This window comes from Ooceraea biroi, chromosome 4 (genome assembly GCF_003672135.1).
Source record: "Ooceraea biroi isolate clonal line C1 chromosome 4, Obir_v5.4, whole genome shotgun sequence".
NCBI classification, from domain to species: domain Eukaryota; kingdom Metazoa; phylum Arthropoda; class Insecta; order Hymenoptera; family Formicidae; genus Ooceraea; species Ooceraea biroi.
In genome coordinates, this window is record NC_039509.1 from 5320260 (window position 1) to 5608617 (window position 288358).

A 288358-nucleotide genomic window follows, 5' to 3' on the forward strand; every position below is an offset into this window, starting at 1 on the left:
AAAATGCTGAAATTACAACAATGAACTAAACACACATTTCAGTAAACTTGGATTTACTTTTACATACATTTTTTACTGATAAGTTGATGGGTCGCCTCAAAAGATGACTTCTTCTTTCGATGTGGTAGGTATTCGCATGTTGCCGAAAAGATGAGAAAAAGTCGTCAAAAACGATGGAAAATACTTTGATTGATTTATGCTTATCGATTGCTTCATTTCGATAAAGAAAAATTGCAAAATCAGCAAGAATAACTTATGCACTGACATTAATATTTCCTCACCACACGCTCAATATTTTTTATTTAATATCTCAATAATTACTACAAAGATCATAAAACGGTACGGGAGTTTATTTTTTTTATATTTTTCTTCATCTATCAGGCAGTTGATGAATTCTCTCTTGGAAAAAAGAAAATAAATAAAGGCTCAATTTATTTCAAAAGCGCAGAATTTCACATTAATCTTTCGTACTATTGTATCGTAATATTGATAAATTATATTTGATTACGAATAAAGTTATGATCAAATCATGGATAATCTCTTGCGCATCTGCGCATATCTAAATTGTCGATGATTATCGGCCAACAATCTTCAATGTTATTTGATTCCGTCACGATGTTCGTGCCAAATCTCAGTATGACGGTGACATATTTCAGGGTATATGAAGTGACCCGTTGCAGCTCGGATCATCGAGTTCCCGTCAGAACGCATTATGGCAAGTATATACAAAATACTTGTAGTACCTGCCATCCTGTTGGCCAGTTTGTCCTTGAGTTTGGCCATCGTTGAGCAAGACATCCCTAAGAATTTTGAAGATCTCAACCATGATGTACAACAGTTCCCTCGGGAAAGAAGACAAGAGGAGATAGAAGACTTCGTCAAGGAAACAGATAATCCTGTAAAGCTGGAAGATAAATTCTTAGAATCTCAGACCATTCACGATAGAGAGATAAATGGAGAAGCGATAGGCCAAAAAGCCGAGAGAGAGGACAAAAAGCGGGAGGATGCATTCCATACGAACAACGATGCCGCGACAGATGCTGAGGTAATTGCTAAAATATGTCATTACTTTGTTAGATTAAGGATAGAAAATGGTCTATAAAAATAAGAATGAATTTAATGTGCTTTCTTTTCTCAGAATGATATCTTTTCATACAAGAATATGCACGATCTTATCCAAGCGTTTATTCTTGCGGATAAAGAGAACAAATTACAACAAGAAGTAGAGGTAATTGATCACTGATTTTACAATAGAAAGTAGATTTATACCGTGCAACGTAATATTTAACAAAAGTAGACTTAATTTGTTCTCTGTTAATTCAGAGATCTTGTTTATTAAAATCTAATTATGTAAAAAGTTTCTAATTTTTAAAATGATAGAAATTATCCTCAAATATTTCGAAATATATATAATTATTTACAATTACATCAGAAATAAGATTTGATACATTATTATTAAAATATTAATATAAAAATGAAATAAATATTTTTTCGAGCACATAAAAATTAATTGCTAAATTATTAATTTGATTATGTATGAACAGTATGTGCGAAAAATAATGGAGTTAACAATATATTAATGTAAACCTTGATTATATATATATATATATATATATATATATATATATAAGTTAATATTAATTAATTAATTAATTTTATAATAGGCAACCTTTAAAAAACAAAACAAAATTATCCAAAACATATTTGTATCGGAATCTAGACATGTCATCTGGATTACTCAGTTAATGACCTAATAATTTGATGTTCTTCTATAACCAAAATTAATTAAAAATATTGCGTTTTATTTTTAATACCGCGATTAAAATGGACGATATTTTTGCAGAATTCCACGGAATCTGAGACACATAACAACTTACCGAAGCGTCATGTAGTTGCATCCGCATCCGCAGCCGCAGCCGCATCCAGCGGTCTTCTTGGAGTAAATCCATGGGAAGTTGTACCTGTGACCGATTTGGACGCTCATTCTTGTGGAGTCGAGGCATTTGAATTTGGTCACGTGCACCTGTCGGGCGTGATAGTACACGAGTTCTTCTGCGAACTGAGGAAGCTCTGGCACTACGTTCGGATCATATTGCGAAATCTCAAGTCAGAGCTCACCCTAGGACCATTAGTCGCCGAGGACACAATCGCTACCAGCCACACCACTCTTTTTGGTCATTTCTTCCATCATAGTCCGCGATTTCTTCAAGCTATTATCAGAGCGCCCCACCATCTGCTACTTTTACCCGAAATACTCCGTGACGCCATACCGTTTCCTAGTATCACCAGTGCTATTCACCGATTCGTTCACATCTTCTTCAAACTAGTGCACTTCGTGCGTGATTTACTTTACGGGCATATTCGCCACGTTCTCCGACACGTCTTCTCGCACCATCATCTAGGTATACGCTTACTGGAGAAGCTTCACGGACTTAAGCTCGCAAAAGGATTTGACTCGATACTTCCGATAGAGGAAATTGTTACGGAACCGATAGTGTCTACAGCGACTGCAACGGCGACAGCAACCACTTACCAAGAGCCAGTAGTCTCAGACTACCATAAGTCATTGGCGGAGGTGCTGACTTCCTTCCGCGGTGCTCATGACGGCTATTACGCGTCTGGACTACCAGACCTGATCAGGACTGGCGCGAAAAGCCTTTCCTTAACCACGGTGGTTTCTAAGATCGGTCCATACCTACCCAAAATACCTTTGCGAAGTTACTTTGGATGTGAACAACCAGTTTTGGCTGAAGATACCACAGTGAGCACGTCGGCTTCCGCTAGTGCCTCAGTAAGTTCAGTCCCATTAATAAGTCCAACGATAGCTCCAATAGTATCCGCTCCTGTTGCTCCTGTTGAAACCATCAGCTCTTCGGCGTCTGCTAGTGCCGCCGCTGTCGTAGCTACTGAACCTATAATTTCCTCCACACCTTTCGTTCCATCCTACACCCCTGTGATTGAACCGATGCTAACTGTACCTCCCGTGGTCGTTTCTGATACGGTGTCTGATTGTGCGAGTAGTTCCTCCAGCGTGGCCATAGCCGCGCCAGGAGTAACAGTTCCTAATACTTTAGGAAGTGTCGCGACAGCTGCTGCTGCTTCCGCAGCTTCTGCTTCGACCTTGAACGTCGCTCCAACCCCGATCATCAGCCCACGCAGATATAGACCTAGGCCCATTTTACCCACTATCATTCCCACAGTTGAGAGCGTATCTTCTAGCAGTGCATCAGCCTCTGCGAGCGACGTCTTAGTCGAGCCAAGTCAGAATATCAGATTCGATCGTCTTAAAAATCTGTTGTCCCGTCCACGAGTTCTTCCTTCCTCGGTAGCTGCTTCAGCCGCTGCAGCAGCTTCTGCTGCGGGAGGTGTCTCGTCTTCTTCTGCAGCTAGTAGTTCGGCTGGCGGCATTTCTCCATATTTAAATGACTTCAATCTTGTATTCCCTAGGGAGAAGATCATTAATGCTCTAGGCTACGACCGCCTGTTGCCGGGCGACATCGTGACACTCACCCTAAAAAACAAATCGACCCTGTTCGGTCGCGTGTTTGACGCTACCAGTCCTATCGCTTTCAACTTCCTCAGACCGAAATTGCACGCCTCCATTATTCGGAACGGCAGACGGATCTGGAATCTCTTCCCCGGAGATTTCAGAGATCCCGAATGCGTCCGAACGTTGAACAATCCTTTACTTTTACGTCATGTTTATTAGACTTCAGATATTAAATTACATACACACATACGTACACGTATATAGACATGTCGTAACTAGTCCTAAATCATTATAAACTATTGATACATATCAAATGATTGTAACTATATTTGATTGCAAATAAACTGTGTTATAAAAAAGGTTCTCTTAAGTGTATTAATGATTTCAAAACTTTCATTCATTTTTTATTTTCACATTAATTTTTTCTATCATTTCTTCTATCATTCATTTTTTAAGTAATTTTTAATTAATTTTATTAATTTTTTATATCATTAATTAAGTATTCATTGTTTATCTTGATAATACATTTCATATTTTAAAGTCGCGGAGTTTACATAATGCGCATAAAGCCGCTAATTTTCATTGATAACGAAAGCATTGTTTGCCTTCATTCATTCGTCATCGCAACACTTGTGTGACCATTCTCAGTTAAATCGAATGGAAAAAAAACTGTAGATAATACTGTACTAATACAGTACATAACTCTATACATAATTTTTGAAATAACCTTGTTTTATGTTTGGCATACATATAATATTTACACAAATATAGTAAATTGTACCAGATATATGTAGAATCGAGTAATTTTCCTTTTTTAGCCATATTCGTTTTTATAATGAAAGAATTTTAAGTTTGATTAATAAAAAGAGATTTTTATAATGAAGATATCTATAATATGTTGTACACAGGATAATAAAATTGTAACATAATAAAAGAAAGTACCAATGCTCGTGGAACTAGATTGCATTGAGTTGAAAAGAAAAGTGTTGTACCGTTCTCTTTGCATTCTCTTTAATTAATTATAATATAATAAATTATAAATTAATTATAAATTAATTATAATAGCAATCTTCGCAATAATTATCGAGATATTAATTAAAAAAGATGTAAAATCAGCGCGAGGAAGTACAAATCTTGCGCAGCAAGGCAATAGACAAAATGTTTTAGGCAATATTATTGTAATAAATATTAGAAAAAGATGCCAACGGCACTTGTCCTTCCCCTTGGCCGAGTATATTCATGCTTGTTGCTTGATAACGGCCGCTGGCACGTGTGTGCCAGCGGCCGTTAGCCTCGCACTTTTTGAATTTTTTATTTTTCTCAATTGTGTTAGAATGTGCTAGATTTGTGCCAATTTGTGCCACAAACCGCAACCTATCTCTGCAATATCAAAAAATTTATTTATATGTTATATATTATCATGTGTCATCATATATTATACAATAAATGAAAATATTAATTACAGCGGACATTATTTACAAAGAATTTTATAGATTTAGAATTTTAGAATTTCAGAAATTTAGAATTTTCGAATTGAAAATATAAATTATTCATAACATATTAATGTTTTATTACTTATTATGATTTTATTAACATTAATAACATATTAATGTTAATAAAATCTCTTCGTTATGTTTTATAAACTTATGATTGAACAGTCAACGGTACATTTGTCATATCTTTTCTCGGCAAAGAGATGTTATATGTCTGGCATGATTTTGTCGAATATATATAATTAATCATTTCAAATTATCACGTAGCTTTATCGTGCACAGTAAAGACAGACAGTATTCAACGAAGTTAGCGCAGGTGTGCCATCTCAAATAATACGTCAGCAAATGAGAATTAGATTAAAACTCTTGGACAGAAAGAGAGAGAGAGAGCGAGCCTTGTGACAATAATAAATAAATTACGGTTAATATATAAGCGTATACCTATTTAAGTCATTGTATCTCTGAATCACGATCTTTTATCTGCTCTTCGTGGCAGACTGTCATTTGTACGGTTGCGGTAACTCTTTCGAAACCGCAATGGCACGTGTTGTTTTTCTGCTGGCCATTCTAATTACTTTGTGCTATAGGAGCCTGGTAAGTTATTATCTACAATTGTGTGAATATCATGTTGTTTAGATCTTATCATATCAACGAGAACGAGGTTGACTGAGTGCTGTAATGATTTGTCTTAATATAATAAACAAAAGCCAAATTTTTTAGAAACTTTGGATTTGCAAATTTCAAAAATATATTAAAGAAAAATAAAATGCACTTTAAACACTAATTGATACATCAAATCAATATTTATGAAAGGACTTTTATTAAAAAGTAATGAAAATAAATATTCGAGTAGTTGACAAATCTGGTAACAAATGCATCTTTACAAAATAACATAAAGCATGCAACGCATATTTTCTTCCATATCTTAAATAGTGTAATGTAATTATTTAAATAGTGTAATTATTTTCACATGATTTATGTATTACGTGTAATTTGTTATTGACATAATGTTAACAATACATGACAGATTTTTCAATATCTTTTCACTAGCATATCTAACATGCTTATAATGAATTTAAAAATATAAATCCTTGTTTTACTAATCGCTTATCAGGCTATCCCAGTACGACTGGAAAATATAGAAGATGCGCCCACGGTTGAACTGTTGTCCAACATTTTCGGCGAGAACTTAGAAGAAGGCACTTTAAATGTACAGAAAAGTTTGGAGGAAGAGGAGATTTCTGAAGATGTCAGCAGAAATTCCCAGGATGATGGATTCGAGGAAGTTACAACTAACGAGGACGAAAAGATAGAAGACATTGTGGAGATCGATGAGAATAATATTTGGAATATTATTAAAAAAATTAAAGACACATTAAGGAACTCTATAGACGATGTCAAGAGTAAACTGAATGAGATTCGCAAAAAGATAAATGAAGAGGCGCGGATAAATAACGTAGGCGTAGAAAATTATGGTATCATTGGAGATATCTTTGAAAAGGGCATTAACATTAAGAACACTATTGAGAACAAAATAAAAGAAACTGTGGAAAATCTTGAGACCGAAATTAAGAAGAACCTTAATAAGATTCTCGATGATGGAAAGGGAATTTGGCAGAAAGGCGTCGACATAAAGGAAAAGTTGAACACGAAGGTGGAAGAGATAACGGAAAATGTGTTGAAAAATATTCGAGATGAGATGCAGAAGAATAAAGAACAATTGGTGGAAGGAATAAAGAATAACGCGGAAAATATTGTCGGAGAGATCAAAGTGAGGGTAAAGGATTTTGTGGGGAAGACGCAGGACAACGTTGATGAAATTAAGAGGCAGCTGGATAAGAAAGTAGATAACACCAGAATAGTTATCGAAGATATAAAAGACCTGACGGCGGCAACTGCCTTAAAGCTGGCGCAAATTATAGAGAATGATATCAACAACATCAAAGAGGATGCGAAAGATATCGCTGGGAAGGCTGAAGGAGAAGTTAAACAACGAGTTGAGGCTCTTATAGACACTATAACGGAGATAAGTAGCCGCACTGTCAAAGACATTAAGGAATTCAGTGAAAAACTCCGAGAGAACCTTGACAACGTTAAGGAGAAAATTAAGGATGAAGTCAGCGAAATTCAGAAGGTGACACAAGAGATTTTCAAAGAAATAAAAGAACGAACGGCGGACACTGCTTCAAAGCTGATAAAAGATATAGAAAGTGACATCAACATGATCAAAGAGAGTGCGAAAGATATCACTGACAAGGTTGGAGGAGAAATTAAGAAACGAGCTGAAACCATTATAAATGACATGATTGAGATAAGTAACAACATTTTTACGAAAGCTAAGGAATTCAATGAAAAAGTCCGAAAGGACGTTGACGAAATTACGGAGAAAATTAAGGGCGAAGTCAGCAAGCATCAGAAGAAGGCACAAGAGATTATCGAAGAAATAAAGAAACAAACGATGGAAATTGCCTCAGAACTGAAAACAAATATCGAGAACAATATCAACAAGATCAGAGAGAGTGCGAAAGATATCGTTGAAAACGTTGACGGAGAAATTAAAAAGCAAGTTGAAAATATTAGGAATAAGATGATGGAGATAAGTAGCAAAATTGTCAGCGAAATTAAGGAATTCGATGAAAAAATCCGAGAGAACCTTGACAACGTTAAGGAGAAAATTAAGGGTAAGGTCAACGAAATTCAGAAGAAGACTCAAGAGATTATTGAAAAAATAAAAAAGCAAAGCACGACAATAGTGACTGATGTCTTGGAAAAAACTAAAGAAAACTTCGATAAAATGAGAGAGTACTTCACAAACGAAGTCGAGAAAATTGTTAAGAATTTGAAAGAACGGACGGTAGAAATTGGCGAGAATATAAAGAACGAGATACAGAAAAGAATTAAGAAGGTCCAGGAAATCGCTGAAGGAGTTAAAGGGAATTGGAAAGATACTATTGGTGATTTTCTAGAGATAACGAAAAATATTATTAGTCAAGTTCAAGAGACGGTAAAAAAAGTAATTGACAGGCTCGGCGAAAGAACTGAGGAGATTAAAAAGAAAATTGAAGAGGCGAATAAGAAGATTAAGGAACTTCGAGGAAAAGTTAAAGGTATGGCTGAGGATGTCATGGAAAAGACCGGAGATATGATAGAGGATGCAAAGAATAGGGCGAAAGATATTATGGGAAAAACAGGAGACATGATGGGGAAAGTGACCAATGAAATCCAAGGGAAAATAACGGAAAATATAAAGGAAGGTACGAAGATTGTAGAAAATGTTGTAGGCGGTATTCATGAGAACATGAACAAGGTGAAAGACGGAGTAAAAGACAACATCAGAAATGATGTAGACAAGATAACAAAGCGGACGCAAGATATTATCAGCGGCATATTTGAATAAGCAATGCGTTGGATTAACTTAAATACAATTAAATTGCATTGAACAAAAGTGGAAATGTTCAGAAAACGTCATATGTCTCTCTTTGATTGTCATGAAAATTCAAAATTTCGAATGAAATAAAATATTATACAGTCAAAATTAATTCGAATGAACGAAATTTATGTAATAACGTGTATCATATATGTTCCAGTGAGTTTGAAAGTCAACAATATACTCTTTTATATAGTCTCTTTATTTTATATTAAATAAAATAACATACTCATTCGGAAATCGTAACTATTATGAAATTAATATATATGAAGAAAAAAAGAAATATGCATTAATACTAATTAATGTACAATTAACTATAATCTTACGTACCTCTCATATTGTAAAAAATTACAAAAAAAATAAAGAACTTCTTTCTATGCTGAGACATCATCGTAGAATTGTTTTAATGCATCTATTCCATATTTTACTAATAAATCAAAAACAGAAAATTGGAAACTGAAACTAGTAATTTATCTAAATAACTAATTGCGATTGAAAATTTGCATAAGGGGAAGATGCAGGAGAAAAGTACGTGGGGCGATATTTCGTGGATAAATGAAAATTACCAGATGAAGATAACCAGGTCAAGGCTCTCTGTGATTAAAGATAGTTAAATAGATAACTCATCACGTTACTGAAAGGCTACACAAGCATTGCAATATTTGGAACCTACGAGTATGAATTATGAATACATTGAAAACAGTAATTTTTATTCTATGTAATTCTATGTAAAAGTAATAGAAATTTGTTGTTTGTTATTTTTGTATTTTTTAAAATAACTTTTACATTATTAGTATTTTTTATTAATTCTTGAATATGTACAACATATATGATATTTAATCATATACATATATATATACATATATATATATATATGTATTTAACTTTGGATATATCTTCTCAAAAGAAACAAATAATCTTTCTAATAGTATGAAACTAACTTGTAGCTTAACAGAACCGAATTTGTATCTTTCTTTTAGAATTAATTAGATTTTAATCGCTAATTATTTCAAAAATGGAAATTTACATGTAATACATTTTAGAAGGGAAACTAATAGAAAAATTTTTATACCTAATTTAGATTACTATCTAGTTTAGCTATTTAAAGTCTAACCAGTTTTAGGCAAAATTTACTGTTTTAATTCATCTTCATTTTTTAAAAGACACATGATGTAGTAAGTGATTATATGAGCAAAGCGACACGTAGAAATTAATTTGATGTACATATGAAATAAACAACGTTTTAAAGAATGTGCACAACTTTGCCCCTCAAAAATGTGAACTGGACGTCATCGCGGAGTCAGCAGCTTGTGTGTAAATATGTGAATATAGTACACGTACGTTCGTCTCTAAACGTATCTTCATCCAGCTGATGTAATGTCTCGTAAAGCAAAAAACGGATGTCAGTTAAGATTGATAATAATTTTGATATCGCCTTGAACCTTGATCCCTTTGCAGTATCCTCCTAAATCAATCATCCATTGATTTATTGCAAACTGTATTATGCACAACTCAAATGTTGAAAGCTATTAAATACTACTAAGTTTGCTACAAATACACTAAATACATTTAAAGAACGAAAAACATCTGATTTAATAAAATTATATTTCAGATAATTCAATGAAATCATCAAAGCTTTTATCGATATTTTTAAAGCAAATATATAATGTAAATATAATATATTATAATGTTGCGTTGAAAAGGTTGAAACAATTATCAAAGAAGAGATTTTCTCTTCCAAGGTTCGTTTCTGTCTGTAAATTCAGTAAATCTTAGTGCACGAAAGTGGTCGTCTATTGAGATAAGATGTTTCTCTTATCGCACAAGTTTGTAGAAATGAGCTCGGAAGAAGCGATACCATAGAAACGATACGCCACCTCTGGAGTGACCAAGAATTTGAACTTGTACCATTCCCACTTTTACAAACAAAAAGTTTATATATAATAATATAAGAATGTAGTTTTTCATTTATTTATATCATTTCCCGCGAAAATCGATCTGTAAAAAGTACATGTTTTAAAACTTATAAATGTGTCAAAAAAACATTTGCTTATAAGTATTGTAAACATATAAATAATAATTATTATTTATCTTGTACTCTTTCCGTGAAGACTCACCCTTTATTTAATTTATATGTTTAATAAAAACATATAAATTAAATATTAAATATTATGAATATAATTAAATAATATATAACTTTGTGTAAGCTTTGTGTATGTAGGTACGTGCGCGCGCGTGTGTATGTGAATGAAAGAGTCATTATTACAATAATATACGTAACAAAACAATTAATTTCGGCTTATGTTCTTGTATCTTGTAAATAAATAATTTTTGCAAGTAATTTAAAAACAATTCTTTTTAAAACTTATTTTTCGTTTTAATGAAATACTTTTTTTAAATGTGAGTACAATAAAAAACTACGATTAAAGGATATTATTTGAAGAAAAAAGTTTATTACTGATTACTGTTTTCTTTGTCACAAAAATATACTATTATACTAATTTAAAACACATGCGTACGCATATAAAAAATTTTAATGTAAAAATAAAATTTCAACATTTATAAACAGAATAATGTGTGAGTGTAACAAGTTTTATAATAAAATGAAGTAAATCGTATTCTACAGCGATAAATTCTTTTTATATTATTTGCATTGATCTGAATAATTAATTTCTTAGAAAAGCACAAAAAGTTACAAACGAGTATGAGTCGGAAAATTTCAACATATCAGTGTTTATACTTTCGGATATCGAAATCTGCAAGCGCGGATACAGATTTAAAACTTTCTTCTGGGAATGCAGTGAGAAAGATGTAAAAGACACAAGTCGTCGTGGTCGAAACAAGATAATAAGCACTTTGCCCCTTTGATAAGAGACGCCTATAAAAGGGAATGGGATGTCCATCCTGCGCATCAGTCGTTTCCCGGTTGACCAAGGAGAAAATACTAACGCAATGAAGTGCTTACTCGCGATCATCTTAGGCGTTGCCTTCATTGCCGTTGAGAGCAAGGTTGTGCCAGCCAGCGGAGATGATCCTCAGGAGACTCAGCCTCTCCAGATATCCGATCATATCAGGGAAGCTCAGAATCTCATCAACAACCTGGGTGCTCAGATACAGCAGCAGCTGAACTTGCCTAATCAGGAAGAACTTGTTAACACTTTCAAGGAGCAGAGCAGCAACCTTGCTACCAATGTCCAGGCATACATCAGAAACATAACTGATGAGGTAAGCGATATTTAAAATATATTTATTATATTTAAATTTAATTATATTTAAAAATCTACATATGTGTTTTTATCTGATAAATCAGATGAACCATGTCTGTTTTTTAACGCTCAAAACCACTATACAGTTATTACCTTCTCGGTGTTAGACTTTTGAAATTATTTATTCAGTAAAAATATATCATAAAATATAGAAAAATATATTCAATAAAAATATATCGACTATTTTTTAATTGTGCATTCACTTGGGACATTAAAGACTGGTTTACCTGTTCGCAGTACCGGCGCACAACCTCGCCAAGTACATAGAGATTACACACTTTTAACGTTAGAGAAATATCACCGCATCGCCTAATTCTTCACGTAGGAAATTATTTGCATTCTCAGCAAATTATCAAGAAAAACCAACGGTCTACATTTTTAATTAATGCAAAGATAATTCACACAGTTAAATATACATATACATGTGTGTGTGTGTGTGTTTGCGTGTACATGATTTGTAAATCTAATAATAATATTTTAAATCATTATTAATGTCGATATTGCATGATACGCACAACCGCACAAACACACACACACAACTATTAAAAAATTATATATTATTGAAATGCATGTAAACAAATAAAAAGAATCACATAAACAATTATTAACACGTTTCTGCTTATTTCTCTGCTGTAAAATGTAAGACTTTTTTTATTTTAAACATCTGCAAAATTATTATATTTTTTTAAGTTTTTTCTTTAAAGGAAATAATTTTATATATATATATATATATTAATATAATTTTATTATAATATATATATAACACGAATGCGTCACAAAATTATGTAAGAAAATTTACTATATTAACTTTATATTATATAAAAATTATATAAAAATGTCCAAAGTAATATATAGTTTATACTTGATAGAAATATCGCACGCAATTTATTGCAGCCAATTGGCACACAATTGACCGCACAATTGTGCGGTCTTGAAATAGTTACTTAAACTATGTCATTGTTTAAAGTCGGCAACTTAAGCATTTTAATTGATAAAAATAGTAATTTTTAAATAAGAAAGGAAATTTCTTTTTTCACACGTTTTGCTTCTGTTATTCTATCACTTTTTATGTTAATTTACAAGAAAAATTTACAACAAAAATTACACATTTGTTTCTTTTTAAATAGAATATGTCAAAGTCTCATGCCATTTTTTTATATTATCCAAATTTTTTAGATATCTTAACTATTTGAAACAATTAGGCATATGTATCATATTTTTTATTTAAAACGATATTTGTATTTTTTGCGTTTACACTTTACGTTATTGGCCTGCATTCATTTACTTTTATGTCGGACTTCTTTTTAATTTAAACTTCGTTTCCTAAAATTTGAGGTCTAGCTGTATGCATAATGGAATACTTATAGGTGAAGAACAAGACTCCCGAATTGGAAACTTTGTGGACAAATGTAAAGACAAGGCTCTCCGAGATGGTTGATAAACTAAACGTTAATCCAGAGACCACGGAACAGGTGAATCAGCTACGTTCCACGTTCCAAGAGGGAATTCAGACACTCGTGACGGAATCCGAAAACGCTGCTAAGAGTATTAGTGAAAATTCTGCCATAGTTCAAGAAGGTATTGCTAAGATGACCAAACAGGCAATTGATATCGCTGTGGAGGCTTCTCAAAACCTGAAGAATCAGTTGACTCAGCATGCCACGACGCCTCAAGCATAAAATAAAGGAATATCATATAAATTATTCACCCACTTTTGGACAGTCTTGAATAAACATACGGTTGAAAAATCGAACTTTGAGTTAACCAGTATCTGTCATATCTCATATCATGTCATAGACAGACTTAATTAATAGCAAGTAATTGTTAATAAAACCTTGGCATAATAACAACTACATGTTCATTTACCCTGTTCTCTAGTTCCATTTCTCCCTCTTTCAAAAATGAATATTTTTATTGTGCAATCTATAATTATGCACATTTATTTTATTTTATTTTATTTTATTTTTTTATACATTAATTTTATTTTATTTCACAATTTGCATTAAAGTTATTAAAATCCCTATAATAATTTTAGACTTGTTTTATACTTTATCGGTTAACTTATTATTTACAATTGTTTTTCTTTACTATAAGAATTGAATAATCATTGACAAATGGCAATTAAATTAACGAATCTTTGCGTTATTTAATTTGGCCAAATTAACATATTGAGTGCGAATCCAATACGCTCATCGTTATGCGTAGTACTCTCTTATCTTCTTGTTTATTATCGATGACCTTAATGATACTGGAAGTTATTACATTGGATGCTGAATTTAATTCACTCGTTTTAATTCACTCCATTCGTTCGCCTACGTTGGAGTAAAATTTTTAATTTAGATCTCGACAAAATATTATTTATATAATATAATTAAATTATGTATAAAATTATCATGTGCATTGTGCACAAATTTGTACTGTCTTGATAATTTTCAATAATGAAACTCGTAAATCTTTTTCTTTGGGAATATTAAAACAACACGTTTACAGTTTTGCAAACTAGCAAAGCAATAAATATCTTTTTTAGAAGTAGAATCTAAATCAATGTCGGTGTGTATATTTCAATCATTCAATTTATAGTTGTACAATATTCGTCAAACATTTTAGATCTGAAATTTCGGATTCTTTCTGGGATATTTAAAGACTAAAAATTTATTAGTTCACTCTTATTATCAATTGTGTCTAAATGTTTAGTGTTTAATATATAATGCGTACAAACTGCACATTTTACAATTATACAATACGAAAAAGATTAATTAATTTACAAATTCTTAATGTTTTACAACGTTAATTATTATTTAAATTATTTAATATTAGGATTTGATATAGAACGAGATTTGTGGTATCTTTCGGTCTCATCCACGTCGTACATTGCATTCAGTTTGCGAACAAAAGTTTTTGTCTTATCATAAATAAAATTATCCACTTCGTCCAAAACATTGATAAATTCAATTATTTTGTCGAATTCACGATTTATCAATTCAGATCTTGCATCGTCAGATGTGGCTCTTTTTACTCGGAAGTATGATTGCAATTCTTCTTTCGATAATATTACTCCAGACAATTTTCCATCATTATTCTCTGTCAAAATCTCGACAGTATTTGCAAGTAATATCTATTTAACAAAATTTTTGTTAAAAAATATATATTAATGTATTAATAATCCAGAACAATTTTTTATTAATATTTTTCGATACTTATATTAATGTATGAATATACATAATAGCAATATTAACTTTACTTACCATGTACATAACAAAACTTGAGAAAAATATATTCATTTTAATTAATCGTACACTCCTCTGTTCTGTCATTAAAAAACTCCAAAGTTTTGAAAATTATCACATCTGGAAAAAATAAAATTGATTCTCTTTGCGCTCTTATCAATCCAATAGTTCTTACTCAACAATGAAACGACTCATGAATTTCATCCTTTTATTCTTTTTCTCTTTAAGAGACAAGCATGCGCACATGGCAATGTTGCATGGACGAAATATTCTTTTCGTTCACTTTTAATGTCTTTTTTGCTGTATTAGTTTTATTACATATAAGAAAATTAATTTTATTGAATCTCAACTTTAACATAATATGTGCCTAGATATGGTTTTGTAAATAAATTTTATGTTAATTAAGATTGATAATACACGGATTTAGGTCACAATGAATTAACAAATTTTTCTTGTCGTAAGTAGGTCTCATTGATGCGTGTCAGCAAACGAAAATCAAAACTGAATTTGCTAATTGGGAAGTCAGCAAAAATTAAACTAAATGACTCAAGTAAAATAAATTAATTTTCAAGTTAAGTGGATCGTAAAAGAAACTTTTTAAATTATTACTTCTTTACTTACTAAAAAGTTTTAACAACCTTAAACAATAAATCTTTTATTTTATCTCTAAATATATCTTTAAGTATTAAGTATAAAAAAAACACTTATTAAATATTTTCATGTATAATAAAATGTTTGTACAGAAATAAAATATAAGATGCGAGTATAAAGATATAAAAAAGAGGAAATAAAGTAGCCGTAGTGGAGTTGTGGAGAAGTGAGGGGAAGGAGATTTAGAAAGATAGTTTTGAAAAGTGTGGTGCAGAAAAAATGAAGGAGCTTAAATGAAACAAGAGTAGTGGAAAGAGGCCACAAATTTTTTTTATTTTACAATGGCTACGTTCAGCAGAATTAGCAGTTTTGCAACTGCTGTGAGATTTTCTGCTGAACAACTATTATTTATGATTTTGCAATATGTTTTACTTTGCATATATTTCGCTATCTTTTCAAGTGCATTAAAAATATGCCTAATAAGCGTAACAAATTGTGCTATAAAAACCTGCAACACAGATAAACTATATCGGCATATTGAGGAATCATAATTTTAGAATAATTGTTCCGCGGTTTTTTATTCTGTCCTTTTTATCTCTAAAAATAATTCTAGCAACGATTAATTTAAATCTTCTACCATAATATTTTCTATGTTATATCTAGATCTTTATCCGCTAACAATAGCGGATATTTTATACTTTGTGTAATAATGGATTTTATATCCTAATTATTAATAAATTTGTACATTTCAAAATATTTATAAATTTCGTAATAATCTATATTGTTTGCGATTTGATATCAGCATTTCAATGAAACACAGAATCAGCAGAATCCTTTAACAATTGGCAATGCAAAAGAAGACTTCATGTAAAATTGTGAGATATAAATAAGAAGGACTGGCAAATAATTCAGATGCATATTTTAAATCGCGATACTGGCAATATCTGATGGTCGGACATATTTTTTATATATTAACTGCACGCCTACAAATTTGTTAGACTAGATGCTTGGCTAAATGACTAGCAAATAAAATGAACGCAGTCTCACGCGCTGAGATGATCGCGAAGTTGCGAACTCGTAAAGTGCTCCAGGCACGCTAATAAATCTTCCACCGATCTTTGAAAGAAAGAATGTGCGGTCGATCCCTTCTGCATGTATGTAATGGATTGAATTAGGTATAAAGTATTAAAATAAAATTTCTATTCAAAATTATATTAGAAAAGAAATAGTAGGTAGTGCAGACATGTTAAAAATTATATTTTTTTTAATCTGGAAATGTCATTATAAACTTTTGTCATTATATATTACACTTTTGAAACCATTCAATTTTCATATGAAAAAATTTTCTCTATTTTTCATTTTTACGATATACGCTCCGAAAGGAAAGAAGAATCAATGTTTTCAGAGATGTTTGAGCTCTTTTAGTCAATATAATTTACTGAAGATGCAAAACATTTTTGCGAGCGTTTGAATATTGTAAGATAAAAATATATGCACGCTGCCAACTGCATCTATCAGATTATACTTACCCATAAAATTATTAATTAACTATTATTACTTTATTAGTTATAAACGCGTCTGTCATAGTAATTGTGTCGCCAACGCAGCTTCTTTGCAGAAATAGAAAACAGATATATCTTCATATAATATATAAAATATAAAATTGATCAATTTTCAGTCCATGCTAAAATACTATAATTTACGATGTTAAGTGGTCTGTTTCACACCAACACTACTTCGTCTCTTAATGATATACAAGAAGAAAATATGTGAACAAAAAACTTGGTTTTCAACATATTAATTTTATTTTGATATTTTTCGATTTTTAAATCTCTTTTTAATATAAAATTTGTCTAGCGATGCCGCACGCTCAAGTATCTCTTTCGAGCAAAAGTTGTTTTTGCTTCCTTCCATTTATTTATATGGAAAGTTTTAGTTTAGGTTTAAGGCCGTAGTTGTTTACTCTTTTTTTTTCCCCAATCAGTATCGAGCATGGTCCAAAGAATCATCTAGACGTAGCCTTTTAAACTGAAATTAGTAATGAAAGAGAAAATGAAAACTACAAATTGAATTTTTTTGTTTCGATGTAACATTAAACAATCTATCTAAATCTGGCAAAAAGATTCATGTATACGTGAGACGAATATAAAAACGTTTCGTGTGTTGTTGACAATCTCTTTACACAATCTCTCGAATTTCATCATTATTTATCTTAATTAACAGTTTATGCCACGTCTAGATATATCCCCAGGTCTATGGCATCAAGCAGTTTCATTGTTTTAATGAGAGGTACATAATTGACAAAGAATTTCTATGTATAAATTATTTTATACATGTAAATTATTGCCTCGCAATCTCTGTTACGGCAAGATGTTATTCATAATATCACATTTAATAACTTTTTTTTTTTAATCGAGGAATCTTTGCATGAACTAAATTTGGATATTTTATAAGTGTCGACATAAAATAATTGCTAGGTAGTAAAAATATAAGAAAGTATTTGGTAATTATTTACAATATCGACGACCTCACCGATCATTCAACAAAGTTACAATATATTGGTGGGGGAAGGTTCATGAATGTTTCTAAATAAAAAGTAAAAGTCGCTCACTCTTAATTTTATTTAAAAAAAGTTTCATAAATAGATCATTAGTAATTAAAAAAAAGCAAAAACAAACAGTACATGAGCGTATGTTGTTAGAGAGCAGGTTGAGTGGGAGGTGAGGAGCTCCGCCTCCACTCGCAAAAAACTAATCTAACGCAGCTTATATCATTTATCAATCAATGGCTTCAATAAAGATAAAGACGAAAAAGACGACATATTGTAAACTTCCAAGTTTGACTAACTTTTTGTACAGACAGTCCGTCATCTACATCCTTAAAAGAGTTCTTACTTTTCAAATATAGTATCAGAAAACAATTCTATTTATGAAACTTTTTTCCTTAATAACTTTAAAACTAAGAGTGAGCGACCTTTACTTTTCATTTAGAAACATTCATAAACTTTCCTCCTCCAATGTATTTTAATATCGTTGAAATCGGTGGTATTGTCGTATTGTAAATAATTATCAAATCTCTCCTTTTCTCTCTCGCTCTCTCTCTCTCTCACTCATACTGTCTTTCCTCCTTTCTTTTATCATTTCTTCTTTCAATTGCATGCGGCGACTTTTATTATTTTATTACATAGAATATAAAGGTGAAAAATTAATAAAAAAACTATTTTTTTATTCTGAAATTTCCTATTTCGAATCATTTAAAAATCGCTTTGTTCCTAAATTACATTTTGTTTTTTTTGGTTTTTTTTACATAAATGGTTTTACGTAGAATGTATCGCGATAATGTTACATCAAAAATTAATGTTTTACGTAACACAGTTTTTCCGTTACAAGAAAGATTAGGATAATATAGAGTAAATAATGTTCAAATACAAATTATGATATATGTATATGTCAATACAATGTATGTACATACGTACATACATACATATCTATGTATACATACATGTATGTGTTACGTGTGTACACGAAATTTTTTCTAGTTTGTTGTTACATATAATTAATAAACGATTCACAGATTTTTCGAATAATATAATATTTACATTACATTACTCAACGAATCCTGACACGTTTATTTAACAATTCTATTTCTCACTTTATTTTGCACTTGTTGCAAAATAAATTGCAAAGCACTATAAAATGTAGATAAGACAATGAAGACGCAGGTTCTGTTATGCGACCAACGCAAAATCTAGTAACAGTGTCGAATTTACTAAAAAGTCGCCCAAAGTCTAACACTGTTTCGAATGCAAATTATGTACCTCTCGGATGTCCGATGTATTCGCACCGTTAATGTTAACGCGATTTTCCGAGGCGTGGATATTCTGTTCGCACGTTCAGTGTCTCAGTGAATTTTTCATGTTCGAGAATCCTGCGTATATCGCGTAATTGCGTTTCATAACAAAACTCATTATCAACAAATATTCCACTACATTTATTACCCTGCAAGCCATACTCCAACTTTTATTAATTTCCATTCGTTTCATTTGGATCAAATTTCAATGTGTCGCGCGTGTTAATCAATTCATTGTTATCTAGGAATATTGAAAATTCAACACCAATCATCGATTTTATCATCGATCTATCTCCTACAAAAGAACGATAAGAGATAATAAAACGAGTGCAAAACAAAATTGCCTAACGTAATAGACATTTCAATAGTATGTATACAAATATTAGTTTTTTTAAACTCGATACAACATTGATTCCTGATTTATCATATTGATTTGTTGATTTATCATACGACATCGTGGCTCATTTATCAGAATAAAGATCACTTTTTTGGGAGAAGCCTGATCAAGATGAGACAGGAGGATAAACGATTAATGAGTAATGAGAAATGATTTTATAATTTTAAATTTTTAATTTTGTTACAATGGATATAAGAAAACGCTAATATATATAATATTTGTAGTCTATTACTAATTAATAAATCACTATTTCTATGAAATATCAGAATTCCATAATAATAATATTTCATGAATATATTTCAAATAACACAAACAACTAAGACAAGATATTAATTTTTTTATCTTTAATCTTAAAAAAAAGTAACTTCTAATAGGAGAAGTCCTATAAATACTGGATTGATCGGAGAGTCCGTGCTGATTTTTTTAACAAGGTTTAGGCGCAGAACTTTGTATTAATTCAAAGTTTTGCATTTAAAGATTGCTAAAAAAGATCCACACTAACGTTCCGCCAACGAAAAACTTTGTATTAAGAAATACTACAAACTTTTGCACTGAAATTTTGTTAGGAGGACTTCTGGTCAACCCAATAAATCGACCATTAAATTATAATTTATATTTGTATTATTGAATATTTTTAAAATTTTAACAATAGCAAATTTTTAAATTATGAAATTATAACATGTAAAATCTCTGTAAAAATTCCTAAGAGTTTATCAGTTCCTTTGGATCAGTGTGGTAGATGCGGTAAAAAATATTTCTAATTAATATTAAAGATTTTTTCATGTTGAGTAATATCTTAAATCAAAGAACAATTTCACGAGAGATAATTTCGCCAAGAATTTGGAAAAAAATATACAAGATAATTGGTGTTCAATTTTCACTGTTCGAGAGAAGCAATGGATTGATTAGCATGCATTAAGAATCGATAGTAAGATTACGTTTCATGACAAATTACAATATCCTCCTGAAAGTAATGAATTTTGCAAACCTTACTCTAACTTGCAGAATACTAACACTCCTTTCTTCCTCTGCTTAGTTGATACTGCGGCTACTGATTGTGCGGTAAAATAACTGGTATAGTCTGTTGCGCGCCCGGGGGTGGCTGTGGCGGCAGATACTGCATGTGTTGTGGTGGTATTGGTATATGAGGTGGAATTATGGGACACATAATTGGATAACTCGGGGCGTGACCTTGAGGCGGAGGTTGCGGATACGTGGGCTGCGGAGTGCTAGATGGATTGTAAGTGCCCGGGGTGTGCGGCTGATTTGGATTGGCCGGGGATGGCGTTTGGCTAGGTGGTTGTTGAGTAATGGAGTGAGGATGTGGGTGAGTGTGCGGCCCCATGTATTGTATGCCAGGGGCCTGCGGACCCTGCGAGTCGTGATGATGGTGATATGGTGTAGTCATGTGTGGTGGTGGCGGCGGTGCCTGGACCATGCGTACCATTTGTTGGTACGTCGGTTGTCCCGGATAAGGCACCTGGAATGGAGGATGTAGAGCTGGCGCTAGTAATGGTTGTCCTGTTGCTGCGGCCACTTGCATTTGGGATGCTATGTCTGGTGCGCGATGTTGCATCATTGGCACTGCAAAAGATGATGTAATATATGTATATTACATACATAATATTACATACACACACACACACACACACACACACAAAATAGGATAACCATACATATTAAATCCATCCATTTTAAATCGGTAAGATCGAGGGAAAAAATTCGAAAATAAATTTACGAAGGGTTTCAAAGGGGACATCAGATGATTGGTTTGATTTTTGAAAATAACATAACAGTTATCCTTATTTTTTTTAATAGAAATTTTGATCTTCATGTAGACAATTATCATGTTAACTTTTAACTTAACTAGTTATTTTTAAATTTTTAAACTTTTTTTATACAAGTTAAAATAATTCATCAATATTAAGGTCGTGTGAAAATGATTGGTCGCAATGCGTCAAAAAATATATGTTAATTAACTGTTAACTTTAATAAGTTAATTTAGATTTTTAACTTAACTTTAATTGAGTTAATTTCTGGATCATTAACTTTAAACTTAACTTAATTAAAGAAAAAAATGAAGTTACCCAACCCTGATTATAACTAAAGATACATTAGAAGTGACAAAAAATACTGACCTTTCCGGAATCTTGTTACTGGTTGAGCAGGTGGTTGACTAAAAGTTGGCGTCACATACGCTGGCATAACGACAGTTGCGGGCATAGTAGCCCCGGTATATTGAGGGGTTTGAGGTGTATGTGGCCTGCTGGGTGTTGGAGTGCTAGGAGAACGCTATGGGCAGATTGTAGAAATGCAAATTTTATTAATTTTACTCGAGTTGAACTGTTTAGCAGTTTTACGTGATACATGTTATACTTACTGGTGTAAATGGCTTGGCATTTGGATTAAATTCTTTAGCGTTTGGATTTAAAGTAGATTTCTTAAAAGCAGTAGTTATCTTATCGACTGCAGGTTCTGGTGGAGATTGTTGCACTGTTGGAGTGCTAGGTGGTGGTGGTGGTTGTTGTTGTTGTTGTTGCTGCTGCTGCTGCTGCTGTTGTTGTTGTTGTTGTGGCTGCTGCTGTTGTTGCTGTTGAAGTGGACTTGTAGATCTTATTGCTAACGGTCCAGCCGGAGGCTTGGTAGTAATGACAGGTTCCTCTTGTACAGTCTGATGCTGTTGATGAGAAGTAGTGTGCTGCTGGGTCGGGGATGACTGTTGCGACTGCTGTTGCGGACTCGTGTGCTGATGAGGAGTTTGATGATGTGGCTGATTCATTGAACTAGTGGGATGTATGTCCTGTTGGTGCTGATGTTGCTGTTTTCTAGAAATTGGCAAAGTATCCGGCGGAGTTTGCGGCTCCGCGGTTAATTTAAAATCTGCAGCAAATTGCCTCAGTTCTGAATGCTGTTCATCCCTTCCACGCGCTGTCTGAACCTTCAAGTAAAATATACAAATTTAAATAAATTGCTTTGCAATTTGAAGATAAAGATTGATGAAGAAAAACATGTAGCGCCGTATAATGTACCTTCCTATGATCCGATTTGTGAATGACTATTTGACCCTCTACGGAATTCTGTTGCGACAATGATGTGTGCTGTTGATGTGAAGACTGTTGATGAGAAGACGCAACATTCGATTGAGAGAATGGTGCCGGTGGCGCTTTATCAGTTTGATAAACTTGCTGCCTGCCAGGTCGCTCACGTTTTTCTGTATTTATTTTATTTGAAGAAATTTGTTGTTGCTGTTGCGGAAAATTCACTTGAGGCATCGAAGAAGTAACTTGAGATTGTGGTTGATTTTGTTGAATTACTGCTAATAAAAAAAAGTAGATTTTATATGTACATACATACACACACACACACACACACACGCGCGCGCGCGCGCATGAAATATATAATATTATATACTTATATATCATTATATAGGGCCCAAACGTCCCGGCCAGACTTTGAGATCTTATAAGAAATTTAATTCTGAACAAAAAGTTTCCTATAAACAAATGGGTCAAAAAATGCTTCCTTAAAAAGTTAGCGCCCAAAAACCTCTAAAATCACGGTTATTTTATACATTTTTACAAATATCAAGAAAAGTATGCGTTTTTAAACAAAAAGTACCGAAACAAAAGTAGAGATTTAAATTATCTTTCAAATGAGATCAAAATGATTGTAGTACGTTCCATAGGTTTTGAGATAACCAGATTTTATTAAAATTTTTTAAATATTTTTACAAAAAGTATCGAACAAAAAAAATTTCGACAAAAAAATATTGATACACACAAAAAAGAAATTAAAAAATTTCATGAAATGTTATTATTATTAAAATATAAAATATTGTATTGCTGATAAAAGTAGATATGAATATCAAATATTAAATATACCTAAATAAAAATACACATTTTATTGGCCACACTATAAAATAATTGATTAAATTATAAATTTGGACTGTATAAGTTGCACAGTTGTTAAAAAAAATTAATGCTCAACTTCATAATTTTAATATTAATACTCGTATTACTTGTTACTTTTTAATCAAGTCTATAATTTTAGAAATATAATCTAATCTAAAAAGTTTTAATTATTTTTCAACATAATCTATATAAAAAATATGTTAAATTACTTCTTTCAAAATCTTCAATGATATTTTGTTAATTGTATATTCCAGGTTAATTGTATGTTCAAAATTAAAAATGAATCGGATTAGATTTAATTTCAGTTGTTAAGAATCAAGAATCTTGATTGATTTTGAATCAAGATCTTGAAATTCTTGTCTTGTCGTTCATCACTAGTTTGGGCCCACCCTGTATATACTTTTATTATAATTATCTATAAATATAACACACAATACTACTACATATCGAAAATTTAACTCTATCATTCAAAGATTCACTTGCGCGCGCATGTGTGTGTATACACATAGTACATATACACAATATGTTTGAAAAATAATAGGATTGACACTATATTAATTCAAACGCTGATTATATGTGTAAAAAGCACTTATTTTATTCAAAAGTATGTCTGTTCAGTATCAATACAATGTCGGACACAATCAACTAATCATCGATGATTCTTTCCTCGGAATCTTCAATTTTAGAATTCAATTGTAGTAAATAGCAAATAATCAGAACAAGCTAAATTAGATAAATATATCAGATGTCGATAATTGCAGCTTGTTTATCAGTCAAAAACTCATTACAATAATATTTTAATCATCCAGTCATGACAAGCTCGAGCAATTCCAAGAGCAAACCTCCAGAAGTCCATCTATGTTCATAATTGGTCAATTATGCTCAACTAGACATATCAAAGAAATAAAATTGAAAATAACATTGAATAAAAGGACCGATTTTTATGATTCATACGATGTATGTATTTATAATAGTATTAATTCCATTATTTTTCAGACTATACAGGGTATTAATTTTTCAATTTTCTACTCACTAAATATATAGTGTCAATAGTACTAACAATAAGTATGATGCTTAATAAAGGAGTGCTTATTGTTAAATAAAAACGAATTAACACCGTCCTTTAGTGCAGGCAGTCTGTGAATCGCACAGACTGCCTTTAGTACGAACGCAGCGGCGGAACTTCGCACACTACCAGGCACGCGATTCAGTAGCTAAAGGGTACGCCTGTATGCGTACCTTTAGATTCTCTAACTTTTTTAACGACAGTGTCGCTATTATTTATTATTATTATGTAGCGACAGCCTATGAGAGCCACGCTTTTCTCCAAGATTGTCTTTGCCATTAGCTGTCGCTAGTTAACGATACCGAAAACTGTCGATACGAGTTACAGAATCGCACTACTGGCTAAAGGTAGCTCGGCGCTGATTGGATGGACTTTATTCAATAATTACTACTTTATTAAGCATTATAGAAAAAAAAAATAGTTCAGGACATTTCGACTCAACTTTCCATAAGGAATGACACTATGTACTTAGTGGGTGGAAAATTAACACCCTGTATATAAGTATGATAAGTATGTGTACCAAATATAACGCACGCATGCACGTAGTTTTTTATTATACATTTATGTACTTTATTTATGTACTTTATTAAATATACTTGTAAATATAGCCCCAATAAATAGAGTAATATTATTTATTTAGTAATTACTTGACATTAATTATTAATATGTAATTAATAACTAAAGAGTATAAAGAGCCATTAAGACTAATAAAAACTTTTTACTGCTCACGTACAGACAATATAGTGATTTATTGTCACTCTCATTTTAAGGGTTTATATACGTTTGTAAGTCCAAAAAAAAACGATTTTCCAATTATATTCTTTTTCGAAAGTATTATCCTTTATGAGTATTCTCCGAAAATTTCATTGAAAAATTCACAAAAAAATAATGAAGTTATAGCCCGAAAAGTAAAATCGATTTTTCAATTATATTCTTTTTCGAAATTCACAAAAAATTAATAAAGTTACAGTCCGGAGAAGTTGGGTGCTCGAATATGATTTATGGTCTATGGTCATGGTCTGATAGGAACTGGCGCGCAGGTATACGTGCTGCTAAGAAAATGTCAAAAGGAGAATTATATGGTCCAGACAGACGTTCGGAAATTCAAAAAAATATTCGGGGCCGTACAAGGCAGTACGCTCCAGCGTAGGGCGCGAAATTTTTTTCGCGGGGCGCACACGTACGCAATGATACAAGGTTTAGGCCGATAGTCCACGATGCTATTGGTGGAGGGGGCACAACACCAAATGAGAATCGCTTAAAAATATATAAAAATTTTTTAATATTTAAAAAATATGAAAATATGAAAAAACGAAAAAAAAAGCGGAACCATTATCCTGCTACGTCCTCGTCGGGGTTCTGGGAAGCGCTAAAAGCAGGAATTTTTTATTTTCGCTTGCAGTTTTGCGCTAGAGCGCGAGTGAGTTCCAGAGTAGGGGCGCCTAAGACTGTCGTACAGTGGGACAAAATCCCGAAAAGCTGGCCAAAACCTCAAAAATGAAATTTTGATTCCGAGAATTTTGAATGGTGGAGGGTGTAGAGAGATGATTGGTACATAAAATTCTATAGGTGGAAAAGGCTCATATAGGCCTGCGTTTGTGTATTCAGTTCGAAGTTAACTTTCGTCTAGAGTTACGCATCGCACGAAAACAAACACAAAATAACGTGATAGAAAGAAATTGAATAACTTGGAAAGGAAATATTTAATTTAATGCAACCACAGGCGCGCGCTATTTTATTTTTCAATATTAATAATGTTTTCGAATAATATTCATCTATTATTTATTATATAATAAATTTATTATATAATATTATTATTATATAATAAATAACACAAATCCTATTCTAAAAAAGGCGTTAAAGGTGTTATTTATTTCATCATGTTTCATCAATACAAATTTGACAGAATTGACAGCTGCCGTTTTCACGTTCCTAAGAAATAATAAATTAATATAACCGCACTGACAGCCACTATGACATTTCTGACATTCGCAACACGAAGTTCAAGTCACACGAAGTTCGAGTCAAGCGAGAGAACCAATCAGCGTCGCGGAAAAGAGGCCTCAATATTCGATAAAAAAGAACTTCACGAAGTTAACACGCCTCTTTTAGAATAGGAGGAAGATACTTAGAAAGAAGTATCTCCGAAAAAAGTAGACGTTCGGTATATATACGTGAAGATATGAAGATGTCCTTTTCAAAGTTATTTTATAAAATGAGAACCATGTGGCAAAAGGCAAATAGGACAGAGGAGAACTTCGATTCTGATATAAATGAACTTGATTAATAATTCTTAGTAACGATTTTTGTCCGTATTTTTAAAACCTATTTTTAAATAAATAACCAATTTTTTTTTAATCTAACATTTTTTATCCTTGAAGAATATTTCCTGAAAATTCACAAAAATAACGAGCCCAAAGAAATTGGGCGCTCGAACATGGTCTAGGTCCATGGTCTAGGTCCATGGTCTAGTAGAGGCTGGCGCGCAGGTAAGAAAAAGGTCGGTAATCGGAATTGTTCCGGTATTGTTATAAGGAAATTTCTATGTCAAAAGGAGAATTGTATGACTCGGACAATATGACATATGACGACGACATATACTGCGCAAGGTAAAGAAGAAAGATTTATTCGATTATTTAGTCAGAGTATACGCCTGTTAGTGTCACATAAAACTTTAAACGACATGTTTGTGAATTTTTCTGGAAACAGTGTTTTAAAAATTCGGAAATATCTCGGAGACTAGTGAACTGATGTGCATAAAATTTTTTAAAGCTACTCCAAATGCAATAATCTAGTATTTGTTATAGGATTTTTTATTTAGTTTTCTTTTCTAGTTTTTTTCTATAAATAAAAAAGACGGACTTTAAAAAATCGCATTTTTTTTGCTATGAATCGCTGCATTCGAAAAATCAATATTTTTAAAATCGGCTATGATAAGCACTATACTTTTATTCATCTAGAATCTTTTATGGAAAATTTTTGTTTATTTTTGTTTTAGATGAGAGGGGCGGAGATATATCTCCGGTACGCAGCGTACAAACGCGGTTTTTACAAACACTGCTCAGGAAAATGACTGCCATGATCAGAATGTTTTATTGAAATTTCTTATTGAAATTTTTAGAAGATATTCTCTAAACACTACTTTATAAGAAGACACGTCTTTTCGTTTTTGAATAAAACATAATTTAGTTACGCAAAAAAATTCGTTGCTTTTGACTTATTTTTTGGATTTACAAACGTATGTAACCTTAAGAGAATAATTTATAGATATATTAATTTATATATAGAAGAAAAACAAATTATATATTTTAACAACATATGGCCGAAAAAATATTCAAATATTTTTGGAGTGAATAGCGTCTCATTGTTTCACACATAGCGCTTTGTTTTTAACAAAACAAAAATTATGGAAAAATAATTTTTAATAAAACATATTATGGCAAAAGAAATTAATAAAAGATCGAAGTGCAAATGAACTTGACATACCTTGTTGCGACTGCGTCGTTGGAGGCACGAACGGCGGCGGTGGATTGTTGTATGTGACGACCACTCCATTAGGTGGAATTCCCATATTCAAAGGTACCGAATGTTGCACAGAGGTGTGAGCAGATTGTATTCCAACCGATATATTCGGTTGCGGGACACTTACTGAGGACGGAGATGATTGGTTGTAGACATTTTTATTGTTTGCAGTTCCCGGCGAAGATGGAGACTCGTTGGATCTCATCAACTTGCTAGTATTACCATTTTTCTTTTTCAACGGTGGAGGGATATATTTCCCCTCGGTTGGTCTCGCCTACAAATTAGCGGTAATCAACAAGACATCCAATGAATACAAAGTTTTTTTTAATAACACTATTCTTTTTAATAATAATTTTTTTATAATTATTTTATAATAATGCGATCTGTCTTATATAGACATTCAGCAATATTTATGTAGGGTAAAACAGACTTGCACGATACATGTCCAGTGACATATCCGTAACCAAAAGAATACGCAAATTAATTAATTTATTATTATAATTAATTAATTAAATTAATTAGGTCTCGTGAAGCTTTTCTTTTTAATCCATAAAAGACTGTCTGGATTCATTAGGCTAGATGCTAGTTGCTTTGGATGGCCTTTAATTTGGATGGTGTTTTATAGGTTTCGACTGACGCTTTGATTTCTCATAATACAAATAAAATCTGAAAAATCCGAAACTCACCACAGCTGCGAATCTCTCTTCCTCGTCACCATTTTCAAGCTCTAATCGGGCTTTATGGTTTGGTTGAGATTCAATTTCACTCGCTATCTCAGCAGCTTTCTGCTCCTGTTCCTTGTAATCTTTTGTATCTTTACGTTGAAGTTGTAAAGTATAGCCGACCAAGGAAGGCTCGAATGTCGTTTGGATGCCGTAATCTTGTTCATTTTTACGGAACATTTCGTTAACATCCCAACCATTCTAAAAACCAAACAATTGTAATTTTATTTACTGCACTTTACTGCATTATTTTACTCAGGATTGGGTAACTTTGTTTTTTTTTTTGTTAAGTTTAAAATTAATAACTCAGAAATTAACTAAGTTTACGTTAAAAGTTACGTAAACAAAAATTAACTCAATTAAAATTAAGTTAAAAGCTTAAACTTTTAACTTATTAAAGTTAAAAGTTAATAACTTTTTAACTATTTAACTAGCTACTACCCAACCCTGATTTTACATTCGTTTACGTATAACAAAGTTGCAAACTTACAGCAGCACCATCCAACTCTAAATCAGCTCCGTTCATGGTGGTTGGTGCGTCCCAAGGTTCAAGTTCTTTCTCACCGATTAAGCCATTAAATTTACTAATGGCCGTATCCGTTTGAAAGGTATCTCTTATAGCATAATCTAAATCGACGTTCTTGGCAGATATAGTAACGATATCTTGTGGTCTAAAAATTAATTTCTCTATCACTTCATCCAGGACCGTGTGTCCTGCGGCGTCTAAGCGATTAGCCATTTCCAATACTACGTCAAACTGACTGGAGAATGTTCTAAATATACCCTGATATGTCGAGCCATTTTGAGTTCGAATCTATCAAATTATATTAAAAAATAAATGTCATGTTACGTGTTGTAAAGTAGTTTTAAGTTTTAACTGTGAATAATCTTTCAAGTACCTCTACTGTGTTGCCAACGTGGCTAGTAATAGCATGCATAAAATGAGCATTGTTATAGACTCCTTCTGCTACGACACATCTCTCTTGTGGCCCACGAGCACGTGGAGACCTACAAAGATGCATCAGACAAAACAAATATAATTACTATAGAAATTATTAAATTTCGCCATTAAGTCAGTCATTAAAATTACTGATATTTTAGTGGATCAAACCCTGGCAAGCGTCGATGTTAAGACATGAAACTTTCTAGCCGAAGCAACTGTGCGCTAACGGGACTTGTTAGACTTAAGACACAGTCATTATTCTAATCAGAATCAAATATAAAATATAAATAAATTAATAATCATCCCACAGTTGTATGTCTTAACATTGACACACTTGCCAGGTTTGATCCATTAAACTAAAATATAAGCACAAAAAAACATAATTGCTTTTAACCGGGTATTGCTCTGTTTGGACATCGTATCCATTTTCTGCTTGATGAGAAAATTAAAACTAGAAAGGAAAGAGAGAGGGAGAGAAAAGTGAAATCGACAATACCTGTTATTATTAGAGCGATTTTTCCTTTTGCTGTTCATTCTGACCGACGGTTCTTCGCCAGTTGCTGGTGGATTTCTGCCGCCGGTTTGTTGGAGGCTCTCTCGTTTCCTAGTGGGGACCGGAATTTTGACTATTTTTCCGGTACTCACTCAACGTCGAAAAATCTCTTTTCTCGCTCGTAGACGAGAACAATGACGACAAGTACAACTGTTACTTCGCGTACTCGTTAAAGCGATGTTCGACCGTGCGACACACGTGGTTTCACGCGAACCCGTGAACTCGATGATGCCAGCTACGGTAGGAGGAGAAGGAAGTGGGAGAGGAAGCCGTGAGGACTACGGGAACTATCAACATTCACGGCGACTTTTAGGTTATACTCGGACGAGCTTGTACACGACGCGACGTACGGCAACGGTTCGCAAGTGCGAAGCACGCGGCGGTGGAATTCCGCCGTTTGGACACAGTCTAGCTGGCTGCAGTCGACACACGTAGACAACGCTGTCCCGATCGTGACTACAGCTAGGAATGATCCGTCGCACAAAAGAGCAAACGCGGCAGCATACAAGCTGCCACTGACCGATACGATCGCGTTTCAACGACTCGGTGTATCGTGACGTAACGCGACGACAACGGACGTCTTTGAGAGCGCACAGGAAATGCGTGCGATCAGTTGTCCGCGACTCGCGGAATGCACGGCGAAGAGAGAACGATGACGGATCGGCGACGATCCACACGAGTAACGCGTACCAGGCAATTGCGCTGTTACGCGAGAAAGCACGCTTTTATTTCTCCCTCTTTCGTGGAATCAGCATGTGGTGGAATGATACGATATGTTCGCAGCTGCTTCGCAACCTTGCAACGTACGTACAAATTACCTGCTAAACTTGACCACGGTATACTAGAGCTCTAGATATGTACTTACGTACAAGAGTAGCGCAAGCCCCGCCATGTTCGACCTAGAGACCCTCAAGTAAGGGCGCAGTCCCATGGTGCGGAACGTGCGCAATGCGGAATTGGCGGAATGAATCCGTCCAATCACAGACGTTCCGCCAACCGTACTCCGCTGAAATGTATTTTTCTATGTCCCATGCAGCAGAACTTGCGGAAGCGCAATTGGCCTCCGCCAATCACATGATGTTTTCCGTAGATTCTTCTGTTGTGTCTAACGGAATAGCGTATATTATTGGCGCGCACAAATTACGCTTCCGCGTTTTCCGCTGCATGGGACATAGGAAAATAAACTTCAGCGGATCGGAATTACTACGAGTCTATGCACGTAGGCAAAATGCATGTAGGCAAAACGATGAATTCTGAAGAATTGTTGTTATTTGTGAGCTACTAAAAACATTAAAACAAAGTTGGTGTGTATTTAAAAAACAGGAGATACGTCGCAAAATTGTAAAACTGTATTTTTTATACAGAATTGCAAGAAAAAATGAAAATATACAGAATCAACGGAAGTGTTGGGTACGAAGCATATTTAGTGCCGAAAGAAGATTGCTACAAGGAGCAAGCGATAATCTTGTAAAAGAAATGTTGGTCGAAGACATAGAAAAATATATAGATTATTTTGGAATGCCATCACAATTATTTAAAACGTTATTAACATTGGTCCAACCAATCATCATTAAAAAATATGTTGTTCGAGAATCTATTTCGCCTGAAATGCGGCTCCTGATTACACTGATAATACAATCTAGAACATTATACTCGAGACTTGTGAAGCCATTTACTGACAATACTATTTACCATATATTTTTTGCAAAGACAAATTAAAAATCATTTTGCAACGCCTTTTCCCACTGGTAACTTAATGCACCAGTACCTTGAAAGTAGAGTCCTAAATAATCAGAGAAGCGCAATCGTTACCCCCTCCATGCTTCCCATGGTCGCCATGTTGGGCCCGCAGCTGTCTATTTGTATACAACGTAGCTTATGTATCTGGTCCATTTGGTTATTCTTAATAGAAATATGTTTCAAAAATGTCTCAGGGATATCTAAAATATTTTTTTTTAGAAAATAACAATATAAATATATTATAAATATATTTTTTTCTCACTTATAGTACACCGATTGCAGTTAGTTTCCCAACAGAATGTATTACGGGCTCAACATGGCGGTCAGCCAATCAGCAAGTGAGACGCCGATTGCGCTTCTCTGATTATTCAGGACTCTACTTGAAAGTATGTCGAATATGCCTCTCTGATTGCAATAGCATTGCTATTACTTTGACCTCCACGAAATGTCATATTGCTAACTCCACGACAGACGTGAGTAACGTAATTCCGCGATAAAATGAAAATGTGCGGAAAGAAATCGGCGGAACGAACGTAACAATGATCGAACCAACCACGAGCGTTCCGCCAATTCCGCATTGCGCACGTTCCGCACCATGGGACTGCGCCCTTAGCCGGACAACTTCGACTTTAAACATTTTTGTTTATACGAATTGTTTGTTAGTCGTTTGTTGTTGATTGTTAGATTAATTAAAACATTTGTTAGACAATATTTTCTATGTAAATACAAAAACAAATTTTAATGTCAAGATAGCCGGTAAATTACAATTTTTGTTTCAAAATGGGCTTAATCGATGCGGAATCGTTTGTTGTTTCCAAATATACTAATTAAAACGTTTGTTGGATCGCAGTTTCGCTTAAAAAAGCAAAATTCTATTCAAAAGAAAATGTACAAGAGACGAAATTCCATCAGTAGTTTCCCTTCTATGTTATTGAATGATTTAAGGTATAAGAAATACTGCACGCCATTTTAGTTCAGGACAAATATCGTGCACGTGATAGGACCATAGACATAATAAGAATAGACCGAGCGTGAAGCGCAAAACGTGAAGCACAGCTAGAAAAGGACGGAAAGTAGGTGGAGGATCTCTTTCTCTCTCTGTTCGCGTCTTCCCCACTCTCCGCTCTTACCCCCACTCTTCTTTCCTTAGAGAGAGAGAGCAATCCTTCGCCTGCTTTCTCTCTTTTTCTACCTGTGATTCACTGCCAAGTTGAAAACACGCTCGGTCTATTCTTACTATATCTATGCATAGGACGAATATCGTTAATATTTGTCCTGTGATATATTTATAATTATGATAAGAAAGACTTGCTCAGACCGTTTGAGCACATCATGAAGAACAGGTAATGTAATTTTATTCTATAAATTAATTTTACCTTTATTTAATTTGTAGTTGTAATCGAATAATCCGATGTTATATATCCATGGGTAGAACGTTCTTTATAGTATAAAGTTAAGCATTGTATTTATAATAATTTTGCATAATCTAACTATTGTTTGATTGAAATTTAATTTGATTTAATGTGATTCAGATCGTCTGTGTAGAGATCGATATAGTTGTGAGATGCATGGCCCAGATTGTTTATTCGCAAGCGCCAAATATTAGATCCGGTTGTAAGAACATTTTTGTGAGCGTTTTTCATCACGCGGCTAGCAATCGTGATGAATCTGTTGTCAAGCTGGCCTTTTCCATGACCGGTAAGATTATTAGTGAATTTCATTTTTGTGTCTGCCTCGAGAGAATGTCACTGTACGTTTTTTCTCCAGCTCAGTTACCACATAGAATTGTAAACGCATCATACTAATTCTATCGTTGTTATTATATAATTCGTAGATAAGCTGTATGCACAGGACTTTTCAAACGAGATTAAAGACATGGAAATTACGAGTGAGGACGCACCAGTAAAGGAAATGCAATTCATGCACGTACAGATGGAGTTCTGCAAGAAGAGTACGTTAAGAACTGCCATAGATAATAATTTGTATGAGGATGAGGAGTGTGTCTGGAGATTGTTCCGAGAAATCGTCGAAGGCCTGGCACATATTCATCAGCAGGTTATGATACACAGAGATTTGAAGCAGTGAACATCTTTCTTGATAGCAACGATCACGTCAAGATCAGAGATTTTGGTTTGGTTACCACCAATATATTATCGATATTGGTTCAGATCATTGATGCTGATAAAGAGTCGCAGTACGTTGAGAAGGGTAAGAAAAGCACAAGCAGCAGTCGCATATATTATATTAAATCATAATTATAATAAATTAATTTACATTTTATTTTAATATTTCTTGTTAATTTTTAGTTTTATTATATTTGTATTATTTATTAATAATTTAATATAGTTTAATTTTATATATATATAGTGTGATTTATATTTTTTAGGGGGAAGCTATGATGTGGAAGAACTGGGATCTCTCACTGGCCAAGTTGGTACAGATTTGTACGTAGCGCCCGAGCTTAGCGCGATGACTGCCAAAGCGATTTATAATCAAAAAGTAGATATCTATAGCTTGGGGATTATATTTTTCGAGATGACGTACAAGCCGTTAACCACCGGAATGGAGTGCGTGAAAATTCTGGTAAGCCTGCGCTCCAATTTATCTACTTATTTATCACTGTGTATGAGAGGAACTTCACATATGTTATTATTTTCTTTTTGCAGTAAAAGTCGTAAGGCATTAGTACATCCATCACTGTACTACAAGAGGAAGCTGCAACGAGAGGATTGGATGATGATGTTCTCAGTCAGCTGACAAATATTGTAGATACAGATTTACGTTAGTATTATACACGAGATATCATTATTGGGTAACAATAAGAGTATTTGGTTCTCGTACACGAGTTCACACATCTGTCATGAAAGTTTTTGATATTTTTCTATTTAGCTGCAAGCAAGAGGGTACCCTTAGTGAAGTGTTTAATTCCAAGCTACAAAGTGCTTGAGAAGATAGTGAAATAATAATAGTGAATTAATAATCACTTGGTGTTTATCGTCACTAAATGAGTTATCATTGACTGTATCGATAATCGTAGTTCAGTGGATCATGGGTAATATTATAGTTATCTAGCAAAAGTCTTTGCATTAAGTACATGTATATATACACTATATATTATATATGATAGGTAATAAACAATTGCTGTTGCTGTAGGTTTATGCGACTGTGAATTGGTAGATAGAAAAGTGATTAACATGTATTACAATATCTTATTTTATACATTTCATTTTGAAATATATTTATTTCATTTCGTCAATTACATTGTAAATCCGTTTGACCGGACCTCCCTTCTTCAGCATATAAATATACTGAAATGTCAGCGTAATAATATTCATTGACTACTCTCAGTATAATGTTTTATACAATATTTGACATACATATTTATAAAAACCGAATTTTAAAAAACACATTGTAGAGGGGTGTGTAAAAATATTTTCGCATGTTTAATTTCATGTCCATTTCACGATGGGTATAAAGTTGCAGCACGTTTAGATGATACTCTTAGATCTTCGAAAAATGAACAATAACTGAACATGGCTTCATTCAGATGCGCTTATCTTCGTAGATTACTGCAAATGATAAATGAATATAAGCTCTTACATGTATATAAATAACTAATACAAAAATGATCATTAGATAAAAAAGAAAGAAAATTAATGTATTTCTTCAGAGATCAACTAAATACCTGGATAAACGATTTATTATTGCGGAAACCTGAGTGGATGACAACGTCACTTCCAATCCTAACAACGTATGTACACGGCAAAGTGGGGGTTGATTTTGGTGGTTGAACTACACGTCCGGATAGCTTCAGCTAAATCGTAAATTTGCCAAATCCCATTGGTACGCAGGCAGTATGCGATATAATGTCTTGAGTCAAAGGCTACTATTCCGGCCAATCTATAAATGTAAAAAAACCAATTAAAAATAAAATTTTAAAACGTACATTTAGAAATGCAACGAAAAAGCATATCATTATACAAACCTGTATTTAGAACTTATGTTTCGCTGTGTTGAAGTGTGAGTGTAGTTGGCATTTCTTTAATAATGCATGGCTTTCCTGTACCTTTTATATCCATACGTATATCAAGTTCAATCATAATATGTATTCGTGGTTTTCTCAGCCACATGTATTCTCCTATTACGCATGGGTCAGGACATTTTATTTTGAAAACCGGTGATCGGAAGTGCAAAGCTGTCTCCAAATAGCTAAATCCTTTATTTACAATGGCCTTGTGATCCGGCGCTAGGACTATTGTCCCATATGTCCTACCTGCGCAGTGCGAACAAATCTCCGTATTCCCAACGCTGGGCTCCGAAAATAGTATTTTGTTGGTCAGATGTGCAATATTGTCAGTAGCATTAAGGATATTTCTGACACGTTCTATGAAAATTGCGGGATTAAGTACAAGATAAATCTGTAAAATCTATTTCGAGCTTTTTCTTGTAAATACATTTACTTCATTCTTGCATTAAATCATGCAATTAATCGAAAAAGGACTGTTTAATTACATGAGATAAAGATAGCATTGCCAATCCAAGCATATCGGTGTAAGAATTCTTACATCCATGTTTGAACTATGCGCTCAGTGCGTGAAACGGAAGGCACCCATAAATTCATCTTCAGATGCTATATGGATCATTTCATTGGCTATGGGGTATCTGAAGATCCGACTATGAATACCGGCCTAAGTTCAGGGTCGATCATGGGCCGGCTAACAAAACACACATTCATTTTTCGTACTTCGAAATAGAGACATTATCAATTGCGCCTATTGTACGGTTTTATACTCGAGCTTTCAGTTATCAGGATTTTCTCCCTCGCGAATATTATTATATTACAAATATTATTATTGTTGTAAATATAAAACTGTTGTTTGTATACTATTGTTCAAATTGGTATGTTGTAATTTCACGTGTTTTTAAATGGTTTTTAAACAATTAGAGTTTATCAATAACAGAGCTAAAATTTCGTGAGTTTAGGTATGTCAAAAGATAAGTTTTTAGCAAATATATAGTACATTTTAGTACTATATATTTTATATCTTTAATATATCTGTTGTAATATTCAGAAAATTAATTTTATGGAAATCAGTTTTTATGTGAAACCGAACAATATTGATATATAAATATCATTATTGGCATTTTCATTAATCTTTTTCATAATCTTCTAATTAGTATTCATGCGAATTAGCCGATCGGTCAGTTCATTTCAGACAGACAGTAGTGTGTAAAATGTACATACACAGCAACATTAAGGGGAATAACGCATGACTCACGCAGTGGCCAATCAATATTCTTTTTCCCGCAGTTAATCTATTCGTGTATGTATCGCATGATGAGCATTGTTGCATCTTTGTGTCTCCAAGGTATTAAATTGTGATGATTATATATTTATAAAAATAATAAAATAGAAGCAATAAAAACAATTTAAAGCGCGATTGATGATGTGTATCACAGAAAATAAAAGTAATTAGGGAATTATAGAGGGTCTCTATGTATATTATATGCACGCGAGGCGCGTGTGTCATATATACATATTCATATTTAAAAAATCTCTGTAGGACTCTTCTGTATGTACATGTATTTCAATTTGTAAAATGAATTCCAGTAAGCTCTGATAGATAGCGACACGGTCTCCGTGGCCGTGCTACAGTCACCACTCGTTCCAAGGAGTGCCCAAATTTCATGATGTCATTTTAGCCGTTTCACATGAAAAAACTAATATAAGTAAATATTCGAAAAGATGAATATCAGATTCACATAAAAATCTCATCCTCAATTTGTAGCTTAAATTATTACAACAAATTATATGTATTTATGGTGTTTTGTAGTTTTATAAAAGAGATTAGCCTGAAATATAGTATTTCATTTTTCATACGTTCTTATCTGTGCATTTATTATATGTCTTCACTCATTTGGTTTTACTACGAATATGAACTAAATTTTTTTTTAAAGAAGAAAAAGAAGTCCTTTTTGGTCCAATATTACAAATTAAAGGTTAGGTCGATATTATGTTTTCGTTCATTTATGGCATGACATTGAAATTTGTGTTACATATTCGTATTATATATTGTAATGTGGTAAAAACAAGTCCAATTAGGGGTGCTTTAATTAATATAAAATATTTAAATATGAACGAAGACGAAGTCGCATACGTAAAGCTCTGGTTCAATATAATTCTCAATTTATTCGTTTAGGTATCGATAAAACGTTTCTCTCATTTTCTTATACTATAATACTGTTTTTTTCTTACCGCATTCCGAATTTACATAAAAAGACTACAAGAAACTTGATATGAAATGTTTAACGGTACAGTAAGAAGAGAGAGAGAAAGAGAAAAAATCACAAATACTTTGTCATAAAACTTTTAGACATATTATTATATAATTATTGATTAATTTTCTTAGTTTTGAAAATATGGGTAAACATTTAGATGTTCAGGTACCATTCTAAAAAATCCGATTTATGTAAATAATTTTTCTCTGTCCTAATTTTATGCATCCATCTTATTGTTGTAATTAAAACTCGATGTGCTGAGAAGTACATTACATCCTCTCGCAACTGCTTTCGTTGGTTTAGGTAAATCGATTTGTCGAACGATGTAACTGTACTCATCATCGACAGAAATGGCCACACGTACCGTAGAGCGAATTCAAGTAAAGCAAAGAGGAAATGAATCATAAAACGTTCAACGTACTCTTCAAACTCGTCGAAATGGGACATTTCTAACGAGACTTGGAAACCTAATTCGCTAAGTCGGATAGTTCAGTCATTTCCGTGATTGGGTGCATGGGCGTTCCCGCAGCGGTCTCCGCTTTGCCAAAAAAAGAAACGTCGGGAGAAAACGATTCAGTCGTGCCTCGAGAGAGATGCGGCCCATATATGGTGCAATTATGACACAATGCACGTTCGCTCCTGCCTAGCGACGTATGCGTTGAAAATGTTTCGCTCGAAATTTTGCCGAAGGCTCGTCCGGCATCGAAAGGTGCGATGTCCGTGTTCGCGCGTTCGAAAGGCTAAATTATATTTACGGGATTCGAAGTAAACGCATCGTAAGATAAATTAACGTGCAATAATGTCAACGATCTGGCACTACATCGTTCGCGTAGGGAACAGGCGTCGAGAAGGATGAGTGGTGCGGTTCAGGCGCGCCAATCGTGACGCGGCGCGAGCGTCACCGCGGGCCAATCAGCGCGCTTTCGAACGGTCGATTCTCGCGGTTATAAATAGGAGGACGAAGGCGTTGCACGCGCAATAGTCACTCGTCGATCGGACGTGAAGCGTCGCATAGTTGTTAGCAAAAGCTCCATTACTTGCTTTCGCCAACTATCGATCACCCGTGGTTGCAGTTCTTTTTTTGTAAAAAGACGCTACTAAGTTATTATACAAAATGGTAAGTCGCTGGATCATCGCTTTTTCCATTCGTCGCGTAAATTCCGCCGACGACATCGCCCATCTCCGCTGCGGATGTCGGCCATTTTGTAACGGTTAAACGCCGGCCGGTAACGGCTTTCTAAATTTAGACCGAAGCACCTTTCGCCTAATATTGTGTCGCTTTTGTCCGATATTGTAGGAATCTTTTTTGCTATAAACAAATAATTTTCATATTTCTACGTTTCTGCGACAATATCCATATTAGACATGCGTATTAAATGTTGCGCATATATTATCTCGACTTTTCTTGGTACATTGACCTCGACGATCCATTTCAAGAAGCTAATTTGTCATTTCAATTTTATAGGCATAGATGTTTATTTTTGTTTCATAAAAAATGAGTAACTTGAACGACTTAATACTAATGTTTATGGGATTCCTTTAGCGTGAGTGCATCTCAATCCACGTTGGACAAGCTGGTGTTCAGATCGGTAATGCCTGCTGGGAGTTGTACTGTCTGGAACATGGCATCCAACCGGACGGCCAAATGCCATCCGATAAGACTATCGGAGGTGGCGATGACAGCTTCAACACCTTCTTCAGCGAGACCGGTGCTGGTAAACACGTACCTAGGGCCGTCTTTATCGATTTGGAACCCACTGTAGTTGGTATGTACTTTTACACTATTTTTTTTCTAGTATTATTTTATTGTTTATAGTGATGTTATAATATTTGAATTGAAAAAACTTGATACAAATATTTATCGTTTACAGACGAGGTCCGCACTGGAACTTACCGTCAGCTCTTCCATCCGGAACAACTGATCACTGGCAAGGAAGACGCTGCGAACAACTATGCTCGTGGTCATTACACGATTGGCAAGGAAATCGTAGATCTCGTGCTGGATCGCATTCGCAAGCTCGCGGATCAGTGCACCGGCCTGCAAGGTTTCCTCATCTTCCATTCGTTTGGTGGTGGCACTGGCTCTGGTTTTACGTCTCTCTTGATGGAACGTCTCTCCGTCGACTACGGCAAGAAATCGAAGCTCGAGTTCGCCATCTACCCGGCACCTCAGGTCTCCACTGCCGTGGTCGAACCGTACAACTCCATCCTGACGACGCACACCACCCTTGAACATTCCGACTGTGCATTTATGGTCGATAACGAGGCGATCTACGACATCTGCCGGCGCAACCTGGACATCGAGAGACCGACTTACACGAATCTGAATCGCCTGATCGGCCAGATCGTCTCCTCCATCACGGCGTCTCTGCGATTCGACGGAGCCCTGAACGTCGACCTGACGGAATTCCAAACCAACTTGGTGCCCTACCCGAGAATTCACTTCCCTCTGGTGACCTACGCGCCCGTCATCTCGGCCGAGAAGGCGTATCACGAGCAACTCTCCGTCTCGGAGATCACGAACGCCTGCTTCGAACCGGCTAATCAGATGGTCAAGTGTGACCCACGTCACGGCAAATACATGGCCTGCTGCATGCTTTATCGTGGCGACGTCGTGCCCAAGGATGTCAACGCGGCGATTGCTACCATCAAAACGAAGCGGACTATCCAATTTGTCGACTGGTGTCCCACTGGCTTCAAGGTCGGCATCAACTACCAACCACCAACCGTCGTGCCTGGCGGTGATCTTGCCAAAGTCCAGCGCGCCGTCTGCATGTTGTCCAACACCACCGCTATTGCAGAGGCCTGGGCCCGTCTTGATCACAAGTTCGATTTGATGTATGCCAAACGCGCATTCGTCCACTGGTATGTCGGTGAAGGTATGGAGGAGGGAGAGTTCTCCGAGGCACGCGAGGATCTCGCTGCGCTTGAGAAGGATTACGAGGAGGTCGGAATGGATTCCGCGGAGGGCGAGGGCGAGGAAGGCGCCGAGGAATATTAATTACCTGATTACTCGCCTGCCTATGTTACGGCTTTTCTCAATATCTCTTGTGTGTTTGAAATAAAGTAACAGGTCCCATTTGCAACGCAAACTTGTGGTTGATTAATGTGTCTGCACCTTTCTTGAATTACAGTCGAGTAAATTATTGAATAATCATTTTTGTAACTGTTGATTGAGTTTATTAAAAGTATTATTTTGCAACTATTTGAATATTTTTTATTTCAATAAAGTAATTTTCCTAAATATGAGAGGCTGTTTTATATAAACATTTTATATTTTCTATAGAACATTTTTAAATCAATTCGTCAATTTTTTACATGTTTATCATTATTTAAAAATAAATATAATAAAAATGTATTATATATATATAACATATTTTTATTATATTCATCTTTATGAGTAATACATAATCGTAATAATTATAATATTGGAAAAATAAGCTGTATATTTTGCAATATTCCACTTTACAATCTTTATCTTTTTAAAATTGCTACACATTGCAAACATGCTGTTTATAGAAACAATTCTCACAATAAATTAAAAATTGCCGGAACGCTGTCACTCGCAAGACGAATATCGAATTGATCTTGAAACAATCTTATAAAATACTTATACAAATAGACGCACATGGATGTATATGTATATAATACGCGTAATAAATTACTTTCTTTTAAATTATAATTTCAACGTGTTTTACGAATTGAGTACTGCTTACAATCGAATTATATTAATTACATTGATCTCACTAATCGCAAACAGCTCGCTATCAAACCAACGATTTATTTATTTAACTATAATAATAACTGTTTGAGTGAATCATATCCAACGAACGTAGACGAAATATCTGTGTCTGTGTAAATTTGGAAATCAAGTTCGTAGTTGAGCAGCATCGATTTAATCGTCATCAAACACCAACTCTTCGAAATCTTCATCATAGATGTATTCTTCATCCTCATACATGTATTCGTATAAATAATTCTCCAGATATTCGGCATGAAAATTGAAATCATCCTCATCGTCCGGCTCGTCGTCGGGTATCACACCGCGATACAGCATGTTGAAACATTTGGATTCCGGATTTCGGAAGTGTAAGTAAGGAGCCTCGGGATTGAGCCGAGAACCACACAGCCAGCAGAAGTATGTGCCGCAGTGCGAACAGGTCATCTTGTTACAACCATCCAATTTCTAAAATAGTTTACAAATTATACGCAACAATAAAAAGAATATGTTTCTTTACGGTGTAACTTTCAATTCTTACCTCAATTGCAGTCTTGCAGTGAGGACAATTATGGCTGTTGTCGTTGATCCAATTTTCGGACATGGTATTCTCCATTATTATCTGCAGCTGCCTTTTACCATAACGCTGCTCCATCTCGGCTTTCTTTTCGATGCTGGCTGACTGATATTCGTTTAATAATCGCTGTTTTTCGGCTACATTTACAAACGTAATTAATGTAATTAGAATATATCGATGTAAAATTAATATTAAGTGCAAGAGTAAAAATATGCTAAAATAATACATTTTAGCATGAATCTTTGAGACTAAATGATGTAAGAGAATAACATTTATATCGTTATTAAATATTATACGATGCATTTAGAGGATCACGTACCTGAACTAATCTTGCAGGGTTCTATTCCATGATAAACCATTTTGCAACGAACGCAAAAAGCATATTGACAAACGGGACATTTTGCCATGGTATCGTCAGGATCACGAGTGACTGGATACTGACAGTGTCGTCTTGGACAGTAAACTATATCCATCATGGTATCTAACGTGGTACTTAACAATAAGGAATCGTACTTTGAGAACAACTCTGAACTTACTAAATCTTTTATCTGCAATAGAAGTAATATTCACGGACGTTAATCTCAATATTATCTCGACATTGATGATGATTGGTGGAGATGTAGATACAACATTACCTGATTAGGTGTTGCCTCGAACTTGCACTGTCCTTCGGGACAACAAATATTCTGCACGCTCCCTTCTTTAATCTTTACCTCAAAGTAATTCCTAATACAATCCTTACAAAAGGTATGAGTGCAAGGCAAAAATTGCGTACAATGCTCTCCCGATTTATCGGTGAAGCAGATATTGCATGTATAAAAGTTCTTCTTGAATTCTATGTGCTTCCGTTTCTCATTGTAATCGATCAGTACCTGAATAGGGTTCCTACCAATTGCACAATCCAGAATGGCTCTCTTGTCGATGGCGTTTGGTTTCTTCGGTGCGGAACTCTCTTTACCTAGACCACTGTTACACTGTTTGTTCGACTCGTTTGTCTCTCTATTTACTTGCGAGCCTTGTAATTTTTCCAGTGTTTTCTTGTACGACGTATATACGTGATCCATGTCTAAGTAATCCTTTATCTTTAAGAACTCGAGTGCCTCGTCTTGAAGGAACTCCATCCAGGTAAACAGGATCTCCTGCTTGCTGCTCTCCCATAACGAATCAAGTTTTTTACACAGCTTGGACAACGCCACTAGGCGCAGCCAAGAGGAGCACAATGTAAACGTGGGGGCGGACACAGATGGATAATCCTCTGGCAGGGTGACGTGCAACGTTAACGGCGGTAAATAGGATATCTGCACTTTTTGCACGGAATCCGCCTCGTGTCTGAGATCCTTGTACGTCAAGTGACAGTTCGCTGGAAGACTTAGAAGTATCTTGAAGGTGCAGTTGAACCGGCCGTTCTCCTCGCGGTACGTGAACTCTTCCTCGTTGTAGATGCTTTCCAGTGCAGTGACTTCATCTTTCTGTTTCTCGTAGTCCATTGACTGAAATTGTAAACGGGTAACGTCCCTCCCGATAGCGTTGAAAAGACAGTTTTTTTTTTAATCTGCAATCGTTTCTTTCACTTACCGAAGATCGGAGGAATCGATATGGAGATGGATGCGACGCCGAGTCTTGCAATTACTTGCGTAATACACCTGTGATTTAGTTATCAAAAACGATGCATGTTGCAGGTGACGAGCCAAGGAGGTTATGAGTTCGTCGGCAAGCTCAACTTGGTTGATTCCACCGAGCCGTCATGAATTCGCGCAAGGAGTGTCGAACCGACACCGCGTGATTCAAGCGATATTTTCTGTTGTCACTAGATACGTACCGTCATTCGCGCGTGCCGTGTTTGTGATTATATAGCGCTAACGACGACGCTGCGCAGCCGCTGCATCACGCTCTAGCTCTACCGCTCGACGTGTGCACACTTGCACGGTACATCGTACTCATTTCGAGTGTCTGATGAAAGTCGATAGAAATTTATGTAAAATGACGCAATGCTCGACCAAACGTGTCAAGAAAATCGAATAACATACGTGTCTGAAAAAACTGTAGTGATAACAATTTTAAATAAAATAATAAATTTTAAGTAATAACAATTTCTAACTATAAGTACTACGTTATTCTTTAATCGTCACGTTATGACGTAAATACATTATTGCTCAGCAAAATATAAAAATATAAAACTAGTACGTTAATTAAGAAATGACATTCGCATTGCATTACGAAGAAGGAAACAAGATGCCATTAGTTCTGAGAATCCGGAGTTTTATTCACAGTTATTCAAATTTATACCTTAAAGAGTTTTATTAATTTCACCAACCGAAAACTGAATCGACAGACTTGAAGAACAATAAGCTCTGATAATTGACGTGAAAGTGTCAAATACGATTTTCTGTGTCATCTCGATTTTTAATCGAAGCAATCGACTTTTAATCGATACAGTGTTACATGGCGGCGCCCACGAGTCTAAAGATAAATATTCATGGTATGTGTTATATGTTCACCTAATGACTTGTCAATGCACCATGCAATTGTGTTATCAGCGTTTAACGAGAGATAAAAATAGGTGTCGGCCTTTTTCCATCTGCGACATTGCGGCCACTCTCACGTTGACGTGAGTGCGTGGAGTCACGTCGAGTTGAAATTGAAACCGGTGTTACGTTTACGTGTGCCTCCACGATGAAGACGGACGACGAAACGTGGAAATTGTTATTTCCAATATGTATTAACGCGGTAATGTCCGTGAGTGCGTATTGCTTAACCGTACATTTAATTCCAAGAATAAAAGACAAGTTTATCAAAGCTAACCTCCACGGCGTCGACATGAATAAGAGAAGCGGAGATAAAATGTAAGTATGTCAAATGCAAAGGAGGAAAGTATGAGATAAGTAAAGTTAATGCTTTCGCTCCATTTAAACGTCATGATACATATACATATACATGAGTCGTTATCGTACGTATTATCGTCATTATCCTGTAAATTATCATTGCACAATACCATGCGCGTACACGTCCGGTTTATTTTTGCAGACCTGAGGCGATAGGTGTTGTTACAGGATGTATATTTCTCATAACAATGTTTCTATTTATCCCCGTACCGTTTACAGATTACATATTTAGAAACGAACATTTCCCGCACAATAAGGTATGGCACTTACGTTTTTATGTAAAAGCACGTAATTGTTTCTGCCATAACAGTTGACCGACAGTTTAACTTCACTCTTTTATCTCTCTATATTTTAATTTTGTTTTTAACAACTTAATCGAGATAATTGGTAGACATTAATCAATACTTGCGAGAACAGCCCACACGTGTTATAAAGACATTAAGAATATAAAATATATTTGTACTATAATGCTGTCGTGTCCACTTTTAAGATACATGTAACGTATGAGCTTCTCCCGTTACAGTTTGTGGAATTTTTGGCTGCATTACTGTCCATATGTTGCATGCTACTTTTGGGCTTTGCCGATGATGTCTTGGACCTCCGTTGGCGACATAAATTACTTTTACCCACTATAGCATCTTTGCCACTACTGATGGTTTATTACGTTAACGTTAACTCCACGATTGTCATCGTGCCAAAACCATTGAGACCATGGCTTGGTTTCTCACTGGACTTGTGGATATTCTACTACGTATACATGGGAATGTTGGCTGTGTTTTGTACAAATGCCATAAATATATTAGCCGGGATAAATGGTTTGGAAGTTGGACAGAGCTTGATCATTGCCGCGAGCGTTCTTATCTTTAACGTCACAGAATTATTTGGCGGCCAATGGAAGGCACATCAGTTTTCAATATACTTTATGCTGCCGTACATGGCTACTTCCCTCGCATTGTTCAAGTTTAATCGGTAAGTTGTATGGAGAATACTTTGATACATCGAAAGGGCAATATCTTTGGGCAAGGAGGATCTACAATTTCTCAAAGTACTATACGTAGAATAAATACGCATTATATATACAAACTGTTTAACATGTATATTTCGTCAACGTAATATTTTAATGTATAAATCCAGTATAATATTACATAGTGTACATGGAGTATCGAGTATGACTTAATATCACAGTCGGGTGCGAGCAGTACGTCAATAATAATCGAGTTTAGCGTAGAAATTCTCTACCAGCCAGTCGTACTTCCACGTGTTATTGAGGATCGTTTCAGGCGCGAAGTAGGAATCTCTGGATTTCGAGACTCTGAGAAGGCCGGTTTTACCGTCTAACCACAGTCCGCTTCCTATTAAATCCTCGACGAACGGTACGTCGATGGTATTCTCGATATGGACCTCTTTCGACTGAATCCTGTTGCGTAGACCGATGATAATGTTCGCGGGCGCCTGGCACAGGTTACAGTACCAGCCGCCGTAGTGATTCAAATCGCCTATGACTAATCCGAAAATGTCTCTCTCGCTGGCATCTCCGTCCAATCGTTGTCGCAGCAGAACCGAATTCGATTGATAGATGTTGCGTATTAATCCGACGGTATACGCGCCAAGCGTTATCGTTGTCTTGAGCGGATGCTGCCAAAAGAAACCGTAGACCGACCATCTTAATCTGAAGCCGATGGGCTGAGGCCAGCCGTCGTACGCTTTGAGGAACATCAGTGCCCTAGAGTTCAGTATCTGCTCCGGCTCGGTCGTTACGTAGATATCGTCGTCCCTTAAATTCTGCACCACGGCCTTCACTCTGTCCCAGACGTACTTCGACACTGTTCTCGATGGTTTACGTGACTTGGTCGCCACGTTGACGTACAGGATCTTTTTCTGCTGCCGCTGCAGTAGGCCCTTGGACAGCTTGTGCCGGAAATTATCCTCCGCGTTGTTGAAGTCGCAGATGACGAAGAGGTCGACCACGTTGTAGAGTTCCTCTACTACCACCTCGGCGATCGCCGAATCGTAATCGCTCAAGAAGAAGATATGGATGATACGTCGAGCGGTTTTCCGACGTTTCAGACTGACGTTTTGCTTCGATGCCATGATCGCTCGCCACACGACTTCCGGCTGCCCGCAGTCCAAACCGTGCCACCCTTGATTGCAAATACATCTCTCGAAACGCTCGTTGCTCCTCATCTTATGTTCGTCCACTCCAAATTTCCAACATACCGTGTGATTGTATACTTCGAACAGCCTGAAAGTTTTGACATCCTTCAGTGCTACCTCTCCGTTGATTGTCAGGTAGATTGGTGGCCTTTTGCGATTGCCTTGATTTATCTGCGATACCTTTAATCAAACAAATAATTTTATTCGCGATTATTAAGTATTTTAAATAAATCGGTTAATTTCTCTTAAAATCTGCAGCACCTGTGATGCTTCAAACTTGACGAAGCTGACAGAAGCACGAGTAGTTGATGCAGTTAGCTCAGCTGGCGGAGTTGTAGCGACATAAATCATAACGATTAGGACTTGCAGGATCAGTAGAGTATACAGCAACGCAAGCTTTCCATCTAGGCGGACCTGCATGGCACTAATCCCTGTGCTGGGATAGCTTAATTTCGCATTTTATGTTTTTCCAGAAAAATCTTGCCCGCTGTCGAAGACATTTTCATCATCATTAGGCCTGCAGTCCTACATCATCTGGCAACAGAATATCAATAATGATCACTTTCTTCTTCATCAATTCAATATTGTGTATATTCGGAACATGTGAAATTTCGATTTTTTACTCTAAAATCGATTCTCCATTCGAGCACACCAAACACTTTCTACAACTCGCGCATTTCTAATACGAAACTCGTTGACCTCCTTTTTTCTTATTCTCTCGACATCTACCTCGCGCATTTCTGCTACCGCTAAATTACGATATTTGTTTTCAATCGCGAGGACCAAGTGTCATCGCCGATCCACCGCACTGCGGTGAAATCGCAAGGAACCTCGTTAACAATCGTATTCACCAAGTACGAGTCCGATCAGTTTGCGCGCATTAAACGCCCCGGCAGCTCCGCCCCGCGCGCGTGTCATCGACACCGGTTCAACAACATTACGCAATGACGCAGCCGTACACAGTCCGAGTCCGACGACGGCAGTAACGATTACAGTCTCACCAGGAGCTCGTTGTAACGTCCGCACGATGACATCATCGCGGTACGACCTGCCATTTAGTTCACGGTTTGCCGGTGCGGCAGCGAATAATTCAAATGGCTGTCGCGGCGACTGCAAAATCGGCAAGCGGCGACGCGCGGTGCCACGTACTTCTAGTCCGGACCGACGGTCACTGGCCGCCCCTCTCGGGACGGGATCGGTCGACTGATCTGGGATGTCTTTTTGTTCCCAGTCGCGGCAGCTGCACCGCGACGACGTGAAAAACCACGCCCGAGTGCAGCCAGCCGGCGGCCCCGTCCGTCCGTGCTCGTCGGCTCGAACGCGCTCGCGACTATTCGCAAGGCGCACGCGTCTTCCAGAGGCATCTCATTAGCTCGGCGTATGCATCGCCGCTGCGAGGCACGAGTAATGTCCCGTAAACGGGTTCGCCCGTGACTCAAAAACGTGATCGTTATTCCGACAAGAATCGTGCCTCGAGCCAGTTCGAGAAATAATGCTTCACGCGGTTTCCTTCCTTCGACCTCCAATTATATGTCTTCTAGTCATGGTGGCCCGTCTAGTCGTTATGGGTCATCCATTCTCCCTTGTAGTCTCGTGTAGCAATGGCGCGCCTCGAGTTCTCTTTATGATGTCTGATATCGCTTATTCCTTGTTTATCGTACCTCAGAAATAAAATAAACGGGAATAAAATTTGTATCTTAGTAGCACATTTAATGACAAGATGGATACAAAATGAAAGTTAAAAAATTCAGGTGCATTTTTAAATAATAACAATAATGATCCACTTTATAATTTATAATGTGCATGTTTTATACAATTTGTATTATTTAAATATAAATGTATAGACATAATTGTAGTTATTATGTAATTATATGTTTCAAGATAAAATTTTTTTTATGGAAAAATAATGATATATTTTGTTCAAGGTATCCGTCGCAAGTTTTTGTGGGCGATACGTTTTGTTATCTATCGGGAATGACCTTCGCCGTAGTCGGCATCTTAGGTCACTTCAGTAAAACGTGTTTGCTCTTCTTCATTCCTCAAATAGTAAATTTTTTATATAGCGTGCCGCAGCTCTTTCACTTCGTACCGTGTCCCAGGCACAGATTACCAAAGTAAGTTCCAAGAGGACAAAGACTAGCTATAAGAACTTCACTTAAAAAACTGGGAAAAAGAATTATGTTGCACATGCATTTGATTCGCAGGTATAATAAAGAAACGGACAAATTGGAGCCTAGTACGACTGTATTTCATAAATCGGATCTCAATGCGATTGGTATGGCAATGTATAAGTGCAGCATGCTTTATGCAATGGAGAAAAGATTTATCAAGTTGTAACGAAGTCACAATTTATGCTATTAGGAAGATTATTGATGTGGATATTAAAAATTTTCAAGTTGGTAAAGTGGCAAGAAGACGAAAAAGGCATTGTAATTTGCAACAATCTAACGTTGATCAATTTTATACTGATTAATGTAGGCCCATTGAGAGAACCAACGCTTACATCAATTTTAATGATAATTCAGGTAACATTTTTTAACTAATATGTGTGTATAAAATGTACGAACGTTCTTCAAAGTTTCCTATTAATTTAATATATTTCAGGTTATTTGTAGTGCAGTAGCTTTCGTTATTAGATATCCCTTGGCTTCCATATTTTATGATGTTTAAATAGGCGCACAATTGTACGTTTTCTCATGTATGAAATGTAACGTACATATTTAAAGGGTAATTATTATTAGGTAATTATTTGTACACTACTATATTACTTCCTTAGTGACTATTATAAATACAGATTTAGCAAAATATTTTATTATAATAGATCATAAATTTATTATAGTTAACATTCGATGAGATCAATGTAATTATACTTCCTTGGCTTTCTCATTAAAAATTTCTACATTACTTTTGATCATGTGCGAAATTCTCCTCAAATCTTATATAATATTATTCTATACATAATGGTATACTACAAATAATATTTTATTAATGTATTTATCGTTTACAGGATCCTAAGAAACACATACATACAGAATTATTTTTATATAAATCTTTTTCGTAAAAACAATACAGATTTTATATAACAGGGTTAAAAGCCTATTTAAAATAATAAAAATATAATATTTCGTATTTCCACTGTTGTTTTCTTTTAGAATGATTTAAAGTGCTTTGAGTACTACAGACTTATAATTTGCACTTATAAAATAAAAAGTGCGTTAATTTTAATATATTCGTAAAAATAAACATAAAATCCTATAAAAATTTGAAGTTTTTGAAAAAAGTTGCCTGCAGATTTTGGTATGGTAAATATTTTAAAATTATAATAACCAGATAATAATAATTAATAATAATTATTAACATTAATTATCACAGATAATTAATATTGAATAATGTTAATTAATAAAAAAAATATGAGTTTGTTTTGATTAACTTAATAAAACAAATTTTCAATATTTTAATATATTATCACAGATTGTAAAAATTTTGTAAAAATATTTGCAATATCGAAACCTACAAGCACAACTTTTTTGAAATATTTTGAATTTTTATAAGACTAAGAATTCGAATTTTTAGAATAAGAATAAAATGTTTATTATGTTCATTTATACGAATATATTAAAATTTAACACATGTTTGAATTTTGAAAATTGAAAGGAATGATTGCAAATTATAATTATAAAATACCAAAACAAAGTATTAGAAATAAAATGCTAATAAATTTCATGGAGACCAAGCTATTTACGCCTCCTAGGTTTCACGAATGTCTCGTGTAATGTCAAGGCTGATACATTAACGCAAAATTTAATTCTTTGGAATTGGTAACGATGTACTTCTTTATTTGTAATTTTTCGATAATTTAGGACATATCCGTTTCGGAAGGAGGCACAGTTCGGCTGATCGCCTAAATGGCGTTCTACTTCATATATCTATTCTTTATAGTGAGCTGTGCTTTTGCGGCATTCTTTAAGCTATATAAATGTACGAGTTGTTGGGATGTATGAGCCAAACGCAGAGCTTCATCAAATAATCGTATTGCGTCTTCCAAGTTCCCCCTGTAAGAAAAGACAAAATTTTAAATCTACGAAATTTAAACAAGTAATTTTACACAAGAGTATCTTTACATTACTCTGTAAATTATTACACTCGCTATTACCAATAGATAAAAAAAAAGATTATTAAACATCAAAAACATATTTCTGTTTCCCTTTTTTTATATACTGATAATTCTACTGCCAAATTATCAAAGCAAATGGAATAAGTTTTAAAATAGAAAGTATTTAAAGATAATCTAATTGATTAAGTCAGTTTTTATTTAAAAGTTACTAGAAGCACTCTATATATGTAATTGTAACTATTGTAGATTCTATTCGGAGAACTCTAATTTGTCAGTTAATTATGATTTAAAACGAGCACGATACAAGGTGCGCTCCATTGCTATAAATGCTTCAGAATATTTTCTATTCCTTTTTTTTCTTTCAAAGAAAGAGGAGGAAAGGGAATATTTTGAAACATTTGGAGCAGTAAATGGATGCAACCATAGTAGACAGTGCACTAGTTCACAAAACTCGTCTCGGGATGTCTCGGGTTCCCCACACACACGCTCGTTTTTTCGCAAGAAAACTTCTCTGGTATAACCATTCGGAATCGACGTTAAGCTACAAATTCCATGTACACATATGTAATAATCTACGTGTACAACATGTACCTTTGTACTTCGATGGTTGCTAATGTTTCATATGCAAACTCGCATTTCGCATCTAATTGTATGGCTTTCTTAATATATTCCACAGTTTTATCGGTACTAGAGGTCTTCTGCAAATGTATTAAACCTCTGTGCACATAAATGGCTACATTGTCTGGATCTTTTTTCAGTGCTCTTTCAAGATACGCTTCTGCCTTGTCGTAGTTACCTATATCCGACATTATCTGCAATGATGGTTGAAAATTTTGTTATTAAATCAGGATTGCTAAATTATTCTAGCATTAAGGGGATCGTCGTCCGTTTTAATTCCATTGCTATTGTGTTTTGGGTTTTTTTGCACAGAACAACAAAAGGAAGTGCGCGAACTGTGTACCTGAGCGTATAACATATCACATTCAGCGTGATCCGGGAACTTTTCGCACTGCCTCTCAACGTCCGTCACAAATTCTTCGATTCGATGAATGTGCTTTTCCTCAATTAAAAGGCGATATTCCGTGTAATATTTTTTCACGAATGCCGCAGTAAAATCAGGATTATAAAGAATCGCCTTGTCAAAGTCCCTCTTAGCTGCATCCATACGATTTTCAAGTAAATACACCTGCATTAAAAAACTGGCATTACTGTATACCGCAAACACGCAATAGAAGACGTGCGTTCCGATGTTAACGCATACCTGTCCTCTGTGCAGATAAATATCAGCACATTCTTCATCAATTTTAATAGCTTCGTCAAAGTCACTGAAAGCCTTCTCCGAACAGTTGAGTTGCGTGTGTAGGCTTGCTCTTTTGATTAAAGCGTTGATTTTCACATCTTTGGACGAGTCCTTGCTTTCCAATATGGAACTGAAAGCTTTGAGCGCGGAATCGTATTGACCCAACAATATGTCAAACGTAGCTTGTAACAATACTATTTCCATCTTAGACGACGGTAACGTAGAGAACTCGTTACTGTTAACGATATCAGTGCATATCGACTTTATTGATTCATAGTCTTCGTTCTGCAACGCTTTTAACGGTCTCTTGAAGAATCTGGTAATTGGATAACGATGAACATTTTATTATCGCGTGAAAAGCAAGCGTCGCAGTCGTTAGAAGTTGATTTTTTGACTAATACTTACTGCGGTGTATCTTCCGCGTCTATATGCTTTATTCTAGAAAATATTGGATCCTTAGTAAACGATGCCAAGTGACTCCTGAGGAAATGTTTGCTCGGCAATACGAACTTTCTGTTTTGCATGTCTGCCTCAGCATGTTGCTTCCCTAGAAATTATGTCTTTATTGCAATTGTTACAAATTGTTAATTTAACAATCTTCATTGTTGTGATATAAATAATAGCATATTACTTGGTGTTTTAGTACAAACTGTTTCTTTTTTTTTCGTGTATAACTCACCAAGCTGTTCCAAAATTTTATCTGCCAGTAAAAGCGATGATGGATTACTGTAGCTTTCGAAAAGGCATGCGAGGTTGACATCGATCAGGGCCTCTTCCAATTCTCCCAATTTTTCTAAAGCTCGTGCCCGGCGTATTAAAGCTTTTGTATATTCTGGATATAATTCTAATGCTATCGTACAATCTTGCTTTACAGTGGCATAATCTTTCTGTAAAATGTAATTATATAAAAATTAATTATTATAGCATTGTATATACATGTTGATTTAGATGATACAAAAAATCGTATACGTTTTATGAATTACAGGTATATTACCAATTGTTCATAGGCAGCTGCTTTATTTTGATAAAAAATTGCCATATCCTTGTTACGCGTCTTTGGACATACTTCTATTGCTTTCTCATATTGCAATATAGCCTCTTTGTAATTTCCCATTTTAAATTGTTTATTTCCTTCGTTCTTATAATACATTTCTGATTTACATGATTGATTCTATAATAGTATAAAATAATTTAAATGGATTATGGTCATATGTTGTTATCTTACATGTAATCTAAACATGCGACATGTGTACACATACGCATACTTCTTTATTATCTATATAAAATATATGACATATAATATCATAGATCTGTCCAAATATTCTTATACATACGTACAAAGTAAGTGGCCATTTGTTACTGATATTTCTGAGATTATTTAAATATACAAATTTTCCTATCAAGACTATAATAGTTTTTAAATTGAAGATGTTTGAAAGCAATTACATCATTTAAAGTTTGTATGCTCAGAAACAATACATTGCAGAATAGTGAGGACGTCCTCAAGTACCCCAAAATTTATTAATTTATATTGATTTTTCATTCACTCAGAGGACTTAATCATCTGTTCTTTCCAACATGTGGATCTGACGCTGTTTTCCTCACTTTAACGTATTCAAAACAAATCTGAAAAAATTCATGAAACCTCTATCCACATCATAATTGATGATGTCATAGTTATTTTGATGAAAATTATTCATCAGGCAGGCAGACAGATTTGCCAGTTCGATAGTTACAAGCACATATTATTTTAGCTAGAGGGTGCTATAGATTTAATCAGACAGCTAACATCATCATTTATCATGCAAGCAATGTTATTTGATGACCATCACTATGCAATACATCATTTGAAAACTATTATGATCTTAATATTTTTATATTAGAATTTTCATTTCTGGAATATCTCTGTGCGGCTAAATATAATATATAGGATAGTACAGTTACAAACGTAGACATACTACTAAGCAATTTTATTAAAATGATATTCTAAAAAGTTAAAGAAATATATAGCAAAAGTCCATTTATCAGAAGCTCATTCCACTGTCGAAGCTCTTGCTTGAACGCAAACGACTCGTGTTTATTACCAGCAATCAGTTTGTCATTATCTTCATTTACTAATACTCATTTTCAACTGATAACATTATATCAATGAAATGCAATTTAAAGATACAAAAGAAACACTGATACAACACTGTATCATCATTTTCCTTTTTAAACAAACGTCTGGATAAATAGATGTTCGCTATTCTACGTTTCCTGCAATCACGATCCTAACCTGCGAGTTATTCGCAGAAGATGCGTCGTCATCGATGGAGCGTGACTTGTTGGCGTTCGTATCCTGCCTAGTTTTATGATTGCCCCGTTTGTCCGAAATCGTGCCGCTGCCTTTTCTGTTTCTGTAATACATGTAGCTGAGACCGATGGCGACCGGTGCCCCGACCACCAGGGCGAGTTGCCATTTCGGCAGCGAGCTGCTAGTAGACATTTCTTTGTAGGTTAGTTCCCGGATTCTGTATTCGCGCGAATGCAGCAGCGGTCACGATGCAGCACTGGCAGCACGACGGTAACGAGAACGACGATGGCACAATCGCAAATCTCACCGACGAGACTACAAAAGCACGAGAGATCACGTACGACCGGTGATCACGTGGCACACGCGTTAACCAACGAGTACAACACAAGTGCTGTCTCAAGTACCGACGATTTTTATCGACAATCTTTCATCACTCTAGTAAGAGATCACTCTGATGTATCACAGTCTCTATCAGTCTCAAGAAAAAATCGCGGAATTTGAAAAACCGTCGTCCTGTACACACATATGTGTCTTTTTGACACATATGTGGTTAAAAGTAGCTTTAGCGCATAAATGGAAAGTAGTGTCATGCGCAGAAGTTGATACGCACAGTGTAGAGTGCGAATGTTGCTTTGATTGGTGCAGGGTATGAATAATTCGAATTTTTTTCAAGTTTGAAAGGAAACGAATAATTTGTATACTAAAACGGTACAAAATTGGTTAATATATACGTACAATACTCGCGTAATCCATTTGTTTTCATAATTTATAATCCATTAAGAACATTCTTCTAATATCTTCTAGTAGTAGATAGTTATAAGTTGGCTATTGGAACTAGAAAATTACTAGAAATTAATTTATAACGAATACCTCCTCTATCGCGTAAAGTAATTTCATATTTAATTTTATTAATAATTTATCTTTTGTACGCGTTGCAAAGCATATTTAAGTTAATATTTATCTAGGTATAATATAAATATAATATAAATAAATAAATATAATATAAATGTAGATATAATATAAATACAAGAAATATGTAAGTTAAGATTTATTATATATGGTTTAATATAAAATACACAAGTTGTTTGAAGTACAATCAAAAGAATTTTCTACAAGAACTGTAATATTATGCAATCTATAAATAAAGTGCGATATAATTAATTTTTTGTTTGATATCAATGTCCATATATAACTAAAAAAAAAGAATATAAGAACAAAACTAAATTCGAGAATATGTTAAAATTGGAAAAATAATTTACAATTATACTTAAAATTGTTTTTTTCACTTAATATATACAATTTTATAATAAAACTATAGAAGATATATTTTTTAAATAAACCAAATAAAAAGATTTAATGTAAAAACTTGGCGAAGAATAAAAATCAATTTACAGATCTCTCTAATATTATAACAGTATTATAACAATATATTAGAGACAATCTTATGATTATACTAAAATTCTGAAAACTACTAAAAACTACTATGTATCTACATATTTCACGTTTAAATACATAAATGAATTAATCGCTATGTGATTAAAATTATTTTTGAAATTATGTTTATAACTTTTTAAAATTCTTTTTTACTAAATCTAATTAAATAAAATTTTTTGATTATGTAATACAATATATCTTAGATCTCGACAATGTTGAAAGGGAACTGAAGGAAATCAATGGATATGATCTAAGTGGTTTAGATCTTTTAGACTTCAAATTCTTCTTCAGCGGCTGGTAATATTACGGTCGTTATTGCCAAGGGTTTTGGATTTGATTTCTTGCAAAGTAATATCTTAACTTTTCCCGAGATCTGATTCTTTAAGCTTGCGCTGATCATTAACGGTATCGGTATAGCACTCGGCAACAAAGGTAAATCTATCGTACGAGGATTTACATCGGTGTCCTCTGGTCTGCAGAGAATGTACAATTCCGTGTGAGGTGAACCATCGGAGATATTTGTCACTAGAACGCGAATCATGTAATTGGGACCCAAACCAAGAACATTTGCTTCCAAGGTAATGGGATTTGGTCCTGATACTTGGTTCTCGGTTAAACGTTCGGACGCTTGTCTGGCTATTTGTAAGCGTAAACGAAGAAAGCCCTGCTGAAATGTATTGTGAATTTTCTTCGCCTCTGCCCTCTCCCTTATCGTTTGATCGACGAATAATCGTGTTTTCTTGGGTATCGAGAACTTTGGCGTATTGTATGAAGAAGAGTTCGACATCGGATTATTTACATTAAAGTCAGCGGTCCGTTTAAGGATTTTCATGCATAAACCACCACCGACAGTGACCATAGCTATTGTTCGTTCCTCTTGTCCCATTCGTCCATACTGAACACGAGTAAAAAGATTTATATACATTTATATCAAGCGAGTTGCATATACAGGGTGTCCGAAACAAAGTGACTCAGACGGAAGGTACAGGTAGATAGGAGTAAACCGAGAAGAAAAGTCAAATACTATTTTTCAAAATTCGCAATATTAACGGAGTTATTAATTAATGAATATAAGTGAATGAGGGCGGTGCGTGCAGCGAGATAGATCAGTAGGAGGGCCGCGCGCTCTTTGATACACCGCGAGCTGGGCGGGCGGCGCGCGATGAGGGAGAATGGGTGTCTTAGATATTGTCAATATCCCCTTGTTATTGTTAATATCTAAGACACCCATTCTCCCTCACCGCGCGCCTCCCGCCCAGCTCGCGGTGTATCAAAGAGCGCGCGGCTCTCCAACCGACCTATCTCGCTGCACGCACCGCCCTCATTCACTTATATTTATTAATTAATAACTCCGTTAATATTGCGATTTTCGAAAAATAGTATTTGACTTTTCTTCTCGGTTTACTCCTATCTACCTGTCTGTACCTTCCGTCTGAGTCACTTTGTTTCGGACACCCTGTATATTTACATGTATATTGAAGGAATATTAAAGATATTATAAATGTGTATAAGGTATGTATCCGATATGCCTTCCGATATATGTGTGTATTACTTGTAAACTATTTCCAAATTCATCTATATTATTGGATTGACCGGAAAATTCATGCGAATGTTTTTAACAAAATTCAAATGCAAAACTTTGTATTAATTCTTGCTAAAAAGTATTCGCAGAGACTTTTCGGTCAACCCATAAAATAGATGAAAAAAAGACTTCCAATCAAAGAGAAAAAACCTAATCTTATGGTGCTTATATTCCAAAAGGCGGATATAGTTAAATAACATTTATTTTCGCAAAGAATGCATGTTCCAATATTTTAAAAACAATTTGTAAATACATTATTATTAATCTAATAAATTCATGTTGTTTTTTAAAAATTAAAAGTTACAAATATGTATATATATATTTTAATGTAAAGAATTACCTTAAGAGCAGATACAGGTTCCATAATCTTCACTGTATCCACATGATGCTTTCCATCATAAATACGGACTCCATAACCCGCTGTGCTTACAGCTAACAAGGATAAACCGTTTTGCGGTACTGGTAAGCTCACTAGATCCAATATTACGCCAGGAATATTGATATACCACAATTTTGTACCCTGCGAGAAATTGAAAAAAAATTAATAAAAAATATTAATAAAAAATTATAATAAAAACATCATCAAATTTCTTGTTTACTATATATAAGAAATTTTATACAAGTATACGTCGAGTGTACCCTTTTTGAAAATCCCATTAGAGTACCGTCCATAATGGCTACTGCTGCTCCTTCAGAAGAGAGAACGGATATAGCCACCGCTGGTGCGGGCAACGTTTCCCAAAGTTTCACAGGGCTTCCTCTCCTAATCGTTCCTATTCTTCCATCTCTTCCAATGACCATTATGCGACCATCACCCGTCCACAAACCGTAACTGGCAAACGCCACGGGTGGCCACTCCAGTTGATGTTTGTCCATAACTGAAAAAGCCCTGCGTGTGACAATAATTAAAAAATACACGTAAAAATACATATTGTCTTACTTATATAAATGTATTTTTTTAAGTAGTGCAAAAGAAAAACACCTGGGATCAAGAACGAGAATTTCACCGCCCTCGGTTCCTAATATAAGACAACTGCTAGCAGGATCATTCCAGGAGTCTCTCCGAATGGTCGCAATCGCTGTTAGAGCATTCGCTTTCACGAGCGGCACTCTCCTATATTGTTCCGCGAAACTCAATCGCAAGTTGCTGTCCATTGAGAGAAATTTTAACGTACGGGAAGAGAGAACTGTCGCGCCGAGTTCTTTCAGTAAGAGTTCTAGATCATCCGCGAGCGTCAACACGTTTAACTCTTCATCCAAACCACATCTATGCCAAATCTGCGTTAAATAATCAAAGTACTATTCGCGCAACGATCTGAACATCACGTGCATACATTATAAAATTAACTTCACGGCTAAGATTTCATATTCTCACACACAGTTTCTATGTATTAATGAAACATATATACTTCTCGTTCTTTTGGGTGTGCCTCAATGTGGGGCAGACAGTACTTGAAATACGGTCTCATGTTTTTGAAAATATACACACTGTCGCCAGCACCTACAGCCACTACGGATGACCGAGGTTCTCCGTTTTCTGTATAAAAGCCAACTACACCGCAAGGAGGATCTATCATGTTATGTTCGCTTATTTGATCTCCTGCTTTATACACTCGTATCTAGAAACAAATAAGTTATATAATATAAGTATTCCTATATAATTTGTTAATATAAAAATTATTGAATTACAAAGTTTTATCTCTATGATTTAGAAAATAATGTTGTACACGCGTAAAATATTTTTTTATCAAAGAAACATTATCATTTTCCTCTTTATCTGTTTTCTTTCTATTTCTATCCTATTGTTTCTTTTCTTTTTAAATACTATATGTTATTGATAAATTGCAAAAAATTAATAACAACTGATTAATACACCAGCATAATTATGATAAGAAAGGGCACCTTTGTTAAATCGCTTCCAACTGGTCCCAGATCAGCACAGATGAGTCTAGCATCTCCGTCACCGCTAATGTCCAACATGTCAAGTCCACCTGGCAAGATAAATAAACCAGCGCTTGGTTCCCAAAGCGCTTCTAGCCAACGGCTTGTACCAAGTCCTCCAAGGGATTTGTGATCCGCTCTGGAAAAGATATTTGATGGAAATAAAATTAGCATGCAGTAAATGAGGATGACATAAAATTGTTGTACTTTTATGTACAGTATTTAAGATTATTGAATAACTAAATTTGTAAAATTTAATATATTTAATAAGTCGATTAAAGTCAAAAAATTTAAAAAGTCATAAAGTTTAAAAACTTTGGAAGTGATAAATTTCAATATATTGATAAATTAATAAATTTAAAATTTTACGTTTGAGTAGAATAAGATTACGGATATTATAAAATTCTAATTTTATATGATTTATATATTTCTGAACTTAAGGTATTTATAATAATATTTACCTTAAACCGTGCATGATTATAGTATTTAATAACTTTTATTTTCACGAACTTGTGTGTATCGCTGAATTATCGAATTACATATCAATTAAGTTTTTCATTTATAGTATAATACATGTAATATTAATTTACATACAAAGCACATATCTCAAATTATTTAAAATAAAGCCTGCTTAACTTTATTATGTGTCTCGTCGGTTTGATATTTGTGAACTCAAATGACGTTTCATTTCCATGGTTGACAGTAGACGCAAACATGGAAACCATGGAAACCGTGACGTAAACATTAATCGGGGGTGCAAGGAATTGAACAAATTGAATCAGTTTTGTATGGCGCGTGCTCCGTAGCAATAATTGCCATTGGACGGGAGAGATGGCAAATTAATTCAGTGCTCTTTATTACACATTGAATCTTTATTACAAACAATAATAAACATGTCAATACTCGAAATATTCGCTATCATTTTCTAATACTTTCTAATATATTTTCTAATACTCTTTTCCATCTATCCGGCAGCTAATAAATCTTCTTTAAAAAACAAGAAAGTATTATAAATAAAGAATTTCTTCCAAGGAAGAACCGAATTAATTTGCACACCTAATCGTTCTGATTCTTTCTCCCTTTTAGGGCCACTTCGACCAAATTGAATCGTCGATTAACTCACTCTTCGTCCTTTTCTAACTACCTGCCTTAGAAAGAGACGAAGAGTGAGTTAATCGACGATTAAATTTGGTCGAAGTGGCCCTTAATCCATCATGCTAGTTCAGTAACACACGATAGGTATAATAAATAAATACGGTTTCTCCTAGATGAGTTTAATCCTTTTCAGATCTTTTGAGCAATTTGACCGTACTTAGCGATAATTACTCTATCGGTGTCTGGCGTTTTTTTTTTTTATTATTAGCCAATAGGCATGCTTCGATCCGAAGATCATACAGCGAGTGTCTATACCGATCGTGGTATGTACAGGTCACGTCTTAAGACTAGAGTGTGTCAGGTACAAACTTACATATGTCTTAGACTAATTATAATAGTTTTTTATCGGTTGCCTGCCTTATTACTCATTTTAAGTCGAATTTGCATTTGAATTACTCAAGTTCAAAATTATTGAATCCTATAACTGGAGAGTGTAAATGAGGCTTCATTTTAAACGCTGTTGACATAAACTGAACTTTGAATAAATAGTGAAATCGCATACGACATATATTGGGTCGTCCGGAAAGTTCGTGCCGATTTTGAAGGAAAATTCAAAGGCAACATTTTTTTATGTCGATAAATATTTATTGACTTATGTATGCACCGTTTTGTTTCACAACCTTTGTCCATCTTTCACGCAACTGGAAGATTCCATTCTCCCAGAACTTCTTAGGTTTCTCGGCGAAAAACTCCTCAAGGTGGTTTTTTATGTCGATCAAAGAGTTGAAGTTCTTGCCGCTAAGAGAATTTTGCAAAGACCTAAATAAGTGAAAGTCTGAAGGTGCAATGTCTGGTGAATACGGTGGGTGAGGTAGCACATCCCAGCCAAACTCCAACAATTTTTGTCGGGTAGTCAAAGAAACATGAGGTCTGGCATTGTCCTGATGGAACACGACGCCCTTCCTATTAGCTAATTCTGGACGTTTTCCTGAATCGCTGTCTTTAATTCGTCCAGTTGCGAGCAGTACTTATCTGCATTTATCGTTTGGTTGTGTGGTAGGAGCTCATAATATAGGATTCCTTTCCAATCCCACCAGACACAGAGCATGACTTTTTTTGGATGAAGGCCGGCTTTCGGAGTGGTTAATGCTGGTTCATTTCGCTTATCCCAGGATCTTTTTCGTTCTACATTGTTGTAAATGATCCATTTTTCGTCACTCGTCACTAAATGCTTCAAAAATGGTACGTTTTCGTTGCGCTTGTATAGCGAGTCGCAGATGGAAATGCGATCCATTAAATTTTTTCGGTCAAATTATGCGGAACCCATACATAATAGCGACTTACGTAACCAAGCTTCACTACATGATCGTGGACAGTGGTTTTCGATATTTTCAGTATCTCTGCTAATTCACGTGTCGTGTAGCGTGGGTTATTCTCGATCAGTGTCTTGATTTGGTCATCATCAGTAGTAGAGGGTCTGCCCGAGCGTTCTTGGTCTTTAAGGTTAAAATCACCAGCTCTAAACTTAGCGAACCACTCACGTACGGTTCTTTCAGCTAAAGCGCCTTCTCCGTAAACAGAACATATCGAATTTGTTGCTTGTGAGGCATTTTTGCCTTTCCGGTAATAGAAAAGCATCAAGTGTCTAAAATGTTCTTTGTTTTCTTCCATCTTCAAAAGAGTACAAAACTGACACGAATCAATTTATCTGAAACAACTTTTTTCCTAAAGATGCGTTGAAATGTCACCTTCAAGCATATGTATATAAATCGTATGTTTTCAATAACATTGATATATTCAGACATGTTCCAACGCCATCTATTAAAAATCGGCACGAACTTTCCGGACGACCCAATAATTAGCTCATCGCATCGCTCAGCCTTACATGGCTTTGAATCATAAAGTCTAAAATAATGAAATAAAAAACGGTACATATGAACATGAAAGTGTTACGTCCAGAGCTCCGTGAGCTCGAAGGAAGGACTCAACAGAGCGGCTCTCGTACCCTGTTGCACTGAGGCCCCAAGGTACGAGTCGGACTGACCACTGAGTTCCGGTTTAAGATCAACGACCACGGGGGTCGATCTTACCCCAAACTCAGAACGGTCTGCCCGTAGGTCCCTTTTTAGGTCAAGGAACTTAATCCCTTTTACCTGGGATAGGACCTGTATGACCTGCTGGAAAGGAGGATGAATAGAGGGCATTCAAATAGCTTAGTACACGGTTATTTTTGTTAAGTTAGAAAAACATTATATTTTTAAAGAAATTTGAATCTGTATACAGGGTAACATAGTGTGTTTGTATTGCTTTAGATTTTTATAATTGTAAAAAATGAAAAGTCGTGATATAACGGTTATTTGGTTGGTAAATTAAAACTATCTAATAAACGAAGGTAACATAATCAACAACGAAGATGCTAAAAAAAAGGAAAATGTTTTACTTAAAATCTAAATTTACTTTCCAAGTAAATTCTATTTCTAAAAACCATAAACCGAAGTGAGAACAGCTCAACCAATATAACAATAAATAAATGAAAACTGTTGAGAGCGATCTATTTCTAAGTTAAATATTAATCATTACTTAAAAAGTATCGGCGCAAAAGGGAAGTAGGGAACAGGATAGGATAAAGGTGTCCCCTGACTATGAGCGGTATCCCGACGGCTGGGTCTGTGTGCCGAAGGGCGGCCCTGAGTGAGGGGATGGGAAAGAAATCGAGGTCTATGACGAGGGCATCAGGTGGAAGAGGGTATGTGATTTGCGGAAAGATGTGAAGGAACCGTTCACCAAGAACTGCTAGTGAACGGCGGACGAAGCCTAATATTATATCCTCGTCCACTGGGGTGATGGAGATGGAGGAGGGAATCTTGGGATCTCTTCAAAATCACCAAGTTGGACTGGTGAGTAGTGACGAGAGGACGGAACTGGGGAAATAGAGGGAGAGTAACGAGGAGAGCTAGGCGGTGACGCTTGGAGGGATGCTCGTGATGAAGATTCGGATAGAGAGAAATAGCAGGAAGGTGGCGGTGTAAGAGAAGGAGGAGGGATATTATGAAAGAGAAACGCTCGAAGGAGTTGAGGGTCGGGAAAAGAAGCGTGATGAAGAGGAGGAAGAGGAAGAAGACGAAGAAACAGGAAACGGAGAAGGTGATCGGGGTAGAGGTTCCAAAATCTGAACGGAGGAGGATGGCGATCCCCGATGGGAAGGGGAAGAAATTATTTGAACGGAAGAGGAGGAGGAAGGAGGCCGAGGAGGACCTAAACCACGACTGACGAGTTAGTAGATGCCGCAGAGAGGGGCCGCGAAATGGTGTCGTTCGCGATCTTTTTGCGGGGAGGTTCCGCCGCTGGATGGCCCCCAGCCCACGACCCTTGATCAGTATTTGACGGTCCCGCAGAGGGAGACGCACTCCAGGATCTTTTGGGAGCCACTTAAAAAGGGGCAAACGGAAATAAATTAAGGAGAAACGGATAGAAAAGGATAGAAGAGGCTAGAAGTGGAAAATGAAAAATAGAGTTGTCGGTAATGAATAGACAAACAGCGTAAAAAGGAAAGAAGGGAAAAGAGAAAAAGTAGCCATGGAAGATTCGCTTACTTGTTTGCAGGATTCCTGTTGCGAACTAGATCAATGAAATGCTGGTTGATCAGGAAGTTTCTGTCTCGTGTAGGTCCTCAGGACAGTGACCAATATTTGCAACTGAACGACACTTGGTGCTAGGCACTGAACTTCCGCACAACACCAAGATGAACGTTTGAGACAAATGGTTATGAGCGTGAACAGAAATGAAAGAAGCTTCGTTCACGAAGACGGACAGAATCAAAAAGCTATCCTTCGGAGTGGTCATCGCCTTTTTATAGGACAGGAATAGTGTGGAAGAGGGGTAGCTTTTCCGGGAACTGCTTTTCGGGGAACCACCTTTCGGGGACCGTTCGTTAATTAATTGCAAATATCGACAGTCGGTCTATGAGGCGATAAACCGTTCGCAGATGGTTTTCTTAAGCCGGAAACTTCCTGATCAAAGTCTCGCACCGGTACACGTGTGGCCGGACTCGCGGCTCCTGTGAGGTATTTACCCGGGGATGATCCGGCACAGCTGTATCATTCTCTTCCAGGAAGAGTGATACACCGCGAGCCTACAGTCACGCGTGACCGAATTTCTTGCGACACGGCTTATTGTCTTTTAATACAAAAATGATCATTAGAGATCAAAGGGTTTGATATCGCGATCTAATAACGCGCCTGCCCGGACACGTGTGTCAAAACCAGCGGCTCCTGTGAGGGTATTTTCTCGGAGATGATCCGACGCAGCTGTATCATCGTTTTTTTAATCCCTCACTGGGGCCCTACTGATCACACGCGACCGGATCGACGCGTCGCGCCACATTGTCCGATAATGAGAAAAAGAAAGAAAAAGAAAAAAAAGATATCGCTATATTTCTTGGAAGCAAGGAACCGTGCAGTCTCTGGACGTAACAACGTATATTACAAACAATATATACTGACATACACTTATATAATTTTGTGCATGGAATACCACATATATTAAACCATTTATATTATATGCATTATATCAGCAAGATACCGAGACGGGCTGCTCGTTACGGCCAAGCGGGGGAAGACCCTTGCCGCCGAATGCACCCCGGTCTGGGCGGACCGGGACCAGCTTAGCAGAGATCAACAGCATAAAGCGACAGAAAGAGTCGGCAGGATTTGCAACGAGTCGAGAAGAATTTCCAAAGAAGGATGCCAAGAGGATATGATATCGATAAGCCAAGGAAGCAAGGCAGCCGGTGATCTACCGATACTGTGCGTCAGGTGCGCGGATCGGTGCGCGAATTGGTGAGGCCGTCCCAGCGCGCTCCGCGGATCGACACTATGAACCCAGCTGCGAGCGAAGACGGAGCGAGGAGGCCCAGAAGACTAACGAGAGACGAACTAATTGTAAGATTTTTATTGTTTTATCTCCACTCGGCGACTTTCGTAGATCGTGGTACCGGGTAAGACGGCACCTCGGGCCCCGGTAGCTTATTATCGGGACACCATCTGCAATCGGTAGACCATCACTTGCTTTCTTTTGTTTGAATCCTACCGAAAGCGCTCGTCGGCCCCGGATACCGTGATCATTCCGCTCAAGGTTTAGCCGGCTCTAGTCAATTGTAACGGATAATCATTGTCGTAATTTGCGCATTTAACTGATTTTTGAGTAATAGCAAGTATCGGGAAGTCAACCGTTAGACTCATTGCCGGATTGTATTAATAAAGGGGAGTACGGGGTTGAGCGACGCTGCAAGACTCCGCGAGATTTCGACGCCGCTCGGTTGTGTACGGCGATCGTTTCTCCATAAGAATTCGTATAGCGAATTTGCGGTAATCTCCAATTCTCTCCCGATTACCGTGGGATCCCGTCCGATACCATATCAGTCCGATCGAGACACGACGCGTTAAGGAATATCGATGTTCCGGAAATTACTGTTGTAATTTGTAATGTAACCGATTATCCATCGAATATATATATTTTCTTTTATTATTGTTAATTGTAATTGATCTCTGTTTCCCTCTACTGCGACTTGGCTCCTCTCCAGAGCTCTCATGATATCAGATCCCCTCCCCCCTGTCGCAGACTAGCCGAGCTACCGTGATTAACATGAGTAACTGATGGTGCGACTAATCGCTCATTAATTCCGGATTTAGAAGAGCTACCGCTTTGATATCGAGTGTTACCGCTCGCGGATCTTATCGCGTATATTCGCTCCGTAGATATTAATTGCACGCCACTCCTCACGATTGCGACGGATCGTGAGCTGGAGCGTCACAGAAAATTTTGGCGCCCAACGTGGGCCGCCGCCGTCGAGAAAGATCGATAGTCACAGAGATTAATCTGGAGAGGAACAATCGTAGAGAGTGCTATTGAATTTCACTTCGTGTTATTGTCGATTTCGTTGCCTTTTTTTCGTTGTCTGCTTCATCCATTTCGTTTCAGTGTCCCCCTTTGTAATTTTATTTGCCGATTGATGAGATTTTGTAGTATCTTGTGTTTGCTCCTTAGTTTGCGCACTTACCGAGCCGTTACCGAATTGAATGGCTCGGAGGGGGCTTGGAATTTTGGTGCCTCGCGTATCTACCACATGCGGTTGTCGACTGACGCGTACTTAGCCTGATTGACCGCGTTTCTTTTTTTGTGTACGCGACCCGCCAAAGGCCGTATTGTTATTCTCGCGCTTCGCGACTCGATTTCGTTTGCCCCCGAATTATTATTATCGAAGGAATTCAGCTATTATCGCCGTAGACGCCACGCCGCTCCGAAAAAGGACAAGGGGAAGAAGAAGCGCGCCAGGCCGGAAATACCGACGCGACCGCTAACGTTACCGCGGCGAGTACGCGCGTTTAAGGTTGACGATTTGGTGCTTAAACGGCAGCGTGTGTTGTCGTCGGCGGCACAGAATTTCGCAGCGAAACTGGCACCGAAGTTCCAGGGCCCCTTCCGGGATCTCGCCCGTTATTTACAAATTAGAAGGCTTGGGAGAGTCATTCGCGGGGAAGATTTATATACAAGAACTTAAACCCTGTCACCCTTCTATTTCCGATCATTAGAGATACCAAAAATGAAGAACCACGAGACCAGGAGGAGGTTGAGGCGACAATTTAGGCACCGCCATCGTTCTCTGTGGCAGTTCATCAACGCTACTGATGAAGGGTTTTGGCGAGACCCGCAGGAGGTCGCCCTTGGGATACGCACCGCCTTCCCTCCTAGCAGGATCGAAGTGAGAGACGCGATGACCCAAACCGACGGGCTAGTCGAAGCTGCCACTCGGACAGACGACCCTCCACCAGAGGACTCCGTCCCGCCAACTGGACCCTGTCACGATTTTGCCATGGGGGAGCGCGCCACGGCGGACCCTATAAGGGAGCAACTAGTGCCAGCGGAACCACCCCGGAACCCTACAGCATCGTCCGGATGTTGGAATTGCACGGGCGATCACCGGTACGTCAACTGCCCGCTCCCGAGAATGCATTCCTTTTGTTACGGGTGTGGGGAGCGGCAGGTGACGTTAAGAAACTGTCCGAGGTGTGGACCGTTTTACCAACGCACTTCACCCTACCGCGCACCACGAGGCCCACGGGACGGACGTCGGGGGCCACCATCCCCCGATAGAACAGAGGACCTATTCAACAGATCCCGATCGGAGACCCGACGCGATTGAGGAAACTTTAACATCTTACTACCCTATATATATTTTTTTGTTTTTGTTCTTTGTTTATTTTGTTTGCTTATTTTATTTGCTCCATTGTTATTTTGTTTCGATATCGAACTCCTGATGTGGTTCCCGTTTCTTTTCATTATTTCGTTTTATTTGCGTTTTCTTTTCTTTTCTTTTTCTTTGTTTGCTCCTTACTTTCTCTCCCTTTTGCATAGAAATGGATTTTTGTGTAAGATGCGTTTGGTAAGATGTATTTTTCCGTTTCGTTTTGGGCCAAGCATCCTCCTATGAAATAAACTAGCAGTCGTATTGAAACCTTCAGTCTTGTCTTGGTTTGACCCCTCCATCCCTGTCGGAGTAGCCGTAGACGTCCCGCTGTCGCTGACTAGCCGAGCTACCGTATTAAGTAACGTTCGTGAGTAATTGGTTGTGCGACTAATCGCACCTAGCACCCATTAATTCCGGATTTAGAAGACGAAGAGCTACCGCTTCGATGCCGAGTGTTACCGCTCGCGGGTCGGTTTATTGCGTATATTCGCCCTGTAGATATTAATTGCACGCTACCCCCCACAATTGAGGCGGATCGTGGGCTAGGGCGTCGTACTGTGTGCATAGGTATGTGTATGTGCGTTGTGTATACTTATACTTTATTTACCATCAATGATCCCATCAATGATACCATGAAATGTATAATTTATCGTATGCTGTTAATAAATAATAATTTACGAAGTATATTCTTATGTGTATGAAAGCCTGTGAGACATATAGGAGAGATTCGCTTTCAATATTATATAATTCAGAGAAAATCTTAATATTTATATATATATCGCTAAACTTTAGAATGACGTATTCGCAAACTACTTAAATATACATTGATCGCATTCGTACAATACATTGGTGACCAATAAATTCACATAGATAATTAAGTGTATGTATATTTACTAAAGCGATCATGTCAATACGCGAAGCGTCGAGATCTGGATTTATGAAGTTTATTTCAGAACATGAGAATAATTTATCTTAAATTTTCTATCCAACTTATCTACGATTTAAATACTAGTCTCCTCCGCATGTGTATATGTATATATCATTGCCGACGATTTTGCCATTCTTAACAACAATTTTACAAATTTTTTTGCATTAGATTTTTCAAGACTTTGTAAAACAGCTAGTAACGATATATGTGTATTTTTCTACGTACATTTGTATTAGAAATATATTTTGAGAAAGATGGTATAATAATACTGTCTCTAATAATAATTTTACTCGTATGTAAGTGACGATCTTCTTTACTGAATCATATGAAATCGTATGGTCGTAAATGAGAAAAATAAGTGTTTTTTTTATACATTCGAACGTTTCAACATTCATGTTATTGTTTTGCATAATAACCATAAAACGTTTAGTTTGGTGAAATTTTCGGCGAATATAATATAGTTATCAAGGTGCTGATAGAGAGTTCAATGAGAAATTTTATGAAAAATCATTCTCTTTATATCTGAGAAACAAGGTATGCAGATATAAAAAAAAGAATAAAACGAAAGATCACGGCGATTTGAAATTTACATACAGCGCAACGATTTACTTTTATATTTAATTTAATTTATATTTAATTTTATATTTAGTTTTATATTTAATTTTATATTTAGAATAATTCGTAAGCGACTAAAAGTTTGTCTCTTTTTAATTACGATAATTTTATCTATTAATATAATAATACTATTATCGTAATCACATGAAAACATTCAAAATAACATCGATAAAAACGAATATGGTTGATAAGGACTACACAGAAAGAATTGCATCCGAAGTATAATTGATACCGCTGTATAATTCGGCTTTTCTAATGACATACAGTTTGGCGGTTTTGCGCATTAATTTGTTTGTTTTAAGCTTAACGTCGATAAGTACGCAGTACTGCGTTGCAGTTTTTGTAAATGTTTTTTTTGTTTTAATATGTACACACACATCATACGTTGTTAACGTTGCTACTTGCACGTGTATTCCTCGGTACGTTCCATACACGTCTCACAGTGTACGCGACAACACCAGTGAAATTTGCATCTGCACTGCCACGTTCTTGTAAATTGGTGCGTGTTGTAGCCACGACCGCAACACATTAAGTCACATCCATCGGTTCCTAAAGAAGTAAATAATATTGTCTCAAAGAAAAACATCTAAAAACATCATCTATATAAATTATTTTATCATTTAATTCTTTGAGTACCAAAAAGCGTGATTGCATTTCTACTAAATGACGATAATTGATAAGTAAAGATAAGATTTAATACGTTACACAAACATGTACAGTTATTTTTATTTATTCCTTATAAAAATAAAAGAGCATTAATTTAATCGTAGCTAATTAAATTCTGACATGATAGAAATTGAGTGCATCAAAAGATCATTATCGAGATGTAATTACAATGCAAATAATTTGTCTAACAATAAGAGAAACGTATTATAAATTTGAAAGATTAATGCTATGATTCAGTATTCATATATGTAATGTTTATAACATATATGCAGTTGATGTAAGCAGAAAGCACGAAAACTATACATTTTAAATATCCAGAGATCATTAAACTTATAAGCATTAAATTTAGTGCTCACTTTTCGTACGCATCTTCAAATTCTTTGGATACACAAATGATTAAGGACCTGACTAAACATTAGGGGATTAGAGTATAACAGAATTATTTACTTTTAGTATGTAAAATTTTCTTGGTACACAATAATTATTACAAGTCTATAATAAGTATAACGAAAAGATAGAAATAAAAATTTTCGATTTTTCACACCTTTCGTGGTATATATTGCGAATCTACAATATTAATTTGTTTAAATACAAGCATTTAAAGATATGCACGTTACCAACCAATTTTAGTAGGTCTTATCGCACCTTACCTTTACTAGTACGGTTGCAATATCTGCCCTGCGTACCGAGGCTACCCTGCGATAAATCTGGTTCGCAATAATTGGGGGAAGGTTGCAGAAAAACCAGCTCGCTTCTCTTTGGAATCCGTTTGAGGCTCATGCCGGGACCGCCGCTGACTTTCGCCCTCTTTAAAATCAAATGCGGCCTTCTCGACTTGCTGGTCTTCTTCGATAAGGATGGTTGCCGATCGTGTCGCGATTTTGCGAAATCGCTCGGCTTGCCCTGAGTTTTCGCATCGTTGCCTAATATCGGTATCATTTCTGGCGACATGGAATGCGACATCGTGTCCACCGTCTGTGAATCACGAGTTATGTTAAAATTGTGTTACATATCCTGAGGACACAATTTTTTCCGCAATATTACAATTCTATAAATGTACTAAAAATTAAGAAATTTCAATTGTCGGACCGCTTAAATGGAAATATTAATTATAATTTCTGATCTACTCGTAGCAAATATTTATGAGATAAGTTACTTGTATTGTTGGTGGAGAAGGCGGTGTAACGGCGATAACAGGCCTAGCTCTATAGTACTTCTTCATCAGAGCATCGCCGATCTGGCGAAAACTGGGCAACGTTCGCCAACATGTTCTCACAGTGCATGATCCGGACACGCCGTGGCATTTGCATTCCGTCTGCAAGAGAGCCTTAACTATCTGGAAAAGAGAGTGCGCATGTACGAATAACGTTATTTATATACATATAAACAACGCAATGTGAGTTCAAACGCGATTTCGAGTATTCTTTTCATTATCGTTCATCACGTTGACATTTAACACCGCGCTTTGTAGAAAATACCACCGCGCGGTAATGATATTACGCGTTTACGACCATTGCGATTGCTATCGTTAAAACGCTTTAGTTGCAACGGGAAAGTCTCGTTTGATCGATCACGAAATGTGGAGATAAGGTATAAAAAAATTTCAAAAAAAAACTTTAATCTCTGGTGTCTTTAATCTGTCTGTCGTATTGTATTTCAAAGGAACAAATACGCGACGAATTTGCGCAAAGTTGAAATGAATTTACATATGCAAGTCGATATATCAAAACAGATTACGACTTGTAACACAACGATGTACAATCGCGACGCGCGCTCGGTAAGATGTTCTTCGATTTGTTTCTTACATCGTACGTACGAGTCCTATGCAAATTTCAAATCTGCACATGTAAGTGGGGTCGTTTTGAACAGGGAATGAGAACTTATAATCATCCAATGAGAATGAATGTGTCGCCGTTGCCTTGAATCATTTTCAAAGGACAGGGAGATACGCATCGAACCATTACAAGAGAATCAATGGCGTAGAACTCCAATTGTCTTTGACCTATTAATATTACAGGCAGTTTAATAACATCTCTTTTAAAGGAACACTTTAATCTCAACTTTTTCATTTCGATCGCACTTTTTGACTCCTGAACAGTAATCCCATGTTCGCATAATTCGCGCATTTATAATTCAGTATACGTAATATAAATTTGATTTTTTTTCCATGCAAAAACGAATAGATGATTCGTGTAGGATTGGTCAGCGATCAGAATCTAATTACGATAATGTTGTTCGAAAATATATTTTGCGCAGATATGCGTTTCGCGAAGCCACACGCCACTGCTACGAAAGATGCAGCAAGTAATCCGAGTAATTGACCACATGATCTTAAACGATCGTAATCACAACGGACGTACATCATACGTGTAAAATCCTAAGTTCGCTCGAATCCCTGCTCTCATTGTGCATCGGTCGCGATCTCGCGCATGGAGCAGATGCGAGCTTAGCGCACGAAAACTGGTTTACATTTTGAATTATCGAAACCGCGGTGTATCGTGGTGCCGCATGCAGGAGGAGAGGCTGAAAAATCGTCGAGGCATAAAGTATTATACGCGGTACGCCGAGACGATCAACGTTAAGAATAAATCGTTAGTCGAATAACTCGCGAGTCCGGGGCACACCTATATACACGTTACACCGATACGAACAGTTTTTATTGCCCGCTCGTAATAAAGCCCCATAGAAAAAAAACGAAAGCTCAACGAACTTTCCCCAATTAAGGCGCGGCGCCCTCGCCATCGTTCCACCTCCGGGCATAACGCCATCGTTTCTCATAAACGCTCGTTTTCGACCGTCGATCTTCCTGCGTGAGTAGGGCAATCATTTAAATGAACCGTGGATTAGAGATTGGAAAGAATAATTTTAATTAATAATTATATAAATTATATTAATATCAACAAAATCGTGTCTTTTTCCTTTACTCTCTTTCTCTCTCTTGTTTTCCTCTATCCGTCTGATTAATCGTACAGATTTTTGTAAGGCGACTGTTGTGTAATTGTTGTGTAATTGTCGTTAGAACAGCAGTTTTATGGAAAACAATTGAAACGTCTAGGACATCCGTGTGAATAATCTCGAAACGACAACATTGTCCAGTGCGAGGTGATTGGTTCCTTGTGGATTATTGAGCTATAAATCAAATTTGATAGCGTCTGACTTGCACGTGCTCACGGATGAGGTGCGCACCTCATTACCGGTATTATCACCTCGTTATCCGACCCCGGATTTCCGTCGTGAGATACTGATCGATTCTGATCTTCGCGTATATATCTTTATGGAAACCGGCGCGTTTTGTAGGACGCAAGAAACGCAAGTCGACAATTTCGTATTCGCTTCGTTGGTGTCGTCCATTTTTCGCACAATGTTAGAATAGCGTTCTTGAAACGTAACAGTCGAAATAAAACAGGCGAGAGTTCAGAAATCAAGATGTTATAAGTATAAGTAAAGAAATTGCTTTCATTACGACATAAATGTCGTATTAATTTCAAACATTATTCCACCATACATCACGTTTTTACAATTGCGTATGTTACAATATTATACGTGGTGCATGATACGTAGTGACTGACAAGTAACACTACCCAAGTGTCACACGCCGATTTTGATAAGCTTTGAATATGTTGTTGTCTAGGTCAAAATATGAGATACATATTTTTTTATATCGGCCCGTTTTGTCATTAAGGGGGTGAAACACCCTCTTGAAAAAAATCGGGTTTTATATTTCTTAACGAATACCGTCGAAACAATAAAACATATAAGAAAAAGTTTTATGGATTCTAATGTACTTTATAACAGTGCAATCAGATTTTTCGAAAATGTCATATTTTTCGAAATTCCTTTCCCCCTCCACAATTTTTGAAAATTTTAAAATTTATCTTTCAGCAAAACTTCAAGCATATTTAACGACAATTCAACCATATATGATAAGGTCATATTCTGAAAACGCATTTTTCAAAAATAAGCTAAAAGTACCTCTATATCGCTACATACGCGCCCCGTCCGTATTCTCGTATTTAATACGCTAGTTACTCCTGGCAACAGTTTTTTCGCAGAGATAACAATGAAGTCGGGGGATTACTTTTAATTAACAAAATAAGTCAGGTTCTCGCCCTCTGCCGGACCCAGAAATGATCAACGTAGAGCTGACAAGAAAATTTTACTTTTTTTATTTTTTTCAATATTTCTAAATTTGTTTGTTTTTTTCTCTATAATTGCATATATACTAACATTTCTTATAAATCTGATTGCACTGTTATAAAGTACATTAGAATCCATAAAACTTTTACTTGAAACTTTTTCTTATATGTTTTATTGTTTCGACGGTATTCGCTAAGAAATATAAAACCCGATTTTTTTCAAGAGGGTGTTTCACCCCCTTAATGGCAAAACGGACCGATATAAAAAAATATGTATCTCATATTTTGACCTAGACAACAACATATTCAAAGCTTATCAAAATCGGCGTGTGACACTTGGGTAGTGTTACCTGTGAGTAGCGGTATGCCGTCATCAAATGTCGACGAGCTTAATTTTCGCGCTAAATAATCTCTCTCGCGAGTTACGGTAATTAGTATTGCTTCACGGTAATTAAGATGCTCATTATACATAGTTGTTACTTTATGCGGACGCGTATCCTGCGGGTTTAAAAGCAATGCCCGAGTCCGAGCTCCTCTGACGGGAGAGCTGTTGGCTTTTATAAATATCACGAGGATGAAAACGCAAAAGGAACATCACCGCCGTCGATTATCTCGCTTACCTTTCTTCCAGCTTTGTTGTTGTGAAGGTTCATCAAGCTCCGGGCATCACCCTCTATCTCGCGCGCGTCCAGAAACCTACGCGCGAACCTAGCATTAAATTATAATATTAAAATTCATGCGTATTTAGTGCTCGCTGACGCTTGACGCGTCACGTCTTCGAGGCAAACTGACGTCGAAAGAGGCGGTCGGAGAATGGGAAGCAGACCGGACGAGAATCAATCAACTATCGGCTTAATCAACGTACCTCATACCATACGTGACGTCGGCGCTGCAGCCACCCCACTCCCAACCGTTCGGCGGTAATTCCTTCCTGGTCCTGCAAAGGCGCGGCACGATATTAATTGACAATAATTTGCGCGCGTGTGTCTTGCACACGCATGAAGGACTTCGACTTTATTTACAGCTACCTTACAGCAGGTTCACAACCGCAGGCCGTGATGTTACCGCGACTGCAAGCCGCAGTCACCGCGTACGTGACGCCGGCTGAGCTTATCGCGTACGTGAAGGCCGCCTCCCTACTACCTGTAAATAAAAGACAATATCGATTTTAGGTTTTCGAGCACAAAGACAAAAAGTTGAGGGATACGTATTATAAATTGTACGTCAGCAGGCGGAGAGCTCTAAGTAAACCGAAAATTTTGATTTCGGTTCAAGATATTTCTGATAGTTACGCGGAAGTATAATAGTAACGTACGAAAACATTTTCAGCAGACAATATAAAAAATATAAAATTTTTACAATTATATATAATTATTTATTTCTTTCTTTACGTGAACCTCGTTCTTACAATTCGCTTAAATTCACCATCTTCCTGCGACTGCAAGGTCATAGGTCGTTGAAGCTTGCATTCAACTCGACTACGCGTCGAGATCAAGGGCCGAATCAGAAGGGCACTGCCTCGGATCGAGCATTTTCATCGCGCGAGTTTCCACTCGCGCTAGACTCCATCGCGTTCGCCATTGCGCGCAAAGCGTGAGCGCAATTAATTACCCCCGCGCGCCGCGCTCTCGGCTCGTTTACCATGTCGAATGAATTACCGTACGTCCGTTTCCTCGCGATGCTCATTTTTCACTCCGTCATCGTCGAGCCGACACCTACGCGCACCGCTCTGTCTCGGCTCTGTCCGACCCGGTTGGCGTTTCACTCTTTCGCCGTCAAACACGTCCGGCTCTTTAATTCGCGCGTCAGCGTCGCGTCAGTGCGCGCCGCGCGCGATAATCCCTCATGCAGATTCGGTTAACGCCGAATTCATAATGCAAACCAGTCCTCGCCCGAAGCTCGTTCACTTGTGTGAAACTGGAATTTTTCTTCTCTCTCTTTCTCTCCCTCTTGAATTTTCTCTCGTCTATCTGAGCGTGAAGCATCGATCGAACGAGCGCGCGAGTAACTTAAACCCTTCCCAGTGAACAGGAAATGTGCAAGATGCCGGCAAGATGCCGGCAAGATGCCTGCAAAAGGATAGGGAGATGACGATCAAAGATTGTGCAAAATGCCCCATGCCGTGATGCAGATCGTGACGGTGTTCTTTCCTCTGATTGGTCGGCTGTCATGTGACATGCGCCATGTTAATACCGCGTTATTCAAATGTCGTATTTATCCGAAGGTGAAACGAGAACGTTATGTCAATTGCCCATTATAGCGATTCGTAATTTGTATATTTGCGCATTGTTGTCTAAAAACACGACGATGCGCAGAAGGAATCGCCGCGAAACCGAGAAAAGCACAGAGTGAACGTACTATTGACCGTCTCACGGCCGGGAACGAAAGAATCGGGCGAGGCTGAGCTGGTAATCACGGGGGATCGTCCTACACGCGCAATTCCGCGATAATATTACTCGAGCCGATATTTGTTATGCACGTAACCATAACTCACAAGCTACTGACGCGTGTTGGCGCTCGTGTTATGAAAGTAAATAAGCTCCGCGTGAGCTCGCATCCGCGACTCCTCATTCGGTGCCGCTTTTACATGCATTTTACGACGCGAGCTCATCGAGCGATCTCCGCGGCCGCAACAATGCGCATCCGCTGAATGGACGCCGAAATAGAGCTGTACTTATCTCCGCGATATAAAACGACAATAATGGACGCAGTTAAAACGCGGTTATTGTTCTCTCTCTTTTATAATATTGAATTTGAAAGGGTCAAGCCGCTGAGGGCAACGATGACACTCTTTTGAGATAGAATATCACTGATGTATTTATAAAGAGTTTCAAACTTATAGCACAATTAACAAAAAAGAAAAGAAACGGAATTCAACTAATTGTAAGACTCGCTTTCGATTTCTCGAGAATTTCTCCGTCGATTCGCCCGCGATTCTGATTTGAATTCGATTTATAAGTTCATCTCTGTCTCATATTTTGAAATCCAGCAACAGCGCTACGGTTTTTGCATTAAAACATTTTTATATTATTAACGGCGATGGGGTCTGATTCTCACGAGTTGGGGGTAGTTTTCATTTCGTTCTTAGTCCCTTACATTTTCTTATTACGATAAATCCGTAGAGATGCATTCACATTTTCGTGTGCATTTTACATAGGATTTACAGCAAGATTACAGCAAACTTCGTCAGATTTCATTATCATCGGTTTCCGTATCGCGGTAATTGCGATTTTCTCGAAGAAAATGTTTGTTTTGAGAATCCAAATTTATCTTATTCCCCTCAAGAGTTCTCTTCACTTAATCAGAAAGAAGAAAATCAACTGCGAAGCAAGTTTGAGGAAAATCCACAAAAATATCCGTTTACGGGAGTGTCGCGTTTTCCGCAAGCGGCCGCATGGGAATACGTTAAAGAGGGAAGCTGATTGTGCGCGGAGACATGAGCGCATCGGTCAAAAGGTTGATGAATTTATGCCGAGTGTTTATGTCAAAGGACGGCAGCGGGGCCATCTATTTAGCGTCGGAAGAGCCGGCAAGGAGTAAATTTATCGTTTCGTCGGCATTTACCGCGGCACGGCGACTCTCCTCTCTCACTCTCTCTCTCTCTCTTTCTCCCCCTATTTCTCGCTTTCTTTTTCTTGCCTCGCCGATGGGCGGAGAGGAAAGAGAGGTGGCCTTTCCATAAATTCATTTCAGCTGTAAAACGCGAACGCGCCAAATGAGCACCGCTTCCATATTAGGGCACGACTCATGGCAATACCGAAGAGTCGTTGTTCATACTGAACGAGCAATGCGAACGGCGAGAGTAGGCCTCAATCTATTTGCGCCGTATACCTTCTATACACGGTTCTACACGCGTGTGCGTGTGTTTGTATGTCGCGTCAGCTATGCACTTATTAACGTCTGAAAATATTGCGGAACGACGGGTAGAACAAGAATGGATTATCCTGCAGGAACGTGAAATAGTGTCCTTGTTGAAATTGACCCTCGTTCAGCGACTACGTGACCATTAGTCCAATTATATTGATTATTTTAATGTACCTGATTTCTTTTTTTATTCCAAGGTGTGTGTTATGGCTATACTACATTTTGCTATTGATGAATTCGCATTTTGTAAATTTGAAAGGTTTAAAATAGACGTTTGAGAAGTGCATGTACGAGAAACGATTGTCAGAAAAAAAGAGCAGGAACAACATGATCAATAAGTGCGATCAATCATTACGCCACAGAGCATTCTTTTAATTTATATCATCGCGTTTTAAGTGACTCGCGTAATAGCCGCAGAAAATTTATAAGCCACCGCATCACCGAACGTGGGCGATTATTTATGGTGATTGCGCAGTGCGAACTCAAATTTAATAATGAGTTTGAACTCATCGCGACCCTTCGTTTACCTGACCATCTATTTCTCGGCAGTCAGATCATTTCTCGGGCAAGAATATTATATAACGATGATTAAATAAATTTGCACGTACATCACATTTAAAAATCAGGACCGATTTTATAATAATAATTCACCATCTGCGTTCATCTTGTTTCTTGTTGTAAATTATTAATCGGAAAATCATGATTTATATCTCTCTTTCTTCAATAGGTGTATAAAATCTATGTAAAATATTTGTCGAGTATTTCTCACGAACTTTTCATCAATATAACGTATGTCGGATTTGAATCAGAATTTTATACTAAAAATAAGCGTTATTTTAATTAAAAGTAAATACTGTTGTAAACATTATTTGTAAAGATTATTGTTAAATAGTTAAAACATTGTCAGACAAGAAAAGAAAATGTAATTAGTCGAGCTAATTAATCGCGAATCTACGAGTTGCCGTTAAACGCTACTGGCACTCAAATTGGCGCGAAATGATCTTGTAACGAGCGCTAAATTTCACATTTGTCGCGAAACAGCAGTGAGGCACGACGATAACGTGGATTTCAAATGATGATGCGTCACACATTTGAATCCACTCACCGAGTCTACATCCCCCTGGTGTTGGTGGCTCGCTCATGCCCGACGCTCCCCGCTATTGCACTTGCCGCGATTTTATGCTCTGCACGTCGATCTTATTAAAGGTAACGAGCCCGATCGTATCACGCCGGGCAATAAAGTATTTTCATGTCTATCGGGCAACATTGCCGCGCCATCGAAGTGATACGCTGACCCGTTATTTGCCCTGAGCGAAAGGAACAAAGGGGATGATTTAATTCCGACTCTCGTCTGTTTCGAAACGCTTCTAAAGCGAGAGCTTTCCTAGATCCGATGCACGTATCTCATGTTATAGACCGGTCTAGTAATTCGATCTGTGTATCCAAGTTCTTTCACGTGTATCAGATAATACTCGACGTAATTTAATATTCCACGAGACCCCGAGAGAGCCGGGCGAACTTTGCGTATAGGCTTACGCGACTGCGTCCAAGTGTTTCTGATCCTCTGTGGTACCATTAATTAATTAGTTGTAACGCGACCAGAGATGCGGCTATCGGAGCTCATATCGTTTCTAAACTCTTCGCGAGCACGTGTGCGAAATGTGTACGTGCCATGTGCACGTGAACTCTCAGTAAGTGGACGATGAAGAGAGAAAGAGAGAAACGAGATTATCGCCTTTGGTGAGCGAGCGTGTTCCGGCCACCATGCGGCGATGTGTTTCCGTCTCGTACCCCGTGTCCGACAAGATCTTTATTTCGCCGTGAGAAAAATTCGCCCGCCCGTACGTGTACCGGGCGGAGTCCTCCTCTCCCTCACGCCCGTCGGCGTCGCGTCGCGGGGTTAAAGATTCGTGCGTGCTCTGTCTCCCTCGTGCGGGCGTTGTGCTCGCGGAACCTTTTTTTGGCCCGCGGCGTTTGTCACGGGAGGACAGATCGTTCGCGCGACTCGCCCACGCAGCCAGGTATATCGATGGCAAGCCCATTGGACAGCACCGAGACGAATGAAACGCTTTGAATTTCCTCTTTTTCTTATTGTCCCGCAAACACGAGCCTGTGTATAGAGCTACGCGATACATGCGCACGTATCGCACAATGTACATGTGAGCCGTTCACGGGCCAAAGTGATTAACTTTACTTTTTGAATTGTTTACAATTTTAGCGCCAAAGCACTTGATTAATGCTTAACTTTTTATATTGAAAATAAATTTCCTTAATTTCTAAGTAGGTTCAATCGATATTTTATAATCTTTCTTTTAATATTGTGAAAGTTTTTTCACTTTTATTCTATGTGCTCTATGAGAAAAGATATTCTGTCATAAAGACTAAAGTAGCCAAATTTCACGTTTTATGTATTTTTAAAAATGTTATCGTCTAACGCAATTAAAGAGAAGAAATTAATTAAAACAATTGAGCAACGATTTATCAATATAGTACAAGTATGTAATGTAACAAGTAAATCTAATGTTGAATGCGACGCAAATAATCTTAACAAAGATTTAACGTAAGGAAAACTAAATTATATTTTAATCAAACCTTTCGAATTCTAGACAATTGTCCATTCGTCTTTATTTCTGATTGTACATTGTACCAACCACAAATAAGAAGTGAGTCTTGTCGAGAGTACAAGTATCTAAATTCATTTTCTATATTACAACGCACCCGTTCCCCCTCGCAATTGTAACAGCACGTATACACGTGCATATTAATAAAACTATATCGCAACTCTCACGTGCCCCCCGTTGCTCTTCGTGTATCATATTCCGCGAAGCGTTCGCATTAATCAGGATCCCCGCGATAGTATCGCGAGCGCGGATTACGAGGGGGAAGAGATGTATTCGAGTTTGCGGACGAATCGTTTATGGGAGTCCCTCTCGCTGATTATCTCTCTGCTTACACGGTAGTTACGCGTTATCCGAGCGAAATGTTATCGCTACCGAATCGCTACGCGGGTTCTCCTTTTTTCTTTTGACTTTCTCGGTCGTTCCGTCGCCCTTTGCTTGCTCCAAACCGGGAAAGGGGCGGACGATTGCCAACGAAGCGCGTCAAATCGAGCATAGGAGAATATTTCAGTCAAACATACACGAATCATTCATCTACGCTGTGACGGTTCTTTGCCATTTGTACTCTCGTTTTTTTGAATTTTTCTGTGATTATCGACAAGTACGATTCATGAACTATCGATATGCGATCGTAAGAAATGCAACTTATCACAACAAAATTACCTTTTTAAAAAAAGGTACAAAAAAGCGCCAAGTATATGCGCGCGAAGAAAAAAAAGAACTCTAAATTAATGATATCAAAAAATTGCACCAACTGTGAAAATGGGTATTTATGCAAATCAGAAAATCTATTACTTTATTATTATCTATTATACTACATACATATATACACATGCATATACGTACATGATATCGACTATGACTGCGGAAGAAGTATTTCAATACAAATAAGTATTTGTTCAAAATGCTTGGCGCTGCTAAACCGAATCAATATGTTAATTTGCCTTATTCTTTCTTTCTCTCTTGTGGGTGCGTGCGTACATATGTGTGTCCGCGCGCGCGTGCGTGTGTGTGCGTGATATTAGAATTAAGTATAGAATAAATTCAACTACATTTGTAATATATATTTTACATATGTGTTTCAGCGAATTTTGTTATGTAATTTAGATTGTAAAAAAATTATTATAATCTTTAGATTATAAGGATTTAAATATTAATTAATATATTGATTCGGTTTAGCAGCGCCAAGCATTTGGAAAAAATACTTATTTGCATTGAAATAATTCTTTCGCATTCGTAGTCGATATCATGTACGTATATATGCATGTGTCTGTATGTAGTATAGATAATAATAAAGTAATAGATTTTCTGATTTGCATAAATACCCATTTTCAGGGTTGGCACAATTTTTTGATATCATTAATTTAGTAGAGTTCTTTTTTTTCTTCGCGCGCGTATACTTGGCGCTTTTTTGTACCTTCTTTTAAAAAGGTAATTTTGTTGTGATTTACATTACATGACATTGTATCTTTTACATATTATCTTACTTTTGCGTTTTTATTTCTTTATCTTTACATTTATGTTTTATTATATAGTTTGTTACTGTCATATTGTTCGAATATATAAAGTGAGTCAATAAAATGGACCCCCAAAAATAATTGTATAAAGTTTGGCTGTATGCCAAAAGCTTTTAAACAAAAATAAAGGATTTTAAGAAATCATTTCAGTTTATGTTTTAAGATATTACTTTAAGATTGTTTATCATGCATTACTTAACATTTTTTAACAAATTTTCTACAGTTGCAACATGTTCCAAGATATGCAGAAATATATGTAATAAAATGCATTATATCAGAAGTCAATTTGTACCTGACATAATATGTTTGATATGAATAATGCTTCAAAAAATATAATTTGTATCTTCTTTACGGCTGAAGTGTTGTAAGGCCACAAGCCGACACGTACTAAAAGAATTCTGTTTAGTTTATAATACTGTTCTCCTATAAAATCCATTTTTAGCCAAAGTTAAAATACATATACCAGAAGTGATAGCATAGACATAACTTTTCTTTCTACGTCTCGATGTTAAATGCATGACATAGACTACTGATTCGAAAATTTGCAGCAAACGTTCTACAACAGTGGTACGGCTATGGACTAAATTACGAAGCATTGAATAAATTATGAGGCATTAACAAGTAAGGTACAAATAGTTGAATAAAATAGTTTTTTTTCTGCCTTTTCTTTTCCTCTAATTTTGTAATTTAGTAATTTAAAGTAATATAAAAAGAAAGTGTAATAATACATCGAGATAATATCGACAAGTACTGAAATTACTAACATAATGATATATTGCGGGTATGGTTTTCTATTCTATAAATCAATAACTTCTTATGTACCTGTATATGTGAACATAGTGTAAAGAAGAATTTTCGTGACTTTCATTCCGACGCGAGACATGAATAGTGTTACACATTATAAGTTTAGATTACACATTTCACTCTTTGCACTCGAGAAGCGATCTCAGTCGCGACTCGGTTTGGTGCAGTAAGAATGACGAGTGAAAGGCGACAAAACTGTTTATGTTTGATTTGGATGCACTTCATAATAAAGCATTGTGTTTATTATTTTTATTATTATTTTATTTAAATAATTATTGTAAATTGTTATTATAAATTAATATTATTGTGAGTTGCTAGTACCCTGTCGCCAAAAGACTATCGAGTGCAAAGGATTAAAATGCGTACGTATAGGTAAGAAAGCGAATATGTATTTTGTGTAAAGTGCAACGGTCAACAAGTGTAAGAATGTAGAAAATGCAAGATACGAGATTATGTGTGGTTAGTTATTAGAAAGAAAACTAGATATTAAATAGTAATTAAAGTTTAAGGATACAAAATGTACCAACGAGAATAATACTATATACTAATAATACTATTATTATATATTGTAATACTAATAATGGGCAGGTGTTAATGATAAAAAAATAGAATAATATTATGAAATATTCGGTTGGAATATTTTCACAAATGCATATTATTGTATAGCAGTGAATGAAAAATTGTCTTATAAACACATATTAATAAAGCCTTATCATTTACAGTCAGATTTGTCATTTGTTTCGAATTTAATGCACAAAATAAATTGTAGTGAGATAGGATATCGTCAGAATAGCTATCTAAATATAAAAAAATGCTGATATGGTGTTAAAGCTTATAATGCAAATTTTAGAAATATAACTAAATGAATAAATTTAATATTTAATTTAATTAGCTGTTTGGCTTCAACTATGTTCAACATGGCTATCGATGCAAAAGCATCCAATGTCCTAATTAAACAGTCGATCAACACGTACGCTCCCATTGTCCCTTCTAGAATAAACCGAAGTTTTTAAATTTGTACGGTCACTATCATATATCATATCTATACAATTATATAAAAATACCTACCTTTATTCTTAATAACATTAAAGTAATGATAATATAATGATCTTATCCAAATTTATGATCAAGTATATTTGCGTTCAATATATAATATATTATTATTAGTATATAGTATTAAGTATGAATTAAATGTAAAAACTTAAGCTTCCACGAGTGGAAGGATACGGTCAGTTCTTTGGCACATTACTAACTACTAGAATGTTAGAACAAAAATTGTATACTTGCACGTATCTACGTCGAAGAATGGCTATACATTATATTAAAAAGATTTCGTTAATTGATATAATTAATACATTTCCGATATATTCATTCGTTCAAATGTATTTTATTAATATGTATACAACAGAGTACATATACTATATGGTGGATATGTTTTATATTTGTAAAACAAATTCGAATAAATCATAATTATAATTCTTCTTGCGTATTTTCTTGTTGACTTCGCGTAGAACGCAGAAACATAACATAGGATATCGACATACTCATAAGCTGTAACAAATATTTTTTGTCCCATGACAAATATCTTTACACACGAAGAATGAAAATTTAGTGCTATGCGTTCCATACCTTAGCAAAACCTTCTAACGATGCATCAAATATACCTCCAGCTGTTAAAGTACTCTTAATGCTACTTCTCTGCATAATAAATAATGTTACTTTCTGTAACCACAGTGGTGCTGTGTACCATTCCGTATTGAATCTGTTAATACGTAACGTTTAATGTAAACGTAAATTCTTATTTGTGTATTAAATCATCAATTGAAAAATTATTAGTGGGATAAAAAATTGTGTATTTTTAATTGTATATTAATTTTTGTAGATAATCATCGTGATGGTGTGGATGCAATAGATAGCTCAGAAAAAATATCTAATACTTACGTTGTTCGAAAAATATTTGTGCTGGTGTCTATGATACTTTGTCCAACATAATTACCTATATATATATAATACAAATGTAAAATTATAAAGATGCTAGTCATTATTAGTTCAAGTACGTCGTTTAAAGGTGTCAACACATGGAAGAACTAGAACGACCGTTAATGAGATTACGACTTTTCACATTTTAATATTTACATTTGAGATAATAATTAACATTTCTGCATAAATAATACTATATATAGTCTTCCAGCATTAATTGCATTTAGACGCTTACATGAAAAACGCTGAAACTCGTAGAAGCTACTCCAAATGTTAATAATATGAAATATAATGTCGCAAAACTGTTCGTCAAGATATTGGCCAAACTTTAACAAAAACCCATATTTCTTATGAGTTTATTATTCATTAACATGACTACCGCGCCGGTACCCATTGCACGATTGCATGTCTCTTACATAGCGCCGTGCCAGTCAATGGGCGCCGGCTGCGCCCTTGCGTCGCTCAAGCTGACGGTATTGTGCGGCGTAAACGAAAAGGTAAAGGCCTCGGTAGTCAACGTGTTAACATACACCTTTACACTCGAAACCTTTTGCATGAATTGTTAGGTGTACTCAAAAGAAAAAAACAAAAGCTTTCCAATTCTAAAATATCTGTAACAACAACTTAACAACGATACATACGTCCGTTTACAATAAATAAACTAATAACATATGACAAGAATAATTTTTTCCCAAAATTAGCAGTGATTGAAGAATAATATGGAGGAAGGTTGCGAGAGCAAAAGTCGAAGTTATAGTGTATCAATACCAACTCCACAGCTCTGCGATGGAGATATACTGCGTGAATTAATCTCTCATATAGTATATGCTGTCGAATATCTTTTGACATTTGTAATATTGTTTTGTCAAATATGTGCTCTATTCGATAGCTACGTAAAAAGTAAGATAATACATAATATAAAAATTATACTTATTGATGACACAACGCATATACAATTCATTTAAGCACATCTTTAAGGTAAATTAATTAACTTCGCTTATTACGCTTTAAAGGGGTTTAAGGGGGTTAAAGGAGTTAAAGAATACAGCCTGATATTTACCTGGCAACTTCAAATATGGCACAATTATGTAATACATATGCTATAAGCATTGTTGCAATAGCTGCTATTGTTATACAGCCAACATAAACGAACATGAAAGTATGTATTAAAATGGCAAAGAAATATCTTTCTTGATCGACGAAGTATTCTACTATAATCGGTAACCATAACGGCCGTGATTCATTCAGTGGTATAATTGCATCAAGTATAAATGATATAGAAGACAGTATGATTATGCCCATGCCAATAACAATACCTATGACTGAAGTATGTCCGATTCATCATATAATTCAATATATACATATACATATATATTGTATATACATATATAGATATGGGAGAGGAAGAAGTATGTGTTATAAATTTAAAATTTATCATGAAAGAGGTTTCTTTATTCTAAATGTTTAAATATTATATGATATAAACGTTCTGTCACTTCTAAGAGAAATTTTACAAAAAGGAAACTTAAATATATCGCAGAATTTGTTTACAATTATTCAAGACTAGTTGTGTGTGTGTGTGTGTGTGTGTCAGGTTAGACTATCCTTATACATTTTAAATATTAAACTAGAATTTCTGTACTATAGGAGATTTTAATTGTTATATAAAATATATAATTTTTATATATTTTATATAACAATAAAATATAATATATACAATAATATATTAAAGGAGATAATTAAACTATAATAGTGTGCTGACGTGTGATTTTCATTCTTACGCATAAAAGTGATGGTATGGAATCTTGCGTTGCATGCATACTTTTGTATTATGTCCAATTCCGCCTGATTTTTCAATATTGTCCAATCGTAGCGGACTCTATTAAAGATATACTTAATCTGCGACCACAAATAAATACAATTGTTTTTTTGTTGTTTCTTTTTTTAATGTCATATATGTGTCATAAATAAGTTTTCTTTCATCATTATAATTATGCATTAATGCACTTTCGGCAATTTAATACATTATATCGCCTTCTAGACAGTTTTGTAAAAACAAATGGAAAAATTCCAATAAACATCTTACTTTGAAAACAAAAGTTTGCGTACATTAGAAAATATGCGAACACATACGTTATCAGTAAGTAGCAACCCTGCATTGTATTTTATAATAAAAATGCAATTAATAATAACGAACATGAGTATTTTCATAACTTTTGCAATACTGCAGTTTTTCACGAGAAATACGTTGAGCTGAAAAATAGCTTTATTGAATCGTTTTAATTTAAAAAGTAGATAGTTATATATATGTAGTTTAGGAGATGCAGAGTTTTTCTTTGGTTGATTAAAGTTGTAGATACGAACATGTTGTTTAAGATAAGAAAATATTGTTAAAATTATGATCTGAAGCAGTTTTTAACAGACTATTGTCGATTCCCTTTCACATACAAATATATATATGTATGTACATTATTAAAACTTTTGATATTCCGTACAAAAACCTTTATCTAAAAATAGCTCTTTAAGAAATAACAATGATTAAAATATATCGGACATTAACTTAGTCGCATGATTTTAACAATATGTCAACTAGATTGAACCCATATTCTCGAAATTATGTGCATAATTATTGAAAAATGTATTAATTTATCTGAAATATGTTTCTATTATGTTATGTACATTTTTCTGTATTAGAAATGGTTATTAACACTCACTGAAGATATTTGGAAATTTTCGTATATATAATAAAATGCAGTAAATGAGAAATTGATTCGTACCTGACATAATAAGAACGATATAAATATTGCTTCAAAAAATATAATTTGTATCTTCTTTAAGGATGAAGTGCCATAAGGCCACAAGCCGACACATACTAAAAGAATTCTGTTTAGATTATAATACTGTTCCCCTATAAAATCCATTTTTAGTCAACGTTAAAATACCAGAATTGATAGCATTGGTGTACCTTTTCTTTCTACATATCGATATTAAATGCATGATATACATACTACTGATTCTAAACTTTGCAGCAAAGATACTTGTACAACAGTGGTACTGCTATAGACTAAATTACGAAGCATTGAATAAATTATGAGGCATTAACAAGTAAGGTACAAATAGCTGAATAAAATAGTTTTTTTTCTGCCTTTTCTTTTCCTCTAATTTTGTAATTTAGTAATTTAAAGTAATATTAATATAAAAGTACATTGTAATAATGCATCGAGGTAATATCGTCAATTACCGAAATTGCTAACATAATGCGCGTATGGTTTTCTATTCTACAAATCGATAACTTCTTATGTACCTGGATATGTGAACGTTAGTGTAAAGACGAATTTTCGCGACTTTCATTCCGACGCGAGACATGAATAGGGTTACACATTAGAAGTTTTGATTACACATTTAAACCTTTGCACTCGAGAAGCGATCTCAGTCGCGATTCGAGTTGGTGCAGTAACTAGAATAACGAGTGAAAGGCGACAAAATTGTTTATGTTTGATTTGGGTGCACTTCATAGTAAAGCACTTCATTGTGTCTATTATTTTAATTATTATTTTATTTAAATTATTATTATAAATTGTTATTATTGTTAGTTGCTAGTACCCTATAGCGAAAAGACTATCGAGTGTAAAATGTGTACGTACAGGTAAGAAAGCGAATATGTGTTTTGTGTAACGTGCAACGGTCAACAAGTGTAAGAATGTTGAAAACGCAAGATGCGGTAGCGCTCGACGTATATGCACTGAACTTGGTAACGCTCGATGTTTATGCAGTGATTCTCATTGTTCGGAACCTTATTTTTGATTTTTATGTACTTGGCGTCGCGACGCTACCGCGTCGCTTGATTAGCGAAACCTAAGATAAGTCGAAATTTGCGCGCTAACTTATGCAGCGATTATGCGAATTGAATATTAATCAATGATGTGTGGTCGTTAATTCGTTATCATATAAATAAAATTAAAAAACAATCCAATAGCTCTTTAGTAACAAGCGCAGTTTGTATAAAATTAGTAACAAAAAGCTAATTGACAAAAATTAATTGACTAAAAACTTAATTGATAGGAGGATTATGAAAGTTCGTTTATGAAAGAATTAGATAGTGTCTGAGGATTACCTTCAGTCGACTCAGATTCTCGATTTAATACATGTAAATTATCTAATCATAGTCGATGTTTCTATTACGAAATTGACGACCATGTTAATCAGAAGAGCTTTAATAAAGGGCAGAGGCCAGTTAAATCTCAATGAATGCTGCATCGTTTAACGCTGATTGCTTGTTTTTATGATACGGATTTGAGAACAAGATAGAAGAAAGGGATAAAGAACTAAAAGAGGCAGGAAGGAAGGAGAGCTAAAATTATTTATGAGACATAAGCGCGCAATACGATATAACGTGCTGCAGGAATATTTTAGAGCTCGTACTTTCTCTCGTTCACGATGATGCAAAATTAATGTGCATGGGAACCTCCTCCTTGTATCACGACCAGTGAAATCGAGACGCAAAAACTGTTTCACAGCTCTTCTCTTCTGTAGAGAGGAGTACTGGACTGTTTTTATGTGGCCGTTCCTTTGCAACTCGAGACCGCTCATCAGCGTCGATTCAATGAATAATCATCGTTCAATTATCGTAAACCGCCACTGAGCAACAACTGTTGCATTAAAAAAGAGTGAACGAGCGTTTTTTATAGAAAAAAAATATGCTGGAATCGTGGTGTGATTTTAATAGCGAGTTATTTATTTCGCCTTAAATTTGTTGCAATTAATTAAACGATAAGAGTTCGATGAGCAATTAACGAAGCCTGTAATTATGTGTATTAAATGTGTGCTACGAATATGTTTCACTCAAATGACACTGTCGTTTCAAAGAATCAAATAAAGAGAAACATGCAAGAACGTGTTGTTTTTTAGTACATTTCGCATGTGTCCTTTTGTGACTCATTTGCAAGGATATAGACGGAGGAATGATGCGTACACGATGAAATAAAATTAGCTACGATTATATAAAAGTTGCAGATTGGTGGAGCTTGTCGAGCAAAAAAGATATTCGCCGACATCGGCGCGCGGCAGATGTAAATAATTTTTTACGATCTTAATGAGGACCACCATCGTGGTTATAATAAATTTATAATCAGCGGAAGATGAGTTTATTCGAATGTAACGAATTACGAAAGTAGTCCCGATTTAATGCTCGCACAGCTGTGTCCTTTTATGCGAAACCGGCAATTCCGGTGTCATCTGATAAGGGCAAAGATCTGATAAGAGCATGTGCACGATTCCTACTCCACGAGCAAGTTAAACTCGATCAGATAACGCGGCACAATTAACCAATTACTATAATTAAGATGCACACCTCTACTTAGCATTTGCTCGATCCGAGCCTGATCGTTAAATTTGCATTCGAATCCATTTTGAGTTTTCATGGTCGTTTTTTAGTGAGAAATCTCGTGTCTTAATGATAGCTTGATTTTTCTTAATTGACCAACCTGGACCATGACAAACAACTATGGATTTGGATTGGGTTAACTAGCATCCTCTCTGATGAGTTCTTTCGTGCGTTTACAAATCTAGATTTCTGGATTTAAATGTTCATATATCATTTAGACGAAAAATTATTAAATCGCTTCAGAAATTTATAATTATTTGTCTTTTAAATAATTGAATTATTAAATGAATTATTATCTGGAGATGAAAAATTCTGCTCTCTGTCTCTTTGTATCTAAGATCTGTCATTGTTTGTGTAAAATTTCGAATCTTTCCTCAACCTTTTTCTAATCGTGTGATAAATCATATTATTCATAATTATAATTATTTAAGTTTTTATTATAATTATTATTTATAATTTATTTAAAACATAGTATTTATTATAATTATTTAGGTGCAAACGTTAAATTAAAATTAATTAATTAATTCTATCCCGTTCACAGAATTTTCCTTTAGGTAACTACCTTTAGCCAAATGTTACCAAAGGCGATGCTAAATAATGCCAACCAAGAGGTCGAAACGAAAAGAGGTGTAATGTATGTACTTAATGCGTCATTGTATGACACTCGTGTTCGCGCGCGGTCGCAGTTACGGAGGGAGGTCGCATTCATTATCGGTGAGTCTACAAATCTATGGCTGTGTCTCGTTTATTACGTTAGGTTGATGATTTACAGCTAGCCGTGCGCTCTTGCGAGATGACGATGCATGCAGCCGTGTGATGCTCTCGTAGTATCGCGTGCAAGTGGACGCGTTACATATGTTTCGCAGACAAATAAACTTGGCGCGAGAGGGTTAATGGATCTGATGAAAAGTTATATCGCACCAAGGCTTGATATATTGTTAAATATTATACTAAACAATCACATGCTATACCGTATATAAGTGATCTTACAAACAATATTATCTGAAAATTATTCTAGATGAATCGCCATATAATTTCATCTTTATCTAAAATATATTTAAAACGAAATCATTTTAATCTTATCTTATCTTAGATGAACTCATATATTTTTCTCTTATCTTTATCTAGTTAATTTTGAAATGATCTAAGCACAACACTGATTATAAATATGCATACTATAAAAATTGTTCATTTTATTCAAAGTATGTCTGTTCGCTTCGCTAGGCTCCAGAGTTAAATTGCAGAGAGGTGCGTTATCTCGACGTCACTCGTGCATACGATCACTCGCGATGTCACGCAAGAACGTCGCGGACGAGCGAGGCGTCATCGCGTTTGTTATTACAAACCACGTGAAACTCCTGCAGAGCATAAGTACCTGTTATCAAAGGATAACAGAAGAAAAAGTATCCCGCAGCTACCTACGCTCTCTCCCCTCGAGCGTTTTCTCGGAAGGCACTTATCGTACACTGGCTCTCGAGATGGCCGGTTACATCTTAATAAGAAGGGCAGATTGACCAATGGCGCGAATTCATCGCTTTTCTCTTTTCCTTCCTTTCTCTCTCTCTCTTTTTCACTTCGCTATTGATGGGTCCGGTCGTCTCGTTGGCGATTTTTGTAGGGGCAGTTAGCTGTGTAGCAGCGACCCGCGGGGGAAAAATACCCCGGTGATATATTAATTTATTAACTAGTTTATTTATACAGAGGCTTAAAGAGGCCTTATATCCACAGACCGGGAGAGCCCCCCGGGGACACGAGCGGACGCCCCTGCGCATCGGCGGCCCATAATTCAATCCATACCGGGATCCGCCGCCGCGCTGGTTGCCGTTGGCGCTTTTCTACGCTAAAGTACCTACGCTCTGAATCAAAAGACGCAGTAGCATCTCCACAAGTACATCTACAGTGAAACGCAGCGCTGCGACTGAGATGCTACTGCGTATCATTCACGCGAAAAACGATCTTTAGGGTAGATTAGGGTAAAAAAATGTTGAAATAACTGTTTTATATCTTTCGAATGAGAATATTTCATTGTGAAATACCAAAAACGTTTTCATATCTTTTAGAATCTATTGATACTACAATGTGTGTAATAGAGTAATTGATGCACTTGATGTCAAGATATGTAATATGTGCATGTATATACAGGGTGGCCCATTTAAATTTATACAGTCGATTTTTTAAAAAACTAAAAGAGATACGAAAAAATGTTTCAGACAGACATGTCACGATTTCGAGGGGGACATAAGATGATACCATTGGTTTGACCTTGAATAGTCGTTTGAAGGTCACGCGAAGATCACCTTCAATTTCTTAAATTGAAACCCCAACTTTTTATTGCAGATTCTTATTCTCCATCGAAAAGTAAGTAACTTTTGTCTGAAACATTTTTCCGAAAAATGTCATCTTATGTCCTTAAAATGATCTTCAAGATGAATTTTGAGGACATTTTAAGGACATAAGATGACATTTTTCGGAAAAATGTTTCAGACAAAAGTTACTTACTTTTCGATGGAGAATAAGAATCTGCAATAAAAAGTTGGGGTTTCAATTTAAGAAATTGAAGGTGATCTTCGCGTGACCTTCAAACGACTATTCAAGGTCAAACCAATGGTATCATCTTATGTCTCCCTCGAAATCGTGACATGTCTGTCTGAAACATTTTTTCGTATCTCTTTTAGTTTTTTAAAAAATCGACTGTATAAATTAAAATGGGCCACCCTGTATATTTCTGACAATTTTAGTTAGACGTTGTTATTATGATTCTCTTCTTCGCTTGACAATTCATGATAAAATTTGCAGAATGCAAAGCATAGAGCAGTAATCATAGTCCATTCTTCATAATGAGATAGTCTTAAATATATCTTTTAGATATTAATACAGCTTTGATTGGCTACTAAATATCTTAAGATTATATTTAATATATATTTAAAACAAAACCTTAAAATAAGAACAGAGTATGAATAGATATACTATATGTACAATAGGCTCAGCATTAACTATACAGGGTGTCTCAAAACCTCCGTCCAATATTTTAATAGCGTATTCTAGAGGTAAAATAGAGTGGAAAATTCTAATACGAAAATTTCGAAGCTACAATAGTTTTTGAGTTAGAAGCGGTCAAAGTTTCCCAATAATATTGCGTAAAACTTGCGCGCTTAGGCCCGTGACTACACGCATACCGATCTGTTATTGATTTTCAAGTCAGGTGATATGGATTTTTACTGCACAGCTGATTTTGTCATTTATTATGTATAGCGAAAACATTTAATTTTTTTAAATAAAAATTTAAATAAGTAATTATCACATTTGATAAAACATAATTGTATATAATATATTTGGTCTATTGGCCAATCACAGATTATCAGTTATTACACAATTATCAGTCATTTTTTGATGTTATTATATGTTGTGATAGTGGAAGTTTTGAGAAAAATATTCGTATCAGCTCGGATAACATGTGTGTGAGCACTGCTTATATGTTTGCTATTAGACAATTAATTCTTAATACAAAGGTTTGATGACAATAAGCAGCATTTAAAATATAATGAAAAAGAAAAAGCGAATATTTTTATTAACAATATAACACAAGAGGGGATGACGACAGAAAACTTCATATCTCTTGTTATTACTATTATAACTTGGCGTAATAACGTTGCGCATCCAACTACAAATTATATATCCGTACCAAAAAATGTATCCCAAGCAACAATACACAAAGCAAACTACATATTTAAAAAAATAATTCCATTCTTAGAAAATGAACTCATAAAAAAATATTCAAATAAAAAGGATTTATTTGAAATAAAACTATATACATATACATCAGTAAGTTTCTATTATTATTGTTGTTGTCGAAGGTTGTTATCATCATTATTATTATTATTATTATAAAGATACCTATAATATTGCAATTCTGAAACTATTTAATGAATTGCAGGTGATAAAATTCTGCCTAATATCCCATACAGCACAAAATATTCGGAGAATATTCTAACAACATGATTTTCATATATTCTGAGAATATTCGAAAAGAATATTCGTAAACAGTTCCACGAATGTTCTAAATGTTATTGGTATGTTATTTGGTAAATACTCAGAATATTCTAATGATATTTCAATGAATATTCTTATAATATTTTATTTCGTTTATTATGTATCTAAATATTCCTATAACGTCCTACGTTTTCTGTGTGAACTTTTCTGTGTAAAAATAACATTAATCGACTTATCAGGTCATACTTTTTATTCATTCCGTATCGTGATGCATTTCATAGTACATGGTTTTGATGGGAATAGGTTTGTCGATCGAAATAACCCCATTTGTCCTAGAAAACATGTAGCAAAAGTTCGCAGGACGTCGTAGAAATATCCGGAAGACTCTGGACGTCTTTGATATTGGTCAATATATTCTACGACTACGGGTGCGTTCCACTTGACGCTCCCAACGATCGCGAGCGTCATTCTATCTTTATTCAATATTCAGTGAGCAATAAACATACGCAAAATGTTCATAGAATATGCTACAGAATATTTATAGAACATTCAGAGAATGTGAGTTTTTGTCTACTTCAAATGTTCCATGGAAGGTTCACAGAAACTCTGAAGCATTATATGAGAATATTCTAAACATTCTCCGATATTATTCTATGAATGATCATAGAACGATTTTGTGCTGTATGGGAATGAACACTATAGAACCGCATGAATATATGTGTATATCTGCTAAGTTACACTTACATATGCGAAACGAACGAGTTACATCTGTTGAATATTTGTTGAAATTTGATTATTTCCCTTTACGAATGTGCGAGATAAGGTATAAATAAATGTGTTCAGTATTTCAATAAACAAAAGAAAATGTATATATATACAGGGTGTCCCGAGTTTTAACCGACAAACTGCGGGAGCATATTCTACTAGTGGAAATAAGAAAAAATTCTTATATCGAGTTTGCTTAGAAATGCTTTATTACAAAGTTATAAACCAATATTGAAAAGAAATATCAGATAAGTAACAACGGAACATAGTGTAGAATTTGAAAGGTCGAAGATGTTTACGTTACGTGTATTCACATGTATTCATGTTCACTATGTTGAAACGATTCAGTATGATTGTTACTTTCACAACAGTAGCTGTTAGATTTCAATCGTCGTGTCAACTAGCAATTACTATCAGAATGCCAAAAGTGTTTTCAAATGAGGAATACATCGATATTCATTTCGTGTACGGATTCTGTGACGGAAATGCACGAGCTGCCGTACGAGAGTATCAACGTAGATTTCCTAACAGGAGAGTACCAGATAGATTTAAAGCAACGAATTACTAATTCAGTTACTGAGATGCAACAAAATTTTCAGGAATGTCGTACCGTAACAAATTCTGTACTACGTCGATGTCTAGCTTGTATCGATGTGCAAGGACAACATTTTGAAATGCGTCACTAAATCATTGCGAAGATAATTTTTATTTTTGTGAAAAAATCCGTTGTTACTTATCTGATATTTCTTTTCAATATTGGTTTATAACTTTGTAATAAAGCATTTCTAAGCAAACTCGATATAAGAATTTTTTCTTATTTCCACTAGTAGAATATGCTCCCGCAGTTTGTCGGTTAAAACCCGGGACACCCTGTATAATTACGAAAAATATGTAACAATACATTCAAACAGTTTCAAATAATTATATATCAATCACATACAAATAAGCAAGAAAATATACGTGTGAACCTCAAAGTCACAAGAAAAGAAAATACAAAAATAGCCAATGCTTTGTTCAAGCAAAGAATCTCATAAATCAAATTAAAGAAAAATTTCTACTCATCCGATTGATTCCGTGACTTCCAGATATCAGTCGCCTTTTTCGTTTTTCAGATCTGTGCACAAATCCGCCTTAATTCTATATCAGTAAACTATCCGCCAGTGGATCCACTTATTTGTTCGCTCGCTACAACGGTCGCGTGAGAAAAGGGTCGAATACATCGCTACGCGTCTCGTCGTGCCGATATTTGTCTATCGATATTTGATGCCCGAATCTTCCCGAGACAATTGGGCAGAATTAGCGCGAAGTTTAAACTAGTTTTCTCAACAATATTGATAGTTTAGTTGTGCTTCATTTAAAATGAGTCAAATAATGTATACGAGTGAATGCGAGAGACAACGCTAATCAATGTAAGCTCAATTAGTCCGGATATAGCGATCTCTCAGGATCATTCGAGAAACGTCGAACCACATTATTACTCATGCGCAAACATGTGGATCATGATCGTTTCCGCCCAAAGTTGGGCACTCGCATTTCAGTAGTCGATCGATAAAGACGTGTTTCGTGATCTTCATTAAAGTTCATTGTTCTTTCTTATACTCGAGTTATTTCTTCAAGATGTTACGAGTAAGAAATTTACTGAGAAATTTTATTCGCATTTCACACATAAAAGGAAGTAAAAAAGAAGATCTCAGCAATCATAGAAAATGAGTTGATTAAAAATATTTTAATCACAGGAGAAAAGGCAATAGTGATAAAAAATTTAATAATATTTCACATTCTTGGACGTAATAGAACAAATAGGGGCTAAACAATATTGCAAATGTGTCGGCTCTTCATCTTCGCGGTCCTTATATCCTCAGCCGGGGGAAGTTTTAATTACGAGTAACGATTCCGCGAATTCGCCCTATCGTTGTTTTGTGGTGTTATCTCGCGTATCGGGGATGTTTGTGATTACGCCTCGCTCCGCATAGTGGTCGACTGGCTGCCGGTTGTTAGGCGCCGAGTCGCCACACACTCAATAGAGTGACTTCATTCACTTTAAGATAAAAAGTGAAGAGTTTCACTCTTAGGGCGGATTCACACCTTGGCAGAATAGCAGAAAGCAGAAAAACAGAAGCCAATCAGAACTCGCGCGGATAGTCGACAGTTGGCGGAAAGATAGAAGCAGAAAAGCAGAATGTACTGTCGACTACCAGCGCGAGTTCTGATTGGCTTCTGCTTTTCTGCTTTCTGCTATTCTGCCAAGGTGTGAATTCACCCTTATTTTTAAAGTGAAGACATAAGCGCTTCAAACTTCGCTGTGTTTATCATTTTTATATTTTATATTTCATGTCTACAACGTATGTTACAAAAAATATATACTGACACACACTTATATAATTTTGTGCATGGAATACCACAATACTTTCTCTTCGAATAATATTATCGCTACTGCATGTGAATTCCGAAGCATCTGCGATTCGAGAGCAAACGATCCTATCGAACAAATTAACGGTAAGGATGAAATTGACAGAGACAAATCGATCTGCGTTTCCGCACGATATAATGCAATAGAACCTCTTCGTCTGTGAAGGTCGATTAACTGATGTGCAAGTTGCAGCGGCGGACGCGAGTGGTAATGCCAAACGTGTGTAGGGGTTGTTGATTATTTATACTCGGCGAGCAATAGAATAGGAGTAATTTATTTCCCCATTTGTTCAACTGATATTTCCAAAAAGATAGTGTTCGAGAGAAAAGATCATTTTATTTCTTAGTCTTATCATCTCGGCATGAAGGATCAGCCTTTCATCGGCTGCACCGTTCTCATCCCTGCGTACTTTACAGTCGTGCGCGCGCCGAGCTCAGCGTCTGCGTTATTTCGCACGACCATCCGTGCGATATAGCTCAATATGCATGTATATCGATGCGAAACAAGGGAATGAATGCATCGCTGTGTACCAAGGGAGGAGAAATGGCAGGCAGGCGAGCGGGCACGCAGGCAGGCAGACCAGGCAAACCAAGCGGGCAGGCAAGGCAGACAAGCGGGCAGGTAAAGGCAGGTAGACGCAGGTAGGGAGATGTGTCCATGTGAGAGCGCCGAGTGTGGGCCAGTCCAGTTATTTGAGACGGATAAGAGGTCGAGAAGACGAAAAAAGAGAAAGCACACGACGCGGACGCGAGGAGTGCGAGGAGCGGATATAGGCATACGGAAGGACGAGGCAGGAGGAGAGGAGCTGGGGAGGAGAATGAGAGGGAGGGAAGAAGGCAAGATGCACAAAAAGCAGGCTTTTTATCAGGTCCAACAGAAAATTGATAAGACCGCTACATTAACGCGGCATCCTCGCTGCTATCCGCGGCAGGAACGGCTAGGAGGATACACTCGGTGTCCTCGATGCGAATGTCGAATCTTCGGCGCTCTCTTTGTTTCATCGGCCTTTACCCTCGCACTTTTGCTTTTGCTGGTTCATTGAATGCGATCCCAATTATTTCATCACGCTCGGGAAACAAAATTAGCTCGCCGGCGGATCTCTCATGTAGACGTGCGATGGAGTTGCTCCGGCTGATGAGGACGATATCACGAGGAGATAAATCTATCGCGAAGCTGCGACGACTTTGAGGAAGTCTCGAGAGATCCGCCCGAGTGGCCGACCGATTATCAGAGTACGCGAGAATTAGCGTGTCTTCCCACGGTGTTTTGCAACCACGTCGTTGGATCGTTAACATTGCGGTCGAATCTTCGACGCACATCCACATGTACAGGTTCCTTGTCCGTGTAATGGGTCTCTTAATTACGTCTTTTCACGCGGACGATTAGAAGGCGATCGCCGCCCACGCGTTCGGAAAGCCTTGTGCGTTTCGTCTCCCGACTAATTTATGAAAATGTATTCATCGTGAATCGGGCGAGTGGGCAGCACGTCTTGAATCGGTCTTGAACGGCGTGCCAGCTTCCGTAACGCGCGGCTTTTCGAGTGATGGCGGTCGACGTATCCAATTACTTTTAATTACAATCGTATCGATCACTGTGCCTATCACTCTGCGATTCTTGATAGACGTGACACGTGAGTCGGACTCAACGGAGAATGTTGCAATTGTTGGTCCGAGGTGCAACATCTTCTTCACGATGCAAGTACGTCCGAGTCATCTCTGCATGTACAGCTATTTTGTACACGGTTCTACTTGCTGGAGATTTGTTCCTCGTTAATCGTGGTCGTCTCGAATCACCAGAGGTTTAGACGCAGTTTGACAGATGTGGCCTGGCTTCCTACATCAAACTCACGCATCCGATCGTTCCTCCGATGTCGGCCGGCTTTAACGAAGCGTTTTAATCGCGTTTCGTTTAATTCGAGGCTACTTCTGTACACTCCTACGTATGCCCGCGGATTATACGGAGCACATAATGCGAACGTTTTAAGAGCGGGGAAATATCTTAAAGCGTATATCGCCGCACTTAGCTTCGGCATGTCGAGCGGCCCCGTTAATTTCACTAATTAAGTTAGCGACCGACCGCCCTGCCTGGCCTCCTATCTCTCTCTCTCTCACTCCTTCGTCTCTTATAAGCGTTATTTATACTTTTTGCACATTAATTTCTCGTCTTCTTATTTCTCGACCGACTTCCTCGACTTGCCGCCGCTATTTTCGCTCTCCGCCTCGCGTCCGTCGGCGAGCATAAATGTTTCCGCTCCCTTATTTGAAAAACGCTCCGCACTCGTCTTCTTCGATTTTCAATGTTGCGATATTATCGAGATAGAGATTCGCAACGAAGAATTGCAGCTCTAATAATAAATACTTGAATCGTGTTCTGCGCTGCGCGTTGCGGGACTGTCCGAAGCGTAAACTTGAACGAAAATATTAGTAACAGATTCCAATTGAAATCTATATATACAGGATGGCCCATTTAAATTTATACAGTCGATTTTTTAAAAAACTAAAAGAGATACGAAAAAATGTTTCAGACAGACATGTCACGATTTCGAGGGGGACATAAGATGATACCATTGGTTTGACCTTGAATAGTCGTTTGAAGGTCACGCGAAGATCACCTTCAATTTCTTAAATTGAAACCCCAACTTTTTATTGCAGATTCTTATTCTCCATCGAAAAGTAAGTAACTTTTGTCTGAAACATTTTTCCGAAAAATGTCATCTTATGTCCTTAAAATGATCTTCAAGATGAATTTTGAGGACATTTTAAGGACATAAGATGACATTTTTCGGAAAAATGTTTCAGACAAAAGTTACTTACTTTTCGATGGAGAATAAGAATCTGCAATAAAAAGTTGGGGTTTCAATTTAAGAAATTGAAGGTGATCTTCGCGTGACCTTCAAACGACTATTCAAGGTCAAACCAATGGTATCATCTTATGTCCCCCTCGAAATCGTGACATGTCTGTCTGAAACATTTTTTCGTATCTCTTTTAGTTTTTTAAAAAATCGACTGTATAAATTAAAATGGGCCACCCTATATATATATATATATATATATATATATATATATATGTCTGAAACATTTTTTCGTATCTCTTTTAGTTTTTTAAAAAATCGACTGTATAAATTAAAATGGGCCACCCTATATATATATATATATAGGGTGGCCCATTTTAATTTATACAGTCGATTTTTTAAAAAACTAAAAGAGATACGAAAAAATGTTTCAGACATATATATATATATATATATATATATATATATATCGCCAGTAACTTATGTAAATAGTAAAACCTCTTTATTATTAACTCAACCGGCATATACCAAATAATCATAACCTCGTGTTAACACTATTAACTTGTGTTTTACTATTAGTAAGTAACGATTGTCATCAGTATGACAATCAGTATGACTCATAATTAATATTGGACGCCAATGCGTACTTTTGTGGCTTACGCACAGCTATGCGTGCAATTATAGTATTCTTTTTCAATCCCTTATACATGGGATATTAATATTAAAATAATAATCACGTGTGCATTTTATTCAGCACGGAATTCCAGGAGCTATAAATCGTGTGTCTTTTGATGATGACGAATGCACCTTGTATAATGATAATAAGACGATAACGAAGTACAGGGACATTTCGTTGTGCGCTTCGATTCTTCCAACTATGGTTTAATCCGCTCGGATAATCATGAAAAATCACCGACCTGCGCCACCGCGAGGCGCATGTATCTATACTGCTTCAATGCTTATAGGATGTTTCACATTAAGAGTCTCTGTAGAGAACGAAACATAGTATAGAAAACGTTATTTTAGTACAGAAAAATGGCAATCAGATTTTCTTACATAATGATTTTTCTCAATTATATTATTTCCCTATTTATATTCTTTTCTCAATTATGTCTTTTCTCTGTTATTAAGACGTTAAAGATCTGCAAGCTTTAATCTTGAAATACAACAGCCTGTATCTGGTCAAGCAGTCGGGGACGATTAACATCCTCGACGTTTATCCCTCTTGCTACCCCATGATTCACGTTAGTAGTTTTTAATGTCGAGATGACAAATATGTCGCATTTGGCAATATTTATACGAACGGATCACACATCAAACAAAGGATTATCTTGCCCCTCGAGAAATATTGCTGTGGCCGTTTGTCACCGAGTTAACTTGCCATTAAAACGTACGATATTAAGTTACTTTTTCGGCCACTGAAAATTAAGAGAAGCAAGTAAAGGTGCCATACATTAAACGTGTCTTTTAATAATTAAATATTATATCTCGTGCGAAATATATCTATTTATTTTTTCAACGCTTTAAATGTAGGCAAAATGTGAAAATTACATTACGTAAATTACATTTTTACTTTTTTCTTCATTTTCGTATTTTTATATACGAAAGTAAAACATTTTGTGTATTTGAATGTCACTTGAAATATATTTTTTATATTAGGTTTAGTTCGGAATTTTTAGATAATCGAACAATTCAAATAGTTCGGATCTTTTGGATCTGATAATGTAGTTTAAACAATTCAAATTGACTTCAGATTTCAAAATGCTTGAAAATTATTATAGTTCAAATACAGGATGATTCTGAATCTCAAGGATAAGTTATTCGCATGTTGTATGCCTGAAGTGGAGGCTGGAGCCAGGACGAAACGGCAACATGAGAAACCGGACTCTACTTTGTACGTGAATGCATGCGCAAATACGTGTGCGAGTGCGTACGTGTGGTAGCCGAACTACCACTTGCTGTTTTACTGATTTCCATAGTGATAAAAGCGGGCTACTGCGATCTCGCATCTTGTCCGCGAAATTCTAATTGTTATAAGGGTATGTCTGAGCATTAATTTAAAGTGTCTCCTCGAATCAACGTTGAAATGACTTAGATGGAGCGCTTAATCCGAGAATTTCTTAAATTATAGGGAAAGAGAAGGAGGGAGAGAATAAACAAGTTTCATTAAAACTTGGGTGTGTCAATTTATGTGAAGAAAACTTGTTTCCTTGTTTTACCGTTATATCACCGCTAATCCTTCAACGAACACGCCACCTTCATTAACTTAGCACCCCCATCATAAAAAAATTAATTCGAACACATCGCATAATTAGATGCTAATTAAATGCTAATTAGTTGCTCCAGTCCCGAATTTATTGCTTTTATGCACTCGCGTACTATGATATAAATTAACATCAAAGTTGAATATTAATTGACATTAAAATTATATGAATTTTTATAGATCTTAAATTGCCTTTTCTACATTTTTCATTGCGCACCCTCAGAAAGGATTTCTGATAACAAGACGAAAAATATTCTTGACTAATTTAATCGTATTACAAGTATAAAAAATATGAAAATAAAACAATTTTTAATTTAAATCAGTAATTTCTATTCTTATCTCTCGAATTAAATAAGATTGTCTCACTGTCTTGAGACAAGAGTAACATGTACAAATTTATGCTTATATATTCTTGTATGTAGAATAATTTGATATTAGCGCCACTTTATAGTAGGCTTTGTCGATGTCGACGCATCATTTTCTCACAGTCGCTCGTCGACTCGGCGCTTCTGTGTCCTTTATTCCGATAAAACGGCCAATATTTATGTGTTGCAATCGAAAATCGGGAAAGTGTTTCTGTCATTTACAATGAATAAGTGCAATACTCTACAGGAAATATTAAAAGATATGGAAATGTAAGTAAGTATATACAATATACTTACTTGAGAAATAAGATTCGAGATAAGACATTTCCATATCTTTTACTATTTCTTGTAGAGTATTGCACTTATTCATTGTAAATAACAGAAACACTTTCCCGATTTTCGATTGCAACACATAAATATTGGCCGTTTTGTGCAGATTCTACAACTTCTCTTACAAGAATAGAATAAGATGTCTTTTAGATCTCACAATATTCTTAAATCAAGAATATTTTGAACTTGCTACAAATTTGATTTTAAATCCTTCTGAGAAAATGAATGAGATAGCACCAAGATTATTTGAATCTAGATTTTCGAATTTTCTATTCAAGATTAAAATATGCTTCTTTTCAATAATAAATATGATTGTCGATATAGCGATCTTATTTTATGATAGATTAAAGAGTAATAGCATTAAGTCCAGAAATCTTTTCTGTGGGTGCGGTGCTTTTTCTACTGTTTCCTCTTTATAAACGGATCACGGATGCTAGCTGTCCGTCCTTATACAGCACTAAAGTATACTTCACCCTATACGGTAATGTACCTTTTGTGGTGATGTCGCTTGAAAAAGGTAAAAAACACAAGTACAAATATAAGCACGAGCATATAACATTCGCGGCATAATAAATACCGTGCACGGTGACAGGACAATCCTTACCTACTACCACCACGTGGCCGAAGACCTGATCGTTGGACACGTGGGAACAGTTCCAGCGGTGATGCCTGAACTGGTGCCGGCACTCGCGTAGACCCAGCGCGGCGCCCTCGCCCACTGCTGGCATCGCGTGCGGCGCTTTCCTGCACTGCTCGCGCTGACTTTTCGCCAATCCAGGGATGCGGCCGCAGACAGCCGCGCCAACCACCACCGCACCGACCACCCTGAAACACAAATCGATCATTTAAAACCAAATAAAAGAGAGCACTTTGCTACATCTTTATAGAAACCGTTCCATTTTAATGTATCCTTATTTTTTTATTGGCATTGTTCATGCGAAATTAAGAGAATAAAGCTACGCGAGAGTGCCAGAAAAGATGTCTTTCGTGTACGGAGACAATGAAAATATTAAGGATTGAAAAATAGGTGATAACAATATGATGGTAGTATTACGGACAAATTGAAACATTTGCGCTTCTGTATTTATACACTATGTAGACTGTATAAATTTACAAGAATGTGTTGTTTGAATATTATTTACGTTATGTTAAAGATTTCATATAATTACACGAAAAAGATCTGGTCTGATAGAATGGCTCATATTAAAGACTTCACGGTCATCCATCTTCGCCGTGTTCGTTTCGACATTTTGACGAGCGAGCCGCGCGGAACGATTAACAGGTGTTAAAAACGATCCGATGACAAGTTTGAAACTTGATATCCTTAGCCACCTACTGGCCCATTACGTAATTTATGTCTCATAACGTAAGCGTCTTTTAACGCTTGGGTATTCTTGCAAGCTGTTCGTATATTAATGCTTCAATCTGAAAGAAAGATTATATACAGAAAAAAGGAGTACTCTAGATGCACTTAAAGAAGGTTCGTAAAATTGTACAGTGCATCCATCATCCCGAGAAAGATATAAATATACCTCTCATCGAACCCACTTATAATTCTGTTATTTCTTCCTGATCAGCAATGAAATATTACGGCGCTCCGAATATCGGAGGTAAGTTATCAAGCTCTGGGGCCGAATCAGGAAAGAGGGGCAGCTGGCCACAGGGCGGGAGAAGGATTCATAGAGGGGAGGATATGAGGTAGGCAGGTTGAATTTCTGAGAAACATGAAATTGCGACGATTACGCTGCGTCCCCGAGGCGAGAGTTATTTGCATTGGAATGCATTACGCCGCTCTCGCGGTGGCCACCGAATCTCCCCATAACCACGTGGTGGGACAATCTACAGGGTGTCCCGACGACGAAAGAACGTGGGAAGAAGAAAAAGGGAGCGAAAACGAGCCGATCTGAAATCGCTCGGAGGGGTCCCACTCGTTCTCCCTCGTCTCGTCGTTTTCGCGAAGCATAAACGAAGAAGACTTTGACACGAGGGCGAATCCCCGTCGTCGCCCTCTCGAAGGCGTTTCGCGCGCACATTCGTAACTCCTGGTTGATGGAAGATGCAATCGCGATTGACGTGGAACGTCGTTTTTCACGTAATTGTGCCCGACGATACAGAACGATGAAAATGGATTCCTTGCAGTCCCACTTCCGCATTTAACTTCATCGAATGCGTTTAATGTTGTGTCGGATTTGCAGAAAAATCTGACGATACGATTGCGAGAAGGTGAGTAGCATTAAATGTTAGCGGTTACCTTCCCTCGGCTAATTACGCGCTCGTTACGTCACTCGTTAGCCTTAATTAGACACGAGTTGCACCACTGCCAACGCCTCGAAGGCGTAATACGAACGAGCAGACGATTGCCATTACTCATTCGTCTTCATTGGTCATTACGTAATTAAGGTGCACTTTATCACCATTACATTCGCATCGCCCGGTAGATCTCTTTGTGGCATTCTCGCCTTTTCACAAAAGGCAAATGAGAAATGACAAATACTGATTAATTTAATTTTTCCACGCATTCTAATACCTAGGTTTACGATATTAACGTGATAATCGAGTTACATCAAACTGAAAAACATTCTCTAAAATCGAGTTGTGTCTTGTTTTTATGCATACCGGTCAAGTATGAAGGAACAACGGATTCGCCTTCATTCGCTCGGCAGCGATCCACACGTAGTCATTAACGCGTAATGTATAACATTACGTCTGTCTCATACGGGGCTTAATGGTGCGCTATTTGCAACACAAGGCACCGTAACACCGCTCGCCACCGACCGTTAAAGTCGCTGTCAGGACAGTTTCTGTTGTGCGCACCGCGCATCTTAATTCTTATAAATTGTCGTGAGACATGTCTTAACAATTCGACGGACTTTTTGCGCTAAAGATGACTACGTTTAAACATAGTTTTTTTTTATAAGAAAACCTTGTGTCAAAAGTGTAATTATCAAGTCATGACAACGCCTTCCTCGCTCGGCGAAGGCGTTTGATATTCTGCGTGTGTCGCGATTTCGACTTAATATTATCTCTCTCGTACCTCTATCGTGATCAAAGATCTGGAGTACGACTTATTATCGTGCTTAACTACCGTGATACGTGTTCTTGATCACTTGACATTACCCGATTTTGCTCTAATGATGACTTTGACTAGACTAGAAAGCTACATAAATTTCAGAAAATTAATTTCGGAAACGTAGAGAGATCGAGGAAAATATTATTTTCGCGTCTGCAATATTCTGAGTAAGTAATGGATAAGTTACTCTTATCAATACCTTCGACAGCGTGCGTATACGAGACTGCACAATTCTGTATCTTTGGTTATAAAAAATTATATCAATCTATGCTAATAAAAAGAATGAGTTAAGTATCATTTACATAAGATACCCTTTCAAGAGTAATTTTCGAGTATAAAATAATCGGATATTTTCGCACTTATATATTTGCCTATAGATAATATTATAATATAGATACGTAAATATATTGTATAATTAGTCAATATAATTTGCGCAAGAGCTAGTTTGTACACTAATGCTTCGATTTGGTTCGTTAGAAATTTCCTTGATTGTTCATTTCTTGATATGACAATTTATTTTTGCAACATTTAATCTTTACGTTTCGACTCGTGGTTTTCTTACAGAAAATTTTTTGACAGGATAAATCCATGCAGCTTTATTTGCGACCGTAACGTATGTAAACACTTAAGATACAATTAAGATAAATGGATTAAAAGTAAAAACTTGGAGAAATCAGAATAACTGAAGAACAAAGTTATTATGTTAATGTTGTAACAATCGTAACGTAGTCATAACGATTATTTTGGACTCGACTTTTATTCCTAGAGATCGGACATGCATCAGTCTGACGTAAATCCCTCGAATGATCCGTGGCACTAGAAGCATTTGTTAATGTTGCATTGCATGGTAGATTACGGAGACTGACGTAGAAAGATGCATAGCAGATACGAGCCTATCGGTAGTGCTCGCCTTGGCGCTTCGCTTTGCTTCGATAATATCTCGATAATGATCATGGTGTGTGACACCGCGGGGGTTCCGCAGTTGAGAATCTCGATTATGTAATACGACAACGTGTCGTTCCACTTGCTTGAATAACTGTAAATCTCCGTAACGTCTTGCGTGACAATATCGAATTTACCATTTACGAAGTGCTGAAGTGAACTACGCGTGTAAAAGAAATGACACAGATTAGGATACCGCTATTTTCATAAAAAATTACTTGAACTTTAAATAATAAGACAGATGACAAAAAGTTTCAACATCAACAGGAATTAAATTAATACTAATTAATTAAAGTAAGTAAATGAGAGAAAAATGTCTTTTATTATTAAATATAAAAATTGTCTTTTATTATATTTTATATATAAATAAAAAGAACCGTTTTACTATATATCGTAGTATCATACGTATGAGGTATCTGGTGCAAATAATTTTGGAGTAATGTGTAAATTACCATGTAATTGAAAATTAGAGTGTCATAATCTTTTTACTTATACTGTAGCAACATACTGTAAAGTATCGACAAATTCTATCTGCGTGATCAATATATTGCATGATCTACTTAAGAAAACATAAATTGAGGTAGTGACAGGCTAAATAATTACAGAGGTTGATACGTGCGTGTCCATGTCTCAAGACTTCGATATATCTGAATAAAGTCCAGTTTAATTGACGCAATTATACTAAAAGTTTTTTTAACAAAGCTTTCATATAAGTTATAGTTTTAAACTTATGAAATTGAACGTAGTAATTCATCTCGTGAACAGAGTGAAGCGATACTGCAATACTTATGTGCCGATAATAAACTTGACAGTCATCATAAAATTATTAAGAAGTTGATTACGTGAGACTCATCTCACCGTTATCAATTTTAATAGTCACCGTAAAGAAATAAAAAGAATCATAATTATTCGTTTTGCTGTTACTGTCTATGATAATCATCATCATTATTTTAGATGTTGTTTATTTAGCGAAAACAACGTAACCTTTCCAAAGTGTAAAGTTAAAATCGCCATCATTATACGTGCCTGGCACTTACATGTTTCTTCGTATTATTCTGCATTTCTGATTTCGCATGTCTTTATCTCCGCCATCGTGCGCTCGATGGGAAGAAAGAAAGACGCTTAATAAATTGCACGTTACCAGGTTCGAGGCGACGTGTTTCTCCAAGTCGTTTCGTCATCGAGCGCGCCAACAACGAAACCTGTGCATCATCCCCTTATCTAGCCTGCAGATTCACGACTCGCGATTGCAGGTTCGAGATACGTACTAGAATCTTTTGCATCGCGAGTGACGCACGTGCAATCTCGCGTGCAGGGATATGGAAGCAATAAATAGAGACACGATATATATGTGTCACGCATACCTAACAAAATCAATTATCTCAGAAAGTTTACCCTCTCCCCCGCCCCCGGCCCCGCCCACACACGTACTTTTTAAGCTGTCGTGATAATAACTGGAAAAAATTGAAGTTTTGAATGCCACGCGAAATATGTTAGATGTCCGAAAGTGAACGTTTCACCGCATGACGGTGCTATGTGATATAGCTAGTGATAGCCACCACTTTGACGGAATTCGTTCGACTTTGTGCTCGGAACGAGCGCGGTCGTCATTGTTGCTTTGTCCGTCCGTCTGTCTGTCAGAGTTTCGAGACCTCGAAATACTTGCTGCCGTAGATCCGAGGGGTCCACAATGTGGTCGCTTATCCGCCGTCAAATCTTCGAGACACTTGCTCATGCGGAGACATCTCGGCCGACGGGATGCGAGTGTTCACCGCGTAACACATCTAGGACTTTTTACCGGACAGATTTCACGCACACGCACGCACACGCGCATATACATACACACGGGACTCGACGGTCCATGGCGAATGGGTTTCCAGCACTCGATACGCCGTGACTAATCGAAAATGCCGTAGGGGTGCATACAGAGGCGGATCTGGTGCTCTCCCGATAAAATCTACATTAAGAAACTTGATCAAAATAGACAATGTAATTGCTCGGTCATTCTAAATATCTATTTATGCGATATCGGTGTTTTCAGGATCTTCTCTCCTCCGTTACATGCCACTTAATTTTTCCTGCCATATAATTGTCTCGGGATCTGACCGATAGTTCGAGATCATGGTTTCGAGTCGACCCATTTATAAATACGTCCCTGTGTGTGCCCATGGTGTATTCGTTGGGATAGGTCCGACTCGTCTCTCGTTGCGCAACAATGGTGTGCCCACTGCGGCGATATTCAAGCAGCTTTCGCTCTGGTTACGATGACTATTTCGTCGGGATTCGACACGCCCATTTTCGTTCTTACTCCGGAATTAAATATGCTTCACGAGCGTGACTCACGGCGTTACTGAGCCGACCTGTGACCGCAACCAAGTGATTCCCCAAAGAATCGAGTCACCAGTGAATCATCGATCCACCGCGTCTCGATAGACCGGTGAATCGCTCGCGTGAATCCACGTTTCTTTCGTTATCTTTTCATTTAAAGGAGGTGAGATAGCTCTGAAAATTAATGCGGCTCTTAAGCAGCTTCCCGTAATCGCCTCCTCGCGAAATCGTTCCATGTAAAACGGAGGCTGGACTTTTTCCGATCGCACCGTGTACCTCGCGCAATCGAATTTATCTCGGCATCCTCTTATTGCTCGCCTTGACTTCCTTATCCTTGAGCCAGACAGCCGCTTATCTTAATGCGCCAATTTAGCTGCTATATTTCATCGTATCGATTGCACCGCTTAACAAGCGGTGCAACGGCTCGCCCGTTCGTCGAGCTTTCCGGTTTCCTCGTGCGAGATCCCCTCGCGATGATTTACGGCGTTCGCGCGCGGAAAACTCGCGAGGAAAAAATGAAAAACTAGCTCAACGCCCAGCGCGGCTGTGACTGTTAGCCTGAGAGTCCGAGCTTTTTCGATGAAATTATATCGCGATACGACTTGATCTCAAGCACGATTTAACGCGCGTGTTCGTTTCGCATCGTACATGCGCGATACGCATAGATAAGGATTAAGGACTTACTAAGTGGTCCCCGTGAGCACGCCGCAGGATGCGCAGGCTCCTGCGTTCCGCTGAGCCGCGAGCGTTATTTAGTGATCAGCCCGCGCGAGTATACACGCTTACGCATGCTTACACACGTGCGTAGCCTATTCTGTCGCTCGCGTCTAATTCCCGTATTTACGGCGTGCTTATTGAATCTTTCGGACCTTCTGCGTCGCTTCGTACGCAGATATATCTCGTTTGCGATACCAATCTACGCGAATAATATAGTTGGTAACTGATACCGAAGCAGGTCCAGCTGTTGTTAAAATTTAGTTAGAAAGTTTTATAACATCTCGCGCGATCATCTCAACATCGAGATTATTGCCAGGTTTGATCCACTAATCACTAAAATATGAGTAATTTTAATGATTTACTATTAATAAATTAATAATTATAATTAATAATTTCTATAGTAATTATTAAAATTACTGTTAAGCGCGCAGAATTCTCGACGGAAGGGACGCGCGTTTTTCACGTCGCGCAGCAACCTGTTTCGTTTTATAAGGGACTGCCGTGGTACCCGATTGCATCTACATCGCGTCGCTGCGATTGATATGTACTTTTGACGCGCGCGCGCGCGCGTTATCTGGAATTCCGGCGTCATGCCGAGGTCGGATCTCGAGACGCGCGTACGCGATGTCGGTGCGTAGGTTGTCCGACGCACATGAAGGATCACAGACACTTCACCTTCCATTAGCATTGAATACGAATGAAATTAACCCCCTGATAACGAATTCTTCCGCGTGCGCGAGAGTGCGGGGGAACGATAATCGAATAGCACGCGACAATGCGTTGCAGCAAAAACATCGCGACCTCTATGTTAATTGATATAAACTGTAGCAAGTTGAACTAATCGGATTTGAATGTAGGGCCGGCTTTGCGACATTTTCCGATTTCTTTTTATTATCTCGCTTTTTTTTATCGTCATGCGTCTCGCGTAAATGCACCCTACGCGCTCCGTCTTGTTAAAGATTCTCTCGTGAGCTTTTTATATTTTTTTTTTTACACATGTATATGCGTGCATGTGCACACCATACAACTTTGCAGCTACCTTCATCTTTTCGTTATACCTTACACGTAACACGATTCTCAACATACTAATTATATCAGCACGGTGGTCCCGAACAACATCTCCGCGATTCTCCACTAATTGCACGCTTGGTGTAGCATTATTAACTGATGTCTTCTTTTATTGATTACTCTCATTTTTGTTTTCAGGTGTGCTCGACACGTGAAATTCGATTTGCACGCATTATATCTCAGGGATTACTAGAAATCATCATTGCGGCTACGAGTAATCACATAAGAGCGTTGTAAATTGTTTATCAGACACATTTATATACATATAAAATCCCTATTCTGTCTGTCGTTGAATTAATCGGGTACTTCCCGACATGCTAGAAACACCAAATTTCGCATGGTGATAGGGGTTCACCCCCAGGTAATGGGACAATTCTTGAAATCTTTAATTTCAACAATGATAACGCCTGGCGTAGACAGGCTTTCCTCTTGTAATATACAGGGTGTCCCGGGTTTTAACCGACAAACTGCGGGAGCATATTCTACTAGTGGAAATAAGAAAAAATTCTTATATCGAGTTTGCTTAGAAATGCTTTATTACAAAGTTATAAACCAATATTGAAAAGAAATATCAGATAAGTAACAACGGATTTTTTCACAAAAATAAAAATTATCTACGCAATGATTTAGTGACGCATTTCAAAATGTCGTCCTTGCACATCGATACAAGCTAGACATCGACGTAGTACAGAATTTGTTACGGTACGACATTCCTGAAAATTTTGTTGCATCTCAGTAACTGAATTAGTAATTCGTTGCTTTAAATCTATCTGGTACTCTCCTGTTAGGAAATCTACGTCGATACTCTCGTACGGCAGCTCGTGCATTTCCGTCACAGAATCCGTACACGAAATGAATATCGGTGTATTCCTCGTTTGAAAACACTTTTGGCATTCTGATAGTAATTGCTAGTTGACACGACGATTGAAATCTAACAGCTACTGTTGTGAAAGTAACAATCATACTGAATCGTTTCAACATAGTGAACATGAATACATGTGAATACACGTAACATAAACATCTTCGACCTTGCAAATTCTACACTATGTTCCGTTGTTACTTATCTGATATTTCTTTTCAATATTGGTTTATAACTTTGTAATAAAGCATTTCTAAGCAAACTCGATATAAGAATTTTTTCTTATTTCCACTAGTAGAATATGCTCCCGCAGTTTGTCGGTTAAAACCCGGGACACCCTATATAATTCTGGTATTGAATGTAAGTATTTCTCACTTAAAGCACGTGGAGAATCCGGGAATCAAGATATAGTGCGTACATTATCCAAGTTTATCTAAGTTATAGAGGAACCTTCCGCTAATGGTCTCATTTCTCAGCCTAAAGTAACGTCGCCGGGAAAAACATGCCCATTGTGCGACACGCGAGAAATGAAAGAAACCTGTCGAATTGTGAGAGCTCACGCTCTCGGACGCTCAGCGAGTTCCCCGTGTTATGAAGCCGGAGTTATTGCCGGACACGATCCGTCGAGGTTTAACTGATCTTAGAAAGGGAGAGGAGACCGACGTTTTTACTTAGCCCAAGTTAATTAAAAGGATCTGTCGGCGGACTCGAAGGGCGTGAGATAAGATCGGCGTTGACGCCACGGTAAGGAACGTTGTCGGCGACCTTTCTCGGTATGGGTGAGAAATTTTGCGGCGTTTCACATAAATTCTATCCCGTCTCGCCTGTCTCGCGGATCGATACGAGAGATATCGACGGTACATTTACAGCCGGCCGTCGCGTCGTCCTCGACGATAACGGGGCAGAGTTAGCCTTTAAGTTGGGTCTTTAAACTTGCAGGCATACGCCTTGATAAACTTGTGCGTTAACTGAATTGAAAATGTCCTCACGTGAGAACTTATCAGATTTATGTATGAGATTAGAGGCTAAATGTTAATTCCGTTTTATTTTTCTTTGGAGTTTGCGGTGTCTCGTATTCAGCTATCCGGATTAGAAAAACGAGAACGAGAAGGAGAGCAAGCAGGAAACGAAAGAAGGAGGCGAGAGAGTCAGTTGACTCGAAAAAGGGAGCGGGTCCCATAATTTTGCGATATTATCTGGGCGCGAACATATTTGCCGGACCCGCCGTGGATTCCCGTGCCATGGTCTCTGCGGATTCCCACGCACGCGGCGCAGAGCTCGTCCAATTTCGAAATTTCGGAGTTGGCCAGGTTAAATGTTAACACGGAAATTATGCTAATCACCGAGGTGCCCTCGCCATCGGGACATTCGTCATCCGCCGCGGTTTTCTGGCCGCTTTTTGCGGTACGCAACGTTTATACGACCGCGTCACGAGTACGGAGGTGGTCCAGAAAGAGAGACGTATTTGAAAGTCTAATTCTTTTTTATGATTTTCATGCCCGAAAGATCGAGATCCTCCTCTCGTAGAGCCATCCACTTTGTTTCGTGTTTTTACTTTCACTGCCGCACGCGTGCAGAATTCTTCTTCTACTCTGCTTTGTTATTCTCCGCGCGCATGTAATATGAAAGAGTAATCTTTATAACTTGGACCCTATTGTATAATTTATCATATGTGAAATCAAGACTGATCAATATAAAATTTTCTTCGGCCATATGTTTATCATTGTCTTCACAGCGTTGCCATATTAGCCAAAATAAAATTGGTAAGCTTTTTACGAGTGCACATGTAGGAACGACTAACCATGAATATGCAAATGAATGTCGTTAAATAATTTACCTTTGTCGGGAAATCTATGCGCGCGGAAAGAAAGAGAGAGAGAGAGACAGCGAGAAAAGGTTAACTCCCACATATTGTACGACGCTGCGGATGATAGCAGGCGGAGCCATCGCAAGCGATCGTCGGAAATTCATAAGTTAGCATCAGGCCGACGAAAAGGGTTAATCGATAAAAATACGAGACGAGCTTTGTCGCGCGAAGTAGCTGAAGTATAATTTTGCGTGGATTAGCTTAGCGTGGGACTGTGAATTCGCGCTTGGGAATCGCGCGTTTCGATGATCTTTGATCGCCAACGGGTGCCACGATAATGCGCAAACCACGCCCTCGAAACCCAAAGACGAATCTGACATTTGACCCACATAACAAAAATGCGGAGACGCGTTCTCACGCGATTTCTCTCGCCAACGCATCAAACTGGAGTCGCAAGCGATAAGTGACTCGCTGCACCCCTTTTTCGAGCGGGTACGCGAATGAGTGGCGCACGGGGTGAACCGAATTCCGTTTCCTCGCTGCTGACCTAGCTGTAGACTCCGCTGTCTCTGTCGTCGTAGAAAACCAGTTTGGAACTTTGTAATTCGTACGTTCGCGGGTGATGTACCGCTTCTGCGAAACGGTACATCGTGCCTGGTTATTTCGCCGTGAGATCACCCTGTGGATCCGCGCGATCGATGGGTGGGAGATTACAGCGCGGTGCGTGCACATCCCCCGATCCAGCCGTTTGCCTTCAAGTTATTTCACGCGACGGTTTATTTCGAGGACGAAGCTGGAGCGGTCATCTCCCATCTTGGTCGAAATCTTGCAAAATAACGGATCGATTATCTTGAGATCGGATTTGTAGAAAAACGCGCTGCATAATGACTCGTTATATCGATCCCTCGCGAGTTACAAGGAAGTTCGGTCGCAGGACTCGGCTTGATTACAGACTGGAACCAGACGGCGAGGACGTTTGTGCTAACTTGCGGTAAATGTTATTCAAGCGGCACTCGCGTGCGTGAGTACGTAGGAAGAGAAAAAGAGAGAAAGAGAGAGGGAGAGGGAAAGGGAGAAAGAGAGAGAAAAGTCCTCTTGGTCTGGTATCGAGCGAGGTGTACGGCAAGTGTGTCCCTCTCCGCGGTGGGCGTTTCTTCGGATGATCAGAGTGGGAGAGGGTGGGTGGAGAACGATATAGGAAGAGAGGGACGGAGAGGAGAGGGAGAAAGAAGAGAAGCGATTCAATTTATGTCCCGACAATGCGGCTTTGTTTCGCCAAATTATCATACATGAACCTATATACATAATCCCGTGTACCGACGCATTATCATATCATAGCTGCGCATTAAAGTACCGGTTCTTCTCTTCCTCCTCTTCCTTCTCTCTTGCCCTGCCTTATCCTCGTTGTATCCAAAGAGGCGCCTGCATTTATGCGATCGGTAAAAGAAATTGCTGGTCGTCGCGTCATCGATTGAATGCATCGACGATGAGGACTTTGCCGAGGTACGATATCCTCGATGCGCGATGCGCGTTCACACTTCCGGTATGTTCAGTGCATGAAGATGCAAAGAGTTTCAAATTATATAACAATATAATATAATCAATTCGTTATATATCAAGGTAATTAAGAGAAAGGCGCAATTTTCAAAAAATTACATCGTCTAATAAATATTAGATAAATATTAGATGATTTTTCTGATAATTAAGAGAGAGGCCCAGCTCTCTTTCAGAAAATTACATCGTGTAATAAGTATTAGATAAATGTTCTGCATTTCTCCCGAATAGCTGAATATATTTATGCAAAATTGTGATTTCCTTTTCTGACTTTGATGTTACTTTGTTGTACGGCATCTATTGTTCTATTGTCAGCGAGGGAATATTAAAATCGTTTCGTATACGCGACACGCGCGGAGCGATGTGCCGAATGAATTGTGCAAGTCACTTCGTGGCTCGAGGCATAAATCGTCAGAACGAAACGACGCGAAATTCGAGAGATGCGGGAAGACGCGGGGGTATCAGCAAGCACCTCAACGACAGAGAAGATTTCTCAATCAATCCGGAGCGCGTCTCGCGCCGCGGCTCTCGAGAGACTCGAGAATCCAGCACATTGACGGGATAATTATGCTCGCGTAAGCTTTTCACGATGGTGGTGGGTTCGTCTGTCAGGCTCGCAGAAGACAGAGCAACTGAGCAGAAAAGAGAAATTCAGAGAGAGGAAGAGAGAGAGAAGGCGGCAGAAAGAGGAAGAGAACCCAAGAAAGAAAGAAAGAAAGAGACGAAGGAAGAAGACGCAGAGGACGCAGAGGACTTGGTAGCGTTCGTTCTTGCGCTACTGCTGGATCCGCCTCTGGCCACCCACGACGATGATCATCGTCGACGATGATCGGTTTAACCTCCGCGCGAACGTTCGCGAATATTTCCAGCCGCATAATGGAGATAGCACGTAGTAGTACGTCAAGGGGATGTCCGGCGCGAATTCATTCGCTTGGCCGCAACGAGCTAGGCGTGCTACTTCGCGAGCCTATCTGGCATTCATTGTAGATCGAGATATCGAGATGTTAAAATAAACTGATTTTTACTGGCATTGATGTAAAATTTATACATATTGTAAATCGATGGTACTCATATTTGTTTAATATCAATGATTTTCGCACGAATCTCCGGTAATCTTATTTTTCACAAAGATCTGTCTGTGACGGGGAAAAATATTAAGGAAAGCCAACACTTTGATGTATTTTTCTTTGCTACACTGCAAAACATGTCCACTTTAAATTCCGCGAAACTATAACGGAAAAAAAGTCATTGTTTTCCGCTTTAACTTGTAAGTGTGAAATTAAAGCGGAATCATTGCAAGTTGTCATAGTTACGTTATTTTCGTCCGCTTTGAATATGTATGACCGAAATCGTAACCGATGATCACATCCTTTATAATATCCGTTATAATGCTAGATTATTACCAGTCCTATTTATATAAAGGATTTTATATTAAAATCCTTTAATTATAACGGATATTATAAAGGATGTGATCATCGGTTACGATTTCGGTCATACATATTTAAAGCGGACGAAAATAACGTAACTATGACAACTCGCAATATGGCAGCAGTATATATACAGGGTGTCCCGGGTTTTAACCGACAAACTGCGGGAGCATATTCTACTAGTGGAAATAAGAAAAAATTCTTATATCGAGTTTGCTTAGAAATGCTTTATTACAAAGTTATAAACCAATATTGAAAAGAAATATGAGATCAGTAACAACGGATTTTTTCACAAAAATAAAAATTATCTACGCAATGATTTAGTGACGCATTTCAAAATGTTGTCCTTGCACATCGATACAAGCTAGACATCGACGTAGTACAGAATTTGTTACGGTACGACATTCCTGAAAATTTTGTTGCATCTCAGTAACTGAATTAGTAATTCGTTGCTTTAAATCTATCTGGTACTCTCCTGTTAGGAAATCTACGTCGATACTCTCGTACGGCAGCTCGTGCATTTCCGTCACAGAATCCGTACACGAAATGAATATCGGTGTATTCCTCATTTGAAAACACTTTTGGCATTCTGATAGTAATTGCTAGTTGACACGACGATTGAAATCTAACAGCTACTGTTGTGAAAGTAACAATCATACTGAATCGTTTCAACATAGTGAACATGAATACATGTGAATACACGTAACATAAACATCTTCGACCTTGCAAATTCTACACTATGTTCCGTTGTTACTTATCTGATATTTCTTTTCAATATTGGTTTATAACTTTGTAATAAAGCATTTCTAAGCAAACTCGATATAAGAATTTTTTCTTATTTCCACTAGTAGAATATGCTCCCGCAGTTTGTCTGTTAAAACCCGGGACACCCTGTATATATGATTCCGCTTTAATTTCACACTTACGAGTTAAAGCGGAAAAAATGACTTTTTTCCGTTATAGTTAAAGTGGACATGTTTTGCAGTGTAGGATGAGCAGCTTGAAATCTCACTTGCCGATTATCTCGCTTAGGGATTCATCTCGGCGGGTTCCGCGAAATTGTAATCGACGGCGAATGTGAGCAGAGGGTCGATTGTTTATTGAGATTGGCTCGATGACGAATGCGTCGTGTCGCATAATATGTGGGACAGCGAATAAACCACGGTGGCGAGTGGTCCTGCCGTACGGAAGCATGTACTCGCGACGTACGTGCACACGTATACCCGGTACCGATGGACTTCGTGTAGCTTACGGCACGTCGACGTGCCCGAGCAAGCGCGATAAAGCCGCAGGCTCGAGTTTAACGAAGCGCTTAATTCAAGGCACGACCTTTATTACCACTGGATCGGAGGATCGGTCGGTTGTTCCTTGCTTCCTTGCGAAATTGCGACCGCATGAAGCAGCAGCAGTAGCAGCGCAGGAAGCACGAATCGAACGTGTCCTTTATTATTTGCGGAAATAAGACAACGCACGGCAAACAAGTAGGCGCGAGCGGCTGAGAAAGTGAAAGCGCCGCCCGTAGAAAATGAGCCCTAATAAAATGTTTCCGCGCGTGCACGCGCGAGGAAGGGATATCGCACACATATTTATGGCTAATAATAGCGCTCGAGTCACGATAATGACGAGCCCTCGCTTAAAAATCTCCGATTTCACGCGCACGAACCATCTATACTCGAGTCACTTAAAAGTAGCGTACTTTTCTTTTTTTAATCGACTGCAGCATTGCGCAACCGGCAGATTCCAGGCTGAGACTGATTCGAAAGCGGATCACGTTAATCCGCGAGTCTCGAGGAGAATGTGGAGGACCTTCCGCACAGATGCCGGGGCATGCCGGTCGTATCGCAGAAATGACTCATGCGAATAATTCTCGGTGTCCTGATAGCAATCAGCTCATTAAAGTTCCGCGGCGGACCGAAATACGGCTTACCGAGACGTAACCGGGGAAGCGATACGTACGAAACGCGAATGGGACGAGCGGAGTGGACGAACTCCGGAGGATAGAGCGCGATAGAGCGTGATGGCGAGAGATAAGTGGATGGCATGTGTGTGTATGCGCGTGTCTGTGGCAACGGAGCACCGGAGGTCACGGGGCTGACATTTCGGAACGTGCGATCGGAAGAGATACACGCGAGAGGGACGTAAGCTCTCTCGACGCGCGGCAGATTTAGATAGCAATATAGAACTCGTCACCACGCCGCGATTCGTCGAGTTCTTTTTCTTTCTCTCTGCTGGGCAAATTGTTGCAATCGTTTTCAAAGCAGCATTGCGCGAGCAGATATAATATTAACCCAGATTCGCTCCATTTTCCATGATAATCTTCATCATGGTGGTATTCGGTGGAAGGAGTCATTTTCCGCAGATGATAATCAGAATGTCGTAATAAAGTTGCAATCAAGTAATTAACAATCTCACGCGATATCATGTGAATACAATGGAACGTTTCGGAATATCACGTCAAGTACAAGTTACGCGACAGATGACAATATTCGCAGATTCGTTAAGCGGTAAATCTGACCGATCATTAGTGAGCACGTTGCAAAGTGAGGAAAAGTAACCGGCGAGATACTCGAAACGGCTTTTACATATACGTTCCTCCATATGTTTTCAATTTGTACATATTGCGCAAATCTTGCATCAAATAAAATGTACAGTATAAAACACAATACAATTTAACGACAAGCAATTCTTGCAGCAAAAACTTGCTCAAGAAATTGCGTCAAATCTATCGCAATATATTGCAGAGTCTAAAACGGGCTTTACAGATACGTTATCGCAAGCACGCGGAAATCGAATGCCGCATAGCAGAAGATGGAATATCGATGTTCCGCGGCATTTGATACACGGTGAAATGGAGGCTCAATCGACAACCCCTATCGCATAGGATGTCGATTGCACGGTTGGCAGAAACGTCAACAGGCCTAATGTTCCGATGACGGAGTAAGAACGAGATTCCCGGCTAAATGCCGTGGATATAAAAGCGACTTAAAAGCATCTGCGAATGAATTGCGAAATTGAAAGGGCGAATCAACGGAGGAAATAGAAAGAGATGCACTATTTGATAAGACCGGATATATAATTTTTCGTTACTCGACTTTCCTCATAAAATATACAGGGTGTCCCGGGTTTTAACAGACAAACTGCGGGAGCATATTCTACTAGTGGAAATAAGAAAAAATTCTTATATCGAGTTTGCTTAGAAATGCTTTATTACAAAGTTATAAACCAATATTGAAAAGAAATATCAGATAAGTAACAACGGAACATAGTGTAGAATTTGCAAGGTCGAAGATGTTTATGTTACGTGTATTCACATGTATTCATGTTCACTATGTTGAAACGATTCAGTATGATTGTTACTTTCACAACAGTAGCTGTTAGATTTCAATCGTCGTGTCAACTAGCAATTACTATCAGAATGCCAAAAGTGTTTTCAAATGAGGAATACACCGATATTCATTTCGTGTACGGATTCTGTGACGGAAATGCACGAGCTGCCGTACGAGAGTATCAACGTAGATTTCCTAACAGGAGAGTACCAGATAGATTTAAAGCAACGAATTACTAATTCAGTTACTGAGATGCAACAAAATTTTCAGGAATGTCGTACCGTAACAAATTCTGTACTACGTCGATGTCTAGCTTGTATCGATGTGCAAGGACAACATTTTGAAATGCGTCACTAAATCATTGCGTAGATAATTTTTATTTTTATGAAAAAATCCGTTGTTACTTATCTGATATTTCTTTTCAATATTGGTTTATAACTTTGTAATAAAGCATTTCTAAGCAAACTCGATATAAGAATTTTTTCTTATTTTCACTAGTAGAATATGCTCCCGCAGTTTGTCTGTTAAAACCCGGGACACCCTGTATTTTCATCGATGGTTTGTTGCTTTACGATAAAAGAATATTATTAAAAAATGCGTAGTCTGATATGGATTAGAGAAAATACGAGAGATGGTTGTTCTTTTCTTGCTGAAGTGTTGCTAAAATGTAATTGGGGTAAACTGTTCTCCATCTTCATTGGCTCATTAATTACTTAGATTGGAATGAACACGCATTCACATATTATCATTATTTTACGACCGGAGAAATCGAAAACCACTACTTTGTAAAAGTTTATCGAGATCATTAACGCAGGTATCTTCGGGATCTGATCTCTCAGCAGGTAGGGGTAAGCAGGTAATATCGGAGATATCTCTTTAAGGACCCTGACACCCGAAGAGGTGGCGAAAATCTCAACTCTGGCGCCTGAAGATTTATCAGACGTTCTTTCCTCTCGTTCTTCTTACGTGAAATCGTCGCGCCACCGAGTCGGAGAGTTCATGAAAAAACAAACGAGTATTTTGAAGAAAGTGCGAAAAATGTCATTCCTCGCCCGTAACCAGTTGGTCGATTTTTCTTTGCTGGTCGATTCAGTTGTAACTTGCAAAATTAATTGGGTCGTAATCGAAGCCAGTCGAACGCAAGACGCATTCAGTTCGCTGTACGACACATTTTACGTTAATTTTATGGAATGCGCGGCGTAAGAAGCCAGATAGTACGTCGCCTCGGTACGCCGGGCACGTATATACTCGACCGGAGGTGTTATTACCGTAAGCATCGCGCAAACAAACGAAAATGGCCGTAAAACTGCTGCGGCGGCTGCGCCGGTTCAAATCAGTAATGACCGGCTGTCGATGTAATTACGACGGATTAAAGTTAATTAGATTTGGCGCACTTAACGGTCATACCTGGCCAGAGAGATAGTTCGCCTCGCCGGTCGCGCTCGCTCGCTTGCCTGCTCGACAGTGTGTCTGTCGTAATAAACGGTGATAATTATATTGAAAGCGTGGATTATAGTGATTATCCAGAGACGCGAGCATTCTATCTCTTTCTCTCTCTCTCTCTCTATCTGGTAGATACGACGTGAGCCGGGATAAGTGCGTTGCGTCCCACAGTTGAGTTACTTTCAGGCAGTTTGAATATATTAAACTTTTGTCACCTCGAGAGGAGGATCTGCTACCGTCCGCTTAAACTACGCGCGAATACGCGCGCGAGGGGCGACGGAAAGTAAGTATACGGTCGGTATACTTCTTTTGTCGAAAAGTCCGAGAGATCTCGGAGGTAGGAGATCAAAGTCCTCCGTGTCCATTGGTCCTACGTGTGATCTCGCTCGAACGCGTCATTAGCATAATTTTCTATGAATTTGTAATCGAATGCCGATACTTTCCGCATTACGAAAATAGATATCCGATCGACTTTTTTGCTCTCGACGGTCTGTCGCGCGTGTAATTGCGCCCTGCGTCGTTATTATTTGTTAATCGAAATATGAAATAATGGTCCCCGTATCTTGTCAGCCATTTTATTTCTCTGTCAGCCGCGTGCGCGCGCGAGACGCACGTAGGGTGTAATTATAACATTCTCCTGATTACCGATTACCAGTCGCTTATTTTTGGTGGAACGTTACACGCTACTCGGTCCGGACGCTAGATAGGAGATACTTAAGCGTCCGCCAGTTTAAATGTAAATAGCTTCGTCTACCTGGCAAATTGCTCGTGGCTGATCATATACCATCCGGAATGAAGAAACACGCCCTCCACATTTCCCCTCGTCAGCCTCGTCTCTGGCGTGTGAGTGCGAAGAAAAAACGCGCTTCTTTTTTCGTCAGAGGGTGAACCCGTCCGAGTTGTTCTCCGAGTTGTCCGCCAGGACCGTACCCTTAGTGGTGAGATCGTCCGTGGCAGTGATTTTAGTCCGAGGAAGCTCATTTCCCCCTGTCGCGTTACTTGGTGTTAAGACGTTTCATTTTTCGATTGTATGACACCTTTAATTACGATTGCACGTGATTAATAAGAGCTCATTGTTGCCCTTAAATTCCCGGGTAATTGTTCACGAATCGTCCCCTCGATATCATCGAATATCATTCTTGTCTCGGCTCGACTGGTTGACGATCATTCATGCAACAAAGATATATTCGTCGCGGGTGCACGCCGTGAGTTATCATTCGTTATGTCTGCATGCGAGAGATGTGGCTAATAAAGACATAGATCATGACCGTGCTGGCGCAGAAATGCCGCTATGCGGTTTCCCACAATGGATTTTCAGATAGACCGTAAATGCTTGCAAATTCTTGGTTGCATTTGTATAAATCCTTTGTAGTTGAGAATTTCTATAATTTCTATAAAAAATAATTTGACATTAAATATATTATTCTCTATGATTAAATCCCATGATACTCTGCCTGTGTACTTATCTCGTGATCGTTAGGAATAGTCGATCTCTATCGTCGGCATTTTTCCGGCATCTGCCTGGGCGGAACGATTAATGACCGGCTCGTAATCGGCAGCCGCGCTCTCGCCCACGCCCGTGAATTTTTTTCCTCGGCTCCGCCGAGAGAGAGAGAGGGACAGGCGAACGAGCAGATTTTACGAGGTTTCTACTCCGTTCTGAGTCGGAGTTAATATCAACGGCAGCTACTACTCGCGTTGAAGGCGACGATTTATTAGGGGCGCTTCGGCCTTTCTGCGGGCGCGATCAATTCGAGCCGTGAGCGCGATCGCGCGCGGCACATACCGCGGCATTTTTCATGTCGGCTATCGACTGCTCGACTCTCTCCGCTCAGGCACTTAGAGATATTTTAATGTCACTTTGTATGCCCCTGCCTACCTTCCCTTGGAGGACGAACCCTTTATGTAACCGCGACTCCTCGCTTCGCCCTTTGTCTCTTTCCCTCTTTCTCTCTCTCTCTCTCTCTTTCTCCCTTTTTCTTTCCTTCTCTCGTTATGCCTCTTTCGGCCGACGTCTCCTGACTACTGGTTATTTTAATTGGATCTTCGACGAAATTTTTTCCTCCCGCCCGGTCTCTACTTCTCTCGAATGTTTCCTTTTCTTCCCTTTCGCGATTCCTCGAATATACCTACTTCGATCCAGTCGTATTGGTTTTTGTATATGGTGTGTCTCTTTAAAAACCCGGCGAAAGAATCGATCGGCACGGCGCGTAGAATTTGATACATGTCGTAAAACACCTTCTCAAGGATCGCCATGCCTCACATCCTTCCGAGCAGGTATAAGCACGTTTTTTATCGTGCTTTGGTCTGCCTACTTGGGAGATGGTGTATAGTGTGTCTTCCTCCGATTTGAAATAACCGTTATATTTGATAAAGAAATAAGGGATGAACAAGATTTTACTCATCATACGTACACTTAATTTAATAAATAAAATGTATTGTATCTTGTCAAGACGGGAGCACTCATTTTTAAGTATTTTGTGACAAATTAGCTACACTTTTGCATTGTGAAAGTGCGCGACGAAGGTTCTACCGTTGGCGCGCTGAGCGCGAAAGTTTGTGGGCAGTTTTACGGCGCGAGGAACGACCGCGATAAGTTTCCACCGACACGGCATTCACGGATGATGAGGCGCGAATTGATGCAAGAATCGTGTCGCATCCGAGATGGACCGACGCAGTGTCACTACTTGTATCGTATTTACTCGTACACACGTGCATACGCATACATAAACGTTCGTTTTTCGTGGTTCACTGGAAACTTATCCCTACGCCCTCAGAAAGGATTTCTGATAACAAGACGAAAAATATTCTTGACTAATTTAATCGTATTACAAGTATAACAAATATGAAAATAAAACAATTTTTAATTTAAATCAGTAATTTCTATTCTTATCTCTCGAATTAAATAAGATTGTCTCACTGTCTTGAGACAAGAGTAACATGTACAAATTTATGCTTATATATTCTTGTATGTAGAATAATTTGATATTAGCGCCACTTTATAGTAGGCTTTGTCGATGTCGACGTATCATTTTCTCACAGTCGCTCGTCGACTCGGCGCCGTCCTTTATTCGGATAAAACAGCCAATATTTATGTGTTGCAATCGAAAATCGGGAAAGTGTTTCTGTTATTTACAATGAATAAGTGCAATACTCTACAAGAAATATTAAAAGATATGGAAAGGTAAGTAAGTATATACAATATACTACTTGAGAAATAAGATTCGAGATAAGACATTTCCATATCTTTTACTATTTCTCGTAGAGTATTGCACTTATTCATTGTAAATAACAGAAACACTTTCCCGATTTTCGATTGCAACACATAAATATTGGCCGTTTTGTGCAGATTCTACAACTTCTCTTACAAGAATAGAATAAGATGTCTTTTAGATCCCACAATATTCTTAAATCAAGAATATTTTGAACTTGCTACAAATTTGTATCTAAATCCTTCTGAGAAAATTAATGAGATAGCACCAAGATTATTTGAATCTGGATTTTCGAATTTTCTATTCAAGATTAAAATATGTTTCTTTTCAATAATAAATATGATTGTCGCTATAGCGATCTTATTTTATGATAGATTAAAGAGTAATAGCATTAAGTCCAGAAATCTTTTCTGTGGGTGTAATAACTGTTATTTAAGGAAAAATTGATAAAAATTAAATTCACCGACTGAAAGAACCGTAAAAGGTTGATCACCGCTCGTTCATTGATGTGACAACATCGAAAGAAATTGCATAAATTAAATTGTGACTGCAAGCTTGAACGTAGTCCAGTTTAATAGAGTCTGCTCCTTTCTCCCTGATGCCTGCAACCTGAAAACTTGAATGTAACTCTATACATTGCAAGAGAATCTTTTCCACGAGCGTTTGACACTGTTTAACGAATCCTTGGGCGCTGGCGAAGCTCTTTGTAGTACCGTCGACGGTCGATGCTGAGTCAGCGCAAATATATGTTGCACATCGCTTCTTGTAACCATTATCCCGGTCTCGTCGTCCGCTCAGTCCGCTCAGTCCGCGCGGGTCTTTATTCCACGCCCGGAATAGCTTTGGATGAGAGGGATGTTCCTTCCGTAAATCCTCTCGTTCTCTCGCACAATCGGGATGCACCTGCGTGCACCGGCCGTAATAAGCGCCAGTGTGTCCACATCGGCACGGGATAAAGACAGAACTCTACTACCGAACCGAACTCACCGAATGGTATTACCACTGTCCTCACCACGGGAGGCCTCGGGCTCGGGCTTACTTTAACACCGTCGGTTCTCTTAATTTAATGCCGTCTCCTTTTTCTCTATCTCTCCGTCCTTCTCTCTGCAGCCGCTACGACAGACCGGTAACTGCAACTGCGGTTCGATGAATCGACCATCGACCGAATGCACATATCTCGTCGAGGTGTACGCGCCACGTAGCGAGCCGTCACGAAATATATTGCACTAAACAGATGCTAAATTATTTCGTCTCAAGGGTTTCGCCGGGGATCATCGAGCGCGCCGCACGAGATGGACCCCCCCGTGTAATTGAATCAGCCCGAGACTGAATCTGTCGGGACACGCGATCTCCCTCTCGTTACGGGCGTATAATTACATGTCGATGGCGCGCGGTTTCACCGCGGATTCATTATCATTAAATTGCGCGCGTCGATTAATCGTGACGTCGACCGATACGTTAAACAAATAGCTCTAATGGAGCAGGCAGGGAGGAGGAGCGGAGGGGGGGGGGGAGGGAGAGAAGAGAGCGGGCATGCCATGTTAAAGTATTCGACGGAGCGTAACGAAAAGATACACGTGAACGTCACGCATGGCGATCGTGAACGACGTGTAACCATTATCATAAACATATTAAATCCGATCTACAGTGCGCTGAAACGTTCCTCCGGTTCGGCCTGGCCGCCGACGGGACCGTTCAATTTCCACGCCATCGCGCCGGAAGACAAACGATCGGCGGTTCTCGCGCCGCGCGCCGCTCGCGCCTTGGATCGTTGGATCGCCCGTTGCACCGACAGATAGAATCCGACATGTGTTCCGGTCGCCGAGATCTCCGCGCCAGAAAGTGACGCGTACGCCTACCGGTGCTTACAACGCACGGGTCTTTTCACAGCTATTTGTAAACGTCAAGGGCTCTCTCTCTCTTTCTTTTTCTTTTGCTCTCTTTTTCGAGTTCAATTCAGCTTTTCAAATTCCGAGTCACAGCGTTACGTTGCATGATGGCGAGATCGAAAGTTTCATGCGATTCCGAACATCGATACAATGTAACTCCAAGTTCGTGTTAATCGGATATTTACATCGCGCTCAAAAACAAGTAAAAACTTAAAAAGTTTTCTTTTTTTTAATTGATATTGATCAGTTTGAAATGTGGAGTGGCACTTGGACGTTAAACTGGTATTCGTAAGTACGCGTCGACTTGATTCCTTGTCCTGTGGCTTGTCGTGTGGCTGGTAGGTACGGGATAACGGGGGGATTCTGCTTGGAGCTACTCGATACATCTCCCCATGATCGATGAGGATCCTTCCTCACCTGCATATTACGTTTCTCGCGTACAATCACGTGAAAATTGTAATTTAGATTGATACGCGGTATTTCGTTAAGAATCACGTGTTTAGGTCGGGCGCACTTTTATTAATAGGATTTCGAGTTACGTTAGATCATGATAGATGATAATTGTCGATCCAGATTGCAGATGATTATTATCTTCCTAATCTTCTCGCACAACATCAATTTTATGTCATAATACATACATATAGGGCGTATTATGATGAATTCTCAACGACGCCGCGGTGCAGACAGGATGATGATTTTTAATCGTCTCTTTAAGGATTCCAATAGTAATTATTTATCGCAAAAAGAATCGAAATCTTCGTGATTTGTTGAACTCGCGTAACGAATATAAATAAGCGCATCGGGTTCGTTATATAAGAACACGTGCAATATGTTATTTTCTGTTTATTATAAATTCAGATATAACTCGTTGAACGACCATTACTTTTTTAATTAATTATGAAACTGTCATGTTACATTTTCTGAAGATAGACGCGATATCAGCGCGAGGACATGTGCAACGATGTCATCGTTCACCACTCTGTCCCACATCATTAATTTCTGATAATCAGTAACGCGTTCAAGATGACGGATTTCGCGTCACGTAGAACGCGTTAAAATATCGCATTCATCAAGGATATTTCAGCCGAATGTTCGTGTCTTATTTTCAGCTTCGGCTACGGCTACTAAATTCTTCATCAAAAATTTTTAAACGATTATCAGGAATTTTTAATGCCACCGCAAATTCCTACAACGTGTCGTGTACATCGTAATTACGAGTGCGCAATTAAACTGAATTCCTTCGTATTTTTCTCGGTCTTGCTATGATCTTATTGCCGCCAAATGTGCGGGAGATAGGCTTTACCAATTACTGATTATTGCTTATTGTCGTCAAATGATTCCGTTTTCACCGCGTGACGATCGTTCGATCGGCTTCAATTCGCAGCATCCGTGCTCCATTCATCCCCTTAGCGCACTCGTTATGCAGCTCGATAGCAAAGCGCCTCGTAAAACGCAACGAGCACTCTCTGCGGCTGTTTCACACGAGTATAACATTAAATTCGGTCAGTTGGCAATCACGCGTTACATGCCGCATTACATAAACGTTTCATTTCGTTCGGCATCCGTGATTAGTTTTGAATGACGGCCGCACTTGCGCGTATTAAATCATTAGGCCGTTTATGTAACTGTATATTAAGTTACGGCGGAAATTTTAATCGCCTCCGTTGAACGCCGTCTCGATTGATCTCGATTGATTGAGCTGCAGGGATTAGATGCAAGGATATGCTTTGAGCCTACAGCCTGTAGTCTCTATTCGATATTACCTTTCAGATGTATTTAGAAAGAAAAACATAAACAGATATTAATTGGGTAAAATGTCTTTACTTAAATATTAGATCTCGATCATATTGATGCATATCATGCGTTCCCAAATACATGCATATTACGATCTTGTTATGATAAAACGTAATGATAAAACATAAGGTTTATTTCGAAGGTTCTCAGACGATTTGCCGTATTAATCATTACCATAAATCGTCGATTTAATATTGATAGCAATCTTGTAAAATGTCGCATTAATATTATTATTCGTGTATTTCGGATTTAACAAAGGTGAACGAGAAAACAGTCAATAGATGTAATCGACACAGACAGAATTGTCATAACAATAATTTAAAAAAAATGTAACATCAGCGACAGACATGTCATTATTTTTCTGTCATATTTCAGGTAAATTATGAAAACTGCTAACAATTTGTTTCAATTGTCTTTTAATATTCCTAAAGACACATCTATTAATGAAGAAAAACGTGCTACATTGAATCCCTTTGGTCTTTTGAGGTTTATAATATTTATAGCAACTCGTCGATGAGCACCAACCGTCAATTACAAATCATTACTTGTTTTCGATCGTTAACTTCCATTTGGTTTTAGAATTTTTCACGTCTTTATCTGGCAAGCGAATGCAACATTGTCACGAGTGCATCATAAATTAATTACGGCTGTACAGCCGTCGAATTTGACTGGCGAGGCGAGCATTCGGCTTTGACAAGGCGTGACGGACTTTCGGCACGTGTCGGCGTCACGCGCGTTGCGATCCCGCGAGAATCTCCCTTCCGATTTGCGGCTCGTTACTTGGGTAGCGATCGACGCCGTACTTTGCAAACGAATTCTAGCCCCGGGCAAGTGTCGATTAAACTTTTCACTCACGGGACAGTATAATCCGAGAAGGTTTGCAGTTTGCAACGTGTCGTCTCTTTGAGATTGTCGACAGATAAGGAGGGATGCATTGTCAGTTAATCGATCGCTCTTAACGATAATTTCGCGCAACTTGCGTCACTTTTAATGCCATTTTCCTATTCTGATTTCTACACTTATGATTGATCTTCATGCTTATTATCACGAGTATGTTTCTCACCTAGTTCGTCGTGGCTCCTGGATCTGCCCAAGAATCAGAAGGGCTATCGCGATCGTCGCGATATCACCGCGACGCATCTCTTACATCACAATCACCTTGTTATTATTGAATGTACAAAAAGCGGATGTGCACACGGCCAAGTTTTACGCTTCCGCGATCAGCGAGCGGCGGATCGAACGAGCGACGCTCACCGGAAATTCGTCATTCGGAATCGAGACCGACCCCGTTTCCGGATTGTCGGAATTGTCGGATTGCGTGCGATTTGTCGCGTGTGGTTTCCGTTATTGTTCGACAAACACGATCTCTCTTTCTCTTTCTCTCAGGTTCGTCGGAATGTACTTAACGATATGAAACTTTGTCCCCGCTGTTTGCTCAGCATCGTCCTCGAGCGACACTCGTGGGAAGTTCCTCGTCGTGATTTCGATCACTATATCACTTTGAGTTCTCGTTAACACCTCGTGGCGGCACAAGCCGCACTTGCGCGCACCGGACAGGTGCGAAAGAGCCGAACTGCAGAGCCAACATTTGGACTTCCTAAAGTGTTTGCGCGCTTAACGCACTCTCGCCCCGCGCACCGCGCGCACCGAGCCTGTTTACGGTCCCCAAATATTCCCTCGTGAGAGATTCTTCTCTTCGAGTGCTTGACTAAGCCGTAGGTACGGTTGGTCGCTCGCGCACCTTCTCGATCGCGCGTCTCGATCGCGAATCGCGTGCCATGGGTGGTAGTACCTCCATCGGTGATAATTGAGACTAGACTCGCGGAGAGAGGGTTGCGAACCACGAATGCACGATTAGCGGATGGTCGCAACTGCGAGCACGAACACTGCCTCGAGTACGCGCGAGTGCCCCTTCCAGGTGAATCGCCGTGGTATCGGTTGGAAAGTAACTTTAAAGAAGATTTACCCGATTCCGCTTAATGAGGCGCGATCGAGTCAGACGAGACGCACGCGCGATGCGATCCGACCGATTCGATCTTAGAAAGTCGGCAATCCTAATCCGGTAGACGCGCTTATCTGCGGGAGACGGCGAATTGGTTATGCTAATGGGCAAACGCCGGTCGCGAGCCTCGTTAGCAAATAGACGCTAATTAAAAAGATAACCAAGTACCATCGTTATCGTAGCGCGGCGTACTTTATAGTCGAGCCTGCGATCGGCGGATCGCAACGCCGCTCACGCGACGCGTTATCGTCAAGGAACGTCGATCTACGATCTCACGCGAGAATGTCAGCCGATTGTCACCGCGGCTGCAGCCTTCGTCGTCGTCGTTGCCTCGTTAACGGTTTCGATGTCGATGAAATTTATCGGTTGGCTCATCATCGTCACTCCCGCGCGAAACGCTTAACGATCCTCACGGCGAAGATCGCGACAGCGAAATCGCGCAAACCGCAAAAACTGGTGATCGATCGTCCGGCGATCGCGAGAAAGAGAGAGAGATATACGTTTGCTTCACATCGCTCCGTGGTTACTCTTCTTCTTTATCGTCGGCAAGCCCGTACAGCGACGAAGAATTCCGGCGCTCAAAGAGCACCCTCCCGAAGAGAGAAGCTCCGCTACCGGTTCTTATTGTCTTGTTGTCTTATTGTTCCGTCGTGTCAGTCCTTTTGAATCCATGCCTCGTCGCCTTGGAGTACCTCGCCGTGAACAAAGCAGCGCGAAGAATATCCCTCTTGAAGCTCTTTTGCGCTACTTCCTGTCCAGCGTTCTCTTTTTCTTCAATTGACAATCCTGGCGGTGCACACGAAAGCGCGTTAGTACCGGCAATTGCTCGTCGGTATTCGCCTTACTAGCGCTCAGATCGATCAGCGTCACCCTCTGTGATCACTCTGCGAGCGATGATGCGATCCAGACTCCAATTGTCCATCGTCTCTGCGCTCCACAGACCGGCAATCGCGAGATCCGTCATCTTCCCTCACTTGTCGCCGCGCCTCAAAATTGTATTTACCGACGTGTCGTTGTCCATTGTCCGTCCGCACGAAAGACGAGTCATCGCCTCTGCATGTCAAAAATCGACGGATCGATAAGCGTCCCTTTCGCGCGCGACAGGAGTGCCGTTCAACAGACTTGGCAGAAACAAAGAGGAGCTTCGTTTCTCAATTCGCACCAGCACTGCTTTTCCGTTACCGATGCACCTGATACCGATATCGATTTTCCACGTGCAACTGCGTTCACCCGTGATCGTTAATCGCGGGAGACTTATCGCGGAAGACAGTCGTGGACTCTCGTCGTGTCGCGTGCACGCAACACCAGCCGCGTGCGGGAACTGGAGCAGAGGGTAACTGTGCAAGGTGTGCGGTACAACCTGGTGCTCAAGGTAACCGCCGCCACCACCACCACCAACACCACCACCACCACCACCGGGCACCGGCACCACCACTACCATCGGTCACTACGACCGACGGCACCGCGATCAGCGGCTCCCGACACCGCGTTACCAGTCCCGGGTCGTGTGGAATCAGCCGCGAGACCGGAGGGTTACCTCGACTGGCGGCAGGGGAGTTCGACGAGAAGCGCGTAGCATGCACATGGGAATTTGAACGAGCGGGCAGAAAGTAAAGCGCGTGTTCGATCGAGAGGAGGGCCCGCGATGGACTGGCCTCGGCCACAACCCGAGTCCTCCTACCTTTGGGATCGGGTCCCACAGCCTCTACGATGTTACCTCTACGATCCTACCTCTTCGCTTCTCTTTCCTCTCGCTCTCTTGTTCTCTCTCTCTCTCTTTTTCTCTTACTTGATTTCTCTCTCTCGATCTCTCTTTCTCACTCCCGCTTCCCGCCCGCTTGTTTCTCGTTTCTTCTTCTTCTCTCTCTCTCTCTCTCTCTCTTACTCTCCCCTCTGGGCACTTTCTTTGTCAATCCTCTGCTCTTTTCCCTCGTTCTTACTCCCTTCTTGTCCTCTGCTTTCCTTCTCCGTTTCATTTCCACCCGGTTTCCCCGTTTCCTTTTCTGCGCGCATTGCTGTTTCGCGCGCGTTACATCCTCGCGATCGCTCTTCCCGCTACTCACCGGTCACCTCGCGTTGCTTTAGTTTGAAAGTTACCTGCTCGTTCGCCCGCTCCCGATGCTCCTTCGAACGCCAGATCGCCGTATGTCTATATCCACGAAACCGCTGCCGCAGATCCGAGCCGTTGCACGCTTTCGATCGTACGGTCAGATAGCGCCGGTGATGATGCGGGCGAATCGCGAGCACTTGTCACTATCTTGGTCCACGATGTTCGCCGTAATGGACACCAGCCCTTTTAGCTCCGCGCGATGAGAGGAGTATGAATTTTAAACGCGACCGCGTACTTATCACGCAAAATGTCGATCGTGTATCAACAGAGAAATTTGTTATCGACCACGTAACGGGAACGTGTAATAATCGAGTCGTAAAACACTGATATAAATCACGAACAAAAATGGGCAACATTATTATTTCTCCATGAAACAGATGCATTTTGCTCCGCGTGAAGTTTAAAGCGGTACAGGGAGTCTGGAGGTGTGAATTTGATTCGTTTAAGATCGAAGATCGGTACGCGAAAGTCCGATTAAATCGTTCGATTAATTGAATCCGTTCGGCACGAACATAAATAATTGACTGCTCGTACACCCACGCCCGACGTAAAGCGAGATATTGTATCGTTATATCGCACTTCTTCGCAGAACGCTATATATTGTACTTGAAATTATTAACTTCAACGTGGGCTATTCTCGCAAATTATAGCGCGAAAGCTTTACGAGCTGAATGCTCAAAGACTTTAGATAGACGGAACGATCTGATCGCTTCGATTTCAGATTTCAATATCCAAGACTCGGAACAGCATGATTGTAATACAGGATTTATCGTTCGCGCAAATGGGACGCGAAATTGTACAATTCTTGCTGTTATTAACACATTCCATGCCGAACCGTTTTTGCGCAACTTTCCATTCAGGCCATTTGATATTTTGAATAAAGGCAGATATGTATCATGTGTATATTTCCGTTTAATTATAAGATATTTTTAAAAAATTTGTTTCGTTCTACACTTACACTTTAAATATTACATCCTTGCTTTGATGCTAATATATTTGTCAGTCTTACAATTATTATAAAATATATGTTTTGGGCGCATTAAATAAATTTGTGAGCGTGTACCGGTAGTACATGTGGCCTGAATAGAAAGTTTAACGTGTACCACCGGTGGCACACGTGCTACGGAAAGTGTTAAGTATCTCACACTATTTAGTAAATAAATAAATAAACAAATAATAAATTTAGTAAATTTAGTATTTACATCTCGAATGAAAATTATTGTTCATAGAAAAATGAGAACAGAACAAAGTACGTTGCTATAATGTTACGCGCGAGACCATAACGAGCGATACACATCCGCTTGCGAAAGTTTGATCCTATCGCGTGCATCTATTTTGTTTCGTGGGTAGATCAATCGAGATCGAGATCGGTTCGAGGTGGACTTGATGTATGAAGGGTGTGCGCTACGCGATTGCTGCTCGCACATCGACGCGCTGAAGAAAGTGCTCCGATGTACCGCGTGGACAATCCTTGCGATGTGACCTTGTCGCCTCTGTATCGAAGAAGGAAATTTTAAAGGTGCAATCGTCGCGTCGAACGAACAGAGCGAATCGATCATTAAAGTTCATTAACGTCGAGAATTCGCGTCGAGTATATGACCGGTGTTTAGTGAAAAGAGAGCCGAAAGTAAGATAATTGTTTATAATAAACAAGGGAGGAGACCAGTCATTCTTTATCTTCCACTTTTTTTCTTCCTTTTTCCTTTAGGTCTGACAATCAGGAAAGTTCTCGGTGCCGCCTGGGCTGTTCGTGACATTGGAAATTAGTATGTTGCACTCTCAGCAATTTTCTGGTCTTTTATAGTCTCGTGGCATGCGAAATACGAACGTGGTCAATATAATATACACGTATATAATATACATACGTATATACGCGTGTTGGGCAAAGTATATACACGCGGGCGATGAGAATTTTATTCAGAGGATGGATCTCAAGTCCCGCTTGTATAGACTCGCAGTTCCCTTTGCTTTTCGAGGAAACAAGCGTGCCGCATAACAACCAGGGGGGCCCTTGAGCGAATTCCATTAATTATATATCATTATGTCGTAATTGTACGCCATATGTTTTCGGTTTTAAGAGGGTCTCGACGAGTCGCTCGTTCGTACATGCTCCGTACGATCCGACGCTATCAAGACGCCAGAGAGAAAAAAGATAAGGTGACTGCCACGACCCCCGGCAACGTCGTACGAAATACGCGAGTGTTTGGAAAGAGGATGCGATCCTGACGGTGATCTGGGACGAGATCATTTTTTGGCCGAAGCATCGCTTATTTCACGTACGTGTTGCCTTCGTTCGTGTCTTATCAATCGCAGATCTCGTCATTTCTCTTTTTTGAAAATTCTAAAATTACGTGTGATTATCTGGTAAAAATTGGACGTGTACAATGCGACGCCGTTATAGCGATGCGGTTCGTAACAATACTGTATCATTTGTATAGCTGTGTCGTGCGAGCCGGACAAACGGCCGGAAATATGGTCTGGCTGACGCAGAGTGACGCATTCGACGGTGAACCAGGTGAAAAAAAACGCAGTTGTGGATTAAATTCTTTTTATATGAATACCTATGAATCGCTCCGTAAAATTACCTACGATTCTTTAGAACGTGCTATGCGTATTATTGTTCAATTAAGCGATCGGCGATACGATCGGCGTCGTGCCGGAAGCCGCATTCCGTCACAATCGCGGATATAATTAAACGCGAGTAAAGAATGCTGACAATGAGGGCTTCCCGTGAATTCCTGTCTTACGCTTGCCTCGTTCATTCGCTCGCTCGTTGGTCCTCTTCGTGCGTCTTTCGACGCGCGAGTATGTGCAGGCAGCAGATGGACACCGTAAAAATGTTTACAGCCCACCGTGAATTTCGAGAGCGCAGTTTTCACGCTGTAGCGTTTTAATGGAACATCATTAGCTTTACGATATAGCGAGTAATTTATATCGCCATTTAATTAACGACGCTTTATACGGACAATGCGAATGTAATAATGCTGTCACCCGTGTCGCAACATGTCACGAGCCTCACGATGCTGCGCGTTCTTCTCGCGTCGAGCGGATTCCACAAACGCATGAGATATTGCACTTGGCCTTAAATTCCCAGTAAGCCGTTGGGATATATCATTCCTTTAATCATTCAATCGTTGCCGACGAGTATCAATCTCTTTGCTTTTGATGCCGCGTTCTCTAAACCATTCTTCCATTCTCATTACCACTATAATAAAATTCCACCTACGAACTAACTGCGGCAAAGTTCAAGAGTTTTTTTTCGTCCCATCCATAGATAAATTACCTGAAGATCTCTAAACCGTACAAGGTTGAAGACCCTACGCCCGTGTTAGGTCATTTATGACTCCATTATTCGTCGGACGAATCGGTGGTCGAAATGAAGGTACGAACATCCGAAATTATTAAGACGAATAGCCTGTGGTCCCTTCTAACTCGTTAGATTTCTTGAAAAGCCTTGAAAAAAAGAAATGGAAAACCGTTGAAGTACAAATCGAGGAACAAAAATTACAAAGCGTACAGTTCCAGGTAAAAAATCATCTGTAAGTTAAATTACTTCTTTCTTGTAGACATTTTTTCATAATTTTTTTATAAATTTAAAAAAAGCAATCAGCAATAATTAAAGTCTTGTAAAAGAGAAAATCTTTTCTTATAAAATTTCGATTCGCTTAAATGTTCGCGTAAGATAACGTCCCAAATAGAGTAAACACGTTTCTTTCACGCTGTCGTTGCTAAGAGAGAGAGAGAGAGAGAGAGAGAGAGAGCTCGAAAGGGCCTACCCCAATCTTTTATATCTCGGTGGGTACAATGCCGTCGACAGGCCAAAACTGGCTAGCCTGTGTAGAAGACATTGTAACTCGGCAAACATCTGCTCGAAATACAAACCGCTAATAGAAACGCACAAAGAGATATCACGGAGGGAAGAAAAGGTGACAAAAAATATAGGGGAAGCAGAGAAATCCGAACGAAGATGATGCGAACAGACCTGTCTAGGATGTAACGAAAGAAGGGGAACAACGGAGTGTAATTGAGAAATTCATCTTGAAAAGGACTTATGACTAATAGAAGCAAAATTTAATTTTGCATAATACAAAAAGACAAAAAATAGAGAAAAAGAAAGAAGGCACTATGTTAATCATAACAGTTGAATATTGATTGCTAATGTAAAACAAGATATTTTAAATCACGTTTGAAAGTTCAATCCGGAAAGCGTTATCCATAAAAGCTCGCTCTACGCTCTGTCTCTTGTCGGAAATCGCGTTCTCATAAATCAAACGCTGACAAAAGCGTGGATTTTATGCATTTCCCACCCGGAAATGTGTGATTGCTGCGCATACGGGTCCAATTCCAGGTGCAAACATCGCTTTTAATATTGGCGATCTCGCGGAGCACGGAGAGGAGAAAGAAAGGGTGGAAAAGACTTTTCTTTCTCGCGCTCTTAGTCATTGGTTGCTAACGCAGGCACAGGAGCAACTCCTTTCTAGCGTGGGTCGACTGAGAGCGTTTAATAGGAAGCAACGAGCAACAGGTACAAGCGAGCTCGCTTAGGTTACGCCCATTTCGACTCGCGCTTCTCATCGTACGGTCGCTATTTTCTCTTTATTGGCGTGGCTTTCCTCCCTTCTACGATCTTTCTCGCCGACCGGAAAGTGCCGTCATGATCCCGCGTTCAGAACCGGCGTAATATTGCGATAATCTCAGCTCGATCGGGTGAGACCAAAGCTGGAAAGCCGGAACGGTATATGATTACATGTTCAGCGCTCGTGGAGTCTAATTTTGTAACGTTGAATAATCGTTAAATCGTCTTTAATACGTCTTCAATGATAACGTAAATCGATCCTGAGGATTGATGGAATCATTGTCAATAGAATAACATGAATATCTTCATGATAGGGAAGGGCCGAAACGAGCATTTTCTTTAAATCAAATTATTCGGAACACAAGATACTTGGATCACATTTTCCGCGTCATTTTCTTCACGTCTTTCAGCGTCCGATCGATACGAGGGATCATCGGCTGTTACGGGTTCTCGCGGTAGGTGCCCTCGTGAGACGAAACTAATTTTCCACCAGCAACGACCGCCACGTTGATTGTTTCGTTTTACCGACGACTCTCGGGTGGCAGAGAAAGAGAAGACGAACTGACGAACTGCGAGGGGAAAGAGAAAGAAGAAACTTTAAGGAGCGAACGAAACGGAGGCCCATGATGGGCTCTGGGGATCTCTTTAAAGTGCCGCGGTCTTCCGATAATTAGAGGGCAGCCATTGTTACACCGAGGCTCTCGGACAGAAGGAAGACAGAGTCAACGGGGGGCTGCGGAGACGATCGAGAGACGAGGAGAGAAGGTCGGGCGGAGAGGTGGCCGCAGACGGCGAAACGAGATGCGAGAGTCTCACCGGAGAGCGGTGAAAAAAGCCCCGGCCTACCCGGCTACGGAAATACATGATTTTAAGAGCCGCCACGCGATGGAGACGGTAAACGACGTGAGTGAAATCGAAAGAGGAGCAACACGAGCGCGGAGACGCGAGGAGATCGTGAGAACGGGCGAGAATGACGGCGTCGAAAGCAAGCAAGCGCGCCTCAGGCTGGACCAGGACGACCGGGATACCGCGCGAGGCGCACATTTCTCGAGATAAGTGATTTAACGCTTTTGCGAGATGCCAGGGACGCTCGAGCGCTCGCGATAATGACGTAATTTGGCGCAGACTCCGGCCATCTGATAATTACGAGCGCGATACACGTGCGCTCGACGCTTGCCACGTACATATACGCACAATGTGACGATGAGGCTGTTCAGTCTACGACTATTATCCACTCGATTCGCATGCCGAGTGCGCGAAACGTGAATTCGCGCGTGTACGTTTCGAAAATCAAGTTTAACGAGACTTACCTTAAGAGCAAGTATCGAATCTCCCTCATTATGCTGTGTCGCGATTAAGGAACCGTCGCGTCTTCCATCACGAGCAACAAAATCGTTTCGGTCCGCTTGAGGATAGGAACGTGTTCGGATATGTAATGACACCATCCGACGGATCACATTGACAGGCAATTAAGCGTGTCCGCCGTTTTCATAAATCATCGCTGTCGCTCCTTAACGGCGTGATACAAATTGGGGCACTTGGTCCCGTCTGATAGCGACGACGACGCTTTCTCCTCGAAGAGTATCACCGGATACGCGTTGGGCCCTCTACGTCACGTCACGTCACATCACCAAGACGGGGATCTCGGGAAGAGCAAACATTCTCCAGAGATGAATTCCGGCGTCGTAATTCAGTGAATCGGTGCGTGATACCTCTGACAAATCGCGTCACTCGCCTTCCTTCTGAAAAAAGCAGCGGCGAAAGGAGACGGATTTTCCGAAAGTCATTGCCGGATGACTGGCATTCGCATTCGATTTCGCAATCGAGCCGCTCGAGTTGCCGTCTTTCCAACGTGCCCCGGCACTTTTGTGCTCGGTAGACGGTGAAAACACTGCGCGTATATCCGGAACACGTCGCGAAACGCGTTGTCACGTTGGCTATTGTTCCCGTGCACACCGCGTCAAACGTACGCGCGACGTGCGTCGCGTCGAGGAGAGCCGCATCGGCATCGGCATCGGCCGCCAGATCGGCCAATTGCTGGGCAATTATGATCCCTGCGGTTGATTATCTCCGCGGTGAGGATGTCCCCCGGGTAAAAGAAGGCCGCATCTGCGAGGTTGGGAGGTGCGACTCAGCATGGTGAAGGCGACGCGACGGATGAGATTCCGCCGCGTTAAGCGCGGCGGCGAGGGCGACGCTTCTCGCGGACGGGACCTCGGAGTCTCCTCGGCTGCATGATAATTGGCCCAGGTCCCAGCCACTGTTTCTCTGATAACAGGTTCTCCGGTTTCGGTGCACCGTATCGCGCGCATGCGTCTCCAGCCCCCTCCTGCTCCCCCCGTGGACGTCTCTTCTCTTCTTTGAGAGGTCGTAAAGATAATACCCACATGCTAGCCCCGGCAGCATCAGCGCGGAAAATTTATCCAGATTCCATTTCAATGGAGATCGCTCGGTGCGATTAATTAACTCGATGGACGGCCGCGGGATCGCAGCGGCCATCATGGGGGCTGGTTGCCGAGTCCCGCTCACGGACGTCGGATCCTATTGTCGTTGTTTATGTTGCTACCCGCCGTACCCGTCGTACCCGTCACTCCCGAGGAATCAACGCGAGGCTCCTCCATTCACGTGGGGTAATTAGAGCGGACTCTTCATCGACTCGGACAATGCGCGCGTGTACATCCGAATCGCAAAAGGGGCGTTCATTTACACGGGTAAACGCAATTCAAAGCGAACCATGCAATTAGCGGCTGCAACGTCGTCGAACATTTCAAATGTCTCTCGGACGTTTTTTAGACATTATGTGAATTCACGTAATATTTCGTTACGTAATAATAAATGTATTTATACACTGAGAAAAAAATGTAATTGATCCAACGAAATGTCTTGTCACGGGGTGCCAACAAAGTATATACTTATTTCAACAAGTTATATATTGAATCAAATATACAGGGTGTCCCGGGTTTTAACCGACAAACTGCGGGAGCATATTCTACTAGTGGAAATAAGAAAAAATTCTTATATCGAGTTTGCTTAGAAATGCTTTATTACAAAGTTATAAACCAATATTGAAAAGAAATATCAGATAAGTAACAACGGATTTTTTCACAAAAATAAAAATTATCTACGCAATGATTTAGTGACGCATTTCAAAATGTTGTCCTTGCGCATCGATACACGCTAGACATCGACGTAGTACAGAATTTGTTACGGTACGACATTCCTGAAAATTTTGTTGCATCTCAGTAACTGAATTAGTAATTCGTTGCTTTAAATCTATCTGGTACTCTCCTGTTAGGAAATCTACGTTGATACTCTCGTACGGCAGCTCGTGCATTTCCGTCACAGAATCCGTACACGAAATGAATATCGGTGTATTCCTCATTTGAAAACACTTTTGGCATTCTGATAGTAATTGCTAGTTGACACGACGATTGAAATCTAACAGCTACTGTTGTGAAAGTAACAATCATACTGAATCGTTTCAACATAGTGAACATGAATACATGTGAATACACGTAACATAAACATCCTCGACCTTCCAAATTCTACACTATGTTCCGTTGTTACTTATCTGATATTTCTTTTCAATATTGGTTTATAACTTTGTAATAAAGCATTTCTAAGCAAACTCGATATAAGAATTTTTTCTTATTTCCACTAGTAGAATAAGCTCCCGCAGTTTGTCGGTTAAAACCCGGGACACCCTGTATAATTGTTGGATTATAATTCTCATGTGTGTAATCCAATTATAACTAGGGAAACGCCAGGCGTTATCATTGTTGAAATTAAAGATTTCAAGAATTTTCCCATTACCTGGGGGTGAACCCCTACCGCCATGCGAAATTTGGTGTTTCTAGCATGTCGGGAAGTACCCGATCAATTCAACGACAGACAGAATAGGGATTTTATATGTATAGATAAATGTATTAAAAAAGGGGGGAGAAAGATGCACCTGCAAAGGATATTTAATGTACCGTATAATATTATCCCACGAGATTTAGAGTCTCACGAGTCGAGAGAGAAAACGTTCAGGAGCCGATGAAGGCGTCTTTGGCAGTCACTTGATGTGCCCAAGGTACGATTGTGCCTCGCTCTCTTTAAGTTGATTGCGCGCGAGCGGGTGAATTTGACCAACGGTTTCCCCCGTTCCAAATATCCTTTGCTTTTTATGATCCATAAAGGGACGAACCTCGCTTTTAGTGGCTATTACACGAATCCCCGACTTGGCGTAACATTTACGGCTTACGCACCGTGTGCGGTGGTCGTTAAAACTCATCGCGGGGCCCATGTGCTCTCGGTGCACGAGTTCTGCCTACGTTTACGATTAGACGCGTAGGCATGTTTCGTCAGCTTCCTCCGAGTTCCTTCTTCAATCCTTCCGAAATCTAATCATCGTCGTCATTGTCGCTTAAAGAAGAGAGTTTTCTACAATTTAACGGCAAGCAATTCTCGCAGCAAAAAATTGCTCAAGAAATTGCGCCAATTCTAGCGCAATATTGTGTAGTCTAAAACGGGCTTGAGGCAAAAAAGACTCTTAATTTACCGACTTTCAAATTGGAAAAGCGAGGCGTTATCCCGGTGAATTGTGTATAAGCCTTAATGCCGATTTAACTCTCGTACAAATACGTAACGAACACGATGTGTACACATAAGGTATACCGGGGCACAAGGAAGATATATCGCCGCGTCGGTTCCTTAAGGGAAGTTTTGCGTAGGTGCGCGCGTGCGCGCGCACCCATTCAGACCCTACACTTTTTGCAGAGGATCCACGACTTATTAGGCATCGATATCCAGGCTCGATTCGCGGCCTCTTGACACCAGAATCTGGCTCGCTCATGTCCGCACTGATTGCGCGGACGATCTATTCTTTATCGTGCCGATTGTAGACACCGTTACCTTAAACGAAGACACGGAAGAGCTACGAGGGCACTAAAGCTGAAGGAGTGTCAAGGAGAAGCTATAGTTTTACGTAATATTTCTTCAAGTCGAAAGTCACGATAAACGATTCGTATAAGGATAGCGGGTATAATTGGAAGCAAACAGGAAACATCAGCTGGAGCCGGACTATTTCTCTTCTTCTCTATTCGAGTATCTTTCGCCGGAATTTATTGCGTCAACGGGTTGATTATCAAAGAGGCGGTCAGAATTTACGCACCTGAACGATCTCACGTACTGCTCGGGCGCTTTTTACGCTTCCTCCGTCAGCGTCTATGAATATTAATAAGACTCTGGAGATCGACGAAATCCTCAACCTCGCGCTGGATATTTCTTCTTTTTTTTCCAAATCGCGGTATTACGGTGGATTCAGTTAATTGCTTCGATCGATCCTTATCGCGCGTGGGCGTCTCGCTTGATGCAGATACAGGTCTGGGTCTCGATCCCGCCGAGACTCGTACCGAAAAAATGAAATAATAAGATTTTCTATGTTATAAGCATAGCGTGTAATAAAGATGTTTTTTATTCTATCCGGATATTCTTAATCCGTTCATGCTTCTGTACATCGGCTTCTAGAAAGCCAGCATTCTTGTCGGGAAGATAGCGAGAAATCGTTCCTCGTAGCAGGAATTTCATCCCGTTTCCTTGATCCTCGTCTCGTGCGCGTATGCGAGCTATCGAGGTGTAACGAGGGCGCGTCTTGCACAGAAATAATTACTCCCGCAATTAAGTGCGTATGTAATTAACTGATAAATTTTGCGTTAACCGCTCCCCATTACGCGCGCTCAAGATTGATCGTTCGCGAGATGGGTCGATATATTTAAATCAAAAGCAATTTATCGTAGTTTGTACGCGAGACGCGTATTATAATGCGCATCTCTTTCATAAGCGAAACGTGCAAGCTCGAGAGCTGTCTTGTCTTCGAACAGTCGAGTTTTTTCCAAGTACATTGAATATAAAGGCCTTGACGCAAAGAAAAACGTAAGCAGGTTGACCAATCACAATTAAGATCTAAGTTAAGTTTTAAGTTTTAAAATGGTGACCTGAAATCTCGATCGTGATGGTCGATTCATTTACTGCTTACATTTTTCCTTGTATCTAGGTCTTAACTCACATGTTATCTTAGAAATTTATTATTATAACTTATTTTGTTATATATATAACGTGTACCATACATATATACGCGATCAAGTCGTACATACGCGCGATGTAATAATCGTGCTTTTTCATTATTTTCATTTTCATAATAACAATATAATACAAATTTTTTCATTATTTTCATTTTCATAATAACAATATAATACAAATATATATATATATATATATTTGTATTATATTGTTATTATGTATAGTATTAAATATATATATATATATATTTGTATTATATTGTTATTATGAAAATGAAAATAATGAAAAAGCACGATTATTACATCGCGCGTATGTACGACTTGATCGCGTATATACGATATAAAAGTAGCTTTCGTAGCACGCTACAACTATGCATAATGTTATTATTCGTTGAAACTGCACCATAGATCAGCGATTGATCATGCTCGATTAGATCGCGCATTATACGTCCGGAAACGTATTATTATATTTCGTAAATCCCTTAACGTTGTCGTTACCGATAAATAGAACGTACATACCTTCCTCTCTCCCTGAGATAATTATCTATAATATTATTTATTTTTCAATTTATTATCTGATTCTGTTGCGTTGCGTCGCGTCACTGGAAATCGCACCGTTCAGAGAATTTCAATTGGAAAGGAAAACTCTCGTGCGTTTCGAAACTTCCGGTATAATTAACGCACAAGCCAGAGTGCGCAGGCGGATTTCTCACCCACCACGATCTCTTCCTTGCTAGCTTGTGCGCGGATGACATTAATAAACATCCATTACGGAACGACGTCACCGTTTCTCATCTCGTGAAATCGTACGTGGCGAGAAGTGATGGCGGACATGGGAAATTATCATCTTAAATCGGGAATCGCGAGGGCGGGCAGAAGGACCTAATTCAACGAGAAGTGCACGTGTATCGAGTAATAAAATTATTTATTTAAGCACACATATCTGGTGAATGGTCCACAATTGAAAATTTTATACCTCTTACGCCAACACTGCGCTTGGACTTTCTTTATTTTCAGCAATTTTACGAGACACAAATTTATTTATCGCTTGTACATTTATTGATTTGTTGGAGAACATTGTTCACAAGTAATTACTATCATGTCGTGCGCACTAATAACATCTTAAGGAGAGGTAATTATTTAAAGGAAATAAATGCAATTTCGAAATGCAATTGAATGATTGGCACGATAGCGTCTATGTACTTACATTAGCAACCGCTAATAGATCGTGAACTCTCGCGGCAGCTTTTATTGTATCGTAAATCACTCGGCCGTGAATGTAGATAAAATATCTCTCTATGGTACACGATATCGTATTTCGCCTAATGGTACAGATCGCGCGTTGTAATTGCGGAGTCGTTTTTCAGCAAGCGGGTCATGTTTCCAGTCGATCGGGCTAGAATAGTAATTATTTGTACGCACCAATAACCCGATCATTGTATCTTATCGAGGACATTATACAAGCGACTATCGCGGGCAATAATTTCATAATTATTAAACGGATTGTCGATCACCGGACGTGATCTCGCATTTTGGAGGGCAGTAAGTTCTTTCAATTGCGTCGCAACGGCGCGATTCGGATCGATTTCCCGTCTTCGTCCTCGTGCAATGTCAATCCCATCTCTTGCAGCACGGGATTATCCAGTACGCCCTCCTTTTTACAATTTCTGATAATCTCTTGATTCTCGAGGTTTCCCTCGCACAGGTTCCTCAGAGCAAGAATGGTCCATTGTGGTATAACTGCATAGAAATTGTTAGCATGAGTTTTATATTATTATATATCGCGAAAGGCGGACGATAAGAAGAAATGAAGCTTACGCGGATTCCTCGCATCTATGTTACAGCAATCCAAAAGTAACGGAATTCCATCTATTTCGCGAAACTGAAATCATGTATTGTATCGTTATTATATTTTTATTTAAAATCTTTTTTCGTTATATTTTTACTTAAAATCTTTTTTAGCTGGCTCGGGGGATGACATAAAAATAATAAAAATAGTGGAAGATCTGTTTGTGTCTGTTAAACAATGTAAATGTTAAACAATATGGTAAATCTACCGATTAGCGAACCCACCTCCTATCACCTTGTCCTTGACATATATTATAGAGGTCACCCTTCTGAGTGACCTTCAAAAGGTTTTAACCGTCGGTCGTTGTTTACTAAAAAGTTATTAACAAAAGAAGTTTAATGATTTTGCACGAATTTTCAGCTGTCTACGCGAACCAAGAACATAATATTGACATATATTACAAAGGTCACCTTCCCGAATAACCCGCACTAGGTTTTAGTCGTCGATCGTTGTTTATGAATAAGTTATTAACAAAAGAAATTTTGCAAATATAGTAGTTATTTTGAATATTGAAAGATATAAAAGACGAATATGTATATGAACGAAGGAAGGAAAGTCATTTAAAGCAGTGAATCGTTAATATATAGAATAGTTTCTTTTAATATAAGTACAAAGTATTCTTCACTTTAACCAAAAGCATAAACAGTTAAATACAAAGTATTCTCTGCTTTAACCTAACCTAAACTAACCTAACCTAACCTGGTTAGGTTATATTTTCCGAAACTGGAGCCTCGGACGGCTCGTTTTCAGCCCGCTTCGCGGGGGGGCAGGGGCTTCGCTCCCCCCGCCGGAATCCGTGCCGTGTACCAGGTGATCAAAATATGTACGGTAAAATCTGTTACACTGGTTCTGGCGGGGGGCGGGGGGCGGAGCCCCTGCCCCCCGCCCTCCCGCGAAGCAGGCTGAAACCGAGCGTATGTGTCCGGGGCTCCAGTTTCGGAAAATATAACCTTTTGCTTGTTGTGGACGGCTGAAAATTCGTGCAAAATCATTAAACTTCTTTTGTTAATAACTTTTTAGTAAACAACGACCGACGGCTAAAACCTTTTGAAGGTCACTCAGGAGGGTGACCTCTATAATATATGTCAAGGACAAGGTGATAGGAGGTGGGTTCGCTAATCGGTAGATTTACCAACAATATAAATTGTCCCAAGTCCAAACCATGATACATATACAGGGTGTTTCCTAAGTAAGTAGACAAACTTAAGGAGGATATTCCTTGGCTTATTTTAAGAAGAAAAAGTCATATAAACATATGTCCTAAACTGCTTTGTTTTCCAAAAAAAGTACATCACTGTTTTCGTTCACTTTTCGGATAACGTGCTTTTGCAGTACGAGTCAACAGCAGTGGGGATGGAGTGGGGATGGTCTCGCGGCGCCGCAAGTGAACACTCGTTTCAGACTGCGCCGCGCGGCCGCTGCGAGACCATCCCCACTCCATCCCCACCGCTGTTGACTCGTACTGCAAAAGCACGCTATCCGGCATCACTGCTATCACGTTATCTTTGACGCAAACTTTATAGTTCCTATTAAGTTTAGTAATTTTATTAATTATGGTAAATTACACAAACGCCGAAATGACAGATATGCATTTCGTATACGGTCTTGCTAATGGAAAATGAAAAGTGAACGAAAACAGTGATGTACTTTTTTTTGGAAAACAAAGCAGTTTAGGACATATGTTTATATGACCTTTTCTTCTTAAAATAAGCCAAGGAATATCCTCCTTAAGTTTGTCTACTTACTTAGGAAACACCCTGTATAGCAACTGCTGATCAGAAAATTATCTACATTTTACTATCGCGTGATTATGCGATATACGTGTCGTTCTCTTGATACTGGAAGGCTAAATAGTATTCCGCCTGCAGATTCGGTTCTGATTCATCATAACTGATTTGTCTGTCAATATATGTACGACGCAAACTTTGTTGTCTGGCGGATTTGCTAAATTTGCAATTTATGCATATCAGATTTCGATCATCTCGCTACATCTCTCAGTCAGGACGGGACGCTTTATTTCGCTTTGTCTGACGCAGCAGGCCACGTACTGCTGCATCTCTTTTGGCTCGTGTATTCTGCGTATCAAACCGCATGTGAGATATAATCGGTGAAAGAGAATTATCGATTTTTTCCGCGTTGGATAGTGCACAGGAGCAATAAATTTATGTTTTACAATCGTCGAAATTTCTTACGCCTAAAATAATCTTTCATTATTCAAAAGTGCCCGCGTATTCACTAGTAAACTAGTAAACTCTATATGATGACTAACGAAATTTAATTATACTGCTAATTACACACACATGTGAGAGAATTATGCATAGAAATTATATTTAAAAAATCACACATTTTCTATCACATTTTAAAAAATCACATATTATCTTTAAGCGATAAATATTTTTTATAGATTATTATATACATTGCATAAATACGGCGACATTCTAATTCTTCTCGTGTCCGCATCAGATCACGAGGCGTACCTGGACACTACGTCTGAATCAAGCGTTCAAAATCAATAAGATCATAATATTCTTTATCGACGCCTGGTAAGTCTAATTGTACGTAAACTCTTGCTCTTACTTCTTTAAAATAAATTCAATATTTAACAAAAAAAGGGAAATTAAGAAAAACAAGATATAAATGTACTTACCAGATCTTGACACGTTCTGTCTTTGTACACCATATTTGCAATAACTTGTATCAGTCCTGCTTTGAAACCAAATGCAGGATGATCTTGTGGATCATACTGTGCTGTCAGCGTTTCAAATGTCTCGGCATCATTTGTCGAACTTACGTTTACTGTTCTGCCTTGATCATTTGGCGCCACTTCGCTCAAATTTGTTATTGGCGTGAAGAAATTATTCGAGTCCTTTCCCATCATGTGTAAGGACATTAAGAGATCTTCAAAAAAATAAACCCTGGCTGTAAAGTATTATTTTTACAACTGGCGAAAGTGTACTTAATATACCTACATTTACAATTGATAAGCAAACGCTTGGCGTTCGTCAGGATCTTGTATTTCAAGGACGTAAGAAGTCCCAAAATGTCAAGAGTAAGGATAACTTCTCTAGGCTCAACACTATTTACATATGTATCTACAGTTTTCAAGATGAGATCACTCCTCTCGCAAAATGTCAGCGCTAAGAATTCAGCTTGATCTTGCGTAAATGTTACATCATCATTCGTCTCCCAGGACTCCCAAAGTTCATTATAAATAACTTCGAGTAAATCTAACTTTCCGTCCACACCTATGCTACTGTATACATCTTCAAACACATTTGGCCGACGTAACAGGCACAGCAGTGCATCCTTTGCGGATGTAAAGCCTTCCTTGGTAGGTTTTAGTAATTTTTGGTATAAAATTTTCTGATCATGCATGAAATAATCATAGTGCAACTTTTTGAGCGCATTGTGAACATATATGCAGGCTGCGTTGGCGAGCGGCCTGTGCCTGGAACTTGTAGTATTTCTAAAAATAATAAAAACAATTTATCACGAGCACATAAAGTATGCATCGAATATTTACAGGTAATTAAAAGAAACTTACAGGATAGTTTGCTTTAAATCATCAGAATCTAGGTATCTTGGTACGTCATCATCCATAGATACTGCATTTGGTAAAGCATATGTAAAGAAATTACATAGAAATTGGATGCTGAGCCTAAGCATGTCCAATTTATTGTCAATCAAGCAATCTGTGAACTTATCGCAGGCTATAATGTTATCCACAGTCCATCTTATGACTCCGTCATACGGAAAATAAGAATTATGTGGATAGTCGCAACTCCTTTCGTGCTCATTTAAATCATTTTCTGCTAATTCATCGTACAAGTTCTTGCTGTATTTATCAGACTCTGCATTTTCCAACGTATGCGATTTCTGCTTATAGCTGTCAAGGCAAGAGTTTCCTAAACACTTGAGGCATAAAATTTTCACTACGTCAGGAGTAGTTTCGTGTATGAGAATCCGACATATTTGTGCTAAACTACTTGCATCAGGAAACTCCCTGAAAAATAATTTTTTTTTTATTTGCCAACTGATACATAATTAACAAATGTTTAATACATACTCTGATTTTGTATTGATAAAATATTTTGGTTTGACGTCTTCCAATAATTGGTTCCAATCTTCCTCGTTTATGACTTTTCTTAAGTTTTGCAGATTGATACATGCCGTCATTTTCAAAAACAATCCAAACCATACCACTAATGTATATGCTGTTATTTATTTTCTAACCTCACTTTCAAACCATTTTAAACTCTCACTGACACTAACAGTCCTGACTCCTGAGAGGAGAGCCTCTGATTGGTCACGTGACCTCTCGCCTCTGATTGGTCGAAGGTATTTAGGCTCCTAATATTAATATTAGAAGTGCGCCCAAAGGTACCCTTTAACATTACGCTACTGGCATCAACTGGCATGAAGTATCCCGTCATTCTGCTTTACGTTCCGCGACTCTTCGTGACTGGCGTTTGTGACAAGTCGGTATCTTTTACGTGTACATCTGTTTTGACTGAAAGAAAAGCACTTACAAGGTAAACCTATAATTCAAGTCCGAGAAAATTAATAGCACATTAAATATCGTATCTGTTGTGATACTTAACATTTGCTTGCACAACGCGCATCTTCGTTCTGTTGTGTCATTCTTGGTTAACCGACTCGTCCAGTTTGTTACCCTGTTAGTTCACGTTCTTATTTGCTTCTATCGATATTCAAATGTTCCATTGTACATTGCAACATAATTGCAGATGTTTTCATAACTTGCAAGTTTATTAAATTTGAATATGTCATGTGTGTCGTAGCACATAACCTCACACTTTTTCGATATTGAGCGTTCGTACAATATACTAGGTTTGATCTCCTCGATTAACTCTTCAATTAAAACAAATTAACATTATTATCTTGAAAATATAAAATTAATTCGATAATCGAATTAATGTACTGTAGAGGTTATGCATATACTTTAGAATTATAATATAATTAATGAATATTATAAATCTGTTATGTTACTTTCAGATGTTTTTGACACGTTCAGAATACGATCGTGGAGTAAACACCTTCTCACCGGAAGGAAGATTATTTCAAGTCGAGTATGCTATAGAAGCCATTAAGCTTGGCTCTACTGCCATTGGCATTGCGACGACGGAAGGAGTTGTTTTAGCAGTAGAGAAACGCATCACTTCGTCTTTAATGGAACCAACTACCGTAGAAAAGATCGTAGAAATTGATAAGCATATAGGATGCGCGGCATCCGGTCTAATGGCTGATTCGCGAACGATGATCGATAGAGCTCGAGTCGAGTGTCAGAACCATTGGTTTGTCTACAACGAGAAAATGACGGTAGAATCGACTGCGCAAGCAGTCTCCAATCTGGCTATACAATTTGGCGATAGCGACGATGATGGCACCGCAATGTCCAGGCCATTCGGTGTGGCCATGTTGTTCGCTGGAATTGATGAGAAAGGTCCTCAGTTGTATCACATGGATCCGTCTGGTACTTTCGTTCAGTTTGACGCAAAAGCTATAGGATCTGGCAGCGAAGGGGCTCAACAGAATCTTCAAGAAGTGTATCATAAGGTAAATTTTGTTATTGAATTAAACTCACATATGGACGTTGTCAAGATATATCAATATCAATATCAATTAATGCCATTATTACAGTCGATGACACTCAAAGAAGCACTGAAAGCCTCACTAACAATACTGAAGCAAGTAATGGAGGAAAAATTAAACGATACTAATATTGAAGTTATGACGATGACACCTGGGCAACTATTTCACATGTTCGCTAAGGCGGAGCTACAGGAGGTGATTAAAGATATCGCTTAAAAGTTTAAGTCATACACGTACGAGTTGTAAGAAAGAGTTTCATTATATTGAGTCGCGTTGGGGAGTACGACCGAATTTCTTGCAAGGAGAATTATTGTAAATTATATTTCCACTTTATATGAGATAATTAATTTACTCTGGTACATTTAACATTTGAATTTACCACCCTTAGAAAGAGAATATTAAAAGGAGAAATGATTATTGAATGGATCTTTCTCGTGATCTTTCTCTTATGTGTATTGAATTTATAGTCCTACATACATATATACATTTATTCCTACTATCCTTTCCTCAATATAAAAAATAATATAATTATATAAAAGATAATTATATATAATAAATTATAAGATCAAATATTAAATATTTGAAACTTTTTAATTTAACAAAATATTGAAGGATAGATACATAGTTTTAATATAAAAATTAAAATAGTTCAAAATTAAAATTATATAGTTTACAAAAAATATAGTTTTAAATTAAAAGTAATTTTAAACTATATTTTTAATGCAAAAGTTATTATTTAATTTCCGCTTTTCAAATATATTGATATATTTTTCGCACTTACTCAATGTAGCTAATAGGGCTCAACTCCGTATCGGAAGAGGACTTTGTAAGACCAACAGCCGGTAATTCCTTCCCAATATCCCAGCCCTCTACTTCCCTCAAAGGGTGAACCATTAAAAAGCTGCTCCTTATCTTTCAAAACCCAGTATGTATTTTTGCAGATTTATTTAATTTATTGTCTTGATATTAATATAGATAAAAAAGCATTAAAAAATGAATTTTGATTTAAGGAAACCTATATGCATATACATATGTGTATTAATAAGTTCGATTTTTAATCCTATCATTCCTTAATAGATCATAAATAAATTAAATTTAAATATATTTAAATATATTTTGCAATAAACGTTAGATGAATTATTTTGCAAATTAACGTAAACAGGATTGAACTGTATTGAAGGACATAGAGTTCTTTTGCCACGCGAGTGACGGTAATGGTACGTTACAGCGAGCATTTCCAGACCGATTCGTTGTTAAATTCGTAGCGGTCGGAAATGGGTGTGCGACGGATGGCTCGTTTTCGATTAAAAGCCATCCGTTGGCTGAATACGCGTATCCGAAATCAATAATTAATTTTGTCGGCTAGCCGAGAACGGGGCGAAATGGCTCGATAGCTTGGCGGAAATGGTCGGATGCCGCGTTGCTGCGATGCCCCGATAAAACGTCCCTTTTTATCCCGTTCTCTCGGCTGCCAGATTATTGGATATTATTCCATTTCAAGCGTTCAATCCCGCTACGATTCGCTCGCTTGAATTCTCACGGGGGTTTCCCTGTCGCCTATTGATTGCACATGACTTCCAAAAAAATTATATATACATATATATATATATATAATAAATTTTTTATAAGATAATTTATATACATATATGCATATTTATATGTGTATAGGCATATACGTGTACGTCTGTATGCATGAAAGTACGTATTCACAAATAAGGTGAAAATTTGTGATTATACATTTTCCTTGTCTGTCATGTCTGGTATAAACTCCACATATTGTACAGTTCGAGACAATCTAAAGAAAAGAGTCTCTTTGATACTTGCACGTTTTATTATATTGCGTTAAGGAATTTTGCCGCTTGTAAGATGTGTATCTCTTGAGCAGACTTAACAGCGGAGAAAGTTCAATAACAGTAATTCGTAGAAATTTATTACGATACACGATACTTGAAAGTGACATTAATCCAAGATATGTCGATATCTTGTGGATGATGCTCCGCAAGAATAAAAGCATAATTTCAAAAATACATTTAGAAAACATTATTTCTTACAAATTAAAGTTCGTAAATCCATTTATAAAATAAAATTGATTGATTCTTTTTGCTTTTCTATTTTTCCTGCAAAGTAGCGAAATTTAACGTTTTATTTGGATCGCGTATTTCGTAAATGGAATTGTTTCGGTGGAAAAAGAACTCCAGAACAGTACGAAACGGTACGGTCGTGGATTATTGAGGGTAGATCGCTCGGATTCAGCGATACAGGCTCGAGGAAGACTAAGAGACTAAGGGAAACGGAGTGAGAAAGAGAGGCTGATGCAAGCGCGGCCGAGGACTGGTAATTAACTGCGATGAGGGAGGCGGAGGGATAGTCCCGTTTGAGTCCCTGAGAATCCCTGGGGACCTGACCCGTCGTATCAGACGCCAAACACTCACTCCCACACACCGAAACCGAAGCCACCGTCGTCCTCGAAGCGCGCTGCCACGTTCAAGTTTCGCTACGATAATTGCCTTCGCTTCACAGTCGCGCCACCGACACCCGCCGCAGTCCGCCACGACGGATAAGAGGCACTCTCGCTCTACCTTCCTCTCGCGAATAAACGTGGAACGGGGTTGGAACGTCAGAGTGGCGGTAGATAATGGTGCAGAAATTTCTAGTTTACGCGATTGGTCCCTTTTCCTTTCTCCCCTCCCCCCTTTTTGTCACGGGAAAGCCGTAAAGCATCCTCCTTTCAAAGAAGATGTCTCAATAGGAAGGAATGTCTCAAAATATACAGAGAAATACTGTTTTTAGAAAATTAGCATTTTCAGTAAATATTTACTTAAGTTACTTAATCCATGTCCAACGCAGGATAGCAAGAAAATAGGATTTGGTGTATTTTAATTATTATTTTTCATTGCTATTCCTTTTTTCTGCAAATGTAAAGTGCTGTTTTTAGAAACAGTACTTGAAGAATTAGCAGATTGAAGTATTTTATTTTTAGAATTATAGCAACAACTGTGGGATCATCCACTTTCATCGCGTCGGATTACGAAACAATGATTATGCAAATAGGAGCGCTGCGCGTCCTTTCGTTGCACGAGTGAAATATGTAGTGCAAGGCAGCGACAGCGATGTATCATGTTCACCGCGGTAGTGAGGGACTTTCTTCCTTATTATTACCAAAGCACTAGCGATAGAAAACCGGAAATGCATCTCGACGTAGGAAAGAGCTGATACGTATACGTACACGCGGGGCTATAATTCACGCATCGCAGAATCGTCGTCATTTTTTTCACTTTCACGGAGAGCCCACGGTCGTTCGCCCAACGAACGCGTGTGCTCTAGACTCTCCTTGCGTTGCGTCGCAGCGCTGCACGCACATGCACATCGCATCTGCAACTGTAACTTGCTCGTGCTAGTGTGTGAGTTCGTACGCGCACATTTACGGTTTTGCGATAATTTCATCAACTACCAAGTAGTTCTGTCATCAGGCCATTACGTTTCACAAAGTAATGCACGCTACCTACGCCTGCGCTAAGTACGTCCGATATTAGAAAACGTACTTAAAACGACGAGGGAGGTTCCAAGTGTTACATCATTATCGATTTCTCCCGTGTTCGATAATACCGCGGTGGTTTTTCCTGCCACGTGTAAACGAACACGGAACCGCGATTTTATGAGCGGCCAAAGAAGTGGCGAAACGCTCGGTGCTCGAATTTTCGATAGAACGTACAGACACAACGATCACTTTTATCTCCATTCATATTAAATGGCGCGTCGCGAATTTCAATTACGTCGAGGCGGCAACTGATAATATCGATGGGAAACCTCAGAGCTAAAGCCGGCTGTTCGTCCCGTGTAACGAAATAGGAAATACGTTCGTTAATGTGGCCGACCCAATTTCGTCAGAAATATTTGTTACCCTTCACCTGTAGGCGAATATCCGCTTTATCCACGAATATCATATTTTAAATGAAGTCGCGCGAATTTTATATTTTAATCGAAATGTTCGTTCGTAAGATCAACGTCGAGAGTACTCCAAACAAGTTTAGAAATTATGGAGCAACGCTTTTCGCCTCCCGACAAAAAGGCAGTGAAATCGATTTTCAATCGGGAAAAGACCCGGCTCGAAATTGACGATAGAATCTACCGGTGAAAGGAGTAGCGATATAGCTCTGGGACGCTTCGCGGATACGCGTCGGTGTACGAGATGTATGTTGAAATACATACGCAGCAGGCAGGGGCCACGACGGAGAAAGTAATGCTTTTCTGAACGTGACGCGTGTATCTGGCGCTCTTAATTGCCGAGTGAGGATTAAGGCTCGCTCGAGAATCGAAAGTGCTCGCGGAAGTCCGTGTGGCTTCTGTCTCGCGAGCAGGGGTACTCGCGCAGGTACAACTCCCTTCCTTTTTTACAGGTGATTTTTCTGTTCCCGCGCGCGTGATATGTCGGGCGACCGGAAAGAGCAACGCCGCGGAGACTTAACGATCTCTCGAGCTGACATCAATAATATCGCGCTTTTACCGTGCTCGCCAGACCGGAAGGCGAACGCGGAAAATGTCGCTGCAATTTACGAACGAGTCTTGCATTGTTCTTTTTGGACTCCGCGCTCTCGGTGAAACCTTTTTTCCTTTAACTCGCTAACGTTTGACTAGCGAAAAACGCGGCTAACGTTTCCTCGACGGGAGCGGGCAAGAGTCTCGAAGAGTGAAACTCTCGCGTACGCCTGGCAAATTTTCTCGAGAAAGTCAATCTTGACGTTGATTTATGCTTGTTATAACGCACTGCGTGGTAATGTACAAGCGTATTTGTTTATGCTTATTTGTACTATGCTTATTTTGCGCGATATAATCAGGAAATGGTCTTGGAATTATGGATTTACTTGTTGGGACAAGGAACCATTCAAATAAGATGTAATAGACATGAGTATTTATTTAAATCTTTAATATAAAAAGGTACTCTTTTCACAGTAAATTTTTCACTTAGCTTATCTAGGTACAACGTTCTCTAGTATGGTAAACATACCTCACAGCAATTCTATGCATAGACATAACGGATTGCCGCAAACATTCGCTGAAACTTACACGTATTCGTGTATTTCTTTGGAATATAGAAATAGCATGCAGAAGATCTTTAGGCTTGTAATATGTATTAATTTAACAAATGTGTATGCGCGACTTGTTATCGCAACCAATAGAATAATTGCTCCTAATTGATCCTAATTTCTATCTTATAACATTCAGCGTAAGAGCATTTAGCGACTGATATAATCGCTAGAGATTTTCACCTGTATATATTTTCGCTAATATAATACAAGAATACGTCAGTACAGTAAACTCGTCAATCGCAACAGCTAATCGTCACCCGTATATATTCCTCGTAATAATACATCGGTCTCGGGGCTGGGATCTTTAAGTGGCTAAAATTGCGTACTATTCCCGAGATCGCTTTTGCGAAAATTGCTAAAGTGGTCCAGCGAGAAAGTAAATCCCGATTTGGAGAAAAGCGCGCGTTTACATCGAGAGCGAGAGCGATGAAGAGGCGTCTCTCAACGGGCCGTTTCAGCATCGTCGCGAGACTCAGCCGTGAAACGAGTGCGAGTCGCCACCACCGCCAAAACCACCGTGGAAGTCGTGACCTCCACCGCCACCGTAACCGCCCAGGTCACCGCCACCGTAACCGCCGTGATCACCACCACCGTAACCGCCCTGATCACCGCCATCGTAACCGCCGTACTCCTCGTGCTTCGGTACGTGTACCGGTACGGCTACCGGAACTTTAACCGGCACCGGTATTTCCTTCTCGACCGGAACTGGCACCTCCTTCTCGACGATGTACGGTTTGTCGACCGGCACCTTGATCGGTACCGGGACTGGCTTCGGCACCGGCACCGGCACTGGCTTATGCACGTGGTACGGTTGTGGTACTGGCACCTTAATTGGCACCGGATACGGTTTCTCTACTGGCACCGGGTACGGCTTGTCTACCGGCACCTTCACTTCGTACGGTACGGGCTTTTCGACCGGCACCGGATACGGTTTCTCCACGGTGACCGGATACGGCTTCGGCACGGGGACCGGATACGGCTTGTCCACTGGTACCTTTACCTCGTAGGGCACCGGCTTCTCCACGGGATAGGGCTGCGGTACCGGCACCTTTACCTTCACCGGGAAGGGCACATGCTTCTCGACCGTGTAGGGCTGCGGTACCGGCACCTTCACTGGTACCGGTATGTGCTTCTCCACGGTGTACGGCTGCGGCACGTATACCTTGACTTCGTACGGCTTGTCCACGGGCACCTTCACCTCGTACGGCACCTTCTTCTCGACGGTGTACGGCTGCGGCACGTGCACCGGCACTTTGACGAACACCTTCACCGGGTAGGGTACGTGCTTCTCGACGGTGTAGGGTTGCGGTACCCCGACCTTCACCTCGTACGGTACATGCTTCTCCACCAGATAGGGCACGTGCTTCGTTACTTCGTATGGTACTGGCACTTTCTTCACGACTGTCACCGTTTTCACGTGTTCATGATGATCGCCGTAGCCGCCGCCACCACCGTCGCCTCCGCCGCCACCTAAATCACCGAAACTGTGGTGGAGACCGCGTTTTTCCGTCCTCTTCCCCGTCGCTTCCGCCGCGATGTCCTGTGAGCTCTTGTCCGCTTCGTTCGTATCCCTCGCGCATAGAACTTGAGTGGCCACTGCCACCAAAACGATGGCGACCTAAAGTCACGTTAGAAATATCTATTTTATTTAATTTTATGTATCATATATCTGCCATCATATATAATTTTGTATCAATAATGAATACCTAATCATTGATATAGAGGATAATTATATGTAAAATATAAAAATTAAGATAAATATGTATAAAGTTTCCTGTCATGTTTCAAATTGAAAATTTACAATATTTATTAACTCAAATATCTGTAAATATAAATTTCACGTATGATTATTTCTCTCTCACTATATCGTGAACGAAAAGGATCAACATAATTTTGTAGGAAGTAGGAAGAAAGTTTTATGGAAATGATACGTCCGTCAGTTCCAAATTTTAAAAACACTATCAGTCCGATATGTAATTCCATTCGTGTCGATCGATGAATCAACTTACCCTAATATTCATTCTTGAGTTCGCGTATGTTTTAACGTGGCGTATAACCACTAACTGAACCGCTTCGTTTTCTAGGCTGAGCCTTATATACCCCGCGCTATAATAGCTTGGCACTTTCCCTGCACCTCATCGCTTATATTATCCGTACGTAGTCTCGCTTTACGTATACTACTGGCAAAAAAGCCATTTGGTCGAGTTCAGGAAACAGACACGCATGCAAATTTGCCTTCATGCCTGCCTAAAGTTTGGCCTGCCCCAATTTTAAAATACTAAATATGTTAGTGAGCGATTCATGCTCATTGCATGGAATTAACTTTCTTTCTTGATACGAGCGTGTACTTAAATCTTGCATAAGCATTATATTAATACTTATATAAAATATTTTCTTGCATATAATTTCTTCTATATAATTTTGACAAAAATTGAGATTTAAAAAGATTTCTATCTTTTCTAAAGTAGTATTCGGCGAGATACGTATATAGTATAATGTATTCGAGGAACTGATTTAAAACTTATTTTACATAATTTTATATACCTACATATATACTCTGGTATTGAATATCAGGTTACTTCTCGCCTCTGATAAAATGGACTGATATTCACGAAACGCGGCTTCAATCCGGAAACTAGAACTGATAGTGACCAGCGCGAAAAAGAATATATAGATATCAACAATTTGATGCTTCCGCGCTGGTCACTACTATCAGTTCTAGTTTCCGGATTTAAACCACGTTTTTGGTCATTTTGATTCCTACGTTTCGTGAATATTTCAGTCCATTTCATCAGCGGCGAGAAGTCAATAATAAATTAGATATTCAATAGGTATGTAACAGATTTTAATGTACACCTTATGATTTTAATGTACTAACGTTATAATATAAAATACTATTCATGACTATAGACTTGTTGATGCAATAATTGCTTTCTAATATAAACTCTCTCTCTCTCTCTCGCTCTCTCTCTCTCTCTTTCACTATATAAATGATGCGAATAAATGATAAGATATATGAAAATTCTATTTTATTATAATATGGGTGGGTAACTACTCCGCCAAAGTAAATGGAGGAAGTTAACGTTTTGGTGTTATGGTCGGCGAATGTGCAACACCGTGATTTCCGTCTCTCTTCGTTAGAAAAATGAGAAGCTGCCATGTGCGACGCGTCGCTAAAGGCCAAACCAGTGTTGTATCCCTGTATCTGCAGTGTGCTTTTTCACGGTTGATCACCGGTGAGAGCTCATAATGCCGAACGGGAGGCTTACAGCTCCGCGGGAATAACTTCCGAGAATATTTTCACGCCGCGTTGTTCAGTACGTATCAGCAAAATCGATTAATCTGTACGTTAATTACGGTGTTTGCGTTATTTTATCGCGTCCCATTAGACTTATACATCCCCATATCGTTTGTACGCCAAGTGGCGTCATTTGTTACTTTAATTCGTCCATAAGATTCCATTAAGCTAAGATGTTTCATTTCTCCCTGAGTCTTTGCCCGGTAATAATAATTATATTGAAAATACAGCATCTTACTGTAGATATTTCGAGACGTGGCGTTGTCGTCATTATCGTTATCGTTCGGTACCATTTATGCCAACCGCGATCTGAGCTCTCGCGTTAACCGTATCGACGGCGCACGAGGGTGTCCATTACGCGCGTGTAATTACTGTAGAAATCCAAGTAAAGCCGTGCGAATGCCGCGCGCGATTGCTGCAAGCGCGAGTTTCGCATGCGGAATACCTAATGCCGTATGTTAATACGGTCCGCTCGCATGCGCGCCGCACATTTTGATCGTGGATCAAGATAGACCGCAATTTTTAACGATTAATCGCCGCTCAAGCATCCCCGAGGGTCGTACCGGCTCGCGGCAAACGCTCGTTATGACGCACGGACCTTGCCGCCTCGTTATTCGTATCCCTTCCGATAAATATTACGGTAAAGATGATAAATGTGTCTCGCGTCCAAATGAGACCGCTATTCGGCCATTCCTGATTAAGGGGGGAGCCTGCTTTAGAACGTTGAAAATAAGGTATAATTTTACGAATTTTTTTGGAGAAACTATACAGCGGATCATTATAAAACTTTGATGCATTTATTAGTACATGTTTAAAGATAAAAAAAATTATTTTTTGATTTGAATATATCGCCTGTAGAGGTCGTCCTGGAGGCATCTTAGTGCAGCCAGCATTGTAAATTGGTGAGCATTCTCCTGCCTCCAAATTTCATCCAAACTGAAAAATTGAAATATTTTCTTGTTATTTATGAATTCCCATCGTCGATGAACCTTTAATATTCATAAAAACATTAAATTAAACAATTATTTTTGCATGAAAAAGTTCAAACACTTTGCCTAAAAATCGTACTTTTGTGTTCTAAGCTCCACCATTTTGGCACTTTTCAACTTTTTTCTTCTCTCTTTGGTTCATCGACGATGGGAATTCATAAATAACGAGAACATATTTCAATTTTTCAGTTTAGACGAAATTTGGAGGCAGGAGAATGCTCACCAATTTGCAACGCCGGCGACGCGGCTGCACTAAGATTTCTCCAGGACGACCTCTACAAGCGATATATTCAAATCAAAAAATAATTTTTTTTATCTTTAAACATGTACTAATAAATGCATCAAAGTTTTATAATGATCCGCTGTATAGTTTCTCCAAAAACAATTCGTAAAATATACCTTATTTTCAGCGTTCTAAAGCAGGCTCCCCCCTTAATCGATTGATTCACAACGTCGTTAATTAACTCTACGTCAACGCCGAAGTTGAGGGACGACTGGACGAGCGACTCGCGAGACATTACACGAATCTGTTGCGTGTTGTGTCTTCATTATCGATCGTACGATCTGTTGAGTAGGAAAAAAAATCGGCTTGTTATTCATGTATGCTTCTGAAGATACTTCTAAAGAGAGTGTACTCTAAGCATAAAAAAAAAACAGAATAAAAGCATCGGGTAACGCGTGTTGGATGACGCTTACGACTCGTTTCACCAGCAATTACCCCACGTAGCCGCCGTTTAGCATCTTTTACGTCAGAAACGCGCACGATATCGCTCGGTCCTTGTCGGAACGCTCAAGCTCGATGATGAGAGGCAAGATGAGTTGATTCCGATCCGCACGTGAAGCTGTTACCTCAGCGAATAATTCATTATGAGATTTCGGTGAAGAATTAATCAGATTTGGACTGTGATTTATATCGTTGATTCAACTTCAAGTTTTACGCTGGAGGATTGTGGTAGTTCTACAACTATCGCGTAACGCACAGTTCTCATTAGAAGACGTTCACCTCTCTTTCTCGATCGTTAGCCGTAACGATTCTTCGATAGTATTATAGATAGATACGGTAGAATGTGTTTCGATGAATCTCTCAAAACGTTCGATAATAAGCTAACTTTCTCTGTCTTTCCCTTCCTCCCTCTCTTTCTCTCTCCTCTCTTTTCCAGGCACCGCAGTCGGAGCATACTTCATCGCTACTGGCGCGCAAATTACTCGGTAGCGATGACCGCCGCCGGGCGTTTCGTGGCTTTTAATTGACGACGGACGAAATGAAGTATCATGCCGTGCATTATAATTGGAAACTTTTATGTTGCGTGCGCAGCCGGGCCTACCGAGGCGTGAATCCGAGCGAGGAACGTGCGTTTTCTACGAGCGCTTCGCGTTCTCCCCTTTTTCCTTTTTTTTTTCTTATTTCTTTTCACGGATTCGAACGTCCGGGCGTACGCCCTTCGCAAAAATGCATGCGATCACGTAAGATCGCATCCTCGCCAACGATGCACTTGAACAGCGAGTCTTCGCTCTCACGCGAGCAGCATATCCTTCCTGTCAGTAATCTTTTTTATTAACTATGTGTTATTAAAATACGCGCGCGCAACAAAACGAACTTCCTATACACATGATGCGTAACGCGTTTTCCGATGCCCTTTTCGTTCGACGGACGTTCCTCTTTTCCGCGTATCATTAATGCATATGCTAACTCGCGCTTGTCGCCCCATCCGTTAACCGTAACGGGGCGTTTGATAGAAAAGTGAAAGGAATTACTGCGCAACTTTCCCCAAAATTTCACGACGAATATGTGCGAGTGGCCCCGGCAATTGTACGTTTAACGTCTCACCGGCACGAATCCCACAAATTTCGGAGGAAATGACGCGTGACTGATTCGCGCGACGCTTCGATGGCCGCGAAAGTTATTAATCGTCTTTTTCGGCGTTGTTACGTGCGACGCCCTGGAATTTCTGCTCGGAAGCTGCTCAACGGGAAGAATAATTACCGCCGACCAGCGTCGTAAAGCAGACTGCCGCCGATTTAATTGACGGGATACGACCAGGCGATTTAAAAAAAAAGAGTATAGTATATCCGGTGAGAATCGCCCTGATAAAAGCGCACTGCTTTCCCTCTCTTTCTCTCTTTCTCTGTTTCTCTCTCCCTTCGCAGGGCATAACTACTATCCTCGTCGCAGGGGTAACGCGACTGTAATCGCGCGATCATCAAGAACCGTAGTACCGGCGAGCGAGCGAAGTGCAGACCGGTCCGTTACGATAACCGTCATTTTTACACGCGCCGCGCGCAATGTAAACGTTTCATTTCGACGGCGTTAATGATACAGTGACCGGTGGTTACGTTGCGAGTGTAATCGCTGGCCGTTCACTTCGTCGTTATCGAACGCGGTGCGGAAGTGGAGGATGATCGCGCTCGCTCGCGACGCCGATTAAATGGCTCACGGGTGATCGCGGACGACAATTGGGGAAAAATGAACCGCGCGAGGTGACGACCCCGATCATCAACGGGTCGTCGGCAGGTCGCGGCGAAAAGCGTGCCGCACCTGCAACGGGGTCGCCGGCAAGCCGGTCGAAAGGTGAGTGCACCTGCGCGGTTCCCAGAAGACTTTTCGGTCATCTAACGCGTTACTGATGATGGTCGACGCGAGGCCGATGCGATGCCAAGGGATCCTCGGCGAACGCCTCCTCGCAGGGACGGCCGCGGGCGATTATGTAACTTTAATTGCGTTCTAACTACCGTGCAATTGGACGACGGCCGACGGTATAACCCGCAGTTTCGGCTGTATCCCCATTAAGACGTTGCCTCGGCTAATGCGACGACCGAGTGACTTTTGCGAGCCGCGAATCCTCTCTTCTTTCTCCGTGGGGCGCAATTTACGACGCCGGGGCCGGCCGGAAAGGCCAATTCGCGGTAATCCCACGGTATCTGGTAAACCCGGGTTGACGCACGAGCGTGGCGACTGTTTCACGCCCGTGTATCACCGCATGGTATGATTCCCTTTTTTGGAATTTCTTTAAAATGTCGGTGATAATTAGCCTTTGTTTCGGCGAATTCATGTAATTATGCGCGGAAACCCAATCACGCTCGGAAGTCGGAGTGTCTGATCGAGAAAAGCCGACCGTTAGATTGGCTATCGCGAATATTCCCCGAATGGGCAGCGCGCATTACGTTCCTTCGACAGGATAGTCACGGAGATTTCACTCCGGTGCACATGTGCGCGACGCGCGAGCGCATTCGCCTCGCCGATCTTTTTTTTTTTCTTTCTTCTCTCCCGCGTCGAAGAGTAGATGAAAGTGCACGTGCAATTCGAATCGCGCAAATCGCAACGAGCCCGCAACGACGAAAGCAGTCGTCAGTCTCGGACTACGTGTTGCGCCAATCGCTAACAAATTGAGATGACGACGGAAAATTGTCGTCCTGCGGGTGATTAATAGTTTGCGCTTACGACACGACACTTCAGGCAATTTTTCATATATTTTTCACGGAAAAATCTTCGTTTCCTTTATTCCACGGTTTCACGCGCGATTTCCGCCGAGAAATGAATTTCGCAGTTGTTATCACAATAGAACATAAATATTCAATATGATTACAGGGAGCAATATGCATGCATAATGCACGATAAATTAATCAATTGCACGATCCGTGCACGTGGATACACACAACTCATAGACGAGTGTTTCGTTCCTCAACGACAGATTCTGTAATTGATTTCGACGATAAATCTCGACGATTGTCCATACTTTCCCCGACGAAGATCGGAGATGGCGAGTGCGGTCGGCCACACGGTGCGGGCGGGCCGTTCGAGTACATTCGGGGGCCCGTTATTTGTTGAAGGCACGATTATCGGCGGCACATGTAATTTGAGCCGTATTACGGGCGCGTCGACAACATGTCGCGATTATGTTCGTACCTCCGACGAACGGCCCGGTCATATTGGCACGACTTCGGGGCCGTTATGTACATCCGCTCGCTCTCTCGAAGCAGCCGGCGCCGCCGCTATCCGCGATCGTGCCATCCGATCCGATAACCAATTACCAAGAACATGGCGTCCAACGATGTCGCGTATCTCACCGTCAGCGGTAGGCAGAATCCCGCGCGTATATGTATGCAGGTTCGTCCTAGAAACGAGACATCGAGGCCCGCGTACGTTATTCAGCCTGCGTGAATGGCTGCCTTATTTTCCGCACGGCGCGTAGTGACAAATTTATAATAAATCTATCGCGCTGGGTAATTGCTGGGCTAAACATCGTTTCGATCGCCGCCGATTTACGCGAGCTTCCGGGAAACCCGTAGTCGCACGATGGATTCTCGCGAGCGTCGAGAGATCGTCGAGCGATAGGATTGTACTTCACGGTAATCTGCGATTACGTACGTTTTCCCGAAGAAACTTTCTTCAGGAAATTAAAGATATAAGTGCACAACGCGCATAAATAGAAAAGTTCGTTCATTTCTGACATATTGCTTATTTCTTTCTCCACACTGAAAAAAAATCTGGTTGCATTAATTAGAAATCTGGTAGGTTCAACTAGTCTGTCTGTTGGAAAATGGATGAATCAGAATTTCTTTAGGAATTACTTTATTATAGTACAGTCACTACAGTCTATCAAACTAGTTATAAAATATCCAGTCCTATTATGGTAATTAGAAATTCTGTTTGGTTTCACCAAAATGCATTCTATCATATACATCTTGTTGGTACAATCAAATCATTTTTCTCATTGTCGGTCTATTTACGATATGCATTATTATGTATTATTGTATTATAAAAGTAATCAAGAAAATGATTTCTTTTGCCAGTCAATTACACGTGAAATGAGTATTTTGTAATATTGCTATAACACATTCATCTTCAAAATATTTGAATTTTCATATTCGTAATGAATGTAATAAGCAATATGTAAGTCGTCACAGAGAATGTGAAATTTAACGCTGAGCATGTCCATTTCGTTGTACAATCATCAACCGTGTCACTACGTTGCGACATGTCGTTGTGTAATTAGTTCTTTTCTCTGTGCAAGATTATTATTTTTCCGTAACGTCTGCCCGGTATATCATTTCAAGCGTTATGCGTTTGTACATTCTGCCCCAAGCGAAGTTTTCCGGAACTGTTGGGCAATGTAACAAAGCTACAAAAGGCAATCATAATGTCTTTGCGCAACATTTATTTCGTAAGTGTTATTAATAAGTAGTACAGAAGAAAAGGGAGTTTTGAACAAATACTTAAAGCATTTCCCATCAATTCGCAGCAATCTGACTTTGCTCTCTTGCATCAATGCAAAAAAAGAGATTCAGCGTCGTAGAAACAAAAGATAATTTAATTATAGTTATATATTCTTTGTTATTCTTAGACAGAATGCAGCTGCAAGCGAATACAGCAATCACGTACCAAGCACAGAATAATTAAGTGGTGCATCTAATAATGTATATGTTTTATAATAGCCGAAAATAACATCACCTGTACTGATCTCGTTCGATTCATTGACGTGGCTGTGGAGAGTCTTGCGAATTAATTATGTTTGGCCAAATAGAACTTTTATGAGGTATTCTGAAAGCATCAGGAGATACCGATCGAAAATTGCCATAATCCGCTCTAACCCTTGCTGGATAGAACGTGGCTAAACTATAATTTTCGACTTAATGCACTATCCCATATTGCTTCTAATCGAATAAAAGCAAAACTTTCTTGTGGATACATGCGAACAAGATCAAGGAAACCGTGAATTAGATATCCACCGGGTACGGCAAGTGATGCGTGCGTTTTATTAAATAATAATGAAATAAAAATACATGTGTGTGTGTGTGCTTTGCAAGTTTCTAGCATACATAAATTTTCATCTCTAATGGATCTAAGATATCTATTATTATTATAAGTATTACATTTGTTTTACTTGTAGTATCAGCGTCTCCAGGCTCTCACATTTTTTCACTTTATTTCTAAAAACAGCGGGAAGTTATAAACCTTAATCTGCAAACTCCGCTGGATTTCTTATGATCGATTGAGTTATAATAAAGCATAGACTTTTATGTGTTACCTGCGCGATTTACGACCATTAATTAATGCAGCCAGTTACTCTTTACGAGCAGTTTCCTGTCCGGAACTCCGTTAGCATGTAAGCTACGTCTTCGAATGACACATTAGGCGCTCGCGTATCTCTCGGTTGTACAATCTCGTTACCCGAACCCAGGAGATTTCCGTGTTCGTCGATTTTCACGTGACCATTGATTCGCATTATCCACATCTTCCGTGATTTAACGTTAACGAACTTATCCCGGGTGGACTTGACGTCGCGGCACTCCCGTTTCCCCATCCTCACCTCCGCGCAGCCCGTTAAAATCCTAAGGGAGTAATTTTGTAATTAACTCGTAAGCCCCTTCGCCGTGCCGCTAACAGTAGCGAGCGACGCTATCCAGAGTAATCCGGCCTGAGTTACCGTCATTAAGGGGGAACCCACGAAGATGAGAAACGTCTTTAATCTTAATTCACGGCAGCTCTCTGACGTCCGGCAATGATTCGCAGAATAATGAAAACTGCTCGTTTACCGCGGAACCATTATCGCGTGTTACACGCGTCCGATACCACACACGGACGCACATGTTCCGAAGACGATGCGCATATCACCGATATCGTCACTGATTACCGGCATTAATTATTACCTGTTCTCCAATCGAGATGTCGTGCTTGATAAAAATGTAACTTCTGTCGCGGAATTAATCGACGCCGATAAAACCTGCGATAAAGAGAGAATCGCTTTGCTCCGCGGACGGCAAATGTCTCTTATGATACATCCGTCATTCTCGACAAATCGACAAGGTGCCAATGTGCTAACTGATCACGGGCACGTTGGAGAGACCACGGATTCATATGCGACTAAAACTTTTTTATTAACCGGTCCGCCTCGTGTCCCAGGTGGGACGAGATAAATTTCAGGTGTGCGGCGGGTTAAAAAAGGGCAGCAGGACGACGAGATGGATAGGGGAGGAGCGCGTAGGATAGCGGTGCGTACTCGATCAGGTGCAGTCACTCGTCGGCCAACTCTTGCACGTATAGTCGCTGGTTTCGCTCATTTTTCTTTTATCGGTGTCGTTTTTTTCTCTTTCCTCAAACTTTTAGCTCGCTTCTTCTCACAGGTCTGGCACGTGCTATAAACGCACGAGCGCGCGCGGGCCAGCCGATACGTCGGTAGCATGGGTATAAAATATATCGGAGGCAATTAAGCGCCGACTTGATTTAAGGCTAATTTCAATCTGCATGGGAATCGCGTCTCGATAGACCTTGTAATTTCGCCGATAGCGCATCGTACTGCCGTGCACTTTCCTAATTAAAGGATAATTAATCATTAATAGATAATTGTGGATGCTGGAAAATTAAGTTTCCCGTCGTTCGTTTGATCTTTAACGTTGTCGAGGTGGCGTACCGCGGATATCCCGTAACGAACGGTTAAACTATCGTAGACGTTGAGCCATGGTAATATGCAACGATTAAATTCCTGGGCGCGTTTTTGCTCGAATTCTCGAAGTAATGCCAGACTGCGAAAATCAGGGGTTACCTTTTTACCTTCGTTTATGTGAGACGGGTCTTAAAGAAGGAGAGTTCCTCCCTAATCTCGACAGCACTGACGTAGTCAAGCGAACGATCAAGACGCCTTTGAAATTTTTGCCGGTCGTCGACATCGTTCTCTCGCGTATTTTAGATTAATCGAGCTAATAGATCGATATTTTACAAAACTCAAGACATTAGACTTTTTACATTGTTGAGTATTAGCGACATTGTATTCGTTTTAGGTCATTACATAATATTGATTGTCAATTACTTGCATATATAGTTTCAATTTATAATATATAACGTAAGCAAAGTGTTATTAAGCTTAAAAGATACTGATTATCTTTCATCACACGGACGTAGACTTCATCATATCGTGAATCTTTAAAAGTGTCATTATGCTTATATTTTATGGAAATTTCTACGCTATATAATGACGTAATAAGATATTATGACACTCTCTCGTATAGTCTTTTCGATTAACTGTCCGATCTTTTTAACTCGCGGTTAAGTGACGGTGATAGGATAATACCAGATATAAAAAATTTAAATTTATGTCATTAATGTGACGAAAACTGTCACCAATATAATTCGCCATGCGTGAATATGTATAAAAACAATGCATTTGGTGTGTAAAAATAATTTTAATATACTTTTGGTGATTATAAAATGAGTGTGTTTGTATTCGCATTTATACAGTAATTTATATAGTACTAAAACAAATTAAGAAAAAATCTCTATTATTAGGTCATATAATTATGAACAAGCAGCGTACGTTTTATTTTAATCACAATCTGTATATAGTATATAAGACAACAATTTTCCAATCCTACTTATTTCTTCACGCGAAACTTCACCAATCACGAGGGCAACTCTATCGACCCAGAACCACGAAGGACTCATTTATCTCGCAATTTAGAGTCCTTTAAATCGCGCAGTGGCCGGGAAACGTTTAATCTGGCAAATTACTCACGTCGCTTCGCCGCGCACGGGGCCCGAATCAATCGCGTCTGCCTTGTAATCGAGTCTGCGCGCATTAATGCATTCCGTAACCCAGTTAAGCCCACTTGTGGATATAAGAGACCGATATACATTCGCATTAGCATCGGACGTGTGTCGCGTGGCCGCCACACGACGATGACTGCGACGACAAAGATGATAGCGACGATGTGTCAGATAATATGAGAAAGTAGAGTAAGAAGAACAAAAAAGAGAGGAGACAGAGGGAGAGAAAGAGAGAGAGAGAAAGAGAGCGTGATGAAAGGAGAAGTCGATTAGAAAGACGATAGAGAAGAGCGAGATACGGACGGATGGGACGGTAAACGCCCAGAGAGCACAGGCCGAAGGGGAGATGTTCAATTTCTCTGTCGCATCTGCCTAAATATACGATAGCCTATGATCAGCTCTCGGGTCGGTGTGTATTATATAGTGGACCCTGATGTCTAATGTCGTCCGTTTGCGATACTCCCGACCGTGCATTAACGGTGAGTCCATTTATCGGAGCCGATCATCATCGGGAAACCGGCCCGGCTACCTGTCGTCTCGGTATCAGCGGTCGTTATCGCTCGAAGATGGCGAAGGTGTTGATCTCCTTCACCGACGTGCGCTTTCGCGCGGGGCTGTGATGGACGTCGACCTCTTTGCAATTGTTCTGATTCTTGTTCGGCCGTCAATTAAAGTCCGATGCAGGGTATCAATTAATCGACACCGATATCAGGTGCAGCGCTGACAAGCCGCTGAGCGGAGTGTCGTGACCGGCGGCTATCGTATTCAGTTGTTCACGCACGCATATGATAGCATATGTAACGTAGATCTGAACTTTTATTTTATCGCTCTCTTCCGCTTTTGAGTGCTTTATTAATATTTCTTATATCAAGCATTACATAAAACCAATACAAGATGGTGTTACACAGAGTTCTTACTGCGATGACACGTGTTTATTTTTTATGCTGTTAAATGAATTGAATTAAAACTTAATACCGAATTCTTTTTCAGCTAAATTTACTTTCACCCAATAGATATCTACTTAATATCTGCTTAACTATATTTATATAATTTTCTTATTTTACAACAATTTTACAGCAGTTTTATACATGCGCGTTAGAGCGTACTGTAATTTTCGTAACGTGCCTCATCGTGTAGAACACATGCGTGCTTCACGGTTTTTAAGTTCGGTACCTAAGCGTCTTAATTATTCGCTTGAGGATTCCTTTACGATATTATTTACATCATTAATAGCGTTTATAAAATTTCAGAGGCAGCATGATTATTTATTTTATTAAACGTACGACTGAAATATCTGTAGCCCTTATAATTAACAAGCAGCATGACTACAAACAATCCACCAAGGCTAGAAAGTTCAATATGCGTTTACATGGCACGATAATCTGCCTTCATAGAAATGATAATTGATACTCTCACATTCGTGTAAAATGATTTCTTTTCTTCGACATAAGTGCTGTATGATCGTAGAGCGGAAAATCGTCAGATAATCACATAAACACTACTCCGTTATCAACATGTTACAAACATGAATATTTTGCTTTTGCTGCAGGGATGATTTGCGCGAAAAGTCCTGTGGAAGCGGTCTCTTTTTTTTTATTGTTACACGAAGCTTTGATCTTTCTTCTAGAGTCTCTCATGATTGCGGGACAATTGCGCTATTACCAGAGCCATGCATGTTACATCGGTCCAGGCTGCCGGACACATTTTTAGGCTAATAGGCGTTCGTGATTTCGTGTGCTTAGATTCTCAAAGGCAGGTGAACACAGACGTTGGCAACTGTCCCCTTGCAGGCAAAGATCGAAGCGCACCTTCCTCTCTTTCCGATTTTTTTTCCTCTCTCGGGCTCCTCTCGCTCTGTCTCTTTTCGCTCCTCTCTTTCAGTCTGTGCGACGAACGCACGCAAAAAAGCAACGAAGCGAGAAAGGGGGAGATAGAGACGCGTTGTCCTGCCGGTAATAGGTGCATCGGAGGCTTCTACCGGCCAATCTAAGTGCAAGTAGGCGGTGCCCTGAAATTTCGCATTGACTTTCTAAGAGGCCCCTCTCGTACCCGGTGGCTTTCGTAAATCGTGTTCACGTAGACGGAGAAAGAGAAAGAGAGAGAGATGCTGAGAGCTGATTGAAGTCCCGATGGTGGCGGACGCACACGTGCCTCCGGTCGTAATTGCGATTTGTCGTGTATAAATTTTGAGACAACGTTTACGATTGGCGTCTGGTGATTAGACGCGTTTCATCGTCCCCGAAATCTTTGTCGCGATATGCTTACCCCATATAGCCCGTTACATGCACACGCAACCGATGCCGGGCCAGGAAAATGTGCAAATTAGCTCCTGGTGCGAGTCGGGCCCGAGAAGCGAAAAAGAAGTCGACGATTGGCAACATGAGACGATGTCAACTCCGATACTCCGACAATACGTGTATTCGTCTATCGTAGACCGAATCATCTGACCTGATGATGCAAATCCAAATGTCGCAATAATAATTAATTTTAAAATCAGTATTTCTTGAACCGCGCGCTCGAGCTTGTGCTTTTTCCTGTAAAACGTTTGAGCGAAGAGGAAGATCCATGGTCCGTATACGTATCACGTAAGAAGTCGTTGCATCAATTGCGACCGTCTTCGAGATCGCTCGTGAAAGGCACAAATTGTCGCCACCGATCATTTTGTCCCCGTCACGTCGATCGATCCTCGACGGCAGCTTTTTGTGCCACATCCTCCCAGTCATGGGGAATGCGGATTTATCTCCGCGATATCGGTGAGTTAGCGATGCTGTACGAACGAAAGTTTGATGTACTCACATTCTCATTTCGCGCAATGCGCGAATTACCGACTTCCTTCATCTCTTTGTGAGCATGTTTTAAACTTTTTAAATCATGTTTTTAGTTTTAAACCATTAAATTGAGTGTGTGAGCGGAAAAATGTGTTTCTTGATACTTTGATTGCTGGAATGACTGCTGACCGAAACAATGCATTTGATAATATAAATATAATATTAATGAATCTGATTATCCGAGACTACTCATCGAGAAACAGACGGTTCTTCAACGAGAGCTCGAGAAACGTATGATCAGTGCTTCTTGCATTCTTTCTGGAACAGCATATGTAGATACGGGTTTTCCGCGATTAGGGCTCGCTTAAGGTTCGTGCCACGGCCTCAAAGCAGAACAGGAACGCGTGTCGATTTTACGAGTCATTATCTATGACGTGCCCGGACTATGGTTACGTCGAAAAATTCAAAAATCGTTCAGTCTGTGCTCGCGCTATCTTTGCGGCTTCACCGTCGACAAGCACGAGATCAACCAATCGACCGACCGACTAACTGACCAACCGACCTGCTTATTAAAACCAACGAGATCTCGACTACGAATCCCGCGTCGTCACGCAGAACGTTGCGACACGTGTCTGCGTTCAGATCCTTCTAACGCTTAAGTGGCGTATCTTTTTTCGGTTTAAGTAATCGAAGGAGATGTAAAGGAATCACATAAAACGGAAAGGAGAATCAAAAAGGAAAAAAATGATTCTACACTCAGAATAAATGTCCTATCGAGAATAATGTATTAAACTGAAAATTAGTTATATTCCGCCAGAGTACTTAAATAATGAAAATTCCTTTAACCGACCAAGCTGGCAAATTTTATTAATTACTAAATACACAACGTACCATGCTTTCCTTATCAAGTGTCAAGTAAATATCAGATGTCAGTAAGTCACTTTCTAAAATTACCACAGACAAATAAGAGAAAAGGAATTTTAAATAAAAGTTATTATGTAAATCTTCAATATACTTACTGGTAGAAAATAACTTTTTATATCGAAGAACATTAAAAAGTCGGTCGATTATTATTAAAGGAATTTTCATTATTAATGTATATAAATTTATCTTATTGCATATGTATTATATTTACACATATACACATTATATTAATGACACAGAACGCACGAGCGCTGTGCGTGGAACACGTTTTCACACAGTAAACTCAAAAATCCGCTGCTTTCTTCCGACTCGAGCGAGTCGTTAAGCGGCCCGTACGGCCGTAATAGAAGATCATTAGAGCGTCGCTATTAATATTATTACTATTATTATTATAAGCGCCTCGTGATGCACCGTGCGGCATGCGAGGTAGCAAAGGGTTAGACACTGCATCGTTGTTGCATCACTGGCATCCTGTTACCGCGTGCGCGCATAATTCGCGGGTTATTTCGTTTCCGAACGCCGCGGTAAACGCCGTAAATTTTGTGCCCCGGGAGCCCCGAAATCCATCAATCGGGCTGCCGCTGATTCGGCCGATTCCGTCCAGAAAAGCGTGCAACGAAGATTCGTGCGAAGACTCGCCGGATGCGGAGCGACGCGAAGAGATTTGGCTTAGAGCGTTGCAATTTTGCGGCGCGATGCACTGGCCCCGGTGTCATTTGCAGTCGCACCTCCGGGGCCCGGGACAATTTACCGCGGGTCCGGACTAAATGGTTCGCGCACGAAGCGCCATTACACTCCCGAAAAATGCACTCCGCTCGCTGACCACACTCGCGAAGGGTGGTCCTAATGACGCGGTCGCACACGTGCCCAGTCGCTGCGGATTGTCCCGATGATCCTCGAACAAATGTCCCTCGAGAATCGCAGTAGTGTTCGATAACGACTGCGCTTTTATTTTAAGACTTTTCCGATTCCGACTCGCTTCTTCACGGCAAGCTGGAAGTTGCATTGGTGGATAAAAAGAGAATTTAAATAAAAAGGAATTTAATAAATAAGAAAAAGTGAAGCTGCTTGAAAACGAAAAATTGTATTAGTTCTATTTATCGTAGGATGGTCTGTTGAATGAATTCTGAGAATCCTGAAACGTATCGTGATCACAAGAATTTTCTGCTCGGTTCGTGCCTTCATGGTTCATGTAAACTGGTTCTCGCAGGTGTAAGGGGTCAGAGTGAAGCGCAGATTTTGCGAAACAAATTGAGAAAATCATATAGAATTCGCGGACGAGCCTTCAGGACGTAACCCCCGTACACTTACACTTACACGGTCAGTTTGCACTCGCTTACAATCGCGCTCGTGCTCGCCTCACCAAAATAACTCTATCGATACCGATCGCGCCTGCGGGCACAGTAAAACAAATGAAAAGATTCCGAACTCGCTTCGATCCTCTCACCTCGTTCTTCTTCACCTTTATGCCGGCATACCTTTCGGTAAGACTCCGTTGCTGCGCGCTCGAAGGTGCCTCTAGGTTCGTATGCAATTTTGTTGCAGGACTCATGTAACGCTTTGCAAATTATCCCTATGAAATTGGCACGCATAGAACATCTCTCGCGAGAAATCTAGGAAGCATACACATTTTCGAGGCGAGAGAAAAGACTGCAGAGGGGGAACAATGGGGCAGTAAGACAGAGAAAAGGGGAAGCACAGAGATGAACGAGGAATTTGTACGCACTTGTACTTTGTGTTTTTGTGCTTCTCGTGCGGTGCCACCGGTAAAATGTCGCGTATTCCTTTTCGTTGAATTTAGTCGCGTCTCTTCCTTTCAGTGTCAAATGAGTGTGAAATAATTTCGCGTGTAAATCGCATGCGGTCGGGACACAATTTCCCCCCATTCTGATAACTCTAATAACTCAAATTACACCGTTGCCAATAACGTTGACATATTTGCCCGCAAAAGGCACGAAAGAGAACTACGTGACCGGATTCTTCCACGAGCTGGCCGCAAAAATGCCGTCTCACAGGTGGTGAATTTACATTCGTAGAAAGTTGGCGCGCGCGCTTGCGAAGAACGCTTGCGTCGAGATGGAATGGCGTGGAACGAGAAAGAGTGACGGAATCATTAAAACGGAGTATCAATACGCCCATACTGATAACTCGTTATTATGTAATTCAACCGTGCGGGACTGCTTGATGAGAAAGACCACCTCCGAAGTTTACGACGAGAAACACATTCGGTCGAGTTCGGCGATTAAACGTGCTCGTTGGAAGACATCATAATAAATACAGGTGAGGAAATGCGTACGGGTGAGAAACCCGAAATTTACGTCCCGCACACGACGTATTTGGGGATACCTACCAGTGTGCTTCCGTAATTGTAGTCGTCAACAGGGTCTCCAATCTCGCGCTCGCGCAATCGCTGTACCGATAAAACATCACCGGCGAATTATGAAAATTTCCGGCAGCTATTGCGCAAAACGCGTCGAGCTCGCTTTTTATCGCAACGCGTGTTGAAATGATGAAAATTACATGAAATCAATTCCGACTCCCAAAATGTCGTCAATTTTGGAAATTACACGGTGGAAGGATTTATGACTTTAGGATAATCTTTGTTGGTACAAGCATAGAATTTTTTAGAAAGGTGAAATTATCTAGTAATTTGTTTGATAATGACATTAGCACCACGATCTTTTGACGTCTCAAACATTTGTGCTGGACCAAAAAGTGTTTTGGCTGTCGTAATGCGAAACACAAGATATCGTTTATTTGATTCTATTCTACTCATGCAGAACGCAATATCGATTCTGCGATGCAGTAGTACGCGTAAACACTCTAAATATGTTTCCCCGCAGATCGATCTGACACGCGCCAGGGTCACGTTCCCTTCGCGCGTGTGCGCCACCCGTCAAGCACCCTTCACATCCTTTGATAGTTTCAGCGTCGATGATTTGACTCGAATCGAGGGACATTATCGCGTCCACAAGCAACCATCCGGACTTGAAGTTTCTGCATCATGCATCGAATTAATTAAATCTCCATCTAGAAAAAGAAAACTTAAGTTTATAATTTTAATTAATAAAAGACCCTGATAAAAAATTTTCAAAATTTTTTCAAAAAATTCGGATGTCGGAGTAGCGACTTCAGTTCCAAAAAACTCGCTCAATGACCATTGATTAAACCACACGGTAATGTAATTTAAGGGTGGATTCGCGCAAAGGTGCCGTCGATTGTCGTCGAGACGCATCCCGTGTCGCAGCGCGATGCATCCGCATCGAATAAGCCGCAGTACTGCGTTTCCGCGCAACTGTATCTGGCTGTTAAGGGTAAGCCCCTGAGGTGTATCGTATATCACGTGGCACGTGGATCCCCGGCTTAGCGGGGGCTTACCGGAGGATTACCGGCGCATTCTGCTACTACCAGATAACACTGTGTAAGTTGTCACGAGCGTTCACACCCATTTTCAAGCGCGGCCAGCCCCCTTCGCCGCGGCCGCGCGCGATTGAAATAATTGAACGCCCCCCGTGCTCCGCCGTCCCCTTCTCGGCGTTTAGTTCTCCACCACCCCCGAACTCTCCGCGCCGAGGGTACACGCGCCTCTTTCGGCCGAGCGATCCGAAAGATAGGCACCGGGCTCTGTAATTGGATGATTTTCTTTTCACGAGGAACGGACCTGAGAGTAACCGATAAAACCAGCGGATAAAGGCGCCGACTCGTGATTTCCTCCCCCCCCCCGCGTTCCTCCCCTCCAGTCAATGAGTGTCCCGCGAACGCGGCGTTTTATGTAACGGCAAATTAAATTACCCGTTGCTCTTAATTTTTTAATTACGTTGCGCAACCGGAGATCGGCGGCGGGTATCATGCACGGTGAGCTTCATGCGTGGATTTCCTACGAAACTTTTCTCACTTCTTATTACGGTGAAACGGTTACCACGATTACGTAGCTGATTTGCGGCGCGCGAGCAGCAGACAGAGCTGAATTCTCAAGAAAAGGCGTTATGTCAGTTGCTCATTTCCCTGATCGGCTCGAGGTCGCGTCTAGTCGAGACGCGATTGCAGCCGAAGTTATATCAACTTCCTTTATCGCGTATCTGCAGCTGCAAGAAAAGGGAAAGCCAATTAGACGAAGATTAGTTGCGAACTGCATGCGGGTCGCTGCCGCGATTGGCAGAACCGAAAACACGGGATTTCGCAACAGTTTAGGAGAATTGCCGCAGTAAAGTAGTCCGCGCCTCCATATACATATAAAAGCTTGCAACTATCTTCTCGTGTATCTGCCTATATCCCCGCGTCTTAATTGGACCATTTTTGTGGCGTCCGCGACTGTGTCGATACAGAGCCAGAGTTGCGCCTCGATAAAACGCGCCGCAAGTTTTCGCAGTCGCGTCGAACAATTAAGATAATTAACCCTATAACTCGCGTCGATAACGATCCAGAATTAAGTCGAGATTTAAGATTACGATCCGCGCGGCCCTTCCTAATGAATACGCGCGACGCTGAGAGGTCGAATTTAGGAAAGAGCGAGCCTCGAGAGCGCGTTCGCGCCGCGCTCGCCGATTAAAAGCCGATAAGCGTCGCGGTCCTCGTGGGTCGCGTCGCGCATTAAAATGCAACATTGTACATCTGGCTGTACGTCGGCCGCGCCGCGGCACGGATTGAAAATCACTTCATTTCCACCGGGTGTTCGCATTAGCCACCAATTCTCTACGGTAATTGGACCGATCCCGACGCTGATGCGACCGCGCGACTTATTTACACGGGCTCGTTACGAGATATCGGAGTGCGAAAACCGCTTACGCTCCCGCCCGCCGTGAAAAAGTGGCTCGTGATTCAGCGTGCGTTAAGAGCGACCGGTAAAACGTCTTAACTAACCGATAAAGGTGCCGGTATCTTCTTCTGGCACCATAATTGGACGATTTCCGCGAGTCGATGCGAAATTGCAGGTTGGCGAAATGCCCCGTTGTAAGCCTGAGACACGATCGCTCGCCGCCTTCGCCGCCACAATTAATTTAATTAACGCGCCCGCACGCTCTGGATAGCGGCGTGACGTACGTACTTTTCCCTTCGTTCGATTCTCGCAACTCTTGCAGCATCTTCGCGCAAGGCCGCCATGATAACGGGGAGGAATTATTTCTCTCCGCGAGCAAGCCATCTCCCGGAGATAATATTTTCATTCGAGGTAAATATAGCAGTTTTCATAAAACGCGATACGTGATTCGTGGATACATTTCGTGGATGCGAGGAACGTCGTTTTATTTTTGCGCCGGTCGGCGTGCGTGCAGGCGCGAGTAGAACGTCTTAACTATCCAATCAGACCGGCGGTATTTCTTCCCGCGTGCCATAATTGGATGATTCTCGCGACGTGTATACGGACAATCACTTTCGGCAGACAAAACTGCGGCAAAACGCGCTTTATGCACCCGCCTCGGAATTGGCCGCGCTCGTCCGTGCCTCGTTGTGCCACCGTCCGCCGATCGTTTCTTTCTTTCCGCAGAAACGTTCGCGAGCATGGCGAGAGCGAGTCCGAACAATTTTAATTCCTCAATTGCGACCGCAGCAGCGGGCAAGAGAAACGCCGGAGACTGAGGCAGGCGAGAAAGGGAGAGAGCGGAAGGGCAGCGCGCAAATAATTGGGCAAAACTGCTTCTGGCGACAAAATATTCGAAACATTGAAGAAAGGATACAATTGTATGTTATTTTGGCGAAACAAAAAGGATTATTCCTAGAAATAATATCCATGTGTATACCTCCAACTGCAGTACTTTTATTACGAGTCCTTGTAAGGAGAAAAACATGACATTGTTTTTTAAATGGATGATAATGGTACCGAAATAATTACACAAAACAACTAATTTATAGTGACATGAAATTAACACGCGTAACATGTTTAATGGCGCATAAATGCTTCATAACATATTTTATTTGCGAAAAGATGTCGAGATCGGATGAATTTTTGCAGAAATTGTGATCAGCGGATTTTCTGATCGATCAGCCATATCGATCGCATTTAATCGGTATCGATGTGAACCGGTCAACTCTTAATCCGCTATAAATTTCGATCATGCGTTGCGAGATTTATGAAGTCACCCGGTCCTCTCGGCCGATCGTTCATCCTTGTAGCCTTGAAAATTTGCCGGTGGCGGCCCAGTGACTTTATGGTCACTGTCAATCCACCCGAATTTACGAGATGACAGCGATACACGGCCGACCTAAATTTGGAGTTAATCTCGATCATCTGCTCTCTTACATTGGCAAGGCGAGGGCCGAGGCCGGATCTAAAAAATGTGGATACGTCGTGAATTGATTACTATCGAACGGATGTTCGGGAGATATCGATCGAGTCGTGTCCATTGATCGTGTTTCGATAGCTTGGACATAACTACAAGTAGCATCTTGTAAATCAACATTTTTTCGAGCATTATGGAATGACAACGGTCAGTCTATGCGTTATGAAAAACATAATATTTCGCATAAAAAATACCTTTCGTCAAAAATAATGTTTTTCGAAAGCAACACGCGAGTCTACACGTCAAGAACCCTTTCTGTCAATGTTTTATTCAACAGAATTATACGAAAGTCGTGTTCACTTTTTCGAAAAGATAGTTTATGTCGAAAGCCTGACTGCCTTACGTTGCACAGCTTAATTCATTTCGCGGAATTGCGAAATGAAAACATTCTCCCGGTAATTAGCCTCGATATTAAATCTGATCCTGTTACGAACGGAGCACGCAATGCACTTCGACGTAAATCTGTTAACCGAGATTTTCCGGGACACGCATACTTCGCCACCAGCGACAAGTCGTCCCTCTTGCCATGCTTACTGACGTTCCTCGTGAGCACCTGTACACGGGGCCAATCAAAGCCGAATTCACCGAGGGAGAGGTACCGCATATATCTCCCTTAACACGAGCCGGAAAGCGAAGAGGCGAAGAAGCAGGTAGATAGAGGAAGATGGAGAGAAGGAAGAAAGGGAGAGAGATTGAGAGAGAGAAAAAAGGTACGCGCGTGTAAGGGGGCAGCTCGGGGCTACTAACGAGAGAGTAAGGAGAAGCGACCGCGACCGCCGGCCGCTTCAGCAGGCCCAGAGGCAGCAGACACCGGCAAATTGGGCCGACATATTTTAGACCCCGATCCATTTGCAGTTTCGACGTAAAACCAGTCGTTGGAATCCGGCCGCGGACGCGAAATTCTTACGAAACGCCTAAGGAACGATTCTCTCGTCCGCCTCTCTCTCCCTCGCGTCCCTCGCGTCCGACGTCCGGAAATTGTCTCCCGACCGGTGCGTGCGATTTCGAGATTATCCTGTGTCAATGACTCGATAGGTGTATCCTCTGGAGTTACGAATAATAGCATGGAAGAAGAAGAAGAAGACAAAAGCGTACGCGAGAAGCATCGTGGATGAGAGTTGCGGGATAAATGCAAAATTCAAGGAATGCAGGATAAAGAAATACGGAGACATTATATAATACATAATAATACTTTTTAATTGTTTTTAACAATTTGTTTTAATAATACGTAATTTGCATTTTTTTTCCAGTCCCCATATTTTCATTGCCCTAATCGTGTTGGTCACGAGCTTTGATTTATCTTTATTAAATTGTAATAAAAATGTAATAAACAATCTGTCAAATTTATTATCTTCGTGCACTTTGCAAAGACTGTCTTAAAGGCAAAGGATGCGCAACGGTTTACGTAATCTCGATCGTCGCTCTTCGCTCGCCGCGAGAATCTGGTACCGCCTGCGTAAACAGCTTAACGGCATAATTGGTGTAATTATCAATCGCGGGTAGTTTTGCGGTCATCGCGGGAAAGTAACGCGCGCATAATGGCATCGTACACGCACGGCACATGCGCTCGTGGATGCGTTAGGGAACCACAGGAATCGCGCGCACGGTGCCCGATAGGGAACGACCTATGGGACTCCCGCAGCGCGCACCATAGGCCGACCCATGGAGTGTGACATTGGCGCATCTGGCACCGTCCATGAAACATTATTACTTGCACGTCACCGTGATAATGTATTAACCATAAAGCTGATCTGTGTTTACGACACCGCAGACATCGTCGATGTAACCTTTTACAAGCGCACGGGGTGTCCGAGTGTTCGCCAATCGCCACGTTCTCTGCTAAGATGGGATTTTCACTCTAGACGAAGAGTTTCCTTCGGCAGTGCCGGATCCAGAACATTTCTTCTTCCAGAGCGTTCACTAGTTTTAGTAATATAATTTATTATTATAATTTGTTATAATATTTAGTAATAATAGAGGCTGTGTTGAATGAAGGTTCACGAATATTGCAATCGTAGCAAAGATGTAAACGTGATGTAGCAATCACATGTAAAGGAGAGAGGATTAAAGCGATAGTAATACTAATAGTAATAATAATACTAGTTTTCATACGACTAATTGTGAGATATGATACAAGAGTTCAAGTCCGTATTAACTGATTTTAATTTTTTAAACAAGTTGAACTTGAGAATGCAGGTTGGAGGAACGTAGGGACGAGAGTTGCAGGAATTACGTCGCAAAGTTTCGCTCGGGGTGCTCAGAGTATCCAACGCCGATGTTGTTCGTTCGACCATGTATCACGCGTAAATTGTATTTTATTGGATAGTAAATTGATTCGCAACTCTGTCAGCGACGTCTCCACTGCGTGTCGCCCAGAGGACATTCGCCTTCGACTTGTGATATTCGAGCATTAAACTAAAACCGAACGTTTTACTCGCGCAAGTCAATGTTGCAGCAATTGCATGCATGCATGCATCTTTGTACATAGAATTTAGTGCTTTTGCCACAAAAATTTCTTTAATCACTCTCGTCAGTTGTACTTCGCACCCACAGAAAAGATTTCTGGACTTAATGCTATTACTCTTTAATCTATCATAAAATAAGATCGCTATAGCGACAATCATATTTATTATTGAAAAGAAGCATATTTTAATCTTGAATAGAAAATTCGAAAATCTAGATTCAAATAATCTTCGTGCTATCTCATTCATTTTCTCAGAAGGATTTAGATACAAATTTGTAGCAAGTTCAAAATATTCTTGATTTAAGAATATTGTGGGATCTAAAAGACATCTTATTCTATTCTTGTAAGAGAAGTTGTAGAATCTGCACAAAACGGCCAATATTTATGTGTTGCAATCGAAAATCGGGAAAGTGTTTCTGTTATTTACAATGAATAAGTGCAATACTCTACAAGAAATAGTAAAAGATATGGAAATGTCTTATCTCGAATCTTATTTCTCAAGTAAGTATATTGTATATACTTACTTACATTTCCATATCTTTTAATATTTCTTGTAGAGTATTGCACTTATTCATTGTAAATGACAGAAACACTTTCCCGATTTTCGATTGCAACACATAAATATTGGCCGTTTTATCGGAATAAAGGACGCAGAAGCGCCGAGTCGACGAGCGACTGTGAGAAAATGATGCGTCGACATCGACAAAGCCTACTATAAAGTGGCGCTAATATCAAATTATTCTACATACAAGAATATATAAGCATAAATTTGTACATGTTACTCTTCTCTCAAGACAGTAAGACAATCTTATTTAATTCGAGAGAGAAGAATAGAAATTACTGATTTAAATTAAAAATTGTTTTATTTTCATATTTTTTATACTTGTAATACGATTAAATTAGTCAAGAATATTTTTCGTCTTGTTATCAGAAATCCTTTCTGAGGGTGCGTGATGTATTATTTCGTTGTACCAAAAGCTTGCAACAGCTTGTTGGAAATATTATTTGTTTTTTAATTAATAATGATAAAGTACATGCATTAACTACAATTTTCGATCATCTTTCAGGTAAGCGTTTGATCCTGCGTTTACAAAGAGATTTATTTTTTAAACAAAGTTATATATGCGAACCAAGCTCCCGATACAACGTACATATGCGATCGGTAGATCGCATTACGAAAAACTCGAGTACACTGCATTTAAATAATTACACCAGTCGCATTACGTGCGTTTCACGCGCGTTGTAACGCCATCGTCGATATAAATGATTACAGAATACAGATACAACAAAGTACCGAGTATAATAAATTATTGTTATCGCTGTTCATAAGACACCAGCGTGTACTTGACATCCCTTAATGATAATTCATCGACGGACGAATCACCGACGATGTCGATTACACGATCCTCGATGTACCGCGAGTCACCCCAAGGGGAGTAATCGCGCTCGGTCGCTCAAACCGATCCTCGTAACGAGCATCCTCGCCGATCCGCAATCGCAATCGCAGGATTTATGCCGGCCGTGTGTCGCTAGCTCTTATGCTCCACCTGCTTCGCGCCCGTTTATCGTCCGGAGCATCGACGGCGACATTGTTTCGGACGCGCACGCGATACGCGAGATATGATCCACACAAAAGAACCGCTTGCGCGCGCGCATCTGCGAACCGCACCGAAATCGGAATCTGAACGCATCCCTTAAGCGGACCGCGTCCCGGCAAAACAGGTAGAAATCGATGTTATCCGGACGGGGCGGCGGATCCCGATCCGTCCCGACGAGACGACAAAAAGCGAGGATCCGACTATGCGGCATACCTACACCGAGACGTAACTTAAACCGGGTTGCCGGGGGGAGGAGGGTAGCTACACGAGTAATTTAGAGTCGGTCGCGTAGAAGGCACGACGGAGGAACACACGACTCGATACTCGGAAAATTACTTCGGCCGTTTATTACGCATTTCCGTGTAATGGCTCAATTATCCGGCGTTTTTGTCTCGCTGACGATCGGAGTGGAGTGACGATCGCGTCCCGATTATTCGCGCTCTTTCTACATTTTCGGAATAAATAGAATGGGACAGAGGCTCAAGTATTACAGAACGTGTGAATCCTTATCGGCGTCGTCGCTAAAGAGCTGTGTAAATTATGCTTTTGCCCGGAAGGCGAAGACTCTCCTCCTATCGGATGTCCTATAGATATTTCATCTGTTAATATATCACGTGAACGTTTTTCTCTATCGATGAAATGAATGTGATAAATAAGATGTGACAAACAAGTTAATATTCTCGGATATTTGAGATCATCGGAACACGTTGGATGATTTGGATACTACGTATTGAGCCTGCAACTGGCGCATTGCGATATTCTACTCGTAAAGCCCGTTTTAGACTATGTAACATAACTATGTAATATTAGGAGTGTGATTTAGTTTTGAGGGTTTTGCAACAGATGGCTGTAGTGCCAGTTTGTTCCAATAGCTGTTTCCGATAACTGTTGTTTCTTACAGTGTTGACATTATCCATGACATTTAGTAGCATTATAGCAATAGATGCAATAACAGTCGTGTTTATATCATCGTAAAAATCCGAAAGAGCATTTTCGACATGCGTTGCTTTTGTTTTTTAATCAAAAGAAAACTGCGGCTCACGGTTATAGAATTCTTGTGGAAACTTATGGTGATTCTGCCCCATCAATTAAGACGTGTGAATACTGGGTTTAGACGCTTTAAAAGTGGTGATACTGATGTGAAGGACAAAGAACGCTCGGGACAACCAAGAAAGCTTGAAAATGCAGATTTGCAAGCATTATTGCACGAAAATCCAACAGAATCCACTTCAGAACTTGCCAGAGCATTAAATGTTGATCGTACAACAGTTACCAAACATTTACATGAAATGGGAAAAATTCAGAAAGAAGGGAAATGGGTTCGACATCAATTATCGGAAAGTGCCATTTGAACATTCGCATTTCGTTGATCGCCAGGCAAAAAAGAAGAGTCTTTTGTCTCGGATTGTTACTGGGGATGAAAAGTGCATCTATTTTGATAATCCGAAACGCAGAAAATCATGGGTGGATCCAGGCGAACCATCAACATCCACTCCGAGACGCAATATTCACGGTTGAAAAGTAATGCTCTGTATTTGGTGGGATAGTGTACTATGAGCTGTTAAATCCGCATGAGACTGTCACGGCTGATCGTTATCGACACCAATTGTACAAGTTGAAGCAAGCATTGGACCAAAAACGACCACCAATTGCGAGTAAACGACGGAAAGTGATTCTTCTTCATGACAACGTTTGACCTGACGTTGCGTTATTAGTGAAACAAACACTATTAGAGCTTGAATGGGAAGTCTTACCGCACCCCGCGTATTCTCCCATGCGATTATTATTTGTTCCGGTCGATGCAACACGCTTTAGAGGATACACACTTTGATAATTTCGAAGAAGTGCGAAAATTCGTCGACGAATGGATCAACTGAAAAGAAGAGTCATTTTATCGTCGTGGAATCTATCTCTTGCCAGAAAGATGGGAAAAAGTTATAGAAAACGAAGGAAAATATTTTGATTAAGGTATTTATTCATTATCATATTTAAATACATGCGTTTTTGAGCAAAAAAAACCCTCAAAACTAAATCACACCCCTAATATATTGCATAGTCTAAAACGGGCTTAAATAAAAAAAGTGCATGATATTTTCTTAATTATTTTGTCTCCTTCATCATTAGCATTCGATTAGGACGTCTACTAGTTAAGAATGCAAATGTTGCTGCTTAGAAAGTCGCTTGCCGACAAATGACAAGTAGTAGCACCAGGTGCAAATGGCACGTCACCAAATTCAAGAGACAGCGGCACGTCTCTTCGATCTAGTCTTTTTTCCATTTTTATGCGGTATTCGGATGTGCGTACCTTTAGACTCACTTTGGAAGTTTTAAGAAGAGCGCGTGTGTCGGCGCAAGGCCGCCCGCGATTTCACGATCACATCATGATCGATAGATACGATATCGCCAACTACATCTGTGTGCATAATTTTAGGACCGGGACTACTTAAATAACGATGTTTCTCCCTCTCTTTGCTCTTCCATCTCTTGCGTTAACTCACCGACCTCTCGAAGAACATTCATCAATTTTCTCGGCAGTGTCTGTACATAATTTGTCTCCACATGCCAGTATAAGATATCTTTCTCGTATTCCCATTAATCTTGTCCCTCTGATTAGCTCTTTTCTTAGACTCTGTAAAAGTTACTTTAACTCTTTCGAAAAATATAAATCACTTGGAAATTGAAAATTTGTCCACTATTCTTTCTCCGTGATGAGTATCTGTACTTAAGGATTAAATGATTTTGAGAAGTGCAATTAAACTTTGGAGTCCTGTTGGAAGTTGACTGGCGGTGAGTCCGAGCAGTTTTGTATCGTTCAATTCGCGCGTTGGTATCAACGTCGCATTTCTGCGTCAGTTTTGCGCAGTAAATGTTCCTGAAAATCGATGTGCGCGGCGCGACGCGGCTCGGTTACATTCCAATTAAAGTCACTGGTTATCATACATTCAATTAGCATAACTCATATGAAAGCCATAACGAAGCGGGGCCGGCACAAAAACCTTCTTAGTCAAAGACCCGGGACATAAAGGGAGAGAGACGGGAAAGGAGGGAGAGAGAACGAGAGAATGACCGGGCGATCAACGTATAAGATGTCGGGGACGTTCACGCTCTTGCTTGCGCGCGAACGCGAACGTAAAGGCGTTAAGATACGGATAAGAAGAAGGAGGAAGAAGGTGAAGAAATAAATGAGAAGACGAGAAGAGAGTGGCACCGCGTTTACCGTCGCAGCGTGGCTTGCGATCATTACAGATGCACAACGACGACGAAGACGGTGATGACGACGACAACGACGACAACGATGAACGGTCTGATCAGTCGCGCGCCGATTCAAGATGTCAGGATTGATGTCTTCTTCCAGTTACGCGTCCTGCACGGCCTTTACATTCGTACGGACCAAGAACTCTCGCACTCGCGCATCGTTACATCTGGATTGTTGAGCGGAATGAAGAATAAGGCTAATTAACAAAAATAATCCTCATCTATTCGTATGCCATGCATAGTGTAATGTAGTAGAAAGTATTTTCACGAAGTGCAAGAATTTCATCCGTTTTAAGATGGTGCATTTGCTTTACGCTTCCCTCATACAAGATTCTTCCCGCGCGAGCCAAAAGCGCCGGAAGAATAACGGATCACGCGCGCGTGTGCGTGTGCGTGTATTCGCGTACGTACGGATGTCAATAAAGTACGGTTATAAACCTACGGTTCCTCGGCGTAATTAGCACGAAAGTCAGCTCTCCCCCAGCGCTACCTTTCCGCCGGCAACGCCTACGATAGTAAATTCGATCCCGGCGACGGGCGAGAACAACGTCCACCGGGTCAGAACTGCAACGGGAGAAGAAAAGGGAATATAAGGAAGAAGAGAGACACAGTTACGTGTACACTAAAGTGCATTGATTCGCGTGGTAGCAAATATTTATATTAATATTTATTAATATTACTATATATAATAATATATATATATATTATTATTATATATATATATATATACAGGGTGTCCCGGGTTTTAACCGACAAACTACGGGAGCATATTCTACTAGTGGAAATAAGAAAAAATTCTTATATCGAGTTTGCTTAGAAATGCTTTATTACAAAGTTATAAACCAATATTGAAAAGAAATATCAGATAAGTAACAACGGATTTTTTCACAAAAATAAAAATTATCTACGCAATGATTTAGTGACGCATTTCAAAATGTTGTCCTTGCGCATCGATACAAGCTAGACACCGACGTAGTACAGAATTTGTTACGGTACGACATTCCTGAAAATTTGGTTGCATCTCAGTAACTGAATTAGTAATTCGTTGCTTTAAATCTATCTGGTGCTCTCCTGTTAGGAAATCTACGTTGATACTCTCGTACGGCAGCTCGTGCATTTCCGTCACAGAATCCGTACACGAAATGAATATCGGTGTATTCCTCGTTTGAAAACACTTTTGGCATTCTGATAGTAATTGCTAGTTGACACGACGATTGAAATCTAACGGCTACTGTTGTGAAATAACAATCATACTGAATCGTTTCAACATAGTGAACATGAATACATGTGAATACACGTAACATAAACATCTTCGACCTTCCAAATTCTACACTATGTTCCGTTGTTACTTATCTGATATTTCTTTTCAATATTGGTTTATAACTTTGTAATAAAGCATTTCTAAGCAAACTCGATATAAGAATTTTTTCTTATTTCCACTAGTAGAATATGCTCCCGCAGTTTTTCGGTTAAAACCCGGGACACCCTGTATATACATATATATTACATGTATATAATATTATAATATACACATATATATAATATATATATTAATATTAATAAATATATATATTCGCTACCACGCGAATTAATGCACCTTAGTGTACATCCCGTGATCACCTGTCTCAATAAATATCCAGCTTACAACGGCGTCTCGGAACGGCTCCTCAACTCTCAGCGACGTTGCATCTTCTCCATTCCGGAGAAGATCGGATTAATCGATCGGAGGATCGCGCGTAGCCGCGACTCTCTCGCACGCGCCTCTCCATCCTCTCGGACCGGCTCGATTTCTTAATTAGCTTCGGACAATTCGTCTGGCCGACGGAACGTCTCTTTCTTCTTCCGCGCCAGCTGCGCTTCTTCCTCCGCCGCTCCTCGATATCTCTTCATCGTTCCCGCGGTGTGTCATCTTTTTCTCTCTTTTCTCGCCCTCTTTTATGCGCTAACTGGCTCTCCCTAGATAACGAATTAGCCACGTTCGCGCTGACGGGCATGAGCTCGCGTCTTTATCCCCGCGCTAGCCGTTTGCCTCGCGGGAAACCGCGACACTGTCCGCTTCGGGGCTCTCTTGAATATTTCGAGACAGCGAAGAGAACCTGATAATTCTTTTCTTCATTTTTTCAAGGCTCCACGAGGTTCAGGGGATTCATGCAAGAAGTTGGATCGCTGCGAGAGACGCGAGCAGAGACGAGAACGAGGAGTCACGAATCTGTCGAGAGGAACGAAGAAATCTCTCGGCATAGTGGTTCCGCGAACTCTTACGACTCGGACGAGAAGTATTGCCAGCGCCGAGCCCTATGCATGAGTAATGCAATAATCGAGCGAGTGAGTCGTCTTGTCCCGCTCGGTCTCGTCCCGTCTCGTCTCATCTCGTCTCGTCTCGGTCGCAGGGTTCGCCTATAAAACGCGAACGCGAGTCAGCCCCGTAATTACTGTGGAAGTGACTGGTTACTGGTTAACGCTCCGGTCGCCGAGGGTTTACGTCGCGGCCCACGGTTCATCGGCTCGATTGGCTGCCACCTAACAGAGCGACGAGCAAAAGTATGAGCAAATGTATGAGCGTGCGCCGGCCGGTGCAAATCGAGAGGCCATTACGCGCCGCGGCAAAAATGTAATGAGGTATTACGCCGCCACGGCGGTTCCTTTTAACGAGGTGAGGCGAGACAGCGCCGGCGAAAGGGAGACGTCGGATTATCGCCTGTCGCCGAAACCAATCCGGCGAGTTTGTACACTCGCGTACCAATGGTGCATTGTTTCCCGCCGCGCGCGGTAAATCGATACTCAAGAGACACGAACTCGATCGTTTGCCCGATCCGCCCATCATCGACCAGTCGTTAAGCTCGCTAACGTTCGGGGGGGAGAAGTCGGCGAAAATTTTCGTTCGTTTACGAGTCTCTCTTTACGAGAACACGCGGTGTATCAGACATTACCTCGCTTCTCTGAACGACAGTTTCAATCGGTTAAGATTATGCCTTCAAAACGAACCGTTAGGCAGCTGTAAACGTCACGCATACTCGCCGTCCCATTGCATCGTACTTCCGTGCCGCTTGACGAAAAACATTTCCAGCGAATTGCAACGTCCTCTTCTTTAAGCGATCAATGCGGGAATACTTTTCAAGCATTTCAGTGTTGTATCATACAATGTTTCCCCAATATTCAATTCTTCAATTACTCCATTCAATGAAGGAACAAAGCGGGACGGTGCTGCATGAGACATCAATTTGCGCCGATTATCATGGCTTCGTTTTTCTTCTTTTTTTCATTGAAGCGTATCATTACAGGGATTTAGCTTTCGTGCGAGTCGCATACACTGATTCACATGCTCGCACGATCGTAATGTAGCCGCGACATGCAAACGAACGAAGAAATTGGAGCGGATCGCGATGGACAGGCAAGTGAGTTTTAGCAATTAAGAAATTAACTGATAAACGAGTGTCTGTGTCTGCGCGAGGACACGTAACTGTACCCGTTGTGTACATACACGCGGTAATTGAGCGAGCATTCGCGCGCGCGCGCCAAGCTGAACCTCTGTAATTGATTGCCCGGTAATTACCGAGCTTCTTTCGTCCTTCGAGAGCAACAGGTGCAACAACGAGCTCCGAAAATAAGAATAACTCGCTTCTGCACGTCCTGGCGCAATTGGAAGTCGAGATTGCCAGGATTGAAATCTGAAATGCACGAGTTTCTCGTTCTGTCAAAGATTGCAAGTATCTCAATCACTTTTTGAATTTCTAGAATTTCTGGAAATTAACAGAAACTTTTTTGATAAATCTAATGCATCTTAGTAATTGTGTGTGTTTGATAGAATTTATTTTTACATTTAGGATACAATGATTTCTGTTTGTTCGAATTGCGAATAAATACGAGTTCCGATCTCATATAACTGACCACGATTTAATCATGTTGTTGTAATAATGCTTTTAATTCTCAGATCGATTCGTGATTAAGATATGCACAGGTGCTTCTTGTGTTTCGCAATAGAAAACCAGCTTGCACGGTCTCGCCTGTAAAATTCCATAGTGCAATCTGGCGCAAGAGATACGTAAGTAATGAAATTACGATGTAAAGGAGCGTTACGAGATCCAATTTGGGTATTGGTAATGGTAGGATTCGGTGTGTCCACATATTACGCGAAATTATACCCGACGTAATTCGAGCGAGCAAACAATATGGTGCATTAAAAGGCACACGCAAAGCTGTATATAATTTTCAAGATTGATGGAAAGTCGTATGTCGCCGATATGATTTGCGTATGATGGAAGTTTTCTCCAATATTTCGTGATTTACTACGTTTCCTTAATCGCGGGTCTCGTCTGCTTTCAATCAAACGCAATAAATTAAGTGCCCTTCCCGAGAAATGCACGCGCTGATCCCTAACACCTTTAATGGTATCGAGAAATCGATCCGGAGAAGTCCGTTTATAAAAAGGAGATCGGTTCGTCTTTGCGATACAGCACGGAAGAAACATTCGGAGAAAAAGGGGAAGCGAAAAGGAGCGGTAACGGCGAAGGTGACGGCCGAATACCTGAAACGATTGCAATCGCTCCCAATCTCATCAGATATCGAGAAAAAACGTGACTGATGCCAATCGGGGTATTATCTGAATTTCAATTAGATAATTACAAATCAATTAAGATAAAAAAAGACAGGCAAATTCACAGGTACGCACAAGTGTGCACTGAAGATGTTTGTCCGTGGCATTTATATGTATCTATAATTAAGTATAAAATTATTTCGGAACGGATTAGGGCAGCAGGTGAGAGGACTCTCGCCCGGTAATTAAAACAGCGAGGAGTTACGTGTGCCTAAGTTAAGCGAACGAGATAGGCAAGGAAGAACTAATCTCTCTTAAACTAAAGAGCAGTCTTTACGAGACATGTTAATCTACCTAAGATTACATTGTAATATATGTTTCCAGAGCCAGCAATCTGGCAGCATGTTGGAATTAAAGCACTACGCGGCTGAAACTTTTTCTGCATAACGATGGGCGTAACGAATCGAGCTGTACCGTCAGCGAAATGAACGCATCCCACAACCGTTCCCGAACAAGGTTCAAAATAAAATCTACTAGTGCCGCTATTCGCGCTTATTACAGACTTATTATTTTATTATTATTATTATTTTTCGCAACGGTCGCTTTAGTGTCAGTGATCACTTTTTCTTTTCGTAGAGTATTTTAAAATTAACACGCAGCGGTTTTTCAATCTTGAGTTATAGGGTGAATTAATTTTGCACAAGCGAAGAGTGAATTAAAGCGTTATTCCCGCGCGGCGAATTAAATCGATAAAATGTTAAGTTATGCGTAGTTGACACTTGAGATTAAGTTAATGCGTGTGTACTTTCGCTCGCGATCGTCGATGGCGATCGCGAGTAAGCCGAATATCAGGACGCACGTGAGTAATAAATTTGAAGGTTGTTCAAATTATAAAGATGTTGAGACTCCGGCGATCATGTAGATACGTCCGGCGCACACCACACTGCATACATCTTCCGGCGTGGGGTTGCACAAATTGAAGCACGACATGCACAGCGAAATTTTGAGGCAAGAATTTGGGCGTGTCGTCGCAAATCAGATGATCGGCGGGCGCTGTCTGATCTTTCCCTTGTTTTTCTTTATCTACGAGCGATCTCCGTCCCATTTTGCCGGAGACAGAAATCAAGTAAAATGAAATCGTCATCGCGATTTAAGTTTTCAGCATATAATATTGCTCGCGTAAAAATTTTATGTGGGCGCGATGTGGGCAATAAAGACCGGAAATTTGCTTTTGCAGCCGGCGGCTGGAGTCGGCGACGGCGAGCTCGAATTCGCCGCTGTATCGTGTAAACGAAGTTAATGCAAATTTCACAGTCTATTCAAATTTGCCAATACTTTTTTGTTAGTACGATGGATCGAGCCGACGTTGTCGAAACTGACTGGCGCACTTTTTTTCGTTGCAATTTATAATACACGGATGAAGTTTCAAATAACGACGGGGCGTGTGCGAACGTATCAAATCGTATCAAAGAAGGAGAACTACTTCGCCCTTACCTACCCACCTTCGATTAATATCTCGGTGGCGGCGGTGCGTTCGCCGCGTAGAAATTCATTAAGAGCCTCACCCGATCGGGCGAGCACGCGCGCGACCGGTGCCTTAAAAATGTGGCAGGCGCGAGAGCTAGGATGAGAGAAAAGAGAACGACGTGAAAAAAAGGCGCGCGCTTAAAAGGAAGGCGGCGAAGATAAGAAACATGGGCCGCAGAAGCGTTTAGCATCTGCCTATATAATAACGAAGCACGAGAATACGAGACGAAACGCGTCGCGATGTTTTGCCTCGCGAGACCGAGGGGTCTGATTTGTAATTTATCGCTTTATTGCTACGGGGGATGGAGGGCGCGAGAACGGCGTAATTAACACGTAAATGCAATCGCGTCCTGGTGGTTCTCATCAGGTGCTCCGTACGCACACGAGAAAGCGTTTCTTCTAGGTATCATCATTGTGAATGGCTCGTCGAGGTGAGTCATCGATACATATCGACATGTTGAGTCAACTTAGCTCGATATTTAAGCATCTAGAAGACTAATTTTGATACATAAAGTTGGAGATTGTTGGAGTAAACGTATGGACAAAGTATATGGATATGTTCTGAGTAGGTTTCTACTGCACATTTCAAAGTTTTAAAGTTTTTTAATTTCTAAGACTTCAATGTTTTCCTATAACTTGATTATTTTTTATTCGCTACCATCCGCACGCAGGTGTGAGCGAACGAAAGTTTGCGGTCCATCTATTTCTTGAAAAATAGTTGTTTTGCCCTGGAGGCTATTAAAGCGCCACTGAAGTCTTCAAAAACGCGCTAGATTACCTACGTTTAGACACGGTTGAGAAAGATCGATGGCCGCTCGTCCCTTTCGGCCTCGTTTGCTACTCTAAAAGTTTCTAGTAATAACCGGTCTCACGATAAATTGTGTCACAATGCACATATAGCTCCAATAAAAATATTTGTCTTAAGCAATATGTAAATATACATATATTTAAAATACAATAACAGGGTTCTAAGAATCTCAAGTCTTAAGTTTTATGCAAGTTATATGAAGTGCACCTTATATAGGTTTTGCAACACAAACTGTAGCGGCTTGACCTATTATGTAAATTGCTACATGGTTTCTAACAGCTCTTCGATTGATTTATTGAATTATGGTTTCTTCGTTCTAAAGATTCCAAACAATACCCGCAAAGTATTGACAAAATTTATGAAACACTAATTTACGAGACTACTCGTAACATTAAATAAAATTCATTAAATAAAATAAAATAAATTAAATAAAATTCTTGAAACATGAGCGTTGACCTAGACATACGCATAGACATTACAGACTCGTAAATCAAGAAGAAAACATGGAGATCTCTGGTATGTTCCCAAAGTTGCCCATCTCCAGAATTAGCCGAAAAATTCGAGCAACGGTTTGCTTATTGCGGGAACATCCGTAACTCAGGGCGGCCATGCAATTTTGACACTGTGCAATCCGGCAGTGAGCATCGCGGTAACGATATAATTTTGCGCGATAAACGCCGCGTGGCCACGTTTCGTTACCTCGTATTCCGACAATTTCGGGGCAGGCTTTAACGACGTGGCTGACTCCGCTTAGCTGCGAGGTGTTGCGCTAAGCACCGTCCACTCTCCCCGCGATTGTTTTTGCGTCCGTTTTCTGGCACACGGCCGGTAATTGGCGAGGGTCTGCCCCTTTTCTTTTTACGATTCAACCCTTGCCCGGATACCTCTCTTTCCCCGCGTGCTCAAGGAAGGATGTGCTTCGAGTGCGCAGCGTGAAAAAACGGAGACACGACTTTGAGTAGTAATGACAGCAGTGCAACGACAAGTGGCAAACGATCTGATTCAAAATTTGATGGACGTTAAGCCCGATTTTAGACTATGCAACATATTGCGCTAGATTTGACGCAATTTCTTGAGTAATTGTTTGCTGCAAGAATTGCTTGCCGTTAAAATTGTATTGTGTTTTATATGGTACATTTTATTTGATGCAAGATTTGCGAGTAATAAAGCGATTATCATAACTTTGCATAAACAAACAAGTAACAAAAATTTGTTCTTTTTTGAGGTTCTTTCTGCACTATTGTAGGCAACTAAAATGAACAGATGTATATACTCCTTGTATTAGTGCAGACAGTTCAACTGAAAAGAACAGATCTCGAAACGTACAAACTATGGCTCATGCCAGTAGACAAAAAAATGCTCATGATTTGTCTGGCCTTTTTACAGAAAAATCTGGATTAATTTATCAAGAATTTTTTATATTTAGATTCAAGTATGCAACTAACATTTTAAAAAAAGAATACGTTAAGATATATATATATATGCAAACTGATTTTCTCAATCACTATAGTGGCTGGTCCTATAACACTTTGCCCTGGAGCGCTTCGAAGCGATGCAAGAAAAACAGCGAGATAAATAGGACGAACTGTTTGTATAACGAAGCTGCGAACCAGCGGAGATGGAGACACTGCCCATTATTGACACCTGCTGCTGGGATAATGAAGCAATTGCTCGCAATTATCGAAATTCACGGTTCTTTGCGGTGCGCGCTCCGCTCCGCTTCGAGCGCTCCGTTTCCCTGAAACTGCACACTCGAATAACAAAGATTTTTTTCCATGCATTTGTAACATTTGTAGCACCTGGCGACGCCCGTGCACGAATCCGCCAGTGCGATGATCTTGACAAAGAAAATCGGCGATTCGACCGTGTGCCAATTTGTTAAATTTAAATATGCATTCGCCGAATGCTCTGTCTTCGTTTATCCATTTACGAATTCTGACGTAACTAATAACGTAAAAAAGATGTGCCTTCGCTTCTCAGCGAATACGAGGTCCATGTTTATTGATTACGAAATATGCGGTTTTACCGTAAATCGATTCGCCGGGAAAATTGAACGTAACCGCATTACGTTCGAAGGCGAAAGGCAGCAAGGCTCGCGAGTGTCAACTGTCGCCTATAGGGGAAGGAACGGTGAAAAGTAGTGGTACATTTATGCGCTACGTGGGAATGATCGTTACGTCGCGCGTTACTCCCTCGACGTCGATCAAGCCGACGGATTACGCATGTCCTGGCAGCTGCGCATCCTTCCTGGGCGTTCCAAAGAGGCCGCCAATCGGCGAAACCCTCTAATACCATCCATCCGGCGGGCTGACCAATGACAGGGCCGGGGTGTATCAGCGCGGGTGTCATCGGGCCACTCAGACCGCGCGATATTATCACCGTCGTTAAGAGAGCCAGGACCGGCGGTAGGCAGGGGGTGGCACGGGTAAAGCAGGGTGGTGTACGCTGGTCATCGATCCTACGACTCTCCGGGAATCGACGCTGCCTCAGGCAGCTTCGACCGGAATTCGAAGCCCTCGTATCTGACGGACGGGGTAAGTAAGTGGAAGAGGGCGGATGTAACACTTTAATCCAACCGCCAGAGTGAGAACCGTATTCGTTGATTCGAACATGATGAGCGATATCGACGAAAAATGACACAGTTAAACACTATTTGCGAATTGATCATTTACTTAATCGCGTAACGTTTTTACAGCCCATACGAAAACGCGAGTAATCTCGAATAATGATGATGCAAAAAGATTATTAATGTCTGAAAGTCAGACAGCGTTTCCCGCAAGTTTAAAAATTTTTATGCTTTTCGGTGAGCATATAAGTATAACAATTACACTAAATATATAAGTATAATAACACTCGATCTAATGTACAATTTTAGGTAAACTTTAAATCTTCCCCATTTAAATAATAAAAATTACAAAACGTTACCTAGAAGTAACAACTGGTGACAGCGGTGGAATCTATTAATAATTATCCCTGTCTACCGAATATTAAATATCCTAATAATTCTATTTTGAAATAAAAACAAACTACGACTCTGTTCATAACAACTGATAAATTATAATATAATATTATACAAATGTACAGCTACCTGCTTTGTTCCGATAGTTTTAGAAATAGTGGACGGATGTAGCTTGTGCATACTTTTTCTTCGTAGAAATCTTCACATTCTTTTCGTCACCTCTCCATAAAAATTACGATTTCACCCATGAGATTAATATTTGATCAAGGTGCCGCCGCCGTGAAATTTGCGGTATTATGGCTGCGATAAAAACACGATTTCTAAGTCCACAGGATGAAGGAAAGGGAAACAATCTATACAGCACGTTCCTAATATCGTCGACGAGAAGATCGACCTGCAGCAGCATATTTTAAGCGAGATCAATGTCGAGAAAAACAAAGAAAACATTGTTGCTTTATTTGTTACCTTCGATGTAAAGTATTATACGCAGAAAAGACTAAATAAGAAAATTACATCCCGAAATCTCTCACGTGATTCTTTTAATGGAGAGAAGCGCCATGAAAGGATCTCAATAACGTCTTTACAACTCATTACCTAATTATAACGGCGAACGGAGCCTTATATCGGGCCTTAGGGAAAAATGGCAGTGGCAGAAACCGAAATTCGTCACAGATAAGCCCGGGCGGATGCGAAGGGGATGTACCGAGGGTTGAAATCGCTCACCTGTCCTGAACACGCAGGACACACTCGAATCAACCAGGAGAGCCAGGTACGGCTCGTAACCTTCCTCCGTCAAGTATCGGCGCAGCGACCATAAATTAATTTGTCATAATGATCCGATCTTTTCGTTGTCAGGGGTTGTCCCATCGCCGCTATTACGTCGAATCTGATAAGGTAACGCGGTAACGTAATTTCGTACCCTAGTTTCCGCTCCGAGGTGTACCCCAAGGCGGGTAGTTAATAATCAGCCAAAATTCGTTGTCCTCCGTCTTCGTTCCATAACGACTTGAGCGCAGATCAAGTAAACAAAAAGTGGAGATACGATATGACAGTGACGTACGCGCTATAAAGTTTAAGAACAAGTTCGATTTAGCCATATTTAATACTTGATTTCGATGTTTATAGTTACAGGACTTTTTAGTGAACATATATTCTTCTGGAATTAAGAGGAGATGGAACGATCGAGCAGAGGCGGCCGATAAATCCGTACGACGTAACATTTGGACGAACCGCAACGGATCTGAAAGACTGGTTAGCGGGCGACGATCCGTGAAGGTGCGCAACCTGCGCCGGTGTCGAAGAGAGCAGGGTGCAAGGGTGTGAAAAGTCAAGGGGTCCAACAATTGCTCCACGGGGGGTCGTTACAGGGACCGGGTATAGCAACTTACCCTTGTGTTTATTTGTCATTCGACACTTCCCTCCGTACATTAACAACTAGTTCGCGTACATGGCACGCTAACTCACCCTGTCGGCGAGAGGTTGCCTCCGTGTTGAAGCGTACGCATGAAAGCTCCATTTATCTCCACGTAAACTGATGAATTCGCGACACCTCCTCGATGCCGATTAGCCGGTGCTCGTTTTTACGTGACCAAGAGCAGACTGAAGGGTGGAACGAGAGCAGGAGGGCGAGGACGAGCAGCGTAGAAACACGCGAAATCGGGCAAGCTAATATTCGCGCGGGGTATACCCGCAAATTACCATTTTTCGGCGAGATGACTGACGGAACCCTTCCGAATCGTGAGGACGCAGCGTCCATCTGACCTTCGCGTCCTTCGTGATCGATGGAGATTCCGGGGCAACGACGTGTCGAACCCGGCATTTCGCGGATCATCCGTGGAGACGCTTAACAGTGGTGCCGGCTCGGCACACGAGACAAGGGGCATCTTGGGTATATAATTGTCGAGGAAAAAGATACGCCTCTCTCTTGCGTAAGAACTCAGCCAAGAACTGACTAAAATTGCGCCCATGGTCGGACGCAACTTCGCGAAGCGATCTCGTACTTGGACTTTCGTGGAACTCGTCGGAGGACGGACTATCGGCTGTACAGATTCTCGCGTGTCTGGATACATCCAGCCGATTACGTCTCTCTCAAAGGGATTGCGGGTATTACACAACGCTCGCCTTGCAAGCGTCTCGCGTGTTTTGCAAATGAGAGACAAAGGCCCGTGCTCGCGCCACGTATTTATCGCTAAATGCGGCCGCCAGCCTTGTATCCTATGACAATGAAAATCTTACCCTTATATTATAAACGAGAGCTATTTCGACCTAGACAAATTTTTAACGGTGCACGGATGCACGCGATTTAACGTCATGCAACTAAACTTACGCATTGTATGTGTAACATGTGTACACGTAATACGCTTTTAACGGAATGCTTTAGTATTATTTAGTTAAAACTATTGCACATTACTAAGAACCGGCTATGTTAAACGCAAGCGAGAAATCGTGCCTGCACTCGCGTGCGCGTCACAGCGGAAAAGTTTTGAAGCGTTGAAGAACTTTTCGAGACGTAACACGCCGCATGCTGTGAAGACGTAATTGTCACGCATAACGGCTTTAGAGCTCGCGCGAGCGTATAGCAACGTCGCAAAAGGAGCGATAAGCGTGACTTTTGATTGAAAGGAAAATCAAATGGCAAAATAAAGGTACGTGCAACAGTATATTCCGGAAAATTACTTGGTTCTTAGCATTTCTAGCGCGTAATCGAAACGCTCTTCGAAAAGCTGTCGTTCGGCTCGGGGATTTCGTGCGGGACCCACAAAATACGTCGCCGCGGCAGGTCCCGGGCATGGAAACCCTTTAATTACATCTACGATACCCGGCGGAGAGGGCGTCACGGAACCAACCTCCGAGAGAGAAAGAGAGAGAGAGAGAGAGAGAGAGCGACTGCTACCCCCGTCGCACGAGCGTGCGTGCGCGCGCGCACAGGAGCAAGCGAGCGTGCGAGAGAAGCGCGGAGGGAGAAAGAGAGAATTTGTGGCAACTTGAGAAGAGGAGGAGGAGGAGGAAGAGTAGGAGCTTCCCTTCGGAGGAAAATCGACGGGAAGGAGGCAAGGCGAGTGACGGTACGAGGGAGAAGACGTTTCTGCCCGCCCACCCCCAAGCTTAGTATCTCCTTCTTCCTCTTCCGTGAAGTCAACCCCTCCAGCCTCCCTCTCTTCTGTTCTCTCTCCCTGTCTCTCGCGCCTCGTCCTCGGGTACAACCCGGGCCACGGGCCACGGGCCACGGGCCGCGCGGGCCTACCCGATGCAACATCCAGCACGCGACGACACGCTACCGTCACCTTCTCCCCCTCCCTTCTCATTCTCGTTCTCTCGCTCGGACTTTCTTTCTCTCTCTCTCTCTCTCTCTCTCTCTCTCTCTCTCTCTCCTACCCGTTCTCCGTTTCTCCTTCTCTCATCCTCGCTCTAGCGTACACGCCGCGCGACGTACACACACGACGCGTAAAGCCGGCCGAGCAGAGTAGACACGGGCACGGGCGGCGGTGGCAGAGGGTGCGGGGGACCTGACCGAAAGCAAAGCCCGTAACCCCCGTTTGCGGGCCGAACCCACTTCAGACACGCCGTGTCCTCCGCGTGGTCCACATCATCCTGTCCTGACCGCCTCCCTTTCTCTCTCTCTCTTTCTCTGTCTCTCTCTCTCTTTTTCTCTTTCTCACCTCCTCGCGTCCCTCCTCTCCTTCACTGACGCGCGCGCGCGCGAGCGCGTAATATATCTCGCCGCGCTGCTCGCGCGCCCTTGCCGCGTTGGTACCTGTGTGCTCGTACCCGCGCTCCCGCCTGCCTTCTACCTCGTCGACGCTCCTCGTCCTTCTCTTCGAGCGCGTTCGCCGAGTGGCCGACCGCGCGAGTCGTCCACTGCGAGTTTGCCCTCGCGTCGCGCGGACCCTGCCACTCCGCCGGCTACCAGGAGTAGCTACACGTGCCCTGGCTGCCGCTCGGCTGTGAAGTGAGAACACCGATCCGATCACGAGAAGGGCAGGAGGAAGTCGAGGAATCGCGAGCGACAAGATCGCGGCTTCCGACAGGGGCAGCAGAGCCAAATCTTCCCTTCGAGAACTTGGAAGTTGAATGCGTGGTTGTCAGTGAGCTCGACCAGTGGAAGTGGAGCAGCGACGGAATTGAAGCGTCATCGAGAGGGTGCTCCCTCTCCTTTTGATCTCGGCGTTTCGTTGACGATCAGTGTCAGCATTAGAGGCGTTCGGTTCACGAAAAAGACGAGATTCATCAACGGGACTCTTGTAATGGGATTGTCCTGGCAAGAAGATCAGAACATTGCGATCCGCGCGGACAGTCACGAGTGCGAGCTTCTCGATCAGACAGTTAAGGCTCGTTGGACCCTACGACTGATCGGACGTTCATGAAGGTGTCAAGCAGCACGTGCGTTCGATGATAGTTGCCACAACTCGTAGCAGAAGAACGGCCACCTCGTGACTCCATCAAGGATAGGCGACCGCGCGTTTCCGCGTGACTATTAGACCGGAATAAAAATAGGGGAGCGAAGAGCGGCGCGCGCACGGAAGGAAACACCGAGATAAAGAGCAGATCATCGGTTCGCGCAGCGGAAGGTGGTCGTTGGGAGAAACCTTCCCGTCGTCGTCTGACGCGTGCCCGTAGGTGGACTATTATACAGTCAGCCTCTCTCCCCCTCTCTTTCTCTCGCTGTGTCTCCGTCTCCTTCCGTCTTTCCGGCTTTCGTGTCACATCCACGTCTCATTGCCGTGAAAGCGAAGTCACTTCCTGCGTGAGTCGAGCGCGCGCGCGCGCGACGCGTGCACTCCTCGGGACGAAACGTCTCGCCAGGACACGAGGTGCAGCAACGTAACGTTGTGCACGATGGTGGCGAACTGACTCCAGAACGGAAGAACGGCGGACCAAGAGCACGACGAAACGCAGGACGCTTCTTCGGGTCCGTTTCCGGAAGGGTAGAGAGCGGATACCGGACTCGGAGACTCTCTCAGAAGATACGCGAGTCAACCGGAACAAAATCAACAGGTACGTGCAGATCCTTCGTCGTGGTTTCCTTTCGCGCGAGAGCACGTCGTGACGATACGTTTCCGCGTGTAATTGCGCCTGGCTGCTGCGTGCTTCTGCCGCTGGATAAATAAATTATCCGGTGGATTTCTTGCCAATTAGACGGATCTACCTCTGCGTCTTATTATGCGCTTGCTGCCTATCGCGCTACATCGTTACGCTCGGCGTAACTCAATGTCGACTTTCATAAACGTCGATACGTCGTCTTCCTTTTTTTTTTACGTTCTGAGAAAAATTCACCCCTCGCCGTAATATACGTGTTCCGAATGTCGCCGGTGCAAAACTCGAGTGATTGGATGGTACTCGTATAATGGCGATGGATCCTGACGCGCGCGGCTATTTGCAGATCCCTGAACTGCTTGTCATAACTCATTATAATCTCTGCTTAATCGCGCTTTATTTTATTTTTCTTCAGTTGCTTAAGGATATTTTATATCTTGTTCAATTAGGGTGTCTATACAGAGTAAACGAGTGTCGTATATTACGTATATTTACTCTCGCGCTTTATCTTTACATATTAATGGAAAGACGTATTCCTGCCGGCAGAAATTAGTCTTCGTCTCTCGGTGTCAACGCCGATAATAATCTGACCTAAATAAATTACATTCTCAAACGCAATTCCGCACCCGGGGCGCACGTGCACAACTCTCGTTCTCCCGGTGCGGTAATCTTGCATCGGAAATTCCCGTCGATACTTATCGATACATCCAAACGCACGAGACGGAGACGTTATCGCGGTGCACAAGCACCCGAAATAAGATTCCCGATTTTTATCGTTTCGTCGGGATCGACGATGACAGGACTCGCGGTAGATCGTGGAGATCAAAATTCAAAATCATCGTCGTGCCGTGACGCAACGTGAAAATCGCAGCGTGTGCGCTAATTACGCGATAATGACCCGGCAGCACGCGGGGGGGGGGGGGCATGCGGGGGCACGAGAGGACAACGACAATGCAGAGCCGCGCCGTGAGAGCAAGGAGAATCGAGAAGGAAATCGCGAGACTGCACCTCTCGGCGTGAGCATGAGCGAACCCCGTGACTGCGGCGGCACAGCCGAGGAAGAAAAGGGCGGACATGTATACGTATACTTATTCGGTCGCGGGATATAAGCGATAAATATTAAAGTTCCTTATAAAGCGCAAAGTTCTACCGCTCTCGCTCTCTCTCCTTCTCTTGGCCGGCACGGTGGGACCCCTGGCACGCCATCGCTTCATTTAAAATGCAAATTCGTCCGGGTGGCGTGAACCACGGCGGCCCGAATTATTCTAATTATCCGCCCCTCCTCCTCCTCCTGCCGCCTCCCTGCTCTCACCGCGCTTTCTGCTCTCGAAAGCTTATCTGCTCGACCACTTGTACGCGAAACTCGAAAAATTCTATATTCCGAAGAGTAGACGTGTCGATCGAGGCGGTTGTGATAGGTTGAGAGAAATAATTTGGCGAATGACGTAAACTGCGGGAGAACGACTATATTTGGAAGCGTGATTCGTTAATATCAATCTCGAAAGTCGTTACAGATAAAATCCACAAAACAAGCTCGAAAATGAACGCGGAGAATATTGCATTAGCTTTATAGCATATCGATCGTGTGCAATTTATTACATCGATGTCAAAGTAGAAGAGACGCGGAGTAGGAATCATCAAGTGGTGGGACAAACCCCCAACATGTTTTCACGAATAACGGTGATTCTGCCGTGTCTTTCTTGCAATTAATACGCTCTTACGTTCTTCTGGAGCTGAGAGCGGTGCGGTAATAAAACAATCCTTAATTGGTGCGCGGGATAATTCGATTCAGAACCGGTGGTAAGAGAAAAGGCATTGGCGACGAAGAGAGGTAACCGATTCGCACGGTAGCCGCCTCGGGTATACGCATAAACGTGCAAAGTGTGCTGGAAACGAGCGTAGATTATCGCGGGTAACGTGTTCACGATCCGAGCGAGATGTCGTGCGCATGTAGGCCTAATATATTCAGATTTTTATGGCTGGTGGCGTATCGGTGATACGGCGGTCGGTCCACCCCCTGGGCTCCCCGTCGACATCCGTCCCCCTCGACGTCGCCGCTGCGGCGAGGCCTTCCTCGCCACGTACCACTTAAAGCGCGGGGTAGCCTAATGAATAAACAAAAACTAGACTTCGCTTAGGGCTTACACGTAAAAGCGTGACCTTACCGGCGATTTACCGCGATGCCGCGGTTCTCAAATCGATTCTGAGCCATTGCGGAAGACGCGCATCTACGAATGAAAGTGATCCGTCAAGTTCTCCATGCTTTTTAAAATAATCTTCGAGTTACATGTTCTCCTTTCCATAAGGTCACCTTCTTGATTTTTGCAAACTTCGCAATTTATTAAAAATTTTAAACTTCGCCTATTGTAAATATTTAATGGCAAGTATCAGACTTTTACTTGGATTTGCGCTAAAGGGGACAAAAATCGCGCAAGCCTCGAGAACGTTGTCACGTTCGCACGCGTTACGTGCGCGCACGATGGCGGAGGAGAGCAGACGAGAAGAAGAAGAGGAGGAAAGAGCAGGACACGTGTTCGCAAGAGTAACATCGGCAAAACACGTGGCACGCGAGAAACGCGGCGCTCCGGCTTGCCGTGGCCGGGTTCGTTTGATTTATAATAATCGCTCAATCCTCATTACGGGAGGTTTCATCCCCGCGGGACGCACAATGAAATTGCCGGCGAGCGTCACCGTCAGGCCAAAAGTAATCCCGTCTCGTGATAAAAAGTTCATGCATTCTTCACCGCTCGTTGTCGTCGTCGTCGTCGTTCTCAAGATCCACCGATAACCATCGAAGCTCGTACACCTTTAACGAGTAAAACCTGACACCTCGAAATCGCTTCGAGGTGGAATTTAGTGACTTTCCGAGCGGCGGTACACGTGCAATTCGCTTTTCTCATCCGCTAAAAACCGGAGACCCTCGTCAGGCGTTGAAGCGAATGCAGAGAAAGACTTATCGAGAAACGAAGAAAAATGAAAAATGATTTTAGGCAGCTGAACATTAAAAGGTAACAACATCCTTGATCGAAGCGATGTAAATTGGCTCGGTTGGCTCGAAAGTAGGGTGGTACCACCGTGCGGACGCGACGATGACGATTGGGCAAGAAGAAACGAGTTTTTTCATCAAGGCTCCGTGCGGCGTACAGCCGTTTCGACTCTATGGATACCGCGTAACGTATGTAATAGTTACATCAGATTAGAGGCCGAAGAGGGCGAGCGTGTAACCAGGCCTAATGCGGGGGTAAGCATCGAGTCACGGGGGTGGAGACGGATCGTACTTATTACACGAATAACACCGGGACACACGTACCCGCTGTACGTATACGTGTACACCCGCGCAGAGGGTAGCAAGGGTAACGACGAGGTAAAGGAGTCGCGCGGTGGCCGCGCGAAGGCGGGTAAGGGGTGGTTCGGTAATCGTGCATTAATTTGCATCACAAAGTACACGCCACCCGCCACGCTACGCACGCATTCCACGTAGTTTTCCGCCCGCCCCGCTCCTGCTGCTGGCCGACGCGAGTTCTCAAATCGCGATTTCTTCGCGCCGCGACAACCGCGGGACAATCGATCGCGCAATGGAAACGCATGGGGAACGCGAGTAGAAAAACATGGAAACCTGTCGATCGGTGAGAAATGCCATGCACCAAGTCACGCGTGCAGCATGGAATAATTGATGCGACTAATGCGTAAAAACCGAACCGAACGGGGTTGCACGGAGTGCGGCGTGTGAGCGAAGTCGCGGCACGCCGATCTTGGCGATCCGTTCGGGAATGAGAGTCACGGTCGGCGGCTACCGGCAATATTTTGCCGCGCTTTGGCTTATCGGTACCGTTGCATATTTAAGGGTTGCCATGTCAAGCGTCAAGCGCGCCCTTTGAATACATTTAAATTCATTAACGGCGAAGGCTACACTCTCTCTCCTTACTGGACTCTATAATATATATATATATATATATATATACGTCACGCGGTATAAGGACACGCATGCACGGCACATACGTGCCTCGCGCGATATGCTACCCCGCAAGATCTAATAGTGCGCGGCCGATGCGCATGTATGACTTTACAGTTCTCCGTGGAGAGTCTTAAAGAGCGTATACTTCTTCTGTTTCAGATACGGCATCGTGATCGTCCGTCATCATGCCGCATACTGGTGAGTACACGAGTTCACTGTTAACAAATTGTAATAGAATTCTTTCGTATAAACACTGTGGACATGCAGCTTTTAGTTGAAATTGGGGACTTTGTAGCTAATATTCAAAAGATGTGTTGATCTTTCAGTATGAATATCACTTGATTTATTTACTCAACGTGATAACGTGTTAGAAAAATATAAATATAAAAAAGGATGACTGATTTTTAACGATAAATTATCACAACTATTTTAATTTATCTGATAATAGTTTAAAAATCAAGAAAAATAATAAAAAGTTAAAGTTTCTCGTTATTAATAGTAAATATGAAGTCGACAAATTTGGATATAGTAATTGCATCGCGTTTTTTCCTTGGTTTAATGGGAATTTTGAGAAAGCGGTTTTACACGGTGGCGCAGCCAAATGTTGTTTCCACAGTCTTGATGACGTACGCGTATGCTAATTTTTCCATTGGAGAGACATATCGTGTTGGTCGTCGTCGCAGGTAACAGCTAGTTTGCTAAGCAGCCAATCTCGCCGCGCGCGATTCGCCCGCGAGAATTACAGCTTCGCTCGGTTTCGCTTCCTGATTTATGCGAGAGGGAATGTAACACGTCGTTATGGTTTCCCCGGAACGAGGTCAGCTACCGTCGCGTCGGCTGAGATCGCAGGACGACTCTTCCGTGCAATCGGTAATAAAAATTATAATTTCTCCCTTCCTCCGTACAGCGAAGTCTTCCACCTCGTCGTTTTTAATGGTTGACTCCGAGGTTAAATCACGATTCGAAAGACGGTTTGACAGTAATTAACGTAGAATTTTATACTGCGGATCGAGCGCGGAGATCTATAAGTCTGTTATTAAACGAGTTTAATTAACGATCTCCCAACTGTCCCTCTCCGTTTCTCTCCTTTGCTATGTTGATCTAATGCCCGTGTGAAAGATCCTGACCGAGTCTGATCTTTCCCTTTTTCGATGAGATATCTTCGAGGAATTTTCAAGACTGGAGAAAGTATATTCGCTATTCCGGCTATCGCGATTTTCTACTTGCTGAAATTATTGATATCTGTCCATTTCGTCTTAACGACTTTTGCTGAAATTCGAATTTTTGCGCATAATAACAATCTTATTTGCATGGAAAAATATTACTTTCTTTAATTTATATTATTCTTTATAACTTGCAATTTACAAGTTTTAACTTATATATCATTTTGCATTAACAAATCATAGCAAGATCGCAGAAGGAACATTTTGACGTACATGATAATTTTTGTCGTATAAATTGCACAGGCAAATTGATATATCAGTACATAAGAAAGCCGCTAACAAGGGTACACGGGAAGTATACCCAGTCAAACGATACTATCGGGATCCCTAAAGCGCATTTTGCAGACTTATCGATGCATCTGAGTCGCAGATAATCATTGCAGCGATAAACGGTTAATAGCAGTCGCTATAGTTAACCATCTTAATAGACTCCTTTAGTTTAGAGCTGTCTCTCGCGTGTGTTCTTTTAAGACAGACGATGAAGATAGCGATATTGCGAGTTGAATGGTGATCGATATATTTCGATTCGCGAGACACGCTACTCTACATTGATTCGACACAGCGTCACGATCCTCGATACGAGTGCCCCTTTCTCGTCAGAGAGAAAAAAATCTGTTAGCACGGACGGATTGTGATTACTGGTAGGCAGGTGTAGAGTTTAGTTTTAGGGCCTGAATGGCTAGCATGATAGCAATCGTTGTTGGCTCGCATTAGCTGGCTAATTCTAAGCTAACCAGTATTATCTCTGGAGGGATATCCCTTCATGTATTCGTTCGCGAAAAGATATATCTCGAACAGGCCTTATACTTGCGGTTTGGCAATTTGTATTTTGATAGGGAGATAAAAAAAATATAAGAAAAGGTTAAATATCTATATTTTATAAAATAATGAGAGATAAATCCTTAATAAAATAATATTTTGCGTTCACTTACTTCATATCAGTTTTCTTTGTCTTTCTATCTTTCTTTATATAGCTGCATATTTTAAAAAATCCAGTTTTTGAATTCATAATTTGGATCTGAAAAAGATATTTATGAGCATAATTAAATGTTGACTCAAATATACGAACTTTTTCATCACTGAATCAGATAAAAGAAGATAAAGGACAAAACAATTTCATGAAAAATCTAAAGATATTATCACTGATATTCTATAAGAGAGGAAATTTGCATAGTAACAATTTGAAATGCTCTTATTGCTGGCAAAGTGGCGATGTTTAGCGTAATATATTCTATAAACGCATCTATTTAATAAACATCTTCTACATCCGATTCGTCGTTTATGAGGAACGCGCGGCTTACCGCGCCTTTAATTACAAACGCATCTTTATTAACGTCCCATGCTGTTATTACAGATAATGCTCATCTCATCCGCGTCGCGGTTATATTCGCCTAAGAATATATGGTATATTTCTGAGAGTCCTTTTTCTAATAATTTTCATTCCACTCGACTCTTCGTCCGTTTTGCACATTGCGTTTCCGGTATTTCGAATTCCGTGCATCCGCTTCTTGTTTCACACAAACGAATGGTCCGTGGCTGGTCACGATGCACAGCGTGCCGATTAATGCGCGGTTCCATTATTTCGTGGATCCACACACCGGTAGATGTGCACTTAGATAAAGACTTCATTTCGGTTGGTTTTTGCCGTAATAATAATTTGGCCCGCTGCGTCGGCCGTTTCGCGTCGCATCCGTCTTCCGTTGTCCGAAATGCGTAGCGTGTATAATCTCCGTGGTGCAATCGCGTCACAGATTGGTGAGCTCGGCAGAACGAATGAGGAACATTAAGGAACGAGTAATGAATTAATTACATGAGACATGTGTAATTATGGAAGACAACGTAGTTCTGCGCAAAGTAGCTACTGTGTTGTTGTCAAAGTGTCACAATTGTCGCAAGCGTCGAGTATCGTCAAGAGTCATCACAAAGGAAAATCCCTTTGGTACATTAGACGTACAAGAGACACGACGACCGATTGCTCGAGGGGAGGATCGTTAATGAATAAAGTGCATGCGAGCACGCGAGGTGCGCATCCCCTGGAAGTAACTCGCTGTCGAAAATGAGTCGCGGTCTTACCGGCTGTGCGCCCCTGTCACCAAACGGCAGACCCTTAAATTATCCAATAAAGACAATCCGTCACGCCTTCGAGTGACGGTCATTATCAGTAATTCCCACTTCGTATGCGAGCCTGCTGCGTGCTCGTGCGTCTGCGTGCCCGCGAGAAAATCATGAAATTATGAAAGTAGCGCGTTTCGTAATTTCGACCGGGACATAATGACTCCTTCACAGATCGCTCCGCGATTGCTCGAATAAGCGGCGCCGATGGCCGCTTTAATTGGACGATGATGTCGCGATTCGCATGTTGAGTCGCAAGACCACACGTACATATACATCAAATAAAGAATTATTATATCTCAGATATAAAATCGTGGAGACGTAAAAATCGACGTTACGAGGGTAATTTCGGCCCGGCAGTCCGTTTCCCATAGCGGATGCTGTAGGCGGGAAAATAAGAACCGCGGGAGTGAATCGCGCGATCGTTCGTCAATTAACTCGTAAAACGCCAAATAAAGCTCGGATTCGAGGAATTCGCGCGTAATGGCGGTGAAAAAGATTGACGAAAACCTTTTCTTTGGCCCGAATCACGGCCGGCCGAGGTCGTTATATCCCGAGCTGGTCCGGAGCTGTCGGCGTCAGTGATCGAGGTAATGACATAATTAGTCGGCGCGGATAATAATTAGCGATCGTCCATGCATCCGGATCTGTCCACGTGAAGACGCGTGGCTCGATTTATACAAGATGCTCGTGGCATTTACGTTCTTTACGGCCTTTTTCGCTCTTTTACATTCTCTCGGTAGCGGAGAGATCCGTCGTTAGTATAATACCGCTTCTGTAAGGCCATTCGCGGTCCCACTTGCGTCGAAAATTATTTTAATTGTGTCGAAGAATAAAACAACGATTATCCCCATTACGCGCGCCACGTTGTTATTTGCTAAACACTGACAGTTACAATTATTTTCACGTGGTGCATCGAATCATGACGCGGAATGCGATCGGACGAGAGATATTTTCGCATCTCTATATCTTCCTCGCTTGCCTTGATTGCGTTACACGAATCATGATCACTCCTAATTTTTGTATCGTGACGATCACATTATGAGACTCTAACGATGGTATATTCGAAGGGTTGAAAATATCTCATGAATTTTTCATGCGGGTATTCTCCGGCGTAACGGTACATTAATTAAGATACCCACACGTTCCTTTTTTCGGACGAAAAGTTCAGGCTGCCAGAAAAGTCCTCGCTGCAGACTTACGATTAGAATACTAATCGGCGAGACACCAGTCGAATACTAATCGAGCAAAATTACCATGAAATTCCTAGCCGCGTGTAATAATTATGCTATTAACTAATCGTCGACTACCGAGACGATTCGGAAATTAAGGACTTCTCTCTCGCAACGAGCAAGCCGGCCGAGGATTTATGACGCGGCTTTAATTCGACAGTGAGCTCGTTCCGCGGCCTTCCCAGGCTTCCTCCACCTCGACAGCGGTTTCGTGTGATTTCGTCGCCGTGCGCAGACGAGACAAACAGAAACTGCCGTATAACTCAGATTTTATTCGGCGTGTTAATGCGCGCCGGGCCGCGAGCCCCGCTTAAGCGCTCATTTTCGACGGGGGAGCATAAAATCGGTGATCAATTGGCGTTTTTATTCGCCCGAGAGGAGCCGGGCATTACCTACGGTTTTACGGCCAGCACTGCGAGAATAATATCGGTTTTATACAATTTTTGACAGGTTGCACCGCGGCCGTTTATACGACGTGTCGCGGACGCCATACGCGACGTAATCGCGCGCGCAATACATAAATAACTTGCCGCCTTTCGTGATTTAAGCCCGCACATTGTGCACGCGCGCTGGTAGATACAAATTACGCGATTAAACGTATTTTATGGATGCGAGTGTGAAAAAATGCCATTCTAAGAACGGCAGTTCTCTCCTCCGGTGGGGGGGGGGGAGGGGGTAACGTCTTAACGTTTACTTGCAATTAAGTTTTACGCTTCGCCGGACGGACGGATCTAAACTCCATCCCGATTCTCCGTCAACAATATGTTAATTTTTATCGCTTCCGCAGCCTCGTACGACTTTACGTACGACGCGTTGAAGTGGTCGAACTTTATTAAGTAGAAAGTCATCTCACGGTAAAATCAAATCTATCTAATTATACATTCTCGTAAAGTTCTGTCTTCTTTCTCTTCTTTTTCGGGGAGAAACTTGTGCGGCCACAAAACGGCGACTTTATGTAAACAGGAAGCCATTTGCACGACTTCTTTGCACGAAACATACGAAATAAATGCATTTCAAGGAAGGCGTGTCCATGAGTGTCAAGAGACAACGGTCCTTGCACATGCTAACGAACATTAATATCTTTATCGTGCAATCTTCTTTGCGTAAAACAGCGCTTACTTCGTTTTACGTTAATTACGAGAGAGCTTCGGCGGATAAGAACGGTTTCACCGCGATCGCCGTATGATTTCCTCTTCCTAAACATTACAGGAAAATAATGACACGTCGTTGTCAAACGGGAAGAGAAGGGAGGGTGGGTCCTTTTCGTTATATTGGTCGTAGCGATGTCATTAGAGTGCCAGGCCAGGAAGGCCACACGCCAAAAATGCACCTGCCGACCTTCCCGGACGATTGCGGGCGCACTATTAGCAGATTTCGGACTACCCTCCCCTAAATCGATAAACACCTTTCGCAGTTCCATCGCCGCGAGATCTGAAATGTTCGGTCGCTTAGACCGTCCCTTATCGCGGCATCATTATTTCGCTTTATTAACGTAATAACGCGACCGACTCTGTTCCAGGACAAGCCGGGGTGAATCAATTAGGCGGCGTCTTTGTGAACGGCAGGCCGTTGCCGGACTGCGTGCGCCAGAGAATCGTGCAGCTCGCCATGGTCGGCGTCAGGCCGTGCGACATTTCGCGTCAGCTACTCGTGTCCCACGGCTGCGTCTCCAAGATACTCACAAGATTCTACGAGACAGGAAGCATTCGGCCCGGCAGCATTGGTGGAAGTAAGACGAAGGTAAAACCTCGTCGCTGCTCGCAACTTACGGTGCGAAATTTGCACAATTTACAAAAATAGTTATTGCTTATTTTGTTATGTATCAATATGACACGCAATCTTTCATTCTATATATTATAGTTTATACATTATAATTTTATGATTATTGCAGTTTACAGTAAGATATATAAGATATACAGGGTGATTCGTACAAAGTGACCGATTTAATTATTAGTGAAATTTGAAGACATATGAAAAAAGAGTTTATACCGATATGTTCAGTACAAAAGGGGACACCATATAACGGATACGATTATTTTATGAGTGGAGGTGTTGAGGACATTTCAAAGTCAACTTCTTTTTTTTAATGAGATGCTGTATTTTTTATTTTATAGGATAGTAGCCCTTTTTAATATAAATTCAATGATACATTACCTAAAAACATTCAAGGTCAAAAATACATGATAAAATAAAATTCAAATGTATGATCTGTATATCCGTCTGTCGTTCGCCCCCCTTATATGGTGTCCCCCTTTGTACTGAACATATCGGTATAAACTTTTTTCATGTCTTCAAATTTCACTAATAATTAAATCGGTCACTTTATACGAATCACCCTGTATACCTGCACATGTACTTAATGTTTGTTTAGTCGATGGAGAAAGATTAGCCGGTTTCGATTCCAAAAACGTTTTATTTCTTGTTTTATTTTTGAGTTAGTACACAAAAGTCTAAAATACGGACATGATCGAACTTTGTCTAATTTCCGAATCTTCCCGAACGCTTAGAAATGACATTATATAAATCTAACAAGAAAGTCGAATGAAATTCAAATGAAATTCACTTGTGAGTAAAATTCAGATATTCGGGGTGAAGCGCGTGGTTCATAAAAGGGACTTGATGCCGGTAACTTTGCAAAAACACGCGAAAACGAGCAATCCCGCGTCCGTGCACGTTGCAGGACGATGGCACTGATGAGAGCCCTGCGTGGAGTCGCGCGTTCAAGCATTCCTGATGTGATTTTAAGTAAGGGCTGCGTTTTGACCGTGCGTGCAATTATCCAAACACCTTGCAGCGCGGCGTTGCATTTACATAATTTCATGGCTTTGCACGGCTTTCTTGCTAGTACCACCGCCGGGTTAATCGTGCACCCCATCTTCTCCTTGTTGCGAATCAATCAATCCCTTGTCGATCGACATAAAAAAAAGCAATCGTCGTCATCTTCATGTAAGCTTTTTATCGCGATCTCGTTCACCCTTCAAGGTCGAAATCTTGCTTCAATAAACGTTTATCGATGAACTTAAGGATAGAATTGCCTTCCTGTTTCTCTCGCATTCATCATGCGATTTACCAGTGAATCGTAGTTTCCATCGCGACGAGACAGTCCCTGTCCCATATCTGTCTTCTCGGAGAACACCATTTTGTCCCTGGGATACACATTGCGCGGGGCTGTGCCGACTGATGTGGCGAAGGAGCACGTACGTATCGCGCATAGACACGATGCCGCTAATGACAATATAATTGTACGGTACGTACACACTGAGAATTTCTTGCGATGCGCTGCGGGTCCTGGGCACATTGCTGTTGCTCCGTGCGCGTTTCGGCTTAATGAATTTATTTTCATAACGTTGCGCGTTGGCGTGCATCGACCTGAGTTGAGAGTTCGAGTTGGATGCACCGGTAACAGGTAGGGAAAGAGAGATGTGGTCCGCGGCTATACAGAAACCCTAAGGAGGGCATTTAAATTCCGGCTGTGCGGCACGGGAGGCCGATTACGCGCGCATGTAAACGATAGTCATCATCCGCCATTACCGGCGTTCGGTTTTATTTTGCGTATGTCAAAATAGTTCCACGACGAAATAATGGTCCCTCGCGCCTAACACGGCTCGCTCTTGAAGTCTTTTTTAAGTCGCGTCTACGAACATCGGCCCCGACGGCGTTGTGTCCTCCTTTCGCTTCTTTCTTCTTTGCGACAAAGCGACGGGGACTTTTGGCCATTTGAACGAGAAATTGGGAAGAGAGGCTCTCGCGAGAGGAGCGAGTCCGCACGAAGGATCAGATCTGCTCTTCTTGCACGCGCGACGTAATCGCCCGCCCACCGTCATCCTCACAAAAGGATCCTCCCCTCGAGAGGTGATGGTTAGATAACGCGCGCCGACTCGGCGGCTCGTCACATGTCCGTCCGTAAGTGGCTTTTACAGCGATTTAAAATTATGTCGATAATTAAATAATGGCTGCTAGGTAAACCCTTTGATTGCCTGGCAGTATTAACTCGCCGAGTCCTCGAGAACCGGCATTTAACCGCCACCGCGTACTCCCCTTTTCTACCTCATGTCGATTTCCATTAGAGGAGAGTGTTCCGATTTTCCTGCTGAGTAACGAAAGATGAACGCCGCCCTGTCAAGATAACGTTGTTCTCCACTTTGAGTCTGTCATTACGACTTTCCGCCCTCCCGTGGCACGTCCCACGGTGTACTCCGCCCTTGTACGAGCGATCCTTATTCGCGCGCGAATTCAGCCCGCGCGGTGTCAATTTTAAGCGCTTTCGAGCGATTACGCGTGTTTGCAGCGGTATCTAATTAAATTCACTTTCAAAGCAGACGCAATTCTCGCGATACACCGGGATTCTCCCTCTCTCCTTCTCTTTCGGTCCTTCTCCTGCGATCTCGCGCGCCGTGGCGGTGCATCGTGCGATCTCGCGAAATTAATCGACCAACTATCGGCGAATCTACACGTGTACTCGGGCACGGTACGTAACATTTTCGAGGCATGTCCGTGCGACGTACTTTCTCCGTTATCTCTCGTTCTCTCTCTCTTTCTTGCGTACAGCTCGGAGGTACATACGCGCGCGTCAATGCGATACGCGTCGGATAATGGGCCGGCGGCACGACAGAGAAAATTGTCTCATGAAAAATGCACGGAGCGCGTCGAAGTCGCGGTAATAAAGTGGAACGTCGAGAACAAAATCGCGCGATCTGCCTCGCGCGCGCGCGCATTTCCAGGCTTCCCCGTACTTTTAATCGCGCCATGAATACTCTCTTGCGACGGAACATGTTCATCGGCAATTCGACCGTCACGTTTACTCCAGATTCGATCGCGAGTCCTCGCGAGTTTCTCGAAATTGTTGAGGACATTTCCCACTGTGAAACGATTACTGTCACGGCTTCGATTCAGATGGGAGGAGGGAAGGAAGGGGAGGCTACTCGTTTCCTTGGCGTACGATTCCACGCTCGGCGATCGCACGTTTTTGCCTCGTTTATCGGGCAATTACGATCTACGCTCGACGGGAATACGCGGGCACTCGATCGGTCCCACTCGGACATTTATTCCCGCGATGCATGATTTAACAGCACTGGAAACGCCGCGACAAATAGAAACAGATCGCGCCCTCGCCCCCTCCCGCGACAGTTTTCGGCCGGTGATCACGTTTAGGAAGAAAAAACTCGCCATATTTGAAAAGCGTAGACATGCCGGGCTAACCGATTTTTTTCAATCAGCTACTGCTCTTCTGTTCTTCTTTACCTTATTTTACCTTTAACCGAAAAAAGAAACGTTTTACGCCCGCGTAACCGTTTCATTTCCAACGACCGACGCATTCGGCTGGCATGGGAAAAATGGCGCGAAAGGTGTCGACGGTCATCGTTATCCGTATCATCGACGGGCACTCGGGGGACACTCGGGGGACACTCGGGGCACATGTAGCAAGCCGCGCAACTCGCGCGCGATAATTACCGAGTTGATCAACCTGTTCGTAGGCCGGTATACACGGGTTATCTAACGTTTAGTGCCAGATGTCCATCCTGCCTGTGGCCAATTTCCTCCGACCGGTCGCAACGTACATACACACACGCACATACACACACAGGCGCGTAAGTGCGCACGCGTGTGCCCCGGCGACGCGAGGGTCCGCATTAGGACGCGCCGTATATTGTCGGACCCGGAGTAATTGTGGTAACGACGACGGCGACGGAAGTGTCAGATTAGAATCTGAGATGCTCCCGGGAGCACGCGATGCTTGTCCTAACCCCCTGAAACTATTAGGCGGCCCTCTCCGGCTATTCGCTACCCCCGAGGCCACAGCCCCTTAAACGTTCCTGCCAGTGGTGCTTTCACCTGCGAGAACATTGCTGCGGATAGGACGATGGCTCCTATGGATACTACTACTACAGCAGCAATCTTTGCGATCTCTTTGAAGTCCGTTTTAGACTATGCAATATATTGCGCTAGATTTGACGCAATTGCTTGAGCACTTTTTTGCTGCAAGAGTTGCTTGGCGTTAAGTTGCGTCAAATCTTTTTAGGGATGCAATATATTGCACAGTCTAAAAAACCTGAAATCACAACGACGAGGGCAGCTTTTATCGCAAATGTTTCTTACGGATCTCGAAATTTGTTGCACGCAGCGAAAAATTTTATTTTCACTGACTTGTAGTTGTAATCAACATTTTTGAAGAATCGATCTCGGATCAGACAAGCAATTGCGCGAGGATTGATGACGATCCTATGTTCATGTTCTGTAACTGCTTTAACGCTAATGCGCGCACACCAATCAACGCCCGCTCTCTGTCCTTGTGCCGATCGTATCGATCATTGTGTCCGAGGGAGCACTGGCGTATTTATCCTGTTCCTCTGCCGAACGATTCGCCAAGCGATCGTATCTCGCGGCCCACGCGACCAGGCACAGATTACCGATGCGCAAACCGCTGGGGCTCGATTTACTCGCGAAATGGGATCGGCGTGGTCGATCGCCGGTCCCGGTGATACCGTTCCGCGATACGTACGCACGTATTCGAGCGAGAAAAGAAAAAGACAAAGAAAGAAAGAGAGAAAGAGAAACCCGGACCCCCGCACGGGCTCGGGCCCCTGAAGATGATCACCTTTTTCCCTGACAGGATCTCGGTGCATCTCGCTCGCACTTGCGTCGCGCTCGCCGTTACCATCAAAGAGATCGGCGATCTCGAAATCTGTACAGCCGGAATAACATTTCCATCGCGTTAGCATAAAATTATCCGCGTGCCATTACCGCTCATTAGCAAGTCAAATCGAGCCAGATTGAGCACCACTGGTTGGCGGCGGGCCTCGTGGCAGGCAACGGCACCAACGGCGGATGGTACCGTCGACCAACCCGTTTCCTCGGGTCGAACCGGGGCTAAACCGAAATAAAGTGGGGTACCTATATACCTTTGCTTACCACCATCGAACAGGGGTTCGCCCTGCTATCTGATTGACGGCCCCGTCGTGCTCTTCACCTGTGAACGACATATGTGCACGTGCGGCCCTCTTCGACGACAGTGTGACCGCGCTCGTGTTAATTTGTCGATGAGATAAAACGCATGCGTTAGCCTGTAGCAAAAAAAAGAAAGACCATTCGTGAAACGATTAACAACGACGTCCTGGCGCCGATAAGTATCCTCCCTTACATCCGTGTTGAGGAAAGCTGTCGCGCGGAGCAATAAATAAAGTAGATAAAGAAGATAAAAGAGTAAAAATATAAGCAAGGGTGAACGAAAATCTGTAAAACAATTCCGTATGAAAAATGTAAAATTAATGATGAGCAAGTTACGGTTTTTATCGTTCGATTTGCTAACTAAGAGATAAGATGTTTTGGAGACTCCATCTGTTTTCTTCAGTTTGACGTTTCCGTATGCGTGTTGCAGCAAGTAGCTACGCCCACGGTGGTGAAGAAGATTTTACGGATGAAGCAGGAGCAACCGACGATGTTCGCCTGGGAGATCCGCGAACAGCTTGCGCGACAGGGTGCCTGTGATCCCCAGAGCTTACCCTCTGTATCATCAGTCAATCGCATCCTCAGAGGTGGCGGGCTTCACACCGATATTCCCGCTATCGAGAGCGGCACATCCGGCGGATACGCGTCGCAAATTCCATCGAACGCTGGCACCAGAGGTAAGAAATGTGAAGCCGTACCGGATAAATCGAAGCGATTCTTTGCCGACAATTCGTTCATCGATCCGTTCATCGGCTTTGAAAAGGAGAAGGGTGATAGTTCGGGATCGCGATCGAGAAAACGAGAAACAAACGGACGCATATTTTCGCGAATCATTATGGGTTGAAGCTGCGCCGCGGTGCGCTATTACGGACTAATGATGCCTTAAACATCTGTCCCTGGCGGAATCCCTTGCGGAATTACTCCGCAACGACGAATTTCCTTTTTATTTTCTTTTCTTTTGCGGTTATTTGCAGAAGAAAGACGATGAAAAAAAAGAAATGTCCGAAAATGCTGTCGGTCAGCGGCTGAAGGAAGAGAATAGGGAGAACGATTGTGACTGAAAGACGAGAGGAGGGAGATGAAGGGAGCAGATTTTGAGACACCCCGTTGCCGTGATTGACTCGTCAGCAAAACCACGCAGGCCGGGGCAATAGACACGCAACCCCGCGCGCCGTCGAAACGGAAAATTTGCCACGCAATTTGTACCGCTGTTGGATGATGGAAGCAGCGCTCAATTTACCGGCTTTGAGCAGCTAATTGTAAAACGAGCGGCCGTATTTCTCCCGTCTTTATCTCTCTCTTAAACCGATCCTCTTGCGAGCGATAGTGAATATCCAAAACATTTCTTGATCGTACTTAGTTAAAGTATTGTCTTAAATCGATATGATATCTTAATAAGTTGGAAGAATCGGATCAATATTTATCAAGGAGCAGGAGATTTCTGCTAGTAATGTATTCGAAGATTATAGGCAGATAGAAGTGTTCGAAATGAAAAGTAAAATATTTAACATTTTTGACGACTGCAGTATTGTTGTATCATTAAGCAGCATATTAAAGGGATGCCTACTTTTGACGAATATAAGATAATACACCATGGGCAGCGAGTCTACTTATATAGCGATTAAATTCAGCACGGAATGAAGGAAAAAACACGAGCTTTGACGTTCCTTGACAGCTTCTTCGAGATGAGGGTTCCTGTCGAATAGCAATTGTGCTGTTAAGAAAAGACGGCAGGATTTCTTCAGCCGCGACCAATGGTTTTTTCATAGTCTTAATTTGTCTTATTATATTTAATGACGTTGTCATTTATCATTGATGCACATGTATGCAATACAAAAACATATGTTTCCTCCACGAACATTTTAATTTTAATTTTTAATAAATGTAATTTTAATAATTTATCTATTTTCCTATTTTTTGCCTATCTCGTTTTATCACAAACTTTAGATAGATTCAGCAGTTCGGTAATCATAGACATAATAGATGTAATTATTTCCTTCTAGATGCGCTGATGAGAACGGATTATCAGCTATTCTATCCGGGAGCGTTGGGTCCACTCCACATTTCTACTAACACCGGCAATACTAACACTCCGTCTTGGAATCAGAGCTTTTATTCGTCCCTTTATCAAGCGACGACGTTGCACTTGCAACATGGAATGCATTCGTTTGCGTAAGTCTATATTAACAATTCTTATTTATTTATTTATGACAGAAAATATTCTTAAGCAGAAATATGAGTAGGATCGCAAGTAGGATTAAAACCATTGTATGATTGCATATTAAATAAATATTAATAACAATAATCATGGCATAATTAATAAAAAGTAATTATAACGAGAAATGAGAATATAATTATCATACACACATATGGTATGATTAAGACAGACTTAAAGAAGAATCTGTAAAATAATCATGCATCAATAATGATTAATAATTAATAATTATTAATAATGATTAATTTATTCCAGAAAAGTATATTTTTATAATCAAATATTATTTACAATTCAACTCGTTTGCACAGACCTTTAGATGCCGAACGTCTTTCGGAACAAAATGGCACGCAGAATCAATTGGAGCTGAAGTCGAGCTCGAGCTCGACCGCCGGCAGCGACGACTCGCTGGACAAGAGTGATCTGGACGAGAACCTGGTTGAGTCGCAGGACCATTACAAGTCCTTCCGAAGTACGCCAATCATTCTGGAACTCAGCCAGAAGATCGGCAGCGATCGGAGCGCGTTTGTCAGGCACGGCACGCCGAATTCGCACAATGCCGCACACAATTTGGACAACTCGCGAGAGAGCCCGTTGTCGATCGTCGAGACGATGTCGAAGCAAGATCCACCGACGTCGCACAGGCATGTCGAGCCAAAAAACGTAAGTCCAGGCACGACGATGACGACAAACGAAGGAGTGGCGGTGGAGAATCAGCCGCCGCAACCGCAGAAAAAGAAGAATCCCTACTCGATAGAGGAACTGTTGAAGAAGGACGAGAGCAAGTCCGCGCCCAGAAGGCCGAAATTGCCCAATATTGGCGTGGTGCAACCCTGCGGGATTATCGTCAACAAGGATATTTAAACGCTACGCGGGGGGGGGGGGGGATGAATCGGAAGAAATGAATTGGACAAGCGAAGGATGTAAAAATCGGACAAAATCCGTTCTGCGTTTATGCGAGGCGAAAACTCTGTAGAGTCACATCGAGATTCATTGGATCGCGAATCCTCGCGCTCGGTCGGACATTATACAGCGTGATTACGGTACATCATCGGGAATGTAGGTATGCACGTGTGTGTTAACAACAGGTGCAAAGAGAAAAATAACTGGCAGCGATGCAAAGTGCGTGAGTCAATGAATAATTTACGCATATGCGTTGTCTCGGATATGCCTCGAGACGTAACACTCGGAAGTAATTTCTTTGCACCTGCGACGAAGTAGCTCTTGTGGATGCAGTGAGAGTAGCGAGTGTCCTTAGATGTCTAATTTAGAAATAATCGATTATAAATATAGGAGTTTTTGATAGAAGAAGAGATTAGGGGGATGGATGGGTCGAAGCTTTTCCCACTCCACCTCCGTGAGAGAACGTGGCTGTTTTGCGAAGTAAAGTATAACGGTATGCGAGGACATACGTAATGTTACGATCACTGATATACTGCTCGATTACTGCAACGTAGTGAAGAAGTACATGTAACCCTTGTGTATAAGTAAGTTAACTCATAATTAAATTATTTTCCGTTTCTTGCGTTCCGCGTTGCTTATCCTGACCGCCGTTTCTTGTGCCGGCTCGCCCGAGTGTTGATCGCTCCGAGGATTGAAGACCCTGCTTAACTGTATCTGCGGCGTACCGCTAATTATGGCCAGCAAGAAACGCTTGGAAATCAGCGGCAGAGGTTTTCCACTACTTTCACTGATCTGCCTTGGATGGCTGGTCGAATCGCTGGCGATGAAATATCAATTAACGTCGCCGGTCCTGGCCGCGCGCAGTCACCACATAACGTAAAGCAATATAATTCAGAATTTCCAGGCCGCAAGGATACTCATTTGCGCATTCCTTCCAAAGAACCAACCGAGACGTGATTTTGTGCCGGCGTAATAATCACACCAAGACAGCGCGAGAAAACGACACGCAAAACATGCCTAATAAAAGTGAAGAATAAAAAGATTATCTGGCTTTGTTGCGTCACTAAACGGCCGGCTAAATTTTCGATAGATCTTTCGCAATGTCGTTCGAAAAAGATTGCCGCTCCGAGAGTCGTCTTGAGAAGAGAACGTCGCGCGAAACGGGCCGATTGTACAACGTCCGCGTTCGCACTTTAGAGCTCGATGAAATAGCCGCGCGCGGTGCCGTTACACGCCGTGTGGAGATCGGGCAATTAAATGAAAGCCTAATAAACAAATGGCTGTAAAGCGCGCGGATGGAATATACACGTAAGCTGCATGACGGCGACGGTGATGGTGGCGGGGCGGCGCAGTAAAGCCATAAACGGATCGGTCGAGGGTGTCATACGTGGACACGCCGTGTGTATACCTTGTAAAATACGACGTTACGTCGCTCGCGTGAAAAAAAGGGAATTAATAGCGACGTTACTGAGCGGCCAGTAGGGCCTTCTCCCTCCTCTTTCTTCCTCTTTGCATTTACAACGTTGTAAACCTTTGTATCTCATTCCTCATCGCGGACTAATTAATGCACTATAAAACGCTGGTGCTTTAATGTCGTACGATTTGCTCGTTTTTACTCTCTCGCGCCTGCCGATTGCGAAGCTCACAGGCTATTTCGGGGTGACGTCTCGATCTGCGAGAGCCGCGAGAGAAACGCGCGAGATCTCGCTTCTCACGCGGCATCTCGCACTTCCCTTTATTTGAGGATTCGTTTTATTGGAAGAAAATTCCTTCTACGAAAAACGCACTGCGTCGCAGTCTAAGACTCTGCGGATGAAGGGAAATGCGAGGTATCTGCAGGCGGTCCGTTCTATACGTATTACGCCCGCTGTCTTATAAACGGAAGCTATCGCCACGCTCAAACTCCCCTTTTATTTGCCATACACTGAGATTATTAGATCCTTAAGATGAGTGTGAAACACGCCCCGAGAGAAGGAGACCCGTTACTCGTGTAGGCGTACGTCTGAAAATATTTATTTTAGATTTAGGCGATGCGAAGTGAACGTTCTGTGCGTCGAAATACACGCGCGGGAAACACGTGGTGAAATCTACGATTCGCGTTATATTGACAGATATCGAAAATGATTTTCTAGACGAGAAGAAGAAGAGAAGACGATTTTCTTCGACGCGAGAAAGTTTCGATAATTACACAGAACGTTCACGTAAAGACCCGATAATTAGAATAATAGTCCTGTACAATAATAATTGCGTCCGAACAGTCTCTAGTGAGTCTCTAAATGATTTCAAGAAATGATCTCTCTAAAATGATTTCGAGAAATGATCTCTCTAAAATTCGAAAGAAACGGCGAATAAGTAGAAGTAAGCTGCGAGCAACAGAAAATATAATCGAAACAAATGGAGATTCGAAAAAGATTATTAAGGATTCGCTGCATCTTTGAGTTGTCGCTGCAGACTTACAGAGATTGTTGCGCAAATCACGCAAATTACGATTAAATAATACTCGTAATAAACTTGTCCTGTACGATATCATTAAATACACTAGTCAAAATGAGATATATGTGGCGTGTTTACTTTGTGCATCTTCATACTCGACATGTATTTTACACCAATGATTATAAGAAAGCGGTACCGATGCAAAAATAAGAAAACGCACATTGTAGCCGATGCAGCTATAATGCATAATATAAATTAATATAAATAATATTCTTTGAATATTTTTCAAATCCGACAGTCTATGAATAATCGTCAGTGTTTAGCAATTAGTGACATTTTCCTCCAATCGAAAAAATCTCACGCATAAATTTTACTCTTTTATATATCGAATCGACTCAATCATTAAAAACGGATTAATGTAAAAGAAATTTAATTCATAAATATCTTTTTAATATATCACATAAAGGGATATGTTAATAAAAATAATTGAGGGTCTAAATAATTATGTAACACGAGTAATATATTGCTCCAATAATAAGGCACAGATTGCAGTATCTATACAATATCTAACATATTTTTCATTCATGTTATAAAAACGCAACGCATTTATAGAGAATCTAATATACAATCCTTGAAAATATTTAACTATTTATGACCAAACTTTAATTACATATACATAACGTACATGACAATGTAAACACAAATATAGATGAGACTCTCAGAGTACGATTTAAATAAAAAATAACTCCGTTATCTTAAAAAAGAAATCTTATCGATATAAAAATATCGATATAATTAAACAATGTCAGTTGATGTTTAATTAACTATGAGTTTCATATAAAATTTTTAATTATCTGTATATACTTGCATATATTATTGTCTAAGGAAGACAGCTCCCATTCGCAACGTGTCACTGAGAAACGTTAAAGATACATATACACATAGATATACAATGTGTTTGGTTGAAATGTCAAAAAAACATGTAATTATTCTCTTTATATATAATCAGAGATATTTCACGGCACGGGCGCTCAGTCACTGAGTAAACAATTTATATTATTATCTTAAATATATGTATTAAATATATGTAGATCCGTCATTGTATTAACAGAGATTCCATTTCCTGGTAAAACTTAACAATACACACAATTCGCAATTACACTCGAAGACACGACGCAGATTTCATTTACCATGCTATTCTGCCGTTTCTCGATATATACAAACTCACTTCTCCCGACATCCCGACATGCCGTCTATGTACAAGCCTGTTCAATCTCCGTATCGCAACGGTGTCTCTTAAAGCTGGAAATTGTGTTGAGAGTGATTAAGGGTGTTGGTGGATATGGTGTGCACCGGATGCGACGGTGCCGGTGTGTACAAACTGTGATGCGAATGTGACTTCGCTCTCGAGAGTTCGCTGTAGCGGTCCTGTTCAGGAGGAGCTACCAGAAGGACCGGTCGCAGGGATAGGGATTTGCGGGAACCAGCTACGCTCTGCGCCTCATTGACATAGCCAGGATTTACTTCCCCTAAAACACACGAAATTTACGACGTTATTAATGACACTTTTCCTTTATTTTTATGATTCATATTTTTATAAATCAAAGCTATCTTCGATCTACTTTACTAAACTATGAAATACAAAACGTTATTAAAAATATCGATAAAATATTTTTCACTATGTAATGATATTAAATTATTTCGATTTTTAGTTTTATTTATAATGATATCATCTATAATAAAATTACAAAAACTCCATAACGGAATTACGTTTATTGGAACAACTAAATATTTTCTCTCCCTTTTGTGATTTTATAATATTAATATCAACGCTTATAAAATAGAAATACTATTTGATATGGATGTGATAATCAAAATTGTATTACTTTTTTATAAATACATGTTGAATTTCAACAACATTTGCAATTTGCAGATCCAATAAAATTTAATTTCTTTTCCTTTTAAAATATTAAAAATTTTGCACTCGTAATCAATTGTTAGAAGTTTGTTGAACTTATAAGAGCGCAAGGATATTGAAGTATTGAAAGCTGAGATCTTTTTGAGCGAAATGTCTGTTTAATTACCTTTGTATAAGGACCCGTTGTTAAATGGTTCCGGTTGCAACCTTACATGTCTCGAGGCCAAGATGAAGGCGAGAGCGGACAAGGTGGCTGCGTCCAGAGCCGCAATTGCAGCTAGTGGTATCGCCCATCTCACGGCACAAGCGCCAGGATTGTATCTATCAAAAGAGTGGCTTGTTAATTGTTGGTCTACACACATTCATTACATAGTCATTTACGCTGCGATTAGTAGATTTCTGACATGGCATCAAGCAATGCATACTGTCACTTATTACACTATATCAATAATTTGCATGTATTGGTATGTATTATAAGTTTATTACAACATGTACAAAACGCGTCTAATGACATCAATTATTAATTATGTGTATGAGAATTTTCCTCGAAAGAAATATTTTTCCTCTTTATAACGAAAACAAAAAAAGCAGAAAGATTTTTATGAATCGTTTTTGCGATGTCTTTGCAAATTAAACCTTTGGAGTGTAAATTGATAACAAAATTCCCTTTTTCTATTACCAGTTTTTATTAAGATTTGTATTGTGAGTAAAAGTCGATTTTAAATTTCCCAAAAAAGATAAAATTCGTAAATGTATTTTATTTCATATTTTTATCCTTTAAAGAATATCCCCTGTATATGCATTCTGGTAAAAAATACTATAAAATACTATAAAAATTAAAAACGCACCTAGATGCAGTTGCGCCACAAACGGCGCGAATTACCGGTGAATCCCAGCCGAGAGGATAAATGCATACTCCGATCGCCATGCAGATTGCTGAAAAAATTCAGAACATTATTAAACATAACATATTTTATTCTCTCAAGTTCCTATACATATTTCGTATATTATTCGACACAGTTAAAAAGAAGATAAAATATCACTTACGCTGCAATTCGCGGGTGTTAGTTCTTTTTTATTCAAAGTGTTAAGCGGGTTCTACGATGAGAATTTAAGGTGTAAAATTTCATCTTTAAACTTTAAACCGTAAGAAATTGATCAATCACAGTTGATTTCTTTTTTCGATTGTGATTGGACGATTTCTTACAGTTTAAAGCTTAAAGATGAAATTTTATGCCTTAAATTATATTTTATGGACATTACGAGTCATAAGAAGATTTTGATGTTAAATGATGAGCATGGCCATGCTCGTCGTGGCAATCTTTCTGAGATTCATTGCAGTAACAAGACTGATACTTTAACGACACGACGCGTCAGGCTTCCTTATAGTTGCATCATTTGCATCGCGTCATAGTCAAATGCAAAGGCGTGGGACAGGCGTTGGCACGTTTACGTGCGCGCGCTCGAATGTAATTGCGCAGGAGGCAACACGAGGCCGGTAGTGAAAGGGACTTGGAACAACCGTAACTCTCCTGTGACCCGCTGCATTTTCCACAGCGAGCCGAAGATATTGTTTCCCGTCGAGCTCGAGCGATTTTAATACACGAATGTTAACACCGCGCGCGCGTTGAAGTGCACGACATGCGCGGTGCTGCTTGAGATTTTATATAATTTTCTATAATTTATATAATTGAAACGTTATCCACTTTCTGAGCGGTACGTTCTCCTCTTCGTGCGCTTCACGCTATCGCATGGATCAAGCGCGATTCGGTCTGTAAACTTTCGCTGTCGTGACTCAAACCGGCAAATTCTTGCTCGCAGCGAATCGCTGACACCGCCGAAAGTCTCTTGTTGGTCAGATTTTGCAAGATACCTTCGATCAACTAATTACTCGCGTTAATTCATCAATCGATAGTTTGCGACTTTTATTTTACGCAATTTTTGTAAAATAAACGCTGTATTGTTTGTATCGCTAAGAATGTATCCTAACAAATAAATGAAGAATTTTCTTGTAGTTACTAAGTGTAACTAGTGTAGTTTGGCAACTGCTAATTAAATACGCAAATGAAACTTAGGCGCTACTATGAATCATGCGTATCTTATCACAAGTAGCAGACTGTGTCGTCATGAATGGAGTAGGTCATCGAAACACGAAACCGTCTTACATTATGCGTTAACAAAATCGATCACGGTAATTGAACAGTTAGAATCTAGCTTGCGTGGAGGTAAAGAGCAAAGTTATTCCAGTGATATCGGCTCGACTTGGTGATTGTCGTTGGCTCGCGTTAATCGTAGAGGCGTTGACGAACGGTACACGCCGACTGGCTCGGGAATATTATAACGGTCTATTCCACATTTCGCTGGACGCCGCGACTCGTCGGTGACCCGCAGGCGACGCTAGAGCCTGCGATTACAATTGCAAAAGGAGAATCGTCGGACATCGAGACGTTGCGCGATGCACGGGCACGGCGCATCTCCGGATCTCGGAGCGGATCTTGTTGTTACACGCGAGAAAGCGCTTTAGTGACATGCCTACTGAGACGATTCCCAATAACGGTGAACAACCGCGCGCGCTTAGAAATCGCAACGCGGAAATGTTAAAGTGTACCCGTGGTGTCCGAATAACGCGAATTATCTGGAGAAAGTATCGACGTGTACTTGGCGCGCGAGTTGCCTGTATCATAATTTTCATATTACAGTATATCTATATAGTTTCAAATATTGGGTTGGCCAAAAAGTAATTGCGTTTTTTTTATATAAATAAAAGGCGAATTTTTCATGGGAAACAAAAACTTTATTAAACAATATATTGTCCATTTTGTTTGATTATCTTTTGCCATTTTTCAGGCAACTTCATGATTCCGCGCTCAAAAAAGTTCTTATCTTTTTCAGCAAAAAACAATTCCAACAACGATTTCATATCCTCATCAGCAGTAAAGGTTTTACCATTCAAGGCGTTTTGCAAAGAACGAAACAAATGGTAATCTGATGGTGCCAGGTCTGGCGAATATGGTGGATGTGGTAACATCATGGTAACACATCCCATCCAAGCTGCAACAATTTTTCACGAGTGACCAAACTTGTACGTGGTCTAGCGTTATCATGGTGAAACACAACACCTTTGCGATTCACCAATTCTCGACGTTTCTGTTTGATGGCATCATTTCATTTATCCAGTTGACGACAGTATACGTCTGAATTAATGGTTTGATTCCTTGCAAGCAGCTCAAAATACGCAATACCTTTAAAGTCCCACCAGACTGACAGCATAATCTTTCTTTGGTGAATATCTGCTTTTCAAGTGTTTGAGCAGGTTCATCACGCTTGCTCCACGATCTTTTTTGTTTGACGTTGTTGTAGACGATCCATTTTTCGTCGCCTGTTATCATACGTTTCAAAAATCGATCATTTTCCTCACGTTTCAAAAGAGAATCGCAGATGTCAATACGCTTAGTGAGATGAATTTCTTTGAGCTCACGTGGTACCCAAATATCGAGCTTACTAACGTATCCAAGTCGTTTTGAATGGTTTTCAACACTCGATTTCGATACGTTAAGAGTCTCAGCAATCTCTCGTGTCGTTAAACGCCGAATGGAATCGATCAGTGCCTTTATTTTGTCATCATCAATTTCGATTGGCCTTCCTGAGCGTGGTGCATCTTTCACATTAAAATCTCCAGATGGAAATTTAGTAAACCAATTTTGACACTGCCGCAGTTTTAAAGCATCTTCGCCATATACATCACATAACTTTTTATGAGCTTGCACAGCGTTTTTCCCTTTTCGGAAGTAATAAAACAAAATATGACGAAAATGTTCTTTTTGATTTTCCATTTAGAAATCGACGGCAAACAAACAATTGTTAACGAAATCGTGTACTTTCTTTTTCTAAAACAAGCTTGAACTGTGAGTTGTTAACCTACATAATGAATTTGCGGTTTAGACTGAAGTTAGTTACATTTCAAGACATGTATGTCCATCTATTGAAAAAAAACACAATTACTTTTTGGCCAACCCAATAGAATATACGTAACTCCTCTCTTCGAGTGAGTCGAAGATCAATTTCCTTTGAAGGAAAAGTCGAAAGAGAAATACTTTATTCCGACTTTTATGAATCCCTCCTAAAAGCGATTGAAAACGGAGCAGAATACAATACATCGTTATACGTTCGCGTACAAAGGGAATTGAGAAAAAAAATTGCACACGAGACCGGCTAATAACAGTTATAACGATTCAACCGACATAAACGTTCTTCGATGACGCGTCATCGTCCATCAATGAAGGCGGTTATATCTGCGATACCGTGTTATTATTATTGCTTTGACCGTTGCACAACATGTTGGACAATCCTGCGGTTACCGCGCGCTTTCTAAGCAAGTAGAAACGCCGATAAAGTGTTATTCACAAATAAGAACTGCACAACATTCAATACAAGAAGCGAAATATTAGATTTCTAACTTTTCGATGCACTTGAAAAATGCTATACGATTTTAATTAATTTCTCTGGAAAGCAGATTTTGCAAGCGGCTTTTCCGCGGTCACGAAACCGTGACACGAGGGCGATTTCCGACAACGATCTCCCGGTATCGTTATTAAAATCGTTATCCCTGCCGCGAAGCGGAGATGAAACCGATCGATAAGATTCAGCGGAACGAAGGCGCGTTAAGCGGAGCAGCGAATTGCGTCACTTTCCGGTCCCCCGGAACGGGGCCCGGCGCGGCACGGCGCATCGATGCAATTTGCAATTGCATCTCGCTGATAAGGAATTACGGTCGGGATTGCGATAATGGGCGGCGAGAGCCGGTCTAACTGCGTTGCACTTTCTAAAATAAGCATCGTCTAGGTGTGTGCGTGTGTGGGTGTGTGCTTGCAAAAGCCTCCTCGCGCTCTTAATGCGAGAGATTCAGAATTTAGAAATCAATGATTTTTTATGAGGCGAAACCTGGGTAATTACCTGAGACTACTTGCATCCAAGCGCACATGTAGAAAACGGTGGTGCTCTGGCAGAAAAAGAACATCAGCATCGCGCATATTGCCAGCAGCGCGATTATCACCGCGATGCCGACTAGAATCGTGCTGGCACGGAAGGGAACATTGGCGATCGACGATAGATCATCCAATCGGCCGATGCATTCCTCACCTAGCTCACCTACACGATCGCAAAACGTTTCAATTCAATTTTTAATTACTTGGCGGAATGTTGACAAAATTATTTTTATTAAGTATAATATTAGTAAAAGATTTAATATGATAAACAAATAATAATAATAAAAACTATAAAAAGATTATATGATTTCAAAGATTAGTGCATGTTATTATAAATTAAAAAGATATTAAAATACACACACACACATATACATCGAAGTCGTTACATAATAGAATATTAATAGAAAGTATCAATAATTATATATGAATTGAAAAGTTGAAATGTATATTTAATAAAATATAGATAAAAGAACTATAAATATAGAGATGTAGATAAAGAAACATAGAACATGATAAAAATAAAATAATAAAAAAATTAAAACTTAGACTATTACTATTGAGCGAGTTATACATAACAAAATTAATTCTTTCCACGTAATTTTTAATTTATTTAACTAATTTCTTCATTTTTAACAACAACAAATAAGAGAATAAACAAAGAATTATGTAATACAAACATACCATTGCCGCCATAGCTGCATCTCGTCCACAAACCGAATCTCCCAGGATTCTCGTGCTCCAGGTCACCGAGCCACTCCGGTGTAACGAACGCGACGACACCGATGATCGCGTAGCATATGGTGAAGATACCCCACAGCACGCCAATCGCCTTGGAGTTGCGGATGTAATTGGTCGCGTACATGTGCGAGGATTCGACGTACTCGATCTTCGATCCCATCTTGATGCGGAGCCGCTGCCGTCGATCCCCCGTCAATGCGAACTCCAAGTCCCAACCGGCAGCGCGTCGTTCAACAGCGTTTCTTCCTCCGCGCGAGGCCGTTCGACCGTAACACCAATTCCGCGGGCTGCACGCGAAACGGAAGGGAATGCGGGAGAGGTCGCCGAGTAAAACCGCGGAAAAGATCGTTGGGATTACGGCCGCTTCGAGTTGTCACGTCTGGCGGCGAGAAGGTCGTCGGTCTCGCGGCGACGTTTTCCGTTGCGCTCGCGAGCGCTCGAGTGCAACAATGGAACACCGTGCGAGTTTCTTGTTCGAACAAAGGGAGCCGTACTTTCGCCGCGACAACAGCGATGATCCGAAGTGCCCAGTTCCGTCTTCCACGATCGGGAAAGTCGCCTCACGATGGAACCGGATCGGGCGAATTCCCCGCTCGCTTCCGGCCGGGTTTCTCCGCGTCGCCGGTCTCACGGCGCGCCTCGGAGTGGCGAAGCGATCGCGCAGCCGTATCCGCGTATCAACCCGGCGGCGGCGTCGTCCGTGACATTTACGCTCGGGCGCGTTCAACCGCGTTCACCGGCTGCTGATCGACGTCGGATCGGGGTCGACGTCGGGCGCCTTTCCTCCGCTCGAGCGATGCCCCGTGCCGCCGTGGAACGCGGGAGACTACGGAGCGAGAGACCGTTGGAGAAACGATTCTTTTCAAGCTTCCATCGTGGATTAATTATTAACTTAATTAATAACCAGTTTCATTGGCATTAAATCCGCTTATTTCGTCGCGACTCAGCCGCTAGGAATCTAAACGCAGTTCTTAAAGTTACTCGCCGTCGATGGAGAGGTAATACGTAATACGAACTCGCGATATTCACTCGAGCGTGCGAGTTATCGCCGTATCCACTCGCGGAGAAGCGCTTTGGAAATATCAGGCGCGATTAACGCGGGAGATTGATTTCGTTCCCCGTATTCGGGGGACTCGACTCACCGAGACGCACCGAGATACACCGCGATGCGGTGCGCACTGCTCCTCGCCGTGCTCGCGAAAGGTTCCGAATGGGAGCACCAGCGGTGACGTCACCGGCGCAGGGCCTTACCGGAACGCGCGAAGGAGGAGAAAGCGAGCTGCGTGCGGAGGATTGCACATGGATCGGAGCACGAGTTGGGTCACCGGCGCGATCACTGGCCGCGGTGCTGCCGCGGTGCTGCCGCGGTGCCGCTGCGTCGCGAGGCCTTTGCACGCGCAACGTCGGTGGCGTGCGACGAGCGGAAAATACGACTTCGGGAGAGAGAGACGAGGAACGCCGATGCGAGGCGGCGCACCTCAAGATGGCCGGCCGTTCTCAGGTGAGTCTCGGGTTGCCAGGTGAACGCGCGAGCAGCAGGAGAGGGAGAGAAAGAGAGAAAGAAAAAGTCGCAGAAGAGAGGGGCCCACCGTGAATGGCGGACCTCGAGTGGCCGCGGAGAGAAAGGTGACACCGAAAAGGCGGCACGCCACGCTGCGTGCTAGCTTTGTTGATCCGAGAACGGATTTCTCTGTTTTCTCGTGCGTAACGGGCCCGCTTTGTGGGACTCACGAGCCACCTGAATGCTGCAACTCGCCTCGCGGGCTCGCGCATGTACGTCACTTGGCATCTTTTAATAAGTAAAGTGTGGAATATCTTGTAAAGATACTGTAAGGGAGGACAATAAAGACAATTTTTACCATTTATTATAATGTCAGCAATTTCTCATTACCCATTTAATATAACCCAGGCAGCACATGTTAGCCTAATATGTTTCTTAGACGTATCTAAAAAACATAAAGTACCATTTAAGAAACGGTTTAAATAGAAACCGTTTTTAGACCTCAATTTTAAAAACGTATTTTTCACCTTTCCACAGAAACGAAAAATGTGTTTTATTAAATTGATTTGGAATTATATAATTAATATAGAAAAAATAGTAATTTCTACTTACTTTGCGAGTATTAATTATTTTTACATCATACGTTTCAATGTACTCGATTATGGAACAAGAGACAAAAATCAACACAAGTGTGGTGATTCCCACCTCTGATTCACCAAGCGACCGATAGATGGCCAGACGTGACGTTCTCGCAAGTAACATTTGTGTTATCACCTTATAAATAACCATCCGGAAAACCGATCCAGTACTCTTTTCTTCTTCTTTTCTTTTGAAACTTTTGAGATCACTACTACTTGAAGTGGTATTTCAAAAGAGTGAGATTCCACTACGAAATTTAGAGAGTAATTCATAAAATATAAAAATCTATTTTTTTACAAAAATGTGACTTAACTCTGTCTACTTTGAGGCACTGATATATATATAGAATTGATAAATACCCATACAGCACAGAAATCAATTAGGACATATATCCTGTGGACGTCCCTGCGACGTCCCCTGGAGCTTCTGTGCTGTATGGGTTTCGTCCTCGAAACGTACGAATAATATCCCAAACATATCCTATAGAAATCCTTAGGATATTTCATAGGATTTCTCTCGATATTCCAGAGGATCATATACGGCTATCATTTCCTCTTCCTCGGGACATCCAGAGGAGATCCGAGGATTAAAATGGGATATCCTCAGGATATCACACATGTACGTCCTGGATGTTCTTCGGATGTCCTTAGGACATCCTTGTGCTGTCTGGGCCCTCTCCTCGAGTAATCAAAAAAGTTTAGCTGCTAATTATTTATTAAAAAGTTATTAATAAAAAACTAATACAAATAACTTATAGACAATTATATCTTAATATTACAATTTTTAACTTAACAATGTAACTGCAATATACATACACGCCTGTTATATCGCAATTACATTATGAATTAAGTGGGAAAATATAACATTGATGTTATATATAATTACAACTTTGTGTGATTGAAATAATAATTATAGATACATAATATATAATAATTATATTACAATACATAATATAATAATTATAATTATATCAATTATTACAATAAATTACTTTTATATAATTAGACAGGGTGTCCGGTAAGTCATGACTCACCCTGTATAATAATTGTAATTATATAAAAATAATTTATATAATAATTTATATAATTATAATTATTATATTATGTATTGTAATATAATTATTATATATTATGTATCTATAATTAATTATTACAGCACAAAGTTGTAATTATATGCATAACATCAATGTTATACATATTTTCCCACTTAATTCATAATGTAATCGCGATATAACAGGCGTATATGTATATTGCAGTTACATTGTTAAATTAAAAATTGTAACATTAATATATAATTGTCTCAGTTATTTGTATTAGTTTTAATTTCTCTATTGGCTATGATTAATAATATATAGACATGCGTTCGGTCTTTGGGTAGTAGGCGCGCCATGCAGTCTGCAGATGGCGCGCTTACCTGCACCTATCTACACCGAAAAGGGACTTCATTTATGCACCTCAGTGTACATACATACAAACCAGCATTCCCGGAAAACGTGTTCCCTCTGGTGCCTTTTCATCAAACACTTGCAGCAAAGTACGAAAATGGCGAACCGCACGGTTAAAGACGCCAAGTCTATTCGCGGAACAAATCCGCAGTATTTGGTGGAGAAGATCATCAGGTCTCGGATATACGATTCCAAATACTGGAAGGAAGAGTGTTTCGCCTTGACGGCCGAACTGCTGGTCGACAAGGCGATGGAGTTGAGGTTAGTAAAATTAAAACATAACCTTTACGAATCTTCTCTTCTTCCGACGATACTATTTCTATTTTTACATTTAATACGTAAACATTCAGCTGTACGCGTGCAATTATTAAAGAAGAAAGCCTTATCAATGCTCGGTCTTTTTTTCATTAATCGTATCTGTTCTCTTTCTTAGATTTATCGGCGGAGTATACGGCGGTAACGTGAAGCCCACACCGTTTCTCTGCCTCATACTGAAAATGCTCCAAATACAGCCCGAAAAGGACATTATAGTTGAATTCATAAAGAACGAGGAATTCAAATACGTTCGTGCTTTGGGTGCGCTGTACATGAGATTGACCGGCTCTTCCTTAGATTGTTACAAGTACCTAGAACCGTTATTTAATGACAATAGGAAGCTCAGACTACAAAACAAACAGGGCGCGTTTGAGCTCATACATATGGATGAATTCATAGATAATCTTCTCAAGGATGAGAGAAGCTGCGACGTTATTTTACCGAGAATTCAAAAGAGACACGTTTTGGAGGAAAACAATGAGCTGGGTATGTGCTATTCAATTTATTCGAGTTGCTTCCACATTCCGTGACTACTTTCGTTCCTCCTTTCGTGAATCTATACCTGTTTGCGTTATACAGAAGCAAAGATATCGGCGTTGGAGGACGACATGGACGATGGCATCGAATCGTCCGAGGAAGAGGAGCTTCCACCGGTTAAAGAGTTGCCGCGCAAGAGGGCAGACGATCACGAACGAGACAGGGATCGTCACAGGGACCGAGATAAGAGGTATTCCCGATCGGAGAAGAAATTTGAGAAGGAGAAGCAGAGATCGAGAAGCAGAGAGAGGGATAGAGACAGAGATAGAAGGGAGCGCAAACGCAGCAAATCACCAAAGTCGCATTCCTCGTCGTACAAGGACAAGGACAGGGACAGGGATCGTCACAGACGGGACGACAGAGAAAGAGAGAGGGAACGAGAAAGGGAGAGAGATCGCGATCGAAGAAGAGAACGCGACAGAGCTAGGCACTGAAGTTTCTGCATTATTGAAAGTGACAGGAAGATTTTATCTTTTCATCAAGCTTAAATGAGCAAGAGGTAAATTAATTAGTGATCCATCATTCTTCTTTATTCCTACCATTATACAAATGTATTTAACGTCGGTATATATACACGACATGCATGGAATTCCGTATTAAAATTACAGTACCACATTGGAATAGCATTTATATAATAAGATGTCCGAGTATATGTACATTTTTCACATTATTTACGTTATATTACAATTGTTTTCTATTAAATAAAAAAATAGTGAACGATATATTGGTATTACCTATGCGTAACAATGGACGAATAATAACTACGCTCGTGCCCTTGAAAATTTATTAGATTCCTTGTTTTGGAATCCTTGTAACGTATCAAATTGCACGATGTTCCTCGGAATAACACTTGATCGATAAATACCTTTATCCTTCTTACATTTCATTCTTGGCATGTGCCCATAAAAACAAAAAGTACTTGGCAATGTTTAAAATGTAGGCGAGTTCAGGATAAATAATCTCTCTTCTTCTTTCTTTATCCACTTCAATAGTTTGCTCACTGCTTCGATAGCGTCTGGTTTCGTCACCAGCGGCTCAAATGTTACGTACAATTCGAAGCCAGAAGCCACCTGCAAAAGATTTACGTTTTGATTGAAGAGAAGTTTTTTTGCTTTACGAGAAAAATGTGTGCGCTCTCTTCTCACCCATGCCAACATCGTTTCCTTATCCAACTGTTGGAATATAAGTTTCAAGGGCCGACTGGGAGAGTGTAATCTCTGGTGCAAGCATTGATAAAGCCCTAACAAACTAAAACAACTCTTTTATATAGAAAGAATTTTAAAAGTTTTTCGTTTGAATTTTACCGTTCTATTTCCTCATCCGTCGTGTAAGGTGGTTGAAGCCCGGGACTCCAAAACTGCGCCGTACTTTTGCACTTGTACAAGACGTGTCGCATCTCTGGTAACCCGATGTCAGCGGTTTTTATCGTCGGCCTATTCATGGACTCGTTTATTGCCTCCAAGCAATTCGTCCGCCTTAATTTCTCAACAATTTTCTGTTGAAAGTTTACGCAATTAATTTCACAGTATTCGCATAGAAATATCTTCTCGTACACGCATTACATTTAAACAGCTCTGTTTCGCGCGGTGATTCTTACTTGTTTAGCCTCCGATAGCACAAAAAATACGTCTCTATCGACAGTGAGTAGTAACAAACACGCCTGGCAATCTTCCGCCAAGTATGAAACGTGACCATGCATGTAGCCGTTGGAGTCAAATTTCGGTAGGCATATCGGTGTCCAGCTCTCAGCGGTTTTGAGCGACTCGGAACTCTCCACAAGATTTTGTATTATGTGCAGATCCATCGGATGCAGGAAAAATTTGTTCATTCTAACTAATGTCACCAATTGATTGTTAGCTAGAAGTATTGCGAATACTAAATTCTGAAAGACACATCTCTTAATAGCGCACTTGTGTCAGCTTAAAAATATGCACGTGTTCCTGAAACCATCGTACCTTGATCTTCGCACACGTCTGAATGATAGTCTGTGTAATGGAGCTTCTCATGGAGGGGAGTAACGGCAAACATTTAATAGCTCCTAAGAAGAAAGCTGGTTCTCTGTCCATAAAGTTCAATAAGTGATCTATCAGTCTTTCGCTGCCGCTGAGTAATCTTCGTAGATCAAAGTTTCGTCTTTGATCGTATACCCTATTTAACTGAGACTGCGTCAACACGGATATTATCTGATTATATACATACCTATAATAGAGGATCAAAGGTTCGTATGTAATAAACATTTCATCGAAACAGGCATGATGTTGACTTTAGATAGCACATACGTTAATTGTAAGGTAAGTTGAGGTACACTTTCCAAAGTCTTGGACACTGCCACTAGAATCAATGGACCCTTCACGACGAAAACAAAGTTTGTGTCGCCTGCGTGTACGGATCTGATCATATCACTGCCCGCTTGAACAAATGACACTAGGGCTTGCATAACCCCCATAACTGTGACTAGCTTGTCCTCCGAACTATATCTAGAATATATTGGTTTTCCCGCCTGGCTCAAGATAAAAATGTGCTTTCTCTGTGCCAGCCAGGTCTTACAGCGCAACGGGTCCCCGTCCAAGCTACTCTGACTCAAACGCTGCGTGGCATCCTCCTGAAACACAGGAAATAATATTATTTACGCTCAAAACTCGTGGATGATGTACAACGTTCAAACATATGAAGTTTAGAACACGCGTTCATACTTTTCTAATTTTAGTTAATTATTTAATTTTCTAATTTAGTTTTTATTTAATTTTCTTTTCTAATTTTATTTAATTACTTTCTCATTCTTTTCCAATTTTTATGCCTATGATTTAATTTTACTAGCACACGAAATTAAAATTACTAAGCTGAGAATACGTCAGTGGAGAGGTTATGAGAACCTAACCATTTCTGAGTCGTCAAGAGAGAGAGTTTTCTCAGGTTTCCGCGGACCTGCGGGGGTGGTTGTCGGAGGTGTATCCTGCGCGATGTCCTGGATCTCGGAGATGGTGCTGGTAGTGCTCTCTTTCATCTGCCTGTCAGGATCGATGCTATTGCTCATCTCCTGCTCGTATTCGTCGAAGCTGTCAGTGGTAACAAGCATCGTCTCCGAAGAAGCGCCGGGTTCGATCTCGGGCTCGGGTATCCCGTCGTCGATCGACTCGACGACGGTCGGTTCCTTCGCGGCCATTTCTACGACCGGGACAGGGCACGTATTATGATACTGTTCGGAAACGATTCCGATCGGAAGGATTCTATATTTGTCCCTTTCTTCCCTGTTCTTCTCTTTCTTTCTTCTAGGGAAAAATGTGGGGAAAACGGAATCATTCCGATCGGAATCGTTTATCATAAAGTCTGTTCTTTTCAGCTGCACTGCTGAACTGGTGCAATAAGTTAGAGTGAGAAAAAATATACTTGTCTCACTTTAACGTATTGCACTAGTTCAGCAGTGCAGCTGAAAAGAACAGACCTATAATACGTGCCCATACCCATGGTATAAATACAAGGGTATGCTCTTGCGCATGTGACCAATCAGAATTGTCGAAGTGTGACGTCACAGATAAGCGGTACATTTAAAACTGCTGTTTCCAAACAGCTTGTTAGCAGCATTCTCGTCAGAACTATTATTTTAATTTCAAGTTTGCAGGAAAACATCCGTTGTAAAATAATAGTTTATGAATTAATAAATATTCCATAACGAAATATAATATAAATAAACATTAGAAACTCAATAAATATAGAACAGTTTACAAAACAAACATAAAAAAATGTTAATATTTTTTCGTCTGACATTTCGAAAGCCGGAACTTATGAAGTGGAAATTCTAACAAGTCGTGTTAACAACCGTGGTGGATATGAAAGGATGTGTCACGAAAGCTGCATTTCGTGCGCCCACGAGCAAAGAATGTTGCAAATTGAATAAATAAATGAAGTAACAAATACTTAAAATTGATTTTGGGGATAGGGATTGGATTAAATAAGAATAATAACACATATAAGATGCTACGAAAAAGATTTATTATTTGTCAATTTTATTAACTTTTTCTTTCGGACTGACAGATCGTAACGATATAGCACTTGCTATATCTTCTGAAGACCATGTTAAGGACCGTCTACAGGACGGTTGTAAAATGTCCTCAAAACTCATCTTGAAGATCATTTTAAGGACATAAGATGACATTTTTCGGAAAAATATTTCAGACAAAAGTTACTTACTTTTCGATGGAGAATAAGAATCTGTAATAAAAAGTTGGGGTTTCAATTTAAGAAATTGAAGGTGATCTTCGCGTGACCTTCAAACGACTATTTAAGGTCAAACCAATGGTATCATCTTATGTCCCCCTCGAAATCGTGACATGTCTGTCTGAAACATTTTTTCGTATCTCTTTTAGTTTTTTAAAAAATCGACTGTATAAATTAAAATGAGCCACCCTGTATAACATAGACATAATATGCAAATATTACAGTTATATAATATCGCATATTTCAGTTATATTACTGTTATATTATTATAACCAATGTATAACAGAGCAATATAACAGTTTTATAACGCAGTTATATTGCAGTTACAAAGTAAATTATGCAACCTCAACATTAATAACATATAACAGTTGTTATGTTACGTGTTACTTCTGTATTATATTGGGTCATTAAGTATGAAACTTTACAAATAGAACATAAACTTTTGCATTTTTTGGCACATGGACATGATTTATTTTCAATCGAAGTATGCGCCCATGTTATCTACACACTTCTGCCATTTTAGTGGTAGTTGGTCTATGCCTCTACTATAGAAGCCAGGAGTACGGGAATCGATGAAGTCGCGGAAGGCTGTTTCGACTGCCTGTTGAGAATTGAACAATTTTCCCACCAACAAGTTGTCCAAATTCCGGAAGAAGTGATAGTCGGTAGGTGATAGATCTGGTGAATATGGTGGATGACGGAGAGTTTCCAATTCCAACTCCTGTAGCTTTGCCACGGTCAGTCGTGCAGTGTGCGATCGAGCATTATCATGCAACAGGATTGGCATTGACCGATTGACCAATTTCGGTTGTTTAATAGCAAGTTGTTGCATCATTTCGTCCAGTTGCTTGCAATATACTTCAGCCGTTATCGATGTACCAGGTTTCATAAAGTTGTAGTAGATAACACCTGACCTGGACCACCAAACAGTCACCATAAGCTTCTTCTGTGTAACGTTGGGTTTCGCGTGATGTCTCGGTGGTTCATCAGCGTTCAACCACTGATGTGAGCGTTTACGATTGTCGTAGAGTATCCACTTTTCATCGCAGGTCACAATTCGATTCAAAAAAGATTTATTTTTGTGACGAAAAAGCAAAGAAGGGGAAGCCTCTAGACGTTGCGCCTACTGCGCATCGGTCAATTCGTGCGGGACCCATTTGTCCAACTTCTTTATCTTACCAATTGCAGCTAAATGAACCAATATGGTGGGTATGGAAACATTGAATATCGATGCCAATTCACGTGTACTTTGAGATGGATCGGACTCTACTACGGCTCTCAAGTGATCATTATCCACCTTCGTCTTTGGTCTTCCACGTGGCTCATTAGCGAGGCTGAAATCTCCATCTCTGAAGTTTTTGAACCAATTGCCCACCGTTGCTTTAGTAGTTGAACCTTCACCAAATACAGCGTCGATATTACGAGCTGTCTCCGACACTGTGGTTCCACGGCGGAACTCATATTCATAAATCACACGAATTTTGGACTTTTCCATAGTTCTATAAAAAAGAATCCACCAATAAAACTAATGAAGATATTTGAACAAACAAATATGACATTTGAAGAGCGAACATACATCTATCACACTAACCTAACCTGATACTGACGTCTGGCGCCAAATTTGAGATAACAAATGTTAAAGATGGCGCTTTTACATTTGTAAAGTTTCATACTTAATGACCCAATATAATAGTTATAGTTTGTTTGCTGGGTTATATAAGCTATCCATTGAACCTACTCTGAAAATGATCCGTTCACCGGTTATTAAGATCCGATAATCTAAGGTCTCTGAAATCGGCGCTTCACATAAAGATACAGAGTCGGTCTCGCTTCGCGTACACTTGGCGCGAGACGCTATCGTGTCTCTTGATTACTAGGCTTCAAGCTGAATAGGAATCAAAGTTTGCGTTTATGTGGTATATTAAGATACAAGGAGAAACAGAATCAATTACTTTTTACATTTATTTACGTTTAATTTATATCATAAACAACATAGAATCTGAAAATATACCTTTTGACAAGAAGCATGAAGTATTGTGCGTTAGAAATACAGCTGTTATGAAAAATATATCTATAATCCCTATTGTCTCGCGGTGAGACAATGGAATAACAGTTTCCGGACAATGTCCGATGCCGATTAAAAATATACACGTATGACATATATAGCCGAGCTACATATATTGCTGTTTGATTCGCTTTTCCTATAGCGTGACTGCAATTATACTTTGTGCGGAAAGCAGACGCTTGTGTAAATGATAAAGAATAGCGCCGGCTTATCGATCAGTTCCGCAGCATCTTTCAAATATTATTGACTTACGATATAACTAGACTAGTTTGCACACTTGAGATTCCGTTTTCATAATTCGCAACACATATTGTTAAAGTTAGATGAATAAATACGATAAATAAATTCTTAATGAAAATTTGATAAATGAAGAAGAGAAACTTTTACAAGTCGATTATTAGTTCTTTCTTCTCGAACTAATGCACTATTACAAAAACAATTTAGAGAACAATCTTTCCCTTTTTGATGGTATTAAGTTTGTACAAAATTTAAGATCGTTGCGAAGATCGAAAGTTTTTTTTCTTCGTTTTGCAGAACTGCCGATAAGTCTAACAACTTCTGTTATATTTCCATTTGTGGCCGGAAGGATCTTCTGGCGATTACTGCCCGACCATGACCTCGTATTCGGGGAAGGCAATCTCGGAACCGGCGTAAGCTATGTAACACACGTTGTGAGAAGGCTGTACTTTGCCAATAGTCAGCGTGCCCTCGTGATGTACGCGACCGACGAACAGCGGTTCCCCGTCCTCCGTCTCACCTCCCGGAATCGCGTTGGACGGGATACTGCCGCCACTCACGGGCACCCACGTAGGATTGCAGCCACAGAGAACCTGAAAGTGCGAAAATTTCTTAAATAGCTTAAAATTCCTTAATCAAGTGTGTTATATAATTTTCAATCTTTTAGATATGTGTTTCTGTAGAAACAAATATTGTAGCAAATTTGTTTTTCATTACTTACTTGGTAATCAGTCTTCCCATGCTCGGCACCACCCCAAGCAACGTAGCAGACAGAGTGGCTAGGTTTTACTTTGCCAGGAATGAGAGCACCTTCGTGATGAGCCCTACCGACGAATAAGACTCCGTCGTCGTTTCCACCTTCGACAGCACCGGGCGGTATCATACCGCCGGATGCGTCGCACCAGCATATATTTCCCGCGTCGAGTCCACGGACTTCTAACGGTGCGGATGGTGTCGTACCGGGATCTACAATCGCATTTACATGTTCAACAAATAATGCAAAAACATTCGATATTCTATAGATCTTAAGTTAAGCGATTATTTAAAAATGTCATAATTGATAAATAATCGATATCAAAAATTGTATCTACCCTCGATCATGAAGCCATACAACATTTGCGTGCATAAATCGTTCCTTGTGAAAACCCATGCCAGTTAATGCAGTGCAAGTTCAGGGAATAAGGGAATTGTGGAAACCAATACCAATTGAATATAAAAAATAATATTCTGCACACACACATACAAATTATAATAGAAAAATATTTCACGTATCAAAATTAATTGAATGCTTTAAGCTGTTTAATTCAGGCGAGGATTTTATTAATTCTGCGGTGAATCGATGTACGTGCGTGCATGAACATGTGTACAAATTTGCACACATCGTAAGAAAGCGAGAAAATCGATCTTGGCTTGATAATCTCGAGATCCGTCAATGCCGTCTATCAATTGCAAAATTGGAGCGAAGCTTCTTGGCATTGACACAATCTCGAACAATTGAAATGTTAGAGAGACCATTACGTTTTCTTTGACCGGTAGCGATTGTGGGATAATGTTCAAAACGGAGTTTCCAGTTCCCGGTCGCACCCCAACCGGTGCGCACCCCTACGTAGCTCACGCCAATGGGGTTCGGATCTCGCCATTCCATGAGGACGGCACCGTTCTGACCGCCCGATCTGACCGTGATGAGGCCGTCGAGCCACGTAATCGAGAACCTTCTGTGCTCGTGCTCGCTGAGCAGATTTGGCGTGTCCACACGCACCTAGCGGGTCGCAAAATTTCCCACGTAAGAGCGAAGATGAGAACAAGTGTCGCATTATGCGAGCAAGAGATTACTCAGATTGAAACATCGTCGACAACATGTCGTCGATCAATCATCGTTCATTAATTGATTTAAATTAGCGAAAGTAATTTCGAACCTTGTCAGGTTGTTTGCGATCGTATCTAATAACTGACGCCTTGTTCTCCCACCCGCCAAGCATGATCTCATACATGGGACTCGATTCGCCTTTCCGGTCGGTCAACGCGATGTGCCCGTTGCTCTTGGCTTTCACGTCAATCAGCACCGAGCCACTTCGCACGGCGTGGAACTTGTACTCTAGCTTATTAGGGGTGTTCAAGGAATTGCGACCTTATCGGATGTAAAAAGAAAATTAAAAAACAAGTTATCACTTGAAACCGAAACTCGAGAGGAAGACGTGCCATTTAACTATATATATTCTATAATAAATAGAGATAATTGATTACAAATAAAATAATAATAATTAATATGAAAGAATATTAAAAAATAAAACGATGAAAGTCGAATTTATAAGAAAATTAAATTCTATATCTCTGATAATGAACGCCTGCATTACATGCATGTCATATTACTTTCAATGTACTGCTCTGCTCTAAAAAAAATTTTTACATATTCCACGTCTTGTGTTTTGCGTTGTTTATTATTCAATTTTTCAGTAGCCAAAAGCAGAAAAGCAGTCAAATAAATAATCCTAAGTAAACTACTAGATACATGTTGAATGCGAAATGATAGTAGATATGAATTGAATGGGAATCAATGCCTATGTTGCATCTATGGCTAATCGTGCAGTGCATCGACGTATTGAATTAATAAAACACTACATCTTGGATACATTGAATATAAAATTTCTAGAATAAAAAAGTTCCACAGAAGAAGTGTTTCTTAATCCAACATCGGACACGTAATAGAGGATAATTCGTGCTAGGAAATCAAACATACTCTCGGGCAGAAAAGCGGAACCTGAAAGGGACGCCACGTGCGACTATGTCACTCTTTTGCAAGATCTTTCGTGAGTGTTCAAATACATTACGTACGACCACCGTAACCTCCGCCGCAGCATATGGCTGTGCGAACCGCGATGCGTTAGCAGAAATTGTCCGTAATCCGAAAAGACGCCAGAAAGAAATTCATCGGAAAATCAGAAAGTCAAGTATCAATATCTACGTGAGAAATATACAGGGTGTCCCGGGTTTTAACCGACAAACTGTGGGAGCATATTCTACTAGTGGAAATAAGAAAAAATTCTTATATCGAATTTGCTTAGAAATGCTTTATTACAAAGTTGTAAACCAATATTGAAAAGAAATATGAGATTAGTAACAACGGATTTTTTCACAAAAATAAAAATTATCTACGCAATGATTTAGTGACGCATTTCAAACTGTTGTCCTTGCACATCGATACAAGCTAGACATCGACGTAGTACAGAATTTGTTACGGTACGACATTCCTGAAAATTTTGTTGCATCTCAGTAACTGAATTAGTAATTCGTTGCTTTAAATCTATCTGGTACTCTCCTGTTAGGAAATCTACGTTGATACTCTCGTACGGCAGCTCGTGCATTTCCGTCACAGAATCCGTACACGAAATGAATATCGGTGTATTCCTCATTTGAAAACACTTTTGGCATTCTGATAGTAATTGCTAGTTGACACGACGATTGAAATCTAACAGCTACTGTTGTGAAAGTAACAATCATACTGAATCGTTTCAACATAGTGAACATGAATACATGTGAATACACATAACGTAAACATCTTCGACCTTCCAAATTCTACATTATGTTCCGTTGTTACTTATCTGATATTTCTTTTCAATATTGGTTTATAACTTTGTAATAAAGCATTTCTAAGCAAACTCGATATAAGAATTTTTTCTTATTTCCACTAGTAGAATATGCTCCCGCAGTTTGTCGATTTAAACCCGGGACACCCTGTATAGGAGGTTTAATCAGTTTTTTCAGAGACGGCCTATTTATGCTTTACATGTATCTCGTTCTCTGACTACTCCTATTTATCATCTACGGATATCTACATTCTACGTTATAATCTGTAAAACAAGATAGATTAGAGAAGAAGAGTACCAAGAGCTATGAAAGCGAAAATTTCTGTAAGAATAATGTATTATCGCGCTGCACAGATGAGAAATAGAGAAATTTCAATATCTACCCTCAATAAGCCAGTCACCGGTGGCACCCCAACCGGTGCAAACGCCGAAGTAACCGATTCCGAAGGGCTCCGGATCGGTATAACTCAAGAATGGATCTGATTCGCCTTCTTTGCCCACCGTGAGGGTTATCCCATTCCCGTTATCCCATCTGCGAATTTTACGCAATACATGAAAAATACAATACACATGTACAATACCTATACAATATAAATCACTTAATTATTTAATTTGCTTTGATGTTTTAATGAATCTAAAAACAAGCGAGTACCTGATCCAGAAACCACGATAGTCATCGGCATCCAGAATGCCAGGTGTTTCTACTTCCACCACATCCGGCTTGGTCCTGTTCTTGCGCACGACGGACTTGCTGTTACTCCATCCCCCGATAAAAACCTGGAAAAAGCAAAGTCTTTATTATTCCTTGTATCATGATGTAATTATCAATAAGTTAAAGCCTTGTTCTGAAACAAGGAAAGAGATTTGATATTTTGGAGGTATCCATGATTAGACATATGCATAAAAAATATGCGAAACAAACTCTCACCTCGTACATCGGGTCTCCCTCGTTGGGTCCCGTAGTAAGTGCGATATGAGCATCATTGGGCGCTTTCACACGAAACTGTATTTGCCCGGCAGTCACAGGATAGAAGTGGTACTCCAATTTGTCCTCGGTGGAAAGTGCTGAAACAGGAAGAATCACATATAGCCTTGACAAACATTACAATCGGACAATGTGCGACGACATTGATAAATCAGCCGTACACGAGGGTCACGATCAATGACCATAACTCGATTAATACCAACTCGTGTTTTCCACGCTGTAAAACTGAGAGAGCTACGGATTACCGAACAACGAGACATCCTGACGCCAAATCAAGTCTGTGTAGTAACCACGAAAGTAGGACAATGCAGGATTCGATCGATATCGTGCGCGCTCATAGTGATAATAGCGTGTGTGATTTATGCTATCTTCTCTCCCGTGATTCGATCGTACTGTCTTAATGATGGACCCATAAAGGTCATCGTGGCGTGGTCGAGTTACACATGTGTCGTGAATTTGCGACGTACGACTTCAGAACCTCATAAAAATGTATTATCGATGTTCGACGAACAGAAATGAGTCACTGACATTTGCATATGCAAGCGATTCTCGTGCTCGTTGATGTCGCTGTGACGACGTATATAAACATTGTGATAAAACAATTTATAAATAATTTTAATATATATATATATATATATATATATATGTTATAGTCTTTTAGCAAACCCACGTATTACTGAATTGAACGAATATGATCATAAATTCTTGCCTTCGTGGCGTGCTAAATAAACCAGACAATTTTCTACCGAGAACTGACGAGGATCATCTCTTTGAGAATTAAATAAATGACCATTTCGAGTCCAATGAGATCACATAATGACAATAAACTCACGATCCTGATTCATCATGGAAAGTGATAGCAATCGATAAGCATCAGTTTGACTTAGTATCACTTGTGCGTTCCAAAGTTCTTTTTAGCTTGGCTTTAATTCAACCAATGTAAGGAATTAGTGAGAATCAAGCTTTTAAAAACAGTCTGCTCAATATAGTCAACTTGATAATTTTTACATGGCCTCCCATCACGCTGCAAATGCTCGCGCAACAGTTATGGCATGCCATTAATTCCGAGGTCGCGTGAGATAGCCGCGTAACGAATCTTTCTACCTCTTTTTTTCTATTCTATTAAACATCATGCTCTTCGAAACCCGTAAACTGAATAATGCGCATGCGAGAAGGCGAACGTAACGATTATAAATAGTTAGTCACGTTGTGGTCAGTTCTCATCGCTGACATCATACACTTTGTGAACGAAGAAGGGATCGTGTATGAGGTGTTTGGCATACTTAGCACGTAAGAAATTTATATCCCTTAGACCAAATATGCCCGATACTACAATCAGGGTTATCATCAAGGATAGTGGCTCACAGTACTGATGTCATTCTTATTTCGATGCCAATTACTTCGCATTAGGCGTCGTCCGCGATCCAGAATAATTGCCTCGTGCTGAATCTTTGATATGCAGCTCCGTTACGAAAAGATATGATATGTTGCTTAAAATAATATGATAAGACACTAATATCTGTCCATTTCTGCTAATTACAATTTTCTTTTATAGATTAATCAATTTTCTGAATTTTTTACAATGTAGTATTTGTTTTGTATTTGATATACATATTTTGAAATTTTAAGTTATACACAAAATTGATTGCAACAATTTACACACATTCTATACATTTGCACTTTTATAAAATGCTGTTGTTTCTCTAATTTTTCTTAAAAATAATCATGCGTGCGTGAACAAAATCAAAAGAATGTACATGTGTATGTAAACATGAAAAAACCTGTAGTGACATGCATTGTTAATTTATATTTCTGCTTTTTTTCTATTATATAAAATTATTTATATAAAATGAAAATTATAGATTATAATAGACTATCAATATTAGAAAAATATTTAAATATTTCAAATTAACTCATAAGTATTTCTTTCTCATGAACAGAGATCTCGTCGACGTCCTAAGATCGTTCTGATTCGACTCGCGTTAATTTCACGCAGCGAATTGATTAACTTCTGTAATGTGGGTCGTGCTTCGCTCGCAATTAACATAACAACGCGAAAATTAGTGCCATTGAGTCAATTTACATTGCGCAACTACGAATACCGTTGGCGATTCGTTCCAGTGCATCTGCACGTATGAGCCAATTGTCATTTCATATTTTGCGGAAACTTGTTTCGTCATAAATTCTATTTTAACTGGACGTTCCTGAATTTTATAAACGTAACATTTTCTCGTGCGAAACGATAAATGAAACCGAGTCGAGTGAAACTAGTGACTGCGTGTGCGAAGGAAAATGATATTAATATTCACAACTCGAACGAGACTATTCATACCGTACGCTAATTAATCCTACGGTAAATCGTGGCCGATATTTAAACAACGGTATTACGTAGAATTATTCGTGAAGCTATTCGCCGTTGCGCTGCCATTGACCTCGCGTGGCAACTGTCGTTGCTTTGCTAGCGAGGTGGACCATGGCTTACCGAGAACGTGCGATACGTTCCACCATGATTACCGAAATTTTCTACAGCAGGTGCTGCTCGTCGTTAATTTACCACCTGCTCTAAAGGAAAGAATCTTTTTATCGAATATTTCCGACAGTATATGCACGGCTCCAAACGAAGAAAATTCTTTCGTAAAAATCAGATGCGATGCACACGTAAATAATATTACGTTTCAACGAATACTTGGTTGGCACACAACTGATACTTGACAATAAAACTGTTTTATTTTTTTTTCTGTCGTTACTGTACTATCTTCAGCTGTCGTGAAGAACTCATATCATTTTTCAAACGATACCTGTTCGTCTTCCTTTTTCCAACGATTATGCAACCGAAAAGCGACACGCTGCTCGCGGGAGTTTCGAAAAACGCAATCATTGGATTGAAAATTTTGTAAAGTTTTCAACGGCCTGAGTTTGCACGATTCCGACGAGAACTTTACGTGACTGAAAGGGCTTGGTTGGCGGGAAAAGATCGCGTACAGAGCTACATAATGCTCTAATTTCACGGTAAGGTGAATGGGAAAAATGTCCATGCTTTGCCCAGCACGATTTTTATAATGTTCCCGAGAATTTTGTCCTGACAATGTTCAAGGAAACCGTACGATCACGAGATATATTAAAAGGGAGGAAAATATAAGGGTTTAAAAATAGTCTTATTTGTGAAAAACATGACTTCCGCGAAAATGATGAATTATTCGCGCTACTAAAAAGTAAACTACGGGAACGACTTTAGAAACGAGCTGCAGACACTCGGAGGCGGCAATATTACGAAACGCAATCTGGAAGTCGGGTTATACAAGGACGTGGAGGGATCACATTCTTATGACGTGGATCGCGAGTTGAGGCTATTATGTCCGGTAAGGGACTTGTCGTTGGAAAGATTATTTAAGACTATCTACTACTCTCTCACTGCATTGAATGTGCCACGATAATTGCGAAGATTCTCACATTAACCCTTGCCTGCGAACTTTGAAAGATAATTTTTAGGTGCGGTACACGTAGCACAATACTTATAAAAACTGGCGTACATAGTGTGTGTACATTAAACCTCGTCATGACTCAATGTCATATCTTCGCCTCGCATATCGAACACTTTTTTTTATATTACGTCTGTCGCGTTGAGCGCTATGTAGTCTCGTTTCCGTGAATACGTGGAAGTTAAAATAAAGCAAATGTCTCCTGTATTTGTTTCTGTCACGTGAACCTTTTCTGCTTCATAAATTGATTTGTTGAAGATGCGCAACATCGTCACGTCTTTCTTACGTCAATCTTACAAACGTCCGATCATTGTTGCCTCAGAAAATCGATCATAAAGTGATCGAGATACTCGCTGGATCGCCGGCCGGCTTGCCAGTTTGCCGGCTTGTCAAACCGGCAGCCGCGCCTCAACACTATATTTAGAAAGTTTCTAGAGAAGAAACGACGACGTGGTGACTTCTTAAGGAAAGGGACGGCATTCTCTTCCGTTTAAAAACTTTTTCTATTATTTTTTAAGTAATTGATTCGATCTAATTTATGAAGTAGCGCCAAGTTTCATCAAGGAAAATGAGTTTGCAGGAGGAAGGCTTACATGTCCACTAGGAAGCAAGCAACGGACAATTAAAAAGAAATAATCTCTTAGACCTTAGTCGGTATTACAGTTTTTCTTCATCTTCGGACAGTGTCAGCTCGTGTAATATGCAACCGGATAACAATTAATGATATCCAGTGCCTTCATTAAGAATTCATTCACTGATTGATTTCGTTCTTAACGAGTTTCAAGCGGTACATGCATATTTGTAAACCATTCAATTAATTACAGAAACGAAAAGATGCTTCGATTATTATTATAAATTTCACTAAAATGGACGTAAACATTTTGGACACGCTGATGCTTCTAACTATATACATCGCTGTCACGCATTTATTGTACGTTGCATAACATCTCACTTAAGCCACGCCTTTACGATCAACAACTATCCAGCTCCAAAATAGTTAAGACGCGCTAATGAATAATGGACGATGTTCTGTAAGTGGACATGTGCAGCTCCGCGCAATAGAGCCAGTTTTAAACACGTTAAACTGTTTTTTATTTAAGAGCGACGATTTTTCTTCTCACATTCGTTTTCTCCTCAAAATATACAATATTGCGGAGTTTTAATGAAAACGGTGAAGACTCCCCTTCAGTATTACCGAAATTATGCAAGTATTATAAAACAGATGTCAACATCCGCTCACATGACAAGAATTTAGTCCGCTGATCACGTGTCACGGATGTGCGAATGTTATTATTACTTACAGACTGCCATGTCGCTTTTTTTAGTTGCACGCAAAATCGAATCTGATCGAGATATAAGACACCACGACGCACGCACCACGAGGACAGAACTCGTACTGCGACGCGGCACGGAACTTCGACGTCTTTGCGCTTACGCCGTCGACGTGGCGCATGCGCGACACGCGAGGTGCGATATATATCCACCGCGCGAATGATAATTAGCGGATGGGATGAGTCACGGATCAACGATGCAGATCGAACGGATTCCGACGTTCTGCACACACCAATAAAAAGATCTTCCGTAAATCCGATTAACCATGACGTAAAACAATTAATAATTAGCCTCAAGTGTAATTTGGCATCGTAACGGTTCAACCGAATTATTAACTGCATCATTAATAATCTCATGTTTCAACAAGCAGCGTATCAATATTTCGATCCAACAGTTGAAATGTTAATATTTCGTAATAATGTGTAATAACATGCCAATAACAGTTTGGTAGAAAATTTGTTTAGCATTTTGTAAAATAAAAAAACAAGGGATGGTATCAATGGTTAATTAATTAATTAATTTCATGTTCGTGCGCGCGGAACGTGCAGACATAACGTGATCTTAAATTCGTGGCAAAAAATTAACTCGGTCTGCTAAATATAGCCTAATTGGTAGTAATTGTATTCATCGTATTCTGTGTTAACAGTTTCATTAGATACTTGGCTGATATTCTACCAACGTCATATATACATATATCGAGCTCAACGAATATTATATCAATTCTATTATATTCAACCGATGATAAAACTTCATAGATATCTTAATTTCTTAAGTAGTATGCCCGGAGAAGGTTCATGGTAAAATCTATTGCCAACCATTATTGTCAATACCGATTTTATATCCTGATATAACTCTGATGATACGCATTTGCGTTTTATCCCGTTTAATAGATGGAGATCTTTCGATTCCGGGTTAAAAAAAGAAGTTAAAACACCGATGAAATTTGTAGACATTGTATTTTTGACACGCTGACACTTTGTTAGCGCTGCGTTTATATAGTAAAAGTTCAATATTGCGCGATTCGTGACTCATACGATCGCATTCTACTTTTTTCTTAATGATACGCATGACGGGGGATTATTATAAGTGCTTATGCATCAGTTACACACGGAACAAATAACAAATGGTACGCAGTCAATATTATTAATCAATATTATTCTTAGACGATGATTTCATTTAAACAATCTAGCAGTACTCGCCAAGTGGAGAAACTTTCTACTTGTTACGTTTGGTCTGTAAATGAACAATTGCAAGTTGACGACATACAATAAATATGAAATACTAAATTATAATTATTAATTATAATTACTATCCCAAGGAATTACACTCGCCCTCGCTTGGCAAATCGCTTTCCATCCCACATAAAACGAAAACCTCCATTGGACGTCCAATGGACGTCTGTCATGGAAGTTCAGACCATCCAGTGGACGTCCTTTAGACATCCAATGGACAGCCACTAGAAATCCATAGTTCCGCTTTGCGCACGTCCAATGGACCTCCATTAGACATCTTCACAGACGTCCATGGGACGTCGATTGGACGTTTAGTGGATCATTAATAGAGGGTTCACGGAGCTTCGGTGGACGACTAACCGACGTTCCGTAGATCATTAATGGAGGCTTCATGGAGCCTCGATGGACGACCCAGGCAGCACACATTGGTTTCAAAGCAGTTATAAACGTTTTAACGTAACGTTTCATAACCATTTTATTTACGTTATTACGTTTTAAACGTTTATTTAGGAGAAAAATGTCCAACGAAAAAACGTTAAAAGAAACGTTTCTTTTTCGGGAAAAAAACGTTTCAGAAACCATCAGAAAAATATTTATCAATTCTATATATCAGTGCCTCAGAGATAGACAGAGTTAAGTCATATTTTTGTAAAAAACTAGATTTTTATATTTTATGAATTACTCTCTAAATTTCGTGTAGTGAAATCTCACTCTTTTGGAATGAGATATCACTTCAAGCAATAATGATTTCAAAAGAAAAGAAGAAGAAAAGAATACTAGATCGGTTTTCCGGATGGTTATTTATAAGGTGATAACGCAAATGTTTCTTGCGAGAACGTCACGCCTGGCCTGGCCATCTATCGGTCGCTTGGCGAATCAGAGGGAATCTCACACACACACTTATGTTGATTTTTGTCTCTTGTTCCATAATCGAGTACATTGAAACGTATGATGTAAAAATAATTAATACTCGCAAATTAAGTAGAAATTACTATTTTTTTCTATATTAATTATATAATTTTGAATCAATTTAATAAAACACATTTTTCGTTTCTGTGGAAAGGTGAAAAATACGTTTTTAAAATTGAAGTCTAAAAACGGTTTCTATTTAAACCGTTTCTTAAATGGTACTTTATGTTTCTTAGACATTAGATACGTCTAAGAAACATATATTAGACTAACATGTGCTGCCTGGGGACTAACCGACGTTCCGTGGATCATTAATGGACGGTTCATGGAGCATCGATGGACGTCTATTAGACGTTCCGTTGATCATTAATGAAAGCTTCATGGAGCCTCGATGCCACGAAACGTCGGTTAGTCGTCCATCGAGGCTCTATGAACCTTCCATTAATGGTCCATGGGACATACATTAATCGTCCACCGAGGTTCCGTGAATCTTCTATTAATGATCCACGGTACGTCTAATAGACGTCTTTAAAGACGTCTAAAGACAGGAGCACAGACTTTTGCATAAGCGCATAAAAAGATGCATAAGAAATTTGATTGGTCTATAAGCATGTGCATAAGGAAATGGACCAATCAAATTCCTTATGCATCTGTTTATGCGCTTATGCAAAAATCTGTGCTCCTGCCTTAATGCAGATCCACTGGACGTGCAAGGCGGAACTATGGATTTCTAGTAGCCGTCTAATGGATGTCTAGTGGATCTCTACTGGATGTTCCGAATCTCCATGACATACGTCTAATGGACGTCCATTACAGATTTTCGGTGGATGTAAATTTATGTAAGATATAACTTCAATTATATATATATTATTAATAATTAAAAATAAATTCTATAATATTGTGAATTTTAAATGTTAAACAAAATTAGCTGAAAAATTGTAATTAATAATGAAACTTAAATATTAGTTTATTGGAACTACTCTATATGTTTAATAAATCTATTATGCATCCATAATGGATGTCTAATGAACATCTGCAATGGATTTGTAGAGGACATCTATTATGGAGATAGGATGGACCTGTAATGGACGTCCATCTGACGTCTATCGTGGAGATAGATGTCCCATGGAGCTATGGAGGTTTCATGGACATCCACTGGATGCTAATTTCTATGTGGGATGTAATAATGATTCGGAATAATTCGCATGAATCACTTGGAATGTAGCTTAAATTGCAAAATTTAACAGACTTTTATGGATTGAATTTATTATATGGTAATTTATACGCAAGAAATATTAATATAATTATAGCATATATGTATTACTCGATGTTAATTTTGTAATTACAGTTATCATATAACTTTGAAAAATATTACTTACCTAAAAGTACATAATCTAATAATAGTAATCTAATCTAATTACATACAAATTACACATATAAAAAGGATTATAAATTTATCTTAAATTAACTTAAGGGAATCCTGGAGTCGTCTGTATTACCGACGAAGTAAATGACATTTTTTAATGAAATCTTTTTATTGGTTGCGCAGAATGAAAAATCCTCTTGCACGATATCAAGGAACTAATTTTCTGCTCTTGTCCACGACAAGATACGAAATTTCGCATGGAATTTTCCAAACAATGAATTTTTTTATTACGTTTCTATATTCACTTTGAAAAACGTCATCATATTCGTTTAATATGTGGCTATAGCGTGGATGATAGCTATTTCATACAGGTTTGTTATCGGCTTGTTGCCTAACCTCGTACAATAATGTGTTTAATATAACAATTTGGCGCTTTGTATGTACGAAATGGCTATCATCCACACTGGCCACATATTAAATGAATACGATGATGCTTTTCGAAGTAAATTTAAAAACGTAATAAAAAAATTCATTGTTTGGAAAATTCCATGCGAAATTTCGTATCTTGTCGTGGACAAGAGCAGAAAATTAGTTCCTTGATATCGTGCAAGAGGATTTTTCATTCTGCGCAACCAATAAAAAGATTTCATTAAAAAATGTCATTTATTAAATGTAGAAGTCTGTGATACTATATGTCGATGCTCTGTTCTGCATTGTTGCGCGTCGTTGCCGCGAGATGGCAGCTCGTGGATCATGTCGTGCACGTTGGACGCACCTTGGAAAATGGCGATTTCTGTCGCGACGGAACTTTTCGCCCGCGACAGTTGACCGGTAGCGTGTTTCGGAGGTAATATATGCGAACGGTTCCACATTGAGTCGAATGTGTGGACGGAGGCTTGCAGAACGGCGGAGAGCGACAATCACCTTGCGACGACCGGTCACCGGATTTACCGGGGAACACGTGTGAAGTCAAGTAGGTAAGGATATCGATCGTCAATCTGTGCCGTAGTGAGTAAGTGAACCAAGACCGGTGTGATTTTGATGAAGGAATAATTTTGTTATCGCGACGTCGACAAAACTTGCCGACAAGCAAGCAACGTGCACGTGACGATCGCGTTTTTAACATCACGAGTGAAACATGACGACGAATTCAATGTTTCAAGACGAAACTCCACCGACGTGAATCCCGGTATCGGGTGTTTTGTCAAATTGACATTACTTGCATGTATATTTATATTGCGTGTGTTCTATGTGCTACTCGCAGGAATTTCATTATCCGCGATTTTAGTGTTGACAACTAAGTAAATCCCGGAAGCTCCAATTCTGTATATCTAGGCATGAAACTAATTCATGAAACGCTTGAAGCTTATAGGTTTAATAAATTCAATTTATTATGCGTCTATTTGATACGCGTTGCGTAATTGTTGGGCGTTCTTGAAATTAGAGGAATTAAATAACTAATGAACACGATGCGTGGCGGTGCGTTTGTGTTCGAGGATCAATAGTACACGTACACGTATATTTTTGCGCAATAAAATACAATTTAATTAAGCTCTGGTTTCACGTGGATTAACAGATGTATCTATTTGTGCGGTACGCGATAATTCAAAGAAAATCGCCCGTTTGACGTGGCTCCGTAATTAATATTTGAAATAACGTGGCAGCGCAATGAAAGCGTTTGACGAGCATAGCTGCACCAGCGGCTATAACATGCACGGCATTCGCTGAAATTACATTGTAATATGACTACAGACAGCCGTGTTTCGTGCTGCGTGGCAGGGTGACGTAGAAATATTGAAGTCCCGTCGTAACGATAAGACTTGCTTCGACAAATGCGGAAACGGGAATACGAAATTACAGTGCGCTTGCACAATACGCGGCCGTCGCCGTTAGTAAGGTAAATTCTTATCACCGCTCTTATTTGCTTGGCAAATGCGATGCAGGGTGAGCCCCTTAAATGCAGCGCCCGCAAACGAAAGGGCCCGAGAACGTCGCGAATGAAATCCGTGATGGATTCGTCGAAAAAGCGAGAGACGCGAAAAATCAGGTCGCCGCGATTTAACGAGCGTGCTTCTGGAGCGAATAAAAAAAATACCGTCCCAGTCACGTTTACAGATGTTGTTCGCGATTTCACATATTTTAATGAGGTATTACTCATTATCTTCGGGCCGTAAATAAATTAGATTACGTAACGAACGGTGCGGTAGCGCAAACGAATTTTCTCGTGATCGAAACGCGGCTAAGAATCCGATTAATTGCACTCTCGGTGATTTTATCGTGTTTGTGTCACGGATGATGCAATTGGTGTGTATGTAACAAGATTATATTGCAAAGACTTGTTGGGGGGAGGCTCGTGTACATAATTAACGAAAACTGAAGTGCGGCTTTAATTACGGAGTTATTTAAGATTTGCCAAATTGAGATTCAAGGGTTTAATTACATAGACTGTATAATTAATCACGAGATTCGACATTTAATTTCTATTAAGTAAATATTAGTTTGATAAAAGTATAATATGATTAAATATGGTGTACCTTGATAAAAATCTGATTTTCGAAAGTGCTGTCAAACGTTAAATGGTTAAGTGTTTAGTGGGAAAGAATATTTTATTATAATATATTACTGACTATTTTTAATTATGAAACAATTTGGTGCTGAAAATTTCCAAATTATTCTGCAAGATAATGAGTCGAGTTTAGAGTTATCAACAAATGCATTTGTATTATTGCTTTTTATAGACTATTTTTTATTGAAGCATATATAATAGTAATTAACATTAAAATATTATTATGATTTGTTGAAAAGTTGCATATATCATGACGCAGCAATTGCACATCTACCAACTACTTGATCTGCTAAGTTACGAACGAAAGAAACTGGGCACTAATCACTTCTCAGATGCTTGCTGACCGGAAACTATAACCGGATATACATAGCTACGTGAGCCGAATACAGAAAGTAATTGTTCTTCAGGCACTTGTCATTAAATATTCCGATACTTAAAGCAGAAAGAAAGAGAGGATTTGAAAAGAGGAAAAGCAGATATCACTAATTAAAATCGATCAAATTTAATTGAATCAGTATTTCCGTAAAGTAAAACATTTCTTGATAACTGTCATATCTGGCTTACTAATTTTTGCAGTTTATTGATAAAAATAACATGAATAGGGAGAGCGATGAGACAAAATTCACAATCATAATTCCTGAGATCGAAACGAAAGAATTATTTTTCTTTGAGAAGCATCAAGTTCCTTTTACTTGAAATTATAATAACAACGAGAGAAATTATATAATTTATTTCAGCTGCGCGAGCAAAATTAAGAAAACTTGTAAACTTCTTATATCTCTCACTGTGTTTCCGGAGTACCAACATATCTTTTGATGTTTCAAGGAATACTTTTGATCTGCACCAAAAATAGATCACATGCATTCTAAGCAATTCAAAGCAATCAATCGAATGGATGAATTTCAAGAGAACTTTACAAGGGAATTAATGCAGATTGGATTTTTCCCAGCAGATCAGATCTCACGTAGAAGGCAGAATATGTCACAAAAATGAGCACGAAATGGCAATTAAATATTTGCTGCAAATGAATATTTGCCCTGTCCGCTCTTGTGATCAGCATCCGTGTGAATAAAAAGCAAGATGCAGAGAGTGGTCATGAAAGAGAGACAAAATTTTAAACGGCAATGTTCTTTATCACATCGCAAAGTGTTTATGCAACTTTCTTCTTTTACGAGGCGGAGTAAACTTCATTAACTTAACGCGCTCAAAACAGAAACTTCATACATTGCGAAATTATTTACATTTCCTTTTCATATTTTGCGAAAATATTTTTTTCCTTTATGCAATTATGCGATTCAATTGTCCGTTAAAATTAGCGGCTGATTTGATGTTTAAAGTTCAGAGTGAAATATTTGATGATTCCTCTCACTCCTAAGAACCTTCATCTTACATCCTAAACCTTTTCTGCTCGTAAAAGTCTTTCGCGATTTAAGTCCTGGACAAGTCCCTTGATCAGAACAGGCCATTCTTCTTCCTCGCTGCTCATAAAAACCAGCTTGCTCCACTCAGATCCGGTCGGGGTGAATATCGTTGAATAGAATAATCTACGTCCGTTGTAAAGCGAGCAAACAGTCGACGCTCTAATCGAACAATCTCAAAACAATCCTACATATCTTTTAAAACGATCATCGTAAGTACTCCAATTTATTTGTCTACACAAATTATTTATTTCCATAAATTATTAATTGTGCGACAACTCGACGAAAAAAATATTGTGTTTAACAAAGAAGGCTGCTGTAAATCAGGAAATCTAAAATTAAAACCGCATCGTGAAGAGAATAAATCCACATCAAAAAGAGAAGTCTCAACGTTCTTTGAATGTTAAAAGATGTATGCCACTCTCAACTGTTCTCACAGAACAGTTACATTATACATCTATCATTGCTAGTCTTCACATCGTGATCTTTCCATTGACACTGTCGGGAATGCTTTATTGCCCGCTATGACACGTCGAACATCGATTCGACCAGGCCCAGTAGCGGCACGTTCAATTTACATCGCCGTAAATAAGCGAGTCACGTCGCGGATGTACGTAAGAACGTGTGCATGGTTATTTGCGCAGGCCACTCGCTAAATCCATCGCGGTTGCGGTCATTTCGCGATCGGATCGCAGTCCCAACGGTTTTTACAACCGATGCATCACTCGCTGTCCCCCTCCCGCTCTCGCGTCCCTTCGCGCCGATGAAATTCCCTGGAACGAGCATCTCGTTTCTATTTCCAGTCTCGTTTGAGTCTTCCCTCGCAATCTTCCCTGCGTCCCTCGCTCTCTTCTCGTTCTTCGCTCCGCTGCGCGACTTCCGCCGTGGCTTGATCGTTGCATCCGCCGCTCGCCGATCTCGAGTCTATATTCAGGAGAAACTCGGACGACGGACTCGAACGCTGGATAGACGCTGGATGCTCGAACTGCATTTCGTTCGACGTTCGATTCGAAATTGCGCGAACTTCCCTCGAACGTTTCTCGGAGATTACTGCATTGCCCGCAACGCCCCGCGAGATCTGTTTTATGAAATCGAAACACGAACCTGCATCCCGATTCTTTCAGTCTTACCACATTCACATCGTCTTAAGTCTCGGTTTAAAGCTTCTCTCGCTCACTCAGCACTTTCAAATATCCATGGTTACGTAGAACTTTTGACGTGAATTTATGTACTTGCATGCATTGTTAATCCGTACATGTTGGGCTTAAAGTGAAGGCTTAAATGCTTTGTCAGCCGCCCGAATTACCTCTAAGCGCTAGGCATCGCACATCTTTTGCAAACTACGATAATATGTTTTAATTCAAATTCTATCTACTTTTTATTATTACAGTATTACACGATCTTGATCGTTTATGCTACGTACTTATTGCGCCGTGGCGCGAAAACGTAGATATATAGTTTAAATCTTCAACAAGGCATTCTGAAACGAGTAGATCTCGAACAATCGACAATGCGTTAAGAAGGGTGTAAAAGCTTAAAATTTCGAAAAAATCGATTTTTTTGTTTTTACATAGTCCGATAGTATGTGTGATCCTTTAAAAATATTTTGTTGTTTGTTTTTCGAGAAATTGAGAATTCGCAGATTTGAGCTTAGGAGAGCCAAAAACGTGAGGACACGTACCATGTCCATATTTGATTTTTGATTTGATTTAATTTTTAATTTAATTTTTAATTTGATCTTTAATTTTACCCAATTTTCAACCGTTCAAATCTGTACATCCCTCTTAATATCGAGAACCTTAAATTGGCAAATCACTTTTTACATTCGCCGCGAATTAGTCATCTCGCATCGTTTAATCCGCATGACGGAATCGTCTTAAGCGGCGTTTGCTAGCCAGCACATGGTCCAACCGGAATGTTATTGCAGGACCTGAATGCAAGCTTCGGACCAAATTCCAAACATAATGTAGCAGCCGGTCGGCGTCTCCCTAGGGGCATCTGTTCGCATTACATGCGAGTTGAACGTAAACGTACGCGACCGTTATACGCAACATAATTAGTGTACACGAGTTCCCCAATTTTAATAAAGGACCATTCCTGCCATAGAATCGCTCAAATCGAAGCGAAGCTCCAACTTTAAAGCTTAGCATCGTGAGGTCGTGTACAAGATATTAACTTGCGAGTATACACAAGTTTCATCAAGCATTGGAGCACTTAATATTGTTTATTATTAATTATTATATAATTAATGTACTCTAATATTAATGTACTTCAATATTGATCTTGAATGTGTTTCGTATCTAGTTCTACGTAACTTTTCATTTAATCTGATGTTGCGTGACGGATGGACCAATGAAAAGTATATTTACCGTCACGATTTCGCCAATCATGGATGGCACACATTAAATTATTTTTGTTTCAATGAAACAGGGTGTCTTCGTAAAATAGCGATGTATCAGTGCCATTGCGAGACATTTGGCAGGGTTATAAAGATTCTCAGTGAGTTTGTTGCAACGCAGGGGTGACGCAGAGAGTTAGACACCGGCAGGAAAGCGGAAAGAATAAAGAGTAGAATAAAGAATAGAGAAAGAAGAATAAAGAATAGTACACAAGAAAATAAAAAATCAGGAAGGATTAGAGAGAGAAAGAGGAGGAGAGACAGACGGAATAGAATGACGTGATGGTAGTGCCTAACCATAATGAGACGAACGTCTCAAGTTGAACCAATTCTTATCCGAGTCCTTTTTTGCGAACTTAAAACTTGGCTAATAAATAAAGCGATATTTATAGAAATTTATAGCAATTTATACGATATGTTTTTATTACAAATTGGTAAAAGAAAAAGAGACAGATAAATTTGTCCGATATAAGTTAAAGTTGTAGTGCCGTTTAAGCTCAAAATCCGATTACGGGAAACAATTGTATTATTATATCTATAATTCTGTATGTATCTATCATAACATCAAAAAGATTTTTCATGAACATTTCGCTTTTGATGCATTTTGCCTTTTGATGCATTTTACCTTTTGAGGCGTTTTACTTTGCAAAATAAAATTACGGGCGGGTACTTAATCATTCTCTGTAGCAAAAATGTACATTTACCATTCACATCGTCTTAAGTCTAATGTCGGTTTAAAGCTTTTCTCGTTCACTCAGACATTGTCGCAAAGAAGAAAGCGGTGCAAAAAAGGAAAGAAAAAATCTGTTTTTAACATTGTCTATAAAATTAGAAAGAGTGGTTTTTAAAGATGTAAAACCCATATATGAGCAGGATGTAAGTAGTGTATATATGACGGTGTCTGGTAAAGTTTAAGCCAACGTTCGTATGAAAGTATGAGTTGATCCAAACAGTCTTATAGTTCTGTGATCTTTGCTATAATAAAAGAATTATTAATTAATAAATATTTGCAAATAAGAACGCATCTCGCGCACAGAGGTAGTAGCACTGGCTTTTATTATTATAAAGTGCTCCAGGTATGTGAACTATTAGAAAATATTAAAAAAGGATACTGGCGACGCGTTATCTCCTTTTCTTCGTGTTTCTATGAAATACGGCTGCTGCCTCGCCTGGAACTTTGCCTGCTGCCTCGATACGCGAGACACACTCTGATTTGCAAATTTTAATTAATAACTTTTATTATTGCGAAAGTTGCAGAATTACTTTTGCAGTTAAATTAATTTATAGTTCAATGTAGATGTGGCTATTACGGATATCACAGTGTGTTTTCCACAATGTATTAGCATAACTGCATTGTAAAAAATATGAAAACATGGTCGAATAAATTGAGAAAACGTATTACATTTTCTACACTATATTTTTTAGATCTAATATCTTAATAATGTGTGTACCTATATGCAGATATATAATTTTTAAACAATTATGTAAATATGTATTATTATGTTAAACCATAAATTATTTTTGGCCCAGCCAACGAGCTTTTTCTTTCTTCTCAATAATTCTTTTATAAATATTCGAAATAACTTTAAATCTCACTAATGTTGTTTAAATCAATTTTCTAAATTACTTAAAACTTAGTACTGATACTGAGTCATTTAAAAAATTAAGAGGAAGATAAGCATTTGATATCCTCATATCGGTCACTTGTAACTTAATTTGATATGCATGCTAATGCATTTTTCTGGGTTGTCTGTATGAATCTTATTCGTTTGCTCGTTCTTCATAATGATGGCTTTGTTACGAAGGGCGTGCAACGGGCGCAAACCGCTATAACGATATGAATGGTGCTGTATAAACGGCTCACAAAGCGCCTAAATGAATACGCCGGGTTGCAAAGGGAGATGCGGCGGATGCGACGATCCTTAGTATTCAACCTGCGAGCGACGCGGACGTTTAAGAATCTCGCGAGGCAGAAGGAAAGGGAAACTCGAAACAAACCGACAACTTTTCACGAGACCGGATCGGCGAAATGTTGTTGCTCGGGCGAAACAAGTCGCGATAAAGTAAAGTCGGGCATGGTCGGGTTGGTGTGACCCAATTTTGCTTCTACCTGACATTTCTTGAGATTTCGACTTGTGTCGCCTCGTAAATTGCAACGTTATAATATGTACGCCGTAGCAAATGTTTTTCTGTTTGTACATATTTTTTTATATGCATAATAAATTTGTATCAGGTTAAAAGATATGGATCTGAATAGATCACCAGTTAATTGCAATATATAAATTTTTATTCCGTTATTAATATGTTCCACATGATATGTAAAAGTATGAAACTTTTGGTATGAATATTGCGTATTTGTTTAATAAAAATTCTCTCTATATTTTCATAAAAGTGGGAATGTCTCTATTTATTTTTGCATCATCATTAAACCGATGAGGTTTTTTATATGGTCGTTCAATAGAACGTTTTTCAACAGACTGCATCTGGTTCTGATAGTTACTTGTATAGTTCTAATAGCCAGTATTACTTAGGTCATAAACTTTTAATTATTGTTAGTAGCTCGTTGAACGACCGGACATACGGATACATGTCGATGGAGCGATCAGTGTTGCTATCAAATTTTAACGATCCGTCAGTCTATAAATGTCTATAAATCGCGCGAAATTCTCGTATATAATGATACTTTTGTACGTAATGATACATTTTCTGCGCACATTTCCTTTACATAGAGTTTATGCAGAAGCTTGAATTGTTTCGAATTGAATTATTTCCAAGTGAGACTGATTTCCCGCGGCACGTTGTATGTACACGTTGACAAGTTCGCTAGAATGTTTAATAACGTAGATGCGCTAATTCTGTTTAACATCCTACGCATCGTGCTCATCGCTGACGTGCGCGGTGAGCTGAATTCTAAAGCGTTTATTGTTCTTATCGCCATTGATGATGTAATTGTAAGCGAATTGCGACCGCACAGGCACTAAGCCTGTCTTCTTTAGCGATGATGTCATTTGCAGATTTGAAATTCAGCCATCTCCCCCGATACGGTATGTGCAAGATAGGTCGGTACTGTTCCGCATTTCGACGCATACTCAAATTGAGGCTCAATTACTAGGATTATTTAAACGTTCTAAATTCAATATCCACGTTAAAAACTATCTGTTCTAGAATTTCAAGATCTTTAAATTTCTAGAAAAATCTCAAAGTCTCAAATTTAAAAAATTCGAATATCTCAACATCATATAGAAACACAATGTGCGCAGTCGAAAAGAGAAGAGAGAGGGAGTGAAAGAGAGAGCATAATAATTTACGTCATCAAAATTGGAAAATAAACTCTGCCCAATTATAGTTTGAGGAATAGAGCATCAACGTTTAATCGTGTGGATATGTTCACGTGTGTGTTTGTGAGCTAAAGCCACTTCCAAGAAGCGATTATCGGGTTTTCCTGTCTATAACTACCATTATGAGTGGCGTGAGCTTACATTCCTCTATGGTCGCCTGCGTATCTTCCCGAACTTACCTAATACGGCGTAGCTATGAGACATTTCTCCTACTCGTCGACCATGCACAAATGCGCGATTCAATACGGCAATTCGGTATTAGAGCTCTTTAGCAGACGATAAGTGCTCGACGAGTGACGCGAGTGTGCCAATTAAATTATACATGGTATCAGATGCGCATCGCTTTGACTATTGAGAGAAACGTGCCCTCTTATAACTCGCTCTTTACTCGCAGAAGATCCATAAGGCGATTCGTGTATTTGCGAATATAATCCGAGTTGAACTTCAAAACATTAAATTTATCTATGTCGTATATCCAGTTCTTCTGGAAAAGATTAATTTCACAATTCGGGTCTTGCGAAATGTCACACATCAAATTTTCAGTTGGAATTCTGGAAGGCTGAAGCATAATTCGATGGCTACGGAAGATGCGTTTATTTATTGATCGCGACATGAACGCTTTTGAATTGAACGTTCAATTTTCAGCCGGGATTTCGGAGAGACCTTACCGAAATCCGCGCGATATCAGCGCATTAACCGAAGCTTGGGGAATCACTTCTCGGGGATAGAGAGACGAGTATATTTGCGGAGATCTCACGAGTCAATGTTCATTCAGTTTCGCGAGCGCAGGTGTCTCACGAAAATATAAGCGGCATATTCTCATACGTCTCGTACACGAAATACGCGCGAGCATTATATCATGGTCTCACACGTCAGGTGCGGAGAAAAATGTTAAACAGGGCTGCGTCCGATATCGAGATACACGAGGAGGGTGGAAAAACTACACGTGTCTGGATTTTCGATTTTTCACCGTTTCATCGAAGGATCGCCAATGTGTTCTGACGGCTCCGCGTACTCGCCACGAATAATGTACCAGACCGTTTCCTGCACCCTTTGCACGAGCAGTGCCTCTCATCTTCGAGCTTGATCAGCTTTCGACAATTTCCTTTTTTCAGCGCGATAACGCGTTCACGATGAAGTGTTATCGATAGGTTTCGACATCGATTTCGGACTTGTTCCGAACAGCTCAGTGAGCCAATCGACAGCGATGTGTGCTGCCCTGACACTTTCGGGAGAGTCCCAACTTAGCTTTTCCAGGAAGCTTCTGTTGCGCGCGACAGGTTCGAATGCATTCCATGTAACGTCTACTGCCTTGGTACCAACGGTGCTCAACTCGTCGTCGACTCTACGGTCGGAGCTATAAACAAAATTAAACTCGCGGGTCAGGCCCTCGGAATGTCGCCTGTAATGGCTCGCTACTTCTGGAGGTGTTTTGCATAATATTCCAGCGTTCGCAGGGGCGCTCATTTTCTTGCCTCCTCTAAGTAGCATCGTAATTCTCGCGACATTGTTACGTAATCGGCCAGGAGGTAGACGTAGACGTAGACAGACGTTGCAACAGGTATCCGTTGTCCGTTGCATGCTTTTCGCGAAGGTGATGTTATAAAATTTCTCTTTCCAACCATCGCGTCTCGCTTTGCTCACTATTCATGCGAGCAAATCGCCCACGTGTCGATAAAGTTCGATCTCTCGTCGTGTGAGACGAGAGAAAGAGGCAGAGTGACTGATTGTTTAACGCGAGCTATCTACATTTTAGATCCGGAAAGTGAACGCGTTTTATTACGCTGTGCCATAAAAATCGTGTGATTCCGTAAGATCTCATGTCTTATCTACCCTTTGGATCTTGCAGGCGCAGGTGGAGCGGTTGTAGCCGTCTGACAATTGCGGAAAAGACGCGATTCTTATGGCGTTTCACGTCCCGCAATTCTGCGATTGATACCATCGTAACAGTCGTTCTACTTTTATGAGAATTCGTCGTACAGGAAAGTGCCATGTAACTTATATGCACTGGATGCGCGTCTATATACTTTGATTCTCTAAAAGCTATTACATAATACGTGGAAGCTCTCTCCATTGCGTTGCGCTTGCAACTTTTGTACTCTGAAACTAGTGCCTGACCTACTAAAATTATTTTCTCGTTCATAAGTATTTAGGGTGCACAATCTACAGCGTACACGTACGCACACGTACATACAAAGCTCGTCGTTATCGAAGAATCGTTGCTTTCATTATTACGTGCGCTTCAGAGTCATTTGTGATTCGGCCGCGATATCGATGTCGATATCATCGAGAATACCTCGTCACTTCCGTAGTGTCAATTTGGTGCTTTCCGAAGATCGTATCTCACGATGCCGCGCGTTCAAAATAAACTGCAAATAATGTCCGTGACAGGTTCGACGATGTCCTTTTCTAACAGTGGCTCTCAATGCGGAAAGCTTTGTTCTGTCGCGATTTGTCGAGACCAGGAGCATATGTAATTATCAGTTGATGAACCTGCTATGTTATCGGTATTTCATGTTATCATATAATTTATAATTATATCGATATTGGTTGGTAATAAAAGTTTAATAGGGAATTTTCGAGCTTGCGAACAATCCTGTGTATCCGTATACTTGAACCTCGGCATACGTGGCGACCTGCCACGTAATTTCCTGAATATTCAAACAAGGCGTGATATCGAAGCTCCTCGTGCTCTTGCGGTTATCATGAACTTACCTCGACGAATAATTTCGCCGTGCTGTGCACCACTGTCTGCTTACTCGGGACAAATAGGTATGCAGTTATTCTGAGACTACCGGGGTGAATGCCCACGAATGTTCACGTGGCCGTGTAGCAGCCTCTCCCTGTGTTCGCGAAAGCTCAAATCAAATATTGCCGGACAGCGGTGCGCACAAGGTACCTTAATAGTTGCAATAATGCGTTGATTGTATTGGTCCGGTGCGTTTACACACCGCGCTTCGAGAGATCTCGAATTGGATCCGACAAGAAAACGATAGCGAATAGCTAGACCAACGGTGTAATTAAATTTGCGAGAATTGTCGGGGAAAATTGCATGTACGGTATATAATTGTAATTACATTACATAATAATGATAATAAGTGCAATCAATTAATACCGTAAAATATACCGCGACTGTTTTGGTAGTATAATATTATACTACCAAAATAGTCGCGGTATATTTTAAAAAATGACCTATAAGGTCATGATGATACGTGATGTAGAGAGAGACTTAAGTTATTGGAGCTTAGAGTTACGTCAAGATGAAATTAATATTATTTATAACCATCGTGCAAGTTTAATCTTGCGCATTACCTTGACGTTTATCCGTGTTTCTCGTTAGTACGGGCGCGGACTAACTATAATGAGCTTAACGTAACGCCGAGTGAACTTATAATGAAACGTCACGTGCACGCTCAGCTGAAGCAAATGAGATAAACGATAGATATTGCTAATTACAAGTTGCGGCGTCAGTTTTCAAACTTGCCACGCGAAACCCTCGATCCTACTTTTGTTGCGAATTTCTGTGTGTACTCATACAATGACTCACATACTTGCTCGCACTTCCTACCCTATCCTAAGATTTAGAGTGTTTGCAAGATTTCTTCTTTCCGAACTTGAAATACAAACATTCATTCTATCATTTGTTTGTGATTATAGACCCTATTACGACACAGTATTTATATCTCATTATATCTCAAGTTTGAAAAAATATGACATTTCTAATATTTTTAAAAGTATGCGAATTATTTTTAAAAGTATGAAAAAAGTAATTCCGAATCCTGCGCAGTAATATATTCTGTGAAGTGTATAACGAAAGGTTATTAAAATTCTTGGAGCAAAGTCCATTGGCAATTATTAGAGATTATTAGAGATTATTATTCAGAGAAGAATTAGATATTGTCATTTATTTATATTCTAGGAACTTAATAGTTCTGATACGTTTCATGGTTGGTTAATTTCGCTGATGACGTTGATTCCCCGATGGTAAAAGAACTGAAACCAGGTTCTGCGGTGAAATAAAATCAGTCCGTGTTGCTAAGCATTCAAAAATAGGAGATGAATCAATACTACGTTACGTTATATGGTGTGACTAAATATTTGATCTGAAATCTGGTAAGATTAACGCGGGGACCAGTGATGGTTTAATGGAATCGCTCGCTTTCGTTTATCCGCCTTCATTTATTCTTCGCTATCTCGCGGTTAATTGAAATTTTCGCGATTCGTAATGCATGATGAAAAGCAACGATCTAGCATTCCGTGGTGTTTTCTTAGCATAAACGTACATAAGATCAATAAAGACTCCGACATCCCGATGACGGCAGGATGTTCGACAGGAAGTCTAGTCACAGTGTTAAAATTATCTTTTTCCGTACTTATTATATATTACAATATTACTATCAAATTTGTTAACAAAAATAAAAAAACGTATTACGAGAATTTCATAATACTACTTAGTGATTATACGAATGCTCATGAGCGATAACACCATCAGTCTTATCTACAACTGTTTTCCATTATGATCATTAAGGCGGAATCGGAGCTGAGAGAACATTTTCGTGCACCAACATGGGTCTCGTGGCGCAATGCATCACTTTCATTCTTTCGAACTGCTCGATTTCGCGAGTAACGCGGAATGTCTAGGCTATTTTTAGTAGCTTCACTTCAGAGCAGAGTGGCGGACAGGGTCAATCGTAACAGTCAGATTGGAAAGTGGCAGGCACTTACGTTGTTTCCAAACGCGCCGCACGGAAAAGCGCCGAGCTTTTCCTCTCTTCTTTCAAATCGCCGCCGGTGATCTTTCGCATTCGTCGACATAGCATCATTCCGCTCGCTTCTTCTCTTCTTAAACACGATCTTACTTTTGCAAACAAACTTTGAAAACTAATTTTCACCGGGTAGACGTTTCCGCAACGCGGGAATTGATTTTTATTGAAATATAATCGCGCATTTTATTTGATTCTGAAATGATTTATATTTGAGTTACACAGTACTGGAAATGTGAAATACATTTATGTCATTTATGTCAAATCTCTTATAAAAAAGGTAATAAAAAAATGTCACGTCTATGTGACATATGCACTGTGAGTTATATGAATATATTATATTTTTGTACAGAAAAGGTAATTTCTAAACTTTGCACCAATGAAAAAAATATTTAATGTAAGATTATTTTACTAATTTTACGCGTTAATTGTTTTCTTAATGCTCTGTTTCTTTTCCTCTTTCTCTCTCCCTTTTTTTCTCTATTAATATTTTAATTAGTTTTGTATTACTTGTATGATTAATAATATTATAGTCGAGTTTAGCAACGTCAAGTTTCCCGTATTAAATATTTTTTAATTGGTGCAAATTTTTTGTAAGAAAATGGACTCAAATAATCCGCTGTGTATGGACCTAGCTTTTTTTCTTTTTTACCATTGTTTTAGAAAAATAATTTTTCAAATATTGTACAATGAAATATAACGCAGATTATCTGTCTTACGCCAATCATTACATAAATGTTTTATCTGTTCAGCTGCTATCTTTATTATTGTACGGTTTTGCATCATGAAACTCGAACTGTACATTATATCAGAATACGTACAGCGACAATATTTGTGAATATTTTTAAACGTGAAATTTAGCTATTTTGATCTTTATAAACGAGGAGTAAAAATAAAAACACTCATATTGTATTATAAAAGAACTACGGACTATCGATTACCCTGGTAGAAACCAATCGCTTCAGCCGGTAGGGAGGCACAATAATCGTCCCTCTACTCAACTAAAGATTTCGTGTAATAAATATTTGTTTATCGCCGCTTGTTCTTCATTTACCACGTAAATTTTATATATCCGAAAAACTATCATGTCTCTTGAAAATTTCTGTATAATTTCTTTAATTTAAATCAGCGCAGACTGGACAAATGATTTTTTCACCGCGTCGGTATCAATTACGGTAATACACGAATTCATACGCGGCTTGCTATAGACACGTATTCATGGGGTAACGTTTTCATTGGTAATACGGCGATCGCAAAACGATCTTGACGGTATGTTTGAGGAGTACACACAACGTACATCTTGCCCAACTCCCACGCGTGTTTCTATTAGCGCCGCTGTGTTGTCTTAGTTCCGGAATCCCACGCTACGCGAACGTTCATCTGTATGCGATTTGTCTCTCGAAAATGCTTTAAATCAAAACGAAAGACTTGACCTAGTTGATTCTACTCCCTCGGTATTCGTACGATTGTATTGTATTGGGTCATTAAGTATGAAACTTTACAAATAGAACATAAACTTTTGCATTTTTTGGCACATGGACATGATTTATTTTCAATCGAAGTATGCGCCCATGTTATCTACACACTTCTGCCATTTTAGTGGTAGTTGGTCTATGCCTCTACTATAGAAGCCAGGAGTACGGGAATCGATGAAGTCGCGGAAGGCTGTTTCGACTGCCTGTTGAGAATTGAACAATTTTCCCACCAACAAGTTGTCCAAATTCCGGAAGAAGTGATAGTCGGTAGGTGATAGATCTGGTGAATATGGTGGATGACGGAGAGTTTCCAATTCCAACTCCTGTAGCTTTGCCACGGTCAGTCGTGCAGTGTGCGATCGAGCATTATCATGCAACAGGATTGGCATTGACCGATTGACCAATTTCGGTTGTTTAATAGCAAGTTGTTGCATCATTTCGTCCAGTTGCTTGCAATATACTTCAGCCGTTATCGATGTACCAGGTTTCATAAAGTTGTAGTAGATAACACCTGACCTGGACCACCAAACAGTCACCATAAGCTTCTTCTGTGTAATGTTGGGTTTTGCGTGATGTCTCGGTGGTTCATCAGCGTTCAACCACTGATGTGAGCGTTTACGATTGTCGTAGAGTATCCACTTTTTATCGCAGGTCACAATTCGATTCAAAAAAGATTCATTTTTGTGACGGGAAAGCAAAGAAAGTGAAGCCTCTAGACGTTGCGCCTACTGCGCATCGGTCAATTCGTACAGGACCCATTTGTCCAACTTCTTTATCTTACCAATTGCAGCTAAATGAACCAATATGGTGGGTATGGAAACATTGAATATCGATGCCAATTCACGTGTACTTTGAGATGGATCGGACTCTACTACGGCTCTCAAGTGATCATTATCCACCTTCGTCTTTGGTCTTCCACGTGGCTCATTAGCGAGGCTGAAATCTCCATCTCTGAAGTTTTTGAACCAATTGCCCACCGTTGCTTTAGTAGTTGAACCTTCACCAAATACAGCGTCGATATTACGAGCTGTCTCCGACACTGTGGTTCCACGGCGGAACTCATATTCATAAATCACACGAATTTTGGACTTTTCCATAGTTCTATAAAAAAGAATCCACCAATAAAACTAATGAAGATATTTGAACAAACAAATATGACATTTGAAGAGCGAACATACATCTATCACACTAACCTAACCTGATACTGACGTTTGGCGCCAAATTTGAGATAACAATTGTTAAAGATGGCGCTTTTACATTTGTAAAGTTTCATACTTAATGACCCAATACTATCGGCGCCTGTCGATGTGACGATACGCATCGAGATGCAAACGCGGGAGATCAAATATTTGACCCCTTGCTGCAGTTGGGCGCAGGTGTTATCTTACTTGGCAGCCGGGAACGATTTCACGGTTCCCGCCTGCGGGAAACCAAATATTTATGCCGTGACTCGCCCGTAACAGATTTAAGCGTAATAAATTTTCGTAATAACGCGGGCATTCCTGATTAATGCGTTTCATTTATATCGCTTTCGAAACCTTTCAGCTTTTTATGAACATTTAAGTAATTCCGGGATAGATGATCATACGAGAATGCTGACTAATCGTTCTAATTTCGCTGTTGGCCGCATAGTTATCAGTTTGTGGTGAGCTTTAGTTGTGTTTGCGACAAGACATTTTGTATTTAACATTTTGCAGAGAAACATGAAGAAATTGTAAAGATATTTCCATTTTAAACTTTACTGCCTGTAGAAATTGTTTTCATATGTTACTATTTCGGCATAAGTATCATAAATATTTAGCACGAATTGACAGAAACCAAGAGTTTAGGTTTATTTAGAGCTCTCCGCCTGTAGCGTCGTTGTAGCGTTTCCACTCGTGCTCGCCATGTTTTATGAAATGTTATATTCGGGAAATGAGTATTATTATATTTTTCTACAAAATTTCTCTCTTGTTTGCCGAACAAATACCTAAAGCTGGCAGGCTTACTCCAATAGTTTTCGTCACTTGCTCATGATGATTGCTTATTTTTTGTACGACTGGTTCTACGACTTTGTATCACACATAAAATTATTATTAAATGTAGGACACGCGTGTATATTTATTGGAATTGACTCCCGCAGTCGACATATGGTCATTGGAGGATGACACATGGACAGAGGTGAGCTATTGGTATTTAAGGCCCCTGCGGAACCACACTTAAAGACCGGATGTGTCGACACACACAATTGATTTCGTAAACGCACTTGAAAATAGAAGGGCTTGCGTGACTCATGCATGCCTTTCGTCCTATACGCTTTCTCCCCATGTGCGAACTTGATTCCCGCAAAACATGGGAACAAAAACAATTTCTAGGACGAGGAGAGGAATTTCACTATTCCAAGTTTGAAAGAGGATCTCGAGTCAAAGGGAACCTTGCACGTGCTCCGAATCTACGCAAATTTCGGCAATTTCTTCAGATGATTCTCACGTGATTACGTGAAGAGAAATCGTCGTCGCTACCAATGCTTGCGCGCCGCTCGTTTGAATTACCGGAAGGGAATGAACGGGTTGAGAGTTTCAGCGGACTGAAATTGGTATAAGGAAACAATCGGCATAGAAATTGGTAGTTGCTAGAGAGACAAACTCACCGTGCCAACGAGTTAGCATGCAAATTGTGGCGGGAGTACGGTTAGTTCGACAGTCCCTGAAGTTACTCGCGTTCCCTGGCGTTCTCCCCTTCGCGATACTGCTCGGTCAGAGGGGCGGATGCAGTTATTGCAAAGAAATCGCGATCCCGCGCGTTCCGCAAACTCGATACGACTCGAAACGCAATACATACAAAAAAAATTGAAGAAAGTTGCTCCATTCTGCATTAATTTATTTCATTAATGGTAATTCTTGTTTTTCTTATTTTTATCTCATTCGCGTTCTGGCATGCGAAAAATCCGCGCGCTCGCAGCATCATCGACGATCGACAAATGAGAAGGGGAGGGGGGAGAGATCGAGCAAGGCATCGACCGGAATAAAAGCGCAATGTGCAATTAAGCGCGCAATGGCGCCGAATGCGCAGCGAGACGTTGAACCCGGTCCGATCGCAGAGATTGCCTTTGTGATTAAACAAAAGTGGGTTAATGTCGTACCATCGGGATCTGTGCATCCGTAATGGCGTTGACATCCTGGATGCTCCCCCCTGCCACAACTATTACGAGAGAACAATGGTGCGTACATTGTTCCTTAACGCCGTTCTGTGTTTCTTTTTTACGGACGCGCACTGGCGCCGCGTGTTGAATGATCGGTGGAGGAGGGGAAAGGGGGCTAGGTGCAGCATCCTTTAATTGCATACGCGTACGGGGAACCACCGGGGCGCGCCTTTTTCAGCGTAACGATCGTAATTAATAAAATCGAAACTAGTGGCTAACTGGTTACACGGCTCGCACGCGAAGGACTGAACCGCGGCTTCTTTTTTAGCAAAATTAGCAAGAAAAAAGAGGAAAGAGAAGAGTGCGTGCACGTGTTTGCCTAAATAACTTCGTTTGCTACTCTTTTGTTACGTTCCTGCATACGGCGCGCCTTTTCCGCCCTATGGAAAGTGCTCGATGCGAAAAGCACGTCCGCTTTCCTTTAATAGATGTTTCGTAGCGAGCAACTCGGTCAAGGAACTTCCACCGAACGGTGAACTTTGCTCATAACGATGCATACGTTTAAGTTGAATGTATATAGCCGTGCGCAAAATGGCAGTTTCGCTATCGCTCCGTTCCGTGCTGTTTCCTAATTTTTTCCGCTTCTACATTCGCAATTTATAGGTTTCGCTATTTTTACCATTGACTAACGGTATATAGCATAACAATGGCCTATCTTGGTCTGAGCGGCACGGATCATAAAATATTATGTCGTACGTAAGACGTAGAGCCAGAGAAAGATGGCTGATTTATGTTATTTCTTAATCTCAGGCGGATATAAAGTCTCAAAAAAGATAGGATTTTTGTTTTTGAATATTCTATGCGAGAGAGAACGGCTTGGCCGTGTTCCCTTTCGAAACCACGAAGTAAAGTTCTTGTCAGTTGCAAAGCTGCAGTGATAATAGCGTACGTGTTAATCGCACGGAGCGTTAAGGCTTATGTGTTGCAACACTAAACTGAATCAGCCATAATTGTCGGCAAAATTGCCACCAAATTTCACTGGTAAATACATCACAACCAGATTTCCGTGTTTATTTATTTGGTTTTGTAATTGTTGCGACATTACTGTTTTATCTTTGCAAATATAATTGTTATAAAATGTCCGCTATTATATGTTAATTATAATACAATATATAATAATGTGCATGCGGGTGTGAATAAATAAACCATGTTACCAAAGTTTGCAAAGAACATAAACACCATAAAACAATACTTTTAAACATGTCAAAAACTGTTTAATGTAAAAATATACTTTCCGAGTTTTTGGCAACTCGGTTAATAAAAGTTCCTTTACTAAAAAAAAAAAAGACGAAACATCTCTCGACCATGACGAAATCTCGCTCCACAGTCGGTGTTCATTCCATGTTTCTTACATCACGCGGAATAAGACCGCCGCGTCGGCCGTCGAGAAGATGGTGCAACTTTGATGAGGGAGACAGGGAGCGGCGGGGTTTCGTGGGTGCCCTAGATGAGAAGTCCGAGTGTCAGTCAGCCGGTCAACAACCCGTCTCCTTAGAAGTGTCGTCGTGGAAGTATCGCGTGCCTTCGTCCATTAACCCGGTTAATCGCACGCTCGTTAATTCCCATTTCGCGCGGCACTTCTGATCCATTCTTAAGTCGCCCGCGTTTTGCCGTTATCTTCTTCGCGATATTAATCGCTTTCGGAGTCTGAGCATTCTATCGCGAAAAGATTCGAGAGTTATCCGCACGAGCGATATCCCATTACGTGGAATTTTTGCGAGGATTGCATGAAAACCTAATCGGCGATTAAAGCGAATCACTTGACGACCGCAATACGTATGAGAATTTGAATTATTTTATCTGAAGCACGTTTTGCCAGATGAGATTTATAGAGATGCTCTCATCAGGAAGGCGGTTACTTGTCGATTCTTGCTATTCTTACCGTTAGTGACGTAAGTGTGTCAAGGTATAAGTTAGAAATATTTAAATGTCGTTATGGTATCGCCAAGCGGTACTTGTATGTATAAATCTGCATCCCGATCATCGCAGTGCAGCGGCGGGACCGCTATTTATGAATTTAGCCCACGCCAGTGTGTCATAATGCTGCTATATGCGATTAGTTTATTTTGAAGGTGACGCGACCGAAAACTAGTCAGATGAAAACTAAAAAAAAACTAAAACCTAAAAAGTGAATATTAGTTGTAGAATAAGTCGCACAGATATGTTCTGCTAAAAATATATCTCTGATTCTCTTAATCTGTTGAATTCCATTATTTCACTCCATTATTACGCTATTGTGGAACTTGATGTACCTAGCTGTTTAGATTCTCATTTATAACAGTAATTATTCCCAAATCGATATAGCTCCTCTGCTTTGTCGACGAGAATAGAGAACGGTAACGGACTATCAATTTGATCTTTCGTTCGTTCCGACATCCTCTGGACGAGACGAATATTTGAACGCAATTAAATCGTTGCTCGTGCGGGCAGAGTCATATTCTCGCTTCCCCTCGACGGGCACATTCTCCGCACCATATATCGGTATAAATAACTCGAAGAGGGCCGCATAAGAGAGCGAGAGCAGAGGAGCGGAGCTCGAGACTTCCACCGGCTGGCTGGTGAACGCATTCGCGTGCACGCGCGCAGGAGGGGGCGTGCGTGTACGTGAGTTGACTCGCTCGCACTTACTGGCCCCGGGCCAGGATTAGTCATCCGAAACACGGGCCTCACGCGTTCCGGTCTACGTGCGCATCCCGCTCGTCGGGGAATCAAGCCGTTGTTTGGTTTCCGAATTTCGGACGTTGCGGAACGCCCAGGGAGGTCCCGCGAGGAGTTGACCTCGATGCTGAAGCGCGCGCGAAAATAGATCGCTTGCTGTAATCCGAAACAAGTGTAGCGGACGTTTCGTTCCTTACGTGAGATACAAGAGCAAACAGTCTTTACAGTCTTTAGAGACCTGTTCCTCCTGATCAATTCCGAATCGAAGACACGTACATTGTCGTTCCGTATTACGTGGATCATCGGGTCGACTTTGGCAAAGTATTGGTATGTTCTCGAGAAACATGGAAAGGGGACTTGTTTCAACATCGCGAGGATTTGCATACTAAACGCACGATGCTTGATTAGACGGGAGCGAAGACGTGCAACGGTAAACGGCAGTCTAGGACCCATAATGTAGTTTTCCCGAGATCTTCCGTTCCGATATTTCATTAGAATCTATCGGCGCGTTTGATGACTTTCGCAGGCAGTTTTGTTCTTCGTGTCCTCTCCCATTCCCTCCCCGCTCCTTGCCGTAACGTCCTTCATGGAGTAAGCACCTCCGGTTTCTCTCATCCGGAGAACAAGGCACTCAAACGGAGTCGAGTGCTTTTTCTCCCGTAACAGACAACGCGTAACGAGACGGTCTTGTTATATTGCGTTTCCTTCTCTGACCTAGCGCTAGTCGGTACTCTCTTCATGATCGGCGGGCTTGCTTCTCCCCCGCCTACCTCCGGTGCCCCCAAATTGCCGTCGCGGCAATTCTGCGTTTTCTGGGGCTTAAATGCGTACTATCGAACGAAATTACTAGCGATAGCAATCTTCAGTATTATTATTATTAGTACTATTATCATGTTGCGTCGTACGAACGCCTGCTGTATTATTTTCTATCGTTGCGAATGGAATTGCGAGTAGAATTGCACAATGCACTCGAAACTCGAAGAGAGGAATTGCGCAAAGGACGTAAAATTGTTTTTTGCATATATATCATATAAGTACATGTATTATTTACAAGGATATTACCGGCAAAATATTCTTTATGGTATGTTGAAATGCTGAAAAATGGAGATCACTTAGATTACCGAGACATGTCCACTTTCCATTATTTCTCTCATCTTGCCGCATTCTCCTTGATTTTTCTCTCGTTTTCGTCGAGTCCGATGACATTTCCTCTCTATGAACGAGAATGAAACGTCGTTTGCTGTGGGTGGGACTCGATCAAGGATTGGATCAGGAAATCAGACGAAATTGAATGCGTCTCCTCTTGTGTGCTAACGAAACAGATGATTCTGTACGTAAATGTCATTGTTGTAATACAATTGACGATATATTCGCAGCAGTAAAGCAGTATTTAGACCTTTATATTTAATAAAAAGAAAAGAATGACGACAAATTATTAAGTGCACAAATTAATCGGTGCATTTTTTGAAGAAATTGAACTTTTATTTGCTTCCTTGTTTTGAGAGGGGATTCATCAGCTGTCCGATAAACCGAGAAAGGTAACAGAAAATGATGACAAATATTTCGAAAAGTGACATGTTTATTATTTTTTTGTAAATAAATAAAATTTTGTAAAGGTTTAATTTCTTCAAAGAGAGCACCGAATTAATTTGCGCGCTTAATAGAATGCTGCGTCTCATTTAGCCCAAATGTTAATGCAAATAAAAGGTGTGTCGTGCACAGTTGACATTGCACATTCGTTAACTATCTAATGAGCATATTGGACAAATGCAACAATGCACACGCCATAAAGACTGAATCCACAGTGCTCGCATGGCTTCGTTATCTGCTGTCGTGACGTTTGCATACTCGTCTGAGTATTGACACACGCGACCTGCTACCGCGAACCTACGATTGCGATTCCGTCGAATAAATCCGATACTGCGGCCACGTTTACTATCGAGGCTCGCCAATTCGCGTGCAATTCGATTATTAGTTAACTTGCGTTAACGCACTGTCTCCTTTACCTTCACGTTGCGGATCGAACGATCCGCATCCTTGATCTCGATCAGACATCGAAATGCAAAACTTCCGAGTGAGTCTGTTTCTAGGAAAAATATCATTGAAGTTTGGAAAATTTCAAAAATCAGGCTGGAATAATAAAGATTTGCCAAAAACGAATAACCGAAATGCGAACTCCCATATCGCCGGATCTTGCGAAATTGCAATTCGATGGCTATTCGATTCTCGAAGTGGCGCATTGTCTGTACACGTACGTGACATCAGAGTTGCGAGACGGTCGAGCAAACTCTGAACGAACGAAGCGTATTCTGGCGATTGATTGCAATCCCGTTTTTTGCCCTTTCCCAACTTTTTACGGTGCGTTTTTCCGTTTGCCCCGTTTCTCAGGTGAAACGAGACGTGTAAAAATATGGCGAGGGTCTAAATGTAACATGTCTAATGTCACTCTTGGTGGATGACCATCGCTATAATGTCAAATACTTCCCTGTGTTACCTCGACAATCTTACGTACAGGGATGTGCGTATTAACCGCAAGTAATTTTCACGGACGGCGGAACACGACTGTATCCTGCACGTGCAAAGAGGCATTTTTTCCCCCTCGGAAGCACGCGTTCTATGGTCATATCCAACGAGTGTTTTACGGTTATCGCTACGAGGAAAAACGACTTCCACCTCTTTACCGGAGATGCTGTATGTACAGCGCGACGCGATTGTAATCGAGACAAAATGCAGAACTAATGAATTTATTAACCACGATACAAATGACACGAATGATAGCTCAAGACGCGGTTGACATAAATTGTAAATTGAACGTTTCAATCCTATTTTGGAAGCTCGACAATTATATTAATGATTAATAAAGCTTCTCGTGAAAGCGTGATGGTTCAATTAAACATTGATCGTCAACGTAAATAAAGTATCTTGATAAAATTATACTCCACATTTAATTATCCGAAATTGCAATATAATTACGACGTCTCAAAACTCGCACGTTGTTATCAGATAAGAACACAGGATAAGATCAAGACGTAAGTGTGATAACGATTATATATAACAGACTTTAAAATCTCATCTCATCAATACATCTTGCTGCATCTGACTCAATCCTCGCGAAATTGTTCCGCTGGAATTATTGATCTTGCTTCACTGAATGCATTGTGCACGTTGCACGATTCTAACATGTGATATGTACAATGACATTTGAGGTTTGCGTACAAACAAGAGCAATGCGCGCCGGTCGAGAGCTAATAGGAGCACGTTTAACGAAGGACGGGGACCGAGGCAAGGCGGTGGATTCCATGTAATTAGGAGGGCAGACTTGTCAAGGTTGAGGATCACTGGTTGGGTCTCCGCATCCATGGAGATAAAAGGGGACTGGCCGTGGCGAGTCAAAGCGTGGAGCGTCTCTTGTTTCGCTCGTTCGCCCGTTCCTTTCCAGCAGAATTGCGAGTTTAACTTTCCTTTTTCCGGTGATATTGCGTCTTGACTTACAATTAGCGCGACTTCAAGAAGAATCGCGATATCTGATGAAAGATGGGATCGATCGTTGCGCGTACAACGGTGTGCACTTCCGCCTCCTGTTTCTATAATTATCGAAAGATATTAAAGTTTACCTCTTTTTCGCCCTCTCTCGTTCTCTTTCTTTTACAAGAGAATGTAATGCTAAGCTTAATATCCGACGGAATATTCGGTGAAATATTCTTCTCTCACGGCGAAGAACCCTGGCGGCGGAATCAATATTCCGACACAACTTCCGCAAAACGCGCCGCCCTGAGAAAATATCGAGCGAGGAAAATCGAGCGTGAGATTACACGCGTGACTTTACGAGCCACTTTATTAAGGATATATCATCCTTCGTGGAAAATCGATAGGCGGGCCAGAGTTAACGGCCGGCCTCGGCGGCGGCGGACCGCGATTGACTATCGGCCACAATTGACGTCTAATCTACTAATAATGAAGTTACGCGACGAAGGTGAGCAGCGTGTAATGCAAAGTAATTAACGAAGAGATTAGCGGCGCGAGAGCTAATGTCTATTAAAACGACACGTCTCTTCGTCTTGCCAGTTGATAGATGATCTCTCGCGACTTCGAGTCTCCCCGAAATTGCGCATGAAGCTAGCAGGAAACGAGCGATCCAGCCGCCTCATCGATACTTTAGTCATCGGCTCTTCACTCGGCACGCGATATGAACCTTTGCGCCGTGTGCGAACATCGCATTAAGCGGCCGCAAAAAACTTATCCGCCAACTTCCAACAAGTTACGAAGTACGTCGAAGCGAGGCGGTTTCCGCCGCGACCAACTTGTGGCCTTTATTCGCCTTTATTCGCGGGCTCCACTGCGAATGCGTGCATCTCGGCTGCAGTATTTACGCTCCTCGTGCAAAACCCGAACGGGAGCGTACGAATGGTCCGTGGTTAACGCTGCTACATTTTCACTTAATGCTTTTCACCATTTAGAATGCGTTAAACTATAATTACGTCCCTGCCCCCGCGTTATCATCATCGCTCACCTCCCGCAAATGGCACTCATCGAAACCCATTTATCGCTCGTCGCTGGCTCGCGCGGGATCATTTCCATCCAGAAGCGTAAATTTATATTTAGGATGTCCGCGGAGCGTTAGGCGAATATCCGAAAATCGAGTAATCGGCGACGGCTAAAGTGTTTAAGCTCTTCGTCGAGACCGAACCAGATCCTGAAATCGAAATCCTAAATCTTGCGTAAATCTCGCCACGGTTCGATGGAATTACGTTCGCGTTTTGCCGAGGTTCGTCATGCGTTAAATCTGCGCTCGGTTAAAGCTTCTAAAGTACGCCGCATATTTATCGTATGTATAGAAAATACAAAATGCACGGAAGCACGAGGTAGTTAGTTTAACGTTAACATCGTTTCCTGCTCGTTTTGCCACTGCATTTTCGCGCTGCGTACCGCCCGTCCCGCTAAAACGGCGGGCGCGCGTTTTATCGATAAAAGGTCAGCTGTTGGAAATTTATTGTAATAATTTCCGGCGCCGACGCAAAAGCTGTTAAGCTCGATGGACAATGAACGCCGGGTGGCCGTTGAGGATCTTATTAGAAAAGTTCATAAACCGATTAAGACCTCTTTAAAGTTTAGCCGAAAGCGGCTTAACAGAACGCTGAATCGCGGTATACGAGGTCTAATAATGCCGTACGAATTTATCGAGTGGAGGCGCGATTCACGAGGAATATCCCCTCGAAAAGGATGTCATCCGCATCATTTTTCGGATTTATATAATCCGGAGATTCCACGCGGATGTTTATGTATTTAGGATCGATAACTTTAATCTCCTTGCCGTCACGAGCGCACTTTTTCGCGCGACGCCGCGTTCGCTCTCTCGAGAGACGCGACATTCATTTTGTCGACCAAGTAATAAAAACGTCTCCCTCGTCAAGAAGTGGATGTTGCAGTGGTATGCTGGTGGGTGCTGCACCTGTGTGTTACCCGTTGACGACGATAAATAGCACCGTGTCGCGTTAATAGCGAAGAGCCGCTTTCAATAAAATTGCACGAAGACGCAAAAGAAAGAGTCGACTGGTCGCTAAATGGCTAATTATCACAGCCGTTTAGCGATGTTATCTTGCGCTGCTCGTGACAATCTTACTCACAAGGAAAGGTTTTTAGGTGTTACACTCGGATTTCAAAAATTTTTTGCATGCAGGTAGGGAGGTCCCCAAATAGAAGAAAAATGATAAAAGTAGCGGCCCAAATGCATATTTGCGCGCTACGTGCGCAATTTTCGATGTTAGGTTAATTACTCAAAAATGCTATTTCCAATCGAATTCTTTACATTTTTTATTTCACCTAATGCACAACGCTTTAAAAAGAAATCAAAACCAAAATTAAAACTGAAAGAATTAAAAACCTCCCTTGACCAGATCTTTTATGTCCTCGTTATGGATTCTGATCAAATCTATTTAAAGTCGCGTACAATAAATCACGCAGAAAGAGCAAACTACGATCTGCGCAATGTACAATTATTCGAAATTGTGTGCATTGGCAGTTGCAGTAAAAAATTAAAAAAGTTACGATGCAAATACCATTTTTGAGCAATGGGCCTTTTATACGCACCGTGCTCGCGCGGCACGAGATTACATTAGACGCTCGTATTTTCTACACACACACACGCGCGCACACACACACAAAAGTATTCAAAGCAATATAAATGTGCATTAGGTGAAATAAAAAATGTAAAGAATTCGATTGGAAATAGCATTTTTGAGTAGTTAACCTACATCGAAAATTGCGCACGTAGCGCGCAAATATGCATTTGGGCCGCTACTTTTATTTTTTTTCTTCTATTTGGGGACCTCCCTACCTGCATGCAAAAAAGTTTTGAAATCCGAGTGTAACACCTAAAAACCTTCCCTTGTCAGTATTAAGGGAAGACTACGTTCCATCTCGGAGATACATTTTGGAGTCCAACAAGAGCCCCCCCCCCCCATTTTTCGACACTTTGTCGAATCATCGAACGTCGTGCGGGAATTCGTATCTCTCGATAGATGGATTCGCTGGCTTCGTGCGTTAGCAAATTGTTGGAAAAAGGAAAGATTTATGCGCAACACGCGGCAAAATCCCACAACGCGTGGCACCGCGAGAGATGACAGTGGTTGTTGCACTCGGCCGGCGATAAATAACGCCGCGTCGTGTGACAGAGCGTCAGAGATGTTATTAACGACAATCGATCTAATATTAATCTCGCCCACACGTTCGCGGGTGCGCGCGTACACACGGACGGCACGAGGGTCCGAGGGAGAGGTGGCGGAGAGCGAGAGCGCGCGTCTGGTCGCGCGACCTCGCAGGGGACAGTGCTCCGAGCGCGCGCTGATTGGTCCGCCAGCGCGGGGCCAACGGAAAGTATCGTCTGCGGGGTGCACGCACACACGATCGGCGGAGAGGGTTTTCCCCTACTCCCGCGATCGCGAGACGCGTGGAGGGGGTAGGTTGAATCGCGAAGAGGGAGAGAGATGCACCGTCATCGATAGCAGCGAGGAAAGAAAGCGGTGGGAGAGAGACGGATCGTTGTCGGGAGGGAGAGAGAGAGAGGAGAGCAGGCTGATTTGAACGGGCAGGGATGCGCTGTGCAAGCATCGGCGGCGGATCGGGCGAGGGAGAGCGCGCGGTTCTCCGCGCGTTGAAGGGAGGCGGACGGACCGAAGCGCTGCGCCGGTGCGAGAGAGACGGGTCTATATTCACGGTGTCGGTAGGGATAGAACCCGCACTCGGGGAGAAAGAGAGAGAGAGAGAAAATCTCATATGTACGTGTATGTTGAAAAAAGATGGAGCGGCACAGCTGCGACCGGCCAAGAGAGAAGAAAGATGGGATAGTGTTAATATTTGGCTCGAAATAACGAGAAATGAAAAGAGACGAGGACCAGTCGCACAGCAACTGGTAACTAGTGCGACAAGGAAAGGATGAGAAAGAGATCGAGAGAGAGAGAGAGAGAGAGAGGGGGGGGAAGAACGTTATTCTGTGTGCAGCGTGGCAAACCGTGCGAGTCGGAGTGAGATGGCGATGCAGCGTGGGAGTAAGGGAGAGAAGAGAGATAAAGACAGAATGAAAAGCCGGTGGAGGGGAACTGCGAACAGAGGGGATGGGCGAGCGGCGGCAGGAAAGCCGCCGGGCGCCATACTGCCGTCCGCTCGTTCCGCGTCCGCACAGTACGCGCCCAGCGGCTAGTCGCGGTATATCGCGGCGTCATCTTCGCCGCCGTCGTTGCGGTCGGTCGTTCTCTCGGTCGGCGCCGGTGGTGCGCGTAACACGCACGCACACCCACGCACCTACGTTCTCCCTTTGTCGCGCGACGACGCGTCGGTGCGCGCGCCCGCGGAGCGGTCGCCCCGTTCTCTCGGCCGGCGTTTCTTTTTCATTTTCTCCGCCGTCGCCCCCCGTGCGTTGTCCGCGAGGACGCACAAGGAGAACAAGGAGCGGAGGAGACGTCGCAGGCGGAACTTTTTTCTGCCGCAACCAGGACCCGTTATCGCCGTCGTCGTTTCCCCGCCGCCTCGCCGTTCCTTCCCTCCCGCGGAGCGCCTCCGCACCGCACTGAGATACAAGGTGAGTGATGCACGTACACCTGACGGAGCGGCGGCGGAGACGCGTTTAAGGTTATGTGATCGCTTGCGGCGCCGACGTACGCACGGAACTAGGATTCCAAGTGCGGAGAGTGCCCGGCGAGTGCGCCGAGTGCACTGCCTCGGTTCCGCTCGACGCGAGGTGCCCCGTGTCGCATTGCGCTCCGTTTTCCCCCTTTTATCGACAATGCCGTTCTTACTTTCGTTTCGCTGACGCGGTACGAACTCCGCACGCGTGCCGCAGCGGGCGGAGATGGGAGATCGAATCAATGGCCGGCGAGATCGACAACCGTATTCCCTCGTCAGGAAACGGGAAACTCCCCACGGTATTTAGGCGATTCTCCGTAGGGAAGATGATAATCTATGATAATAAGTGGATACAGACAGACGGAGACAGATAGAGATGTCACAATATCTGCGTCACGCAAGATCAGAGGCGCGTATCGAGAGTTACGTGTCGAATCATTGGAAGATCACTGCCTCGGTGATGCCGATTACTATATCCTTGCCATCGCTGGCTTAACCCTAGCTTCCCACACAGGGGTGCCTGAAACCTCAAGTAAAATAGGTGTAAAGCAATTCATGATTTTTGAATGTAATCTTTTTTTCTCAAGCGAATATTTTACAAACTACTTTGTTTTTCAAATTTTCCTATGAATAGCCATATTCCTTGACGTGTGACATATCGATGGAAAAAAGTGATTTAAAATCAGTTGATTTTTTAAATATTTTTAACTAAATGTTCGTGGGATAGCCTGTACCTCAGTGTGGGAAGCCCGTGAAAATTGAAGTTGTGGGAAACTAGGATTAACTCGTTGCTCGAAAACAACATGGTAATCTGTACACATAAAATCCCTATTCTGTCTGTCGTTGAATTGATCGGGCACTTCCCGACATGCTAGAAACACCAAATTTCGCATGGTGATAGGGGTTCACCCCCAGGTAATGGGACAATTCTTGAAATCTTTAATTTCAACAATGATAACGCCTGGCGTGGACAGGCGTTTCCCTAGTCAGATTATATTTTTCATTCTCGAGCAGAACCACGAGGAACACTGACCTTTGAACGCGTACGCTTCAGTTGCTTCGATAACTTGAATTATCTTGCAATTACATACGTGTCTCTTTGAGAATCGTAATCGTAATTACAAGCAGAAACTGAGAGCATTATGGAAGAGATTGCTTTGGGAAGATAAGCGAGGAAAACGAGATAATGGTAGGCAGAACCGTGAGACCGTTAGCTGCTCTCGGCGGAGGGTGAAGAGAGGGCAGGAGGTTTGGGGTGCAGATGTTCTCCGCGTTTCGCGAGGCTAATTTCGTCGGCGGTGAATCTCGCGCGATCGAACGCGTGGGGGATTCGCGGAACGGAGGGCAGAAAGTGAGAGCTAGGTCGAAGAGCGAGACGGTGAGCTAGGTCGTCCACGCATCTTTGCGCAAAGAGAAGAAAGGGAAGAACTCCGATGCAACATGGAGCAGACGGGAAGAATTTGCTCCGCGGTTTGTCGCCACGGTGGGAAGTTTAAGCATAAAGTTTGACTGCCGCAACACTTTTTCCCTTCGAGGAAATCGAGGAAAGGGAGCAAAGAGAAAAGGGATCGCTACGGTTGACGCCGTTAACGAGCGCCTCTTCTTTACCGAATTCATTCCTGATTCAGCTCATTTAATTTAAATTTCTCGACGCCGCAAGTGCGGTTGCGCTTTCCTCGAAAGAAGTTGGAGAAGATTACGCGGTCGTTAGTCGCATGCGTGTCTTACGATGAATATGAAAATGACAGAATTACCGGCGATAATCACTAGCTTCGGTAGCTCGCCGTTCGAGTTAATAACAGCTTAATTATTTAAGCCTAATTAATTATTAAAGCCTAATGCTATCATATTTCCATTCCAAGGAAAGGAACGTGTATAGACTGCCAGTGCTGTAACTCACGGCGAAGAAGTTACTAAATTATAAGAATCCGGAGAAAGAGAAGTCTTCAACCCGCAAATTGCATATTAGCGTTTCATGATAAAGTGACCGATTGACGTTCCATGAGAGTTCCAATAAAATTCACGTGAAATAATCTCTCATGGACTATCGAGCGGGAAGCATCGAACCCCGTGGCCGTTCATCGAGAGACATCTACTCCGTCAAACAGCATTTTGGAAGTTCTGGGGACCGTCTCACGTTTATGTGCCTCATCGATGATGCATAGCCGCAGACGTAGCTGCCGCTTACGACAGGCGACGCGCGGGAGTCGGTCGACCGTCTTATACGTTACGACCGTTTCTTCCTGCGCCCGCGGCATAAATTTCGAGTTCTGACTGCATTATGCATGCCGCGCGATGCACGAAATATTACCATAAGTGGATGGTGCGGTACCGCCATCGCGCGCAAAGACGGATCGCCGTCCGCGGCGAAGGCACCGTCTGGCTGCAGCGGGCTGCAACGCGTGAATCTTTAATCGTCGCCGAAAATTGTGTCGCCGCAGTGCGTTCCCGAGTGCGCTCGCGTCTGACCGTGGCAATCCCCACGCGATCTGGTTTCGCGTAACGTGGGCGATCTCACGGCGGAGACGACGGCTTTTTTTTGCAGTCACGGACATTTCTGCGCCGTTCGAAAGTTTAAACGGCTCCGCGACATTTCACTGCTCCGTCTGGCGTCACCGTCTGGCATTATGCAGCATACTATGCAAAAGTATAACATTTACTTTGTGTAATCATATCTGTATGCCCTTCAAGCAGTTCTCCAATACTTCGTATGCATTCATACGTACTTTTGAGATAAGTAATTGCACACGGTGGAAGTTGGAACATGCAGCTGCGAAATTTCTCGCTCGCTCGCTCGCTCGCATGGAGGAGCTTCTGAAATCAGAAGTTTTGTGGAATTACCAAACACGGCGAAAGAAAGAAAAATGATGGTGCCGAATCCATTCGGGAGACCCGTTGCCAAGCAGCTGATGTGCGACGTGCTCCTTTTGCTTCTTTTTCGGACTGGCTCGAATAAAATCGAACTCTTTGTTTGGTCGAAGAAAGGGATCCGCCGAAGCTCTCGGCTCGCCTGCTGTCAAACTTCTCTCGTGTCCGCCAATAACGGCGACGACAACGCGAGATCCACGCACTCCGTAATGTGACAAAGAGCCGACACGTTTTCGCGGCAGATCCATTATTCTCATTTCCGAGATCGTCCGATAAAAAATTCGCAAACATTCTGCCAATCAAAATCGTGACGCTAATCGTGCATGTACCCCTGATGTGTTAATTGCGATTATAAAATGATTTGAAGATCATGGAAGTGATTGTTAATTCTGTTATGTAATATTACATTTTTTTCTATTTTATATTATAATATTATTATGTTATATATTATATTATTATATATTATTATATTTTATGCTGTAACATGCTGGTAATAATTATAATGTTATTGTTATAATCGTAATTATTACTAATATTATATTGTTATATCGTGATTGTTACTAGTAATTATATTGTATTAAATTGGGGAATATCACGTAATATTGAGAGATTATCCAGGAATTAAAGTTAGACAGTGTTCATCGGCTCTATACATGATTTATGCATATACGTGCGTGCGAGTGATCCAAAACAGCATCATGTAATTCGATCCGCTTAGGCCTGCGTGAGGCGTTATCGTTGATGTAGCTTCTTCTTTACAGTCATCGATTGATTCGCTCTAATGCTGAACTCTATTCATTCGCCTACCACTTCATCCGCTATAAACGCAATTCTTAATCCGCTTGCTCTGCTCACTTGAGTTCCGCGATCAGATCAATGTTTCTTCATGTATTTTTTATTTCATAATTCTCTTTTTTAAACGTATAACGATTATTGTGACTTATCGACTTTAAGATTATTTGTCAAACGAGAAGCCGTGGATCGAGATTCTCAAATTAATGATACATTGATTGAAAATTTCGTTGGACCATTATGTTACGAATATTTAGCTACTCGACAAGTTAAGAATTAATCGATTTGTTTACCTTTTCTACAATATGCCTCGTTAATTTCGATTTAGTCAAGACGATTTTTCGTC

General features: G+C 40.3%; 24 protein-coding genes and 1 long non-coding RNA gene across 45 annotated transcripts in view; 11 read left to right on the plus strand and 14 right to left on the minus strand.

Annotated features, from left to right (window-relative positions):
- Positions 1-689: 689 nt before the first annotated feature.
- Positions 690-3852, plus strand: LOC105286381. 2 transcript variants are annotated; one of them, XM_011351319.3, is made up of 3 exons: positions 690-1045; positions 1139-1228; positions 1844-3852. In XM_011351319.3, the coding sequence occupies exons 1-3, from the start codon at positions 713-715 to the stop codon at positions 3707-3709; spliced, it is 2289 nt and encodes a 762-aa protein (XP_011349621.2). In that variant the 5' UTR covers positions 690-712; the 3' UTR covers positions 3710-3852. The 2 variants fall into 2 exon arrangements, with proteins under 2 accessions (XP_011349621.2, XP_011349622.2); XM_011351320.3 differs by lacking the exon at positions 1139-1228.
- A 2218-nt stretch (positions 3853-6070) lies between these two features.
- Positions 6071-8795, plus strand: LOC105286388 (chromosome partition protein Smc; the record flags this gene model as incomplete). The annotated part of the gene is made up of 2 exons (XM_026968915.1): positions 6071-6826; positions 6890-8795. Coding segments are annotated over 2 exons (2247 nt in total), but the record flags the coding sequence as incomplete, so codon positions are not given.
- Positions 8796-11290: 2495 nt separating this feature from the next.
- On the plus strand, positions 11291-13526 carry LOC105286382. Its single transcript, XM_026969092.1, has 2 exons — positions 11291-11635; positions 13044-13526. The coding sequence occupies exons 1-2, from the start codon at positions 11306-11308 to the stop codon at positions 13353-13355; spliced, it is 642 nt and encodes a 213-aa protein (XP_026824893.1). The 5' UTR covers positions 11291-11305; the 3' UTR covers positions 13356-13526.
- Positions 13527-14206: 680 nt separating this feature from the next.
- LOC105286383 lies at positions 14207-15624 on the minus strand. The gene is made up of 2 exons (XM_011351322.3): positions 14922-15624; positions 14207-14791 (listed from the first exon to the last, which is right to left on the minus strand). The coding sequence occupies exons 1-2, from the start codon at positions 14988-14990 to the stop codon at positions 14480-14482; spliced, it is 381 nt and encodes a 126-aa protein (XP_011349624.1). The 5' UTR covers positions 14991-15624; the 3' UTR covers positions 14207-14479.
- A 1652-nt stretch (positions 15625-17276) lies between these two features.
- On the minus strand, positions 17277-30532 carry LOC105283906 (ataxin-2 homolog). Of its 2 annotated transcripts, none has more exons than XM_026969357.1 (9): positions 30401-30532; positions 29861-29969; positions 29452-29775; positions 28926-29162; positions 28204-28513; positions 22770-23053; positions 22121-22678; positions 21879-22032; positions 17277-21324 (listed from the first exon to the last, which is right to left on the minus strand). In XM_026969357.1, exons 1-9 carry the CDS (start codon positions 30436-30438, stop codon positions 20789-20791), a joined length of 2550 nt encoding a protein of 849 aa, XP_026825158.1. In that variant the 5' UTR covers positions 30439-30532; the 3' UTR covers positions 17277-20788. The 2 variants fall into 2 exon arrangements, with proteins under 2 accessions (XP_026825158.1, XP_026825157.1); XM_026969356.1 differs by having other exon boundaries at positions 22770-23056.
- Positions 30533-31125: 593 nt separating this feature from the next.
- On the plus strand, positions 31126-35449 carry LOC105283908 (eIF-2-alpha kinase GCN2-like). 2 transcript variants are annotated; one of them, XM_026969358.1, is made up of 5 exons: positions 31126-31260; positions 33730-33895; positions 34032-34405; positions 34584-34780; positions 34864-35449. In XM_026969358.1, exons 1-3 carry the CDS (start codon positions 31231-31233, stop codon positions 34280-34282), a joined length of 447 nt encoding a protein of 148 aa, XP_026825159.1. In that variant the 5' UTR covers positions 31126-31230; the 3' UTR covers positions 34283-34405; positions 34584-34780; positions 34864-35449. The 2 variants fall into 2 exon arrangements, with proteins under 2 accessions (XP_026825159.1, XP_026825160.1); XM_026969359.1 differs by lacking the exons at positions 33730-33895; positions 34032-34405; positions 34584-34780; positions 34864-35449 and adding an exon at positions 31822-33134 and having other exon boundaries at positions 31138-31260.
- LOC105283907 lies at positions 35419-39317 on the minus strand. Of its 2 annotated transcripts, XR_003406497.1 has the most exons (5): positions 38898-39317; positions 36710-36912; positions 36183-36581; positions 35883-36097; positions 35419-35766 (listed from the first exon to the last, which is right to left on the minus strand). It is a non-coding gene; the product is annotated as an uncharacterized LOC105283907 (long non-coding RNA). The 2 variants fall into 2 exon arrangements; XR_894769.2 differs by having other exon boundaries at positions 36183-36912.
- Positions 39318-39444: 127 nt separating this feature from the next.
- Positions 39445-41678, plus strand: LOC105283909 (tubulin alpha-1 chain). Its single transcript, XM_011347039.3, has 3 exons — positions 39445-39593; positions 40020-40242; positions 40348-41678. Exons 1-3 carry the CDS (start codon positions 39591-39593, stop codon positions 41475-41477), a joined length of 1356 nt encoding a protein of 451 aa, XP_011345341.1. The 5' UTR covers positions 39445-39590; the 3' UTR covers positions 41478-41678.
- Positions 41679-41902: 224 nt separating this feature from the next.
- LOC105283913 (E3 ubiquitin-protein ligase RNF14) lies at positions 41903-44585 on the minus strand. The gene is made up of 5 exons (XM_011347046.3): positions 44347-44585; positions 43407-44261; positions 43091-43319; positions 42736-42908; positions 41903-42662 (listed from the first exon to the last, which is right to left on the minus strand). The coding sequence occupies exons 2-5, from the start codon at positions 44256-44258 to the stop codon at positions 42372-42374; spliced, it is 1545 nt and encodes a 514-aa protein (XP_011345348.1). The 5' UTR covers positions 44259-44261; positions 44347-44585; the 3' UTR covers positions 41903-42371.
- Positions 44586-45108: 523 nt separating this feature from the next.
- On the plus strand, positions 45109-50865 carry LOC105283911 (UDP-N-acetylglucosamine--dolichyl-phosphate N-acetylglucosaminephosphotransferase). Of its 3 annotated transcripts, none has more exons than XM_011347045.3 (8): positions 45109-45250; positions 45332-45614; positions 45796-45910; positions 46177-46622; positions 49733-49921; positions 50012-50082; positions 50169-50332; positions 50412-50711. In XM_011347045.3, exons 2-8 carry the CDS (start codon positions 45445-45447, stop codon positions 50475-50477), a joined length of 1221 nt encoding a protein of 406 aa, XP_011345347.1. In that variant the 5' UTR covers positions 45109-45250; positions 45332-45444; the 3' UTR covers positions 50478-50711. The 3 variants fall into 3 exon arrangements, 1 of the variants encoding a protein (XP_011345347.1); XR_003406496.1 differs by lacking the exon at positions 45109-45250 and adding an exon at positions 50815-50865 and having other exon boundaries at positions 45445-45614; positions 50412-50534; XR_003406495.1 differs by lacking the exon at positions 45109-45250 and adding an exon at positions 50815-50831 and having other exon boundaries at positions 45445-45614; positions 50412-50548.
- LOC105283910 (beta-1,4-mannosyl-glycoprotein 4-beta-N-acetylglucosaminyltransferase) lies at positions 46729-49525 on the minus strand. 3 transcript variants are annotated; one of them, XM_011347043.3, is made up of 3 exons: positions 48957-49525; positions 48069-48341; positions 46729-47987 (listed from the first exon to the last, which is right to left on the minus strand). In XM_011347043.3, exons 2-3 carry the CDS (start codon positions 48225-48227, stop codon positions 46857-46859), a joined length of 1290 nt encoding a protein of 429 aa, XP_011345345.2. In that variant the 5' UTR covers positions 48228-48341; positions 48957-49525; the 3' UTR covers positions 46729-46856. The 3 variants fall into 3 exon arrangements, with proteins under 3 accessions (XP_011345345.2, XP_011345343.2, XP_011345344.2); XM_011347041.3 differs by having other exon boundaries at positions 48809-49525; XM_011347042.3 differs by having other exon boundaries at positions 48659-49525.
- Positions 50866-51612: 747 nt separating the features above from the next.
- On the minus strand, positions 51613-56094 carry LOC105283914 (mitochondrial import receptor subunit TOM70). The gene is made up of 8 exons (XM_011347047.3): positions 55497-56094; positions 54216-54392; positions 53901-54108; positions 53627-53768; positions 53183-53537; positions 52883-53107; positions 52513-52733; positions 51613-51859 (listed from the first exon to the last, which is right to left on the minus strand). The coding sequence occupies exons 1-8, from the start codon at positions 55704-55706 to the stop codon at positions 51721-51723; spliced, it is 1677 nt and encodes a 558-aa protein (XP_011345349.1). The 5' UTR covers positions 55707-56094; the 3' UTR covers positions 51613-51720.
- Positions 56095-56985: 891 nt separating this feature from the next.
- LOC105283915 (Bardet-Biedl syndrome 1 protein homolog) lies at positions 56986-61168 on the minus strand. Its single transcript, XM_026968992.1, has 7 exons — positions 60933-61168; positions 60433-60610; positions 59940-60149; positions 59513-59808; positions 59170-59419; positions 58871-59050; positions 56986-57843 (listed from the first exon to the last, which is right to left on the minus strand). The coding sequence occupies exons 1-7, from the start codon at positions 60944-60946 to the stop codon at positions 57217-57219; spliced, it is 1755 nt and encodes a 584-aa protein (XP_026824793.1). The 5' UTR covers positions 60947-61168; the 3' UTR covers positions 56986-57216.
- A 5926-nt stretch (positions 61169-67094) lies between these two features.
- LOC113561792 lies at positions 67095-70392 on the plus strand. Its single transcript, XM_026969000.1, has one exon. It carries the CDS (start codon positions 68168-68170, stop codon positions 68765-68767), a length of 600 nt encoding a protein of 199 aa, XP_026824801.1. The 5' UTR covers positions 67095-68167; the 3' UTR covers positions 68768-70392.
- Positions 70378-140578, minus strand: LOC105283919 (protein Wnt-7b). 3 transcript variants are annotated; one of them, XM_011347053.3, is made up of 8 exons: positions 139672-140578; positions 104842-105062; positions 76186-76300; positions 76023-76094; positions 75778-75865; positions 72178-72357; positions 71672-71996; positions 70378-70904 (listed from the first exon to the last, which is right to left on the minus strand). In XM_011347053.3, the coding sequence occupies exons 1-8, from the start codon at positions 139698-139700 to the stop codon at positions 70753-70755; spliced, it is 1182 nt and encodes a 393-aa protein (XP_011345355.1). In that variant the 5' UTR covers positions 139701-140578; the 3' UTR covers positions 70378-70752. The 3 variants fall into 3 exon arrangements, with proteins under 3 accessions (XP_011345355.1, XP_011345354.1, XP_011345353.1); XM_011347052.3 differs by lacking the exon at positions 139672-140578 and adding an exon at positions 130737-131509 and having other exon boundaries at positions 75778-75853; XM_011347051.3 differs by lacking the exon at positions 139672-140578 and adding an exon at positions 130737-131504.
- LOC105283918 (odorant receptor 85a) lies at positions 83835-91757 on the minus strand. 5 transcript variants are annotated; one of them, XM_026968999.1, is made up of 10 exons: positions 88906-91753; positions 88718-88812; positions 88050-88459; positions 87722-87839; positions 87001-87262; positions 86713-86829; positions 86176-86266; positions 85902-86047; positions 85590-85722; positions 83835-85511 (listed from the first exon to the last, which is right to left on the minus strand). In XM_026968999.1, the coding sequence occupies exons 3-10, from the start codon at positions 88149-88151 to the stop codon at positions 85431-85433; spliced, it is 1050 nt and encodes a 349-aa protein (XP_026824800.1). In that variant the 5' UTR covers positions 88152-88459; positions 88718-88812; positions 88906-91753; the 3' UTR covers positions 83835-85430. The 5 variants fall into 5 exon arrangements, with proteins under 5 accessions (XP_026824800.1, XP_026824799.1, XP_026824796.1 ...); XM_026968998.1 differs by having other exon boundaries at positions 88050-88193; positions 88305-88812; XM_026968995.1 differs by having other exon boundaries at positions 88050-88193; positions 88718-91757.
- Positions 140579-145331: 4753 nt separating the features above from the next.
- LOC105280820 lies at positions 145332-150552 on the minus strand. The gene is made up of 6 exons (XM_026968977.1): positions 150339-150552; positions 149817-150275; positions 149242-149738; positions 148920-149170; positions 146242-146305; positions 145332-146163 (listed from the first exon to the last, which is right to left on the minus strand). The coding sequence occupies exons 1-6, from the start codon at positions 150446-150448 to the stop codon at positions 145976-145978; spliced, it is 1569 nt and encodes a 522-aa protein (XP_026824778.1). The 5' UTR covers positions 150449-150552; the 3' UTR covers positions 145332-145975.
- A 135-nt stretch (positions 150553-150687) lies between these two features.
- LOC105280819 (proteasome subunit alpha type-5) lies at positions 150688-152326 on the plus strand. Its single transcript, XM_011341637.3, has 3 exons — positions 150688-150804; positions 151286-151846; positions 151931-152326. Exons 2-3 carry the CDS (start codon positions 151286-151288, stop codon positions 152096-152098), a joined length of 729 nt encoding a protein of 242 aa, XP_011339939.1. The 5' UTR covers positions 150688-150804; the 3' UTR covers positions 152099-152326.
- Positions 152327-156818: 4492 nt separating this feature from the next.
- LOC105280818 (proline-rich protein 4) lies at positions 156819-159156 on the minus strand. Its single transcript, XM_011341636.3, has 2 exons — positions 158979-159156; positions 156819-158587 (listed from the first exon to the last, which is right to left on the minus strand). Exons 1-2 carry the CDS (start codon positions 158988-158990, stop codon positions 157442-157444), a joined length of 1158 nt encoding a protein of 385 aa, XP_011339938.1. The 5' UTR covers positions 158991-159156; the 3' UTR covers positions 156819-157441.
- A 41302-nt stretch (positions 159157-200458) lies between these two features.
- On the plus strand, positions 200459-223219 carry LOC105280817 (paired box pox-meso protein). 2 transcript variants are annotated; one of them, XM_011341633.3, is made up of 6 exons: positions 200459-201902; positions 206056-206094; positions 211983-212233; positions 217839-218085; positions 219412-219580; positions 219932-223219. In XM_011341633.3, the coding sequence occupies exons 2-6, from the start codon at positions 206082-206084 to the stop codon at positions 220482-220484; spliced, it is 1233 nt and encodes a 410-aa protein (XP_011339935.1). In that variant the 5' UTR covers positions 200459-201902; positions 206056-206081; the 3' UTR covers positions 220485-223219. The 2 variants fall into 2 exon arrangements, with proteins under 2 accessions (XP_011339935.1, XP_011339936.1); XM_011341634.3 differs by having other exon boundaries at positions 200460-201902; positions 211983-212203.
- A 236-nt stretch (positions 223220-223455) lies between these two features.
- LOC105280816 (LHFPL tetraspan subfamily member 3 protein) lies at positions 223456-231206 on the minus strand. The gene is made up of 5 exons (XM_011341632.3): positions 230541-231206; positions 229828-230022; positions 225723-225810; positions 225041-225195; positions 223456-224485 (listed from the first exon to the last, which is right to left on the minus strand). The coding sequence occupies exons 1-5, from the start codon at positions 230755-230757 to the stop codon at positions 224253-224255; spliced, it is 888 nt and encodes a 295-aa protein (XP_011339934.1). The 5' UTR covers positions 230758-231206; the 3' UTR covers positions 223456-224252.
- A 3024-nt stretch (positions 231207-234230) lies between these two features.
- Positions 234231-235648, plus strand: LOC105280814 (pre-mRNA-splicing factor 38). The gene is made up of 3 exons (XM_011341629.3): positions 234231-234442; positions 234615-234982; positions 235076-235648. The coding sequence occupies exons 1-3, from the start codon at positions 234279-234281 to the stop codon at positions 235465-235467; spliced, it is 924 nt and encodes a 307-aa protein (XP_011339931.1). The 5' UTR covers positions 234231-234278; the 3' UTR covers positions 235468-235648.
- On the minus strand, positions 235542-238331 carry LOC105280815 (vacuolar fusion protein MON1 homolog A). The gene is made up of 7 exons (XM_011341631.3): positions 237912-238331; positions 237313-237635; positions 236989-237232; positions 236631-236915; positions 236338-236528; positions 236179-236281; positions 235542-236103 (listed from the first exon to the last, which is right to left on the minus strand). Exons 1-7 carry the CDS (start codon positions 238194-238196, stop codon positions 235963-235965), a joined length of 1572 nt encoding a protein of 523 aa, XP_011339933.1. The 5' UTR covers positions 238197-238331; the 3' UTR covers positions 235542-235962.
- A 2861-nt stretch (positions 238332-241192) lies between these two features.
- Positions 241193-251038, minus strand: LOC105282474. Of its 4 annotated transcripts, XM_011344439.3 has the most exons (9): positions 250900-251038; positions 246063-246199; positions 245787-245911; positions 245518-245666; positions 244383-244412; positions 243467-243678; positions 243069-243309; positions 242272-242516; positions 241193-242143 (listed from the first exon to the last, which is right to left on the minus strand). In XM_011344439.3, the coding sequence occupies exons 1-9, from the start codon at positions 250907-250909 to the stop codon at positions 241913-241915; spliced, it is 1380 nt and encodes a 459-aa protein (XP_011342741.1). In that variant the 5' UTR covers positions 250910-251038; the 3' UTR covers positions 241193-241912. The 4 variants fall into 4 exon arrangements, with proteins under 4 accessions (XP_011342741.1, XP_011342742.1, XP_026824663.1 ...); XM_011344440.3 differs by lacking the exon at positions 244383-244412; XM_026968862.1 differs by lacking the exons at positions 243069-243309; positions 243467-243678 and having other exon boundaries at positions 250900-251037.
- Positions 251039-255200: 4162 nt separating this feature from the next.
- The window catches only part of LOC105282476 (dystroglycan), a 69426-nt gene continuing 36268 nt past the window's right edge, over positions 255201-288358 (plus strand). For 2 of the 3 annotated variants that reach the window (XM_011344441.3, XM_011344443.3), the window contains exon 1: positions 283890-284308. The gene's annotated coding sequence lies outside the window, so the exon portion shown is untranslated. Of the gene's footprint in view, positions 255415-283889; positions 284309-288358 lie in introns of those variants that run through there. The other variant, XM_011344442.3, reaches the window with a different exon arrangement.

Coding starts and splice junctions, on each gene's coding strand:
- LOC105280814 (XM_011341629.3), top strand. CDS start 234,279: ATGGCGAACCGCACGGTTAAAGACGCCAAGTCTATTCGCGGAACAAAT. Junction 234,443..234,614: donor GACAAGGCGATGGAGTTGAG/GTTAGTAAAATT, acceptor TCTCTTTCTTAG/ATTTATCGGCGGAGTATACG. Junction 234,983..235,075: donor GGAGGAAAACAATGAGCTGG/GTATGTGCTATT, acceptor TGCGTTATACAG/AAGCAAAGATATCGGCGTTG.
- LOC105283908 (XM_026969358.1), top strand. CDS start 31,231: ATGTTCGCAGCTGCTTCGCAACCTTGCAAC. Junction 31,261..33,729: donor CTGCTTCGCAACCTTGCAAC/GTACGTACAAAT, acceptor AATGTGATTCAG/ATCGTCTGTGTAGAGATCGA. Junction 33,896..34,031: donor GCTGGCCTTTTCCATGACCG/GTAAGATTATTA, acceptor TATAATTCGTAG/ATAAGCTGTATGCACAGGAC.
- LOC105286383 (XM_011351322.3), bottom strand. CDS start 14,990: ATGACAGAACAGAGGAGTGTACGATTAATTAAAATGAATATATTTTTC. Junction 14,792..14,921: donor CAAGTTTTGTTATGTACATG/GTAAGTAAAGTT, acceptor TTTGTTAAATAG/ATATTACTTGCAAATACTGT.
- LOC105280817 (XM_011341633.3), top strand. Junction 212,234..217,838: donor GTCGCTGCTCGCAACTTACG/GTGCGAAATTTG, acceptor TGCGTGTTGCAG/CAAGTAGCTACGCCCACGGT. Junction 219,581..219,931: donor CATGGAATGCATTCGTTTGC/GTAAGTCTATAT, acceptor TCGTTTGCACAG/ACCTTTAGATGCCGAACGTC.
- LOC105283919 (XM_011347051.3), bottom strand. CDS start 130,813: ATGCGTCGCGGTGATATCGCGACGATCGCGATAGCCCTTCTGATTCTT. Junction 76,095..76,185: donor GGTTGTGAACCTGCTGTAAG/GTAGCTGTAAAT, acceptor GCGCCTTTGCAG/GACCAGGAAGGAATTACCGC. Junction 72,358..75,777: donor ACAACAAAGCTGGAAGAAAG/GTAAGCGAGATA, acceptor TCTCTTTTCCAG/ATAGTTAAGGCTCTCTTGCA.
- LOC105283915 (XM_026968992.1), bottom strand. Junction 60,150..60,432: donor TTGGAAGCGATTTAACAAAG/GTGCCCTTTCTT, acceptor ATTTGTTTCTAG/ATACGAGTGTATAAAGCAGG. Junction 59,051..59,169: donor TAATGGGATTTTCAAAAAGG/GTACACTCGACG, acceptor AATTTCTCGCAG/GGTACAAAATTGTGGTATAT.
- LOC105280815 (XM_011341631.3), bottom strand. CDS start 238,196: ATGGCCGCGAAGGAACCGACCGTCGTCGAGTCGATCGACGACGGGATA. Junction 236,282..236,337: donor ACGGATGAGGAAATAGAACG/GTAAAATTCAAA, acceptor GAGTTGTTTTAG/TTTGTTAGGGCTTTATCAAT. Junction 236,104..236,178: donor AGGAAACGATGTTGGCATGG/GTGAGAAGAGAG, acceptor AATCTTTTGCAG/GTGGCTTCTGGCTTCGAATT.
- LOC105283918 (XM_026968995.1), bottom strand. CDS start 88,861: ATGGATTTTATAGGGGAACAGTATTATAATCTAAACAGAATTCTTTTA. Junction 88,194..88,717: donor TATCGTTCTTATTATGTCAG/GTACGAATCAAT, acceptor GCTATTTTTCAG/CTCAACGTATTTCTCGTGAA. Junction 86,048..86,175: donor CGAGTTTCAGCGTTTTTCAT/GTAAGCGTCTAA, acceptor CGGTCGTTCTAG/TTCTTCCATGTGTTGACACC.
- LOC105280816 (XM_011341632.3), bottom strand. CDS start 230,757: ATGGGATCGAAGATCGAGTACGTCGAATCCTCGCACATGTACGCGACC. Junction 230,023..230,540: donor ATGCAGCTATGGCGGCAATG/GTATGTTTGTAT, acceptor GCGATCGTGTAG/GTGAGCTAGGTGAGGAATGC. Junction 224,486..225,040: donor CAACGGGTCCTTATACAAAG/GTAATTAAACAG, acceptor CGTGTGTTTTAG/GGGAAGTAAATCCTGGCTAT.
- LOC105286381 (XM_011351319.3), top strand. CDS start 713: ATGGCAAGTATATACAAAATACTTGTAGTACCTGCCATCCTGTTGGCC. Junction 1,046..1,138: donor ATGCCGCGACAGATGCTGAG/GTAATTGCTAAA, acceptor TTCTTTTCTCAG/AATGATATCTTTTCATACAA. Junction 1,229..1,843: donor AATTACAACAAGAAGTAGAG/GTAATTGATCAC, acceptor ATATTTTTGCAG/AATTCCACGGAATCTGAGAC.
- LOC105286382 (XM_026969092.1), top strand. CDS start 11,306: ATGTCCATCCTGCGCATCAGTCGTTTCCCGGTTGACCAAGGAGAAAAT. Junction 11,636..13,043: donor TCAGAAACATAACTGATGAG/GTAAGCGATATT, acceptor GAATACTTATAG/GTGAAGAACAAGACTCCCGA.
- LOC105283913 (XM_011347046.3), bottom strand. CDS start 44,258: ATGGACTACGAGAAACAGAAAGATGAAGTCACTGCACTGGAAAGCATC. Junction 43,320..43,406: donor TCGAGGCAACACCTAATCAG/GTAATGTTGTAT, acceptor CTTCTATTGCAG/ATAAAAGATTTAGTAAGTTC. Junction 42,909..43,090: donor ACCCTGCAAGATTAGTTCAG/GTACGTGATCCT, acceptor TTGTAAATGTAG/CCGAAAAACAGCGATTATTA.
- LOC105283914 (XM_011347047.3), bottom strand. CDS start 55,706: ATGTCTACTAGCAGCTCGCTGCCGAAATGGCAACTCGCCCTGGTGGTC. Junction 54,393..55,496: donor CTTCTGCGAATAACTCGCAG/GTTAGGATCGTG, acceptor ATACTATTATAG/AATCAATCATGTAAATCAGA. Junction 52,734..52,882: donor GTGATATGTTATACGCTCAG/GTACACAGTTCG, acceptor CCATCATTGCAG/ATAATGTCGGATATAGGTAA.
- LOC105283911 (XM_011347045.3), top strand. CDS start 45,445: ATGAAGACGGACGACGAAACGTGGAAATTGTTATTTCCAATATGTATT. Junction 45,615..45,795: donor AAGAGAAGCGGAGATAAAAT/GTAAGTATGTCA, acceptor TTATTTTTGCAG/ACCTGAGGCGATAGGTGTTG. Junction 46,623..49,732: donor GCATTGTTCAAGTTTAATCG/GTAAGTTGTATG, acceptor ATTTTGTTCAAG/GTATCCGTCGCAAGTTTTTG.
- LOC105280820 (XM_026968977.1), bottom strand. CDS start 150,448: ATGACGGCATGTATCAATCTGCAAAACTTAAGAAAAGTCATAAACGAG. Junction 149,171..149,241: donor TTTGCTTATCAATTGTAAAT/GTAGGTATATTA, acceptor ATTTTTTTGAAG/ATCTCTTAATGTCCTTACAC. Junction 146,164..146,241: donor CATAGATGCGAGGAATCCGC/GTAAGCTTCATT, acceptor ATTTCTATGCAG/TTATACCACAATGGACCATT.
- LOC105283909 (XM_011347039.3), top strand. Junction 40,243..40,347: donor TTTGGAACCCACTGTAGTTG/GTATGTACTTTT, acceptor TATCGTTTACAG/ACGAGGTCCGCACTGGAACT.
- LOC105283910 (XM_011347043.3), bottom strand. CDS start 48,227: ATGCAGGTCCGCCTAGATGGAAAGCTTGCGTTGCTGTATACTCTACTG. Junction 47,988..48,068: donor TCAAGTTTGAAGCATCACAG/GTGCTGCAGATT, acceptor GTTTGATTAAAG/GTATCGCAGATAAATCAAGG.
- LOC105283906 (XM_026969356.1), bottom strand. CDS start 30,438: ATGAACAGCAAAAGGAAAAATCGCTCTAATAATAACAG. Junction 29,970..30,400: donor AATCGCTCTAATAATAACAG/GTATTGTCGATT, acceptor GCATCTTTGTAG/GTCTCCACGTGCTCGTGGGC. Junction 29,776..29,860: donor ACGTTGGCAACACAGTAGAG/GTACTTGAAAGA, acceptor ATAATTTGATAG/ATTCGAACTCAAAATGGCTC.
- LOC113561792 (XM_026969000.1), top strand. CDS start 68,168: ATGAAGAACCACGAGACCAGGAGGAGGTTGAGGCGACAATTTAGGCAC.
- LOC105282474 (XM_011344439.3), bottom strand. Junction 245,667..245,786: donor TATCGTGGTTTCTGGATCAG/GTACTCGCTTGT, acceptor TAAAATTCGCAG/ATGGGATAACGGGAATGGGA. Junction 243,679..244,382: donor CGGCGGAGGTTACGGTGGTC/GTACGTAATGTA, acceptor ACATCCGATAAG/GTCGCAATTCCTTGAACACC.
- LOC105280819 (XM_011341637.3), top strand. CDS start 151,286: ATGTTTTTGACACGTTCAGAATACGATCGTGGAGTAAACACCTTCTCA. Junction 151,847..151,930: donor TTCAAGAAGTGTATCATAAG/GTAAATTTTGTT, acceptor CCATTATTACAG/TCGATGACACTCAAAGAAGC.